Raw genomic sequence first — 261,074 nt, forward strand, 5'->3', positions numbered from 1 at the left:
TGAAAAAAATCGTTGGTGTAATCACTCACGTTTACAGGAACGGCCTTCGATCTTCTTCCTACCTTATTTTTCCTCCACGGTCCTCCCGCTCTCGTTCTTCCTCCACGATTCTCTCTTATCCTGCTCCATGATTCCGATCATAAAGAACTTTCCACACACATCTTCAAAACTCTTCCCATGTTTCTTCGTCCTCCCATGTTTGGAATTTATCATTTCACCTTTAACTTTTGTTATCACTTCACCGTATCGCAGAAAATCGTAATCGCGATTCATTATCACAAAGTTATATTTCCGCTCGTATTTTTTTCGAGAACAAACTTGGGTTTTTATTCACCAAAAATTTAACTTTATACCGACACGAGAGAAAAAATTCGTTATTTAATTGTACGACCGATTGAATACGAAAAAAATTAACATAAACAAAAAAAAATATCCCCATTTTCAGGGAGGGCTCTTCTTTGCCTACTCTTCCCTAGGTTTTTTTCCCCAGAAAACCGTTTTTGAGCAAATTTGATATGCCAATATGTCGAGTAACAGAAACAATTGTAGTGACAAAACCTGTACCACCGTTTCATAGAGAATCGAGTGTGCCCGCGTGCGTGCACGCGTGGTCGGTTGCTCGCGTCCTATTGTTAGCATTTGACTAGTAAAAACTATTCGTAATGCTGTAAATAGCTGCGGTTATACGCGTTGCGTGCGCTGCTCAGCGTGCAGCGTTTGCAACTCCGACTTATCTGCATGGAATCTTGCCTGCGCGACTTCAAAGTGATACAGAAACTGTATCGGGCTCGGAACTGTGTCTAACTAACAATATATTGAGTAGATTTACAGACTTGTCCGTCTTCGCTTGCCGACAACCCCATGGCTTTAGGACCGTGCGTTTGGTGCTTTGCTTTGCGTTGCGTTGCTCGGGGCATGGTTGCATCTTAGCTCGCTTGCGACACGCGCGCGTGCGAGCATACACACGACTCTCGAAGCTGTGTTACAGGTGTCACTAAAGTGTTTCTGTTACTGGCGCTTGCTTCGATACTATTTTAAAATTGCCAAAATTTTGGAAATATTCATTTCCGCGTAAATTTTGTGGCGATAATAACGTCGAGAGCGAAGCGACTTCCCGATCGGTTTATTCATTTATTGCGTCAAAAAAAGGGACTCAGAAATCATGAAAAAAAAAAAATGTTATATTCATAACGAACGACAAAAATGAACGAATCGTTATTTTTCATTAAATTTTAACTACAATATTCGTTTCATTGTGTTTTCGGGTTTTTTATCAATATGCACGATCCTACTTTTTTTTGTTTTTTTACTTTGTAATTTATGATCGATCGGTTGCTTGAATATCAGTGAAACAATTCTCTTTATAAAAATTACGAGCGTTATCAATTTTTATTAATTTCTGTTTTATTTGTTTAACCGTCCATTATTTAATCATAGTTCCATTGACCTTTTCGATTGATTGAAAGAAATTAAATCGTAGGAAAAAATTATTTCAGTCATTAAGGATAAAGTAGAATTCTACATGTCCTATTTTGTGCCCCATTTTCTCAATGCACTGTAATCTACATTCGAAAACGCGCAACGTTTAACCGAATAACCGACGCTCACGCTCCGCGCGGGTCCAAACCCCACGCGCGCCGAGCGGCGAGTGCGCGCTCTCTCGTTCTCATGCTCACGCCCCTCACGCCTAACGCTCGAGCCAGAGTCTCCTCCTTTTCCCCCACCACGCGCGCGGCGAGAGCGGTAAGTGAATAGCGAAACATGTTGCGCCTGCGCCTCTCTCCTGTCTCGCGCTCCGCCCTGTGTCCACCCGTCCCCCCTCACGCGCCTTGGCTGACCGAACCGTTCGGCCCGAACGGTGGCCGAACGCCTTAATCCCCACTCCACTATTATCGCTAGTGCGCGACGGAGCGAATTCTCCAACCCGTCCAGTCCCAAGTCCCAAACACGATCGAGCAGCCAAGCGTGAACTCGTGAAACGTAAGCACGTCATGAACGTAAACAAACCGTAAAATTATACAATATTCATTCGGAATATTAAAATATCACATTTTTCTACACCGATAGATTGCCATAATTTTATGAATGTCCACATATGTATGCACCGAATTGAACAGAAAAAAAAATTTTTTTATTCTTGATAAAAGTCGTTAACCTGGAAAACCCTTTTTAACAAAGAAAGTGAGGTAGGGACATGGTAGAAATGTTTTCTGTATTCGATTGTCAACAAAGTTGAGAACCTTTGTCGTCGAATCTTTTTTGTCGGTGAAAACGGTTGTCGCGACATCTGTGCTTAACATTTAGAACTAGGTTCTTGAGTCCAGTATTTTTTCCAGTTTTTTCGGACAATCTCCACCCTACCGATCGACACGGGTACGCAGTAACAAATATCGCCGAGGCTGGCGCTAGTAGCGGGAAAATCATCAAAATAGTAACTCGCAATTGGGCTCTCTTGCCCCTTCCTCGAAGCTCGATTTTTTAGTCGTTGAAAGCGAGATAGATGTACGAAAAGGGCTGAAGAGGAAGGAAGATACGTTGGTGAGAAAGAGAAGAAGAAAAATCCTGCTGAGAGAGAGCGAGTGAGGAACGAAGAAGAAAAGAGATTAGACAACGAGGATCTCGTGGTGTGGCCGCAGGAAGGCGCGCACACACGGTCAGCTGTGTGTCTCGTAGTTCCCCGTTATAGATCGCACACACAACGTGTGCGCGCTAAACAACGACTAATAAAAAAGCGAAATACTACGCGAGAAAGTCGAGAACAAAGAAAAAGAAAGAAAACGTAAAGAGGACAAAGGAGAGTCGATCGAATGGTAGTTCAAATGAAGAAGTGACAAAAATACGAAATAAAGAGAGAAAAAAGTACATATAAAAAAGCAGATATATGTGTACAAGAGATCGTGTTGAACTTCGTAAATGGCGGTGTCGATAGTGTGCGTATACGTGTGTGCGGTTATCATTAAAGTGGAGTGTCTTTAAATCGCGATTATCGTAAATCGTGACAATAACGAGAACGAGAAAAAAAAATAGACTGTCGGCCATTTGTAAAATTCCTTAATTGTCGTGTGGACGTTAAAAAATAACAAGTGTCGTGTTTAGAAGCTAATTGAAGCAAGTGTTCACCAAAATCGAATGGATTGAGCTCGTTGTTCAGTGTGCTTATCGCTACACATCATTTTTTCTCGTTCTTTTCTGCGTGACACTCGAAACGTGTTTGTCTAACGACGAGAGTTTATTCTCGGTGGATTCGAGAGCAGCCACCGAGTTTGTTCTCGGCTGCCTCCGAAGCGCAGTCAAAGCTAGAGTATTCCGCGATCTTATACCAAACCAATGGAATATTCGATCGAGGAAAAAACAACGGGATAAACAAGTTATGCGCAACTTTTTCGTCCGAATAAAGTGAGAACGAGAGTGGGGCAGCGGCGCGGCGGGGAGAAAAGAGGAAACGGGGGGCAAAGAAATCGAGAGATTCAGGCGCCAGATTGCGTTCAAGTTCCTCCTCTGTTTTTGTGTTTTTCCGTGCCTGCGTGTGTGGGTGTGTGTGTTTTTCCTCCGAATTTAATATCATACATGTGCGATCGTGTTGTTTTTTTTTCGCGAGTGCCTCCTTTTCGTTCGCTCGTAAACCGAGGTGAGTGTTCCGTGCTTTTATACAACGTCGATACACGCGCGCTTTTTTTGTCCGCTTTCTGGATTACGCGATCATTTCTCAAAGAGCCAATTTGTTTTCTCCTCAACGAAATTAATATGTTAAAAAATGTTTGATTTCATTCGAGAGGGAGCGAAAAACTTAACAAAATTTTATCGTGGCTCAAAAACAATTGGGCTAACTTTTGAAATAGAAATTGAAAAAAAGCTATTCGTGCGGGGAAAAACGTCTTTTCGTAGTAAAGCAAATGAAAATCCGTCAACGATCCTCGTGTTTTTTTTCTCTTTAACGTGTCTACGAGAATTCGTAAAGTACACCTTGAACGACAACTCGGGAGAGTGAATGGCTCCCTTCTATTTTCTTTATTTCCATCTCTCGCGTGTTCGTTCGAGGCTGTTGGATCGAGGTTTCTGCACTGGTCAACGATTAGGAACAATTTCTAATGGGATACGCGTCGCGGCTATTACACGTTAGGAAATAGGCGGAGGGACTTTCGAACGAAACGAGACCCACGAAAATTCTTGTTTTATCGTGAGTCGGTGTTTCTCGCGTTTCTAAAGCTCGCTCGGAATATTTATTCTTATATTTGTTTGACAAATTAAGAGAAATAATAGAGCGCGTTGCAAAACTGCGAAACCATAGCGAGAAAACGCGGATGTATCGTGTTTATCGACGCGTCGAAAATGCTCGGGACGAATTTAAATTTAGCCACCGCGAATGCGAGTGTACGGTCCACCGGAGGGCTCAAAACAAGCGCGAAAGCGGAGCCCCATTTTGCACTACTATTTCTTCAGCCTCATTGTTGTACTCTGTGAAAATTCGAATTGCGGCGGAAGTGTCTTTTCATAAACGAACAAATGGCCCGTTGTTTTGATCGTTCGGAAAAATATTGATCCGCGAGACGAAATATTCGATCGAAGAATCCGCCACGGATGAATTTGCCTTTCAAATCAAATGTAAATAAAATGAAACAAAATTCAACGAGTACAAAGTGCATGGTGTGCTTCGCGGGGCGGAGGGAAATATTTCGTCCAGACGTTTCGTGATAAAAAACGAAGCGAGGTCGTTCGTTGAGACCGAGTCTCCGTTTAATAGCACAATCCGTCGAATAAGTAATACGAAATCCCTCTCATCTTTCCTCCCCTCTCAGATCAAACAATATGTTCGAGTTACGTAAATAAAATTCGAGTTAGAATACACGCGTGTCTTTCGCCACGGGCGAAAAATCGTTCTCGACCGTTTTACACATTCGATTTATTTTTCTCCAAATTCTTAAACCCCCCTCAAAAAAAAGGCTCTTCGAGAATATCGCGCGCGTGAACCAACGATTGCACATTCAGCGAATAAATACAAAGCTCCTTCGCTCGAAGCAGGTAGTGAGAAGCAAATTGAAGCGCGACTCGGATGACGGGAAGGAGTGAGAAAAGAGGCGTCAAGATCGAGGCATCTTGAGGAGGGAGCACGATGCAGGCCGAATTGTTGTATCGCAAGCCCCCGATGATGACGTCACCCCAAAACATGCAAATGACGCAGCCCCAGCAAATGCATCAAGCGGCCACCGGGCACCGAGGGAACAAACGAGAAACCCGCGACTCCCGGGAGACAATACATTCGGGACATTTTATGGTGTCCGATTTCGAGGCCGAGGCGCAGGACGACGAAGACGAACTCGCGGTCCCGGTGCCCGAAGAAGAAGCCGCGCGCTTGGCCATCATCGCGCCCATCGGATTCTCCCTCGAAAAATTCGTCTCCAATTCTTCCGTTGACAAAACCTCGCAACAATTGAGCATCGAGACTTCCCTCAACAAGCTCTTTCAGTGCATGTCGCTTGCGTACAGGTGAGGATATATGTTGATACAAATTTCGAATCCAATTTCCACAGGTTTCTTCATAACTTCCCTCTGATTAATAAATCACGCGAAAAAAATTATTTTTTTCATTTCAAATTTTTCGTTCGCTCAGATTATTAAAGAATTTCGAATTTTACTGTAAGATTTTAGCGTCGCCGATCGAGAGACGAATAAACAATCGAGAGCGTGATTCATTTGGGTTTTTAATCGATAAAAATATTGAGAAATCACAAAAATTCACTAAAATAACGAAAAAAAATGGAGCTGCGATATTTCGCGCGAGAGAAAAATAGTGAAATTTCAACAATTTGTTGGCGACGAGTTCTTATCGATGGAGCATCGATGTTTTATCGTTTTATGAAGCCGTTGAGTGATAAACGATGATTATAAATAGCTTAACGATTGGTGAAGAAAAAAAGGTTCAAATCCAATTAATCATTCGTGTCGTAAAAGTGTTATTGGTTCGATAATCTTTTGTGAATCGTCCATTTATTCGCGCGTTTCTTTCACCATTTTCATTTTTTCTCCCTCGCTTCGTTGGACGGCGAGAGCGATTGGATAAATCGAATGAGAGAATGTGCGGGCCGCGGCGGCGTTGTACGCGAGGCAACAAGTTTGGCCGGCGAGCGAAACGGAATAACAATAACAAAGAGCCTGAAGCGAGATGACAATTAAGTGCAGCCTCGCAAGTCCGGCGCCTTTATATTTTCCCCTTCTTCCAGTCGCTTCTCCGGCTAATAATAGGACGAAAGTGCTCGATTTCTTGCTCGAAATTATTGTCCGAGGTTTTCTCGAAACGCTCGGATCGATGGCGAGCGTGTGAAAACATTGAAAATTCAATGAGGTTTAAAAGATCCCCTGAAAAACGTTTGACGTACGCATATAAATCCACGTGCTCGTGCTCGCCCGCCTGTGACGTCACGAGCGCGCCGCGTAAGCGTAAGAATCGAGAGAATAATGAGAAAAAAAAAACAGCGACGGGAGCACGTGCGCCTCGGAGCTTCGGTCGAGGCACGAGGAAACGAGAACGAGTGAAAAAACGCTGCACTAAAAGCGACGCTCTTATTTACAGTACTGGGAATAGAGGAGCGAGTTACTATTGTCCATAATAATGCATAATTCGGCAGGAGTTATTTTTTTTCACAGATAGGTGCGGTATGACGCAATGAGCCTAAAAACACAAAATACTTAGAAATAAGGCGAACGGAAGTGCCGCCATTTTGCGAAAAACCGTTTGGGCCTGTATCTCCGTAACCGTGCACTCGAGGCCCACAATTATAAGGACCTTTATTGTAGATAATTAAATTTGCTATCTTTTTTGTTGAATAATTTTTTTCGTATCACTTACCGTTCACGATTTATAAGATTATTACTGTTTGTTTATTGGCTTTTTAACCGATATCTCTTGTAATAATTGTTGAAACAATAAATTGCTAATAACTAAACTTTTAAATCGTTAAATTTTCTACAACTTTTATTTTAAACTTTTTCCTCTATAATTAATATTTTCCAAGTTAGAGACTCTTCAGGTCAATTTAAGACCCCTCTTTAAGAAGGCTCTTTAAGAAGGAACCTGGCCGGATGTTAGATGACGTGTTCAGGCCCAGCTGACGTTAAGCGCCCAGGCACAGGATTGTTTTTGAAATTAACGCGTTATAACGTCTAAAATATTCATTTTAGAGGAAAAAGTTTAAAATAAAAGTTGTAGAAAATTTATCAATTTGAAAGTTTAGTTATTAGCAATTTATTGTTTCAACAATTATTACGAGAGATATCGGTAAAAAAGTCAATAAACAAACAGTAATAATCTTATAAATCGTGAACGGTAAGTGATACGAAAAAAATTATTTAACAAAAAAGATAGCAAATTTAATTATCTACAATAAAGGTCCTTATAATTGTGGGCCTCGAGTGCACGGTTACGGAGATACAGGCCCAAACGGTTTTTCGCAAAATGGCAGCACTTCCGTTCGCCTTATTTCTAAATATTTTGTGTTTTTAGGTTCATTGCGTCATACTGCACCTATCTGTGAAAAAAGAAATTCCCTCTACTAATTGTCGAGTTAGTTAAATTCAACTGATTCATTTTTAACGAGCATTTAACGGCGTTTTCAGCAAAGAAAAGGCGAGTAGTCGTTGGACAAATATTGGGCCGAATATTTGCCGTTGTACGAGAGCGAACAACACGATCGTAAATGAAGATTGCACGATCGCGGGGGCGTGCCTCGAGAGCGCACGCGATTCGACCAATTTTTCGTTTCCGAATGCGACCGCGGAGCATCGGAATGTTCTCGGGTCGGTAGAATGGGAAATTTGAGCTGGGATCAGCCTCGAAGATTGCCTCTGGGGGTGTCGATTTTCCAGAGCGTGGAAGCCTCGTGTTCGCGGTCTTGGTCGACGTTTCGGAAAGTCCAGAGTCCGGAACTCGCTATCGGTCAGAGCGCCCTTTGATCGTGACGAAACGATTGAACAGTCGTCGCGTTACGTCGCTTCGAAACTCCACAATTTCGAGTGTCATCCCGACTCGTTAGATAACGAAAACGCAGGAAAGTAAACAAGCGCGAATGGGCGTGGGCTCGAGCGCGCCGTCCGTCGGCCGCGCTCCAACCACGAGGAAACGCGGCCGCCGAGACTCTCACAGTCGTCGATCATCTTGCCCTTGATCGTTCGAACCGACCGGCGAGTCGAATCGCTCCGAAGAAATCTTACGGAACGATCGCCACCGACGCTATTTCTACAGCTGAATAATCTTTATTGATGACGCGAATGTCGTGACGGACGCACGAGCCCTCTCGAGGAACCGCGCCAGCGACGGCGCCTTTCAGCTGAGAGGCTCGTACGCGCGATCGCCGACGACTCATCCGCTCGGCTCTTTTTTCTTTACGAGTCTTTCCCCGCGATCATCTTAACATCCGAATCTCTCATCGCGTACAGTTTCATAAATCCTCCAAATTTTTATCGTCCCCCGCACCACTTTTCAACTCTCGTATATTGAGACTCGGAAATAAAGCGATCGAAATATCGTATGACGATCGTAAAACGACGCGAGCTCGCAACTCATTTTACGATCCTATCGAAGCTATTTGCGGGATCCTCTTTACAGACGCGTTCCAACGCTTATCAGGGGGCAATCGCGCTTGAGAAAAAATAATGGCTTATCTGATAACCATTTGAATTGGCGTGCTCGTATCACCTTGAGCATCTCGACACCGACAGCCTCTTGCTCTTGCTTTGAGCGATCTCTCTTTTCTTTCTTTTTCTTTTTTTTTACTATTTTCGATGAATAATCACGAGTTCGATCTCGTTCGAATTTAGTGGGCAACGAAATTGGACTGAGCTTCGTTTTTTAGTGGGTTCGAAGTCCGAATTTTGATGGGAAACAAGAAAAAATTTGTCAAAGATTAGAACTTTGTTTGAAAATATATTCAAAATAGCCTCGAAAATTGGAGTGATTGAAAAAAACGTATTTTTCTCGGGTTTATCTGCGAGGAGAAATCGTGCCGGCAGGGAGCAACGACGTCAATCGTCGCTTCTATTCGCCTGACGCAATTTGCGGAGCCTCGAGGTCCGGAGGGTCACATTAAACGGAAACTCGCGACTGTGCGCGCAGTAGAAAAAGAAACTGTTAGTTTCTCGCTCGAAGCTTTGTTCGAGTGGCGAGCGTTCGGCAACCAATTCGATGCTCGATTAAAATTTTCGCTGGGATCGAAAAGCCACTTCGTTTCTCGTGCCGAGACGATCGAGCGGGTCTCTCGGTCGGTAAAAAAGATAAAAAACGGTTGACAACGATATGAGAATGCACGAAAATTGAAGAAAGCGAAAGACGAGGCGGGACGAACGCTTCGTTGTGAATCGGCGCTATAAACCGAGCTTGGAAATCTTCCAGTCGCTTGGGAGTTACGATATGTTGACTTTTATGTCTGCGCGCGAGAGAAAATGCTCCGATGATAAGAAGCAGAGGAGGCTAGCTTTCGAACGTGTATTTCGAAGGAGCATCGCGAGTAAAAACGAGAAGGAGCGAGAGAGAAAATAGGAAGACGATAACGACGTTTGACAATGGAGAAAAAACGAGTTAATTCAAAGAGCGTCGCGTTCTCGAATTTTTAATACTTGCCAAAGTTTCGTATTTTCGTGATTTTTATTCCAAAAGTACAATAAACGTCGAAAAATGTTGTTTTCTTAACGCTTGAGGCCATTTTTCTTTGGCAATTTGCGATTGAAAGCAGTAGAAATATTAATGGAGAGAAAAAGCCGATGGAAAATCACGAGGAGAATTTTAGAAAATGTTCCGTCCCCGGGGGCTATCGGGATTATCGCCTCGCGAGCGATTACGTCTCTTGATTTATCGGGAAATATGTAATTGAGAGTGGAAACGAATCACGGCGAATAATTCATGTCGGCACTACCGGGATGTTCGAGCACAACACTCGGCGATATTCTTAAAAACTGTCAAATCGTCGTCCTCAAAAAAAAGTGTAAGAAGCATCAGCCGAGATATGACGAAATGGTGAATTTGTTTCAGACAGAAGTTGACGTCGCCAAAATGGAACCGTTTCAAGGGCATAAGGTTAAGATGGAAGGACAAGATTCGGTTGAACAACGTGATATGGCGATGTTGGCACATGCAGTGTAAGTGTTAGCCGAAAGAATAAGCATTTTTCCGATTTTTCTAATTCATTGAGCTTTGAAAAGACAAAGAAAAAGGTATTGGGAAAAAAACAGTGAAAAAAGTGAACGAGTCGGCATTTTTTGTTCACTTAGAGAATAGTAATCTTGCGGATAATATTGTAGAAAAAAAATCTAATTGCAAATGGAAGATTGTGAAAACTAGAAACCGTCGACGCCTCGAGTCCGCACGACGAAAGAGGAGGGGGAGGGATTTACTCGTGCCTCGAGTTAAAACTGATAAAAGTGATAGATTTGCAAACACGAATAACGTGCACGTGATTAACACGTGAATTCAAGTGTGTAAGGAGAGATTTCAGTGTACGTGAATGCACGAATACGCAGTATTTCATGAATTCTCTCATTTGCCCCTCCACTCGCGATCGTTCTCATTTCCCTCTAGCTCTGCTGACTTTGTTTAATTCTTCAGATTAATATACGTTTGTAGAGGCGTATATAGATATACGGGGCTCGCGGTAGTTGACCGTTTCACGACTATTATGTGGAGGAGAAAAAAAAAGTCGCGAAAAGAGAAGCGGGAGCGATATCGCCGATATTGAAACACCTCAGTCCGCGTCGAAGACTCCGACGAAACGTTCGCGTGATTCGATCCTGCACCGGTGTCATCGTGCCGGCGTTTTAGTCTCGTGACTTTTTTCCATCGGTTAAAAAAGGGTTGAGACTCGTGCAGATTCTCATGAATACCTCAAAAGTATTCGGGAAATAAATACGAAAATACGAGTCTCTTATTGTTACGGCGAGAATTCTCCGCGGAAATTCATTCGAATTCGATCGAGACACGAAAATATAAATTCGGATAGTTTCTGCCGTGGTTTTAGAACTTGGAGACTTGAAATTTTCTCGCGGGATTCGGTTCTCGGTTTTTAGGAATTCGATCGAATTAACTCGAACAAAAGGCCGGGGCCGGGTCGCTCCATTTCTGGGCTCAAAATTTCGCGATTTCTTGGCAAGATGCGTCGTCGGAAAGTCGGCATCGGAACGCGTTCGTTCGAGTCGTCGTGCGAAATTTCGGTCACGATTGACTGCGACACTGTGACCGCGAGGTAGTCCTTCGCGTACTGGACGATTTCGTCTCGCCCACTTCTCCGCTCGCTCGCTTCCCCTTCCCCTTTCTTTTCTCTCTTTACTTTGTTCTCAACGGGTGAGAATGTTTTTTTTCTCGATATTTGCTTATGAAAGCGCATTTATTTCTTCGTATTATTATTTTTGTTATTGCTATGATTTGTTGCTTTTTTAGTCATTTTGAAGCAGAATACTCTCGTGTGCCAATTCGCTTCGCCACTCGACGTCGATACCCACAACAAACCGGAGGTGAGATTCCACTAAATTTTCGTTATTTTATCATTCCGGTGCTTTTCATTCTTTTGCATCTTTGCTGCACGATTTTCCCGCATCTTTTTCATAACCTCTTAAACCTTTTTTTTTACGAAAATGATGAAGAAATTTAATATTTTACGACGTGAGGGATCAAATAACAAGAGAAATGTAGTGGAATTTTTGAAAAATTTCGACGATTAGATAAAAGCACGAGTCCAAAGATAAGGAGTTCCTCAAATACAGCTTTACTCTTGTTGTCGCCTATCTCCGGCGTCTGAACAACTGATGATAATTCCCGATAATAAATATACGTGCGCGCGTTATTTTTGTCGTACATATACGCTTTTTTGACCTCATGATATTTTTCTAAACAGGCTGTTGTCCTCGAAGGCAAATACTGGAAGAGAAAACTCGCTGCGGTTACTGCGGAGTACAAGAAATGGCGGATGTTTTACAGGAACAAGATCCTTGGATGGACGAACAAGGATGGTACGGACATGGTGAGCATAATCCTTTTTTCAAAACATTTATTGCAACCGTTTCAACAATTTTTCACTATTTCTACTAATGAGTTTAATCTAATGTATTCACAGTTGGAATCAATGGACATGTTGGACTGGGGCAGTGGTATGTGTTCGTCAGGGGGCTTCGGAACGGGTCTTGGAAACTCTTACGGGGGTTCGAGCGGTTTTTCCGGTTCGGAGAGCGTCCACAGCATGATGGTCGATGAGGATTACATGGAGTTGATGACGGATACATTGTTTTCGACCATTAGTTCTAATCAGCCCTTATATTTTCCGGATCCGCGTGAAATTGGTATTGATTTACTGGATTTAACTGAAAAATAGTTGAATCGGACAATGGGGGGAGTGACGAATAAGACAAAAGCAGCGGAGAAGTCATATTTTGTATAAAAAACTTTTTTATCCGACAGCCAGAGGCGCGAGTCTCGCAGATTTTATACAACCGAGTCTGGGGCCACTGCAGCCAAATTTGGACGACTTCATGGACACCCTCGAGCCCCTGCAGGAATTTTTGAACTCAAAATTGCCCTCGGTACCCGAGGAAGAGGACATGTTCAGACAGGGGGGTCTGAACAGCAGTAATTATTCGGATCTCGAGCTCATGCAACCGATAAACAGTCACAACAACACGAACAACAGTACGAACCAAGTCGGCCAAATGAACGAGAGTACGGTGGTGTCCAATCAAGCGAGCAATCAAAACAATCAACGGGACGAACACGCCGAACAGAGACAACAGGATAATGCAGATTTACAAAATCTTCAATACACCGCTAAAATTTACACGCAGCCGGAAAATTCATCCATTTATAGGAATAATGTGTGAGTTTCTCGGAACCTATCGCTTGTCATTCGAATATGAACTCTCAAAATGGGGAAAAAAACCGAAATAACCTTTGATTTGTGCCTAACTAATGAAAGACAATTTTTAATATTTTTTTTTCAGAAGTTTAAGTGATAATTATAGCGGGGGAAGGCAACATTTCGAGGCAGCAGGAATTCCGAGTCAGCAAGTAATGCGAGAAAAGTCTCGGAACGGAAGATCGACGTCTCGGTCGAATCGAGTCATTCAGCAAGCTCAACAACAGCAAAATTCGTATTGTCAAAATGCCCAAGTCGTGACTTATCAACAACAGCAGCAGCCATTTTCGATAGATTTGCAAACGGTGCAATTGAATTCGAGTGTGAATCAGGTCGAGCTAAATTCCCTTACTGATGCGAGCCAAATGACGGGACACATGACCGGGGCTGCGAATTACGGGCAAACGAGTCCGCAGCCTCGTGCAATACGGCCTCTGCCTTCTGTTGTTCCGCAACAACAACAGCAGCAGCCAATCACGGACTCTTTTAAAATCATTCAACAACCCCAGCAAGGCTACAAATTTACAGCCCCTGGACCAAATTTCAATGCTCAACATTGCAAATTTCGTAATAGTGGCTTCAAGGTAATTAATTAAAAAATTGAGTAAATGCCGAAATTATCGGTCCACAAGCAACACTGTTCAATTGCAATCAATAGCTCAACCTGAATCTATGATAAGCTTTTAATGTTTGATTACAGACTCTCGCTGGTCAACCAGTAGTAACGGTGTCGACGAATCAGCCGAACCAATCGCACATTCTGTTACAATGCAGACCTTCGGGTCTCGATCTTACCGCACCTGCGTTACACCCCACAAAACTCTTGCCACGACCCACACAAACAAATTCGACGAGTGACAAGGAAGAAGTTTTCGCTGTACCCAAGGTTAGTTAACGATTTGAATGTTTTTGATAGTTTTATTGAAATCTGAAATCTGCAGATTCGATTAATCCTTATCTCATTTTCAGTATCAAATGAAGGCGCGAAATCGTTCGCGGAGCAGTTCTTCACTTGGGCCACAGCGAATCCAGCCTCCCCCCCTCGTCTCCGCGGTCAGTGATCCCGCTTTAAATATAAACAACAATGTTTTACTCGCCCATTTACTTACCAACAGTGAGTACGATCAAATTGAAGTTGATTGAAAAAAATTGATGATCAATTTTATTCATTAAAAAATGATTCATCGACTGGAAACAAATCTTGAATATTTTATATTCGAAAATGAATTGTAGAATTTCAATTTTTATGATTTTTTTTGTAAATTCAGATACAACGGGACTGTACACGGTGAGTAGCGGGCCCGAGCACAAAGTGATGGCAACGTCGAGTCATCAGAATTCGATGAAGCACATATTGCCCATGTTATCAGCGAGTCCGGCGTCCTCGGGACAGCAACAAACGTCACAGTCACAACAGCAACAACAAATATCGAGTAACACGACTCATCACATAGCAACTCCGATTACCATACAAACGATTACGAATTCGTCGAGCATGTCCCCGAATCAGCAGCAGCAGCAGCAGCAGCAACAGGTACAAACATAAAAGAATACTGAATTAATTGTCAGAATGTGAAAAATTCCTGAAATGTTTATTCTCTAATGCAAATTAAGAATATCGTAGATCCGGTTGAATAACAATTCTCTTTTTATCCAATAAAGAACGCACCCGGACAAGTACTTTTACCATCGAAGAATCAAGCGTCGCAGCAGCAGCAGCAGCATCAAGGCAGCACTAGCCCGAGTTCGCCGAAAGATTCATCGAAGGCTCACAGTCCTCAAGGTCCGAGTCTTAGTCCGTTGCACAGTCCGATGAGCCTGGGGAGTCCGTTGTCACCTTCGCGTAGCAATTATGGCGGGAAAGGTGATGGGCAACAGCCGGAAAGAGGACAGTACAAGGAACAGAGACGCGTCGGTCATATTCATGCCGAGCAGAAGCGTCGTTACAACATTAAAAATGGCTTTGACATGCTTCACAGTCTTATACCCCAATTGAATCAAAATCCGAATACCAAATTGAGCAAAGCGGCTATGCTACAAAAAGGTGCCGATTACATAAAACAATTGAGAGCTGAGAGACACCAGTTGAAGGAAGAAATGGACAGTCTCAAAAACCAAATTGAGTGCCTCAACACTTCGATTAGGTGATTGTTAATTTTTTATCAAATTTTCAATTAATCCCCTTTTGGCATTGTTGTCGTGTATTCCGCGAATATTTATTTCGAGATCAAAACTATGAATTTTGATTCTGATTATTGCGAATTTTCGTTTAGCAATTGCCAGTCGATGCTACCAGCGACTGGAGCCCCGATTTCTCGGCAGAGGACCAACAAAATGAAGGAGATGTTCGACGAATACGTGCGGAAACGTACGAGAGAAAATTGGAAGTTTTGGATCGTATCCTTTTCACAAAAACATTATTGAACAGTAATTTTGTTGTTTTCCAAACATCTGTTTAGCCCCATTTCGCTCAATTTTATGGTTTTCCTTAACTACTTACAAACAGTTCAGCATATTGCTCGAGCCTCTGATGATATCGTTCAATGCTTCGGTCTCTACGGCCAGTATAGAGGATTTGTACAGGAGCACGATTCTCTGGGTTGAGCAACATTGCTCCCTCGTTGATCTTAGGCCAGGTAAGAAAAAACGATGATAATTATTCGATCGAGTTATCTTGCTGTCGAAACGTCTAATTTTTCGTTTTATACAAACTGAATCTTCCATAATTGCCGAAAATCACGAATGAATAAAAATCTGAAAGGCTATCGTTCAATTGACGTTTTCAGCCGTGTTAAATTCCCTGAGGCATTTGTGCACGGCGACCGACATACTATCGGATCCTTTAAGATTGCCGGAAGAGGCAATGGCCGCGGTAAATCACACGGAACGACGTCGTTCAACGCAGTGATGAAAGCGAATGCCTTCCTCTCTTCAATTTCGTGGTACACCGTAGCGTTTATTTATCCTTGTAACCGATGGAAAAGCGTTACGCTAACAAGAGAAAAACCAAAATTTCACAAACTCGCTCGCAGCAATTTATTTGTCGCTCGACAAACCAACACGTCAATAATTGTGAGAAAAAAGCGAGATAAAATTAGTTTCTATAGGAAAAACCAAGTGCAATTTTCTTTTCTATACATCGACCGACAAAAATCTTGGTAGATTGCTCTTTATTTTTATCCTTTTTTAAAAATCATTATCTACTCGAGTTTATTTTAGAATTAATCATTGGCCTGTGTAAAAAAGATTTTTAATAACCGTTTTTATCTTTGTTAGAAAAGTTATCTCTTCGCCGTTAATTACTGTTCTATTTTCTCATACACTTCTTTATTTTTATTTTTATTTTTCTTTGTTTTGCCACCGAATCACGTAGAACGAATCATTCCATATATTTCGGCACAAAAACAGAAGCTAACGGCGAATCCAGAGTGGTTGAGAGTACAATTTCGTTCAGGCACATCCAGACAGTAAAATCTTTTACTGTCTGGATGTGCCTGAACATCGATTATTAGCCGCGAAAAAAAACACCCGTAGGAAATTTTTTAAATAATATACTTTATTCGAATCCTCGCGAAACCAATGCGAAGTTCAAAGTGCCATGAATTGAGATGAAATAAAAACAAATCGGAACTATTCAAAGCAGGCACAAACGGAAGTGCGATTGATTTTACTTGGAATTTAGAATTATTATAAATCTTACGTGAGTCATGAAAGAGGGGCAAAATAATCAATTTTAAATATTTTCGGAAAAAATATATCTATAGCATAGATATTAGATTAATCGCCGAACCAAGTGACCTTCGATGTACTCAATTTCGCTTAATTTTTGGGAAAATCAAGAGTATGAACGATTATTCGTCTTCTTTCTGTTCTTCTTTTTAAAGCCAACGACGTACCTACGTAATTTGTTTACTTAAACGCGTAACGTTCATAACCTATGATGAAAATCGCCAATTTATCGCGAGAACTATACATATAAATATATAAATATATAGACGTAGCTAAGAAAACAGCAACGGGATGTTTTTTGTACATTATGTATCATAATTATCATCGAGATTTTCGTCTTAGCTGTTATCCAAATGTTATTATTCTCGCATTAAAATAATTATTACAAAATGACTCATCAATTAGTAGTTTTTCCACTTGCCGCCCTCCTCCTCAAACTCAGATGAAAGTATTCTTGAATCGAAGCATGACTCGAGCTGCCACCCTTCACACGAAACTGAAGTTCGCTTCGCGACGTTCGTTTAGTCGTTCGTGGGCCTCGCACGTGGCAACTTGTGCTGCTTTGGACTTCGCTTTTTTTGTTAAACGCAAAATTTTATTCGAAAATATGAACACACGGATGACGAAGCCTTCGTCATCCCATTTTCGTGAACGAGGTGAAAACACTGAGCGCTTGGATGCTTCCAACGATTTTTCTCGTGGCTCTTTCCATTATCGGAATATCGTGGTTAGTCGCCGACCGTTTTTGTAACAAAAAGCACAAAATTACCGAGCAAAGACTCGGTACAAATGGTACAAAAATAATCTAATAGATAATTAGTCATAATGGATTTTAATTAGAAAAAAAATATTGCTGCGGTTATAGAACGAAGCTCGGTTTTATTTACAGGACAGAGTACTATTTCAATCGCAGTAGATTTAATAATTATACACTGCAAGAATTACGCGTTTTTCGTTCCTCCGACTGCATACTTTTTAAACATGGTTGACAACAGTCCATCGAGTACATTAATGAATAAATCGTGATTGTATGCGTTCGTGACTAGATTATAAAAATACCGTTACGAAAAGACAAAACAACGAGAGAAGAAACTACGAAAATAAAAAAAAAAATAAAAAATCGAATAATCAGTCGAATGAAGTCGAACACGATGCACACGTTCTTCTTGCCCAGTCGACAACAAACGTTCGCTTACATTTTTCGTTTTCATTATTACAATACGTAGGACGTTTTTAGGACTGCGAGAGACGCGGTTAGACCTACGAGGAAAACATACGTCGCTCTTTTGTTTCCTCACGCAACGGAGAGTAAAACGTTACTCTCGTCGGATTGTTTTGCGCGTCCTCAGTTAAATATATTTACAAATATGTCTCTGGCCATTTATCGTACACGTCGTTTTGCTCATTATTCTTCTAAGTTATAGAAAAAGTAACGAAAAAACAAAGTAACCACAAGTCTGAACAAATTGAGACTTGGCGAAAAAATCGTTTTCACGATTTCAAAAGTCCCAACTCCAACGATCTATCGCAGATATTTTTCGGTTAATTCCCTAGTGCTTTTCTGACGTTTTATGTGTACTTATGCAAAGAAAAATTGTTACAATTCCAAAATGAATTGTCGCGCAGTTATTCCGGAAACGAAAATCACCGCAGACAACATGGACGAGATTTCGAAAAACTGCAGTAAAATTACAGTTGAGAGATGTACGCAAAAGTTAAGAACGAAACGATACATACGTAAACGAGTGAACTGAGATTCTTTAAGTAAAACTTCGCCACGTGGAACCAACGAAAACATTTAGAATGACACAGAATTTCACGAAATGATCGTGAAATATTTGAGCTTCCCAGTGACGAATTATTTGATTTTTATTACCTTAAAATTTCATTTTTTAACGGTGAAAACACGCTCATCTCTCCAACGTTAAAAAGACTAGGTCTTTACGTGTAAATTAAAAATACGCAGGCTATCGATGACTGACGAATCGGTTGCCCCATGCGTCGCAATGGAAAATGGGACTAACTTGTCAGTTCACCGATTTTCCGCATTAATATGGCGCCCTCGTGTCAGTTATTAATCGAATGGCGATTAAAATTGAAACTTTTCAATAATTCTATTAAAAAAAAACGTAATGATAGAAAAAAATTGATTGAATTTCGTGACTTTGAACAATCGAATTTGTTAGCTATTTTTTTCATGTTTTTGTTCATTCTGTAGTTTAGTTCGTTTTTTTACTTCCAATCACTTTCCTCCTGTTTCACTCTTGTCATAAGTTTTGCTAATTATTAATACTGAAAAAATATATGTACAAGCCTTTCTTATCTTTCATCGTTTCTGTACAATAATTGTACAGTGAAAATTTCATCGTCTGTGAAACATTCAAAATCGCGAATTGCCCTCGATCTCGATATTTGGAATTCTTTTTCCTTTTTTCCTTTCACTCTTTCTACGATTATTTGTAGTTAAAAAAGGAAAATCTACGTTTACGCTTTTCGTCTTTTTTCGACGAAACGGGCAGTGAACCGTGTTAATTTAATATCATTTTCGCTCCATTTAATCTTCATTAATATAACGCTTTTGTGTTTTCTTTCCTGGATTCACCAATACCTGTATTTTTTAATGCAATCGTTGCCCAAATCGACGACGACCAAATAATTTCCGGGAAGTATCGCGATCCCGGTTGGACGTCGTAATTTCGAACTGTGCGAATCGATCTCCGTCAATAAATTACCACCTCCGAGCTTCAACACTTGAATTATGCTTCGACCCTTGTCGCTCCTCGACGCCACGATTTTTCCTTCCACGTCCACCGCTATTCCTCCGTATTTTCCTTTTTCTGTAAATCCATTAAATCTTTAGTTCAAATCCACCATCTCACTTTGTGAATCGAACGGTTTGACGTTTTAAGGGATTAAGACACGATTTATGAACGTACTTCGACCCTCGCCGTAGATCTCTTCGGAAAAGTCACCCTTTGCCGAGAAAACTTGGATCCGAGAATCCGCGAGTAAAATTTCTCCGGCCGGGCCAACCGTCACTGCGCTTATTAACTTGAACATGCTCCGTTTTCCAACCTGCGATATAATAATGAAAAAAATGATCAAACCTCCGAATTGATTGAATGGGAGTGCATTTATTAGGAGTTTTCCTCCGATTTTCCGGCCTCCAAGTTATTCGTGTGGGGACAAAGAAAAAAAGTTAAAAATACGCACTCTCACCTGGAAGAGAATCTTTCCGTCCGAGTCGAAAACGAAAACGCAACTTTGACCGTTGTCGGCAACGAGAACGTGACCGTAACTTCTGTCCACTGCCACGTCGATCGGTTCCTATTTTTTGTTGTTTCGAATTCCAATTATTTCAGTACGCAATTAAACTTTTGTTATTGTCAAAAACTAAAAATTAAGGTTCGAACAGAGGAAAATGAATCGTGAACCAAAGCTTTCGTTTTTCGCTAGATTTTAGAAAATTTTCTGCTCTGTATTATCGGGAACGAGGAGTAAACGAACCTGAAATGCATTGTGGGAAAATGAGCGTATGGTGTCGCCCAAAGTGTTCATTTCCGTGACAGTTCGCGTTCGCCAATTAACGACGACGAGGCCCTGCTCGGAAACTGCAATTCCCGTGCAACTTCGACCTTCCAAACCCTCGTTCGTAATGTGCTTTTGAAATTCGAGATTTTCGTCGAGAACCTGAAACACGAATGGCCACTTTGTCGTGAAATCTTCTCGGAATTCGATCGATTAAATCGTCGATAATTTTTACTCAATTGTGCTCAATTGGCCTCTAAAATGAAGCAGATTCGGTTCATAATTTTGGATGAAAAGTGTTTGAAAAGACGAAAAGCGTACTTTGATACGTGAATTTCCGGTATCGACGACATAAACGAGAGCATCGTCATCGACAGCGACAGCAACGGGTTGATGAAATTCGTCTTTGCCGCTGCCCCGTCGGCCATAAGTTTTGATGGGTTCGTTGTGTTCGGTAGCGTTAAAAAAGAGTGGATAATCTTTGATGGGTCTTTCGAAAACGGACAGTTTGAGGACGTATCGACTGGCGGAAGGTGGTCGAAACAAAACTTCGTAAGTTCCGTTTTCGAGGTCGCGAACTTCAGTCTCGATGGTAGCAGAATTAGTCTCGTTCGGGTTTATCGGGTCGGCAAGGGCCAGTTCCGCGCCGATCGGATCGCCGCCAGCGTTTCGCGGGTGACCGTGATAATCTACCGTTTCGACGACGACCGTAGCTTGCAGTTTGGCTATTGCAGGGTCTTTCAGACTCGCGCGACACAGACCTGAAAAATTCACCATTTTTATGTGTCTTAAATAAAATTCAACGAAAAATCCCATTAATTTACCACTCCCGTTCGCAAAATCCATAAAATATAAAATCCAATAGTTCCAAAAGAAATGAAGAAAATAAAATTAGAGAATTGGACCGAACGGAAAGAATTGGGCAATCGAATGCGAGAATGAAACCAGGCGAATGCCGCCTCACCTGGCAACGTCGTGCTCGATCTGACACGGCCGAATGAGCCGAGGGCACGCTCCAATTCCGTCATCGAATCGTTGTGACCAAATTCGGCAGTTATGAAGGCATTTTCCCGCGGTTCGCTCAGCGCCACCGCCGCGTCCAGCTGATCGGTCAGGCTCCCTATTCTTTGCGTTATATTTCGTACCTCGACCTTGATCGTGGTGTGAGAAAAGCAAGGAAAAAACACGAGTAAAAATGGAGTCGACGATTGCGTTCGTGGGTGTTCTCGGTTCGATGGAACGTTCCTCCACGTTTCTCATTCCTCGACTCACCTGATACTGCAAACCTTCGCACTCTCGTTGAACTTTGTTCTTCTCGGCCTCGATCAGAGCGTGTTGCTCCTCAAGAACGTGTTTTTTGTCCCTCGCGGCGGCGGTAACCGCCGCCTGCAGTTCGGCCCTCCGTTTTTCGACTTTGCTTATTATTTCAGCAAATTCCGCGTCCACGACGCTCAAGCATCTCTCCATCGCCGTGTCCAAACGCCTCAATTCCGTTGTAACCGATTCTTGAGCTTGCGTCAGCTGTGAAATGTCAATATTTCCAGTTATTTCGATCCGAAAATTCTTCCCACGTGTTCGTCTTCCATTCGTTTTTCTATTACCTTCGAAATGCACTCGTTCGCTTTGTACAACAATATTTCGGACATGCGCTTGATCGCAATGCTGAATGGAATAATCGTGTGCTCGGTGCAGCCAGGCGACGTGCCTGCGTGACTTCCACCGGTGCATACCGTACAAAAAACCGTGTCGCACGTCTCGCAAAACAACAATTCTTGGTTGTTGTGAACCGAACATTTTGGAATCACCTGGTTTGAGAAAAAAAAACATTACCAAACCAAATTAGTCAGTATAAATTCATCGAACGGAACAAAAATTTCGATTTTTTCGAATTTTCTACCCAACCAAAACCCCATTTTCATGAAACTGCAATGAAATTCTTCGCAAATGTTGACAATTGTTCGATTCTTTTATTTTTTTCAATTGTTCGAAAATTTCAACGAATTATCTTCAAAATAAATTGATAAATATTAAAACCTTAATGACTGACCTCGCGACGCTGTCGTGACATCAAATCCAGAAGTTGATTTACGAGAAAACTCGGTGGCAGTGCCGGAACACCGCCGCGTGGTATTGTTATCAATTCCCGGCATATCGGACAGCGAAAAGCACCGGCCTCGCGAGTTTGCGACGCCGCTATCCTCGTTAAACAATGCAGGCACACCTGGTGACGAATAAAAGCAAAAAACGTGTAAGCGAATCGTCCGTAGGCTTCGGAATTCGAATTTTTCAATTTTTTACGTCAAAATTTGACGTTTTAATAACGTCTTTGTATGTTAATTCAATTTTAGTAATTATATTCGAGACGAGGTCTTCGGACTCACTGTATGGGAGCATGGCAAAAGTTTGGGGGTGTGCTCGCTACCGTCGTAAACGCAAAGGCACGTCCCGCACGTGAGGAAACTCTCGTTGAAATCCTCATAATTAATGCTCACTGTCTCGACGAGCATTGAGCTCATACTGACCATCCTCTCCCCGAGCCTCGTCCTGGAAATAAAAAAAAAAATCACGTATTTCGTCGTCACATTAATCGACGGAAGACGAAACGATTGTGCGACTAAATTGTTGTTTTTTCGAATGAGAGTCCCTTTGAATGGACGCGTTTGAGGAATTATAGATTATCTTTGTTCGCAGCGACTTTTTTGTATTTCGGGTTCGAGCTTTCCGTTGTAATTTTACCGTTTCTATCGCACGCGGGAATATTTTAGTTTTTATATGTTTTTTATTATCAGTGTCATTCAACTTTTGTTTTTATCTTTGTAAATGCGCGCTACAATATTCATTGGAATTCTGTTCGTATTTTTAACGGTACGAGATTATTTTATTAATTGCACGAGATTCTCAATTGAAATTCCGTTCAACTCGCTAATTCGTTTTATTATTTTAGTACTAATATTATTCGATCGTGATAGGATTAACGATTCGAATCGGAGACAATGAAAAATTCAATTGCTTCCCGAGACAATAAGTTTTCGTTTTTTTCTTCTCTTTTTACCGATCTTCTCGTTTGTAATTATTTTTTTGGCTCGTGGGAAATAAATTTGAATCAAACTCACTGAATTGCTAGTCGTAATGCCTCCATTATGAAACCGAGCGATCGCCTCTGACCGAAGCTCTAATGTCAAATTTAAAAATCGGCTAAACTTTCTCGTGTAAACACCAGGACGGTCATTGATTTTTTTCACTTGTTTTCCACTGTCACACGCACTCGTTCGAGTTTTATCAGCTGTCTCGAGATTATCCATACGCGATATCGTTACCAACCGATCTTTCGACTCTCACTCTCGATGCTTTTCCCCCTCCCGACCTCCTTTTTTCAAAAAGTGATGTTAGAAGTGTTTGTTTTTCATTTCGGTTCGATCTGAATCATGATTCATCTCACGTAATCGATCGATCTCGTGGAAAAAATTTGGCACGATTGTCAGTTGCGCATTTATTTTCGTTCTTCAGAGCGAAAAGGAATTTGCGCATTTTTTATTTCATTTATTTTGATTTTTTTCAAGTAGAGTCCAATTTTTGGTATTATGCAAACTTGGAGATAAAGTGCGAGAGAATCGTGGAATTTCTTGGGTCACTGTTGCCAGGCTCTCGCTTCAAAAACATCGTGAAAACTCGCGACGAGATTCTCTTCGTCGATAAGCTCTCGAGATGAACCTCCAGGCTCCACATTATTTTTATTTCTATGATATTTTATTTCCAAGAATAATCATTGTCATCGGTATTTTATTTCAATATTATGCGTTCACAATTTTTTAATCGACGAATATATCTCGATGTAGCAATCACGAAATCAAATCTGCCAGGTCTCAACTTTTTCAATTTATCAATTGTCACTTTTGTTTTTCCTCCCAATTATATAATTTATTAATCACGCACAAATTATTCCCCCCTCCGATCTCGTATCCATTTTCTTTGATTTTTTCCTTCTCTTTTTCTATAAATTTATATTTCTCCTTTATTCTGTATGCTTTTCACATGCTCTGGTCGATCGCACACTTACGAACACGAGTTTTCGTGCACCGAAACAGCCACAAAAACCACGCGAACGTTAACGTTTGCTTTTTTCGTTGGCAGTCAGCCGGTGCGATATTTCAGTTCTAACATTTGTTTTTCCATCAATTCTCGCACTTTCGTCGAGCTATTTAATCCATCGAATTATTTTCGTTTTCCTGTTTCGCCTCAATTGCGCTGTTCCAATGTGCTTGCCCAATATTTGTTTATCTGTTTTTTTTTTATTTTTTCTTATTTTACGCGACACCCCCCAAGTGGGGGAAGACAATGGAGCGAAAACGAGAGAGCCCCGAGGAGAGGGGAGCAGCGCGATGCTGCTGGCGACGGTGGCGACGTCCGCACTGCACTGCTGCTGCTCCAGCTTCGAGACTCTCTCGATTCTTTCCCCTCTCCTTTCTTTCGCGCTCTCTCTCTTCGGTTCATTCGCTGAGCACACGTATCCCCCCCACCATTTCAAGCGCTTGTACCTCCGCGTGCGTTTGTATACATGTACCTTTCTAACAATATATTTGTTTGTTTTGCAAAAATATTAAGATTTTTTTCCGACAAATATTTGCACGGTTTTTGTAATTATTGCGGCCGAAGTCAGGGCAAATCAGGATGTTTCTAAGTGAAAAAAATTGGCTGTCGGCTGTACATCGCGCGCGAACGTGTTTTCGTAAATGTTTTTTCTACAAATGTGTGTTGGTAAAATGTTTCGCTCTTCGGGAGCAACGCTCGTAGCGGTAGAACGTAGAAACAAGGAGGCGCTCTCGTCTCACGTTACACAGCTGCGCACGTTTCCCCACTCCCGCTTGCCCTTCACCGCCGCACTCGATTCTCTTTTTACCCCCACTATTCTCTTCTTCTTTCTTTTCTCTTCTTCCGTCCGTTCTCATTCGTTGCTGCTTCTCCTTTCGTTCCATCTCCATCGCTCTCCCGCTCTCTTTGTCCTTCTCCCTCTTCGGTTTGTCTCTTTTTCGTTGTCTCTGTCGACAAGTTCTACGAACTTGGTCGCTCTACGAGTCTCGCCAGACAGTCGTACAGACGCAGAGACGACCGGCATTATCGAATGAATAAGCTCAAGCCTGTGAAAACGTCCCCAAGTTTCTACACCGCGATGACCCCTGCGAGGGATCTCCGCTCTCTTTCTCTTCAATAACCGCGTGTTCATATTGATTTTGGAGAGAGTTTTGTTTGAGTAAGAAATTGAGAGGAAAACAGCCCACCGTCGATCGCTAGCTCGCACTTACGAAAGTCACTTCCAATAGGAGCTGGCACTTGATTTTCCTTTCGAGTCCGAGAAAAGACGGCCCTTTCTTCGAACCCTCTCGGCTTACCGAGAATTCGCTACGTCAACCGACTTTTCTCGCTCCGGCAGCGCTCCTTTTCTGCGAACTTGGAATCTTCTCGGTAAACGAATTTAAGAAGCGTTTTTTTCTCTTTTCCGCAATCGCTCTCGCGTTCCAGCTGCCTCGACGTCATCGGCCGGATTTTCTTCGCAAGCAGCGACAATTAAGTAGAAAAAAATAGTGGAAAATTTGACAGCTGTTCAAATCTTGATAAGGTGCGTTGAAACAACGCGGTGGTTTCTACACGCGAATAGTCGACCTCGCGATGCGTGTCTTCCTCCAATTTCCCGGGGTAAAGCACGCAAGTTCTGGGACGAATGAAAATCATATAAATTTCATCGTGTACGAGGCGTGCACGCGCATCGTACATGTGCGCGTCCTGCAGCGAGGAATATTACACGCGAGGCTCGCTCGTCCACCCGCGAGCACGCTGCCGGGAGGGAGCGAGAGAAAGCGGGAGGCACGAAAAGAGGGAGAGGAGGGAGCGAAGGAAAGACAATTCGCTCGAGGAAAGGTGCAAGAGCGCCGAGAGAGACCTTGCACGAATGCAAACCTCGCGATCCTCCGCTGCCCTTTCGTCCCTCGTGCTTCGTGTCCCACGAGGAAATACCGACCCCTACACTTTGCTTCACGTTTTTTCTGCCCCCTCCCTCTCGCTTATTCTCGAGCTCGTCTTGTCGTCCGCAAGAAAAAACGGTGTTCCCTGCGCCCCGGAGCGTATAGAAAATACGCGTCTTTCCATTTGCTTCATTTTATTTTTTCCTCTCTCTCTCTCTCTCGATCCGACAATACGTGTACACTCGACGAGAAAAAAAGTGTTCGGGCGCGCACAACTTATTTCGGTGAGGGTTTACAAACACTGCGGGCCATTATAGAAACTCGCGTCTCTCCTCTAGCCTCGTGGAAAAGGGAGACACTTTTCTCAAACGCGTATTTCCCAAAATAAATCTACGAGTGTCGCAGCTTTCTCTTCATCCCGCTTCTCTCATTTCGGCGCCCCTATATTTATTTGTCTTACACACACTCGAGACGCGGTTCCGTCAGAATATAATTACACGCGTAAACGATCAGCCAATCACATTAACTTTTATCTACATTTATGAACTCTCCTCGCTTATTTTCGAACAAGCTGCGTGTGCGAAGAAAACATTTGCGCGATTGGCCACCGCGCCGCTGCCGCTGCACGTCACCGCTGCGTCCACGCGTCCGACTCGCGCGTTTAATAGTCTATCAGACTTTGTGAGACGGGGTCACAACCTTTTAATTGGTTCGGGGGTTAGGCCGAGCACATACACATGCCTGTAATAATAAGCACGATAATCCTCACGATAATAATAATAATAGGAGAAAAGAGAACACGCAAAAGTGTCCTTTATCAGGGAGCTTAAGTCTTTTATCGCATTTACAGCTTAACAGCATTTTGTTGAGCACTCGCTCGTACTCCGGGCGCGGATACGTTCACGCGTTTTTCTCTACACGCTGCGATCTGTTTTACTGCGCTCACGGAACACGATCGATATCTCGGGCTAGAGTGATTGGTAGAAAAAATACAACGATCTGCTGCGTACACGTTTTATTTATTCAATATTTTATTTATGCTTATTTATTTAAATGTGATGGAATATTGATGAATTTTTTAGTGGTTTCGGGTCAATTATCGTCGAATGGAGACCACGCGGCGCGAGGCAATCGGTAAGAATTTTTTTCGAGCCTCTTTCGAATATTTTCGTCATTCGATTCCGAGACTTTGACGAATCGGGGAGTTCGGTACGAAGAATTTTGGGGGTTTACATAAACGGGGAAAATTGATGGATCGTGCATAAATATTGATTGATTATTACGAATAATACTTACATAAACGGGCAGCAGCTCATATGTAGGCTTCGCGAACGTTAAACTCAATTATGCTCTTGAATATTTCAACGTCTCTCGCGTACGGATGGACACGCGCCTTACTACGATTTCTTTCGACAGTTCTTTCTCCTTTCTCCTCTCGTCGTCTCGTTCGTTTTAGCTTTTTTTCTGACTGTCGGTTTTTGTTGCGGCGAGCGTGTTCTTTGGTTCGCTTTAAGCGGTTACGGCGATTTGATTCTTTCGAACTTCACGCTCGCTTTGGCTGGTCAAGTGGTTCATTTATGGGAATCCATTTCACAGCGCAGTTTTGCGTTATTCACACGGGTCGTGGGCGCTCCATTTGCTCAATGCGACCTCGTCCCTCTGCACGGAAAAACGAGCGATTCATTTCGCATCTGTCAAATTTGAGAATCGACGCGGTATTTTTGAACGACTCTCGATCGCGACTACGACTTATCTGCTTCTATTTATCTTTCCGTTGCACCCCGGTAAAAACCGTGAACGAGAACGAGCGGAGTAATCGATTCGGGCACGCGGCGAAGATATTAAGTCGACAAAAACACCCCCGCGGATCGCTACCCTAGAATTTCGTCGACACACGAACGAATCTTGGGACGCGCGCGTCTCTCGCCTCGTTGAACATAAAGCTCCGTTTTTTCGCTCGCTTCACTCTATTTGACCATTTTCAGCGCGACTGCGGATTTTTTTTCTCCTTTCCAACGGGCACGATTTTTTTCGTCCTTTTAAGCAACGATTCTCCGATTTTGCGCTCTCGGGCCGAAAATGGCGCGTCACGGGGGCCCTTTTTTCGAATGATTACGCGGTTTCGATGCTTTCGAAGCAACTTTGACGTGACGTGCTTTTTTTTATTACTCTCGAATTTTTTCTCAATAAAGATCGCGCGACCTATTTTTTTTCTTCTCATGTCAAATTATACTTTCATTATTACGATTGTTATCGATACTGTTGTTATCGAATAAAGACGCTGCTATCGATTCTTGGCACGCGTCTTGAATCAACCGCCAGGTGCATCGCTTCCAAGTCCGGCAGGTGTCGGACATCGTGTATGCAGCGATGCACCGCAAAATACACCTTATCACAATGCCACAAAAGAAGTTACGGACTGCCCGCCACTGCGAGGCTTTGCGAGAGTAAAAAAAAGAAAATAACGACGCGGCTTTTATTACTTTTCGCTTCTCTTTCGCCTCTGTTTCCTTTGTTCCCGCGTTTTTTTTCGTCTTCGTCTAATCTCGTGTTTTCGTAACCTGCTTCGAAAATTCTACTTTCACCAAATTTGAATTCATTTACGCGACTTATTTTTTATACTGATCTTTCCAATTAATTTGATCGGCTTAATTGCTGTGGGAACCTCCGTTTTTATCGTCAATTATTCAATGTGCAACTCGACTCGATTATTTGGAAACTTTTCCTTCGGTGACGAAGGAGATTTAGAAATAATTAATCTTGGTCGATTCTTCGAATGGCTCATTCGGAATTTTGATCGATTTTTCAAAAAAAATTTGTACGTTTTGTTTAATGTTTCGATCCTTGATATTTTGACGTTTGTGCGAGGTCGCAAGGGATTTAAAACTTACCTTGGTTGATCCGAGTTCCTGTGCAGGAGAGTGCAGATTTCGTGATTTCTAATATTATTTCCTCAACGTCGTCGTTGCTACGAACAAAAGGATTTGGATACGAAAAAGAGGACAAATAAGAAAAAATGGAGAGGAGATAAGATTGGGGTCACGCGAGAAACACTCGACCGATATTCTCACGACTCTTGAGCGGGGATTTTTCCTCGCTTTTTTCTCTTCCTCTTCTCCTTGTTCTTATAAAATGTCTCATGCAAGTTAGGCCTATCTCGTCATCGCGCGCCGCTCTACGAGTGTCGAGCTCTGGCAGGCTCGCTCTCCTTCTTTTTTGCCTCTTCTTTTCCTTTGATTTTTCTCCCCTAATTTTCCTTCACCTCGTTTCATTCACCTCGCCGCGCTTGTTCAACGACGTCCGTGATTTTCCAGCGTGTCTTTTTCGCCATTCACAACGTATTCCACCACCAAGTTTTCCGCCCGAAATTGTGTTTTCGAATTTCTCTTCCTCCCCTCGATCCCAAAACCTCCGTTTCTTGTGTTTTCGTCAGCACTGTTCACCCCAGAATCACCCCGCGATTACCGATCCCCACAAAAGAGCCGGCCTTCGATCACTCGTGATTTTGGCATGTCGTTCCTTCGTTCACTTATTTTTTCAATCACTTCCATCAGTTGGAAGTCTCAACGAAAGGTTTTGAGTTGGGGCGCGACGAGAGACACTGCCATTGCTACTTGACCGCCAGTCACCAACTGGATGGATTTTGTGCCTCGAACACAAGCGCAGTTGCGCGGGCGCAAAACCACCCTCAACGGTCGCTGAGGCGCCACTTTCGCCCTCGCTCCGCAACCCCTTCCCTGGCCCTTCCCCCACCCCGCCCGCCCTAATTTTCGTTTCTGTGTGCGGCAAAATACACGCTCGAAGGTGAAACAATTTTCTACACTTTTTTTCCTCGTACCGCGTCCACCATTTTTATATAACTGTGTTTCTCTTCGCCCCTGCTGCCTCGATCCACGCCTCGACAGATGACATCGTACCGCCGCGATTTTCTTCTCTGCTTATATTTCCGAATATATTCGTGCAAGCGTTCTCGTGCGTATTGCTCGTGTAAGGCAGGTCGTGGCACCGGAACATCGGAACCGGAACTCGAATCGTCCTAGTCACGCTATTCCCTAATATATTTCAATCCCAAAACGTCCTCGACACCGCCCCCACTTTTTCCCTCGCTCCCCCTCACTAATTACGCTTCCCACCTAACATAACCTCCTTTCAAAAAGAGTTTTGATCTTGAATCGATTCCAACCGGTTACAAAAGGCGTTAAGTTTCCATTGCCGAGTGTCAAATCAGCGGATTTGAGTTCCGGACGCTGGAGAACGAGCAATTTCCTCGAATTTCTATGATTTTTGTCGAAATTCGTTCGCTTCGACGTGGTGTTCTATCTAAGCGGCGGAAAAGTTAAATAACCCCCTAAAATAATGAATGTTCTAAAACTCGTGAAGTTTTCGGCGGAAACGCTGTTGGTTATGTGATTCGTTGTTTCTTTTTTTATCACGAGCTCAATTTTTAAAACAAAAGTAATTTTGCCCCCGATTGCGCGTAAACTCAGAATCGCATTTTTTCACCCCTCGGACCTTGAACCGCGGAGTTGAAAGAACGCTGGATTGCCTCATTATTGTTGCGATGATGTTTTTTCAAAGTCTGCTCCTCTCTGGTAAACCGCACACAGAAGCGCTGTCGCTCCTTCGTGATTATACACTAAAATTAAAATTCCCCGCTCGTTCTCATGAGAAATGTATAATCTCGTACGTTCACAATTGTGTGAATCCCCGAGGACACTGCGAGCGAGTATTTTTCGGTTTTTTATTTTTCTTTCAAATCTTTATTTCCTTTCTTTTATTCTCCAAACGTGACTCGGTTACACTCAAGTTTACATTATTCAGAAAACGAGCCGTCCGACTCGTCGCTCTTCCTCGTCGTTTTCGTCTCAATCCGTTTTTTCTCCATCTCCAAGAAATTCTTCCGTCGCGGGCCTTTCTTCGCCTCGGCTTTTCCCCTCATTCTTTTGTGTGCTCATCGATCCAATCCTTGTAACTGGACACTCGTGTAAACACGTCCGGACGCCCTTTCGCACATGGACGCCCCCAAGACACGACCCCGATTTGCACTTCGTCAGCCACCAGTGGACCGCCCGAATCACCCTGGAAAATCAAATCCCCGATTTATGCCGGTCCCGAATTCCGGGCTCTTCCTGACACGCCAAAAAATTCGCTTCATTTTTCTCCCTTCCAATCGCAAGTAATCAAATGAGAATCGAAAAATAATGAAAAATCGAATTGAACGAAGAAAAATAACTTGTTCGTAAAAGCCTAAAATTGGAGACGAAAAAAAATCAATCAGTGATTTTTTGGAACAAAAATCCACCGAAATCCTAGTAAAAATGACTTGAATTTTGAAAATTCATCGTTCCCTGTCATTTCGTTTTTTCAAGTCAATTTGTTTTCACTGTTTAGATTCGTTCCGATGAATAATATGAATGGAATCAAATGCGTTTTTTCCGCTCCCGTTGACCTGTTTCGTTGTCGTATTGTTGTTTTTCTTTCATACACACACACACAGACGTACACACACCAGATGAAACGAAAGAGAAAAAAAAAACGAAACGCTTCGTATGTAAACAGCGAGAGAGAAGGCGGTACACTCATAAAGCGTTCGTTTACCACACCTCGAGTGGACCACTTACGTGACAAGCCCCTTCACCCTCCTTGTTCAGAGTACATATATTGTTGTCGGTGACACGGAAACTCGTATTCAGGCACTCACGCTGGTCTATCACGTTCAGCTTTATGTACTGTAACTTGTTTGGTATTGTTCCAGGATGCTGCGACCGTAAGAATCAATGTTTTTATTAAGTTTTAAGAGTTTTCTGGGATATGTTTAATGAATTTATTTTATTTCGTGTTTCAACGGTCGATGTATCGCCGTGAAAACGCTCGATCGTCACATCGAAGCAATCGCGTGGGCGTCGTTGAGTCTCGAATCGATGGGAAGATTTAATCTTACCTCGGTTTTTCCCCATCCCGATAAAACTGCTGGGTAATCGGACTTTTTGAAATTCTCTCTCGCCAGGGACACGGGCTTCACTTTGTCGCCGTAAACAATGTCTTTGTCGACTCGAATCAGTCCTATATCGTTTCTAATCAACAAAGAGTTCCACTTCGAGTGAGGTATTATTTTCACCGATTTGTACTCGTCCCCACCCTCGTCCAGTGTGTTTGTTCCTGTAACTACTGTTATTGCAGTGTCGTTGAAACTGAAACGTGAATTTTGGAACTCATAGAACGACTTTTCGGAAGGTTTATCGTTGAAACGCGATGGCGGAAAATCGTGATTTCGAAGGAATGTGACCGCGGAACGTTCCACGAAGTTCATCGATTTCCGTCCATTGGTCGAGTCCACATACAACTATTTTCAATCGTGAGATTCATTCGTTCGTAAAAAATAATCGAATTCAATCCGTTTCTCTGATTACCCTGACAAACAGTGAGCAGCCGTAAGAATCCAGCGCTTTTCGATGACCGAGCCACCGCAAAAGTGACGGTTTTTTATTCGAAGCGACACTTGGTAAGGAAACTGTCCGTCCTCGGCCGCAGCGCCACCGACGATTTTCGTGTGGGCATCTTGTGCTACGAACAGTATATCGAACAACGTCGTTATGCTGAGAAGTCAATCGTGATTATCAACAAAAAAGGAATAATTTCGACTTTCGAATCGTTGCTCAACGTTGCATCCAACATTCGTAGCTTACCGCAAACGAAAACACTCGCGACGACGGTTTGTATTAAGAAAAAAGAAAGTAACATATTATCGCGCGTTCCTTCGAGTTTGAAAAATCAGAGGGAACTCTTTTTCTGGTGCGACGAAAACGCTTCATTTATACACTCTCGAGGGACGGCTTCGAACAGGGCTAGAAAAAACCTTCATGGGGGAGAGCGCGTTAACGAAGAGCCGCCATTTAAATTTGGGTCAGATTGTGCGATCGCAAAAACGGAAGGAACCGACGTAAACTAGAACCATAAAAAACTCCTTGTCATGTATCTCACGTAAACGCTTTGAGCTCGCGTTTCAAAATGATATCGAATGCATAGAGTAAATACGATGTAATCGCGGTATAAAGGAAGTGATTATACAACAACGGCAAATCTGAGTGACACAGGCGATTCGGGTCGTTTGACCCGAATCGCCTAGCGATATCCCGTAAAATGAATTTTGTAATAAACTAAATCGTGAGAAATGAGTCCTGACGAAGAGACAGTGATGAACGTTTGAATAATTGTGCGACTACGGAATTTTTATCAACTGAGAGAGAAAATGAAATCGCTCTGAATAAATCAGTGTTTGGTAGCAAATAATGCAACGGACATTTTTTTTTCAATTCACAAATACCAATTAATTTAATTCTTCCTCGTGAACAAAAAAAAATATTTTATTAATTCCGAAATGGGTAAACATAAGAGAATCGAGAAAATTTGGTATTTCATTACGCAAAGAGCGTTTGTGATCTTGTCATTTTTTGACTTTTGCGTGTTCGCACATAGCTCGGTGAGATAAAGGCGATGATTTTTCCCACAGTCGGAAAAGTCACTCTCCGCTTTCCCAGTAACCGACACGAAACGTCACGTTCGTGTCAAAAAAATCAATATATAATTCTTTTCTAATCACAAATACAAAATAAACGAATTGGAAAAAAATGGCACCGTTTTTTACATGCTGAGATGAATAGAAAACGGATCTGAGAACGTTCCAAATTTTGATTCATGTTTCATTCATGATTTATCGTTTTTATTTTCCATCCTTTTCATTCATATATTTATATATATATATATATTCATGTATTTATATATATCTTTGTATATTAATAGTTGGTACCAATTAGCTACGTTAGTAAAATATTTCATTATAATAAAAATAAAAAAGACTTATACCAGGCTCCCTGCTCTCGAGTAATGTCGATCATTTCACGTTTTATGATTAATATTTATCACCCCTTATTTCTTAATTTCTTTCAACCTGTATGATCGCGAATTGTTGTTTCGTTTTTTTTCGTTGTTAGTTTTGTATCAGCTTTTTTGAATGAACTTAAAATAATTTTTTAACTCGTTTCATTCTAATTCGAATGATTTATATAATTTCTCAGTTTCTTCAAGTTCTGCTGCTGTTTCCAAGTGACAACAAATTCCATTCGATGCGCGCTTAAAAATCATATTTTCGTTCGCAATGATCGAGCTTGATAACTCGAGGGGTGGGGTCGATTGCTAATCAATATCACTTGTAAATCAATTCGGAAGATACATATCGCCACTGTACAAGTAACTGTAGTAAATCTTAATTTACTATGGTTTTTTTGTATTATTTTTCGTTTATCAGAAACCATTCTACGACATACACTTTGTTTTCGGGTACGCACATGTACACTTTTTCATAATTATTGATTTTTTTCGTCCATAAAGTTTTTTCTCATTCGTGCTCTTATGTTGAGGTGAATTTTGTTTGCGGGCTTTCTGTTTCGCCTTCCAACAGGTTTTATATCTCTATTTTGGGCTTTTATGTACAAATAAAAAAAGCGAACGCTCGTGTCGATGTCGTTTCATACCTGTCTCGTTTTGGGTTTATCTTTGTTTCAATATTCTGCTCGTCAAGTGCTTTACAAAAGGTTCGAGGTCGTTCGGAATTTCTGTTGTTTTTTCAGTTACTCAACGAGAAAACTCAATCTTACGTAAGTTTTTGAAGGTCGTACTTGAAGTTGTGGGTCTTGCAATGTACAAATACGTTTTAGGCCCGTTCTTTGGGTGGGATTCGATTTTTTTTTCTCTTCAATACATAAAAAGCTTGTGGCCAATTGTTGAAACTATACTTTTTCGTAGCATCCATAAAATTACTTTTTTTCTTCCAACCAGCGTTTGTACGATCGAAAAAGGTTGACACGAAATCAATGCTTTTTTCGTTTCTCGCGTTTAATACTGTACACGAGAACGGGTTTTTATGTTTCGAGGCGAGCGATTGATTCACTCTCAATTACAATTATTTATAACGCTAACGGCTCGTACAATTGTCAGTTATTACACGATCCCCGCGCGTCCTCGGAGCTTCGTTTTTCTTCTCGATCTAACACATGGTGACAAAAAATTTTCGTTTTTTTTCCCCATTGTTGCCTACATTTATCTGCGACTACACAGTAATAAGCTAAAAATGATTAGCACTTGATAAATTGAGAAAAAATGCCTACATCGAGGTGCCGATGAGCGCGATTTCGTGTCTGTCGAGACATCGATGCATTTTCTCTTTTTTATATACCATTTTGTGCTGCACACGTGAGCTCTCGTACCGAGACTACAAAATGGAGAAATATGTATTTATTTTTTCTTATATTTTTCACTTTTTCGTTTGAGCTATCGAGATCAACTCGATCAAATCCAACAGAATAATTTTTCGTTAGCCAAAAAATTATCGTTTTACGCAACGCTTCTTCGACGCAAAATCATATTTTTAACATTGATTTTCATCACGTTTCTCTTCTAGAAACGTTCGGGGCATGACGCGTTTCAGCGATTGGTTCGTTGTGATTTTATCTCGTTATTTGTTCGCCAGTCGTACAATTATCTGTTTTTCTTAGCTTAAAAAATAGAAATGCCCAAGATCGCTGAACGGGAGGATGGAAAATCTACGATTTAGCTCTCGTGTCTAGGAAGAGGAAATAAAGATCCTCCCGGAAATTCGACTTTTCATTTTCTCCTGGCTTTAGTATCACAAATGAAAATGAGTAGAGAAACTTAATGACACTATCAAATACTCCCTGTTATTTATCGATTTTTCATGAATTTTTCCTTGTCGAGGTGACGATCAAATGAGCGTTTCGTCCGATGAGTTTCGCGAGCTCTTGCACAAACCGCGAGTCTCGCTCGCTGGAGCCGCGTGCAATTTGATCGTCGGCATCGTCGATGATCGCTGCAACTGTCTCATCTCGATAATACACTCTTCGCAATCAGGGAACGACTCGTCGGATGTGTCGCGTCATTCGTCCCCCGTCGACTCGTCTCAGCAGGAACATTCCTCCGCACGCGCGAAATCGTGACCGATCGAGTCCTTTATCGATCACGTGAAAAAATTCTTTATCCATTTATTTTCGAATACCGTTCAAAAGCTCCTTCGTCATGTTGCATCTCATTATTGTCATTGTACGGAGACACCAACGATCGATGAACAACGAATCAGATCATATTTCGTCAACTGATATTAGTGAAGGAAATCATCATTTTGATGGTTCAAAATGAAACGATAAGGTTTCATTGTTCATTATTCATTGAAGGTTTTCTAGCAATTTTTTCATCGAATGATCGCGATCGTTCGTGTTCCATTTCTAAAGGAACGTTTCGAGATTCTTACCTTTCGTAATTCAACGCTGCCAGGGTTACTGAGACGAGCCGGAGGTGTCGTAAAAGCAATTTTCTCGTAAGGTATTGTTCCTCGATATAGAGTGCTCGGGTCGAGGCTGAGCGCAGCTTTGAGTGCATTCTTTCGTATGATGCCGTTGAAGTTATTCGCGTTGCTGTTAGCGATAACGTGATTCGGGGACGAGGTGCGCGTGTTCGGGGACGAGACGACCGTCTCGGGTTGCGATCTCGTTTGTTGTCGTTCCATATTACTCTCCGTCGTCGTCGACGTTCTTGTACCATTCTCCGTATTACCGTTGCTCATGTTTCCATCGATGCTCAAACCTCGCGAATTTAAATTCCTCGATTCCACGTTACCCTCGATGTCCCTCAATTCCTCTGGTATTTGCATCCTCGCGTTGTCGTTTTCCGCTCTCTTCTCGTTGCACAGTCCCTGAGGAACGACAATTTTTTTGGCTTTTAGTTTTATCTTCAATGAAATTTGTTTTTTTTCTTTTCAGGAAAAATCGAACATTTTCGTAACTTCATTTTAAATAAATAATCGAAACGACGAAAAAGGGTTTTTGGGTTGATAAAACATTGAAATTGTCTGGCCGTACCTGAGTCGGACAATTGTTGAGCGCGTTATCGATCGTTCGAAACTGTTTCATCATATCTTCGGCCTCGTCGTCGTGGTGCTTAGACTCGGTGAAGGTAGTTTCCTGGACGTTTTCGACATCGCGTTCGTCGCAGTGCCTCATCGAAGGACAAACTATACCGCCGGGTATAGGCCCCATTCGATATCCCGACGGCCAGAAAACTGTTCTCGGTTGCATGTAACCACAACCTTCAGGCTGCGTCCAACAAATCATGCAAATATTTTTTCGTTTTTTCTTTGTTTCATAAGCCTCTTTCTTCCTATTCTCTCAATCTACGATTGCGAATAGGACTTTTCCTAAACCTAATCAACATCAAAATAATAATAATTAACTCAAAGTTCGACGAGGTCGGAATAAAATTATACTTTTCTCACGATTAATCCGTAATAGTGGCACCGGATATTTGAACGGATGAAAATTTTCTACAGATTCGAAAAAATTGAGTGATAAATGGATTCTTTGGAGAAAGCATCGTTGTCGTTTGGATTTATTTTTGACTTTCGGCTCTCGCCTAATTTTCACTTACGTCCGGATGCACGTTGATGCATTCCGTTTCCGGATCCGGTCTCATTATCGGTATTTCCCGCTCGGAAGGCGGCAGAATGTCGTATTTTGGCATCGGATGGTTTATGACATCCGGATCCTGAGAAAAGAGGAAACAAAGTTCACGAATCAGCATCGAAATGGAGCAACGACGAATGAAACATCGAAGTTATCGGGGCGAGAGCGAAATTCGCACTTTTCTCGAGGCCGAAAGCGCTCACCTGCAAACAGTAGCCGATCCTTTCGAGGATCGTTGCAAAGCTGGGTCTCTCGTCCGGCGAGGGATGCCAGCATTTGGTCATCAATCCGTAGATCGGATCGGGACAACCGGCCGGTCTTTCCAATCGTCCGCCGGTCGTCACCATCGATATGACTTCGCGGTTAGCACATCCGGTGTAAGGCATGTAACCGAAGGACATGATTTCCCAGAGGAGAACTCCGAAGGCCCTGAAAACATGAAATTCCTAATGAAAATCTGCGCAACCAAAAATTTGACGTTTCACAGTTATATTTTTGTAAGTCTTTCTCACCAAACGTCCGTTTTCGTCGTAAAAATACCGTCGAGAAAGCTCTCCGGCGGCATCCATTTGACCGGGAGCATGGCTTTGCCACCTTTTTTGTAATAATCGCTCCTGTAGATGTCCCTGGCCATTCCGAAGTCCGCTATTTTGACAACTCGTCCTGGGCCTTTGCAGGTCAAGAGACAATTCCTCGCTGCTATGTCGCGGTGGATGAAACGTTCGCTCTCCATGTATTTGCAGCCCTTGGCGACGTCGTGAGCGCACATTATGAGGTCGAGCATCGTCAGACTCGTTGGCCGTTTCTGCAAAATTCCCCCACGAATCGTTCATCGACATGTCGCTCCTTCGAATTTTTTTATCACTAATTTTCGTCCGCTCACCGGTCTCGGCCTCTCCTCGCGCAGAAAATTCTTCAGGTCCCCACCAGCCAACAATTCGAGAATAATGTAACGAGGATGTTTGTCAAATGATATCCCGATGAATTGCACTATGTTCGGGTGGTTGAATTTGCTCATTATCAAAGCTTCCATCATGAAATCACAGAGCGCTTGAGGCGTCGAAGCCAACGGCAGTGTCTTCACCGCCACCGGATGCTCCTCGGTTCTCCTGTACTTGTAAATCCCCTGGAACACCTCCCCGAACGCTCCTTGCCCGAGAGGTCTGGAAAATCATCAATTTCACGATCAATTACGAGGCTTCAGATTCTGCGCTCGAACTCGGAGCTTCGTCGTAGCCACTTTGAGAACAAAGACTCCAAATTTCTAGCTTTTGATCCATTCAATGGGTACTCACTGAACAAAACTGATGCTGTCACGTGGTATCTGCGGCAAATCTTTGATGCTGTATAATTTACCATCGAATTCATAATTCGGATTGTACTCAGTAAAGCGCCGGGAGCCAGGAAAAAAGGTGTCAAGCCCATTGAACATGACTTGTCGTTGTCTCAGCAACGCTTTTCTGTTCTGATATCGATTGTCTGCGGTACGAAAATGAAACGAATGAATTATTTAATCTTCATTAACTCCGGACCGAGATTCTACGGGGATTTTCACATTCCCTCGAGCTCGATGCTTTATTAACGACGGAGGAACGGGGGGGCTATTGATTTACTTACACAGAAGAACGCACAGTGCTGATAACGCGAAGAGCAATATTATGCTTCCGACTATCAGTAGGATCATGAATGTCTGATGGGCCACGTTCGACTCATCCGCAACTGAAAAAAGCGATTGAAAGCTTTTTCCATATGATATTCAGGCAAGACCGAGTTTTCTCGACACGAATTACGACTTTTCATCGAAAATTTGATTGAGCGAGTTTTAAGCGATCGAATTACCGATGCACGATTGCGAGTCGTTGCCAAGTTCCCAGCCCGGCGGACACAGACATTTGGTCTCGCTCAGACGGAGGTCCAGAGCCACGCAGCGGAAATCACAACCGCAGCCACTGATGTCCGGGACGATCGTCACTTCCCCAGGCCCGTGATCGACTCCTATTCGATAATTTGTGTGCAAAAGTCTCGGTGATACGTACGAATAACCTCCCTCGCCGTTTCCGTACTCCCGAGGCCCAGTTTTTCCTCCTGGAAAGTCAGAGACACGAGAAAATCCATGAAAATCCATTCTACTCGGTATCTTCCTGGAAACTTGATCAAACTCACCGATGAATCCTCCGCCGCCACCGCCCGTCTTGCAACCCCCGCCGCCGCCCCCGAAACCGCCGTCTCCGTGACCTTTCGGATTTTTACTGCATCCCTGCCCGCCCTGACCACCCTTCAACAACGACATACCCGGCCATCCACCGCCGGTTCCATTGCTCGATGGCGTTCCGTCGTTCCACCCGCCTCCGATTCCCCCTAAACGAATTATTCCCAAATTCACGTTTCCATTCTGAATCCGAGCTGCTCTTTTCCACACCGGTTATTCGATGAAGATTAAAAAAGAGGTTCAGCCTCGAATTTTTACCTGCGGCCTGTCGAGTTATATTTCCAGCACCGGAGTTCGATTTCCCCGTCAAAAAACCTCGTCCATGTTGGAACCCGTCGTTGATGAACTTTCCGAGGCCCAAACCACCGCCGCCTGCGGCCACGAGAATCGGCTCGTATTCGCCCGAATCTTTCACCTGATTACATTCAAAGAGAAAACGAAAGATTGAGAAAAGGCCAGGGGAAAAAATAGAAATTCGATTATCGTTTCCCACCATGAAAACGTAAGTCGCGCCTCCTCCGCCGCCTCCACCGTCGTTCCATTCCATGTTTTTGACGTCGTAAATCTTGAACAAAGCCCCTGACATGCCCGACTCCGAACTCGAGCGATTCGACGTCTGCTGACAGTCGCTGCTCTGAAGACCGATCTTATTCGGACACGCGTCCATCCCCGCTTGACCAACCAGGAAATAAAGTGTCTCTCCCTTTTCTAACTCTATCACACCCCGGACCAGGGCACCCAACGTGCTCCCCATGCCACCGGAACCGCGGCCACCTCTCGCTCCGACTGCGATCAAACTGTATCCAACAAAAAACGAAATGCTTTACTATTCGTTCATTTTACACGTTATTTGTCAAGCTCTGCGAGTTGAAATTTTATAATTAGACCGAAAAGTCCAATTTTCATTCCTTTTATTCTCAATTTTTCATTCGTTCGATTTTCGGATGTTGAGTTTTCACATTTCTTTTACAATTTTTGTGTTGAACATTCCTTTTGTTTGATTTTCAATGATTATGAGTGATTCTCACGTGTAATAACCCCCTCGAGGTGCGCTCCAGTGTTGAATACCAGTCAAGTCGATGGTTGGTGCAGAACTGGCGATGGACGTTGGAGCAACTCTCATAACCGAATTTTTCGAAGGATTCGAGTCGGTATTGTTGTATTCCCGGGCACACTGTTGCGGCGTTGGACCCGTTCGACCGGTTGCCCCGCACGTCGTTACTTTCACGACTGCCCAGTCAAGTACGAATTAGAATTGTTTTTATGAATCGAGAAAATCATTTAAAAAATGAAAAACGAATCGAAATCCGGTAATTTCTTACCAGTTTTGTTGGCGAAATCTGCGTGCCGCTCGGTTGGCATTTCTGAACCAATTACGGGGTTGTAATAATTGAAGTCTTTCACAACTTCCGGCGGAACGCCTGAAAAAAACGAAAGAGCGTGAAATTTTTCAGGGAAAGCGAATGGGAGACGAAAATTACGATTTTTCGGCCGTTTCTTCTTTACCGATCCCAAAGCACTCGGGGCTCAGAGAAAAATCGTCGATCGCCGCCTCTCCCGGGTTGACGTAGCCCTTGCTGGCTTCGAATTGAAAAAAGTACCTGGAACGATACGAAAAAAATATCTTGGAATTCCGAGCTAGACGAAATTGATAAAAAAAAAAATGAATTCTTTTCACTTTTTCGATTGTCATTGAAGAACAATTTACCGATATTTTATATCCAAAAGTGGAACCGCGTGGTTGTACCACACGTTGCCCTGGTTCCCGTAGGACCACCACAAAGTTTTAGTCTCGTTTTCGTGTGGCTTCATTTGAACCAAATACAGACCCAACGAGATGCTGTTACCGCCGTTTCGGTGATAGAAAAACCGCACCTAAGCATCCGTTTTTAGGGGTAGAAAAATCAAACGATTTTCCGTTACATTCCGACTCGGTCCTCCATTCCTTTCGTTCGTTTCTCCGCTCAATTTCCAACACAAAAACTTACTTGACACGATCTGTAATAGGGACTCTTCGGGTCGCTCGTGTACGGTGGAATCGGATTGAATATCGGACTCTCCAACGTTCCTTGACTCCCGTAGGGCACTGTTCTCGTCAGTATGACAACGGCGTATGTTCCTGAAGCAGAACGAGAACGAAGGATCATTTATAAATCGTCGGACAGGTCGATTCGGGACGCTCAACGAATGATGAAGAAACTGCGGAAATCACTCGCCTGTTTCGTTGCGATATGTGTGATCATAACTCGGTCCCGTTCCGATTGTTCCGCTCTCTCCGCGGTTCAAAGTCCAGTTCAAAACTCTGTCAGTTCTGTTCCGCCAGCCGCACCAGCCGTGCTCGAAGTTGCATCTCGCCGTTTCCGGGATCTTGTCTGCGCACCGAAAAAAAACATGGGCAATCTCGAGTTAGTCACAAATTTCTATCTTCTTCGCATATTTCTGTCCGAAAGAAAAATCCACGTCGCGGTGAGAAACAACGATTCGCGTGATTCGTATAACCTCGAAAACCTTTCCTTACCGCAGTCAGCCATTTCGTCCTCGCCGTCGGCGCAGTCGGGCGTCAAATCGCAGACTCTACTCTTGTTCAAACACGAACCGTTTTTGCAATTGAACTTGCCCGTACAATTCGAGCTATAATATGTAGTTGATTCTGAAAAAAAAAAAAAAAAAACGATCGGTCGTTAAATCGAAATTCCTCCTACGGAAAATCGTCGTTTCGTTTCGTCGCGCAGGTTTTTTCAAAACTTTCTCTCTTCGCCTAAAGATCGAAAAAACTTGAGAATTTTTAACCTGGAAAACAGTCGACGAGTCGAATATCGTCGATCGCGATGCTCGAGTTGTCATAAGGCGCTAAAAATTCCAAGAAAACTCGGTAAGGCTGGCTTTTGACTCCGAGGTTGAAGCTGCTTTGTTCCCACCTGCGGAGACGAGTAAAAAGCGCGTGCGATAATTATATTTGCTGTCCGAAAAGTGGTGGAACGTTGTTTAGATTTAGCCCGCGATACTAACGCTCCTTTGTTGTTCCTGTAGCTGTCCGCCGTGACCCAGCTCGTGTGATTTTCCGTCTCGATGACCATTTGTATCGTACCGTTTTCCATTTCGACCTGATGCATTCCTACCTCGAGACGACACCGCGCGCCAGTAGGCGGAATCCTTTTCGACCATATTTTGTCCGAGGCTGGTCCGCCGAGCCACAGAAAATAACCTAAAAATCGAAGGACGTTTTTTCTAAATAAACGGAAACGTGTTTTTTCGAAAAACTTTGAATTCGTCATTTCGATTCGACGAGAGTGAAAGAATTTTCGAGTCCCTACCTCTCTCGGCTCCACTGCTGTCCGTGTGCGGCCCCAACGGGCGACTTTTCGTCGCGTTCGCATTCGTCCGTAAAAAACTACCTGTACGATTCCAGGACCAGTCGCAGTTGAGAGTCTCGAAGTCACAGTGGCCGAAAGGGGGTGCTGGCCTCGGCGCGTTTACCAGAGCTTTCAGTTTGTCGAAGCTGCGAACGGAGCCCGATCGGACCCCGTTTATGAGGCAAAGGCCGACGAGGATTTTCGCGAGGACACGACTCCCCGATTTATTTCGTCTCGGGCCGCTTCGGTCGGTCGGGGCCAACCGTCCCTCGTTTTCGTGACCGTTTATCCTCTCGGAAGCGGCGATTTTCCTCGGCCCTCTTGTTCCCTCACTGATCATTACTTAGACCGTTTTGTTTTCAATTTCTCTCTTCGTTTCTCTCTCTCTCTCTCTCTTTCTCGCGTTCTCGTTCGCGTTTTTTCCCCTCAGTACATCATCGTTGCTCGCGATCACATCGATGGGCGACTTTCACCAATTTTTCTCCCCTGTTTCCTCCTCGTTTTTCGACTCTCTAATATCCCCGAATCGTGATATTTTTCGATACTATTCCTCCACGATTTATCCTCATTTTTCGTGCTTCAGTTGTCAATTAAAATATTGCCCACCGATGCGGCAGCTTCGAACTTTATAATCCACGTTCCCCGCTGCTTTTGTGCCTCGTCATCGTCTCCTGAAAAGAAAAATAAAAAACCAAAGACCAGTTAGACATTTTACTCTTCAGCCGAATTGTCACGTCGCGACGATTATTCGTCGCATAATCGATGAAAAAATGGGCGAAAATTGGGAAACCTCCTGCGACATCCTTCCAAATAATCTTTCCCAAATGAAAGAGGCTTCGCATTTTTTTTTATCGTATCTGTGCAACTGCAACGAGACGACGATTTCGAGTATTGACTCGTCCCAGCGATTCTCCATGGAATCGGAGCTTTTGTCTCCGATAATGAGGACACCGTAATGATTTTCGTCGCTAATCACTTTATCTCGAAGCAGCAGTGTGGAGTGTACAAAGGGAGGAATAATCCGATCTATAACGCAAATATATTGTCGCTACGCGGTCGAGGTTATATTCGGTCCAAAGGACAATTCTCTCTCTGGCAAAAGTGCTGAATAATCAAGGCGACTTTCCGAAGAAATAGGATCAGCGCGTCGGCGGTTTTACCCGAGGATCGAAATTAACGGTATGAAAATATAAAATGAAATTCGAGGGCCTCGCGATCGGGCTGCATCGATGGAAATGTCAGGACGCAGAACGCGAGGCAAAATCGAGTGTCACTCGGGCATATTCGAAGCGAGATCGACGCCGCTCTTTCTCCCTTCAATACTCACTGAAGAGGAAATCCACTTTGAAATAACCAAGTAAAATTGGACGACGAGTATATGGAACGAGTAGATCGATACACGGGATGATGTTTTAATGAAATAAACTCCGAGGGGGATTTATCAATAAAAATAAACCTCGTCAAATATTCATGGGATTCGATGCGAAAATTGGCTGGTTAAGCAATTTTATTTTCTCTCTCTCTCTCTCTCTTCGAAGATTAAATAAAACGTTTTGATGGGAATGAAAATAAATCCAGTTGAATTTTCCATACGGCCGAGAAACATTCGATCGGCTAAATTTTCATTTTTTTGCCACTATCCAACGACGAATTATCGCCGTTTTCTCACAACTGCCGGATTATCGAGCGCGCTGGAATTTATGTCGAATCGAGTTATTCTGCCTGCGAATTTGTATACGCTGAAAAGCCACTGCTTGAGGGAACGCTCGTTAGCCCTCGATGGAGACGCGTCAGCGGATATTACTGTGCGCGGTTCGCGCCTCCAAATCGGTCATTTCGAGCGCAAATCGTTCGCGAGATTCAATTCCAATTAGGAAACTATTCCATCGCGTTGAAGACATCAATTCACGAGCTCCCACCGCTACGAGTTTCCCGAGAAAATCAATTTTTCGAAAACAATTGTCATCGTGTATTTCCGCGGGACGACGTGACAGCATTTTCTGAGCGTTGGAAGCGTTTCGCGTCCCCGAAAATCTTCGACCGTCGACTTTTCCTTCTGTCAAGTGTCAAAAATTTTTCTATTTTCCGGACAGAAAAAAATCTACGAAAATCGTGATTGAAATTAATCCTCGAGGACGCGTCGTCGCAACATTCCTGAAAATGACGTTTTCGAGTCCGGATTCTCCGTCGGCTCGCCTCACATTAATTTTGAAAAAATTCAACAACATTTGGAAAGCTATGAACAACGATTATCAATAATAATATTGCCCAAAAGTTAATAACAAATTGTTTAAACAATCAACTATTCAATAATTTTGCGGTGACCTATTGTTTTTTTTTTACGAATCAAATGTGTGTATTTTTCCGAATGCTCATGAATTTTTTCCGAATTTTCGTGGATTTTTGAAATTTCTTGAATAAATTTTGAATAAATTTTTTTAAGAATTACATCATTTTTAATTTTTACCATCAGTTTTGAAAATTTTGAAAAGTCTCAAGGTTACTGCGGATCAAAAATGTACAAATAGAGAGCCACTTAAAAAATTTAAAAAAGGGAATATGAAAAACCCACGAAAATTCGGAAAAAAATCGTGAGCATTCAGAAAAATGCGCACATTCGATTCGTAAAAAAAAAAAAACAAGGGTTTACTGTGAAATTGTTAAAAAATTATTTATTTAAACAATTTATTAATAACTTTTGGGCAATATTATTATTGATAATTGTAGTTCATAACTTTCCAAATGTTGCTGAATTTTTTCAGATTTTTATTGCATCACGAAGCACGGAAATTCCGATTAGGTACAATTTATCGGCTGGGCTATCCATCCAGTAATACCTTAATTTACATTCCTCGGGTTCCCTCACCGCGCGTTCCTCGTCCGAGGAATATTCTCTCTTCGCTCTTTCGGTTATGTTTGCTGCACTTCCGGCAGGCTGCTACTATATCCAGTGGATATTTGAGAGACAGAATGAAACAAGAATGGTTCTCTTGAGAACGAGTTAAATGAGAAAGAGGGAAGAAGAAGCGTTGTCAGTCAGTTCGCGCCAGTTTTCTATGTACATACCTCAGCACGCAGTAATAGAAACTCGCTCGAAAGTACACACACTGATTTGTTCTCGTGTGTCGGGGCGGTCACAGCGTTGCTCGGTCGGACAGTAATAAAGCCGAGTCGCTGCTGACGTTGCTAAAGCTCGTTTCGTCTCGGCGTCCTATTCCAGAATTTGCTTCTTTTTACTTGAATTCACTGCGCGATCTTTCCGAATTCGAATGATTTTTATTTGACGTTTTTTCGATTATTCAACGGAGGCAGCTTCGGAAATGGTCGTTTATTTTTCACTTTTTATATCGCATGAAACGAGAGGCTCGAAGCACTTTTTTATTTTCACTTTTACAAATCGAGTGAGGCAACTGTGACGAGGTGTCTCCGATACAGGCTCGCCTTAACCGATGGAAATGCTATAACTATTTCTCCAATATCCCGTAATTTCCGCTTCATCTTGTTTCGCTCTCTTTTTCAATCTCTCGTTTTCTCGCCCTCGCTCTCCCATCCGGCTACGGAGAATTATTAAACGAGAAATGCTTACGGAACGAGCCCTTCGCTCGTCCGGTAAACGAGCTAATCACGGTTTTGTGCTAATGACACTCGTCCGAAGTGGAAAGAATGAGAAAACTCGAAGCGAAATTTGCGGCGTTTTTTTCCTCGCTTATTCTGTCAGTAGGAATGACGAGGCTAATGTAAAAAGAAGGGAAAAACGTTGAGAACGAATGTTGTAACGGGCTTGAAAAAAATATATATATTTTTAGACATTTTTTCGCAGTGCTGAAAGAAGAAAAATATTACGAAGAGTGAAAGCGGTTTTTTTTCGACGACGGATTTTGAAGGTTAGGAATTGACTATTAAAGAGGAGGCAAAATTCGATCGATTGTAGAGAAAAAATGCTCTGCTGCGAATCGACAGGCCGGACAGATATTATCGAGTTAACGGAGACGTAGATCCGAGGGCACGAGTAGAGAGAGAAAAAGGAGAGTCGAGAGCTTTTAAACGAGCCGTTTCTGCCTCGCAAATCGCCGACGAGAGCTCCTCATGGCTGTTCGTGTAACTGAAATCTTCGAGCAATAAAACGGTGAGTTGAGTGGAAAAGGGAACTCAAAGATCGCGTAATTTTCCGACACCTGAATAACAGCCACGGGCTTTCGAGTCACATTTGACATGACAGGAAAAAGGAAAAATCATTAAAAGCCCTTACTCTATGGCGTTCGATTTTTCTACCCGCTAGAAATTCCGCAAGGCGGTCCTTTCGCGCGTCACGCTCCGTTGAGTTTTAATATCTGCCCCAGTGGCCCGATAAACGAGAAGAAGAGAATCCAACGGTCCACGTATAGATATTTTATGGATGTAAAATTCGTGCATGCGCGAATACCAAGGGTGATTTTTTCTCCCTTCTCGCTTTTTCCACCGCGCCAGCCGCCGCCGCCCCCCCTCCCTTTATAGATATTTCAAGTGATACAAAATTGAACGTCCGCGATGTCATTTCTAACTCGATTTTCACGAAACCGCATTTATTATTCATTTTGTCCGACCGTTTCCATTTTTTTCCCCTCTTTCTGCGTCACCGAGCGACAAACTTTTTGCTTTTTCCGTTTATTTACCTGTGATGGCCGCCAATGTCGAGACAGCTTCGTTCATAGTATTCGGTCCTTTCGTTTTCGAGGACTTTTCCCTCAGACAGAGTCCCCCCGTTCGATAGCCACACTTCGATCCTACCCGCCGATGTGAAAAATCCTAGCTCGGCCTCTCTTTTTCTCTCCTTCCTCCACCTCCCGCCTCGTTATTGGTCGCCGTATCCTCAGCTTCCACGAATTTGATCCCCGCAGTTTTGTGGCTTCCGAAAAATGGTGACAATTCACTGGAAATCTCAGCGTCGCCGACGGAAAATAACTAAACAATCAGCTACTCTCGCTCATCGGTAAAAGCAAACGCGCGTTTTCAAACTTTTTTTTCGAATGTCATTCCCTCAACATATTGAATTGTAGATTTGCTCGTCCCAGTAGAAAATCTTCCATCGAGCACCGCGTTGCGGCAAAGAGACGCGCAAAAAAAAACAACAATTCCGTTACACTCAGAAAACACTAGATCTCAAAATAATCCTCGCAAAATATGTAGTTGCGAGAAACTGTCCACGAGGAGAAGAAACGTCGGTTTTTCTCATTTGAATAATAAAAAAAAAAAAAACAATGAATTTTTGACGCAGTCCAGGGGTAAAAAATTCGCAGTTTTTGCGGGATCGAGTTATTGCACAATACGAATCACGATTATTTTCACTCGAATAACAGCGGTTAAAAAATCATATAGTTTATAATCCTCTTCATCGCACGATTTTAGATCGAATATTTAAAAAAACATCGTAGACGGAATGTGTGCGAAGGTGTTAAAAAAAACAGACGCACATAGGGGGAGAAAGACGAAGAGTCATTAAGATCGCGAGAGCGTTGGTTGTTTTGATTTTTATTTTATTTTGCTCGACGGTGCGTGACCGGATGCCGCGACGTTACTGGCTCTCCGTACACCCCGTGATACTCCCCGTGATCGATTAAAGCTTGATCTTGGGAGCTTGTGGACCACGCGCGCGTAACACACGGACAACGCACATCGACTAACGTGTACAGAGAGCGAGAGAGAGGGAAGGGCGAAACGAACGTCGGGAGAACCTGGCGGGCGTGTGTGCGTGCGTGGACCACGAACTTCGACTGTTCTCTTTCTCCCTCTCGGAGAGCCACAGAGAAGCTTACTTATCCCTCTCCGAACTCGAGAATAGAGAAACGGCGGGAGGGAGGGAGCTTTTTGGCTCCCGATGCTAGTTTCTCTCCTCGCTCGTTTTCTATACCTCGTTGTCTTGGATTTTATTTTTCATCTCTCCTTTTTCCTTTTCACCGAGACCCAGCAGCGCTTCGTACCATTCTCGTTATGCACTCGTCCCCGGAGATTTGCCACCATACAAGTACATGTGTATATATTTCAATAAATATATGTAATTTTACATGTACGTCTTCGCTTGCGTGCACCTACTTGGAATCCATCCAAAGTATTCATATACTCACGCATAGATGCATATTACGTATCCAAACGTGTACGTTTATGCATACGAGGCTGTATATATACGTATGATAAAATGCAGAGCCTATATTGCCCGAAAACTCCAAGGACTCCGCCCCTTTGTGAATATGTATAAGATGTGCGACTGCGCCCCCACCGTTCTCACCCTCATCCCTCGTTTCTCTCGGCTCAGCTTTTTGCAGGATTTTATTTAAAATCTCTCTATAATAACTTACTGAAGTATTCCCTCTCGATGATTCTACGATTTGTTGTTGGATATATGGAATTTTCAAACGCGTCATCGTGAAATGAAGCACACGTAAAATTTTTAGTCCGCGTACGTTTTTTGTGAGTATAGGGAAAAATATAAATTTGTGAGACTACTCGTTTTGAGGAATTATTTTGTTTAACGGTGTTATTAATTCGATTATTTCAGTATTGACATCCTATGATTTTCTTTTATTTAGGTGTAGCGCAACTGCAGAAATTATTATCGAGGCTGCAGGACTTCAGAATTTTCGAAAAAAATCATTCGGTTTCATATTTGACAGAATTCGATTTTAATTTGGTGGAAAAATCGACAGATGGCGCTCGTGATTCTTCGAAATTTCGGTTTCGAAACCTGTACATATAGGTTATACGCGAATACTTGAGCTTTTGATTTTTGATTAACGTTGTTGTGAGAAACTACTTGAAAAGGATTTTTCTTCCATTGACTCGAAAATAAGAAAGCAATTCCGGAGATTCTATTTTCTTCTGTCCGTTCAATTTCATAGGGCAGGTACTCAATTTTTGTTCCGTGGAAAGTACTGACGAAAGGATACGTAACCTCAAACAACGAAACCATAAAAATACATAAAAATGGGCAAACGACAGCACCAAAAGGACAAAATGTAAGTTTATCAAAGAATTTTCTGGTCTTTATAGGGTTCGGCATGTTATACCGATTTTTTCTCTCGAATAACCATATAAATACTGCACAGGTACTTGACGTACACAGAGTGGACGACTCTGTACGGAGGTAAAAAAGCTGGCACATCCGAAGACACTGAAGACACCACCTTCAGACGTTTACCCTTCGATCATTGCTGTCTCAGTTTACAACCCTTCGAACATCCTTATTGTGACTCCTCTGGCAATGTTTTTGAGCTCCAACCAATTGTCACTTACGTCAAACACTTCAAACACAATCCAATCACTGGGAAACCCTTTGATCTGAAATCTCTAATCAAATTGAATTTTTACAAAAATGCAGACGATCAGTATCATTGTCCTGTTTTGTTCAAAACTTTTACTAAACACTCGCACATTGTGGCTGTCAGAACTACCGGAAATGTATTCTCGTGGGAGGTAAGTCAAATTAATGACATTTCAAAGCAAAACGCGGTAAAAGTTGATCCGACAAATGTTGCTTTACATTTTTCAAGGCTGTGGAGCAATTGAACATAAAAACACAAAACTGGAAGGATCTTGTGAACGACGAACCCTTTGTTAGAAAAGATCTCATTACTATACAGAATCCCAATGATCCAAGAAAATTCAACATTTCCACATTCCATCACGTCAAAAACAATTTACGAGTCGAAGATGAAGGTGCGTTGGCAAATTATTAAAATTCTACGGTAACTTCTCTAAGCAGTAAGTTCTTTGAATATTTTTTTCTTTACATTCGTTCAGAAATTGTACGAGAACGAAACGATCCCAATGCAAAACTCAAAACAGTCTCCACCGAGACAAAAGAAATTTTGGCTGAACTCGAAAGGGACTACAAAGCACCGGAATCGAAGGAAGCTCGACCGAAAGAGAAAGCAGACAAATTTAACGCGGTTCGTATCCGATCGTATCGCGCCTTGAATCATTATTTATTTCCATTATATAATTAAAAATTCAATGAAATTCGAAATTCAGGCTCATTATTCGACGGGTGCTGTGGCTGCTGGTTTCACATCGACTGTTATGCCCAGAGAAACTGTCCACGAGGCAGCAGTCATCGCTGAGGATTCGGTGCGTTACGAACGTGTGAAGAAAAAAGGTAAAATTAAACGGAAAATGGAAAAATGTGGTTTTTATTGTGACCAGATTTATGGCGTTTTTCAAAGAAATTTTATGCTTTGTTAAGGCTACGTGAGAATCTTGACAAATTTCGGAGCCCTGAATGTCGAGTTGCACTGCGACATTGTTCCGAAAACGTGTGAGAATTTCCTAAAACATTGTCAATCGGGTTATTACGACGGAACGAAGTTTCACAGATCAATAAGAAATTTTATGGTAAGTTTGACAGTTTTTAGAATTCTTCGAATCTTCTATTCAGAATAATCGTTTGTCAACAGATCCAAGGCGGTGATCCTACCAATACGGGCAACGGTGGCACTTCCATTTGGAAAAAACCGTTCGAGGATGAATTCAAGCCAAATTTGATTCATCAAGGTCGTGGAATTTTGTCGATGGCGAATTCTGGCCCAAACACCAACGGCTCACAATTGTAAGAATTTTTTGGCAAGAATTGAAAAAAAAAAAACAATCTCATTCGCGTTTTCTCATTATTCCAGCTTCGTAACGTTTCGTTCGTGTCGTCATCTCGATCGGAAACACACGGTTTTCGGCAAAATAGTCGGAGGTCTTGAAACATTAAATGCAATGGAGAAAATCGAAGTTGACAACAAGGACAGACCGATCGAAGATATTATTCTACAACGAGCTCAAGTCTTTGTCGATCCTTATCAGGAAGCCGATCAACAATTGGCATCTGAGAGAGCAGCCGAACTCGAGCGTGCTGAGCAAGAGGCAAAAAAGCAACAACGCATCGATCGAGCGGAGACAAGCAACACTTCAAAAGTCTATCGATCTGGCGCCGGCAAATATATCAAAACTGGCGGGACTGCTGGATTAAATGATTCTTTAAAGTACGTTTTATTCCAATTTCAGTAATTATATTCCTCATCGAATTTATGGATTGTCGATTATTCAACATAATTTGGCATTTTCACAGGCCGGAGAGCGCAGCAATCACAAGTGGTGGCGAACAGCCGCCGACGAAGAAAAAGAAAAATTTGGGCTCGTCGTATTCGTTGGCCAATTTCTCAGCATGGTGATCAACAATTGTTTATTTATGCTACAATTTGTACAGTTGGAATAAATATTCGTGGGAATATTTACGTATTACACGAAACATTGAAGCTCGAGGTCTCGATGTTCTGTTGAATGAAATAAACCAGTCGCATTATCGTGACGGGAGTCACACCCGGAATTCTATTAGCCGCAGCGATCTGTCAAAAAAAAAACGATTATTTCATTTTTTACCGGATGAACAATATAAAACAAAAAAATCAACGTGCCACTCACCGTGGATGGTTTAAAGGACATTAATTTTTCGATATCCTCCAACGATATATTCAAACTGAAACACAACGTTAGTTATCAAGAGACTTACTATAAATCCTGGGTACTGAAATTTGTATGGTAGGATTAAGAATAATTGGTTAGTGACCTGGTATAATCGATGTCCCGAGGGATTGTCATGCTTTCGTGACGTTTAACTTCCGAAACGTGATGCATTTGGTCCTTGATGGAGTTTTCGTAGACAGACTCAATCTGAAAAGACACAAAAAGTTATTTGTGCTTCTCCAATGTCTGCTGAGCATTCGAAAATAAGAATGTGGGAAGGAAAAACTGGATACCTTGAGTCTTTTCGCCAGTTTTGAATCACCACCAAGATGTCCAAAGACCTCAGGTAGTACTTGGACGATGTGATCAAAAGTAAATTGATCGTTAGTTAGTTTGAGTAGATCGAAGGCACTTTTAGGTGCTCGATTTTTCGTTTTACTCAATTTGATAAGGTGCATCCATTCTTGAGGTGTTTTTTCAACGCTCTTCAAGAGTTCCAGGCCCTCGTACAATCGGGAACGCATTTTTCGCGTTTCGTTTATTCTCGTTTCCGAAACGCAACCGGTTCGATAACCTTTTTCCGTGAGTCGAAGATCGGCGTTGTCGGGTCGCAGACTCAGTCGGAATTCTGAGCGACTGGTGAACATTCGATAAGGCTCGGAAGTACCACGCGACGTTAAATCATCGATTAGCACGCCGATGTAGCCTTCGGTACGACCGACCGTCAGCGGAGGTTTCTTCAGTACCTGCAGCCGAATAACAATTTGTTTCACTCATTTTCAAACGTGGGCAAGTGGAGAATTTCCCATTTTCACCTTCGCAGCCGCGTTTGCTCCTGCAATTATCCCCTGCGCTGCCGCTTCTTCGTATCCGGTCGTCCCGTTTATCTGACCCGCGAGAAACAGACCCGGGACTTTGTGAGTTTCGAGCTCATTGTTCAGCTCTCGAGGGTCTATGAAATCGTACTCGACACCGTATCCAGGCCTCACTGAAACATTGGACTATTATTACATTTCGCGAAACCATGATCGAAGAGAACAAGAAAATCGGTTTACTGATTTCAGCCTCTTCTAAACCGGGAATACACCTGACGAGCTCGATTTGTTTATCTTCCGGTAAGGTACACGATAGACCAGACGGATATATCAAATCCGAGTGAAAACCTTCGGGTTCGAGCCACACCTGATGCTCGACCAGTCCGAAACGCAGAACTTTACTTTCGATACTGGGACAATATCGGGGGCCAGTTATTTCCTCAGTAACGTGGCGATTGCAGTGTAAATTTTCTCTGATTATTTTCGCTACCCCTTCGTTCGTCCGGGTTATGTAACACGGCAATTGTTGGCTTGGTTCGATCCAAACTCGCTCGTTCATGAAAGAAAATGGCTCCGGATCCTCATCAGCCAAGTGCAACTGGCAGCGTGAATAATCAACTGTACTTTTAGCAATGCGGGGAGGAGTTCCTTGATTCGAGGGAAATCATACTTTACATTAATTCAGTCGATCCTTCTGGGGGAAATGTAGCTTCACGGTCGTTAGATGAAATTTCAAAAAGCTGTAAATACTTACCAGTTTTTAATCTTCCCATCCGGAAGCCCAGACGCTCCAATGTTTCGGCCAGCGCTACACTTGGCCGCTCACCCATTCGTCCTGCTGGACGTTTTTCTAATCCAATGTTTATTTGTCCTTTCAAAAAAGTTCCTGTTGTAACGACCACCGTGTCGCTACTGACTTTTGATCCATCTTCTGCAAGTTGAAATTGTGGAATGAGAAAAAGTTTTGAGTAAAGTCTACCGTTAGAGGCTTATTTCAGAAATTATATTGGTGATCTTTGGTTCTGAACCAACCGAGGATAACTCCTTTACAGTTTGCGTTCTCATCCAGCACGATATCTTGGACAGACGATTCCCAAACGCTCAACTTCTCCATGCCAAACAATTCTGCCTGCAAATGTTTTTTGTATAAGCTTCTGTCTATTTGAGCTCTGAGACCCCAAGCTGCTGGACCTTTACTGTGATTGATGACTTTATAATGAACGCCTGAAATATCGCAGATTCGACAACAAAGACCATCCAACGCATCGACTTCTCGCATCAGGTGACCTTTGCCGATTCCTCCAAACGAGGGATTGCAGGACATTTCACCTGGAAACGAATTGTCTTTATTGCATGTTCTTCATAGAAGGGAAGAAAGTCTAAGATTGTATTGAGGAACGTACCAACCGTATTCTTATTATGGGTAACGAGCAAAGTTTTAGCACCGATCCTAGCTGCAGCGGCACAAGCTTCGGTTCCAGCATGCCCGCCGCCAATAACTACAACATCAAATTTTTCTTCGCACACTTTTGTACACTGCTGTCGAGCAAGGAAGAGTTTCAACCAAGTTCTTGACAAGTTCTGCTCCAGCTTGCTTATTCTCAAAACCATTTTTGCTCTTTTGCGTTTTAAAGAATTTTCATTTCAAGCAGAGACGTAATATTCGTTCGATTGCAGATTCCTATACAAAGAAACGTATCTCAGAACGTCTCGCAACTTTGGCAAAACGAAGGAACTGCACAGTGTTGTTTTGTCGAGAAACGTCAAATCCTTGTAATTGAGAAGTGTCAAAAAGTTCATAACAAAATCAAAACAATTGTATGAAGTAGGGTTATAGTTGACTAAATTCCAATTTGATCCGGTGCACAATTCTTCAAGTACTTCGTCCCACCGCGAGTACCAAGATTCAGGTACCGACGTGTTTATAACCAAGCAATTTTTCCACTTTGTCAAATCGTTGATCGTCAAACCACGTGCGTCGAACTCAAATATTCTGCCCACCGAATTTGTCAACCCTATGTGCAAATCGTCCGTAGGTTTGTAATCTTGTAAAAAATTACCGAAAGATGGTTTAACCACGAGAGCGCATGGATTTCCCGAAGCTTCGGCAAAGGGACACGGAATTCTGAAAGGTTCGAGCACGTAACGTGTTACTACGGTTTTACACAATGGACATGCAATTGGAACTTCTTTACAAAATATCGATTTATCGTTGCAATGTTTATAACATATCAACGAAACTCCGTTCATAATGAACGAGGAACGCGTCTCAAAATTTGCTCCAAGTACTTTAGAACGCATCTAACCTACTATAACGTTACGTTTTTCCTGGTTATTTTTTTGATCTTATGTGCGAATATTTACAGGACCGGAAACTTTTGTCTTTTAATTATAGACTCATTCGTCGACCGTTAGCCATACAAAAAAACTCCAACGATTTTTTTTATAGCTGTCACGCGAACGTAACGGAAAAACATCTAGACAGGTCTAAAAAGTAGACAAAAAGAATTCTGAGAAAAGCATACTCCGGAACTCCAGACATTAATTCAGCTAACCTGCAAGTACGCTCGTTTCGTTTTATATTCTAATTAAATAAAAATGAAAGCCCGGAAACTTTTATCATAATTACAGAATCGCTTGACGAACGTTAGCAACGAAAAAAATGTCGAACAAATTTTTTCTATTGCTGTTACGCGATTGTAACGGGAAATCGCTGAAACAGGTATAAAAAAAGCAGACGAAAAAATAATTTTTGGTTAAAAGTAAGCCCCGCTATCCCGTCGTCATCATATCAGGCAATCGTCGTCGTTTTCGTGTTTACGATCCAAAATCTCTTTCGCGAATGAGAATTCAGTCCCCGATAGCACATTTGTACTTATCGTAGCGACTTGTAAACAAAGTCTGAAATGTCTGAAATCGTGTGAGCAGGGAAAAAAAGAGTAAGCCGAAATGATGATGAAGTCGTTTGCTTGATTCGTGCAGTGCTTTGGTAATAATGAATAGTGGGAGGGCGAGGGAGGGGATCGGTTATCGCGCGAGTGGAGGAGCCAAGCAAGTGGTCGCGTTCAGTCAGTGGCGCTGCTCGATAGGCAGACGATAGCGGAGTGCACCACTGAGTACGGCTGCGGACGATCAGTAGCAGCTGATCCGCAAAACCGTGTAGTCTCCACTGTCACAAGCGACGAAATATTTATCTACAGTTTATTACTGTACTTCTGCTTGACCGCGCGAGTGTTGATTCACCGTTTCTTTCCTTAAATATCTTGTTACCGTGCGTCTAACTCTTCATAAGTAAATTTTCGTGGAAATTCGTCGCTCACACGAAGGATACTGAATTGAGAGAAGGTGATAGTACACTGAGGGAGAACAACCGATTCGCTGTTGGCTCGAGGGAGAAAAGGTCGTGTTGAAGAAAAGGTCGTGCGGTCGTGCACATCGTCGAGATCTTCGTGAGAAACAATGCTAATCTGGTGAGTGTTTTTTTTTTATTCTTTCCATCTCGCGGTACTAAATATTCCATCGTGTCTCGTTAAACTCGAAGCGTCGTGAAAAGCGATCGAGCATGATCCTCGCCGAGAATCTTTCATTTTTATTGCAATGCATAAAGAGGCAATTGATTTTGAAAAGCAAACGAGACTCCTTTACTACGAGAGATTCAACTCTCACTCTTCACTTTTAATGCTCTCTCGATCTACAAGCTCGTTTTTCCATGCCTGTGTGTGCGTGTGACGTCTCTTGGAACACGAAGACGAGAGTCGAGAGAGGTGACTGACACCTGATGCGTCAATGACTATACCACGCATGTACAGCTTCGGGGCGACTCGCGAGTTCACCCTTTCCGCGAGATCTCAGCCTCGTCCCTTCGGCGATGTGTAATACCTACACGTACGACCTCGGATCGCGCATACACGACAACTTTGCTTTTTATCGCTCTTCTCTAGGCCCTTACTGAGATTTTAGTCTACATTTTTTTATTATTTATTCGAGGCACGCTTCGATGCCTTTTCGAGGGATGCTGAAAGCAGCAACGGTTGCATCATTCCCACTATAATTGCTGAATCGTTGTCAACGTTGTTTTTCTCATTGTTATTGATCAAAGCGCCAGAAAAAAATATCTCCAAACTCGTTTCTTCGTTTTTATAGATTTTTCAGTTTTTTCCAACTATCCCCCCCCCCCCCCCTCCCGAAACCCCGTGCGCACCTGCCATCTCCTCTGAAACGTTTGCCCAATTGCGAAGCAATTAATCGCCCGAACAAACGATACCGCGAGAACAAAAGGAGCGCGGGCTTGAACTGAGAGGGAAGAGAAAACGAGGGCAAAAAAGCCGGGCTAAAGCCGCTATGAATCAACATCTCGATCGCGACCACGCGGAGTTCTCTCCCCTTCGTTGTTTTCGCAGTAAGCTCGTCCCGGCTAGGCGCCGACCGCGAAACCACTGGCCGTTGCCGCTCATTCGATAATTATATTCATCGTCAGCCACTTCTCACGCCCCCGCCCCCGCCCACGGCTCCTCGGCAGTCGCTGCTCTCGAGAAATTACTCTCATAATTGATGGCTTTTTTATGGCTCGTTGTCCCTTACCCTTCGGACTAGATGATCGAAATGCCAGAGCTTTTTCATAGTTTCGAGGATGCGGATCGATCCGCGTGAAGAAAAAACCGTCGCTGGCGCGCGCGGGACCTTAATTTCCGTGCGAAGCTTCATACCCCGTAAGTAGGTTTCTCGTTCATCCTCAATTAGTATTTATTCGACTTGAAAAAGAAAAAACATGTAATCCGTGTAACCGCGAATCGAAGCGCCGGCGTGCACGCTAACCTAACAGTTCTCGCGTCACGCTCGGTTACACTTTTGACATCGAACACGCTCGCCTATATAAATCCGACAACGAAAATTCACTCCGAGCTGAACCACAATCCAGTGCTGCATTTATTTTTCATTATTTTCCTACATTTCGAGGCACAATGACGATCCAAATACGCTCGCATACAACAATATTTTTACAACGCCATGACAGTTTTCGCGACCGGTGACGAACAGTACCGAACTCCTCCGCCGACTAGCGCGCCTTCCCAGAACATTCGCGCACCGTCACAAAAACGAAATCTTGGAACTTTAGAATCGTCGGAAAGAGTCTTCGAACCAATTACCGAGAAATGTCCCGGTTTCTAGTGCACGATCGACCTTTTTTTTTAATCCTCGTTATTATGCTAGTTTTTCATTTGATATCGTCCATCGAAAAATAACCCCGAAAATTCGATTTTACAGTGCATTTTTAGCAATAATTTTTCTACGTATAATTCGATACGAAAAAATGGTATAATTTTCGCAAAAATCGATACGACCGTTAATACCACATTTTCGAACGCTTTTTTGCGGAGTTTTGAAGAAGTCATAAAATAATTTCACGAAGAATCATAAAAACGACTGAACTCCTGATATTCCAGTGAACAAACGCTTCTTCGAGTGAGTATAAACGCATGAGAAAAATATTCGGGTTTCAACTAATTTTTTTTTTAATGACGTGTGAATGGAACCAAGAAAAATGTGACAGAAGCACGACCGATAAATATCAAAACTTGAGCACACATCAATAGCCGCGGACGCGGCTCGGTGCTGTGCGTCAAACACTCTTTGTGATCTTCGATTGTCCGCATTTTCAATTCTACGCTAATAGAGTCGACTAAAACGGATGACAAATGTGGAAATCGACTCTTAGGCACACATGGAGTTCGGTTTCGAAATTTTTTTAGTCACGCAGTCCTCTAAAAAACCTCTCACTTATTTCAACGTGCTGTTTGTACATTTTTATGAACCGAAGTCGATAAATATCAGCGAAGTCGAAATAATTCCAACTTTTTCGTAGCTCAAAATTCTCTCTACAACGGCTGTGCTAAATAAGTTGTCGTTTCATGACAGATAACGCTAATAATATTTTTTCCCTCGTGTCCCTAATTGTCGGTTGTTTTGCCTCGTAATATCAACCGTTTATTTGAAGGAGTCAATTTTTTATCCATTTCTAAGGTACGAAATTATGAAAAATTTTCGCCATTATCTGTCATTCCGAACAGTTCAGTCAGATGGGTTTTAACAGTATCTACGAACGTTAGTGGTAAAATAATTTAACGATAATAGAAAACTTACGAAGCTGTAATCATGTCGAGGACGTATCGACACTTGTCAAGATAAAAAATACAGGAAAATTTGTCGTCATTTGAAAATCTTTTTTCGAGCGAATGAACAAAATTTTCTATCGACTTTTCCCGTGTTTCGAAGGCTCTGCAACGATATTGAAAGCGTTCGAAGATTCTGCCAAAGTTTCAAGAATGTGAATTCGAATGTTCTTGAATTTTTCTCGTTCCGTCCCCCTTCGAAAGCTGCCGGAAACGTGCCATGTTCCCAAACAAGTCAGATCGTTTCAGGCAAAAAAAGTTTTACGACATAACCTCGAACGAGTCCAGCACTCGAGGTCACTGTTGAGATCCCGAGTCGAAAGCCCTTTTTGAAGAAATTTTTTCGATCGTCCCGGAGGCAAAGAGCTGCCCATTGGATTTTCACTTTTCCCCAAAAAACCCCGAAATTTCGATAAAAAATAAGTCACATTTATCCAGTGACAAGCGCCCATCGAGTGACGTTGATTTTTCTCGAGTATTCGACTCTATCGAAGGAAAGTGTGCGACCGGATTTCGGCCGGGGCTATATACGACTGATAGATCGCTTTAAGGGGTGTCTGGTGATCGATCAAGCTGCAAATTGAACAGTGACGCGTAGCAGCGCAGAGGGCGAACCTTGGAAAATTGCATCTAGTCTCGTTAATGAGAACGTCTCGGAGATTAGCACGCCATACAAGTGGATATAGCTGTATAGAGGGAGGTACGTACCGTGCCGCGGGTTAGAGGTGCGACACGAAGAGCCGAGGGATCCTAGAGGAGTTTTACGATCGTGTTGAAAAGCCGGAGTGGATGGGCGGAGTCGCTGGAGGCTGCTGCGACGGCGAGGGGGTTGGAGGGGGGAGGAAAAAGGTGGCGGTAATGCTGTGGAGCGGTTAATGGAAAAAATTCGATGATACGAAATAGGTTTTGGTTGTTTTGCAGGTTAAGCCCGGCGATAATCGAATTCGAGCTTATTTCTCGGCCGCTTTCGAGTTAATACTTTCCTTTTTTCACTAGCGAGAGTGCATTTCCGGCGAAAATAAACGTGAAATTAGGCGGGAGCGTTCCGAAAATGTGGACGCAGAGCGAGCGAAGCGAAACCGGCACTTTTCTAGCGCACGTAAAAATATAATCGGACGCGTAACAACACGCGCGTCCAATTACCGTGGCGCTCTCCAGGGAGGAACCCGCGTACTCGACCTCCGTTTTGTTGCCTCTTTTATTCCTCCCTCGCATCCGATTGGGGCGCTGCTGCTTTTTTGTCGAAAGCGTACTCCCTCCCTCTCCCTCGCGATACGTATACAAACGCTGTATAGGCAAACGGAACGGCAGGCAGGGGTAGAGAGAAAAGGTCGATCAGGCTCGCGGAGCGCGGAGGGGAGTGAGAATAGCGAGTAAAGAAAGAATAAAAAAACAAAACAAAACAAAGCAGCAGGACAAAGATGGAGAAAGAAAAGAAAGGAGAAAAATACGGTTGAAGTTCTTCGCATCGTTCGAATCCCAACGAAATTTTTTCTCTTTTTTCATCTCCTTCACCATTTTAACATCGACGTGTTCCAGCGACGAAAAAACAACTGTCAATTTTTCTTTGGCACCGTTTCAAATATCCATTTATATATAAAATCAGCAAACGTAACTTCGGCTATTCGCGAAATTCGAGAGAACGAACCGGAAACATTTTTCACTCCTTTCACCATCTCGTAACAGTGCGAATTTTTACACCGCCAAACTCAGCCTCGCGCGCGCCCCGCGATCCCGCATTACTATTCATCAGTCCAATTTGGCACCGCTTCGGAAAGTCTAACCAACGAAATGATCACAATAAAATATCGCCGATCTACCAGACCCGGATATTAAATAAAATAAAAGAGAACATTTTAATAATCATATTCAAACCACGTGAACTTTGAAACCGCCCAAACTACCTCAGAAGGATTTCCGCATCCTGTGAAAAATCCTTTGAGACACGTGATCTCGTCCGCTCCATATATTCCTCGGTGCAGTCTCGCTAAACCAGAGAACCGAGAGAGACAAAGGGCCAGGGACAGAGAAAATAGAGTGCGATTCTCATTTCGCCGATGACATATACAGCAGTCTCCGTGTCGCTGCGGGGATGAACTCGAGATGGGTTGAAAGGGTGGGCGACAACAGTGTCCCCGGAGTCGGAATCGTCCTCATCCGAGCGACAAATGACTTTATTCCTCCCTCCCCGGGCCCGGCCTCGTCCATCGCGGTTGTTTCCGATATGAAACCTTCCGCGACCGATGTGACGATTATTAATTCACGAACTAGTGCCCAGCTCCCTTTTGATTAATTAATTTCGAGCCCGGGGGCGTGTAATGGGGGGGGGGGGGGGGGCGGCGGCGAAAATTTATCGCTTCCACCGACCATCGATCATCAATAACGTTTATATTTTCTCCTATCTGTTTCAGGAAGGATGACTTAGTGTCCGATTGAATTGTCGCGACGACCGACTCCCGACGTCGATCGAATCACGAGAGCGGCGACGAATCACAGCGGCTATTTTACTGCCCCCGTCGAAACTTGGACCGAAATGTCTTTTCTCTCGCCTCGCGGCGGCAGCCGCAGAGCTCCCATCATATGCTTCCTCGCCTTCGCAGTATTTTTCGCTCTCTACCAACTTGGCATCATTTGCCGCTCCGCGAAAGAACCTCCGAGCTCGGTCATGGTCGCCAAAGAGGTGAGAATTCGCTCGACTGGAAATCTAACTTTTTCTTTGCCTCTTAACAAACTTATTTTATCGAGTTTTCGAGAAAAGGAATTTCGAACGGAAACGTCTATGGAGCCTCGAACACGGAGAGAAAAAAATTGTAAAAATTACTGCGCTGCCATGGTATCGGGGTTCTTTATCGCCCATTTTGAAGGTTTTCACCAAAAATATTGTTATTTCCAAGTAAATTCTGAATGAAAATTTATAAATTGCGTATTTTGCTGTAACATAGTTCACTAAGGAAACGTAAAATTTATGTTGACTCGATGATGAACTGTCAAGTAGAATTATTATGCCGTTTTGCTATACTTAGTACTGTTTTCACAATTGAAATTTACAGTTGAACTTAGCAAAATTTGAGGAGCTCGAGCACAAGCATCGATCATACGCCAAAGTGTTTAGAAATTTACTTTTTTAGTAAATAACTGTGTACCGATGTATTTATTTTGACATCACTCGTCAATTTTCATATCGAGTCGCTTCACAAAAAATTACTATGTATGTTCGTAAGAATTAATAAATATTACCGATATAGAAGCCTACTTCTATGGCAGCATAGCAGTTTTTAGTGAAATTTTCTCTCCGTGAAGTTATGAGTTTTTTCAAATTTTTTTATTACGTGCCAAGGCAGTCCACCAAGTCGAATGATTTTGATGTAGCACAGTTTAAAATATCCCTGATAAATCAACGTGACAAAATGGAAACTGAGATTTTAAAAAATTGTTAACTTTGAGCCGAACTCGGTATTGAGGAAAATATTATCTTCGAAGAATACATTTTCGTGATTTATTTTCTCCAGAAATTTGTTGTTGGCCCAGACCACAAGACGTACGGGTACGACCGAAATATGCCTCTGATATTCATTGGCGGCGTACCGAGGTCGGGTACCACTCTGATGAGGGCCATGCTCGACGCCCACCCGGAAATCAGGTATGTAAAAATGAATTGTAGAATGAAATAATCGTAGATTTGGAAAAGCTATAAAAAATATTGCGGTTTTGACAGAAGACACAAATGTCGAATACGAAATGTGTGAAAAAACATCGATTTTGAATTTAAAGCTCGAGGAATTCGGGGACAATAATCGACGTTGATTTGGTGTTACAGATGCGGCCAAGAGACGAGGGTGATACCGAGAATTTTGCAGATGAGAACGCACTGGCTCAAATCCGAGAAAGAATCTGTGAGATTGATCGAAGCAGGAATCTCTAAAGAGGTCAGTCAGGAATTGTTGCAAAGTTTGGAGATGGATCGATTCTCGTTACTTCTGTCGGATAAAATATACAACAAGAAGTTCTCGTTTGCAAGGTAATGGACAGCGCGATCGCGGCGTTCTGTCTGGAAATAATAGCTAGGCACGGAGAACCTGCGCCCCGGCTGTGCAACAAAGATCCTCTTACTCTGAAAATGGGCTCTTACATTCTGGATCTCTTTCCCAACGCTAAATTTTTGTTCATGGTTCGCGATGGACGTGCCACTGTTCACTCGATTATTTCTCGAAAGGTAGGAGAATTCGACCGCAGTTATGGGAGCGATTGAAAAAATGATGAGGCACGAATTTGTCGAGGTTTGTTCGACGAGTGTAGAAATCGATCGAATGATTACTCGCTGAAAATAGCACGTGCCGTAGCCTCATTTTTCACTCTATCGAATCTTCCCAGGTTACCATCACGGGATTCGATCTGACCTCCTACCGACAGTGTCTCATCAAATGGAACAACGCGATATCGGCGATGCACGAGCAGTGCAAGGAAGTTGGCTCCGATAAGTGCCTGATGGTGCGCTACGAACAATTGGTCCTTCATCCCCGAGAGTGGATGGAAAAAATTCTGCTCTTTCTCGACGTACCTTGGAACGAGGCGGTGCTGCATCACGAGGAATTCATCAACAAACCCGGTGGCGTGCCACTCAGCAAGTGAGACACGCTTTTTCGTTGATCGCACTATTTTTCAGGCTTTCGGACTAGATTCTCTCTGAAAAAAAGTCGCAAGTAAATGATTCGACCGTTGGATCGAGGGGAGAGAAACGAACTTGGGGGGGAAAAATTCGTCGGAATGATTAAAGTCCAATTTTCATCTGATAATTGACGAAATTTCGATTCGGAATTCTGAAACGAAGTGCACTGTTTCAGACTTGAAAGATCCTCGGACCAGGTTATCAAACCAGTGAATTTGGAGGCATTGACCAAATGGGCAGGGCACATACCGCAAGCCGAAGTTTCCGATATGAGCGAACTGGCGCCCATGCTGTTGGTCCTTGGCTACGATCCGTACGCGAATCCACCCGTTTACGGTCCCGCGGATTCTCTCGTCAGCGACAACACGAGGCGGTAAAGCGATCATTTTTTTCCTTGTCGGTCTTTTCTCCTGGTTATTTGGACTCGACTATTAATTTGTATTTTGGTTAATTTTCCAGAGTGATGGCAGAAGGCGACATGTGGGTTGAGAAAGCGAGAGAGTTGGCTCTTCAAGAAAAACCGTTGCCGATAAGCACGGAGGAAGAAACGACGAACGCGTGACCCCTCCGGGGCGACCCTCGCGTTGATAAACACAACTTGCAAATGCACAACTCTAATGTGTACAATTACGATGATGTATAACGCAACGTATTTGACATTGTGGTGTCTCGTCGCTTTGCTCGTTACGATGATCGCTAAGCCCCGTCGCCCGCTGCTTCGACCACAAAGTCCTCTTTTTTCTACAACGGCACTGTTGAATTCTTGTTCTAAGTTCCGAACCCTACCATATCCGATTTAACTGATAAATGGGAAAAGACTGCGAACCAACTTGGAACAGGATCAGTGAAAGGTCATCGAACCATGAAGAAGACGACGGACTTTATTTTATCGTCCACCAAAAGTTCTAATCAGTTGTGCTAATCGACATTGCATCATACACTTTTGAACAACCCGGTTGGGAGGAGAAAAATAATGACATATTTCGGGCTCCATTGCTCATTGATGGCTTTTTTTACGCTCAAACTCCCGAGCCAATCGAACGGCGCACCTGAATTTTTCCAATCTTTGAAAAATGGTAAATGATGGAGCCGCGTCGACTAAACGGCACCCTCGATCCAAATCCGCTGAGAAATCGGTGACGCGATTTCGTGTCGGGACCTTAGAGGCTCCTCGTAACCGACAAAACTTGGGTGTTTGGGATTCACATCGACCATGGCTGGCAACCATGGAAAACTATCCGGCCGCGCCCAGACGACGCAGCCGATCGAACATTTCGATTCGATTCTTTCCTCTCTTCGTCATTCAGGATTCGGCCAAAGTACCGGAAATGTGGAACTACACGAAGAATCGCGACCCGAATTCTTCGTCTTGCGATACAGACGACTTCTGCTTGTTGACCCTGCCAAAAAATACGATGAAAAAAGCAGTTAACGACGAAACTATTGGTCGTTTAGTAAAAACGTTATTTTGACTTCTGTGCAGCTTTGTCATATTTTTCCCTGGACAACGTCCATTGTCGTCCGTTGCAGGGTCAACAATGGACACCGGTCAGAAAGAAAACGCCTACCTGTTGGAATTATTCTCATCGGATCGCGATTCCCGGTGCAGTTCCGCATTTTCGCTACTTCGGCTGAATACTGAATGTCGAGTTCAGGCGCCATTTGCCACACTTTTTGTGACAACATTAGATGCACGTACCGTCGTAAATTGCACCATTCGACAAGCACTTGTGGCATTTCGCTCGAACACTCTTGCGTTCATTCTCTAATTTTTTTCTTTTTTGAAATATTGGTTTGGTTGAGCTTTGACTGCTTTTGTGGTTTGGCGCTTTGATCAGGTGGAGAAATTTGGAACTGTTTTGAGGTGTTTGTCACTTTTTTAAGCTCGAGTTGGTTTGGATCAACCATCGGCGCCACAAAGTGTCAAAAACAATCCGAGAAAGACGCTCGTCGAAAGAACGAAATTTAGAAACACCGATTTCTCAGTGGATTTGGATCGTGGGTGTCGTTTAGCTGACGCGGCTCTATCATTTACCATGCAAAAATAAAAGGACTGCTGTCCATTGTTGTCCGTTGCAGGGACAACAATGGACGTTGTCTGGGGAAAAATGTGACAAAGCCGCACACAAGTTAATATAACGATTTTACTAAACGACCAAGAGTTTCATCGTTAACTGCTTTTTTCGTCGTATTTCGTGTTGAAGCGTTTTTTCGACAGGGTCAACGAGCATGCAGAAGACGAAAATAGAAGCAGTACGTTTTCTTGGCGCCGCTGTTTTGGCGCGAGATGTTCTTCTTCCGAACAGGATCAATGTGAAATACTTTTATCACATAAAAAAAACCATGATAGAATTTTTAAATCGAACGTACGACTGTTGCATTTACAGGATTATTAGAGCCTCGATCAATGATGAATTTCAAAAATTTTGTACTTATCGCTGACCACTTCGTACCGAGGTTGTACAATAGTCGTCGCGGCTTGACTCCGTTATTTTTCTCTTCGTTGCGCTCCTCTAGAATCCCGCGTTCATTTAATTCGCAATATATTTTATAGATGAACCATTGAATCTCGTGAGCATGAAGAGAAAAAGAGCAGCAGCAGCAGCGTTATTGTAGTTAGTTTATTAATTTGCTTGCAGGTATATAACTTATTAGAATATAATTAGTTAAGAGGTTGTGTTTTCTTTTTACAAAAAAAAAGAAAAGAAAATTATTTATCTAGTATGCTTATCTATGTTCTTATCATTATTAGTTTGCTTTGGCGGAAGCCCTTAATTTGCATGCCTCTACGATAAAATATACCAACTTTCGAGCATTTTCGATGCTCAGCTCTACAACCATATCAGGAAAGTCTGTAGTCCCAAGATAGTGGTTTCGAATAGGCTCAAAACGTGGGCAGCTGACTAGCATGTGTGCCAGAGTGTCGTCTTCTTGAATCTTACATACTGGACACGTCTGATTGTCTTTCAATTCGTACTTATACGACTTATATTTAATGCTTGTTCTTCTAAGTCCATCAAGTTTAATTTGAACGATTATTCTCAGAAGTGCAAGAGGAAGCCTAGCTTTAAGGTAGTCTTCCGTTTGAAGTACGTTAAGTTGCTTCAGTTATTGTTTATAAATCGATGAGTATGATGAGCGTAAGGCTCTGACCGCATATATATTTTAGTCAGCAGCTCTCATTAAGATGATGGATCAGTCGGTAATCACACCTCGAATTTTTGAAATTGAAACTCTTCGACATCGTACGCAGCACGATTGCAAAAATCCGATGACATTTTTATTTTTTCGATCAGACGAACGATGTGGAAAAATATCCTTTTCAAAATTTGCAGCTATCTCTCTCGCACTCACGGTTGTGATTACCGACTGATCCATCATCTATCAGTTGGTATATCGCAACCGTGAGTGCGAGAGAGATAGTTGCAAATATCGAAATCGAAATTCTTTGAGACAGTTTGACCGATTAAAAAAAGGCTCTGTCAGTCGATTTTTGCCATCGTTCTGCATAGGCTGACAGAGCCTTTTTTTAATCGATCAAACTGTCTCAAAGAATTTCGATTTCGAAAATTCCAAGTGAGGTTAGTCGACTGATCCATACTCTTAAGATGATGGATCAGTCGGTAATCACACCTCGAATTTTTGAAATTGAAACTCTTTGACATCGTTCGTCCGATTAAAATAATAAAAATGTCATCGTACACAGCACGATCGCAAAAATCCGATGACATTTTTATTTTTTTCGATCAGACGAACGATGTGGAAAAATTTCCTTTTCAAAATCCATCATCTTAAGATGATGGATCAGTCGGTAATCACAACGGTGAGTGCGAGAGAGATAGCTGTAAATTTTGAAAAGGAAATTTTTCCACATCGTTCGTCCGATCCAAAAAATAAAAATGTCATCGGATTTTTGCGATCGTGCTGCGTACGATGACATTTTTATTAATTTAATCGGACGAACGATGTCAAAGAGGTTCAATTTCAAAAATTCGAGGTGTGATTACCGACTGATCCATCGTCTTAAGGCTCGTGAACCAGTTGTACTTTGGCCTATTATTTTCCGACACATGTAAAGCTACTAACTGGTTCAGGCAAACTCTCGGGTATCGGTGTGAGGACATTTTCAGGATTTTCATTAGGAAGATTAGAGTTCTTTTCAATAACAATTGTGTGACCGCGGAGTTACCGGTTTCTAATCTAACCATGTAACCTGTTTGAGGCCCCAAATATTTGATCCATGCAGTAACGTTGAGTCTACAACGCTCAGCAGTTTTTTCCTTGCTTCCCGCAGTCGTTCATTTTGGCCACAATCCGCCAAATCACTCCTAGTGCTATTCTCGTTTTAGATATAGTTTCTTTGCAAGCTTCATATATTTGATCCGGCGTATTTTCTTCGTTCGACCAGCTTTCTTATAAATCATAACTTTGGTTTTATATTAATTTACGACCAGACTATTTTCTTCACAATATATTCCTAGAGTATCTAGTTTTCTCTGGAGATTTAATACATCTCGCGACAATAATATTAGATCGTTTGTAAAAAGCAAAATCTCCATGTTTTCTTTGATTCTCTTATGACCGTGGGCTTGGAAAAAACTTTCGATATCTGTTAGCAGCGGGGAAAACAACGCTGGGCTTGCGGGACCTCCCTGTAAAACTCCAGCCGTAGTTTCTATAACATTAGATTTTTTTTATTTCATTGATTCTAATCCTGAAGGAGGCCGCTGTGTAAAAGTTGGAGTGTACGGATTATTTTTGTGCTGAATCCAGCTCTGTGCAACTTATCCCATAAAACTCCGTGCATCACTGAGTCGAAAGTGCGCTTAAAATCCACAAAGGCTGCGTATAGTTTACCTCTCGGTTGGGACAGTGCTAGGCCAATTTAAATATTGAGTACGAATGTATTATCGTCACAGGATCGCCTGGGTCGAAACGCTGCTTGAGCCTCGGGTAAGATGTCGAATTTTTCGCACCATGAATTAAGTCTTTTAGCAATTATCGTGGTGAAGAGGTTGGCAGTATTACGATATCTGTGGCCCCAAGTTTTGACTATGTAGTCTTTATATTTCACCCCCTTAAAAGCCGAATTTCGATTTTTTTTACTCTTTAAAAAAGTCTTATTTCGGGCCAAATATGAAGACTACATGGCCAAAACTTGGGGCCACAGATATCGTAATATCCCCAAGAGGTTTGCTGTTGAATTTGCTAGGGTTATTCCTCTATAATTTAACGGGTCGTTGCGGCGTCACCTTTTTTATGAAACGTGACTATTTCAGATTCTGCACATCCTGTCGGTATGTTTGCTGTTGCCTAAAATTTTGTCAATTAGAGCAATTATCTTTATCAGCCACTTCGTCGTTATTGGTAGTGCTTTATAAAATTCTGTTGCGATCGAATCTGGACCTGGGGCTTTTCTTACTTTTGCTTTGCTCGATACCTTTAAAACCTCGTCAACTGTAATTTCATCATCTGGAATCGGGACTCTAGTTTCTAAAAAATTCCTGTCTGCGTCGGTTCTCTAAGGGGCAAAAGGTCGTCATAGAATTTCTGCCAGTCTTCATCCGAGATAGGGCAAGGTTTAAAATTTCTCAGTTTAAAACGTTTAAAAGTCGACCAAAAAGTGCATTTCCAGCATTTGACATAGCTTGTTGTCTTTCTTTTATGAATTCTTTTTTCTTGGTTTTGATGAGTTGAATATAATCTTTTCTTGCTTGTGTGTAATCTATCAGATGTATCGGGTTTTTCGAACATTTTCCATTTGCGATACGCTTGGTTGGTGCTGGTTTTCTTTGAACGGTATTCTTTGTTGAACCAGAGTTTGTTACGGCTAAATCCTTGTTTTTTTTTAATTTTATGAAACATGTTTAGTTCTCGCGCTACTGCAGATTTAATTGCTTCAGAGATTCTATGTTGCTATCTGTTGATATTTTGTATAACAATTGAGATAACCGATCACTGTATCTATCAGCTTGTTCAGAGTTCCATCATCTAAGTGTTTGAGTTGTAACCTCTAGAACCGCGGATAAGGAAATATCAGATCGGCCCTATTTGTCCAGGCCTAGTCTATTGTTGTATTGCTTTTACCCCAAAACGTAAATTCCCCTTTACTGTCCGAATTATAACGTCCGTTTAGCGTCATGCCTTTAAAGCTTCATTTTCAATTTCCAGTTATTCATTTTCTATTTCAGTTTTCTTCATTGTTTTCTTGGAATCTTTCCAAGATTTCCTTAAATCTCTGCGTAATCAATCTTTATTTTTTTTACGTGTCTGATGTGAGGCCTCGAAATATTTTAAGAACTTTCGAGAGGTCCGACACGAATGCTTCATCTCGTAAGATAACTTTAGATTTCTGATTGTTTGCGTTGTGATCCGTTTTTATTGTGTAAGTTATCCTTAATTTTCGTGTCGGACTTGCCGCTGCGTGTGCCGCTTCTTCTCCCGACCATGTTAGACCGCGCTGTTCCTAACCTCACTCTTGATTTTGTTTTCAGCTAATATATTCAGTTATGTCGCACCTTTACCAACTATGATGTACATTTCCACTCACTAAATCCGTGATTCCGAATCTTCTTAACCACTAATTTTGATCTACTATTTGCACTTTTTCACTTTTCAACTCTTTATTTGGGAGCCTCAAGAAAGCCACCGGTATACAATACCGACCTTCCCAGCGTTTTCCCCCGTTATTATAAAATGTATGATGAAATGTGAGAAAAATCTTTATTTTAACATCCTAGCGTCTGAGACAAGAAGTCTGTAATAGTTGTTGTTGTTGTTGTTCTTTTATTATTATATTTAATCTATGTCTATATCTCTACGAGTCCTGTCGACGACGGAACAGAGCTTGATCGATAATTTTAATTGAACTACTCTTCTGAACATCCGTATACGGAATTAAAAGAGAAAAAAAAAATACAAACGTTTCGTCAAATTTTTCGTTTGAACGAAATTCTTAATATCAATGAATGCGTGTCTGCGTGTATGTTCGATGAGGTTTTAAAAAGAACACTCGTATGTACAGTATTATAAATGTCGGCGATAGTGCTATCGTCAATCGTTCTGCGAAAATAAATTATTTTACTATTAAACTGCAAGGTTTTCATTAAGTCTAAATGTCTTTATAAGCGATGCAATTGACAAACAAGACTGATAACAAAAACTTTGCACTGCACAGTGTAATGCGAGCCACGTATCATTTTCAACTCCCCATTCTCACTTCGTTTTTGTCATTAGCGTTGTCGCGGTCAAAGATTAACATCGGGAGATGATTTTTTGCAAAAGACCCAAAAAGTTTAGACTTTTAAAAAAATTAGAGGACTTCAGGATTAATTGAAAAAGCCGCATCAGTTTAGGGTATTCAATCATTCGGAATTGTATTTTTTTCCTTTTTTTACAGCCACATACGAGTCGGGTTGCATGTAATTACTTCAGTCATTTACAATAGCCTATAAATGCATCGTGTTATATGATTGCGTCAATTGAAAAAGAAACGAAAAAAAAAAACTATAAAACAGTAGGACAAAAACGAAAGTAACGCCGGGAACTTACTGAAATTACTTTTAATGTTATGGAACTGATTAATAACGACGATGTTTACAAAAAATAATCTGCTTGCGGCTTTTTACTCGGTATTCCTCTGCTCTCTTGTGGCGCTGCTTCGAATATCGTAAAATCCCTCTGAAGGTGTTCATTGAGTTCTAAAATTGCTGCGACGTTGCCACATCTGCGAAAATTAATGGTTCATTAGTATCAGCATGTTTTTTCATTTTCAATGTTTTTTTTTCACACACTAATGATCTCATACCTGTAGCAATAATTCGGCGCCGACCACACGGTTAAAACTGTTTCATTAAAATGCCATTTGTATCCTTCCATCACTAATTGATGAGCTCGGCATATCATATCGATATCATTTGCAGAATTGAATTGGGCGACAACGTCACTCCCGAACAAATACCCAGCTCCTCTTGGAGAAACGCCCCATCCTTGAGTGTCCTCGGGGTCTGACCACAGGAGATCGCACATTGGTCCGTCGTGGGGAACCTAAATGATGTAATTTAAAAATTTTCTTATATTTTGTACGCTAGTATGAACAATGTGACTGCTAAAAATCTGGTTTTGAAATTCTTACTTCTTGTTTCCTATCGATTGTTCGAATTTGATCGAGTGTCTGAATACTGGGAGATAATCCACCATGCACACAAAATATTTTCCCATCGATAATGGCGGAGAGTGATAAATAGTCGAATATTTCCGTGCAGTATCGCCAAACCGTGATGCTACCGTATTTGCGAAGACATTCGTCATAAAATCCATAAACCTGGGTAATTTGTCTGGATTCATGGTTCCCACGTATTAAAGTTATTCGGTCGGGATAACGAACCTGCATTAGAGAATGAATATTGCTCCAATTCAGTAACAAGAAAAAAATTGATTAATAACTGAATTTATGGTTCACCTACCTTCAGGGCCAAAAGAAGAAGAAACGTTTCGACGCTGTAGAATCCTCTGTCAACGAAATCACCCATGAACAGGTAATTCGTTTCAGGGACATCTCCTCCTACTTTGAATAATTCTTTTAAATCGTAAAACTGCCCATGAATGTCACCGCAAACCTACAATTCGAAAATATTTTTAAACCTTGAAACTCGGAGGAGGAAAAGTCAAGTTCAAATACCTCCGACGACTCGATACTCACAGTGACTGGTGAATCTATACGCTGAACATTACTTTCTTCGATAAGAATTTCTCGTGCTTTGGCACATAATGCCTTGACTTCGGCTTCCTTGATAATCTCACATTTTTTAAGCTGCTCTATCTGCCGATCCAAATCACTGGAGTCCGTCATTGTATCCAAATTTTCCTTTAGAGCAAAAAGAGTCAATGATCGTTTAGGTGCTAATCACGAGTCATTTACATGTTTTAAAAAACTTCAAATCCAAATTTACTTCCTTGTACATAAAAAGTTTTTCGAAAAAAAATGTAAAAATTACGGTTTTTCAGTTAAAAGCGAGGGGTTACTAATTACTTCGTTGTAGGAGTCTAGCGTTAAAATCGTGTTCAATTTGTTAGTATTAGTATGAAAACGTCTAACTTTTGAGAGAAAGACTGAGAGGAACGAGCTTAAACAACAAGCATGGACTGTAAGTAAACTGCAATGTAACCTCGTAATTCTAAAACCGTGACATTAGCTTATCGTGTCAGAGAATTATTTGAACCAAGGACGATAAAGTACAACGGATTTCGGAAGTGTTGTTGGGTTTGTAGGTTAGGTTTCGAGTAATTTAAAAATTACCAAAAAAAATGAAATATAATACACAAACATTTGTATTCTAAAAATGTTCATACAATTTATGTCAACGACAGAGCTTTTATTTATTTTACCGAAAGGGAAAAAAAATCGCTGATTGGAATAGTTTATTTTTGATAGTTCATGGTCTTGTTGATTCGATTTATGATGCGAAGAAAAGTGCATACTTACGTGCAATGTAAAACCCAAAAGACTTTGAACTGTATCACCGGCGCTGAGCCAGCTACCTTAATTTTGTGAATAAAGTTGTACCTTTGTAAATGTACATTCACGAGGGTGACCACAAAAACAGAATCGTCAGAATAGAGTTCAACACCACACTCACCCTACCACAATCGGGCAGCAACGGAGAAACCATAGGGAATCAAGAACGACAAGAACCATGAACGTGAGAGGACTCAGCTCGAGCATTCCATATTGGCATTTTTCCAAATTGCAAACGCCATCTATATAGTAACTGACAGAATGTTATGAAAATCTTCGACCTTTTCGCAAAACTACATTGGGGAACGACACGGACGAGTGTGCGTGCCCAACTATTATTGATATATTATCAAATTTACTAATTCACAATAAACTTGTAAACAACAGCATATTTTTGTTAATTGGATGAAATCTGTAATCTCGACATAGACTACCAAATCGGCATTTCCACAAGTTAGGAGATCTGAATAAACGGCGCCACGTATGAAGAAAGCAATAACAAAACATAAACACAAAAACCATTCCGATTTCTTGCTTGTGTTTTTCGGGGTTAAAGTTTAAAGTGAAACTAGTGGGAATTTCGCAGTCAATGTGCCAATTTGAAGAATTTGAAGGTTATAATAGTGAAAATATGTGGGGAGACATTGGGACTCGAGAAAATTAGTAGTAAACCAAACTAAGGTGCTTATTCTGAATGGATAAATTGACCAAACACCCGAGCCTTCTGATGAATTGTTGAAAATGATAGAAGGGTGAAAAAGACAAAAAGTGTAAACAGGTGGGATCCATTGGTTGGAACCCCATACGTTTGGAGGGTGGCAAAATGTGACGGGGGTTACGATATGTTTTTGTGTCATCCAGTTTCGTTCGTTATTTTAGCTCGTATCTTTTGTGACCATGGATAATATTAATCCCATGACTACCAGCTACACGCAACCCTCTTCTGATTCGTCATCCCCGTTTTTCTATGACGAACTTCGAGTCAAAAATCATACTCCCAGGATTCGAGAAGAGGTTGATCTTTTGGCGTCTGATAAAAAAGATGGGCTACTTAATCCAAGAGCACTATTGTTTTTAACGCTATGGTACTTCTTCAGCGGTTGTACTCTTTTTCTCAATAAATATATTCTTACGTACATGGAGGGAGATCCGACCATACTAGGTGAGAAAATGAAGCCATTTGTGTTAATTTTATTCCAAAATTTCCAGTCTTTCTTTATCTTCTCTTTGTAATCTCAGAAAAACATTCGATCTCAAGAAGCTTGAGTCTAACTCACATGTTAATTACATTCTACGATTAACGCATTCTGTTCTATGTACTCAACTTTATCCGAGTATCATACTATTCATGGTGAACTTTCAGGCGCGTGTCAAATGTTGATGACGGCAGTATGCGGTTTTGTACAAATGTATTTCCCATGCGGCATGTACAAAACCAGTTCAAGACTGATGAGACCCCCAGGTTTTTATAAACATATGATTCTTGTTGGATGCACAAGATTCGCAACTGTTGTACTGGGCCTAGTGGCGTTGAATTACGTAGCTGTTAGTTTTACAGAAACTATCAAAAGTAGCGCACCACTTTTCACCGTTCTTATTAGCAGATATTTAATAGGTGAGAATTTTGGGACCATACATAGGATTTCGAAAGTTTTTGTTATCCACAAATGAATCAATCAATTCTGTTGATCATTGTTTCAGGCGAATATACCGGCCTCTACGTCAATTTGTCCTTGATCCCTGTAATGGGAGGTTTAGCTCTGTGCTCTGCTAATGAATTGAGTTTTGACTTTAGAGGATTTGTTGCTGCAATGGCTACAAATGTTACGGAATGCATGCAAAATGTCTACTCAAAAATGTTGATCAGTGGGGATAATTTTAAATACACGTAATTATTCGAAAAAATACTAGAAGTACTATTTTGGAAATCTGAAAATACTGGATTAGCATTTGTAAGAATTGTCCTTTCATTCCTTAGGCCTGCCGAACTTCAATTTTATACAAGTCTAGCATCAATGGTTGTGCAAATACCAGCGTCGATGTTCCTAGTAGATCTGCCGAGGCTTCAACAGTCCTTCAGCCTAAAACTCCTCTCCATATTTCTTCTCAATGGAGTTTTCTTCCATTTTCAGAGCATCACCGCTTATGTACTTATGGATTACATCAGTCCAGTCACCCATAGGTAAACTTGAAAATCTAATCCAAAGATAGTGTCGCAGAAAAGATATTTTTTATGATGAATCAATTGGCAATTTGTTGATTCAAATCTCGTTCGTTTCCAGTGTTGCAAATACAGCGAAGAGAGCTTTATTAATCTGGCTGTCAGTACTACTGTTCGACAACCGTGTGACTGGATTATCAGCCCTTGGAACTTCGTTCGTATTTGCTGGTGTATTGTTGTACAATCGAGCTCAAGAATACGATAAAGCTAAAATGTTACGAATCAAGCGTAACTCTAAACTAAATTTGCAGTGAGGAAAAAACAACTGCGTTGACGCTGTTGATACTGCATTAAGCCCAGTGACTACAATTTTTATGAATCACATTTTGCGTTTTAATGGCTTTTATTAAAATGCAGTGTACCTGTCCGGCATTTAGAAGGAAAAGACGAACGATAAATTTCTATTAACATTCCAGAGGCATTGATCGAGGTCAGCGCTCCCAGATATCCGAATTCTCATTGATTCGCCCACAAAGTTAATCTTTTAACCATTTATCCTTTTGATGAAAACAATATTGCATTTTGTATAATGAAACTCTGGGTGCAAGTACAAAACGAATATTCTCAGCTTCGATCGACAACAACAACTTCAGCAGAGTACTCAATCGTGTTTGCTTCTAGTATGCACCACTTTTTATTGCATCAATCACATCAATCTTCAAATTGCATCGTGAACGATGGCATTCAGATTAAAATACTTTTTTTTTCCTCAGAATAATGTATTTTCTTATTCTTGTACAAAATGAAAAGCGTAAAAAAGATCTTAACATGGGTACTGTACAAAAAATAAACGGTTTTTTTGGTCTTTTAGAAACAATTGACCAATGCAAGGGCAAAGGGGAGTCAGAGATTAGAAATTTCACTTTTTAGATAAGCTTATCATAATTCATTACGAACGTAGTCCATTACTTCTTATATCACACTTTTTGTGACCTTTCTCATTCGATCTTTGCCATGTGGCATATTCGAGACCACGTGACAAACATTATTTCAAGAGATTCGTCACTATTTTCTAACTGAAGAATTAATAATTTCTGGCTTCCTTTCTCTGTCCAGTTAAAATTATGATTATTTTTACATCAAAATTCAATGAAAGATGATTTAATTTTTCATCTTTCCGAATATACATTCCACGAAAATTGAGAATAATCGCCTGGAACATGAGAATACTAAATAAATATCATGAGAATCATCATCTTAAATTACTTTTTATTCGTGAATTCTTGAATTATTGCCCTGGAATTGGAGACAGTAAAAATACAACAGTTTCTTCTATAAATATCTTATGAGCTGTGATTGAAAATATAAGTGTACAAATTTGTATCACAGTTTGTCCATAGTAAATAACGATAGTTTCCTTTTTCATGGGGATGGAGAGCGAGTTCATTCCATGAAGTTTTTAACATGGGCCACTTAGTTCCCTGACGGCACCATCATTCTATTTTATTCCAGCGATTATGCATTCTCTCCATCCCCAAATAGTACATAGTGTTATTTTATACAACATATTATAAAAACGATGAACCATATGTTTTACTGTACTTTCAAACAAAATTAACTCAAAATATTTTTTCTTCATTTCAAATAATCAGACATTCCGTGTTTGAAATGATAATAAATAAATTATATGCGAATTCCCATTAGACTGAAAACACTTATGGCAATGACGATGAATTGGGCACCAAATATCGAGGCAGAAGATACAACGTCAATGTCTGCTGAGACTGAAGCCTCGGCTCGTGCTTTCGATAACAAATTTTCACAGGGTGTTACTTTCTTAATGAAGTTGAATAAAGAATCGACAATATTTCCAGGTGTCGGGTCATTGCAAGTTTCCAATTCACGGACCATGCAGGTTTGCAATCGTTCTATGTCACTGTCATAAAATACAAAGTTTTATTCGATCAGAAACTATTTTCAAATTTTGAAAATGACCTTTCGGTCAGAAGATTTGTTAATCAAACGTTTTACTTACGAACACTCTTTGGAGTCCAGCAAAAGCAACGGCAAATTGTCCATCCCATTAAGATTTGGAGTTGATAACCCCTCAGCTGGTACGTAAGAACCAAACGTTGAGTTTACGCAATCTTGTATCACCGATTGCTTCGATGTAAAACATTCCGGTCCCCCAGCAGCGATAAACACTTTACAGAATCAGAGCACATTTATTATCACAATCAGGTATTCTTAATCTTTTTCATTCATAGCTGCTTCTTCAAAAATATCCAATTTCATTTGAAGAGTAATAAAACAAAGTTTTCTAAAGTAATCGGATTTATCTCAAAATAATGTTCCACCAAAAAATGAGTGTAAATATATTTTAATTAAAATTGGTAAATTGAATAGCAACACCAATAATGGAAAAATTTTAGATCAATGGATGATTGAAGAAACAAATAAAATTGAAAATTCAATTTGAATTTAAAGGAAAAAGTAAAATTTTTTAACGAAAATATGTTTCAAGTTTTTCGATAATAAAAATTAGAGTAATTTGTATACTAACGTGCAATACGATCACCTTCTTTGAAGCAAACAAAGTTCAAAAGTTGATCGGTTATATTTTGAACGATATTAATGTTGTCACGTTCTTTTTGGGTGAAGCACGTTCCTACCGTGTCCGTAAAATTTTTCACACAGGTTTTCAAGGTTGGACTCTTGTTGCAGTATTTACGGAAAACGATATCGAGATCTCCGGTTGGTTTAGCTCGTTCGATTTCATCCTGAAGAAGGGTTACATTCACCAAATTTTGCATGCAACTCGCTATTTCTTTTGCCGCGTTTTCAGCATTGGTGTATGCGTCCGCGCCTCCATTCGTTTGGCACTTGTTCTTGAACGCATTTTTCGCTTCTTCAACTGGTAAAGCTGAGGCGTTTAGGCCTTGAAGATTCGTCACTTCCGAAGCCTTCTGCAAAACGCTATCTGCAAGGGCTATTTCCTCTTGGCCTAACGAACCCCCTATCAAGGCTGTAAAAATAAAAATTTTCATTAAATAAAAACTTTTAAATAAATTGAACTGCGCAGAAGAATTGGGAGTCGAAATACAAAAACAGATTCAACTTATTTTAACGAAAGTCGAAAATCGCCTGAAGAAACCGCCGGTCTAATAAATTTCCATTACATTTGTGATTTATTTCGTTGTCATAATCATCCGATGTGATAGCGGTAAAAGGGGTGAAATGTGGTTGGTTGACAGTAATTTCTAAAGCTCAGATGTATGAAAAGGTCGTAGAGTCACATTTGAGGTTATAAAGAAAGAGATAGACCACTTAATTTAACGATATGTTTAGAGGTTTGATTACAAGAACTGCGATTGTGGAAAATAATACGAAGAAAACACGTAAACTGAGTAGCTGGATGTAATACAATCAGCATTTTGCACGAAACGCTACCGCGAGCTCGGGAAACGTACGGAACGTACGAAGATTCGCACAAAGAGGAGACGACAAGAATTGTTTTTCTTCGCAATCGGAAGAGTCAATACCGATTTTGGTGGCCTTAGATTTGACAAATGTAAACACATTTTTTACCCCTGAGACCTTCTGGTAGTAAACAACTGTATTAATTCAATTTCCATATAAATATCTACCGTTAGTATTCACTTTAATTATAAATATTTACACCCGAAGAATGTTATTTCTGAAAATAGTAAAAAGTATGCGCCGAATGATGAGAATTCATGAGTGTCTTTGTTTCGAAAATTCTCGATCCCAGCGTATTTGAAGGTTGTTAATTAAAATTCTATATAAAAATACATCCTCTGTAAATGAGCAGTAAATATTTTCATTCGCACGCAGCTCGTGAATCATTCATAAGCGTAGGACTTTTTTCTATCGCAGAGAATTCTATCCAATTGGAAAAAATGTGTAGAAAAAATCGAATGGTTTTCGAACGTCAACAAAATGAGTTACGTACAGTCTCACGTATTTTTAAGACAAATTTTTATACAAGGTGTCCCAAGTCCAACAATCAATGTCTACCACACATATGCAGCGACAAACTTCGACTTTATAGTCTATAGTCTATAGCAATGTTTCTTTGTTATGCTCAATTCTTAGTAGTGTGACAGTTGGAGGTTAAGTATTTTTCGGTTGAATATTCGGCGGGATATAGGACATCAATCTCGTAGCTTACAAAATTCTCATGAAAAAAGGTCCGGACTCCGTTTTTTTATCTTCGGTTGTTTAGTCTAGAGAGCGGTTCGGATGATAACCAGTTTTATTTTTTCCATTCCCCCTGCTCAAGCTCGCACCGTGTGGAGCGTGTTGACAAAGATTGTTTCGTAGGAAATTTGAGACACTGAAACGCTATAGTTTCATGGCGATCGCTTCTCAATCTCTAACCGCGATAATAAAACGTTGGTCTCTCAACTTTAGTTAACTAATAAAATTCACAAGAAGGAGCCTGAGGAAGAAATATGAACAGAGATTTCAAACGGGTATTCAACGTGTTTCAGTACCTGCTGTGAATATTTCCCATGGGACACCTTGTATATGGATATAAAATCTCAAAAGGAATTGTGTGTGGAATTTAGATGTGTGTGTGTGTGTGTGTGTGTGTGCGTGCGGGACTGAACTTTATTCGTTCCAACACAAAAGAGATTGCTACATAAATGGGAAATACATGAGTTTCATGATTGGCGTTTTACAACTCATTCTTACATTGATTTGTTGTATCATCAATTTTATCGTTGATAAACTTTGGACTTACCGAGGTTCACGAAGAATAAAATGGCGGCTGAGATAATCATTTGTATAATTCGTTATTGAGACACGAGGGCTGATAGGAATTTGAGGGAAAAACAGATTTTCCTTTTCGAACTGTGGAGCAAGGGACCGAGCGATACTCGCGCTACAATATTTCGTGTGCACGTGCACTTGCGAAATTTAATGAGCGACAATTGCGATAGTCGTAAGGATATGATAATTGCTCGATTTACGACCTCTCAATGTTTTAGTTTAATATTTATGAGAAAAAACAACAGTCTCGACACTTATAACCCTGGCCACCTGTATCGGCCACTAATCCGCAAATATGTCAATACAAACATCCAGAACTCGATGCACTATAGCGACTAGAGACAATTGAACGCGAGCCGTACCCCAACGCGCGTGTCTTTTGTTGTTAAAGGAAAAATTACGAAACAAAAGAAAACGCACGACTCGGTACGCACGGCGACCGCGTGAAAACTGACCGCTGGCCAAAGCTCTCCCTACATTTATGTTACATGCAGCTCGGGCACCCCTCTCTCCACTCACGCTCGCATGGTGACATTTCAAAGTACACTGAAGCCAATGAAACATTTTGCTGACCCAAAGCCTGTAGATCTTGTTAACGTCCAATTTTGGAGTATACTCGCTCCATCACCTTCTTTTTACTCCAAATCTTTTTAGGAATATTTTTACTCCAATTTTTCAAAAACTCCGATTTTTAACGTATTCAATTCTTCGGTAGTATAGTGGTCAGTATCCCCGCCTGTCACGCGGGAGACCGGGGTTCGATTCCCCGCCGGAGAGAATTATTTTTGATTTTTCCACTCCGTTATCATAATTTTTGGAGTATTTACTCCGATTCATCGCTGGAGCGTCGATAGGCTTGGGCGATGCCCTGTCGTCGAACAAGGGGCTCCTTTGTGTGGCCCGAAAACGGAGCGCGACAGTTTTATTAACACCTGCTTTATGGTGACTGTTAACACGACGTCACTGAAGCCTTTGCTCTTTAACCGGACGCAGACAAAGGACGTTGTTTTGAATTTATACTACGTCTTATAAAATGTTTCGATTCTTGAATAGTATCAATGATAAAAAAAGTTTTAACGTGTACAATGCTATTTATCACATCGATCCAGTCACGAAGAAATCTCGTGTTGAAGATATGGGGCAAAAATAGTTTGAAAATTAGGCTCATTCGATTGAGGATCGAAGACAAAAAGCATTTGCTCCACAATCCTCAACTTGTGTGAATCGATAAATATTTGAATAACGCTTTATTAACGAATATGACATTTCCATCACAAATAACATAGATAAAGTTTTAACTTACAGCAAATAGTTCATGGAATCTGCGCTCTGTTTTAAGTACGGGTTTATATCAGAACGCAGATTTCCAAGTCATTCGACGAAGCTCCGTTAATTATCTCGATTTTATCCAAGCGATTAAAACTTGAATCATTCTCGTAACGATAATAATAACCCAATTTATTCGTTATAGATTTTTTCAAATTTCCAGGAATTTCAAACTGCTGAATCTTAGTTCATGTCCCTCGCTCGACAGACCGTTTTCCTCTGGCGTGTTTCTTCTTATTCCTATAATACTCGTTAATTTTATAGTTTGTAAGCATTTCGAATCATTAAATCGAAGTAGGCGTCGTGATCGATGCTCGCGCTGATCGCACTGTAGTAGTTCATGAATTCTTCCTCGGTTACCTTAAAATTGACGTGTATCAATATAAGAGGATCAATTGGTATTGAAATTCTTATCAGAATTCGTTTTAATTTTTAAACATATTTATTATTAATTTATTGAAGTAAGTTCCGAAATATTGTTTTACGATGAACTTACGATGCCGTCCTTCGTGTTGTCATTTTCAAAGTTGCCAAGAAATTTTTTCATTATATTTTCTTCGCTCTCTTCGCCACTGATGTAACGAGGGTGACATTTGACGTTGTAAACCCCCCGGAGATCGTCCACAGTTATTTCTCCGTCTCCAGTTTTGTCGAGCTTTTGGAACGCTTGATGTACAACTTTGATTCGGCTCTCGGACATCGGAGGCTGCAATGAAGGTTTGTCTCAAAACCGGCACGTCGAATAGCTCGAGTAAAAGTAGTAAACTCACTCGCAGAGCTTTTACGAATTCCGTAAGGTCGATGCCGCCGCTCTCGTCTGCGTCCAATCGTGCGAAAATCTCCGAAATCTCATCTTCACTGATATCGAAGCCAATTTCGCTCAATCCAGCCGCAAGCTCCTCCTGATTCAATTGTTTATTTTTATCGTCGTCCATGCGTCGAAAGACTCTGCAAAGGGAATAAGAAACTTGACTTTTTGCTCGCCACTTTCGCTGTCGCTAACGGGAAACCGGAAGTGGGGGAACGCGTCGAATGATGCCGGCGTGATCGACAGCCGGGGCATTCCGTTATTTCTAACTCCGACCTGCTTTTCCCCAACAAAAACTATCCAAAAGTTCAACTTCAGTTTCTAGTAGACAAATATGATTTTCGATTATTTCTGTACCTGGCAAGCCCGAGGATCCCATTAGCTCCTCTCGCTAAACAAAGCAAACGTAATTTTTCTATAATATCCGTTGTTCCGGAAAGGGCCCGTTGCGCTTTATTGATCATCTCCGCCTCTTGCCTCGTTGTCGCGCTCTGTGGTCTGTTGAACATGGTATCTGAAAATTAAAGGAGTGTTAAATGAGTGTTCATCCGTAACCGCCCTGCGATGAGTCATTGTTTGAGAGTAGCAAGACTTTATTATTTTGAGGCTTCTCCTCGTGATGGAATTATAACGAGGCTGATGCATCGGGGAAGCAATAAAGATGAATATTCTGCATTCATTCATGGGCGACCCACGCAGTGAAAAACTGCCTTAAAACTAAATTCCCGCAATGATGAAATTAAACTCGTTTTCTTCATGGGTTTCGTAACGCACGTGGGTTATGTAAAAACGTTCTGCTGATTGAAAAATAGCTCTAGAAAACGTGCAGGTTTCTAATTCCTTTAGAATACATTAAATTCAACAGAATTTATGTGGAAAAACGTGCTGAAGTCGCTACAAATATTCGCAGTTTTAATTCCTGTCGCTCATTCGATTTATAACTTTTTTCATTAAATTCCCTCACAGAAAGCTCCAATATTCCTTTATCCATTCACAAATAGCTATTTTTAATAACTTCACAGAAAAATGCTATAACTTTTTTCATTCAATTCCCTCACAGAAAAGCTCCGATATTCTTTCATCCATTCACAAATAGCTATTTTTAATAACTTCACAGAAAAATGCTTCTAATCGAAGAATAAATCGCGACATATAACAAGCGGAATAAGTCACAAATGGAAGAAGGTCAAGAGCGCAACAAGTAGACACTTTACTAGAGACTTTGACATGCTCCTTCGTCGTCGGCCCTTGCGAAAAGTTTGGAATTCAAAGGGTCGATCAAGATCGATTGATTACGCGTATCGATAATTGCTACGGTAATGCATATTTTTTCACACCTTTTTTTACTTCGATGGGTTAAATCTTGAAATTGTAAACGACGATAATCTCACGTTTGTGATAAAATTGACGTTGCGAAACTTTGTTTTATGGATCGACGCGAAATTCGCCGAAAAAAGCGGCGTGAAAATTCTATGTATAATAATTAAATATAATATCGCGTGACTCTGTATCATTTGGCATAAATGATAAAGTACTGACAATCGATCCTGTTCGCGACCTCGATAAGCCTACGAAGCACAATGTGTTGAGCAGCTATTTCCGTTCGGTTTATTCTTCTCCCTATTCTAATGGAGCTCGTGATGAAAGTTTGCATTTTAAAGTTCATCGAAAAAACTTGATTGAAAGCCAATAAATCAATAGAATTTTTGAATAATCCATTTTTTTCGGGACCGTATTTTCAAACATTGTTTTTTCCATTAGACGAAAACGTGCTCAATTGGACTAAAAAATTGAATGTTTTTCAAAATGCTTCTCGATCATGGAATCGCATATTTTTAGTAAAACGAATTTATTCGTATAACAACGGTGAGAGGGATCGAAAAGCCGATTCGAAGATGTGTGTCAAGAGCAAACTCTGGTGAATAATACATTGAACTTTACCATTTGAATGAAAAGATTGTGGAAATTCGTTGAAACTTTTCATAATTTCGAAATAATGAATACTTCATAAGAAGAATAATAATTTCAAATGACAAAGGAAATAAAAAAATCCTGTACTTTTAGTGCAAAACGACAAAAAATTGAAAAACTCAAATGTTCAAGAACCTTTTTACGCTATTTTTTAAATTCGAATATACGTGAAAAATAAAATATTGAAAATAAACAAATTTGAGGCTGTCGAAACCCAAAGCAACTTTTGAATATTTTTGGGACTTTTTTAAAGTTTGTCTCACGGACATACTCACAGCAAACGTTCGACTTAATTGTTCTCAAGTGCGCGATCCAAGAGCCGGAGATGCGACTGAGTTACTGAAGATTTACCAAGAGATCATGAAGGACAGATAAAAAATGATTGATACGTGACCGATGGAGTCTCGGCAAGTACTGACAATACCGGAGACTTTGTCACTTAGCATCGTAACAAAACATTGACTATAGGAAATGAACGGCGTACCGTAGTCTGCCTATTGTTTGTATAACGGGGCGTGTGGAATCGCGTATTGCTTTTGTGTTTTAACACATGCATGTACGTGTAGACAGTGTATTCCGCGAACGCTCAAAGCTTATCAACACGCCGAAAGCTGATGATGGTTTTTGTACATACACGGTATCCATAACAACCCTCGCATCACAACATGTCTCATGTGAGTTGGCGTATAATATGGACTCTATATGGAGACGTATTAACGTGTCAAACTTGACGTACACACGGCGTTAAAAAAACTTGTAGATTTGCTATTGCTAGGCGTCCCGGTGGCGCCGTTTCTACTTCGGTGCTTCAACTACTTTGGATTCGTCGCATCTCTGCCTCGTTTTATTGACAGCCTTTCATTTTTTGGGGAGCACTCAAGATTTTCGCAAGTCAGCGATTCTCCCAACGGGTTCGAAGAGCTGAAATTTCATTTTTATGTAGGAAAGTGATGAAGTACAAATGATAGGTATTGAAAGATTTGGGATTACCGAAGATTTTTTTTACTTGGTTAATTTATTTCTTCGAAGCCTCTTGTTGAGGATTCGAAAAACCGGCGACCGGCCACTGGGCCAAATAAGCTTCGAGGACACTGGGGAAAAACGAGAAGACTTTGAAACGCGTGCCCATTTTATCCTCGTCCATTATCATATGATATCCCGATTCTATGTGGCTTCTCTCTTCGTCAGATGCATTTTTTAATAACATCTCCAATCGTACGTCTATTCCCAAGTTTTTCAAAAAGCTGCATTGATCCATCGGGCCGAACGATATGAGACGGCTTTCCTTTCGACCGACTCTATCGATCAACGAAAAATCCACGTCAGCCGTCAGATCAGCGGTTCCCGGTTCCATCAGCGGATCGTATTGTTCGTGTCGCCGGAACGATCGGAAAGTATCTGTTTTTTCGCCATTGTGACCGTAATCCGCGATCAACGCGAATCCTCCAAATTCCTCGAGAAACGAGGCCATGTAATCTATTATTACTATTGTTTGAGGACTCACCTCAACGTGATCTCTTTTTTCGTCTCTCTGCAAATAATAACAAATCTTTAGGACGTTCTAATGACGAAAGTCATCATGACCACGAATTCAGGTGCACTCTTACTGAAACGAATATTGCGCTTGCTGGAGTTGCCCTTTTAGTCAATACATAACGAAATTTTTTCTCGTTTTCTGTCTTTGGATCAATATCAATCAAAACCTCGTTCCAAATGTCGCCAGTTTTCTAAAATTGACAAAATTTCAGTCGAGCGTTAGAAGCAAACAGAGCTGGAATACGTTACAAGGGTTTCGTTGCTATTGTTTTATGAAAAAATATTTTTATGGAATAATTGTTTGCTTGTACCTGAAATTTGTGTATTGGCAAAGCGTCAAAAAATTCGTGAGCCACAAAGACGCTGAACTTTTTTGGTATGTCTTTGATGGAACTGTACCAGAAGACTTTGATTCCTTCTTCTGTCAATCCTTCCCTGTAATGACTCACAGAATTATCCTTTTTTGACACTGCCTGGGGACATTCCTTGCTGGACACGCATAATTTTTCTGATTGTATTTTTGACAGAGCTGGACTTATCTCCACTAAGTGTATAGATGCTCTGTGTATCAATTTGAGTCGTTTTAAAACCTGTTCGAAAAGTAGGAACTCATAAAAATCACTTCTGAGCATTTGAAGTAATTCATGAGAAATTGATGTACAAATTTACACGTAAGATATCTTTGCAAAGAGTTCCTCGGCCTGGGCCCAGTTCAACGAGCTGAAAAGAATCTTCGGTAATTTTTGAAAGCTCATTTACGATCCAAATGCCAATCATCTGAAAAAAAGTAATTCAAATACTGCAATCTCTGTTTTAGTTTGAAAAATCAATTGCCTAAAAATTAACTTACCTCTCCAAAAAGTTGACTGATTTCAGGAGAAGTTATAAAATCACCATGTTGACCAAAAACGTCTCTGTTCATGTAATACCCTGCAGTTGGATGAGTGAGCACTTCTTTCATATAATCTGCTACAGTTATCGGCCCACAGGCCTTTATTTTGGCAGTTAAATGTTTGAACAAAGTATATTCTTTTGCTTCTTCTGGCATTTGTGTCGAGTAGTTTTTTGAACGTGTTAATATTCCAGCGAGAGGCCTTGTACAGTATCTCGTTGAAATTCTAAAATGTTTGCATTGCATTTGAGGAGTGAAATTCAAAACTTTCGACCACATTTTGTTTCGGTTATGAAATATGAATCGATGATTTTTCAACACGAGTTCCATGGTTCAGTGTGAGCAAAATGTAAACCATTTGCCATTATTTTTATCAATTAACTCAGAAGGCCATTGGTCTACACGGACTCGTAAAATGTTAGGTTATAATTTCCAGCTGAGCGATTTGAAAACATTCGTATTGTGTTTTCGAATTTGCAGGCGGTTGACCGCGGTCAACCACGACGGTGGATGTTGCGCAAGCAGCGACCGTAGCGACAATCCATGGAAATTCTTGGAGATTCGTGATTTCGGTAGTGCAGTGATTTACTTAACCGATCAATAAAAATAATATTTTTATGAAAATCGTGTAAAAAGTGACCTCGAGCGACATCTCTTTTCAGATATAAAAATTGAATTCCCAGAAATTCCTAGTGACAAATATTTTTTGAGTGAGTTGCTTATCGTAAGTATGTATTAACAATTCCGCAGAACCACAGCATTCGTAACGTCATCATGAAGTTTGTCGTGTGAAATCTAATGCCACGTAATTTTACCTGCCGATACTATTGTTAATAAGCAGTATTTATTGCGATAACATTTATTTCGATGCTTTCGCGTTTTTGGAGGATATAGTTTTACGGAAAAGAAATTTAAAAAAATGGGATCTTCCCACAGCGTGGAAATACCGGGTGGTGGTACCGAGGGTTATCACGTACTTCGAGTGAGTTAATAACAGAGCTCATTCAAAAGCATTTAATTTTTCATTCATCAGTATTTTTATGATTCAGTTGTTTCCTTGATAAAAGGATTGTTAACTTACGCAACTTCGTCGTATTACAATTTATCAATCCAATTCATTATTGAACTGCGAATCTTTCATTTCGTAATATTCTATCTGCCTTTCCTTACGAAACGAAAAATGACAGAACTCACGTAAACTAATAATCGTAGCGGGCATAAACTAAATCCTATGCTCACGAACTTCAATAAACATATCGCCACTTTAATTTATATGTCTCAATAATTATGGATAGAATTCATCACTAGATAATAAAATAATTATTTCCACAAATTTAGAACTGCAACATTTCATTATTTATACTCTAAGAGTTATTATTATTTTTTAGGTTCAAGAAAACTCGCCTGGACAGAAAGCAGGACTTGAAGCCTTCTTCGACTTTATTGTTTCCATCAACAATACTCGTTTGGTAATATTCATTTTTTTTTTGTATAATTGTTCTAGCAATAAACAATAAAATCAAGAGTTTTTCATGAAAATCTTATTTTCTGGAACATAACTCTAAGATGGATGGAATCCTGATGAGAATACTGAAAAGAGATAAAATGTTGAAAAATTAAAAAATGATTTACAATTTCAAATCACAAAAAAACTGTAAAATCATTGGAAAATTACTGACTGTGAAAATTGCCTAATTATAGGATCAAGACAATGATACGCTGAAGGAAATTCTAAAAGCTGGCGTTGGTAAAGAACTCACTATGACAGTTTACAACAGCAAGACTCAGTCTGTGAGACAAACAGTCATTGAGCCTAGTATGACTTGGGGCGGCCATGGGTTGCTCGGGGTGAGCATTCGTTTCTGTTCCTTCGAAGGAGCGAATGAAAATGTTTGGCATGTTCTTGTGAGTATAAAATTGGCTACCTCATCCTTACCTTATTCCCCTGTCTTCATTTTTCTCTCTATATGTATGTTCGTTACCCAGGAAGTGCATCCATCCTCACCTGCAGAATTAGCTGGTCTGAGACCATTCACAGATTACATTATAGGATCAGATTCAGCCCTCCACGAGAGCGAAGATCTTTACTCTCTCATAGAAGCCCACGAATCACGTGCTCTTAAACTCTATGTGTACAACACCGAGGAAGATACGTGTCGCGAAGTTACCATCACTCCCAACAGTACCTGGGGTGGTGAAGGAAGGTGCGTGCTTGGTTTTTTTTTTCATTTATACATAAATAATGAAGTAAAATAATGCATCGAGTCGCAAAATGCTAAACTCCAGTTTACTTTTAGGGCATCTTTTTTTTCTAATCGACAAGAATTATACTGTGCAAAATCTCCTTTTCTCATCTCAAGAACATCAGAGTTACAGTATTTTCGCCAAAAAGTCAAAATGATAAATTGAGATTCAAACTCTAAAATTTAAGATTTTCTGTCTCAGACTGCAGTTCCTCAATTCAGTCTCAATTTTACGTCGAGTTAGTTTTATAATTTTGTTGTCGATTTTGCAGCTTAGGATGTGGGATCGGATACGGATATCTCCACAGAATACCGTTAAGAAGTATATCAGAAACGTCGACGAAAACTGCTTTTCCACATTTAGTGAACCCTGTCGCTGCTCAGGTTTCGCCAAGCGCGTACACGAGTCCGATTATTGTGAACCCACCGACCAGCGTACCACCAGGTTTCACAATACCTCAGAATTACACTCCAACGACAGCACCGAGCGATACCGATAAGCCGAGAGAAGGCACTGGTAGTAGCACGAGTGTTGCTATGACGCCTGTTATTCCAACAGTGCCGACGATACCGACCAGCAGTGTTTATCCCGTTTTAGACCCGGCCGTGGCTGGAGCCTCGACTACGACCAATCCTACCGGACATTTGTTCTCGCAGCCTGCCAGTAATTATCCTCACGGTGAGTATTTCATGAATGTGGATAATAGAAGAAACCGAAAATTATTTACTTCAATAAACAAGTTTCAAAATAATCTTCGAACATTGGCATCGTCAGCAGTTTCATCAATTTTTTCCAATGCCATAAATCGTCGTGTCTTATCGGTAGTCAAATGTAATAATCGAGCTTTTTAATTCTAAGATAACGACCGTAGAAAAAATGATTGAAAAATACTGCTTCATTGAATATTACTGTACAATTTAGTTGGAGGAGTTACGAGCGGATACCAGGACACACCAAGCATTCCTGGAATGCCAACTGTTCCTCCACTGCCACCATTACCAGCGGAAATGAGCGTGCCTATGGGATCTGTAGTAACTCATAATCCCCAGCAGAATTACGATCCTTCCATACCGAGCGTAATCCCCGGTATGACGTCGTACATGCCGTCGGAGCCTTCGATCGTAACGACACCGATAGAGCTACCGGGCATGCCACCGATAACCGTGAGTGCGAGCCTTCCACAAACCGCTGCCTTCTACTCTCCAATGTTGCAGCAGCAGCAGCAGCAACAACAACAACAACAACAACAACAACAACAACAACAACAGCAGCAGCAGCAGCAGCAGCATCAATCGCCTCCGAGCACCGTAACGAATCCCTTATCGGCTCAAACTTCGGCTCAATAACCGAACGGATATTATCTTCCAATGGCCGTCGAAATGAACAAAAGTTTGTACCGCTTCAGCTCATCGTAACAATCGATCCATCGCGATTAATTATTCTTATATATTATTATACGGAGTTTTTTCACAGTCCAATGTGATCAAGAAGGCAAGCAAGTTCTCAGACTCGGATGTTTCTTATGTAAGTCAGAGAATCGGAGTCTCGCTGTACTGTACATAGAGTTTTTCCAACCATGCGAGGAAAGATCAGTTGTCGAATATCAATCAAAAAAACATTTTGAATACAATAAACGAATGAAACAAGAACTTTTACAATTATTGTTATGAATCAAGTTTTCCTGAAGCTCGAGAGTTAACAACGAGAAAGCGTTTATTCGCATACCGATTCTCTTTTTTACTCCGTCAATGCAGAAAGAAATGACTAGCCTTGTTATGATAATTCATTTTATAATATTAATTTTTTTTTCTCCGCATGACAACACACACGGAAGTGGTAGTGCTGAAATTACGTTACACTTTGGGAACTGATGATCGCAGAGGTAACTCTAATCTGTTGCATAATATGAATAAAATTATATTGAACCGAGCTTGAGCTTTGAGCTGTGTGCTAAAAAGGTATCGAGTACACTCAGGAGACGAATGATTTATCAAGAAATTGAGTGGAAAGAGAGATAGAAAAGTATCTTGATAAAAATGGTAAAGAGTTTCGAATGTACATGGGTTAGAAATATAAGGACGATGTAAGATCTATTGTTTCAGTACCCAATTATGTTAACTCTGTAATCAATAAATCTGTACAGCGACATTGAAAAAAATGATGTTTCCAACATTTACTGAATTGGACGATCGTTTTGAGCACACATTAGTCCATTTCCCCAATGTTTTTTCATCCATTGTTCGAATGCTCGATACAATGACCAGCCTCATATAAAAGTCGAGGGTATGAAAAAATCTATGAATAAGCTGGATTACGGAGAAACAAGTGCATATAGCAGATGAATTATAGCAGCTCCCGAATATCTTTGTAATTAAGATTTCATCAAGTAAGCGGCAACAGTCCATCATTTATGAATTCATGTCAGCTATAATCTTTTGAACATGATTTATTATAGATATTATATTTAGAGCCCTAAGAAAGTACCTCCCCTGGACTTGAATTCACATATCGCTACACGACTCTCTTTCATTTTTGTTCTATTAATTATAAATACATTACAAATGAGTCCCAACAAACGTTTTGGTGTGACAACTCGGTTTGAATATGAACTTTGTTTTTTTTCCATTTTTTATATGATAATATCTGTATCACCTAATTCCTCGTCAGTGGGTAATACCACTTTATCAGGATCTACATAGAACGGGTCAACAGCTGGCAATCCCAATGCTTCTCGACGTCTGAGCTCAAGGTAGGCTTCTCGCTGAGCCCATTCACGCATTCCAGGGTCAGGTGCAAAAATAAGGTAGATACCGCCGGTGACGAGACACAGAGATATCGCCATAAAAGATGACACGTGCATAGCAATACGATCGAGCACAGGGTCTGTGGTGGAGTATCCATAAGTAACCCAATTTTTCTTCTTCGATGGAGCACATGTGTCACCAGCAGCCTCGACCGTCTTCTTCCCCGAAGATGTGTTTATGTTTCTACGTCCTTTGAAGGCCGATCTTGCGAAAGAATTGGCCAAGGAACGGACTGCACCCAGACGCATAAGAGCCGCCATTCTAAATTCGATAAAACAACGAAAGGGCTCTATTGAAAAAAACTTTTTTTGAAAATTCGATTTAGATTCGATGTTATGAAACTTTAGCTCACGTTAACTTTTCGTCCGACCTTTTCCTTCCTCCGTTTCACCTCCCCCCACTTGAGCAACTTCGAAATTTACGATATATATACATACTACATATATCTCTGATAATAACTAACCTGAAAAAATGTTTTCTGCTATTTCGATTTATCGAAAGCGATCGTGCTGCTGCTCTCGGCACGAAAAAGAAAATCCACGATTATAGTTGGCTAAGTTCACGGAGGTGTATTTTCAGTGCCCGCCGCAATGGTTTTTCTTCGGAACGAGGGCATCGGTGCCGCTTTTTGAAACAGGCTCGGAGTGTATTGCTTTCTCACAAATCAACTCAAATATGGCGGATGCCGAGGTGAGTTTGTCACGTGGAATAAAGCCGAAAAGTGTTAGCCGATTCGGTTTAAACTGTTGTAACAAATACTTGATGAATTCATTTTTCTTATAGTTAACGAGAGCGTTGAAGGATCTTCCAAATCGTATTCAAACAGCTGGTAAAAAGGAGCGGCGCGAAATATTCGAGAATGTCATTAACGTGTTGTCAAATCCTGGTGAGTGGAATTCCAATGAAAAACAACAAATATATTTTTAACCATTTTTCTCCAAATAATGTTGTCATTGTGTTTAATAATATTCGTCCACCTTCCATTTTCGAATGTATAATATTGTCTCAAATTTGTAGCCATCAATGACAAGATACTCGGAGGCATATGCAAGATTGCTTCAATCACGCTGCATCGATATAAGGATACAGCTTCCCAATCTTACGTGAAAGGGCTGATAGTTGCTATGATCAAACAACATCCAGAAACGGTTATCAAACATCTAGCTGCTGTTATTACGGAGCAAGCTGTATGGCACAAAAATGTAGTACCGACGTAAGCTTTTATTTTTCCTAATCAGATTGCTTCAGAATTTAATTTTTTCATACCTCTGTGAGTATCACAGTTGCCCAATAAAGAATAATTCCAGCTTGGCATACTCCAGGATTAGTTTGACCGATTCCTAAAACATTATCGTTTTTCCTATAATTTTAATAATTTTTTATAAATTAAATCAAAAACTAAAAGCGTTGAATTGTGAGTTTTCTCTATTCGTTTGAAATGTGAACAGTAATGACTTTTTTTGAATCCTTGTTAAATCAGAAGTTTCTACAATTTCAAAATTTTTAACACGATAGACCTTACACTGACAGAAATAGTTGATACAATTTTTCATTGAGACCCAATTCTCTACAGTAAAAATACAGCTCTGAGCGCATACTTGGCATTAAAATGGTCTACGCTTCTTGTACAACACGGAGTGAGCAAAGACTCGCAATCGTTGAAAGATGAATTACCAAAGGTGATAGAGGCGCAAGCAAATTTGAGCGCAGCGGCTGTTGCCTCTATGGACAAAAAGTTGAACGACAAAGTTTATTCTCTACTGAGTCATCAGTGGAAAGTATCTGCAAATTCCGATGAAAGGTATCTCGATGTGTTGAGCAATCTCGAAGCCAGCAACGGAGTCATAGTTCTTGCCAGTTTATTCACAAAATACCTGATTTCAAACGACAAAGAAAAGCTGGCAGACACATTCAAGGTAAAACAACGATTCAGGGATAATTTTGAGTTTCAAATGCAGTAAAAAAATATAATTTTTCACCTACTGAAGTTTCGAGAGACTCATGGAAGTTTTTTGCAGGTAAAGATTTTGGATTCCTTCATAAAGGTAGCTATAAGTTGCAAAAAAAAGCCACAATTGTACGTGGTCGAAGCTGCAGAGCCATTTCTCCGACGGCTGACACACGATGATTTCAAAGATCAGTTATTGCCTGCTCTGCAAAAATCGATGTTACGAAATCCGGAAATCATAATAGATTCGGTGGGTCACATACTGAGCGGTTTGAGCCTCGACCTGAGTCGTTACAGTGAGGAAATAAGTAAAGGATTGTTCGCGAATCTCCATTCGAAAGAGGATTCGGTGCGGGAGGCAGCAGCCGAAGCGTGTCGAAGATTGGCTCTCCAATGTTCGGACACAGCGGCTTTGGAGAAGCTGCTCGCGTCGTTATTCGCAGTTTTTCACGGTTCGGAGGGCAAGCTAACGATGGTAACGCACAAGATTTCGGTGTTACAAGGGGCAGGGAACTTGAGTCAAAATGCGGCATCGGGGAGCGGCGTTCAGACCGTAGCGGAAGTGGCTTGCGGGCATTTTATAAAAGTTCTCGAGACAGAGGTGCACGAGAAGACGCTTATACACGCCCTCGAAATGATGACACTGTGGTGCGCGAAATTCGTCAATCAAGTACCAAAGAGCGTGATCGAAACGTTCAAGAAAGGCATGGCAGCTAAGAGCTCGACAGCGGGTGTGAGGACGGCGTACATAAAGCTCATAATGTCCGTCAACGTGATATCACATTCGGCGACGTTGTCACCGATCCTGAGTCAAGCGATAACCCGTGCGATGCAGCAGGCGGCCCAACCGCCGGTGGTAACGGAGGGTCTCGTCGCTGCGCATTTGCTTCTGAAGCTGGTGATCGCTGGTGAAGTTGAAAACGACAAGCAGAACGTGCTCTGGAACGCGATCGACGAGCAAATCTTTTTCGGTGAAAAATTTTTGTCAACTTGCTCCGACGATATTCTTTACAATCTGATGCAATTCTGCGAGAAATTGATAGTCGAATACGCCGATCGGTTGAACGAGAAAGCCCTGAGCGGCGTTCACAGAGCGATCGTCGCCTGCGTCACCGCCCCGAAATCATCGACCCGTCGACGCTGCGCTCCTCTCGCTAAAAAGCTTCTCACGGGTCTCGGCACTTACGAACCTGCGCAAGCCCTTCTCCTCGAGTTCAACAAGTTCCTCGAGAACGCCAGGATTTACGAGGGCGATCGGGAGAACAAGGACGAGGGTCCGCCGAGCGGCGAAGTCACGGGGCGATCGCTGGCCGATGGTTTGCTCGCCGTTTGCTCCGGTTCATTCCTCTTCGAGCAGCCCGCTCTCCGACTCGTAACAGATTCGCTGATCCCCGCTCATCACCCAGCGATTCTCAAGGCCGTTCCGAATCTGTGGTCCAAAATCGTGAAAAACTTTGATCTCGCACCCCGCGATTTTCTCGTACGTTGTCTCGGTGATGTGAAAACAATGTTTATCGATAATTATCGAGCAACGCCTTCGTACGAGAACGCACTCGGTACGATAGTCTCTCTGACTCCGGATCTCGTGCTCGGAGCCCTCGTCGCTAACGTAACCAGCAAATTGGACGACCCGGAAATTCTGCGGGTCACCAAGGACGAGTATTTCACGTATTTGACGCCGGACGGCGAGCTGTACGACAAAAGCGTTATTCCGGGGAACGACGAGAACGACATTTTGAACTCGATGAACATGAAACGCGAGAGCAAAGTTTATTCGTTCAAGGAACAACAAGAGGAATTACAGCTGAGACGAGAGTTGTACGAGAAGAGAAAGCGCGAGGGTAAAATAAAAGAGCCGAAATTGACAGCGAAACAGGAAGAAGCTTTGAAGAGTCAGATCGCTCGTGAGAACGCGATAAGAAAAAGGCTGCGTGAGTTTCAATCGAAAATAACGCTCGCCGTGTCGATGATGAAAGCTGCGATTCTCGGCGACAAATTTCACTCGTCATTTTACCTGAAAGATTTGTTGGCACCGATCCTGAAAAATCTCGTGTCCCCGCTGGCTGCTCCGACGATGTCACAGCTGTACATCGAGTTGGGCAAAATCGTCGAGATAACGAAAGATCGAACGATGAGTTCTCTCGTGGCGCATGTAACGCTCAGACAATTGGAGCCCCAGTGCGATCTGGAGGCCGCATGGCAAGAGGAAGACCTCGAGAAAGCGGTTTCGAGGACTTTGAATCTGCTGCACAATTACACGGTGCGCCAGAAACAATTGTTGATAGCTCCGGCTTTCTGCTACGTTTTTCCATTCGTGATGAAAACCTTGTTGACCTGGAAAGACGAATCGATTATCAGCGAGGGCCTCCAGATCGTCCAGGAGCACGCTAAGCAGCGCGGGGCTCCGAACGACTTCGAAGATCCTCGACACCCGAGATTGCTGCCGAGGAAGCAAATGTTCGATTTGTTGATCGAGCTCATGAGCTCGACCACAGGGAGAATACAATCGCACGCGGTGGCAACTTTCCTCGACGTCGCTCGATCGGGCAGCGGAACCGCGGACTGCGCGACTGCTTCCGGCGACGAGATCGACTCCTTGATGGGTGCGCTGCAGAACAATTTACCAGCGGTTCGTGACGCGGCCCTCCGCGCCCTCATGATCGTCAAACTCGCATTCCCCTCGGAGAAGGAAGACTACGAGCAACTTTTGCGCCTCACTCGACGAGTCTGGATCGCCAAGTTCGACACGAGCGACGAGAACAAAGTTTTAGCTGACGAGCTCTGGGAAGCTTCCGGTTTCGCAGCGAGTCCGGAAATTCTTTGCGAAGAGTTGATTCAGGACGTCGCCCATCCGGTCGAGTCTGTGCAACAAGCCGCGGCTCTGGCGATGGCTCAACTGCTCAAAAGCGCTCCCGAACTCATGCCCGGTATCCTCGACAGTCTTTTGGAACTTTACCAGGAAAAATTGGCAATGATACCTCCGAAATTGAACGATTTTGGCAGAGTCGTCGAGCAGCCGATCGACACGTGGGGCCCGAGGCGCGGAGTCGCTCTGGCGCTGGCTCAACTGGCGCCGTTGCTCACACCCGAAACGATAAATCGTCTCGTGGAATTTTTCGTCTCGACCGGACTGGGCGATCGCAACACGTCCGTCCGAACGGAAATGCTCGTCGCGGCCGTCGCCGCGGTCGATTATCACGGCAAGGCAAACATCACCTCGCTGCTGCCAGTTTTCGAGAACTTCATGGACAAAGCTCCGAAGATCGGAAGCTTCGATTCCATCAAGCAATCGGTCGTCATCCTCATGGGCTCTCTCGCGAGGCACTTGGAGAAAGACGACCCCAGGATAAAGCCCATCGTGATGAGACTGATCGCCGCTTTATCGACGCCCTCGCAGCAGGTCCAGGAAGCCGTGGCCAACTGTCTGCCGCATCTCGTGCCTTCGATAAAGGAAGACGCGCCCAGGATCGTCGACAATCTCATGGACCAGCTTCTCAAGTCCGACAAATACGGGGAGCGGAAAGGAGCCGCTTACGGTCTTGCGGGTCTCATAAAAGGCATGGGGATTCTCGCTTTGAAACAACTCGACATCATGACCACCCTGACCAACGCGATTCAGGACAAAAAGAATTACCGACACCGTGAAGGCGCCCTCTTCGCTTTCGAGATGCTCTGCACGATGCTCGGCAGACTTTTCGAGCCTTACATAGTACACGTGTTGCCGCATCTGTTGCTCTGCTTCGGGGACTCGAGTCAGTACGTGCGGGCCGCGACCGACGACACCGCGCGCGTCGTCATGAGCAAGCTGTCGGCTCACGGAGTGAAGCTCGTTTTGCCGAGTTTACTCGCCGCCCTCGAAGAAGATTCCTGGAGAACGAAGACCGGCTCCGTCGAACTGCTCGGCGCGATGGCTTACTGCGCACCGAAACAATTGAGCAGCTGCCTGCCGAGCATCGTGCCCAAGCTGATCGAAGTACTGAGCGATTCGCACACCAAAGTCCAAGAGGCTGGAGCCGAAGCGCTCAAAGTAATCGGGAGCGTAATCAGGAATCCTGAGATCCAAGCGATCGTCCCGGTCCTCCTTAAAGCGCTTCAAGATCCGTCGAGAAAAACCGCCACGTGTCTCCAGACCCTTCTGGACACGCAGTTCGTTCATTTCATCGACGCCCCGTCGCTCGCCCTGATAATGCCGGTCGTCCAGCGCGCCTTCATGGACCGTTCGACCGAGACGAGAAAAATGGCCGCGCAGATTATCGGAAACATGTATTCCTTGACTGACCAAAAAGACTTGACGCCTTATTTGCCGACTATTATTCCAGGCTTGAAAACCAGCCTGTTGGACCCGGTGCCGGAAGTTCGAAGCGTTTCAGCCCGCGCTCTCGGCGCCATGGTACGAGGAATGGGGGAATCGAGCTTCGAGGATCTCCTGCCCTGGCTCATGCAGACTCTGACCTCGGAAACTAGCAGCGTCGACAGGTCCGGTGCGGCCCAGGGATTGTCCGAGGTCGTGCGGGGTCTCGGAGTCGAGAAGCTGCACAAACTCATGCCGGAGATAATAAGCACTGCGGAACGTACGGACATCGCTCCGCACGTGAAAGACGGTTATATAATGATGTTCATTTACATGCCAAGTGCCTTTACGAGGGAGTTCACGCCTTACATAGGACAGATTATAAATCCGATTCTCAAAGCTTTGGCCGACGAGAACGAGTACGTTAGAGAAACGGCGTTACGGGCTGGCCAGAGGATAGTTACTTTGTACGCTGACACGGCGATAATGCTTCTGTTGCCGGAGCTCGAGAAAGGGCTCTTCGATGACAACTGGCGGATACGATACTCGTCGGTGCAATTGTTGGGTGATTTGCTCTACCACATTTCCGGTGTTTCAGGAAAAATGTCGACGGAGACTGCGAGCGAAGACGATAATTTCGGCACGGAGCAGTCCCACTACGCGATTATAAACGCTCTCGGTGCGGAAAGGAGGCACCGCGTTCTCGCCGGTCTCTACATGGGTCGATCGGACGTCGCTCTGATGGTGCGACAAGCGGCGCTCCACGTTTGGAAGGTCGTCGTGACCAACACGCCCAGGACGCTCAGAGAGATACTCCCGACGTTGTTCAGCCTTCTGCTCGGTTGTCTCGCGAGCACGAGCTACGACAAGCGCCAAGTTGCGGCCCGGACCCTCGGGGATCTCGTGAGAAAACTCGGCGAGAGAGTGTTGCCAGAAATCATACCGATTTTGGAGCGGGGACTGCAGAGCAACCAGGCCGATCAGAGGCAGGGCGTGTGCATCGGGCTCTCGGAGATAATGGCGAGCACCAGCAAAGACATGGTTCTTACGTTCGTCAACAGCCTCGTACCAACCGTGAGGAAAGCTCTTTGCGATCCTCTCCCGGAGGTGAGACAAGCCGCTGCGAAAACGTTCGACAGCTTGCACTCGACCGTCGGAGTCCGTGCCCTCGACGACATTTTACCGGCTATGCTGACGCAACTAAACTCACCGGATCAGTCCGAAGCCGAGAACACGCTCGACGGGCTGCGCCAAGTCATGGCCATCAAGTCTCGCGTCGTCCTGCCCTATCTCGTTCCACAGCTGACCAGCCAACCGGTAAACACGAAAGCACTGTCGATCTTGGCGAGCGTCGCCGGCGAAGCGCTTACAAGATTCCTGCACAAGATTCTGCCCGCTCTTCTGACCGCGCTCTCGAGCGCCCAGGGAACACCGAACGAGGCCCAGGAACTCGAGTACTGCCAGGCCGTCATACTCTCCATCACGGATGAGGTCGGCGTTCGAACGGTCATGGACCAACTGATGGACGCGACGAAAGCCGACGACGTGTCTCGGAGGCGCAGCGCGGCCACGTTGCTCTGCGCCTTCTGCAGGGACACCCGGGCCGACTACAGCCAATACGTGCCGCAGCTGCTCCGCGGCCTCCTGCATCTTTTCACCGACGAGGACAAAGAGGTTTTGCAAAAGAGCTGGGAAGCTCTGACCGCCGTGACGAAAACGCTCGGTTCCGATCAACAAATCGCTCACGTTCAAGATATTCGACAAGCCGTCCGCTTCGCCGTCTCCGATCTCAAGGGACAGGAATTGCTGCCCGGCTTCTGTCTGCCCAAAGGCATCACTCCCATTTTACCGATCTTCCGCGAAGCGATCCTCAACGGCATGCCCGAAGCGAAGGAACAGGCTGCCCAGGGCCTCGGCGAGGTGATCAAATTGACGAGCGCCAACGCCCTCCAGCCCAGCGTCGTCCACATCACCGGACCCCTCATCCGCATCCTCGGCGACCGCTTCAACTGGAGCGTGAAAGCCGCCGTTCTCGAAACACTCGCGATTCTCCTCGGCAAAGTCGGCGTTATGCTCAAACAATTTTTGCCACAGTTACAGACGACCTTCCTCAAGGCTCTCAACGACAGCAACCGCCAAGTGAGGCTCAAGGCCGCTTACGCTCTGAGCAACCTCATCGTCATACACACCCGCGCCGATCCTCTCTTCGCCGAGCTCCACACCGGCATCAAAACTTCCGACGATTCGGCCATCAGAGAAACCATGCTCCAAGCCCTCCGAGGAGTCCTGACACCCGCCGGCGACAAGATGACCGAGCCCATGAGGAAACAGGTCTTCGTCACGTTGAGCTCGATGCTCGGACATCCCGACGACGTCACGAGAACCGCCGTAGCCGGTTGTTACGGCGCTCTCCTCCGGTGGCTCAGCCCCGAACAGCTCGCCAACGCTTTCAACGAAAATCTCCTTTGCAACGACGCCAACGCCGATTGGATGCTCAGACACGGTCGCTCCGCTGCCCTCTTCGTCGTTCTCAAAGAATCCCCAGCCACCATTTACGCCGCTAACGAGGAAGAACGCGCCTGCAAAGTAATCCTCTCGTACCTCGCCGCCGACCGCGTACAAATCGCCATGAACGGCGTTCGCGCCTGCGGATATCTTTTCCAATATCTCATGATGGAAAATCTTCCTATCCCAATCGTTATCCTCACTCCCTTCGTACGATCCATGAACAACAACAGCAACGACGTCAAACAACTCTTGGCCAGGGTGTGCACTCACATCGCCCGGAATATTCCTCCGAGTAAAATGTCACCGGAACTTCTCAAGGCCCTTATTCCCATGCTGGTCAACGGCACCAAGGAGAAAAATGGATACGTCAAAGCCAACAGCGAATTGGCTCTCATTGCTGTTCTTCGGCTTAAGCAGGGTGACGAGGAACAGCAGGTAACTTCGTTCGGCACTTTGGAAAAGAATTTTTTATCGAATCTTCAAATTATTCATTCCAGTTTGAAACTCGTGAAAAAATATTATTCATTTTGCAGCGTTGCATGGCCCTTCTGGACGTCGGAGCACGAGAATCCTTGTCCGACGTCGTGAGCAAAGTATTGCGAAAGGTGTTGTCCCAGCCCGAGGGCAAGATAGAAGAGCTGGACGACACGTTACTCACGTGAGAAACATTTCGCTTCTCGGGGCTCAAAAATCGGTATTTCCTGTCCCTTTCCCTCCGTCGTAACTCCGGCAATTTTTCCATCTCCAGCAACCTCGTAGGCCAGCATGAGGGAGAGATCGCGCGAGAGTATCGGCCCGTAGAAATATGCAAAATTGTTAGTTCGTCTGTGTATCTCGAGGAGCAATTACCAAAAGTCATTCGTACGAGTCGTGCTTGCTTAAGAAAGTTTTCGAAACTCAAGAGTTTCGGGCACGAATTTATGCGCATTAAAATAACGAACGAAATTATGAAATTTCGCGAAGAAACTAGAAACAAGTGGCACCGCGATCGCTCTTGGCCTCGTTCGAGCCCTTGCAACGACAAACAAAACATTCATTATTCGAGCAAATCCCACGATGAGTCCAGTTCCAAAGACCCTTTCGTTAATTGGTTTCACCGAAGAAAAATAACGAGAAACCGAAAACGCCGAGTCTCCAGACTTTGCGATCGTACCCTCAGCTGTTATAGACTCAATGTTTTTAGTCAATTTTCGAGCTGGCTCGAGCCAAAGCCCAACGATTATTCGTGTCCAACAGCATCGATTGTGGGCTCGTGTCCTCGAGATTTTTCGCTCATTGACCAACGCCTCGATAATATTGGTCTTTTCTCTATTTTTGACTAGTTTTATCATTATCCAATTGTTGTATCGTTTGTTACATTATATTTTTTCTACACTCTATCTCAACGTTTTTCTTCTGCTTCAGTTTTTCAAACGTCTTTGTACTTTTATAACGATGTATTATACACGATCATGATAATCCGATGGAGTCGTTCGGCTCGACTGTCTGCGAAGGCCAATTATTTGCTCGAGTATGAGAAAAAATGCCCGAATTTAGACGAACCGTCGCGACGTTGCCACCCTCATTAATCCTAGTCCAATTTCTAATATACCTTTACGAGCCTCGAGCCGGAGAACCGAGCGTTCATTCAAATTTGAGCCATGTTTTTCGCTATCATTCTTCAGTGACTGATTCAAAAGAAAATTTAATCGTACTCGTATCTCTCTCTCTCTTCGTTTTTCTGTTTCTCACTGGAATTTTGTACACGAGAAACAAAAATCATGGAATCCCATGACTGTTTGAGAGCAGGCGGTGCCAGAAGTCACCTTTCCTTTCCCCCTGCAAATCTGTGCCCGGTAAATCATCGACGTCTTTTGGTGTATCTCGTGTAAAACAATTGTAACTTTTACGATAATGAAAGAGAGGAAAATCAATAACTCATTGAAAAAAAACGAAAAAAACGATTAAACTACTAGAGAACTCAAAAAACACGTTTATCATCGTCATTGTAACGAGACTAAGTTTGTTAGTTATGTATGAATGGAGATATGTGATAAGAGTTTCATTAAACGAAATGATAATCTAGCGACACGAGTTTGTCTCTTATTTCGTCGATTGGTAGTGCCTCGAGACATTTTCCTCGAACATTTTCCCCTAAATTTTTATTTATTCAACTTTTCATTTTTAATCATTGTCAAGTGATGACGAGACAAAAAAGTTTCAGAGAAAGCATTCAGCGATGCTCAACAGCGTCTCTGTGTTGGGCCGTGCGCGATGGGTCCGGTGGTTAATTAAACCTTTCACGCGGCCAGCTCGTTTTGGAGCGAGTTCGCAGTCTCCCCTCGCATTTTTCAGCAACCCCTAAAAACGTGCGAATCTTTTGTTCCATCGAAGTTGATCGAATTCTGTCGATCAAGTTGAGCTGCAACAGTGAAACGACTGAGTTAAAAAAAAACCACGCGGTGGATTCGCAGCGGATCAGTTGAGGAACAAAATGAAACGCGGTCCAATAAAACCGGTGAAAAAATGCAGATAATTCTACGAAAAATACCAGTGAAAATGTGTCATCGTGGAAATTTGCATTCGTCGATTGATCGTTTTGCAAAACTAATAATCAACATTTTCGATCGACCACGTGAAAAATTTTTTTTTTTTTTCTAATCTGTTTACGAAAAACAAATGTATCTATTATTCACTAAAATTTTGATTTTCAATTTTTCGCACTTTAGAAGAATATTTTTGTTTCTTGTTCTTTGTTTATAAAAAACAAATTCATCTCTGTTGTTCGCTCGGTCTAAGGCGTTTTGAAAGTTTAGCATCAATTGGACTAGCATGCGCAGTAGACGAGTCACCTTAATGGAGTTCAGGAGACGGACCGATTCAGAAACGCGAAAAATGACGTTTGAGAACGAAGCGAAAAGGCATTTTCGTAATTCTCAAGGCGATTAAAGGAGCGAATGAATCCGTAGAGGTTAAGAGCTATAAAATCGAGGGGGAAAATAATTTGGGTGGATCGATACTGTGACGAAACGTGTGCCTCATTAGCGAGGGGCATTGGTGTCGCGCGAGTGAATTTGGGCCTCTTTTCTCTCGAGGACTGTGAGCCGGCGTTGTAAACTCTAACTGCGTCTCGACGAGTTTGGTAATCGGGTCAAAGCGAGAGACCCCCTGCGGCCAGCAAATAATCGGCCTATTCATCATTTTTTCCGAGTTTCTCGGAGTGTGCGAAAGGCGAAGAGTGACGAATTTCCCTCGTGCGCCCATAGCCGTGGACTCTGTTCATTCATGGGGGCTTTCGCGCGGCTCCGTCCCCATCGACGGGAAGCATTTAAGGAGATTACCGAGTACGAATGGTCAAGGGCTTATTTGTGAAATGGATATCCACACCGCTCGCAGCTTGACGCGTTCCGAAGCCACCTGAAACATTCTCCTATATACAGGAATGGAGAATAATAACGAGCGGACAGAGACAAACGAGGCTCGACTCTCGGAGCTCTCTTGCTTCGCAACCCGATCCAATTCCATATATTTCAATATTTACGAACCTCCACGCGACAAAACCTTCCTTTTACGAGGCCTCCTCTTCGGCTCCTAATTTCATTACGGCTCGGCCATATAAAAATATCTTCTTTCCTCCGCACTCTTCGTATCTTCAAACTCGTTTTTAACGAAATTTTCACTTCGTAGAGAGTGAGCTAGCTCAGCCCTCGGATGGATAAAAGGGCACAATTCGAAAAGTTTTCGCCTATCCGCTCGGCACTTGTTGAAAGAGTGTGCAAAAAATCGTCGCTTCGAAGTGTCTCCATAAATTGAAAATCATGTGTTCGCGAACCCTTCGAGACTCCGTGTCAGCCGAGGACTGTTCCTAGTTGCACAATTATCAGCAGAGTGCAGAACAGAATGAAAGAAAGCGTTGGATCGGAAGAGTGACAATTGGGTTCTCGGTGTGGCGTACACGCGGGGCTGAGCAAAAAAAAGGAGTGCACATATATAAAAGAGTGGTCAAAGAGGCCGAAGCCCACGCGCCGTGCTGCGAGAGGGAAGCCCCGTCGTTCCTCGGTCGAAGCCTCCGGAAGCGGCTGTTTTACGCGTTATTCGTGATCGCGTGAAATTATCGCGGCTTGTTGTTGCGAATTCACAAGCGCGCGATCCGCGACACCGGAAAGAGACGCACACGCGCTGCCCGAGGACACAACTTCTTATCTCGAGATCCGCACTCTCCTCTTTCTTTCCCTCTGCCAGCAATCAGCCTCGTTGTCGTTCGCTTTTTTCTCTTCGTTTTTCATCGAGGACGAAACCGACGAATAATTCATCGGAGGATAAGAGCTCGCGGTGTCGTACAATTAACAGCGAACCCCGCTCGGGTGGTCTCTCTCTCTCTCTCTCTCTCTCTCTCTCTCCGGACACGTGTTGGCCGCGTAATTCGTTTTGTTATTCCTGCTGCGCGATAATTCGTCGTCCGCACGCTTCCTGCGCCGCTCTTCAAACACCTCGATAATCCTCGAGGCACGGAGCGATAAGGGCGGAGGATTCGGCGAGCTCTGGCTCCGCTGCGAGTCTGGAGCAGCGAGGGAGTCGAGGGAAGACCAGAACACCGTCGAGAGTCGCCTTTGGGAGAAAAACAGGTCGCCTCGTCCTGAGAGGGTCTGCGAGCGTGAGTCCTGCGTTTCTCTCGAGGTGCTTGAACGAAGAGACTCGGAGATGCACGGAGGAGCCGGAAAAATAAACACGCGCGGACGGAAGCACCGCTTATGCTCGTCTCGAAAGATCTTATTTTGTGAAAGGATCTGCTCTCGTGCGAGGAGTTTTGAGGGGGCGAGATAAGGCTCGAGGGAAATGAGATTGAGAAGCAGCTCGCGGTGTCGTCCTCGTCGATCCGTTTGTATATATGAAAAAGTGGCCTGCCGGAGGATTTATTTGAAACTGTCTCGTTCGCCCGCGCCTTTTCTTCTCCCTTTTTCCATGTTTAATAAGCCGCGATTTCGGAGGAGTCTCAAGCCCGCCCGGGTCACGCGGGTCCTGAAACAACAAATCTCTCGACCGCGCTCTCCAAAGGACTGCTGGGCCAGCCTCCCTGGCAGCTCTCATTTCCATTTATTTTGTCCGGTAAAGTTTGTTTTAACGGGAGGCGACGAGATTCGACATTTGGCACAGGTTTCTTTCGCCATAAGTGTGCTTCCCACATGGCTCCAAAAGATAGCTACGATGAAGAGGCTCCCCCTTGTCGCTTCATCCGCGCGCTCGAATCCTCCAAAAACAAGAGACACGAAAAAAGCGGCCCGAGAGCGAAAATCGAACGTCGCCGCCGCGCGGGAGCTGCGAAACCGGAGAAAAAGCTTCCTCGATCGATTCGCACTTTTGCTGCTGCGTGTGCCGAACGAGAAAAAGAAATCTTGAACGATGAGAAATCGGAGGCTCCTCGAGCCCCCGAAGCCTCGGCTCGATGAAGATCTAGCCTCAAGTGTGGGGTAGTACACTCGATTGGCCTTTTTGTAATCGCTGTCGCGTGATGTCAAACATATGATCTGCCAACGCACAAGCCTCCGTTGTACACTTTCCCCCGAGAGAAGAAAGGGGTTGTTTGTAAAAGCCGCAATCTCACCTCCGCATCGGAGAGAGCACAGCTGAGACGTTTTTTCTCCGACTTTTTCTTCCGACGATAGAAAGGCGAGGGGAGCAGTAGAAAGGAGAAAATGCCGGGCGTTTAAAGATCGGGGAGTGATTGAACGAGCGCTCGGCCAAAGAGATAGGCATCTAGGAGAGAAAGAGGGAAGGAGGGAGCTGCGCCGGTTGATCTCTCGCGACGAGAGTAGCCAGCGTAAATTCGGAATGTCGGAGAGAAAGAAACGAGCCGTAAAACTCATTTGTCGGCTTTCCTGCCGCTCCCTGTTGTACGCAACTTTCGTATACAACTTCGTTTTCCTCCCTCCCCGTCTTATTCTTTTTTCATTCGCCTTCATCGCGACGAGCCCTTTATGTATACGCTACAAATATTTACCACAATTGGCCCGAGAGCTCTCTCCGCGGTTAAACGAGCCTGTAAAAGGATTTTTATTACGAAATCGCTGTCGAGCTGCTCCCGCGCGGGAGGATGACGGATGTCCCCTCCTTCCACGGCGCTCGATAAATGCCCGGGAAAATCTTTCCTTTCGATCGATTCGCTTCTCGAGAATCCCGACGCTGATGAGCCCTCCCCGCGGTGGCATGGTGCGACGACCTCGTTCAGCACGTGTTAATCTCCCACTAGATTCGACCAAATCCGCCAAAAGGGTGAACCACGTTTTCGGAAATGTCGCTTATTCAAGAATCTCCATTAAAATTGCTCCGAGGTCGATTCCCTTAAGCTCCACAATCGAAAGCCTCATCGCTGAGTATAAATCAGAGACAAATGGGAGTCTAGACGCAGCCCCGAGGAGCTCCGGATCGCCCGGGATCGGTTACACGCCCCTGGGGCCGCTGGGCACAGGCGTTTTTGCCTGGCGGTGTCCTGTCGTCGCGGCCAAGACAGGTAGCCGTAAGAGAGAGAGAGAGAGAGAGCCCTCGAAGACCGAGGGACGCGAGCGAGCTCAAGAGGGACCGAAGGGAGAAGAGAGGAAGAATAAAGCCGGGCGGCGGCGGCGGCGGGCCCGCATTGTTGTGGGTATCGCTTACAGTTAATCCGCAATCCAAAATCCACAATAATGGAGCGTTGACGGCTTCGCCTATTGGGGCCTCGGAGCAGGAAGGGGCCAAACGAGATTGAGGAGGTTAAGACGGTTGCAAAACTCATCGACGAGGTGCAAACTCGAATTATCGAAGAACGTTATTTAATTAGGGGGCAAAGGCACGACGGAGAGGGCGAAGAAATTCGAGGTGATGAGGAAATTGAAAAAAAGCGAGAATCGAGGGGCAAATCGTCCAAGAGAAGCGGGCAAGAAAAGTTGCAGAAAACGGATTGGACGAGGAAGCAGCAACAGTTGATAAATAAGCTGAAAAAGTAGCCGAAGACAGAGAAGAGACGTTGTAATGATGACGAGAAGGTGAAGCGAAGGGGCAAAAGGAAGATTCGTATCAGGAAAGTGTCGTCGGTAGGAGAGTTTTTGTTATTTGTCTGCACGCGTTTAACAGGCCTCTTTCCCTTGGAAGCAAAACTATTAAGTTCGCGCCTGAGCTTCTCCCTGCGTCCGCTCCTCATTATTTATGGCACTCTCCTCGTAGATCTCCGAGCCCCGATTGTCCCTCGATCAGAGATTCTTCTTCACGGCGGTGATGCCTGCGGCTGGACTTGAAAAGAGGCTACGCGGCGCCAAGAGCTCTTTTTTATTTAACGTTCTCTCCTACACGAAATTCTCCTCAGCGATTCGTGTTAACACAGCTCCCGACATGTGAAATTCATTTGCATTCGAATGCTGCTTTCGGCTCGAATATTCGCTCGGTGCGAAAAGAATTTTTCTGTCAAACGTTCCTCGGATTTTGCGAGCGTTACGAATTCTCGGGAATCTTCCATTCATCGCGGGGGTTATTCGTCGGGAAAGATTGTCCGATTTTCCAGATTTTGGGGTCTCTTCCACAAAGAAGGTGTTTCGTCATCCTTTTTGGCGAAGGCGATTCCTCGATACTGCGGAGCACGGCGAGGACTTTTGCGATCGTCGAACTCCCCCATTTTGGGTCCAGCAACGTCGACGATGAGAAATTGATCGGGGCGGGGGCGATCGAACCAAACACTTTTCGATCGAAAAGGCTGCGGGGCGGCCGGAAACCCTCGAAGGGCAAATCCATCGGTGCGTTACCGATCCGAGCTTCCTTTCGAGTTCTCCGAGCCCGAGACGAGAGGCCCGTGCCTCCGTGACGTTGCCGAAGGGAAGCTCGTCCAATGAACTCGCAGTGGGTGTATCCCCGAGCCGGCCAATCGGCTTGCGAGCCTCTCAAAGGTGGAGAATTTAGCTCGCGCGCTCTAACGAGGCGATCCTCGGTTTCGTATTTTCAGTTTAGTTAACGAACGGCTCTCGTTGTTTCAACACTGCCGCGATCCTCGTTCGGTTCGTTTCCGCGTGTTCCAGTGTGAAAACAACTTCGCAGTTCGATCGGTGTGCTCGTTTTTTCCTTTCCACTTTGAACTGTTCGACGAAAGTGCTGTTTTGTTGTTGTTGTACTATCCTCAAGGATGAATCTCGTCTCTCCGATGGATCTTCAGATGCATCTCCACCAGCAGATGCTGTACACGCAGCAGCAGATGACCCTCCATCACCATCGACCAGGTTCGCACGAACGACTTTCATCGACTTCGAATTCCTCCTCGATTCCTCGTCTCAAATTCGAGCTAAATCTTACGACGCTGAAGTTTGCGACGTTCGAGTCGCGAACGAAATGAAATAAACATTTGTAGTTTGCCAATTATTTTTTTCACCAAGTATCGGTGCGGCTTGAAACACTACTTTTTTTGCATCATTTCGTTGGACTCCGACGCTGCAAACGTCACAATCATCTTTGACGAGTTCCAGCGAACTTCGACGCTACCAAAATGACATTCGATCGATCCGAGAAAAATCGATTTTGCTTAATATTCCCCGAAACCGATCGTTCACCGCGATTCGAGTCCCGCAGGTTCGATTCCCGGGTGCCTCAACCCCGTAAGATCCATCGAACGAAGCGACTCGAGTTCCCTCAGAGGCAGAAATTCACACGGGAGGATAGAAATAGAAGCGATGTTCCAGGAAGCATCGCGACGTGAATTCGAGAATCGGTCGGGACAAAAAAAAGGCTGGAGTCGTCGTTCCTATGATTTGCGCGAATCCCTCGTGACGTTAGAGCCCATAATTATGTGAGTTTCTCCGGATGAGTCTCGTTACGAAATGCCACAGTCTGTTCAAACAGAGAATTTGTGGTGGGTCGTCGGTTGCCGCAGCGGGGCGCGATCCGTCTTGGCTCGTTTCCCGATCATCATCATCATCATAATTTTGCTCCTTCTCCCCGGGCGCGCGTTTACACCTTCGAGGGATCACGCGAGTTAATAACGGTGCGGAGGGTCGTTGAGGCGGTCTGTTTCCGGGATGTTTTTCGAGGCATCTGCGCGGTGTTTGTCGTCGAAGGGACCGGAAGAGTCGATCGACGAGGAGGAGCCTGAAACTTCGCGGCGCGATACCGTTTGTCTTCGCATCGAAAGGTCGAAGGCTCCGAGCCGCGGGAGCAAAAAACTAGAAGCTCGAAGCAAAGAAGCAGCGTCAAAAGAGCCTGCTTCCCCGGGGTCCGTATTGACACTCGAAAAATCGAGCGTCCGAGCTCCCGCTCGCAACGGAGGGCCGCGGCCGCTGAAAAGGCCCCGGACTTTGGCGCCGTCGTCCTCGACGAACCTTTTTAACATCAAATAAGCCGCGCTCCGCTCAACCGGACAATCGTTATCTCCGAGGTTTGTGTGTGAGCCGGGAATGCATGCGACGTTTTACGCCTCGGCGTTCCCGGGCCGAGAGCTTCTGCCGTTTTGCGGCTCCGGGTACTCCTTCAGCTCACAATGTCAATTATCCGCGTCCTCTCGGGGGTGTAATGCGCCAGGAGGGTCGCAGAAGGCCAGCGGGAGAGGGGGAAAGCCTCCGCGCTGTGAGAAAATTTTTCTCCCTTATTCCGATACTCGCAGGACAAGTGCAGCTTCCTCCGAACGGACGATTCCCGACAATATCGTTGTGCGGCCAACGCGGGCATCTTCCTCCATTAAAAACCCCTCAACCGCGTCAAAGTGTATCTGAACGCGCTGCTGAATGCCGGCACGACGCACGGCTCCCTCATTCTCCGATGTTTTCATCGGGAAAAACGCCCCGAGGGGTCCGCCACTAATCCAAACAGTCCTCGCCCACGCTCTCGTTGCTCGCTTGTCACTTTCGTACCCAAATTTCTGCCGGGCCCGTAACTCTTGCGCTTTCGCGATGCACCGGGCTACGAAATTTCGTACGCAAATCGCCAGTGAGCCTGGAAACTGATGTGAAAAAGAAACCCCTTTGGCGAGATCTGACTTTTTTTAAGAATTCCCGAAACCGACGAGCGCAATGTCGGTTAAGATATTGCTTTCGCGAGCCCGAGGATTCTACAAATAACTGATTTTAAGTGACTGTAAAGTAAGAGCGCGTGCGCGAATAGATTGGCGAAACTTCAGGCCAGGCTATCGAGCATTTAATAAAGAATGAAAACTCGAATATCGTAATTTATACGGGAGCTCGTCGAGATCACAACCACATTTTTATTCAATCGTCCATCAAGAGACGCGGTAGCGGCTCGACGCCAAGTATTAAAAGAAAAGTCAGCGCGAGCCCTGCCGCACTCTTATATACGCGAATATGTCGATTTATGACGTCATAACGTTTTTCAAACACCGCTTTCACGGACAAACCATTGGAGTTAAAAATCTGAAAATTAGTGATGATTTTTTTTCGATTTTTCTCTTTCTTGTTTGTACTAAACAATTCTATATTCCTGAAACAAACTGGCTCGTAGACTGAAAAAAAATTGAGGAATCCACAGCGACGATTAAAATGAAGGAGGAACATCAGCTTGAGAAAAGTGGCGATAGCTTAATGAAACTCCTAGAACACATCTTTGGATGTATCGTCTACAGCCTCTCCAATTTTTAATCCATTCAATTAAGCCATTTTTTAGTAAATCATTTCCAAACTTCGAATATTATTTAACACCTATCGCATAGGAAATAAATCCACAGAGCCCATCTTTTCATACTCAAAAATAAATAAAAAATGGTGATAGGTTAGAAAAAAAAGTACTATTCCACAGTTTGAATTCTAAAGAATTTTTTTATATTTCACGGATAAATTCCACCTAAAAATGAGGTATTTTTGGGGGTTAATCCCGCATAAATAAAGCAAACCTAGATAATTTAGATAAAAACAATTATAATATAATAATAAAAGTTTTAATAAAAACAAACAAACAGAATTTGGAAAAATGGCAGAAGCAGAAGCTTTTCCAGTGTCACCGAAAAATACGCTCGCGCGAAGGGAATACCTTAAAAATCATTCTCGTCTCGGTATTTATTTCTCTACAGATTTTGATAATCGTTTTTTCCTCTTCCAGAAGAAATAGCTCACACCAACGGCTGGCTCGTGCCCCCCAGTCCCGGGGCAGGACCCTCGTTGCCTCACGGCGTCAAGATCGAGCTCCAGAACAAGAAGCTTTGGCGGCAATTTCACGCGGAGAGTACCGAAATGATAATCACGAAGCTTGGGCGGTGAGTAGAAACGAAATTTCGATTTATAGATTAATTCGTAAGAGGATATCCTCGTGGATGAAGTCGAGGCGACGATCCCGAGTTTCCAGACGACGATCGTCGCCTTGAAATTCTTTGAGAAATAATTTGGCTCTGCGTCAAGCCGAAAACTTTGGCGAAGGTATCGGTGGCCGGAAAAACTGAAAAGGCCTACACCGCGCAGAAGATTTTCGGTTCTGGCTCCTTGGCAGTGGCTATAATCCCCGAGAAGTCCGAGCTGCGTGAGGGCTCTCGCGCTCGCCGGTCTCTTTCGGCGTTCACCACATTCATAAAGGGAGACTGCGCAGCTCATTACCGAGGGTAAGCGATACTCGGACGTTTCTCATTGAGAAAAGTTATCCTAGCGCGACAGAGCCACGGCGAGGGAGTCGCGGGCGTAACGCACACTCTCCGAGGGCTCGGCTCTCGCTTTTCTTTCATCGATCGAACGAGCGGACGGAAGCTCGAAGCTCCCGCAATCTCTCGACGCTCTTCTCGCTCTCGCCTCGGTCTACGAGTTTTCGCCAGATTCGCACCGTTCCCCGGACGAGCTCGCGGAGGAGGAAGAGCGAGAGAGAGCATCGTAATAGCGGGGAGAGTCGACGACGAGGCCGCGTCAGGTCTCGGGCCCGTCGCAATCGCCTCACGCTCGAGGGAGCAGTTCGATGCTCGACAACGCTCTTCTCTCTCTCTCTCTCTCTCTCCGCCTCGTTCCCCTCTCGCTGCTGATGGAAGACGAGGAGCGGCATGCTCTTTGAAACTGACCGAAGCCCACGGAGGATCTCTCGTCGAAATCTTCTCTTAATTAGCCGCGTCGACGTCCCGCGAGCTCGCGCGCCCTCGAGATAAGAAATTCTCGATTTCGCCTCCCCCTCCCTCGTATATTCACTTTGTACAATATTTCCGTGCGTTTCCATTCTTCCCCATATGACGCTTCTGCGCTCGCGAGTCCGGATTTTTCCACGGATCATCGCGGAGCGAGAACTTCGCGGTTCTCGAAAATCCCGAAAAGCGAGCGTCCACTCGAGTCGACAATCGCCGTACTTTTTCTTACGAATTCAACGACCTCCCGCTACCCGCGCTTCCCGATCTTCGATCCGCGACGCGAACGTCGTCAAATCGAGGACGTTCCTCGGCTCGCAGCGCTCCATACGAATACACGCACACGTTTGGACGATCGTTCGAGATCATAGATCGGATATAATAAATTGAATAAGTGGAATGCCCGAGTCTGCCTCGGAGATGCGAAAGTATGCGCATTTAAATCCCACGCTCACAGGGGGTCGTCGAGGACTCGTCCCCGGGTCCCGCGTGTGCTCGCGCTCTGCCTCCTCTCCTCCCCCCGTTCCACGCTCCTTCGAGGATTCGGCGAGCATCACACAAAAAGAGAGAAAGCAAGAGGCCGCGGGAGAGGGAGATGCTCGGACCAGGTCATCCTGGAGCCGGCAGCAGAAGCAGACAGTCGCCGGCGCCTCAAACTACTTTTCTTTGTCTCAACGGCCGCCAGCGCGGGCGCGAGCCCTGAGACAAGGCTTCCATTCTTTTTCCATGTATTTCCTCTCCTTTACGGCGCGCAGCATCACCCGAATTAGGGAGCGAGGGCGCGGGGGGAGGAGGCGAGAGAGGAAAACGAAGCGCCACACGCCGTGAGGCTCCCTCCGATTTTTCAAATTATATGTATTTATCCCAACATATATTTGGCCATTTTACACGAGCTTGTTTCGAGCCTCGTCGTTTTCTCCTCGTCCCGTGAGCCGACAAATAAATTCGTCAGTTTGTAGCATCTCGTGAGAGCCTGGGGCATGCACCCGCAGGTGGATTCTCCGCGTCACAATCGCGGTTGCGCCGACTCCGAAAGGGCGTTCTCATCAATAATTTATCAGGTTGATTAATTGGCGATCGTGAAGCCGGAGAATTTGGGAAAATGCCTGAAATTCCCGGTGCCGAAGCTCACCTTGAGAGCAGCCTGCTCCGCAGACGTTTCGAATAATATTTTCCCTACAAAATATACTAGCTTCGATATCATTCGTGCGAAGACGTCGATGCGCAAGAAGAAAACCGTGACGTCCAACATGGAATGTCGTACGCGACGACGAGACGATTAGTTTCGCCGGAGGTGGCCCCCAAAACTCGCGCGACTGTAGCGCTCGCACATACCCATTTTTACTCGGGAACGGAGAGGAATGAGAGAAACACCGATTAAAATTGGTTAAGGCTTATCGCCCTAACCCATCTCTCCGGTCCACGCTGACGCCAGCTTCTCAGCGCGCCATTTACAAGGGTGTAGACACGGGAGACGCATGCACTCTCCTGTGCTCGTGGCCACAGATATATGGCGAACGGAGAAAACCGACCGTCAACTCTCGACAGGTTTCCACGGGGAGGGGTGGAGCCCCGGAGATTTCTCTCTCTCTCTCTCTCTGTCTTCGTGCTCCTCGCAAAAGCTAATCGGCGAAGCTTTTCCGTGGACAGCGACAGTGATTTCGACTGTCTTGGCACTCCCGCTGAGTTTTCCGCATTTTAAGGAAGCTATCGCAACTGCTACGAATTAAATCGAAATTCTTTGTCAAACTCTTTCGGAGAACTTTGATTTCGAAAATTCCAAGCGAGGTTAGCCGACTGATGCGCACTCTTGAGAGCTGAAATTTAGATATTTGCTAGCAATATCCCCGGAATTATTACAGAATCTAGCGTCCAGCTGTCGAGACAATTATTTACGAAAATCACATTTTTTTCGATCTAGTTAAATTTGGATTTAATTAAATAGAATCCTCCCAACTTTGAAGAGCCAAAAACGGAGAATAAGAAAATGCAATGTTTTTTTATATCAATGACGTCTTGAGAAAGCCTTGTTACCGGTGAAAATGACTTGGGAATGGAAAAAGAAAAAGACTGATTCGAGGTTAACGAGTATATAATGACGACACAAACGGTGGAAGGTTTGACAATAGACCTTAAGTTACTTTAAACCGGCCGCGGCTGGTTTAAGGTAACTCCTGCGCTGCATCCTAGTCAAATGAGTGCTAAATTTTCAAAACGCTTTTACACCAAGTTCAACGTACTAATTAAACTTATCGTTAGTACATGTGTATTCAAGCATGTTTCATTAACGTGAAAAAATATTAAAAACGATAGTTTTGCAAAAATATCAACTGATAGATGCAAATTTCCATGATGACACATTTTCACAAGTATTTTTCAAAGAATCATCTGTATCTTTTAACCGATTTTATTGCGCCAAGTCTCATTTTGTTCCTCAACTGATCTTCTACGAATTCACCACGTAGATTTTCCTTTAAACTCATTCCTGAGAGAAATTATTAATGAAAAGTTATTTCTCTTAATGAACAATTATAGCTGCAACAGTGAAACGATCGAGTTAAAAAAACAACTACATTCATGATGGATTCACAGAGGACCGGTTGACGAACAAAACGAGACTCGTTGCAATAAAATCGATGATAAAACGCAGATAATTCTTTGAAAAATACCAGTGAAAATGTGTCAACGTGGAAATTTGCATTTATCATCAGTTGATGCTTTTGCAAAACTAGCGTTTTTAATATTTTTACATTTTAATAAGATATGCTGTAATACAAATCCACTAACAATACGTTTAATCGGTACGTTAAACTTGGTCTAAAAGCGTGTTTTGAAATTTAGCACTCATTTGACTAGCATGCAGTACAGGAGTTACCTTAAAAATAGAAAATGGCTGTTGTGACATTTTTAGTATTTAAATCGCTGTCATATTGAAAATTGATCAATCTCAATAAATAAGTTCTACCCAATTTTAATAGTTGGGAGAATAAATTTTGATCGTTTCCTTCATCATATGAAAAGAGTAAAAAAGTTCAATTGCTTTTTTGAATCACGCGTGTAAAGCATGATCTTGCTTAAATACGCGTCGTGGGTCTGAAAATAATTGCTGAATTTTGGACTCCCGATGAAGTTTCGAGTCCAGGGGAATGGAGTTGGTCGACGAAAGGAGAAAAGTCGGGAAGATTTTTGATGATTCGAGTTTTCCTTTTCGGGCTCCGATCGAGAGCTTTCAGCGTTGAGAGCCCGTTGTTGATCGAGCGAATCGTAAAACTTTTCTGACGCGCTCTGGATATAAATACTTGGGCGACGCTCTGGGACCTTCCTTCCTGTCGATCTTGCGAGTTCGATAAGAGAAATTCGTTGGAATTCAGCGTACGACGAAGATAGCGCGTGGAGCGAGACCAACGAAGATATTGGGTTTGTAGGAAACGGAAACGGAAGCGCCCGCATACGAGCCTGACTCTCCGCTTGTGTTTGGAGTTCTCGATAGAGTTCTTGAAAATCGGTAAAGAATCGGACGAGTTTGCCCACTCGTTCGATGCCTGTGTCACGTGCAAGCGTTTACGCACGCTTTCATCCTCCACAGACGCTCCTTTCGCATCTCCTCGGGCTTTCTAAGCAGGGAAAAAGGTTTCTGCGGAGGCGATTCTCGTCTGGCTTTCGACAATGAGACCTCCGAGACATTTATACGTCGCATGATACGCCCAGGGTGGCAATCGGCTGCGGAATCTCTCGTAACCGGTGAACAATCACGAGAGCGGAGCATCTTCTCTCCACGTGGCGAGCATGTGTCATCGGAGCCCTCGCAGTTGCACCCGCGTGCGCGGCAGCAGCGGTGTAACTGATCAGTATTCCGAGGCACGATCGCCCCTTTTTCTCTTTTCCCTTCATTCTCTTCGCAGACTCCCCCGCTGTTTAAAACTCATTGAAAAAGTGCAACAATGCCGCCGCTTTGCTGGCTTTTCTCTCGCGCTCTGCCCCCGCCTTTTTTCATTCGATTGCTCGCCCCCCGCCCTCGGCCATTTCCGCGGCCGCACTGAATCGCCGAGGAAACGTGGTCGCCATAAGTTTCCACGGGCGATTTTGTGCGCGCGGCCATGCGGCGACTTGGTCACGCGCTTTCGAACGCGATCGAGTGAACTCCCGAGCCTGAAAAGCGCCGGGTTTTTGCGTCTTTTTGTCACTGGCCGAAGCTCGCACTCGCGAGGGAAGATCGCGACTCTCCGGGCGACGAGAACAATCGAGATTTCGGGCTTGCCGGAACGGCGCCGGGATCAGCTGCCCCAGCAGGACGCGGAGATACGCGCGCTCGCGTTTTCTCAAGCTGGGCGCATCAATCTTTGGCCGCAGTCACAGGTTTCTCGAGATCGCGACGACCGGCGAGGACTCCCAGTGCGGGCCTCTCGTCCGTGTCGTGGACCACCACTTTGAGGCGCCTGCGGAGACACCCACTCCGACGCGACTGACTCAAGGGCCTCGCTCGTCTGCGCGCTCTCTCGCTCTCGAGTCGCTCCTCGTGTGCGGACCGAACCCTCCGAAATGTCGCTCATTTCTGCCCCATTTTCCTTCCTCTTCTTCCGCAACCTTCGAGAGCCGCTGAAAAGGCGGGAGAAAACGGCTTCGCGAGAGGGAAATTTAGCGTCGCAATTCGCCCGGACCCAGAGCCGCGGAGGACGCAGAAAGACTATAATGGGCCGGAAACCCCGATTGTTTTAGCCTCCGCGAGACCCTTGCGAGTTTCCCCACCACGATCAACCCTTAATTGCACTTGTCGTTAGCAGTCGCCCTCGTCGGCCCCTTACCTGGGACCTCGCGAGGCCTTTATTTGCGCTCCGACCTCAAACATCGCTCGACACATCTTTGCGCCGAGTCTCCAGGTTTTCCCCGAGAAAATGCTTCCCTCCTTCCGACCAGCCTCGCCCGCGCTCCAATTTCTCGCCGATTTTTATCTCCGGCCTTTTCACTCGTTCTTGGCGACTCTTCCCTCGCCTTCCCTTTCCTCTTCGTAACCAACTTCGACTTTCGAAAATTTGTCACTAATTGTGACAAAACCCCGATCGAATCGATCACGATTCCGAAATCGGGGCAAAGGGCAAGAAAATATCGTGCTCTCTAGAAGCTTGAGAAACTTTGTGCACTTTTTACTTCCGAAGAGCAATGAATTGACTGTGGTTTTTTTCAATTTTCGAAAAAAATCAATATTTTCGTGAAAAACTTGAAAATTTGTCAATTTTTTTTCACTGATACTAAAATCCAATGGAAATTTTAAATAAATTCAATTGGAGAATGATGAAGCAAATTTTATAAATTAAAGTGTTAGAAAAATTCAATTTTTTTTCATTATTGCACAAAACTAAAAAATTTGAAGAAAAACAACAAAAATTTTCGTAGTTTTTCGAGAGCCCCGTTCTGCCCCAGTCTCCGAAATCTGTGCGGGATTTCAAAGTCCGATTCGCACGAAGAGAAGCAACGTTTCAGTCGTTCTCAAATTTTTTATCAAAAATGAAAACGAATTATAAGCAAAATTGAAGTTAAGAAAAAATGCGTGACGATTGTTTTCCATTTCGAGGGCACCGAGAGAATTTGTTTTTGGCTATTTGTGGAGGCAAGGTGGAGTGGAACGTTCGAGTGGACGGGTCAAGAACAATTTTTTTCCTCCGAAAACAGACAAACGCACAAATTTCGGTGTCCCAAGGGAGCCGCCTACGACGCCTGCTTCCCCGATTCAGGTATAGAAGTGCGCGTCGTCCGGCGACGCTGCTCGCTCATCTTTCAGCCCTGAGCACACACACACGCACGTGGAGGGACGCACACATATTTAAGGGAGAGCACTCATCGCGATAGATCTTTGGACGCGGTCTCGTGACGCCACAAGAAAACGTCGCTGCGTCCCTCCCAGCTCTCTGCGTGGAAGCTTTTGCAATTATGTACGTAAACACTCAAGGCACATAGAAGATTCCTCGAGGAACGAGACCGAGGAGTGCTGGGAGGGAGGGGAGAAAAAATGGGGAAAATTGACTTTACGGACTTGACTTACGGATTAGCCGAGTTTGAAATGTTTACACAGGGGAGAGCCAAGCGATGGGATAAGATCAAAGGATTGCTCGGATCTGCCTCCGACTTGGAGAACAACTGTGCTCCTTTCCCCACGTTCCAAGAGCGTGGACAACCATTTTCGAATCGCCCCTTTGGCTGCCCCCGCTTTCTTTTAATAACGAGAAACCCCCTTGATTTTGAGCTGACTCCGAAGAGAGCTTTCATCCTCCCAATTGTGGTTTTTCCAAAAGAAAATAAGGATCTGGCCTCGCCCACTGTGACTCGACAAAAAATCTTCTTTCCACTTAATCTCTCTTCCCTCCTTCTCCTCCTCCTCCGTAATCTCGTTCGTGGCGCACGCCAAAGTGGCTTCTGGCAAACGAGATAGGAATAAGATAATGGAGAGAAAAAACGAGAGGCGCGCGAGTGTCACGAGCCCCGCTAATGCGTGTAATCACACGCTCAGCGGCCCCGCGTGTTCGTCGCCAGATGCCGGTCGCGAGCCTTCACTTTCGACGAAATTTCTCCTCCCCCCGCTCTCCTGTGCTCTGATAAGAAAAAACGCGCAAGCGAGGACAGCACGTTGCCCCGGAGTCTTGGCCTGCTGGAGCCGCTTTTTTCGGGGCGCATCGGTCCGCCCGCGATTGGCCAGGATCTCGGGCGCGCGATGAGCTCCGAGAAATCGCGAAAATCCGCCTTCCGGCTGACGCAGGAGCCGAAGCTTCGGGAATCTCTGTCTCGACGACAAATCTCGAAACTTTATCTCCCTCACGAAATTCGATAAAATCGAGCCCGCCCCGGACGATCACGTCCGCACGGGTTTAAGGATTATCACGGACTCGGTGACTTATTGGGGAATATATGTACAGAGCCCCGGCACTACGGAAGCCCTCGGGGCCTCCCCCGGGACTTTGGGACTTAGGGAAAACCGGAGCACTCTTTGGGCACGTATTGGCGTACGGGGGAGCGACGTTCACGTAATTATCGTGCAAATCCATGCAATTTTCTCGAGCGCCCGATCACGGGGAGGGACGAGAGTCAACGAAGGGAAAAAACGCGCTCGGAAGGAACGATCTCGCAAGGAGCGTTCGAACGATTCGAGTTTCGAAGCAAAACGCGCAGAAGCTTACGAAGGATTTTCTTGTTTTTTTCCAGGCGAATGTTCCCCGCCGTCCAACTGAACGTCTCCGGCCTGGAGAGTCGCGCCCGTTACTGTCTCCTGCTGGAAATAGCTCCGGCCTCCCGCCGCCGTCACAAGTACGTGGGAGCGAGCGGCGAGAATTCGTCGACTCCTGGGGCAACGCGGGGCTGGACGTCGGCGGGGCCGGCGGAGCCGCAGCCCCGCATCAACCGGAGAGTGTACCTCCACCCGGACAGTCCTGCGACGGGGCATCACTGGATGCAGCATCCGGTCAGCTTCGGCAAGCTCAAGCTGACCAACAACGCGGTCGATCACCACAACAACGTGAGTTACCATTTTCCACTCTCATTTCCCAACGATCCTCTCGATTCCTCGCGACGGCGAAGGGGCGACTCGGACGAGTTCGATCGACCTTTGGCCGTTCACCGGGCGCCCGAAGGTGCTCGCGCTTTTGGCTCCTCGGAGTCCTTAGTTTCGGGGGCTCGTTCATCGCGGTGGGAGTTTCAAATGTTTGGACAGCTTGTCGTCGCTCCTGCTCCGGTTACGGAGTCTCGTTCGGGGTCGGGAAAACATGCTGGGAGAAGTCGGGGGGCGCCTGGGGGGTCGGAATTGCCACACGCGTTACGCGACACATCCGTAGGGAAAGCCATTTTTTTCTCCCCCCCCCCCCCCCCCCCCCGTTTTCCTTCCAGTCCCTGAAGCTCCGAGGCACCGAATCGAACTTCGTTTGCTTAGAAATCGGAGAAGAAAAGGGCCGAAGGGGAGGGGAACTCGACGAGAGACTTTCGAGCCGGTCCGGAGGGCCCGGCGCTCGTGTTATTTCCATTTTTTATCCTCCTCGGCTCGACGGTAGTCGACTCCTTATCCGGGGATGCATTAGGACTACCGTTTTCGGATAAGCGGCAAGAAAATCCGCGTTCCTCCGGAGCTTGTCGCGGGAGGAGCGAGCCACCGCTCGATCGGGCCTCGGGCACCGATTAATTTCCTTTGGGAAGAGATAAAGAAAGAAGGTGAATCGAGAGAGATTAGAAGCGAGGCGCGGGCGCCGTCGTCCTCGCTGGGAACGAGCGCGAGGCATCGATCGGCATCGATAAAAAGGAGTGAAACTTCTCCGAACCCAGAATCCCGCTTCCGGGAACACACTTTTTTCTCCCACTTCGTACACTTGGCCATTGAAACAAAGCAAAAAGCCAGCAAATTAGGAAAAATAATTCGCTCTTGAGAATCTCGAACGAGGAGAGACCGAATTACGAAGAAACTCGTCTGTCCTCCCTCGAAGGTTCTTCTCATGCTTCCCCATCTCTCTGCCTTCTGCGGTCCCCCTTCGCGCACACCACTGCACGAGCTCGCCTCTCAGAAAAAACGGCGCCAACTCGTGTCTCTCGGGCGGTCCAGCGACGGCGGCGCGCCGCGGTTTCCCTTGATCCTTCCCCCCTCCCTCCCGCCCCCCTCAAATAATCATTATTTCAATAAAAATTCCTCCATTTAATCGTAATTGATTCATTGACTCTTATCTCTCTCGTTTTCTCTGTTCTCTCTCTCGGCGCTCCAGGTGGTCCTCACTTCCATGCACAAATACATACCCAGAATATGGATCATTCGATGCGACGACCTCGCCAACATGAACAACCTCTACAGTCAACCTTCCGCCTCGTTCACCTTCGACGAAACCGAGTTCATCGCTGTCACCGCTTATCAGGTAAGAAACGCTGATGAAACACGATCGCGAGTGCAATTTCGAATACGAAGGGCCTTCAAATTCGAGAAAACGGTTTTCTTTATTTCGCCGACTCTCGAGGCTGCGAAAAACTGGTTCAAGTTGGTCGAAAATTCGAAGAAGGAAAATGTGGGTGCGCTTGGCAGCCAGATCTTTTGGCTTTTATCCCAAAACGTACAGAGTTTTTTAATTTGAAGGGTTTGCTCATCGGTACTTCAACTCTATGATTGAATTTTTAAACTCTGTTCGTTTGAGATGAAAAAACGAAAGAGCGCGTTTTGATTCGCGAAGCAGTGGCTACCCCTGAACTATAATCATACAGAAATATTAAAAATTCAATGATTATTCGGCTTCGAAGCTGAAAATGTCAATCTTCAAAATGTTTCAGAGCACGAAAATCATTCGGTTTTTGAAATTTCTGTGTGATTCAAGTTCGGGCGGTTGCCACTGCTCTACGAGTCAAAGCGCTCTTTGGTTTTGTCATCTCGAATAAGCCGATCCCCCGAAATTGTCGAGGCCACAAAGAAACCGTAGAGTAGTAGTTTTGCACGGAATCTAGCCGAGATACGAGAGTTTAAAAATTCTATTGTGCAGTTTAAATACGAAAGAATAAACCCTTAAAATTTCAAAAGTCTGTGATTTTTTCCCTCCTCGGGAAAAAGTCGCAAAAAGTCCGGCTGCCACATTTGGCGAAGCTCTAACGAAAATGTTGTTTCCTCGTTTTTGTAGAACGAGAACATCACGAAGCTGAAGATCAACAACAATCCGTTTGCGAAGGGCTTCCGAGAGACGGGTCAGTCGCGCTGCAAGAGGAAACTGCATCAAATGAACGAGAGGAGCGAGTCGAGCGCGGAGGACAGAAGCGCCTGCGAGGAGGAGGAAGAAAACGCATCGTCGTCGGAGTCGGAGTCTCATAGGCCGAGGAGAAGTTCCGAGAGCGAGGGAAATCGGCCGAGGAGAGCTCTGAGCGAGGCGGGCAGCTTGGACGACAGCGGAGTCAGCAGCTCCGGAGGAAGCACGCCGCCGTTGGCCCACTCGCCGGGGAATTACACTCGATCGCCGTTGCGGACGCAGGAGAACGAGCGCAGAAGCGAGAGCGCTCAGCAGCCGGCGCGCCTGCACAGACCGTGGGCGGACTCGTCGTCGCCGACTCAACATATTCATCACCGAGTCCAAGAATCTCCGTTAGCGGCACCCTCCGCCACTCACCCAGCACTTGACTTTCATCTCTTCAATCCTTTTCTCCTTCCTTCCTCGCACCAGCATCACTTGGCGGCGCTGGAAATCGCGAGGTTCCAGCATCAGATGCAACAGCATCGATACGCGAGCCAACATCTGGCCAAATTCTATCGCTGACTCGCCTCGTCGAAACTGCGAATAAGATAAAATGTACAGAAATATGAAGAAATTTTTTAACTTATCATTCCCAATATAAAATCAAGCAAAACGTGCCAACTCCGAAAAAAAAGATAGACCGAAAATCTCAGTTTCTTTCATCAGCACCAAAGGCTAGTGAAATTGTATTTCATTGCTGCTGAACAACCGCCGAATATACCTAAGAATCAGCGTGCAAATAACAGACTACTGATCTTGACCGATCGCGTATCCGGCAACGAAGAAGAGACACAAAGCTTATGCTCCTTCTTCTCGAAGCGTACACTCGACCAACAACAACAATTGCTGCACGTACGAAAAGGATTATTTAACTGTAGACGCGTTAAGACGTTTCCAAAGTTTTTGAGAGTGCCTTGCTCGACGTGCCTTGTAAGAAATATTTGTAAATATTCATCAAAATATTCCTCTATTTTTCTAGTTTACACATAAAAACGCTATTTTAGTGGTTAAGAAATCGGCGTTTCTGTCAGCCTCGAATCGTTATTTAAGATACTTTTCCTTTCATTTTTATACGAACTTTCGTAACAATAAATATTCGGATAAATGAATTTTGGACTTTTTCTATCGGAGCTTTGGCTCCACTCGTTTCTCGCATTTTAGTGGCTCGATCTCCGCACCCGAGGCCCTTTGGAGTGGCGATGTCTGGCTGTCTTTTTTGTTATACGTATAATACACAGGGTATAAACACGCGACGAGAGTCTCGAAGAGGTTGAAGTGACGGCAGGAGACAGGAAACTGGGGGAGGAAAAAGGAGCGGCCGAGCGGGAGCCAGAAACGAGCGATTAGCAGTAGTAGCTACACGTGTTTTGCTTTTCCATCGACTCCTCCGATTTTCCCGTGCTCTTGTATATTTCTCTGTTTTTTCAGACGCGCAGACTTGCTCTCCTCGCCGTTTGCTCTTGAAACGAGACTTTTTAAAGGGCCGCGAGTCGCCGGTGTACAATTTAGTGTGATCGTCGAGTTGAGAGCTGTCTTTGCAGCGTTTTACTGCGCTTGAAAAAACAGACGAACGCGAGCCCCCGGGAGCGCGTGCAACAGTGATTTCTTTCGGTGAGAATCGGCAAATAATGGAGAATCTTCTATAATAATAAATATTCAATACAAATGTCAAGTTTATGGCACTCGTTCCGAATGAGGGTGCCAACAAATATGGCAGATTGAAGCGACTAAGCGGATGAGAGGAATGAAAATGATCGTCCATCGGCGACGAGACCGTTGTGCGACGTAACAGGCTTCGTTAACGCACTCAAAGATGAGCGTATAAAAAGAAGATAATAAATTTATTGAGATCGGTTAACGGTGCGTCGATCGCTACCGATTCCGATGCCAAACGAGTGTTTCTATCGAGACTCGCAGGCGTGCACGCGCCTCGCATACGAATGAGGTGGCTCGAGTGTCCCGTCACGTTGTTTCCTCTCGTCTTTTTTCCCTGCTTCTCCTCCCCCTCGGGCTCCGCCGCTCCCACCGCGTTTGGATTCTACAAGCAGCACTTATCGTCGCCACGTCCATCCGGGTCGTACTTCGGACAATAAGGTGGATCGTAGCTCGTGTAGCAAAAGGATCCTCGAGCGTGGTCAGGCGTGTGCTGCCCGACGAGGAGGACTTCGCCCGCTCGGGGGCTGATCCGGGGTCCGGAGGGGCAGCGCCTCGAGCAGGGCTCCGCCATCATCTTCCTGTCGCCTCCATCGACGCTCTGCGCCATGTAGCAAACCGCCCAAACGTGACTGCACAGCTGGTCGTTCGGCCTGTTCTCGCAGAAGGGCTGGAGCTTTCCCCCGTTTACGCAAACGTCGACGTGCCCGACGCGACCCATCTCCCCGTAGTAACCGGCGTTCGTGTGAATGACCTCGACGAAATCGGCGTCCCCGCTGTCCAAACGGTTCACCAGGCCCGGACGGACCAGCGGCCTCGCCGGGTCCAAACCGACTATCCTGTGCATTCGGAAGAGCAAATAATTCGCCATTATTCCGCACAAGTGCGCCCCCAGGGAGTGACCCACGCAAGTCGTCCTTCCGATCGGCAGGCCCAGGTGCCGCAGCACCGTCAATGTCCCCGCCAAGCAACGAGCGACTGGCCGCAGATTCGACACTGCGGCTGGATAACACGGCGCTGCGCTCAAGCCTCCCCAGTCGACCAGGAACACGTTGTAACTTCCGTTTCTCATGTAAGCGTCGCGCAGCACCGAGATCGGGAGCGTGTCATCCCCGCCTGGAATCGTACACAGTTTTTTCAAATAACCATCCCGAGGAACGTGAAATTCGTCGGGAAATTAGGGAAATATTTGAATTTGGGGGAAAAAACGAAATTTGAGAATTACTGGGATTTCGTTGGAGAGTTTTTTTTTTTTACGTCGTTTCGTTCGTCTCCGACGTTGCGAAGTTCAGCGTCACGACTACGCGGACTCGGAAGAAAAATTTTGGCAGCGTGCACAAAATCCGCAAAATCATGAAGGAGTGATTTTTTTGAAAATAACGAGTTAAAACACACCTGCGTAGCCGTGGATGAGAATAATATTTTCTCGGGTAGGTTCGTAGTCCTTGCGGAGCCAGTCGGATTGCCGGGAGTCGAGGGGGCGTTTCGGTCGACCCGGAGTATAGAGGTAGACGTGGACATCCGGGTCCGGGCAGGAGTCGCGATCGTTTCCACGCCTCCAAGTGCAATCGTCTTTGTTGTATTCGGCTGCTGCGCCGCTCTGAATCGCGTCCTGGATGGGCCCGCGGCCGGAAGTCCTCGCTGCTTCGTTTCTTGCCGGACGAATAACGAGCAGGAGCAGGCCGAGGGCGATGCGGATACTCATCCCCGAATTCGACATTTCGAGTTCTCTCGGAAGAAGAAAATCGAAAAAAACTTGAAAACTGCACTCTCGATACGCAGCCGCACTTCCGATCACTCTTACGCCAATTGAACGACTGAATCAACAAAAAAGATACTTTGTGACTCGTCGCGGCTCGAACAAGACTGCTCGAATCTCTCGTGGGGGACACGATCGCGTATACCGTTTCGAATGGTTCCTCCGCGTTAGATGTACCGTTCCTCACTCCCCTACCATCGCCTTCCACAGCATTCCCCCGAATATCACTTTGCCTCGCTCATTAGCTCTTTTCCGTTCGATTATTTTCATTTTTTTCCTCAAATTCTCGGCCAAAAATCTTACGAAAGTATACCTCGCTCTGCGCTCAGCTCTCTCAAAAACTTTCCGCAAGCACGGTGGTCGGTCGCACGTAACGTTTTCTTTGGGATTCGAAGCTCTCCGACTTGGAATGGACGATCAATAAAACGGTTATTATTTGAACAAAGCTAATAAAATAGCGACGCGCTCCTTAGGTTTGTACTTTCTATGCGCGGTCATCGCGGGAATAACGCGTTACGTAAAGTCGTCTCGTTCTGCTGATTCTCGAGGCCATGGGCAACGAATACAATTATACGCTTTTTTCAACGGAATTATTTCGAAAAGAAAAAAAGTACGAGAAATCGCGACGCGATCCGGTGGCACTGGCGAGTTGACGCCCGATCGGCCGAACGTTGAACTCGTTGAGTCGATTAAATCGCGGGTTATTCCGAAAAGACGAAACATTTCAGAACGCTTCACGATTCTTCGAAATAATAATCGAAACTAAATCACTCGGATATCTTGAAGAAAATACGAGGATAAAATACGTTTGAAGGATTCGTGACTCGAATGTACCCGGTGTGCTTTCGACCTGCTAACCGAAGAGTTTCACTTCACCGCGATCGTCAAAATAAGTGTGTGTATTTTTCTTTTTCTCTCAATTCCTCATTCCACTCCCATCCTCTGTTTATTTTCGTGCGCTTGCACAGCAGAGCGGAGCCAGCGTCACCGAACGCCCTCCTTTGTTTACTGTTTACAGTGAAAGTTTAGCACATTTTGAGTGTTTCGTCGTTCTTCAACCCGCCGGTGTGCAACTTGTTCCTTTTTATGAACAAATGCTTCTCTCGGTGAAAGTTATTCGTATTTATTATTATTTTGTTTCATTTCGACGAATCGTAGAAAATCTGTCACTTCGTTTATTCGCCAGTCAGCGTTCGAGATTACGTGTACGAGTTCACTTACACTCTTCCAGTGACATAACCAAATCTTACTTCACACTCCACGACTATGGTTTGTCTTTTTTTTTTATCTTCTCTGGAGCTCATAACACTTTTATTATCAAGCGATGCCCCCGAATAGATTCGAACGTACGTTTCCTCGGCGAGCGTCACGTGCTAATTTGAAGTCCATTATCCGACCGAAAGCTCCTTAACGGTAAAAATTGATGAGATTTTAATGAGGTCCACCCCCCTTCACACGAAACTTCAAAGCGCATCGTTTCTTAATCGAGCTATTAGCACGGTTTACCAAATACGGAAATACCTCCAACGTTCCAAATAACCAAGAAAGAGAACAGCGATTTTGGGTGAAATTATTGCTTCCAAAAATAAGAGGAGCGTACACCTGGGACTAGTCGGAATTAGCACATGAGCGAAGTCGAATAAAATCGAGAGAAATTGAGAGCGTCGAATTTCCCATCGTTGCAACGGAACCATTTTTGTTGTTTTCACCTGTCGCAGTTGAAATTACGAATTCCGATGAGAAACTGGTATAAAAAAAATATTTTTTTTTGTTCCCCAAAAAACGGAATAATTAATGTGCTAAAAATTGTGCGAATTCGATGAAAGCATTTCGACGATTAAACAACAACAAAAAGTGATAACACGAAAGTGTGAACTTTTCTTGATTCATCGCCAACGAACGAGCGAGTAAAAAAATGCATTTGTATGTAACGTGCGAGGCAGAGCAACTCACGATCGCGACAAGATTCAATCCAACGACGTTGACGTGACTATTTCGCAATGGCGCCTGCGAGAGCTCGTCGTCGTTCGGCATCTTTTTTTCTTCGACGAGCATTCTTTTATTGTTAAATTATGCGTTAAATATGAATTGATGGATCACGAGTCACAATCGTCAGAGTTATTCACCTTGGTATAGGCGACGCAATATTTTTCCGCGGTTACGAAACTACAATGGGCAGGCGAGCGGAAGAAATGAAGAGAATTCATGATACAACCGTCGAGATTATTGCATACTCGAGAGATTGTACATCCACTTGAAATAATGCGACGTCGACAATAGTCGGAGATAATAATTATTATATTTTTGTATATTATCATCATAACTTTTGTCATCATTGCTTAAATATTTATTCGAAGTAATGATCGAGGTATGGCGGCGAATCAACGAGGAACTATTTTTCTTACAAAATTGTAATGTTTTGCAATGAACTTTGTTTTACAAGCGGTTCTGTACACAGCAAAGTAACAATATTTTTTAACAAATAAAAAAAATTTTACGAAAAAATGAGACAGTTTGAAAAAAAAAAACTGAAACTAAACGAGTTCGCTCTGGAGGTCATAACTCTTGGAACGGTAAAATTTCAATATTCATTTTTTTCCTTAAACTATCGGAGGCGTTCCGCCGATAATGAGATGAAGGAAAACGGACGAGAGTACTAAACTTCAATTGCTTCGTGAGCTCACCGAAAAAAATGGTTTTTCATTCTTATTGCTGCTCCTAAATGTACATGCCTCATTAAAAGTACTCGTCCAATAATAAGGAAAATCGTTGTAGTGTACTGCGGTACTCTAAAATTTTTTGTCTCGTTCTCAGAAGATTATTTCGTTTCATTTTCACCGTTTCTCTCTCACTCTCTCTTCGAATAATGGATGACAGAGCGATGTTTTTTAAAGTCAACGTCATTGGCAGTTAGATAGACGCTTTGTATCGCCTATAACAATTTGAATAGTCATTTCGCCTCGCGGAAGGAACACTTTTAATTGTGAGACGTTTGTAAGTTCTTGAGAATTGAAGATATCGGTCCATCAACAAGATTCGCTGTCTTATTTAAGTTTAGTCAAACATTTACAGGACACATCATCAGTTTTTCTAATAGAAAGAACATCTATTTACACAATAAATAAAAAGAAAATAAAGTGGAAACAGTGTTTCGGGGAGGAGAATAAAAACACAGACGAAAGAATGTCACCGGAGAAGTTTACGAGGAAGTTTGCAACGAATGATCCTCATAAATGCTCAATAATACCTCGAAAGGACGATTGGAAGATGGCGAGGATTTTATTTGACTGCTAAATTTTGAATTCCCGAGGCAACAGCATTGCTTATTTCCGCTCTGTCCGCCTCCGTTATCTTCGCGGCCGACCCTGTGCTCTGTCGAAGTCTGTCGCAAGCTTTTTTATGCAAAAACCAATGGAGTCTTTGGCACTCGCGATCGCAGTACTGGACGGCTTTGCACTTGCTGCATTTTTTTGTTGCTTTGTCCTCGCCGCAGGTAACGCAGACTTGTGAGTTGTCGACGAAACCACGCTGCCCGTTTATCGCCGCCGAGACGACCGACACTGCTGATGGTGGATCGCTGCTCGCTAATGTTGCTACCATTTGACGAAATATCGCGCTCTTGATGAACGGAAAATCTCGAACCGCTTCTCGCACCAGAGCTTCCTGATATTCCGGCTGACGCTTAACACTTTTATTGCACTTTAAAACCCTACGCACCATTAGCTCCACCGGATCCATGCTTTTCTTCTCGTCTCCATCCTCCGTCGTCTTTTCTGTTTCGTTCTTTTCTGCTTTCATCGCTTCTTGATGCTTTTGACACTTTATCACGTGTCCGATAATACAACTCAAGTAATGATACTTGAAAGCCATTATTTCATTCATATCGGTGCCTCGTTGCATCTCCCGATTCCTCATTGCTTCCAGTACTTTTTGGATCTGTAAACGAAAAAATGGTAAATCAGACAAACATTTTTTTAACTTTTTCTAACCAAGATAAAATTGCTAATCACAAGCTGGAGAAATTGTTAAAAAAAGGCGAAAATAACACTATTTTGGTGCATCGACCAACCTTGCTGGCATTTTCCAAGAGTCCGGGACACTTTTGAAGATTCATAAGAACCCTGACCGGATGGACGTTGACCTGCATGGTGAATTTGTGGAAAGAATCGGCCAGGTGAGGAGGAAGCATCGGCTCGGTCTGCAAGCCTTGCGGCTTGATGTAATAATCAATATCCGCTTTGGGAATGTAATTGTTGATGGTAGCGACGCATTTGTGGTTGCCGACAAAGGCAGCCATTTGTGCTGGTGTGCGACCGATGCTATTGGTGGTGAGTTTGGCTCCGTGGGACATAAGGAGATAACATATTTCTGCATTGCCACCTAGAGCGGCAAAGTGAAGTGCTGTGTAACCATTTTCATGGTGGCAAACGTTTACATCGGCACCCTGGCAACGAAAAAAAATTTCTTATCGAAATTATCAAATTTTGGAAGAAATATTTGACAGAGAAAATGAGAATCATTTACTCGTAGAATTGATCAGGTTCAAATTGATGAACGACATAAATTTTAGACTCAACAATATATGACAACAATATACGTGCGCAAAGTAAACAAGCAGAGAACGGAACATACCTGGTCAAGAAGCATCTGCACAATTTCTTTATTTCCTTTGTAAGATGCGTGCTGAAGAGGACTCATTCCATTCTCATCAACAAAATCAACTTTCGACCGGTTTGCAGCCAACAAAACTTTTAGTTCAGCCGCCTCATTATTGTTTATTTTCGCAAAAATATCTTTCTGCAAGTCCGTCATGTTGTCCGCTGCTGGCGCCATGTTGTTTTTCTCTGTCTCGATCTGCATTTTATATTTATAGATGTGTGGGTGCCCTATATATTTATTTATCGGGTATGGGGGAGAGATTTTCCGATGGCGTAGGAGTATAATGTGGTAGTAATACAACAGCGCCTGTTTGGAAGCGCTACTTTTCGAGCAGCGGTAATCAGGGGAAGCTCACACTTTGTTCGTTTTGTACTCGATCGATCTTACAGATAGACTCAATGCTCCAATCCGCTCAGCCGGGCGGATGCACATATGTTTATTATTGTGACATTGTTTTCTTCCCTTTTTCATTATATTTTTCATCCTTTTTCCATGCCAATTGTATATCAATTTATCAAATCGTTTGAATATGATCTTGTAATTATTGCGGTTATCATTTATTTTTGCTGATTGTGAACGGTTTTGGGATGAAGAAAGCAAGAAAAAACATGCGATTTCAGTTGTTACTTTTTTATTAAAAGAGAACGTGAATACGTATTTAAATACTTGCGAAAAACGGAGTGAAGGACGTTCATATTAGTCGTTCTTCGAAAATCACGCGTATCACTGTGTATATTCACTCCGATAAAAGAGCAATAAAAAAAAAAGCAAGAACAAACGGTCAATAGATTTTTCAAAATTCAGCATTTCGCAAAAAAATACCTATCCAATATGGCTCTTGGACAAGCATTATCGTATTACTAACGCTGCAAAGATTAATAAAACAAGACAACATTCAATATAAACTGTATGTATATCCTACATATTTGATTTCGTAGATCAACGAAAATCGGAGATGAGCAAACCGTGCAGTTATCTCCAATTCTCCAAACTAAAATATTCCATCCCAACGGAGATTCCCTTTTCTTGCACACCTTGGTTCATTTTAACGTGTTAATAGTATACTTATCCTTTGGCTTCTAGATTTCCACAATTTTTTTTTCAATTCTTAATAACAATTCTTTCTCCTAATTGATATACGTATTATCAACAAGGCCTGAACTGCGACCTATGGCTGTGGCGGCAGCTCAGATGCGATGTACAAAATATACACAATTTATATATATTTATCTGTACGATATATATTTTACAGAATGTTACGACCAGTAGTTTTGAATATAATATGAGGCTCAGGACCGAATTTCGAGTGGAAAAGCTTAGCAATGTTTTCTTTTATTATTGAAGTTGAAGCTTGTCGACAAGAAATTAGATTCTCTACAGGGTTGGTCCAACAAACTGATAGAACAGTATTGAAAGACTTGTCGACTCGGAATTCGGTGCTGAAGGCAGATTCAGACTCATCGCTGTTGGTCTTGACACACTGTGCGTCAGCACTACCATCAGAAAGTTGAGAAACATTGGTATTCGAATGATTTCAAAGGTTTTTTTACACTCTGGCATTGGAATCTTTTTTTCTATTGTAAAACTTATTCTTCACAGAAGCGAATTTCGAATTGGTTTGAAATAAACTTTTTACTTTTTTTTTCAAGTTTTGTTTGGCTAAAGTGAATTTCTAAACAGAGCCGAATTTCTGTACTTCCTGGCAGCAGTGCAACTGTTTTTTCATGTAAACGGGCGATGCGTTCTAAATTGACCTGGCTAATGAAACAAGCACAAAGAAAATCTTGGGCGTCAATATTGACAACCAGGTCGATTAGACTTTGGCTAAGCGCCACAGATATTTCAATTAAACAACTAATTCATTAAACTTTCTTCTCAATTAATAAATTTTCACTATTTATTGCAAGAGTTGTTATTAAAATTCTAACATCCCAAGCACACGGTGAATCAATTTTATTTCTATGGGTACGTTAGTTCTTGGATTTTAGAGAGCGAAAGAAAGTATTCGAGCAAATCCACGTTTTCTCTACGTCAACCTTGCGATGACCGCTTTGAATCGTCAGTAGGTACTAAAATGACCATTTTCGTTCCAGTAACGACCATGTTTGTCTTTCATTTCTCAAACGAAAAAATGAATTGCGTCGATTGATTTTTTAAAACGCTATTAGGGATACTTCAATATACACGTATTTCTTATTTTGTTGCAAACGCCAGCGTTTCGTATAACTGATTAATACCGTTTTATAAACGCGCTAATATTCAGCAGCGGTGAGCTCTCACCTACTAAAGCTTCGAACCTAAAGAGACGCAGGATTTTAATCCTTTCCCCGTCCTTTCGTTAATTGTATTCATTGTTGCTTTTATTATTTAGCTTACAAAAAAAATGACCTATCAACGCCCGAAAGAATGCTATCGCGACATGCCAAACTGGATTCGCCATGTTTTCTTTCGTTTAAATATTATTTCTTTGCGGAACACGACTATTTACAAAATCGTTAAAATCGCGAGACAATAAGAAATAGATAAAAATAATTAACGTGCAAATTCTGTCTCTACATTGAAATAAAATATCGTGCGGGCCTCTGAAATCTTTTTGTATAAGCGACTAGAATTGTTTTCGAGTTGCGAAAAACAAAATTCGAACTACTACCACTCGGGGGTGGAAAATTTGAAGAATTCGACGAGGTTTGACTCTCAGTAACCTCGTTAAGATGCTTTTTTTTGGCTGATCTTGTTTTCTTCGGTTTTCGAGTTACGACCTAACAGAGATAAACTCGAAATCTTGCACCACGCACGATGACGATTGTGCCGTTGTCCTAGACCGGTTCCGGGGGTGGATCACAATCTTCTCCCGATTGGAGCATAACTTCGGTCTGTTCTTTCATCATTTCGGCTTGAGGATCATTCGGGTCCATGAATTCGGTTCCCTCGTCGATAAAACTCTTTCGCACTGCTCCATTCGCCACCGAGCTGATGTTCGTTCTCGTCGTTCCTTGGACGGTGTCTCTCCAAGGGGTTGTCAGAATTTTCATCCTCTGAAACAAAAGTGCAAGTTCGTTAAGCTCTTTTCTATAATTCGCGCTGGTTTCCCGCTCCGAATTGACGAACAGCAATGAGCGTTTCATTTTACTTGGAAAAAGTTGCCGGGCGTTACGATTATTTTGTAAATCGCAATTCCAGGGATCATCGCGATTGACGAGGACGCGATCATCCAGCCGAGAACGTTCGCCCAAAACGGATAAACGTAATCCTCGTATGTCAGCGGCTGATATCCCATTAATCCGTAAACAATAATGAACTGTGGAAATTCGTTTTTGAAAACCTCGATTACTCCTTTCTCCACGAGCGAATAATTCTTAATGAAATTTTAGCAGAAATAAAACGCTTCTAAAGTCTCACCATGATGAATATTGGCGCCACAAATTTCCAACAGACACGCCAATATAAGCCAGGTGAGAAGCCAATCATGTCTTTAATGTCAGCGCAAAATCTATCGGCTCCGTAGATCCAACTGACTGCAATCGCTTCAGCAAGCACAGCGAAGAGCATCGAATAACCAGCTGCGTAACGATCCAACAGGTGGAAGAAATAAAAACCGCCCTGTGAAGAGTAATCGAGCGATGTTCATCAAAGCCTGAGTTCTTAAGGTCGTTTTTGCGAGTATACTCATTTCCTGAAGTGAATCTCATAAAATTCCACTCACTTGGGAACACGAAGCCAAACCAACAACGAAGTAGAGAGTGAAGAGACAAGCCACGAAAATTTCCCGGTGATTACCAATCAGAGGGAATTCATCGCTGAGTGCTGTGATTATGGCTTCGGATCCTCCGAACTGAAACGCGATTATTTTCAACGACCAAACCTCTCGGGAAGGAAATTTTCACGTTTTTCACTTTTCTCTACGTACCGAACTGTCGAGACCAAGAGTCAGTAGCATCATGAAAAAAATGAGTGCCCAAAAAATGGATCCTGGCATGGTTGCAATAGCTGCCGGATAGACTATGAAAACGAGGCCTGGTCCTTCGGTCGCAACGTCCTCGATCGATCGTCCACTCGCGTGAGCCATGTATCCGAGCACCGAGAATATTACAAATCCGGCGACGAACGAAGTCGCGCTGTTTATCACGCTCGTTAATAAAGCGTCCCTGAAAAAGTCGTTTATTCCTCATTCGTTATCTTTTCCCAATTAATTACGATCGCGTCGTAATTACAAACAATCCGATTTTTTTCATAATTATAACGAATACTCGCTTGTAAACGTTGTTGTGGTATTTGTTGTAGCTCGCGTACGCAAGCAAAACTCCGAAACCTGGTCCCAATGAGAAAAATACTTGAGTCGCAGCATCGACCCAAACCTGCAAATAAAAAAATGCTAATGAAGAATAGAAAATGTAACAATTTCAAGCCTAACGAATCGAACGAGTATCATCATTTTTTCTATTCCCTTAATTTATTATTCCTCAAACTCCCAAGCCAAAAAAGAAAAGAAAATTCTATGATCGTCGCTCATCGAGTGGAAAAACAGTTCAAATAAAAATTGGAGTCGATCCTTTATCGTTCTAAGATGTTTAAGGTGACGAGGAGTCATTCGAATTGAGCTTGTATACGTGATGAAAATGCCTGTCACATAAAAGGAGAAAAAGAGAGAAAATGGTGAGACCAAGTCCGATATCTCTGATGGCCAGTTTATATGTGACGGGTACACAGATTTTCCATTCTCAGCGAGTCGTCAACGCGCTCTCGAGCCAGCTCGCACTCCTGCACCATTTATCATCTTCTTTTCCTATCCCTCGGTAGTGTTTTTTTTTCCCCCCATTTCTACTTTTCTTTCTCTCAGCCAAAGATAATCTCTTGAATTATGTCGGAGGCTTGCCTCCCCTTGTTTCCATTCGTCTCCCGGTTGACCGCAACATTTATATCTTCGCGTTCACCCCTTTTATTATCACTCGTTAAATTCCGGGTGGAAAACAATATTTTTTCTCACCAATCCCTCGAAAGAAAGCTCGCTGTTGGGCGAAATAGTCGAAAATGAGGGTAAAAAGTTACCTCGGCCTTTGAAATCGCAGAGAAATTCGGGCTCAGGTAGTACTTAATGCCCTGAGCACTTCCAGGCAGAGTGACACCCCGAACGAGCAGAATGAGTAGAACGGCGTAGGGAAAGAGTGCTGTAAACCATACGACTTTGCCCGATGTTGATATCCCTTTCCACAGTGAAAAATAGCAGATGAGATAGACGACGAGAAGACACATCGCAATGTCCCATTTGATGGCACCAAGGTCGTGAAGGCCGGAGCTTCGATGGAGCTCTAAAATGGACCGGCTGTGTGCAAATGTAAATTTCGAATGATTTAGACGAGGACTATTACTGAAGAAAATTGAGGCTTACACGCGGATGACGTAAGAGGAAACTTTGGAGAATAAATCGTTTGTTTGGAATAATCTTACGTGAAATATTCTTGAGCAGCGCTCGTGTATCTCGTGCTGTTGTCAACTTCAACGACGTTCTTCAAACCGATTGCCTCCAAAACGCTCTGGCTACGGTTACGGTTCGAGGGCATCTCGTCCATCGACCAACTGCTCGAATCGACGTAAGAAATATTCACGTCAAATTCCCGACAGAGCGGCGTGTTCCATGAGTTTCCACAGGTCGTCCAAGGTAACATGTTCGTAAAGGATGCGAAAAAATAACGCAGCGCCCACGCTATTATCACGTTGTAGTAAAAGTCGACGTAAAACGCTATCAAAACAACTGCGTATCCTATCCCTGTGAAATGATCAATACATTAGACTTATTTAAGGGCCAGACTTTCCAATAATATTTTTCATACCAATCGTGATGCGATTTCGTTTGAAAATATTTGTTCAACTAGAATTTCTGTCGTTCAGAGCCCATTTTGACTGAGCTACTACAAATATCAACTGGCAATTTTGAAAGCAAATCGAAAGATTCCCAAACGCAAGTCAAATTTTAAATGCTTTTGTTGTAAAACTGGAAAAATGATTACACCGATTTTTATGGGTTGAATAAAACAAGATAAATTGTAATAAAAATGGTATTGAAAGTTGAGCCACTTGGCGTCTCCATCATCATTTTTCACGAGGATTGCTCTCTCAGTCCTCACTTTTCAGCGTTGAGTGAACGCGCCAGATCGAGCTTTCGGATTCTCGAATCCGCTCTCTCGCTCTCTCCTTAAAGTGTTTTCACGCTAGAACGGAATTGACAATGGAGATAAGTGCTCGAGTGAAAAGTTAAGTGAGGTCCATTTCTCGCGACCGGAATACCAATGACCGTGTCAGAATATCACTCTCGAGTATAACACGAAAGTGAAAATATAGAGTGAAGGAATTTCACGATTCTCAACAATCGTGGCTGCATTAATTCCCACTCTGGACAAAAAAAATTCAAAAAAAGTGGGTGCTTTTTTTCTCGGGCATCACGATCGAGATGTTCACCTTTAAGGAGCGGAACCAAACGTCCCCAGCAGGTAATAGCTCCCTTTCGATTGAACTGTCCAAGAGCAAGCTCCATGTAAAACAAGGGAATTCCACCGACGACGAGCATGATGCAGTAGGGAACGAGAAACGCACCTGCAACAGAAAAAAATCATTTTTCAAAACGTTCTTATTTCTGTCAAATGATTTCGATTTGTTCATACAATATGAAAATAATACGAATGAAGTATTGACTGAAAAATTTGTCCAAGATGGAAAAAATGCTCAATATTTTGGGGAGCATCGACACCAACATTTATCATTTTCAAAAAACATTTTCCCAACTCCCCCATTCATTATTCTTCGAATATAAAAAAAAAAAAACTAATTAAAACGGCGCTGAATTGTTCAGGCAAAGAAGAAAAAAAAAGAGAGAAGAGAGTCTCGATATCAAGAGCAGAATGTAAAAGCATAAATCCTGTTGAGTTGAAAGGTATGAGGAGAGTCCGGATCATTAAAGTGCCACACCAGATCGTCGGCTGTTACGTTGAGTTTCCATGGTCGGGTGGGGTAATCGAGCGCAATCTTCTTAACCGTGACGAAAAGCTTCTCGCGGCAAGACTTCTACGTGTGCATGAGTGTGTGCGTCGCAAAAAGAGCTTTTTCGTCTCTCACGTCTCGGAGCACAGCGAGAGCAGCAGTCTCCATTGTTGCGACAAGAGGCTGTGGTAATTGTGCAGTTGAACGAAGTAGTTTCAACGTTGAAGAATGAGAAGAAGAAGAAGAAAGAAAAAAAATGAAAATAAGAGTACAATGAATTAAGGAGGATGCTCTACAAAGTGTTTCGATAAATATGCTCGAGTCAATGGGGATAATGGGAAGCTTCGATTTTTCACGAAACTGATGATTGATGTCTCAGAGAGAGCAATCGATTATTTATTAAAACACTGTAAACGCATGCACTCGAATTAGAATCCAATGACCCACGAACACATCGGGCTTCGAGCGTTGAAACGATTAATTTTCTTTTTACATTTTTATTTCCTTCCTTTATTTCGGGTACGACGACGCGTTGCAGCGTGTCGAAGAACGTACGTGTATGGAAGGGGAGAGCGTGGAGGGGATTGAAAAGCCCAGTGGGTAGGAAGCGCGGTGACCGTGGGCTAACTCCATTCTCCAACGTTTAGAGCACATTGCAAATGCTTTTAAGGAAATAATTCGATTAGGAACTTTTGAAAGTGCGTTTCTACGTGATACAGATAATCAACTCTGTCTCGCTATAACTCATTTTTTTTATCTGCCTGTGTATACCTTCCTCCACAGTCGAAAATTTCGTCAGTGGATCCACCATCGAAGATCTGTCGAAAATTGTAAACTCCCAAATGATTAACGATTTTTTCAGAGAATTTTTTATCAGCTTTTCAAAAGTATATTCAAATGAATTTTGAGAGGAGAAAAGCACGAGAGACCGAGGCCCTTCGCGTTCGAGCATCATCGAAAATCCAAACTATCGTTTCGCCACGAAGTTTAACGAACTTATAAGCAAGCGTTTGGATAACGAGCTCCTCACAAATTGATAAATCGCTCGATTCACCTGAACACGAAATAGAGCTTTCGCACCACACTTGTTTCCCGATGTTCCGATAGGCAAATTTGCCAATATCCCAGTAAACCATCCTTAGTAGTAGCTCCGAGGCAAATGAGACTGGAATTTGGGTTGGGAGGAGAGCACGAGAAATCGAGACGAGCTCGGAACGTCGAGGGGTCCCTCAAAATCGTGAGAATCGCATAAATTTCCGCATTATTTCGTTCACAGTGAGGAGTCTAGCTTTGCACAAAATAAGGAGAATTCGAGGGGATAAAATCGAATGGAAATTTAGGATTTTTGTCGATGATTATTACTCATTCGATCGGAGGCTGTCTTTCTTGGGGGAAGGAAAAGGACCTGGGAACAGTGGGGCCAAAGTACTTGGCCAGAGTGAAACGATCCGAGGGATAATACGGATTTTGTGGGATCAACAGGTTCAGTCTCTCAACGATGTTCTACGCTGCGGAGGGTTTTCCTTCTTGCTTCGACTTTTTTCTCTCCTCCCCTCCCTCCCTCGCTCTCTCTCTCATTCTTTCTTTTTTCTGTTACCTCCTTCTACGCTTTTCCAGTCTGTTTTTTTTTATTCAGCCAATTCTCGATTCCTCTCTGGCTCGCAAGAGCAGATCGAGGAAAGAACACGGAGCAGCATTATTTTTGCAGGCACTTGAGTGAGACATCGAAGAAAAATGTAACGTTGCGAACGACGGAGGTCTCAGTGACGAGATAATCGCATCAGAGCGGATTATGTTCGAGTGTGTCGAGTCTCTTGATTAATTTCGTCTTCCATTTCGATTTTCTTTGGAACAACGACGAATTTTTTTACTCTCTCGTAAATTTGTATTCCTCGCAATCTCTTCCACGTTTTCTTGCATCAACGAAGAGTTTTTCCTCCAATTTGTTGCCAGCCAATTCTCTTCGATATGCGAAGATGAGAGACGAAAATTGCACACGACGTTTTAGCTGCTGATTCCTCGTTGCTGCAAACTCATTCTCATTCGAGTTCGTGACACAGACACGTGTGGGCATCTTGAAATCTAACGGGAATATTAGTCAGCTCTAAACTCAAGTGAAACGGATATTTCCTCGCTTGAGCTCTTTTCCCCGTGCTCTGTCCTTTGAGCCCGTTTGCCCCGAGCTACAAAGTCCTCCTCTTTAATTCCTTTTTCCTCTACATCTTCAATAGAAATACGATCAAAAGGCAATTCCAAGCGGAACTTCCTTTTGGTAAACGGATGCTTGGTCTTTGGCGTTTCCCAAATGAACTCCGTGCGACTGTGCTTTGTAACAAAGAAACAAATAAATAAATATTCAATTTTCCAACTCTCTTACAAATTTCAATGAGTTTTTTCGGCTACACACAGGGAGCGATGTGCTTTGCCAAAAAATACAACCGCCTCGAGAGACCAGTCACAAAAATAATTCGAAAAAAATTGTGCAAGAATTCTGATACGAGTGAAAAATGTAGAAAATTTATTATCCTTGCTCCGAGGATCCTTCCAACGGAGTGTCCAAGTTGCGGGAAAAATGTGTGCAGAATAGAAGTTCACACGAGAGAAATAAGGTAGCGAAGGGAAATAAAAAGGAGAGAGGGGACGAGGGTATTTTCCTTCTGGAAAATTTGAAGCGAAGTAACGTTCTCGAAGAGAATGAGAAGAGGAGTAGAAGGAGTAAGAGGAGTGCGATGCCATTAGTTGCTCTATCAAGTCCCGTAGGAATATGATTAAAGTCCACTGTCAGTGATACAGGAGCTTCTCAAAAGCGGCTGCTAACACAATTAAAGCTCCGTACTGACAGAGGCTGCAAGAGCAGCCCATGCGCACCCATATTTATCCTCCCATCTCGCTCCTCTTCCTACTATAGATATTTATATTTCGCATGTGAGATATACGCCAGGGTTTCCACCCCTCTGAATACCATTTACACACCCATACGAATATACAATGGAGGAAGAGGGACGATGGGAAGTCAAGCCAAAAGCAAAACGTGTTGAGAGGCCAAGATCGGTCACTAATTTTCAATTACATTAATCAAATATGATTTCCTATTTGGGACACCCTTTTATCATCCTCTCCATCATCATCCGTAGAAACACGGCTCCATAAATCTTCTCGGATCCTTCGTCTTTGCAACACCCTTAAAAAAGGGCTTGGAGCAAGTTTTTTTCAATGGGACACACGCCTCTGGACTGAGAATTTTCATCGATTGAAGAAGTGATTCGTCGTCGAGTCGCTGAAAATTGAAAGTCATTTTCGTGAAATATTTTTGAATGTTGGCCTAAATTGAAACCGCAGACGGTTGATGAGATAATTATTGCCAGGCGAGAGTCTAGTTTCTTGAAAAATAAATTGCAAGAGGGAAGAGAGAAATGCAGCAGAAAACAATTTGCAGTGTCGATTTGTTCGAGGGAGATTTCTGGAATCCGACAATTAGCATTTTCCATTGCCTCGGTCGGTTTAATTCGTTGCACAGTTGGGAATTATGCTTTGCTGAGGTTTCCTCGATCCCGAAAATTTCTCATCCTGGGAGAGCTACGCGACTCGTCATTTACGGGGATTAAATCGTTGCAAAAAATAAATAGGAAAAAAAAGGAAAACACGGTTGGCTAGAAAAAAACGTGAGTCGCTGCGTCGAGGCGAGTTTCCAGGCGCTAAATACCAATCAGGAATTCTCATTTAGAACGTTTTCATTAGCCACCGTATATTGCATCAAATTTGATCTGTTAAACGCCCCGGAAAAGGTGAGACGCGAGCTAATTTTTTGAAAGCACGAAAAATCGTAGTTTTTCTATTTCCCTCGAATAAACAAACTCGCATTCGTCCTTTTTCGAGAAACATGAATCCACGAATGTCACACTCACCGCCCCCATTCTTATAACAAAGATACGGAAATCTCCAAACGTTTGCAAGATCGACTGCAAAACCGATGACGGAAAGAAGGAAATCGACTTTTCCTGACCAAGTCTCGCGACGATCACCGTCCCCGTCTACGCTGTTCGACGTCTTCACTACCATCGATGTCATTTCGAATTTTCCTGTATCAACAACAAAAAAAACACATTAAAAACATCCTTTGTGTCCGATTCAATATTCATTGCGATACTTCATAATGAAATAGAATAAACGAATGGAGAGAAGATGAAAATAAAAAAACTCGCAGAAGCAGCATCCAAGCAACAATTTCATAAAAAAACGAAACTCCGTTACTGGAAAATGAATTTTCAAAATGACTACGAGCTCGAGAATTACCAAAAACGAATGATCAGTGAAAATAATGAAAAATCGATTCAACCAGATATTTTTATGTATCGATAACATAGTAAACGTGTGTGTGTGTGTGTGTGCATACGTACGAGAGAAAAAGGAAATGCATGGATATGCATGATATTGGGTAAATTCATAGGTGTGAAATTACGTACGACGAGGACAACGACAAGTTATGGATAGCCCTTCAACACACATCACAACTCTCGAATTGCGTCCGCCCCCTTTGAGCCCCCGACCCCTTTTCACCCCTGTAACGAGCTCATTGTGCAGCGTTGACGGGCACCGATCAAACGGTATTATTTCAAAGGCGATATTCACAGATCGCCAGGGATGAAATCTCGGCAAGCAGAGGGGTATTTTATGGGAGGGGATATACGTTCTGATGGTCCAACATGGATGCTGTCCAGCCCAAAGCAAGAGAGACAGAGAGAGAGAGAGAGAGAGAGAAGGATGGACAAGGGGCAGAGAGTAAAGCTATCGAGTACTTCGCGACGAGAGCTTTTCTGTCACACGCACGATTCAACTCCTCTTATTAGAAATCGAAGCTTCATTATTATTTGGTACGATCGACTCGCTCTTGTATAACGAGAGAAAAAAACTCGAGGCACTTTTTTTATTTTCGTTCGATTTCATTCCCTGGTTTCATCGATTTTTTAATCCGATTCTTAACCGTCTTTATGAAAAGTCGTATCAGAATTAACTGAATTTCATCTCGTTCTCGAGTTTTACCTTCAAAATGTATTGATGGCGAGTGAACTTTAGAGAATACGAACTTGACAGAGAGAAAGTTTATTAAAGTTACGGAAAGCGATGAAACTTTGTTTTTTCGAGTTAGTCTTGAACTTCTCAACATTGTACCAAAGCTGACTAATGTTTTGAGCGATTGACCGTTTACTCGCAGAGCGAAATACACCCTCGCTGCTCTCCCAGGCTTATCTTCACTCCCATTTTAATTCGCACATGATTTCAGTGGTAACGATTAAAAAATTGATTGGTTCAGTGAGCTTCCACGTTTTGAAGTATTCGAAATAAATGAATGGACTGCGAAAGACACTGGATGAAAAGCCATGTAAAAATCATTCGATAATTTGTAAATATACTCACGAGGTTAAGATTCGTGGTGACTAATGACAGAATCGCCTCGCGATGATGTTACGGGGTGAAAAGACAACGGGGCACTGATGGAGCTCGCGAGCACAGAGCCCTTTTTCTTCCACCGTCGAGGCTCGAAGACTTCTCGATAATTTCACAACTTTACGGAAACTCGTGTACTTAAGACCCATAACCGCTCGTTTGATGAATCTTTTCCTTTCGTTTTTTTTTTTATTACCGACTTCGTTGCTTTTCACTGTGATACGAATTTCGCGAGCGATATTACGCGAGGAAGATACGAAAACAAGAAGCAACGTTTCGCTTCAAATTTTCCTTTTATTCTCATTTTATGGATCCTCCTCGGAGGCTTCCTGGCTGCTTCACTTTCGATGCCATTGCGATGTCTAACTACCAAATGAAAATGAAAATACAAAGTCGTTAACGATTTTCCATTCAATCAATATTTCTTCAATTTATTATACGATTCCTCGAGTCGTTATTCGCGGAAATGAAATCAGGTTTTTCGCTACTGCTTATCGCTGCATTGCACGTTTAATCGAGAGAAACTTGCAACGATTCCGAATCGATGGTAATTTATGCAATAAGACCGGAAACGATTGTTGCTTGACGAGGTGTATTATTAAGGAGCACCTTTGAGCAACTTTTTGTCTTTTTTATCTCTTTTTCATCGATTAGAATAGAACGTAATTGAGGCGATAAACGATTACGAGAATTTCAACGATTGAGAACGCGAGCCTCGCAAAATATGCGAAGATTCCACGTTCTGTCTTATTTCGATTGAAAGATTCTACCGACTCGCCGGATCGACACTTACTCGCGATTTTTTCTTCTCTTTTACTCTTCGAGACGGATTTCAAGGCTCGACTACTGTTTTCAACAGGTATTCGTGTCCTCGTAGAAGAGGCTTGATGGAGCAAATGACACGAGCGTGGCGACGCACCAACCATATATAACCCGCCACGGTCACATGGTCGAGGCGAATCCACCAATCGACGATTCCGCTCGAAGCTCACTCGCGCGCGCCTCGCCTTCCTCGTTTCCATCCTTTCGTCGCGTCAAATCTCCTCCGCGCGACCGGGAACTGTAAGCAATCAACGAGAACCATTAATTTTTATTTGTGCAGGAATAATATTCATCTGTAATGATCAATCGAACCGATGTACATAAATCAGAATATAAGGAATTTTCCATCAACTAAAAATTCTTGGAACAGCACATTTTCCTCTACGATTTACAAAGTTCGTTGCAATAACAACAGCCTCTTTTCATTGTTTATACACTATTTCAGTACTAATGATGTAAATTAAAACTTTAAGTTTGAGGGACTCGAATTCATGGAGTTTCGATTATTTTTATATAAAAAAATGATGGAGCCAATTTTGCTTTGAAATTGGAGTAATTACGTTGCACGAGTATTAAGTAAAACGATGTGACATTCGCGTTCATCGATTATTGCGGAATGGATCGAATGTGACGATTAGATGTGCTCGGCTAAACGTTACAAGTTTTTTTCTAAACTCAATCAGAAATTCCAAAGACTTTGTTAAAGTGTCACGAGTGTCGAACGCTCGATGTGAAATTTCCAAGGAAACGTTACATTTTCGAAAGTAAAATTGGCTCGAAAAGTGTGATAGAAATACAATGCTGCTCCAACAGAAAGTATTCGGTGAAACAGAAACGTTCAAATTTCTGATAATCTCGCGCTTCTCCCGACAAGCACCGAATTCCCCAAGCGTTCGTTGGCCGAGGGCTTCCTCCAATGGTGGAGTGACAAAGTCGCGTTTCGTGGGTGCGCGATCGTGTATTATTACAGCTGCTGGCATCCTGTCCAAGTAGATAAATATATCAAGCGGCCGCATAACGAAAATATTGTCAGCAGCAGTGAAAACGTCAAGTTGTAGGTGTTGGAGCGGAGATCAATCGTTCGTATTCTGCGACGCTGACAACGAATCGTGGATTCCAAGCTGTGAAAAATAAGAAATTTTTACATTGGAAGATAGAAAAAAAAGAGGGTAAAGTACTCCAAGTGAATTAACTCCTTAGAAATTTTTCATCAAATGTCAATGACAGCCATCGATATAAATATATTGATCATAAAAAAAGCTTGTGCCTGTTTATCCAATTTTGGAGATTATTGTAGCTCATTCTTTTTTTTTCGTTTGTAACTCAATCAAATAATCGACTGGCCTAATTTGTATGTTCTCCATACTCTATCTCTCTCTCTCTCTCTCTCTCTCTCTCCTCGCTTTCTCGCTCTCCGTCTCTCTCCCTCCAGCTCACTCTCCACAATCACTAATTTGATCGTCAAACTAATATTTTCATTAGCCAAATTGCATAAAGTATATTATCCTCTTGTGATATTGTAACGTGATATTTTTTCAGTCGGACGTGGTCCTTTTTGTTGTTGTTTGCAATAAATTTACTCACTCGCTTTTGTACTCTAATTCAACTGCTTCATATACGAACGGTATCTCATTCGGATTTCACAACATATGTGAGGAGCATTCAGCCAATGAGAGTGCACTTGGACGGGTTTTCGAGCCTCTTATCTTCATAAGAAACGATTTTCCTGTCCTGGCGGTGTCCTTGAAAATTCTTCAATTTCCTTTTCGCCCATTTCTCTCGGGAGCTGTGAAAGAAAAAAATTCAAAATTCTCACGTTTCAGCTATAATTATTCTTGACTTTTCGGCCAATTCGCACGGCAAATAAAAAATATGAGAAGCGCTGCCGTTGACAAAGTGCTCGTTAACTTTCTATCGCTGTCGTTTAAAAATTGACGTCTCGAAATGTCCATTATTCATATCGGAAGCCACGTATGCTATCACTATCGAGTTGTAACACTTCAACTATAATCAGACGTATGATAGAAACGGAATTAACGAAATTTCAAATTCGCTAAAACAACCGGAACAAATTTATTCCTTTGGCAGCTCGAGATCGCTGGTTCATCGACTGGCACGTTTTTAACAAAGATTATAAACAAAAATTACAATGGACGAAGGATTCGATCCGTGCGAATGCGTTTGGAGCAACTTGGCGGTGCAACGGCTTCTATCGATTGTGAGTAACTCTATCTCGAAAAAATAAAAACAAAAATATAAGCACACGTGGATCTTCGTCAGATAATTTTGCGATGCAATTTACGTTCCATCGAGCAAGCCTGAAATTGAGCCTCGTCGTTATAAAATTCTCGAGAGTTACGGAACATCGAGATAAGAGGTTAAATAGAAACTATTTTTTACGTTTGAGGTGTTTATCAGCTGCTCAGAGACCATATTTGACAGCTGAAATGATACACTCGCTCTGCCAGCTTAAATATTAGCAAATAGAAAAAATTAAAAGTACGCGCTACGAAAACGTGACTGAAAAGATCGAGCAGCTTTGTTTCTGCATTAAACACACATTTCGAGGACACCTTTTCAACTTGCTTTCCTTACAAAAAGTCGTAAGCGCCTGCGACGTTTCAGAAAACTGATACCAGAAATACTCCAAAAAACACTCGTCGATTCGCTTCGATTTATTTTTCATTCTCGTTTTTGTTCTCTCTTTATTTAAAAAAAAAAAACCCAAAAACCTTTGCTCTAGGAATCACTATTCGGAGTTCACTATTTGATCAAAAATCAACAATTTTTTTAAATCCATTACATGAGAAGCGACAGATATTTTTCTACAGTTCGACGTTATATTTTATTAAATTATAATACGATTAGAGCTGAAATCATTTTTGGATTTGGTTTCAAAAACCAGAGTATCGGCAGTCGTTGTACTGGGCGATGACTTACGGTTTATGTTCATATTTTTCTCTATCAAATTCTCATCAGTTACATATAATGAGTATCAGATTTGATACAGCTTGTATATGGTTTGAGGAAACGTGGGTTTTTAAAAAACCGAGCGACATCTCCTACAATTTATGTGATGATTGGGTTCTCCTCTTATCGCAGAAGCCGCTGGCTTGAAATATACCTAATTTGTGTAGTGCGTGATAATTGATAGTTGGTAGATACAAGGCGTCGCAAATTCAATTTTACGAGCACGTTTCGATTGAGTTATCGGGCAAAAGTCACGTAGTTAACGATAATTTATAATGACTGAAATTCATAAAAATTTTTCGGTTCTCTTCGTAGTTACGTCAGACACAGACCGCCTGTACGGAAAATGAATGCTATCCTACAACGAGGCGTAAGTACACATTTTTTCGTATGTTCGCAGCACGCCAATCTGTATCTATCGAATCGAAACACAACAAATAAAAGCGATCGTGTTCCACTTGAAAAACTGTCTTGTTATCGATCGAGAACGACTGTTTCGTATTTTCGATATCTTTTTCGGGTACTCAGTCGAAGTATTTTATGGTTTTATAGTTCCCGGACCACAAAATGATCAACCGAGCACGGATATGTTCTTCTTGACGATGATATTCGGCGTAGTTGCTCTACTTTATGCCTTCAGGCCGAATACTCTTCGTCGAATGAGTATCGAGGACACGAAACCTTTCGACAATGCTCCTGTGAGTAGAACGGGCACGGGGAACTGGACACTCGAAGTTTTCATTGGGTCTGGAAAATGAAAAAAAAATTATTAGATTTCACGGAAGGATGAATTTGCAAAATCGCATTGTATCCATCTTACAAGATGCGCGAATTTTCGTTGTTACAGGGTTCGAACGATGATCCACCAGTTCCTCCTCCGGCAGCCAACTGAGAACGAACGATTCTCCACTCGATCCGGTGATGAGGATCTTAACGGGAGCTTCGAAATATTCGAAGTCAGCAATCATGGATAACGATACAGGAATTAACGAGAAGAGAAAAAACTGAAAACAAAAGAAAACTGTGGGAGAGCGAGGGGATGGGGCGGAAGGTTGAGGAGAGGCGTCGCGTGGAAATATCTGCTCAGTAAAAAGTATTAAAAACCGAGATACGAAAGCGAAAAAAGTATATAAATATGAATCCGTATAAGATGAAGATAATCTCGATAATAAGCCGGGTAAATGGTAGATCTTAGAAACTTGGGACATCCAAAAAGTGTTAAATCAATTGGTATTCAATTGGACTGAGTTCGTGAATTTGATTAGGCACGCAATACGAATGTGATATAAAAATTTAGCGCGACTCAAGTCGCATGCCCGTCGTTAATGTTTTATCTAAATCGCAATAATTCGTAGCAAACGAGGATAAACGAGTAAGGAAATTAAGGAACTGAAGGTGATGAAATAACATTGCTTTTCCTTATAATCATACTAAAGTTTGGGTAGAGCAGCAACGCGCTCGACCGATCGGATGACACCAAGTGCTCAAACCGACGGTGAGACCGCTAGTACAATTACGAAATAACATATGAGCCTCCTTATCTGAGTTGAATAGTTGAAACACACATTTTTATAGCGGATTGTCGAAATTACTGTGATTTCAAGATTTTAAAAGGGAAGTGTCGAATTCTATGTCCATTTGTAAAAGGGAATTTATGGATAATGATTTCGTACTACTGTACATTCCTGTAACATTTTAACAAACATTAAACAACAAGAAAAAGAATACAAATAAAATTGGCAATAACGAAGCAACGTTTCGATACATGTGTAAAATTTCATTCCAATTGAAAATGTATCAATTTTTCAGCAAAAGTCTTCCGAAACTAGAAACACGTCGTAGCTAGACAAAGATCTTTGGAAATTCTGTCACCTTTGAAAGTTTTTCAACACCGATTTTCATTAATTCATTAATTCTCACACCATCAACACATGGTTTAACCAGAATATATTTTTTTATCGAAAGCTCGTATCGTTTTTATTTTTTCACAAAGTAAAACGAGTTTGATCATTTATCTAGATAATTCTGTAATTAATTCAGAATGATAATAATATAAATATCGATAGAAGATCGTAGTGGGATGATGGAACATCTCATAGGGATTGACGTAACTGCATCTCCGTCCATTTGACCAAAATCAGCGACTATTTTCACTCACTTTTTTTATTTATTTAAAAAATATTCTTATATTTAGATAAATGTATATTTACACATGAATGTATGTAGGTATGAAAAAGAGTGTACCTACACTCACACACGCATCTCGGTTACCTCGAAGGGGTTTCAACTTTGTGCAGTAGAATTTACAAATTTGTGGAATATTCATTGAACACCAAATTTGTACCAATTTTTCCATCGAAATATAACTATAAATATACATCTTCCGAAATTAATTGAGTCATCAAAAAGTTAAGTGTTATTTGATAATATATAATTAATGAAATACGATGGCTGTCAGAATTTTCGCCATTATTTTTATTACTAATACTAAGATCTGTAAAGATTCTAGCTCTCATTCGAATATGTACTCATGTAAGGAGATCTGATTCTCCTCGCGTCATATTTTGTTCGCTCAAAAAAAATGAGCACTCAGATAGAGACAAAAAATCGCCAATCATCGATGTTTTCAAATGCTTTACCGGTTTGTTATTCTTGCTGATTCATAGCGAGGGTATTACGAACTTTCTGCAATATACCCGACATCTTTTCGTACTTACCGGTCGAATCCGGTAAATTTTCGAAATTAATGATATCGCAAACATCTTTGGCGAAATTTTCAACCGATGGAAGCTTGCTGTACGGCGATGTACTCTCGAGTAAGGGAGTACCCAAATCTACCGACTTAACCGATCCTCGAGACGGCGTTGTCAAACTACACATTGCTTCTACGGTTTGCGGCGGGTCATTTGTGATCGAAGCTTTTTGGGGTTCCTGCTGGTCGACGCATGAACTATGGGATGTTGAGCTACACGATCTACTCGTAACTGGCGTGCTCGGAGGTGACGGTTGGCTCGAGTCGTCGAGCTCTGCTAACAACTGTTTTTTGCGTCGCTCGAGGTCAGCCAAAGATGGAGAATCGACGGTACCAGGAGATGCCACAGCTTCGTTCTTGAAAACGAAAAAAAAAAAAAAAAAAATGAAAATGACAACACAAAAATGGAAGGTAATTTGTATAAATCATTCTAAAAAAGTTGGATAATTTTCTGTGAAATTGATTTTGCAACTCGATAACAGAAAATTAGTGGGTTTTTGTATTTTTTGTTAACATAAAGTTTTACTTACGATTGGAAGTTCTCCTTTCGGCGAATCTATTGCGCCATCTTCTGAATCGAGTGGCAACGGTGGTTTTGCAGGACTTTTCGGCAAAGGAGGAATGAAAAAGCCATTTACCGAAACGTTTTCGACGACGTTGTCTGCAATAATAAGAAATGAGAAGAGTGTTTTCCTGCTGGATGGAAAAATATTGATCTAAACAAGAGAAAGAAACTCGATTGAAATACAACTTGTATCTTACCATCAACATCTTTTTCTACATCCATTTCAGTAGGAGTTTGCTCAATGTTATCAGTACTCGGTTCTATCGTACGTTTAAGCTTTTTCCTCTTGTACCCCTCGACTTTTTTCTCGCTAATCATAGCGAGCAGCGATTCCTTGCTGTTAGACGTGTATCGATTCGACTTCCAGTACTTTTTATCATCCTATTTCAACGAAGTCGATTCGAAGGGAGAAATGATTTTGTTTTTTGTGTTTTTTGTTCTTTACGGAAAATTGTTTTTACTGTGATCACTACCTCTCTCGTACCGGATGGAGGTCGAACGTTGAAACCCGGAAAGTCCTTGATCTTTTCCAAGTCGTATTGGTCTTTATCACCGTTTTCAAATATCTCACCAGCCTCGTCCGTATCTTCCATCTCGAGAACACCATCCGAATTGTAAAGATTCATACCAGAGTGCTGAAGTCTCGCTTCCTTCAACCACCCTGGAGGGTAGCCAAGTTTTCTCATTCTAGGTGGGACGATTGCAAGAAACGTAAACGTATAAAAAGGATCCTGATCCCTTTGAAATAATATCCGCGGTGTGATGTGAACGGTGATAAATAATGAGGAATATTATAACGTTTGTAAAACTCAATTCAAACACGATTTGAATTATTTCTCTCAGAGGTCTCAGAGTTCATCTATCGATTTTAGTGAATTTTACAAACGTCAGAAACTGAATGAAGTACTGAACTGTGTGAAAACAAATAATTGGTCAACTCTAATATAATACCAATTGAAACAATAATTATTTGCAAACTTTGATGAAGATTCGCACTCTTGTCTCTATCTCTCTCGACTTGCAGTACCTGTATATATAATGTGGAAGTTGATTATCCCCAATTCCAAGGGCCCTCTTCAATTCTCGGCTTATTTGACCCGGGACAAATCGTTCATGTCTTTGATCGTCATTTTCCACGTGATAACGACCGACTTTCTGTACCGTTCGAGAAGTAAATTCATTCCTGTTCTTTTGAATCTCATTGTAATTACGTGGCACGGGACAATCTCGGATCGAATGATTTCCCATGCAGTTGAAACAGTTCATCTTTGGTCGACACGCAGACTTGCTTTCTTCCTCACCTGCCTTGTCAGCTTCGCTCGTCAACTTCATTATTTGGTCGAATTTCTGGTAAAATGTGTATTCCAAATATGAATATTGCGCAAATAATCTCTCTTATTATATGTTGATAATATGTTTGCCATTAAGAAAATGGAATCTTCCAATTTGTTTTAAAAATATTTTTCAAAGCAGTTCGAATTCGTTTTATCTTCAACGTAATGATATCAATCCACAAAAAATACATTACCAAAGGGATGACAATTAATCAGACAGAAATTTCATTACACTGATTGCTAATGTTTACAATTAGGGATTCGGTTAAAAATTTAGGTTAACCGTAGAGATTATTTTTTCAAGGACACCTTGTGTATTAATTATAATGAAATCGCTCAGACCTTTCCATAGGTAGGCACATCAAGCCTGTCCTGTATCGTCGGTCTGTTCTCAATTCTGAACAGCATATCAAAACTTTCTTCTCCATGATTATTGGATTTTTCAACTTCATTGACTTCTAAATGATCGTGACTGCGTTTGCGGCTTGTTTTTTTGCTGCGAACCTCAAGTACCAAATGAGATTTATCCAGATAGGATTCATCGATTTGTATGTCTCCGGATACAAGTCTGTGAAAAAAGTCTTTGACACGTTTCTTGTAGAGTCTGAAATGAAAAAAGTGAATGAATGATTAGCTAAAAGATTCATCAAGTTGATGATATTGAATAAGGAATTTTACCTCGATATACTTTCGTCACCAAAAACGATTTTGAACATGGGTTTCTCAGCCTCTTCCTTCTTTTTGTCATCGTGACGGGTGAGCTCAAGTTCGTTAACCTTGTCTGATTCTTGTGTCTCGTCGACGATGATGAAACCATCAGGTGCGACACCCGGTGGTAATGTTTTGTCAAAAGCAACATTTTCCAAAACTGACTGATCACAATCGTTCACAATTTCGATCGCGTTCTCGTCGATACTCGAATCCAAACAAATGACGGAGTCGTCAGCAACTCCGTCGTTCCCCGAGGAACTCATGGAGAAGTTTTTGAAATAAAAAATAATACGCCCTTCCCAAAACTCACACGACTCAAGATTTGACCGTCACTCGCTTGTTGCACTTTATTTTTTTTCTGATAAACATATGTCTATTCACGGTAAATTCGGTGTTTTGTGTTTGAGTTTGAGTTCTTTGTTATTGACACAGATTCATTGGGAGAACAAGATGGCCGAAAACAGCGCGCGAAAGTTGCTGATTTGCCCCGCGAGGCGTCACCACTTGACGGATTTCCGGTTTCCAATTGCTCGATGGTACAAGTGGTAGCGTCTCAGCCAATTGATCGTAATTTCACAAAATTTCTTACCCCAAGAGATCCGACAGGGACTCGGTAAACGATTGCTGTAAATTTTAGCGCTCTTTCATTAAAAAACACAATTGTTGGAAAGTGTTTGTTTTAGATATCACTTTGCAAGAATATTGATCGTAACATCGTGGTGCGTTTTGACCGATTGACCCACGAGCATAAAAGTAAATGTTGGAAATTACGATTCATTCGGTTTGACCTCTATTAAAGTATCCAGAATTATTTTTTGAATTTCGATAATTAATGATCGAAAACTTGATTTCTATGTGTTCTCTTTTTCTTTTATACAAACATCAATCGATAACTTCAAAAAAAAAAGCTCTTTATATATTTTTTAACTGTATAGCGTCAAAATATTTTTCCAATATATCGCTGCTGTTGATGATATCATAGACTTCAAATCATCATCGTCGTCAATAATTACGAAGGCGCAAATGAAACTTTTATTTTTTTATGATGTAACTAAAATGTATTCGCATTGAAAAATGGCTTTTTGTAAAAATACGGTTTCCATAGGTTGTGGTCATGATAAAATGTTGTACGCAGTTTTATGTATCCAACACCAACGGCCTGCTTGAAGCCGTTAACCTTTTCCCCTACAACAAAAATTTAAATACAATGCGCGGATCGATCCACAGATCGTGAATAAATCATTGTTGAGAATAAAAAAAACTTTTGTCGATGCGAATTTCGACAGCCACACGTGTGCAAGTGTATGATATTTTTTTACGGTAACTATGACGACACACCGTATCACACTTTCCTTCTTTTCCCTTTCCCTCTCTAGCGCTATTATTTTCCTCCAATAAAAAAAGCCCACATCAAATAGAAAACCAACGCAGGCGCAAACTTGTTTTGCCGATGCGTCACCGGGCTTCGAGTACGTTCCATCTCACAACAGCTACCGCAGTTCGCGAACATAGTTGCGTCAGCTATTTACGAAGAGTACCCTGGTACGCTTACTTTACAAGAGACAATACATATATACTTGTTACGTGATCAAACGTTACAGAGGTTTCTTTGCGTCCATCGCTTCACAGTCGGTGTCGAGACTTCCGAGTTGATGGTATAGAAATTTGTGACGCCACTTGTATAACTTCGAAAAAAAACAGGTAAACTAATGTTAATCTCATCTCATATCATCTTCCTTTCACGAATCAGAGGAATTCATTGTTTTCATAAGTTACGATAAAATTGATTCCTGCGTTTCGAGAATTTGATGACAAAATTTGAAATCTGTTTCAAAATTCCGATTGTTCTGGACGTTTTAGTGGAAAGACTATTGACTCAAGAAAGAAACAGTTTGTTTTTCCAAAAAAATATACTAAAACAAATTCAAGTAGATACAAAAGGTTTTCGAAACATTGCATCACCTTTTTTGTCATCCGGTAATAAATAAACGTTTATTTTTTACTGTCATTTTTCATCATTATTATTATGATCACTTTTGTACTTGAATTTTACTGTCCATTCTTTTTTCACACATTTCCAACTATCATTAATTTAATTGAGTGTTCCTAGTATCTTCCATATGGTTGAGTTGTCGAGTGTAAATTATGAATTTTTTTTTTTTTTATTATGAAAATCATTATTTGCAATTTAAAATAAACTATGTGTGGTATTTGCCTGTCTGTGAGAATATTTAAAAAATATTAATTTATTATTCTACAGTATGTTTTTGTTTTCACGGTCCCGGGTTTGTTTTTCTACAAATAAAAAGTGATTGAGATTTTCAAAAAAGGATACATCTTCATTGTTAATTGTCTTAAAAAATGATATCGACATTCGAACAAATAGCAATGAATTCAAGCTTTGTCAAAGAAATGACATGAATAACGAATGAATCATTGAAACTGTTGATTTTTTGCACAGATCCTAAAGGCTGGTTACTGGAAGTAACAAGATTTGAGATAACCTATCCAAGTCAATGAGATTCTATGGCATATTATGTGTGCTCTGAAGAGTGTAATAATAACATTGCCTAAGAGCCTGGCCAAGACTCCCGGAGGCTTGGAGACAGGGGACGGCTTGACAAGTACTCCAACTATCAAATTCACTACATCCTTACTCGCTGCACAAAGGATAAACAATATGGAGGACAGGAAATCAATGATTAAACATCAGCCAGAGGACAACATGTCGTTGGACGAGGAAGAGATAATCAAACCAGAGCTCTGGCTCAGAGGAAAAAAGCGAAGATTAGATCACTTGACCTGGGAAGAAAAATTGCAAAGAAAGTATGTATTTCCATGTCCGGTACATGTTTTATCTAATTTTTTAGACAATCATTGTAATTGATAAAATTTCAATTTGATAACAGGAAATTAAAGAACAGAGTAGCAGCTCAAACATCCAGAGATCGTAAAAAGGCTAAATTGGACGAATTGGAAGACACGGTTAAAGCTTTGAGAGAAAGTAATGAAAGGTTGACACAAGAATGCTCTTTGTTGAGAGCTCAAAATGAGAGTCTCCGCACAGAATCCGAGAGACTGAGATGCGAGAAAACAGCCAACAATATCGACAGGATAAGTTCCAATGAGGAAAGCTTTTGCTCGAATTGTCGAATTCGTGTCGGTTGTGCTGCCCCCACGCTGGGATCAGCAGTATCCCCCTTTAACCCTCTGCCGCAGGGTGGGGCAACACAACCGGCATCATCGCCGACCCCGTTGAGCAAAAACGCCTCGATTATCCTGAAGATAATGACGCTCTACCTCCTCTCGAGGAACTGTTCGGCGAACTCCAAGGAGACGAGTACATCGAAAAACTTGAAGAACTCGCAGAGAGCCTTCTGCGAGAAGTTACCGCAGAAGTGGAAGCAAGCACTTGTCGACCAAGTGAACAGGTACAAATTTCACGGATTTGAAGTTTTGGGGTTTCTCAAAATATAGCAAAGGCGATTTACATAAAGCCAGAAGATGGGAAAAAATTTTGAATGACAAAAAAAAGGAAAAGTTCATGAATTCCGAAAAAATCGACTCTCCTTACATGTTTTCGTTGCATTTTTCCAGATCTCGGTCAAACAAGATACCACTGAAGAATCTGACAATACAGAAAGAGTGGTGGGGACGACATCAGAAAATGTGGAAACCGGTAGAACCGTCCACAGCGTAAACGGCAATAGCTATCGTCGAAATGCAATTGCTAATCAGCGAAAACTGTCAGCGCCCGTATCTTCTTCAACCAATTCAACGAGAACATTGAAGCCAAGAAACACGACGACGACTAACGAGTTATCTTTGAAACTGGGTAATCCCAACATTCCATCGAAGAGCATAAGAGGCGAGAAATTATCTCTCAAACATGAAATTCAAGTGAAGGAAGAGCCCGTAAACGATATGGATACGGTTTACGGAACTTACGACGAGGCGACTAATTGCATAACGATTATGTATCCCGACGATACTGTTGGGATCCAAGAATGTGTCCAGGAAGTTTGCAGCACAAACAACGAAGGTTTAGCGTTCGATGAAACAACAAGCACCGAAAAATCCAACAATCTTCAAATTCCCAATAATCCTCACGAAAGTACTAAAAATTATCATCTTTCACCAGCTTACACAGTCACAGATTCTGTCGCCTCACCGATGAGCATTAATTCCGAAGATTCGGATCATGGAATCGTGAATTCTTACGCCATGGAGTGCGCTTCACTTTCCGATTATGGCTACGAGTCTCATGACTCGCCGCAACAATCTATCGTGCGTGAAAAGTCTTCTGCCCTCGGTGGCAACACGACAAATGCCAGTACCGTTAACGCCTGTTCTCTCACGGATCTTTGGCACGAAAGCTTTTCCGAATTATTTCCGAGTCTAGTTTAAAAGAGATCGAATCATTATTATTCCACCAGAATTAAACGCCCATTCAATTCCTGAATCCGCTTTCGGGATTTGTGCTCAGACTGTGATAAATATTGAAAATATAAATTTATAAGTTTCATACAGTGACAATGATTTTGCGCGTTTTCAAATCGCCACGATACTCAACACGGATACTGTTAGAACAAATTCTCACGGGCATTCCCATCACATTGTAATACTGGAAAAAAAAACTTTCTACAATCGAGTCACCGGTTCTCACTCTACCTTACCTGTAAATAGTTGAACAAAAATGGACTATTCTTCATTTCAATTTTCTCTTATTTTCAAAGATATAACAAGTGTGTGGCAGTATGAAGAGTGATTTCAAGCAATGTTTTTAGCCCCGTCGTGAAATTTTCTTTGATATTGAATCTTGTACTTCGTATAGAAAGTGTATTTATTTAAGTTTGAATTTATTCAAGAAGTGTCAAGCAGAAATGTTGTGTACGGTGATCGTGACGTTGTCGTCTCATGAGCTATCAATTATAATAAAATCAATGCCAAGCAGAGACAAGTGTAAATTGTGTGATGAAATTTCTCAACCTTTATTTTTTGACGCTTCCTGTTCATTTCTCATTCCTCGATTTCGATGAAAATTAGAACATCGATTGAGACCTAAGTTTTGTAATTTTCGAGCTGTCCCTAAAACTGCTCAAAATTTCGTTCATACTTTTATTCCATATTCCACTGCATACTTTTACTGTAAATTTCACTAAACGCAGAAGGGTACTTCAAGAATTAAATTATTGATTTACAGTTGAAAAGAAACGGATGATTTAAGTATTTTTATTAAAAATTTCCTGAAACCTCTACACAGAGTTCGTAGCATAATTTGGCTAATGTCAACGCAGCTCTTATCGAGCACGCTGCAGTCCTTTCGTTCGCGTTATCAGTTATCGTTAGTGGATCAATATTTAATACTGCGTTAATAGTGTCGGTAGTACCAGTTTTTCTATAATATTTTTTCTCGATTTACTTTGCTGTTCATCGTAATGTAGCACGTAAATATTCGACTATCGTACGTCTTATATATTTGATAAAAAAAAGAAGTGGCGTTTCGCGGTAAACGAAGGTAAAGAAATTTCATTGTGGGTACCCCGCATATATAATTGCTGTTCAGCGTGCGAATACCTTCATTTCTTCATTTCTGACACGTGCTTTCTTTCTTATTGACGAAGAAATAGTGAGAGAATAAAATCTTTGCCTCAAACTGTACATCATATAAATTCGTAAACGTAACAAGATCTTAAACGGACAGCATCGATTGTTCTATGCTCACATTGCTTCTCAATTCATTAATATATATAATTACATATATAAACTGTAAAATAACCCGGCTGGTGGATCACTCTTTCAGTATTAGTGAAAAACAATTGTCAAAGAAAATATGGTGATTAGCACCCAGTTCGGTTTCATTTTTAATCTAAAAATTCGACAATTAAAAAAAAGGAAGTCAAAATTTTCGTGCTCGTTTCCCCTCGGAGCGTTAAAAATGTTTTTTATATATATATATATGGACTTATAAATATATAACTGTACCGTTCGTTTCATTAATTGCGAACGTAAATAATTTGACTCGAAGACTATTTCGCCTTCAAGGCCGTTTTCGGCTTCAACATTAAAAGAATTTTTTTAGTTTCCTTCGTCATTTCGATGCATTATCTTCTGACGATTAATCAGTGGGAATCTCTTTTGAATAGATTTTTATCCAAAAAGTTTCTCGAAACAACCATGGCAGTAGGGCTTGTCGTTTTGTTCCTTGAACGTTCCTTTGTTCAATTGCTTCAAACAGAAAGCGCACACAAAGTGTTCCGGATGGAACTTGCGGAACATCGCGGTTATACAGCGACCTAGAAAATAATATTCGAATGAATGAAAGTTCAAAAGTCCAGAAAAATACGTTAATTATTGATTATTCAAGCTGTTATAGTTTTAACCTGTAATGGGTTTGTGACAACCGGCACAGAGCGAGCCCCTTTTAGCGTGATAATGAGTTTCGCAGTAAGGCAAGCCTTCGTGATCGAAGAACGAACCACCCTGGAACTTTTGTCTGCAGTCCTGCAATATTGAATGGTAAAAAAAGTTTAGTCTTTTTGGGATCAAAAATGGAGTGACTCTTCTGTAAATAATAACAGATTAATTCATTAGAAGAAAATAAAACATTTCGAAATTGTGTCGTCCTAGAAAAACTGGAAATTCGAACTCTTAAAAACTTTTCTGACGTTTCGATAAACTTTCCCAAGAACTCCATGAAAGCTCCAAGAGACCGGTGAGTAAACAACGAGGGTTTTCGTAAGTTTGTATTCTAAACTTGAGAAAAGTGAAAGACCCAAAAATCACTGAAACGTGACGCCGTTTTTGGAAAGCAGCCAAACGTCGTTAACACGGAGTGAGAAGGACAAATTGGTGACACGTCTGCTCGATGCTTGGCAATCGTTGTCCAACTCGCGAGCCTAACAGGTCTCAAACGGGAGAATTTCAAGAAATTCTTTCCGACAAAAGCTACGATGGGAATTCTCGAGAGTCGCGATTAATAGATACACAAGAAAGAAATTCGCACCCTCGATTTTTTCAAGGCCATTATACGTCAGGCAGATGCGTAATTCCCATGCATTCAATTTTTTTGAAAATCCTTACAAGCTCTCGATTGTTTGTCGTATGCAGAAATAGCTCGTGTTCTCAACGTTCGACGAGAGTCATTAACGGAAAAAAACGAATTATTTCTGTTATTTCGTCAAACAAAATGGCTCGAGTTTTACTGAATTCATAAAAAAACGAAACCTCGACTATAAATCATCGCCAGTATTGAAAAAACACGAATCAGAATCCACACCGAATTAGCGTCGGTATCTCGTCACGACTTCGAAATTCGTCCAAGGTACAGTGGAAAAGCGTGACGGGACGACCGACGCCAAGAGTTGATAATTCTGTGGCTGTTCGCTCACCAGAACCAGCAGTGTTGTGTGTTTGTTTTTTTTTGTTGTTTTTTTGATTATTATTTTTTTCATATTTATTAATTCGCAAAGTACATTACTCGTGTATTTTTCGAGATATTGTTAGGCAAAAACTATCATTTCAAAAGATAACAGTTCTGGAAGTAAAATATAAATATCTGTATGTTTGCACGGGAGGGTCAAATGCGAGAAAGTTATAAAAATTATTTCCTAAAAAAATATTTCTATTGGATTACTTTTTACAAACTTTCTTCGACACTTTGCACCTCGTTTTTTTTTGCAAATGCTATCTATGTGGAAAAAAATGTTTTTCTTCTGTTGAACATTCGTTTGTTCCAGTGTGTTCGTGTCTTCTTCGGTATTCTGATTCGTGCTATTTGACTGAGGGAATTTGAAGAAAGGAATTTTGATGGGTTCTTAAATTTGTTTGGTGAAAATTTACATTTCGTTATTAAACTGACGACGCATTTTTAGACGTGTCATTCTCGCAAGTGTCGTTCGAGTCTCGTTGTTTTTGGGAGGCTCAACGTATTTTTTCAATTCTTTGGAAATTTATCGAATGAATTTTCATGGGGATCATCATCAGCGGGGCTCCGCATGGCCGGAGCCCCAAGGGCATTCGGGACGTGCTTTCCAGTTCAATGGTGTTTTCGTTGTTTCAAAACTCAGTTCGATAAATCCCAGAACGCAAAATTTCCGTTTTCAACCAACGCCGCAGCAGCGAGCTCGAATAATCGATAAAAAGAGGAGAAACCAAAAAGACAGTCGAAAGGGATAACATGGGGAGCGACGAATTGACAAATTCTTTATGCCTCCTCCTCTTCCTCCTCCTCGTCGTCGACTCCGACACATTTCGGACAAACGGGTTTTCCTTCCATGGCATAGAAGGATTTTCCGGAAACGGGTTTCTTGCAGTCCTGTAATTTTACACATAAAGTTGTTTTTTCTCATTCATAAAGAACATTTTCACCGGAGAAAAAAAAATGTTCTTCGGATCCACAAAAATGTGCTGACCGAAAGCCCCTGTAAGAAAAACTGAATTTCATTAATTAAATTGTCAATAAAGACTGCAGCCCTACCCTGCAAACGAAACAATCCGGATGCCACTGGCTGTTGAGAGCTGAGATATAGTTCTCCATGATAGCCCGGTTGCAGCCACCACATTTCGGGGCAAACATGTCAAAGTAATCCTCGCGACAGTACGGTTTTCCATCTCTCTCGTGGAAGCCCTCTTCACCGAATTGCTTGCCACATTGAGCGCAAAAAAAGTGTTCCGTGTGCCAAGTTTTTTCAAGGGCTGTCACACATTTCTGGAAAATAAAATCCGGCATGAAAATAGTTTTTCGGCGAGGTTATTCGGACTGCGAGAAAGTTAATGAAAACTTATTTAAATTACATCGAGAATGGGTCCGTTGCAATAGGCGCAACGGGGCGAGAACAAATTATGATAATCGGTCTCGCAGTACGGATGTCCCTCCCTCTCAAAGAAATTTCTCGTTCCCAATTCCTGGTTGCAATGCGTGCAGGTGAAATGTTCCGGATGCCATGTTTTACCAAGCGCGGTAATGACTTGTCCGACGATTGGTTTTTCGCAAGCGTTGCAGCAGCCCTTCTGCGTCGTATTAACACCTTGGCGACTCATGTCTGCTTGTAGATTACCAAGCATAGAATCCAATTGATTCTGTTTGACAATGTGGCTGGTCGCTTGAGCTGTCGTTGTGTGGGCTTCGCCGTGTTGCGGTTGATACTGATGGCTCGTGTGAGTTTCGGTTATGTGAATTCTCGTTTGTGACGGTGACACACCGACCCCACCACCGGCTCCGGCGCCGCTGCTACTCACTGTGACGACGTTGCTACCCTCTTGCAGCAACGGACTTGGTGAACTTTTCGTTGCCTTGTTTGGCTTCGCGTACGGCGAATCTGTCACGGTTTGATGCTGATGAGTGCTCCCGTTGATCTGGAAACAAGCGAAAACAATTTTTTCGTTGAGTTTATTTCAGTTTCTTGTTTTTACGACTCTCGGTCATTGAATCCGATGAAAAAAAAAAAATGAAAGGAGCTTGTGGGTCTCCGGTGATTCCGAGGGACGTGTGCTTTTGGAGCGCGTGGGCGTTGATACCGGCAACGAGTTATTTAGGGATCAAGAATGTCTATTTAGATCGGAACGGCGTTCGATTTTTCATGTTTTGTTTGTCGAAATAAAACTTTTATTTCGTTTTTTCAAACCGCGTTGAAGCTGAGCGTCGATATTCATCCACAAGATAGTCGTGGTGGATTTAGTCAAAGCAAGGAAATATTCTAAGACTTTCGCGATATAATTTTCGTCCCAAAGCACGTCCCCCGGGAATACGAATTAAAATTTCAACGGACGTCAAGTTCGATCGGATGAGAATGAGATTTGAAAAATTTATTATGATCGTACAAAAGGTATCGTCCCGGAGGAGATGAAATTGAGTCGAGGGTTTTTGGTCTCGACTAGCTGAAGACTGACTGAAATGATATTCGTGAACGACGAAACTCGGCTGTAGCACAGACTTCGTCCCCACCACCGTTTTCCCTGAGAGGGAGCTTCTCGTAGGAGCGTGTATGTTTATCTTCACCTTTTCTGCCCCCACTTATTCCACGTCAAGAATCGCAGTGGAGGAGCTTTTTAACTGTATCGAAAATGATCACGGCGGTGTTTCTCGCGGTTCGGATGTCGGAGGATGTTGAAAAAATGGGGAAAAAGGTGGAGCGGAAAGAAAGAGAGAAAAATGAAAAGATTGAGCGATTAAAGTGGGGGTTGGGGATCGAGGATAGCGAGCTGATAATTCTACGCTCTTAGAGCATTTTGCTCCCCGCCTCGTTACTAGTGTCGGCCGCAACCGTTGGAACACGAGTTATTTCGGTAACTTGGCCAGCCAAGAATGGGCAGGAGAACGTTTCAACATCGCTGTTTTATTATCCTACCCACTGCCCACGAATATGAATTGATATTTATATATTTACACATTAAAATGTGCAATAGAATAGATTACTTTGTTTATGTGTTCACGCGATGATCTCGAAATGCCAATTTGGGCTATTTTGTGCAAAGATTCACAGAAAAAATTTTTTCCTACTTCCTATGAAAATTCGTCCGAGCGACTCGGCGTGAGCTTCCGAAGGATTTATTTATACAATTCTTCTGAACGAACGTATTCGCGATGCAGAAGCAATCGATTTACTTGATCCGTCGACGATAACACTCCCATCAATGTTTCTCGTTGAAACATCGTACACGAAACAAAAAAATCATCTCAGCAGTGGGTTACGACGGCGAGACAAACGTTGCCGAAAGTACCTTAAATTCGGAGAGCGAGGCCATGAGGTCATCGAGTTCTTTGGTCGCGTTACTCGCCGTGTGCCCATTGCTCGTATAACTTCTGTGCAATTCCGAGCGACTCAACGAATTGTTCTGACTCGATGGATAACTCTCGTACACCGGCTGAACTTCGGTCGAAGTTTCCTGGATTGTTACTTTCACTCTCCCTTCCTGAGGATATTCGCTGAAAAATATTCAAAAATGATTTGATGTCTCTCGATAATCGTTGGAGTGAAAAATAAAAGGCTGGCCCATTCATTTGACATTTGACTCAACAAAACTCGACGAAACGAAGAGCATCATAGTCAGACGAATATCTTGGTTTACTATTTATGTTTCTATAAAATTTGTCTCCTCACGGGTTTGGCACCGCTGTGCTCAATTCCTCGAGTAAAGAATCGACGGTAGGCCTCGACGCTGACAAGCTGCTCGGCGACCGGCGCATCGGGCTGACGGCGTCGCCGTTCAATCCGCTTTGCGAGGATCCCAGAACCTCTGCAATTCCACAATATTTCATATTGTTCAATAATCCGATTATTAATCGTCGCTAAGCGTTTGTCATGCGATTTGAATATTTATTCTCGATAAATCTTGTCCCTGTTAAAATTTCCGTTGATTTTCTCGAAGCAGAGAAAACTCGTTGCTGTCATCGACTCTGCAAGTCATTACATTTTTCATTTCGTCGTTCAATTTCGTATTAATAGAAAATCTCATAGAAAAGCTCGTACGATGAATCGGAGTACGAAATAATTTGTAAAATATTCGATGGAAGTGTGCCAACCACTCGGGGGCTTCGTGTCTTCTCTAATAATTAACAAGTCGAATGATCATTCGACTACTTGATATTTGAATCAGTCGAGTAATCGATCACTCGTGCAACACTATAATTCCGAATATGGTTTCTGAGCCATGATTTATCGAAGATCCTCTCGCCAGTGAGCTTACCGCGCTCTTGAAAGTGGCTGTTGTAGCGTGCGTTGCTCAAATCTTGGAGCAAAGTGTCCAGCTCCGAAAGATTATTATTCAACGAGGGTATTTTTCCGCCTCCAGGATTCTGACTGTGGTACTGCCCGCCGCTGGAGTTGGTGCTCTTCGTTATCGTTTCCTCGATCACCTCGCGATTCTGGTAGGTGGGCTGTAATTTGAAAAAAGATTAATTAGTCGACGAGAAAGATTTCGAGCTCGCAGCTTCTTTAGTCTAAAATCAGGTTTTTCAAACTTTTCTATCCCAGATGAAAGAAAAAATATGATTAATATTTCGAGAGCGAGGACATTATTATGACAGACCGAATCGATGCTAATGTCAGGGGAAAAACACAGGTGTAAATCAAATCAACCTTGCCGCATGTATTTTAACGCGCGGCAAATGCATTTGGACAAACGTTTGCCAACTGAAACGCGTCACGTACAAAACTCCGTCGTTTATTTCGAACAACAAGAAGCTTCTTATAGTTTCGACATTATTCCAAATGATGATGTCAGATCGCTCGTTCGCTAGGCTTCGGTGCACGTCTGTATCGTAACCTTCCTGCATTGCCTCTTAGTATCAGCAATAGGCGTGGGGGCTCTCGGACAAAAAGTCTCGGAGTCGTTCCGTTCGAAACCTCTCGCAAGTTTATCAATGAGAACAGGGTATTTTACACCATGTAAAAAAATATATAAAAATCCATGTTTATGATAGATTTCGTAAAAAGTAAACGAGAAACGTCAATATTTATTCATTAAAATGCAATGTAAATGTTTATAATTCAATTTTTAAAATCGTCCTTTTTCGTCTGTTCTTCAAATGTCTAAAACGCCAACCGCCACATTCGATTCCAACGTGACGTCACTCCGATAGTAAACAACCTAGATTCTTATCGTGTCTTCTGTGTTATTTTTAAATTTTACAAGTTATTGTGTACGTTTGTGGACTTTTATCATTCATTTTATTAAAATCGCATCATGGAAGGCGGTTTTGTGAAAGCAAAAAGTACAAATCTATCAATGGTAAAAATGTTGATGGTGGCGATGAATTCACAATTTTTGAGGCATTTTTACACTCGTATTATCGCATTCAGACACGAGACACCAATGATATGCTATTATAACTCATTATATTCAGAAATCTTGATACCTGGTCTTTCGCAATCGCATTGTTTATTAACGGAGTGACGTCACAAACCGAAACAACACGGCGGCAAGCGTTTCCGCGGGAAAATTGAAAATTATAAATAAAAAATAGTTTTCAAGAGACTTTTCGGTCTTATAAAATATAAATAAAAATTCCACTGGTTTATTACGATCTCAGGATTATTTTGTAACAGTTTTCAAAAAAAGGTGTAACACCCTATTGAAAACGAGGGCATGGGACTGACGAAAAGTATTTCTCTGACGAAGCTGTACGGGGAAACGAGAAATTTCGAACGGAGATCAATTTCGTTTCGATTATTTTAGCAAGTCATCACAAATTTGTTGCTCATTTCGTTGACTTTTTTCGCCATCGTCGTCTCTCGCGAATGTGTCCGGTGTCCAGCAGAGTCGCGAGCACCGAAGTCGACGTCAAGCCAGAAATATCCGTGCTGTGGAAACATGTCAAGGGTGAAATAGAGATAACACATTCGGCTAAATACGTGGACAGTATTCGCTCGTCGTCTACGAGAAAATCCCCCGCTCTTTGACTTTGAAGCCCGATCCAAAATTCGATTATTCAGTCCTGTTTGTGGGATCCGAATAAACACGAAAAATATGGCTCTGCCGGTGGGAAACAGAGTTGCCAAAAGAACGAAACAAACGTTTGATTGAAGAGCGGATTAGATTAAATCTTGCGATCCTCATTAATTATAATTTTCCCCAAAAGCTCGTTTATTTTATTCTATTTCAGGACACTTCGTGACGTTCAAATCTCTCGATTCACGCGATTAAACAATCGAATTGTGCCCCCAAAAATTGGCAATTAACCGACGACTTTTTAAGGAAGGTCGATCGCGACGAGACAACGTTGCCATGCTAAACCATGTTAAAAATATAAAGAATTTCAAAATGATGAGAATTTAATAAAATTTAGAAAACGTATTCTTTCAAAATATATAAGACAATACAAATTCTTTTTCATTTTTCTACCACATAGATCTCGAGTAATTGAACACTAAAGTTCACCTGTACAAGCATAGAGTTTACGTCTCATGCTTAAGAACTTCGATTTAACGTTCAATTATTCGATAACCATGTGGTAAAAAAATTTGAAAAAAATTGTATTCGTATACTTGATACCAAAGAATGTTAACACCAAATTTGATCAAATTCTGATTATTTCGATTGCGTGATCCACCCTCCTTAACTGGTATTGAACAATTTTCCTACCCACAAATTTTGTCAAAATTCCAAAAAATATTATCCAACGATTTTCTTTTCTGTAAACATTTTGTTCCTGCTACATCGCAGTTGAAAGGAAGTATCGCGATAGTTTCGTATTGCCAAGGGTAAACGAATACTATATTATTACGTTTCGTAATGCGTTCTAATCGCCCTATAAATTTATATCCTGGCAGCTGATGCACCGAGAGCTAATTCGTTCTAATTTCCGTTTGAATCTTGTAAAATTCACGAGACACGTGTTATCCGCGTGCTGATACACGGAGTTTGTGTTTTTATAAATAATGATATCGATGCAAAAAAAATTTGAGCGAAAATTTGGAACGTCTCGAGTGAAATATTCGATACGATCGATGACTCAAGATTTTTCAATCACTTTTGCTCGCACTGCACGAAGGAATCGAATGATCGAGGCAATTCGTTTGCTGATACAATAATCTGGAAAAATTGTCCAACGGAATACGTGACTTTCGAGTCGTTCTCTCTCGATTCACCAAAAGCTTCGGTTCGACCATTTATTTATAAGTATAATATGGTCTAATTATAACGCAGAGCTTGTGTGAGGCTTTCCTGAGCTCATCCTACGCGTTACATCTGTATTGGCAACCTATTGGCCAATTTCTTTGAGGGGACCTTCCTTCGAGATATTTTCACGTTTGTGTATCGATCACGTAACCTCCGAATAGTGAATTCGTCAATTGGGGAATTTTCTTCCCAACGTGCTGGATTATTTGGCGTTGCTCGTCCCATCGGTCTCGGCAGGAGCTGTAAAAATGCCAGAACTGTTAATTTACAGACGAATAAAAACAAAGCTGGAAGTGTCGTTTTGCCTCGGTAGCTGTAAATCGTGAAATAAATCGATCGAAAAAATCTGAAAAATTCATAACCCGAGCGACAAAGTTGACAAAGTTTTAGCAGTTTTAGAAAATTTTTAACGGGGAGAAAAATTATTCAGTCACTGTGAAAAATACAGGTGGAAAACTTTGCAGCTCGAATTGCACGAAGGCTCGTTCGAACGCGGGCGGTGCAGCAGCGTGTTATAAATAATGCAATTGCTGTGCTGCACGAGTCTCGAGAAAGCATGAAAAAATCGATACTGTTATAACAGGTGGAAAGCTAACAGGTGTATCGCATAAAACTTGGTGTGCGATCAATATTTCCGTAGGTCAGGCGCCCATTTCCGGTCGTAATATTTTAATGCCCGTGGCGAATGATATTGAGGGAAAAGAGCAGTTCAATTACGGTCATGTTGGAAAATTGAGTCGCTTTGATTGCCCTCGCGATTCGGCGAGAGACGAGTGGATTGATGACTCGAAATTTTAGTGGGTTTCTGTAACACGGCGAACTCGGGGCCACACCCGAATCTATTTCCGGTGAGTCTGGAATATCGAGAAGGCCGCGAGAGCCCCGAGCCGCGAACACTTCTCAATGCTTCGACTGGGAGATTAAAAACTTCGATGGAGTTGACGAATGGAGGGAAGAGATTCGACGTGTCGTTCGATGACGTTGGAAGTTTTCGTTTCAGCCGCCCGCGTCGACGTTCCTTCACCGAACGCCCGAAAGAATAACTCGTTTCCTGTTTTCAGCCGGCCTCCAAACTCGAATATTAACGAAATTTGTCTTCGATCGTGCCAAGTGGGAAAATCTTGCCGGAAAAACCACCCTTCAAAATACCTCCGCTCTCTGGTTTCGTTATTAACGCCTCGATGGGAAACGCGCGTAAACTGGGCGCCAAATCAGTCGACGCCTGCCATCTAGCGGCTTCCTTCCTGGCTTCGCAGCGCCGAGCATCGGTGCGCTCACGCAGATCCCTTCCTCGCGTCGATCATTCCCTGTTCAGTATCGATCGAGCAGCGAAAAATTCATCGGATAAATTCTCGCTTACGAATTTTCGGTCTCGATTATCCGGATTTTCGTCGATTACCAATCATTTTTTTAAACCGACGTTTAAATCGAATTTTTATGCAATTTTTTTCTATAATTTCATCACCTAAAGACAACTGGAAAGTAAAATTCAGGCTTCAACGTTTCGATTCGATTCTCAAAATGTTCGAGATGCGCCAAATTCGGGTTCAGTGTGGCTGGAATTTCGTAGAACTCCGCGTTGAACACTTCGAAGAAATGCCTGAAATGAAAGTGAAAAATGACACGAAAAAACTCACCGATTGTGGCGGCAGTGGCGAAGTACGAGACTCGTACGATCTGTAAACATTCGACGGATGATTGTTCCTAGCACCGTTGAGCGAGCCGTAACCAGGTGTGGCATTGTTGCTGACATGATTGGGTCCCGAGGACACTGTGTTCTGGAGGTCGGCGAGTAGCGCGTCTGTAATCAGAGTTCGAAGTGGAACGACGAATCATTGGGACGTTGCAAAGGTAACTCGGTGGGCGAATAATTCTAACGAAACCGTCAAAAGATCGCGACAGAAATGAGATTCGCTATGAAAAATGTGCGACGTTCGAAAATGGCCGACGATAGAGGGGGGGAAAAACGACGATGATTCAAATGAGACTCGGGAGCGCGTTGTTCCGCGATGACGGAATCGACGACGCTGCAGCCCGTAACGAGATGATATTTTGTCGTCGAGCGACGACAAGGCGGCAAGGTCAATACAATAAAAAGCGACGATTTTACGCGACGCGTGCGTTTCCGCACAAGAATATGAATTTGCATAGATTTTTATTGGTGCGCTGTTTCACGCGCGATAACATCGATTCGAAAACAAACAAAAATAAATTATCTCGTGTGACTGACTGATAACGCCGAGGGCAACTGTCACGGAGAAAATTATGTTCGAAAGTTTGAATTCGCACAAAGAAAACCGTTCTATTTTCTCACCGAGGCTCAACATTTTCGGGACTCGCGAACCGAGCTTTCGGCGAATCGACGAAGGTCAGAAAGGGCACTCGCGAAACACGACGCACACTTGGATAAAATTTAGAATAAATGGGAACGGAAATCCGGCGACACTGATCGGGGATTCGGGGCTCGATGGAAGATCTCGTGTGATCGAAAGAGACACTTTCACTTTTATTTTTCTTGGGATCGTCACGCACGAGGTTTAGTCATTGAACTGAAAAATCGGAGAGTTTTTTCTACTCGAATGGAATGAAGCGTCGGAGCTATAAATTTCCGTGCACTTTTTCACGCGTCGAACTTCCTTTTGAACCGATTTTGCTGGATCGCACGTTCGCAAGATAAAGGAGAGAGAAAGAGACGGAGAAGTGGGGAAATACAGAGAAGGTTCGTTCGGAGGGGAATTTCCGCCCGGCTCGAGTGTTAAGGCTTGTGCAGGAAACCGCGATATATAAAAGCGTCATCGATGCTTCGCTGGAAAGCGAACTTCCAAGCGATTCAGCGCAACGGTCATCGCTCGGATTTCCACGCAACGTGCAATCCCACTGACAGTCGTAGCAGTTCGAAAATCCGCGTCGCAGGTTCAAAATATTTCTGAATCGCTCGACCCGTTGACTATCGTTCAAAAATTACGATTCGTTATTCACGACGGTACTCGGAGGCTCGGTACAGTGGAAAAAAATTAACCACAGCCGCGATTAATGACAGGAACCGCGACTATTTCGGGAGATGCAAAAAGTATGATTTTTTTTTGGCAGAAAGTGATAAAGTCCATGGAATCGTGAGTTTTCCGTTGGTCGTTCGTTATCCGTTATTTTGGTGAGAGCAGCCGGTGCGACGAACGGGGCACGTGGATTCCATTTGGCGGGGATAAACAAGCGGTGTGCATTCCGAAGTGCACGCTATAAATACAGCTATAGATATCACGGGAAACGTCAAAATGTCGTAAAGTCTCCAGTGTTTTTGTCACAACTTGAAAAACGAAATTTCCCACGATCCGAATAAATGTGGTATCAAAAATCCGATTTTAGTTCACCAATCGTGTAAATTCCACGAATTCGTTGTCCCAAAGTGTCAAATCGAACGAATTTGACAGTCGGATTTGATATTTGTATAAATTTGAATAATTTGAAGAAGAAAAATCACGATGACGGATCGATCAATGAATATTGATCGAACGGAACGCGACTGAAAAAGTGCTCCGCCGATTCCCGATTTCAAATTTTTCATTATGAAACCGGGGCTCCCGTGTAAAAGTGAGAATCCGATGAACAACGATCAACTTTTAATGGCTGAACTCACCCATATGACGTTCCCATGGAGCGTGACGTTGGATAGTGGCCAAGCGCGCGGGGCTTATGGAATTAAGGGGCGACATTGGCCTCTCCATGTTCGCCATGGGGGAACAAAAGCAATAAATATAATTCGCACGAACGAAGGAATATCTCGGTGAGCCCCGGCGGTGGCGAAGATCCACGAACGAATAAAATGACGCACTGCTAAAGGAAAACGAGAGCGGATAAAAGTTGACACATCGATCGATTCGCTCGGGCACCGAGTTCACTAATTTACATCGACGGAGGAACCGAGGCGCGGGAAAACCGGGAGTGAAAATATTTTTTTAATCGGAAGCGAAAAACGATCAGCCGATTACGAGCGGCGGCACGCACTCGACGCGTCGAACCGATCGTCCGCTTCGATCTATATCGGGAGCGCGAAAAAAGACAAAGATGGAAATTACGGTGGGGGAGGGTGTGTACAAGAGACGAGGGAAAGAGCGAGCTGACGCAGTCCCGAGATGTCCGGCGAGACGTGAGGAACTGGTCGGTAAACTTCCCGAACCCGGGCACTCGCTCTCTCGCTCTTTCTCCACCTTCGTCGAAATATAGCCCACTACGCGAAGTTACGTGTATGAAATTTCGTGTCCGGCCCGCCCCCCCGTTCCAACCTTTCCTTGGCCTAGCTAAATCCCACTGTGAGCACCCGAATCCAGCATTTTTGTAAACTTCACCGTACAGACTTTGTTGATTCACAAAAGGGCGGGAATCGCGTTGTTTTGGTTCGTCCGTTGGCGAGAAATCGCTCGCTGCAACGCCGAGCTACGTTTTTTTTTTTATCTATGTGGATTTGAAACTCGTGCGCGTCTCTACGAGCCCTCGAGAAAATCGAGCAAGAATGAGAAAGAAGGAGACGAGGTCGAGGAGCTTTTGAGAGATGGGACATTGCAGAAAGAGCGGAAGAAACCGAGAGAGGGAAATCTAGAAGTTTTCACCTAGTTACGCGAGAGCGAACAACCAGAAATAACTCACAACGAAATAGCCAGACACACGAAATCTCATCTTTTTCTTCCCTTTTTTCTTTCAAATCCCTCCCCGAGCTCCTATCTGAGCGCGGGTAGCCTCGTCTTTTCATCCTCCTTTCTTTATTTTTCGTCTACGACTAATGAAGCAATCGGGCTTGCAGTTCGCCTCCGTGCGAGCTGCTCTGGAGACTCGAGTTAATAAACACGAATTTTATTATCATTGTTGCGGAAGGCAAAATATAGAAATATTCATTTGTGAACTGAAGCGAACGAGGGTGATTAATTAAGGTATTACTTGGATGGATAGCTCGACCAAAAATTATATCTGATTGGAATTTCCGTACTTCGTGATGCAATAAAAATTTGAAAAAATTCAGCAACATTTGGAAAGTTATGAACTACAATTATCAATAATAATATTGCTCAAAAGTTATTAATAAATTGTTTAAATAAATCATTTTTTAACAATTTTACAGTAAACCCTTGTTTTTTTTTACGAATCGAATGTGCGCATTTTCGTGGATTTTTGAAATTCCCTTTTTTTAATTTTTTAAGTGGCTCTATTTGTACATTTTTGATCTAGTAACTTTGAGACTTTTCAAAACTGATGGTAAATATGTCTTCTAAAACATATCCAAAATTCAAATTAAAAAAATTTTTTTTCAACATTTTTTCAAGAAGTTTCAAAAATCCACGAAAATTCTGAAAAAATTCATGAGCATTCAGAAAAATACGCACATTTCATTCGTAAAAAAAAAACAATAGGTCATCGCAAAATTATTGAATAATTAATTGTTTAAACAAATTGTTATTAACTTTTGGGCAATATTATTATTGATAATTGTTGTTCATAGCTTTCCAAATGTTGTTGAATTTTTTCAGATTTTTATTGCATCACGAAGTACGGAAATTCCAATGAGATATAATTTTTGGTCGAGCTATCCATCCAGCAGTTATACCTTAATATTTTTATCTGTTCGGGAGAAATTTTTGCTTTTTTTCGTTCCGAGTTTCAACTCGACGCAGAGTAGTATTCCTCGATCTTCATTATTGTGCTTCCATGCTGAATTATTTTGTCACGGAGCTACGATATCGATAACGCGTGGGATGAAAAAGAAGCGAAGAGGCACAGGATACAGAGCATCCCAAATTCAATTTTCTAAAAAGTTTTCCTATTTCTATTTTTCATAAGTAATCATTCATTTTAAATCATCGATTTAATAATTTCTCGAATTGGAAAGGTCGAATATGAACGCTTGAGAAAATGGCGGCGTTGTTTCGAGTGTCCCTCAATTTCCCTGAAGTATCCTGGCTCGAGCGGACTCGACTATCGAATTCGGGGAAGCCTGTACGAATGCGCGGAACCGAACGTCCGATCGAGTCACATATGGGAACAGTTCTCGAAAGTAAACACGCGATATCAAGGTCTCGATGTCCGACCCACGCACTAACACACAGAACAGTTTTTATTTTGCTTCTTTTTAAACTTTTTTCAAAATACACAAAGAACGAAAATTTTATAAATTCATTTGCAACATTGGTTTGAGGTTGCAATTATTTTCGTTGATTTTTTCACAATCCGGTTTCGACGCTTGCATTCAATTTTCCGAAACACTTTCAAGCACTGAGTCGATAAATTCGTACGTGTTAAAATCGAAAAATGAGGGCTCGATACGCGTACGCTTGGCAATTTTTCCGTACGGTTTTGATGACGCTTCGAATTCCGAATGATTCGATCGGGGGTTTTCGTTTTCTCGATTCGAAGCCTGAGAAAAACCCGCACGACGATCGATACGAGACTGATCGCTCTCGAGTGCCTCGTTTGACTTTTTAACTTTGTACGTACACCCAATAAGTCTGATATTGTGCTCGATCGAGCTGCGAACGAATGCGTACTTGAAAAAATCTATACAAAGATGAGGACGTTACAAAAAACGAAGCACAACTCGGTTGACCACGAGAAACGACCACGCAACACACCCACAAGATTTTACGTCCATTCGCAGATTCCAAATTGTGCTCGTTCGGATGCGAGGAAGGAAAAAAACAGTTTTTTATCGGTCCGACGGATGCGTAAAGGTCATCAGATTGATCGAATAAAAATCGATGATTACAAGTCGAGTGCGATTATCGAGAGGCTCGTTGCACACGATGTTTCCGTCGAATTATTATTTCATTAGTTTAAAAAACGTCGTTAAAAAACCGCAAAATTAGTCCAACGATTAGCTCGAGACTAAAGATCGAGTTTAATCGAAAGCCTTAATCGATTATTCACTGTAAATAGCAGCGATGAAATAACCAGTTGCTTAACAAAAATTATATATTTAGACTCTCAATCCGTGTGCTTAAAAAATACGATAACCTCTGCTACGTCCGAAGTAACAGATTATACGGAACCATGAAATCAACCCGAGTCAGCTTCGACTCATTCGGACTTTTTGGCGTTTATCCAATTTTCTCGATCGTCCTTTTTTTCAGAAGAAGATCGAGAAAAGAAACTTCGACTAATTAGCCTCCAAGTCGATTGATTGAGAGTACGACGATTGTGGCAGATTTTCGGTTTGCCTGACATTCTCGTTAATATTTGCATCAGAGTATTTGAAAGAGTCGAACGGACAAACGGAGAGACGAGCGAATCAGGAACTACTTATCAACCATTTGCGTCGGTAACGGATAAACCTACTTTACCGACGCCGAAACTGCAATTCTCGGTTATCGACTGTACCGTCGTCGAGAGTTATCCACAAAGCGATGCCAACCGAGTGGATATCGAGTGACGAGTTGAATCCGGTTGATCAAAATTTTGAGAATTGTGAAGAGTTTCGAGCTTCTGTAAAGATGTTCGTTAATGTCGTCGGCCATTTTTCAATTGTTCGTGTAAAGTTTGATTTGGTTTGATCGCAAAGTTCCTTTCAAGGCGAACGGGATTTTACGTGGGTGAAGGGCGGAGATAAATATTCGACTAATAGGGACATGCGAGAGAGGAATCCCTGACTCATTTAGTTCGCACCAAGTGCGTTATTTCGTAATGCCGCACATTATAAAAATATAAATTGCAACGAAGAGGAATGCCATTTATGGTACGGAAGATTTTCCTGACAATATTTTGCACACCGAATGTTATTTTCGCGATATCTATCCCCAAGAATCGTAATATTTCATGGATTATTAGGGCAAGATGCCATTTTTAGTGGGAATGAAAATAATGAACTCGTTGAGAAACAGTGACAGTCGCCTGCTCGCTCTCCTCGACCGATTATCATGATTGGAACAATTGTTGTCGATTAAACCGCGAGCAGAGCACACGGTGAATGAATCTCTGGAGAGCGCGAGGAGATTTTAATTACGAAAGAAAACAGAGTGACCGGAATGTGATTCTTTCCGAGGCCGAATATCGCGTGCGTTAACCTCAAAACACCGAAAAAGTCGATTCTCTCTTTTCGGCTCTGCCGCGTCGTTTCGGCGAGTCGAAATTTTCGTTTTTTCCAACACGAAGGACAAGCGAAATGGTTTTTTGGTTAGACCCGATCGCGGGCCATTTTGCGTCTCTCGAAGTTTATAATTAACACACGAATCCGATCGAATCGATATCACAAGCAGAAATAGCGGTAACGCTCGAAGCTCTCGACGTCCGAGCTCGAGGGCAGTGCCCAAAAGGTGCTACGAAATTAAAAGTCATTTTTAAAAGATCAGTCAAATTCGGTGATGATTTCGGTGCGTACGAAAGCGGTTAGCGAGAGGAAGTCGCCTCGTGGTTCGTTACGAGATGACAGATCGAACGTGCAAGTCCCCTGAGACGAAATGAGGCAAGGATAGAAATAATGGCTTTGACCCAAGAATATCAGCACCCCCCTCGAGAACCAGACGACAATAATAAATCGGAAAGACTGAAAATTAAACAAACTGCAACGTCGTGTGCATTTCCTCAAATAATTTGGTGGAGCCTACACAGTAAGAAAAATAAATGAATGTCAGAAAAAATTTTTTATTTTAATGTTTCACGAGTTTTTGAATCCTATTGAAAAATTCTTGAAACTTTTTACTAAAATTCGATTTTTTTGACAGTTTTTATACGAAGCATCGTACGAACGATCAATTCAGACAATTCTGACAGAGCAAGATGACAGATGAGAATTATCAAAGCGTTGAAAGGACGCAGTGTGCATCGAGTAATTGAACCTCTTACATGGGCTTGGAAAAACGTTCCTGAACGCCTCTATTAATTCATCTCTCCCTTTCTAAAGCATTTCGAGACACACATTGCACTATACTCTCCTCGAGTGATATTTATAAAGCACGTGTAATCCTTCTAACGTGTTTGCGTTGGTTAAACCGGAATTATCATACTCATACCTCGCGAATATTGCAATCCCTCGAAGATTTTGCAACAAGTACAATTTTATTTTTTCCTCAATTTATTCTTTTCGCTCTCCACAGATAAGCCATTTTGAGTGAGCAACACCCACGAACGAGATACGAATTCGAATCGTATTTTTGACATTCGCACCGTTCAAATGTCATTTCATTAAAAAAAAAAAAAAAAAAAAAAACATTTTTTTCCACACGAAAAATTGAAAGAAAACGAACAACTTTTGGTGCTGCGATCATGTCAGATCGAAAGTCAATTTTTAAATATTTTTTCGTGTTGGCTTAAAAAATGAATAATTATTGGAAAAACTTACATCCTGGAGATGAACCTTTAGCCATAGTAATTCTGTACGGTTGATAGGTTGGTCCAGGCAGGACTTTTCCGTACATCGATCTATCCATCGCCATTTTTGACACTTGATTTTATACGGGTGAATTGAATAAATTCAATATTAATGGATTCGAGTGTCCGGAAATAGCTCAAATCGGATTAAATCATGATCGATGTTGCACGGATCGTCGAGTCTCTCGAGCGAGCCGATCGTTAGGTTTTCACGTAAATGTCTTCGTCAAAGCCCTTTTTTTATTTATTTACAAGCAAAGTCGAGTGAGCTTTGATTTTCGAATGAGGAACTAGCTCTGCTAGAAAAAGACGTTCGAGTGTTTTAGAAGACTCGAGAGTGTAACGTTCGCCGGTTTATCGTCTCACTCTTGATCCCTATACACAGTTTTCTTTAAATAAACCCCGGAGAGTCGTTCACGCTTGTGTGTGACCGACAATTCTCGCGGCCATCGAGTGTTCTTGAAGATACGAAAAAAACAACCACTGCACGATAGATTAGTTTACGGATGATCAATAATTTATTTTCATTAATCGAGTCGATCTCCGAAGTTCACGGATAAAACTCCAGTCGGGAATTCATGACACGAGAAATGAAAAATTTATACTGCGCGCGGTTACGTCGAATCACATTGATCCGACGAAGCCGATTCAACTCACCTTTTTATCGCACGGTTCGTTCAATTTCACGTTTGAGAAGTTTTTTTTTTTTTTTCAATTTTTGATTTATTTTACGGGAGGTAGTTGACCTTGAATTGAGCTGTCGAGCGAGTCACAAAAGTTGAAATTCCAAATGTTTATGTCGTCGATTTTGTTTCGTCCTCGCCGATTTCAACGAGACTGCTTGAGTGGAACACGAAACGAACGTGAAAACTGAAGCGCGATTCAATTTAACGAGATTTTTTTATTACCGGTTTGATTATTTTTTCACTTTTCTGTGATGTTAATTAAGACGATGTTAAAAAAAAAATACGAAACGGATGAGCAACGAAGCACGAGGTTTGTTGAGCCACTTGTTGACTCGATAGCCACTGAAAATGAAAAGCTCGCGATCGCGTGCTGCGCGACAACACAACGTGCACCCCCCCCCCCCCCTTTCGCCCCGCCCTACGCCGAGTAGCCAAGTGTATACAGCAGTGCGCTGAAGGGGAGGTTGGCGACACGGCTTCACGGCTATGGTTCAGTGTATATTCGGATCGTTTAGTAAATAAACCCCCAATTATTGTGGTGAACAGAGTCGTTGGCTAGACAGAGTTGAATCGTTGATTCGAACGATTTATTTTTCTATATGGCTACAAACGCGCAGATTTGTTGAAGCGAAACGGTAAAAATGGACTTTTAAGTATCGTCGTTTCTCTTTATTCGAAGTTTGTTTTTATAATTTATTTAAAGAATTTCACTGTGTCTTTCTATGAATTCGTCAATCATAAGTCATTTATCTGTTAGTAAAATATTATTTTCGTTCAATTGATTAAAAAAAATGAATTTTTTACTAGCTCGGGATCGTATTCGAAAATGTGCACTAATTTATTGGAAGGCTTTGTCGTGCTTTGTATTTTTATCAATCTCGACGATTTTAGATTTTTTCGGTTTCCGGGATCGAAAAATAACTCGGTTATTTTAAATGAGGAAACCACGACGGTACGGGTTTTTTTTTCTTTGAAGTGGTAAACGAGAAGACGATTCTTAGAGAACAGTTGAAACGTTTGTGGGAAGACGAACAAACGAGACTAGATATATTTAAGTCACGCCTTCGCTCGAATCGAGAAATCTCGAGTTTTTCCTTTTCCTGTCGTCGTTGTTGCTCTTCTTCCTGTTTGCATCTTTCTCTTGCACTTTCTCTGTCTCACGAGCTTCGGAGCACCGGTGACTAAATATAATCGTGTTCTCTGGCACGGGACATACGACGGACACGCATTATTGTCACTTGCTCTTGTTTAAATTGAAATTTCTCATTTATATCCAGTCGAAGAAGTGGAAAAAATATGTTTAAAAAACGACGATTAATTCTACGGTGCGGATGAAAAGTGCGCAAGTGACGTTCACCTCATGAAATCCCAAATTTTTCGAAAGGCCTCCGAAAATCTCGCGGAGTAATCAAACTTTTGTCGAGGTGTCAGTTACACAAATGAGAGAGTCCGCGAAATCGTACGAAGTGTTTTCGAAACAGAGCCCGTTTGAAGTTCCCGCGAACAGGAAAATTGAAATTCCGTTGTAACACGAGATAATAAAATCCATGAAATGTTTTTCTTAGAGTATTATGATAAAAGACCGCAAAGCGATGTTTATCTATTTTGAGGAAGGAAAAGCATGGAAAAAGTTGCGTAAAGATTCATATGGGTAACAAGAAAAATTTAGTTTCAAGATTTGCTGCTTCGTCACATTATTTTGAGGTTAAAGTGTCAAGAATTTTTTCAACTCACCCAAATCGTCCATTGTTTTCCGTACAGTGTGTTCCGCCTTAACTCCAAAAAATATCACAAATCACAAATGTCTTTCCAACACCAGGGCACGTTTATTAAACAGCGATTTATTTCGCATCGGACGAATTAAACTTCCGCGAACAGAAACCCGAGTGTTTTCTAGCCGCGATCTCTTCGACGGAGCTCCGACGTGAAAAATTCTAACATGGTGGAGAGAAGCGTTTCTGAGAATTTGTGCCGCGCCTAAGCGTCAAATAAACAAACGAAGCTTCGATATCTTTCGAATCACCATTTATATTTGCGAACAATGAATTATTTCAAAATCTCAGAAGAAAGAAAAAATAGAAATGACGGAATTTTAGGCAGCTTTTGTTTTGGAGAAGTGATGTGTTTATCTTTTGATACAACTCGCTGCAGCTACTTTTTTGCCCACCGGAATAATGCGCAGGCGCGAGACAACAGTCCAAATTAAGGTTAGAAATCGCTCATTTTCCAAACTTTGTTTATTCATCCGCATGCAATGTACCACTAAAACGATCAATGTCTAAAGAAACTGCAAAGCTTTTCCTTTTTCTGCTTTTTTAAATACCACTATCAAGAAAGAACATTTTGACTGAAGATCAATTTGGGAAATCTTAACATTTCCCGGCAAATTCGAACACCGGTCTCGTTCACATTTTCGCCACAATATAGGCCTGTAACTTGCCAGTACATTTTTTTGATGCATCAGCATCATGTGACCTACAAGCGTCAATGCCGAGGTCCAGCTGTTTATATTCGCGCGAACAGTAGGAAATTATTCTGTCATGAGGAAAAGTTAGCACAGAGTTAAACGCACGGATGGAATAATTCATTTACGAAACGTAATTTTTTGTTTCTATATAAATCATTGGCTTTTTATAAAGTTGTATAATGTCCTGATGTACGCAGACAATAATTTTACATGAAACTCGCAGAGTTCGACAAGAACAAATTGTAATGCTTAAATTGTGCAAAAGTATAATAAAAATAAACAATTGTAAATTGTAGATTAAAGCTTACGCGGTGCTCAGTAAGTCGATTACTTCGTAAGGTCATGAGTTTTTTTTCTGATAAGATAAGATTCCTTCGTTCATATATATTGTATCGAATGCGAGTTTGTTTTCTACTTCAAATTCTTCTGACAACGCGACTGTTCCCTTCGTGATCGGGAGACATCGTTTGTACAGTTAATCACAATCAATAGTAATTTTCAATAATATATTTCAATTATTTTCATTTTTCGTTCAAAGATTTCCAAAATAATATGGCTGCAGCACTTCCAGTAGAGAGTTTGAAAATTGAGGAGAGGATCCTTCATTCTCCACAACTGGAAGAAATCAAAAATGGTAAGTGAAGAAGAGATGAATTTCTTTTTGTCCTATCGGTCCTAGAAATGCACTTTTGGTTTCATAACACTTGACAATAAAAATTGATTGATGCGTGGGTTTTGATTTTTTTAAATATCTAATTGGAACTAGATTTGTAGAAACTTTAGTGAAACACGGATTATCACAATTTCAGTATTCATTCCTGCACTGTCGAAGAATTTTGCTGAGTGCACTGTCGAAGTCGTAGACTGTCCGGATCTTACAAAATCACCGTTTGGCCTTGCAGATTCAGGTATTTAACAGTTTATGTCATTTATTTCAACGGGGGAAGGTATTACTCCCGGAAGGGAATTTTTGTTGAAAAATTTCATGTTTTTTTACTACAAAACATGTCGTTGAGAGTTAAGTAAAGAAGCGATAAGCTGGAACAAACTATTACACTTTTTTTTGGAAATAAGAACTTCAATGTTTCATCAGGTCTCGGAGGCAAACCAGTTATTTTGGAAATCGGGGGTCCAGCTTTTCTGCTTCCTCTTGTTCAGAGAGAAAAACTCTACGATGTGAGGCCAATATTGAAAAGAGTGAATTATGGAGAGAAAGCATTTGTGGTTGGAGCTGGGGCTGGGCCATGGCCTTACCTTTCTCGCAATGCTGAGGTACGCGTTGATGATACTGAAAATTTTTTTAACAACATTGAATGTTATATTTTGATATTCAAGCGCAAGATCCATTTTATATGAAATTTGATGAAAATATTTGTAACTTCCAGATGATAATGAACGTGTCGTTTGGCCCTGGTAACGTGCTCAAAAACGAGACTCGATTGGCTTGGGTGAATCAAAACGAAAAATGCGTGTTGGAGGATTCTATCGGTAGTGATACGAGATGCGCGCTGCTAGCGAATCTCTATGCGAGCGAAGGAAAAGCCGGTAAAGTTTTGCGAGTTCACGCTAAGAAAAGGACAGGAGATCTTGATTTCATTGCAACAATGCAAAAGGCACTCGCAGCGAAGTACACTGATAAGTTAGTCGGTGAGTATTTTTTAAATTAAAGATAAAATCTGTTATCGTTGTACACTAAAAATGATAGATTGTGCGCAAAGATAAAGAATTGCTTTCGTTTGATGACATAATGGGAACATCACATTTATCATTTGTTTTGCAGGCATGGGAGGTGCATTTTTGTTGAAGGAAGGAAAAGTGCATCAGCACGTGATGCAAGATTTTTCGAAAACTCCCATAAGAAATGTGACCGAGTTGAACAATTGGCTACGTTTTTATAACATGTCTGCACCTCTTGTCGCCCTTGGAACTTTCGTCTCCGCCGAGACAGAGCTCGACCTCAGAGTTCAACATTTCCATAGTTTCGGTCACCAAGGCGAAGGCGGACATTATCATTACGACACGACCCCCGAAACGGTCGAGTATCTGGGATATTTCAACGTTTGTGAAAAACTCTATCGTGTCGATCAGACACCGGAGAAACTGAAATTCGGCAAAGATTGATAAGAGTCAATTGAGAAGAGTAAAAAGCATAAAATTGAGCTTTACGAAGACAAAACCAAATACGATTTGTTGCATAAAAGTTTGTTACTAATTTTATAAGATTATATTTAAACTAATTCGTAAATTCTAATTGGTAGTGACATTTTTCTGTAAATAAAAATCTATTTTTTCAACTGTACAACAGTGACACATAAACTAAATGATCTTTGGCGTAACGACTGGCGAAATGTCGAGAGAAAAATAAATATTCAAATGGTAAAGCCACCATGTCTGCTTCCCAATTTCGAGGTACGTTGGCACAATGTTTATGCCGCAGAACATTCGTTATCTCCGAGAGAGACGTTACGCAACGTTCGACTAGAGCACGAACATTTTTTATTGGTGTTTTTTTCTGCATTTTCTCAGCAGCGGGTAAGAATTATTGACTGGATAACGGAGACGATTTATCTGAAAACTTTTGTGAAAAATCGAACGAGCCGGTTTTTTCATTCCTTTTACATTTTCAATGGCATAGACGAAACGAAAGTTGGAGCACGCAGAGTCATTACTTTTAAATCCTCACTAAGCTTCTTGACGTACGTTTAAGCCGTATGTTAATTGTCGTCTCCGAGTTCGATCGTTTTGTTGACCAGATGTATCGGGAGGTCCAGTAGGCCGGTGAATGTCTTTCTTACAACACTCCCGTAAATTTAATCTCGCACTTCCTCGAGCAAAATTGACCGATTTCATGCCTGTTGTCGAAAAATAGTGAACATTTTTCCTTCGTAAGACAGAATAATCGAAACGATGAAATTTAACATCGAACGTACTACTTCTTACAACAGTATTCATCCGGCTTACCAGTACACCGAACAATTTGAGAATAACGTAGAATCCTATCGCGATGGTACCAAGTGGTTCGGGATTTTCCTCGCCTTCATATCAGGTGCTTTCTTCACCGTCAGCTCGGGCCTCGTAAAAGCCATAAGGAATGTCGATCCCATGGTTTTGCTCGGCATCAGAGCGTGTCTTCAAATGTTCGTCATGACTATCTGTGCATGCAGAGCTAACCAGAGTCTCTTTGGACCAAAAGGCTCCAGGATGCTTCTCCATCTGCAGGTGAGCAAAGAAAGAAAACCCCATAAACTTTGGAACGTTTGATTGAACGAATTTCGCTGAATTTGTGATTAATCAGGTTCCTTTTTGATTTAAGGGGGTCGTAGGAGGCGCAACTCTGGCGCTTTTGTACTACAGCTTCCGGAAGCTACCTCTCGGTGACGCAACGACCATTATCTTCAGTTCTCCAGTCATAGTGATCGTCATGTCTTTCCTTATTCTTAAAGAGCCTTGTGGATTTTTGAGGGTCGTTGTGATTTGTGCTCTGCTCGCTGGAGTCGTTTTGGTGTCGAGGCCACCGTTCATTTTCGAGGTAACTTTAACGAGGATAAAAAATAATGAAATTTCATTAGTTCAATAAAAAAAGTGATGATGTTGTCATTTCTCTCGTTGCAGACTCACAGAGAAATTCCTTACGACGTGATGGGTTACGTGTTCGCGATCCTGGCGACGTTTTTCACAGCACTGAACATCGTGGTGATGAGAAAATGTTCGGAGATCCATTTTTCCGTTCTAGTCTTCAATCTATCAGCGTGGATATTGGGTTCGGCGATACTTTTCTTCTTCCTGGTTTCGGAGGCTCACCAGCACATAGAAATGTTCCCCCACGACTGGGTGACCTGGGCATTGATATTTTTGGTCGCGACAACGGGTCTCTCGGGTCAAGTTTTGGTGACGAAAGCGTTGAAAATCGAAGGTGCAGGAAAAGTATCGGTGACTCGTTCCCTCGACATAATTCTCGCTTACATAATTCAAGTTTATTTTTTCGGAGAAGTGCCTACGGAGACGAGCATCGTCGGCGCCGTATTGATTCTCGCTTCGGTCGTGTGCATGGGATTCGAAAGAGAAATTTATGGCTTTTGCGATTTTATTCCATAAGCACTGATCCTCGTGCCTGAAGCCTCATTTCTCCATCATCCGCGCGCGTTCGTCCACTGAAACAAACGAAATCGACGTTTTTAAATTCGAGTCGGTCAATTAAAAATCGAGTCCAGCTCCAACTTCTGAAAAAATTGATTACACCTCGAGGGTGAAAAAAGAATTATGATAATTTGTAAGATCCGGCGACAGGGATCATTTTCTAAGCGTACCAAATCGCTGTCACATGTCAATGCATCACGAATTCAACTTACACCTGCTGTTATATCCCTGCGAGATTAGTTGTTCATCTCCTTTTCTATCTCTTAAACTGCTCGGCCTCACTCGATCGACAATTGCGAAGGTGCTTCTTCAGTCTCGTCGATAATTCACGAAAACTTCGAAAAAATACTTGTAGGAAACTGTATCAGGAAAAATGGTGTAGCTCTAAAAATAATCATTTGCTTTCTTGTCTCTGAAAATCCTCTCGAAACTTCGTCACTTATCGATTAATGATTTATTCAAAGAAAAATACAACTACGATAAACAGTAAATTGCGTCATCATATACCACGTGTCTCGATAATATGTACACTTTGTCTACTCCCTAAACGGTTTTCCATTATATTTTCCTCTTTTTTCTCATTATCATTCTCCAGCTGATGATCCATTCTTGTATATTGTTTATTAATAATAAAGATAACGATGCCAGAAATTTCTGGCTCCATCGATCGTCCTACGTTGTGTATTGTGGGCTTATTTCTGTGTTTGTGTGTCTTCGTGTGTGTGTGTGTGTGTGGGTTAACTACGAGGCTTATTACAGAACAGCTCTATAATAATTTTGTTTTTTTTTTAACTAGTCATTTGATGTGTTTATATATATACTCTACTATATTCTAGTTTATTTATATAAATCGTAAGATTTCTCCAATTCGATCGTCTTCTTGTTTATGCTTTTCAATTAAAATTTAATCATGCAACATTTTTCGTATATTATATGTTATTTTTTGTATATACATACAGTATATATATTTATATATAGATTCATATTTATATATCAATTATATACTATACGCATAACGTTATTAATTATAGTTATTGTTAACTTACGAAGTTATTCAAAGATAAAGCACAGTTACTTACAAGATTCATGATTATTCACAATCGCGCAAATAAATCTTTTCCTTTGCTTTCTTCTTATATCTTCAATTCTCATCTCTTACAAACGATCGTATTAAAAATTTGTCTCGATGCTTTTGTTTTAATATTTTTCAACTCTTCTTCCTTCTCTCCGTCTCTGTGTGTTTTGACACAAAGTTCTCTCCTGCGCTGTGTGATGAATTATTCTCACTCTTGAATTCTCTTTCTCTACTTACTGTGGATAAAAATTGTTCATGTGAAATGTTTAATCGAGGGGCTCGAAAATGTAGATCACAAACGTCCCAAAACCGCATTGGAGTATGAACGTTTTTTTGGTTTATGTAAATATCTATTTACATAGGCTTATGAAGTAAAACAAGTTCGCTCGTTTCTTCTTCTCCTCGATCCTCACTTTTCATTTTCAATGTCTGCTATCATTCTTATTCTTTTGTTTTTCGATTTAGAAAGAGTTGTTTCCTCGCTACAAATGTACAAGTAAGGCAAGATACTAAATTCATAGCAATCAGAGCTTTCGTTTGATTTTGTACTAAGAATTTTTTTCTCTCTCTCTCTCTCTCTCTCTCTTCATTTCTCCTTCCCTAATTATGTTATTTTTCTTTATCAACAGAATCGCCAAACGTTCGTCATTCTTTTAAACGAATGGACGAACAATCATCGCACTCGAATTTTTTTCCGGTTCATATAAACAGTATAAAATAGCACAGCAAAACTAATGTCTTAGATATTAATTTTGCTTTAGTATGTAGGATCTCTCTCACTCTCTTTAGTTTCTTTATCTTACTTTTTTCTTCACTTCCGCTTATTGTTTTTCGCGAGTGGAATGTCCGAAATTTCTACATTTTGTTTTTCTGTCACTCTGTCTATGATACATTGTACTTTTTTCTTCTGTTTTATATGCAAATGTTTTGTTCTTCCACTCGCCTTCGATAAGATTCAGTTAATTTCTCAGCCGATGGGATCCATCGAATTAAAAATGAGTTCTACCCCATTTGGGGAACGCGTTGAGAGCCAATAGTTTTTATTTATTTCAAAAGAATTATTTGTTTTTCTTCAAAGCAACGCACACACTCGTATATATTTCGTCAAAATTTCGTAAAGCCAGAAATTTCACGATGACGTTTTGGACCTTTCATTCATGAAAATCGAAAGAATTTACTTATTCTAGAGAATGTGATGTTTCAGGTGGATTTTTTTGTACAATTAAAATTCACAAGAATCGCGGAACCTCGAGACATTAACCGAATCCGATCAGATCGAATATTCCAATTTGGTGGGAGAAAGAAAATTCTCCGATTCACATTAGTCGACGTTGTGTTCAATTTGATAGAAAATTTATAGCTACGTTTGAAAAGTTACGCCTATTTGTATTATTATTATTTCATTTATTTTTCGCCTCAATGAAATATATGATTAGGGCACGATACACGCTTCGAGAATTCGTGAATTCTGTACATTTGACAAATCTCGTACATGCTTTGGCAGGGAGACGGGGAAGATCGATCATTCGAAATAACGGAAAGAAGAAAAACTGACAGTTTTTCGATTAAAATGAATAAATTGCCGATATTTTTTCTCCTTTCGCCAGAACCGTGACGCGGTAACGAATATTTGTGCGCGCGATTCCGATATCCAACAGGAATAAAATGTAAAAAGAAAGGAAAATGGGCGGGCTAACGTTTTATCGCATTTCGGAAACATATACGATGGCAAATTCAACTCGAATGACAAACTATTTAAAAAAGACGATGAGAATTCATTGAAAAATAGAATACACGAAAGAAACCACGTAATAATAATAATAATAATAATAGTGTGATAATCGTAATATCAATAATGAACATAATTAATAATGAATAATATTCTGATAACCCACGGAAATGACGAGGGTCGAAACAAACGATTCTATCACTCGGTTTATAGGTTTCGTCTTCTCTTTTGTCTCTCGTCTTTGCATCAACAAACTGAGCAGTGAAATCTGCTCAGCCGTATTTTTATTCAGATCCAAGTCGTGTTCTTATCTCTCAGTGAAAATTGTTCGTTTCGCGAGCGTCGAGTCAGAGCTTGTATCGATGATGCGTGATGAAAAGAAATTGAAGAAACGAGACGCTACGAGGGGAGTGAGTTTAGGGATTGGACCTTTCGTTAATTCGAATATAAATTCTTTAGTAAAAAACGCGAAAGTTTTATCTCGGATCTGAACATCTATTTTCAAGCAATTCCCGGAAGGGTATCAGAGCTGGATAAAAACAATAATAAATAATATCTCGTCAAGTACGAACGGTGAAAATATAAGCTTTGGAAAAACTTTCTCTTCCCAGAGGACAAAAAGTTTAGTTGATTGAATCAAACAATCCCCTTCCAAACTAACGAAAATTGTCGATAAACTTAGTGTCTGCGTTGTTGTGTGTTTTCGACGAGTGTCGCGTGAATTTAGTGCGAATGACGCGGAGCTTGTTCAAAGTAGGAAAGCTGTTTTTGGACGGCGGGAAAATGAAGAATTATCCTGCCTCGAGACAATGGAATCAAATATGTATAGGTACGTGTATGAGTAGTTCGGCCCGGCTTCCGAAAACAGCGGCGCACATTTCACACGTGTACTCGAGGGTATCGGGAATAATGGTCTCGGGTATGTCCTCGACGGGGTTTATCGTAACACCGCGTGGGGGAACTTGAATATGCATTCTTGGTGCGGCAGCCTCGACTTGAAGGCTGATTTTAATTTTTCCAGGTTTGACGAAAGGTTCTCGTCGGTGTTGAATGTCGTCATCGAGATCGGGTAAGATGGACTCTTCGCGAGCGTTTAAAATTCTGGGCTCGAAGAGCGGATTATCAGCGGAAATGGTGGGTTCGTTGCTGAAGCTCGTAGAATTAACGATATCGCCGGAATTATTGTTGTCGCGAATTTCCATGTCGTTATCTTCGCTGTGCTCGATGGGCTCTTGTTTTATCGAAACATGTTTTATCTTTTTGACTCGCTTAGCGACACCGGTGCGCTTTCTGGTCGTTGGCGTCAGAGAGTTTTCTCTTGTATCGTTCATTCCTAATAAGTTACCGTTGTTATTGCTATTCGTGTGATTGTTCGCGGCCAAACGTTTCGATCCAGTCTGCGGGGAGGATTTAGTCATCGGGAAATCCTCGCTCGTCATCAATGACTGTTCCTCGCTCGGATCGTTCTCCTTCGCGATGAAGCTCGATTCCTCCTCCTTTTGCTTCGGGAATGTAGCCGGTGTTACTTGCGATTTACCCTCAACGTGATAACTCACGTTCTTTGTTCTCGGACGATTCCTCTCGCCGCCGGCGAACAAACCGAGTTTGTGCTCGTTTGGCATTACCTTGGGAGTTCTCGTGACCAGGGTTTTCGTTTTTTGACCCTTTTTCACACCGTCCGTACCCACCTCGACAGGGACTCGGGTCTTTTGGGTATGAATCATTTTCGGCCGGCCCGGTTGTCCTGACGTTTGAGTTTCGCTCTTTTTCTCCTCACCCAAGCTCGCTTTGTTCTTTGCATTTTTCTTCGATATTTTCGACTTCGATGGCTTTAATTTCGTGTTACTCACGATTGAATTTATATTTTGCAACGATGATTCGAAGCTCTTGAGAACATTTTGATAACCGTCCTCCACGCTCGAGCGTTGCTTGTTCTTTCGGCCCAACTTGCGTTTCGTGTTGTCGTCCGAGTCCGACGCGGCCTCGAGGACGTTGAAATTCTCATTTACTGTTCCTCGCACCGGCAGCGATAAACTCGGTACGTCGTGCTGCTTTAGCTTACGTCTTCGCTTATATTTTCGCGGTCCTATCTGCGGCTGACGACGCAACGCCGTGTTGTCGTCGCAGTGCTGCACTATATGCGCTACTATTTCTTCCGACGTCGCGTACGAGTCGCCACATACTTTGCACAGGTACGGCGTCATGCTACCGTGACACTTGGGATCTGGGCCTGAGTGATGGGCTCTCACGTGCTCCCGGAGAACAACCTGGTCAACAGAAATTTCATATTTTTAACGGATCTCACGAAAAAATGGAAAAAATCATAATATACATTGAGGTAGTTTTTTTTCATCAAGCAGAGTTTAAACTGATTTTTTCTAAAGAAAACGCCGACACTTGACAGAATTTCTTTCCCGTTGAAAATTACTTCGATTCTTTCATTTGATTGGAGAAGAGTTTCCCATCGAACAAAAATCATAATTGATTGGGAAAGATTACTTACCCGTTGATTAAAGGCTCGAGGGCATATCGCGCAACCGTAAGGCTTTTCACCGGTGTGTATGCGCTCGTGTTTCCTCAATGTGCCACCGTCAGCGAAAGCCTTCCAACAGAACCTACAGCCGTATGGTCGCTCCCCGGTGTGTATACGAATATGAATCTGTTGAGAGCTCCGACTACCGAATGTTTTACCGCATTCGCGACACGGGAACGACCTACCACCGAGATCTTTGTTGTGCGAATGGCGATGGCTGACAAGAGCTCTACCGTCTGGGAATTCTTCGCCGCACTCGTCACACGCTACCATTTTGTTGCGATGAGACACCATGTGCCTGAAAATCGTCATCGGAAATTACGCCAAATCCAAAAAAGTAAATTGTCGATTTTTTCAGGTTTTTTTTTTATAAACATTGTGAAACTTTGAAATTATGAAATTTTGATTTCTCATGATCAAGGACCACGCGTAATTTATCATTGTAACAAGATATTCCCGTAAAGATTGTGATCAGTCATGAACGAAGAAACTTTCGTACCTGCGTAGTCTAGCTTTGCTATGAAAACGCTTGCCGCATTTCGTACAACCAAAGGTTTTATCGGCATTGTGAACCCATGAGTGTTTCAAGAGACTTCTCTTGTCCTTGCAAGTTTTGCCGCACATTGTGCAAGTATTTGGTGGCGCATCCTCCGCATGATTCTGTCTAACGTGTTCGGCTACCTCGGCATCGTCGCGACATTGCTCACCGCATAATAAACACCGACGGGTCGGCGATCTATCAAAATGACGAAGAAATTTTAGTAGATGAAAATCGACTGAGAACATGTTTGCATGGTTAGTTGTAAATAGTAATTGACTTCAACAACTTTTAGGTTTTTTTTTCCATTGTCTCAGCCTTATATTCACCTTGCGTGTAATTCGGCATGTGCTAGAAGCGCAAGAGCTTCTTCGAACCATTCGCCACAAACGTTGCAAACGTGATGTTGACTCGGTCCATCCATGACCTCGGTTACTTCTTGCTTGACGTGAATTCTGTTGAAATGTTCCAATCATATGAGCAACGTATTCATAAAATCTTGAGTTTTTTTAGATTGACGTTTCTAGTGCTTCAATTTTCAGTATTAACACGCGTACAAGAATTGACAATATCTTCAAAATATTAGAAATTTTTCTATTTCTAACATGTTATGAAGAGTCAGAAATATGGTTTGAATTATTGGATGAAGCTTTGAAGCTTCAACGGAAAATAACGTCATGAGCGAAAATTGATAAACATACTTCCGATGACGTTTGAGAAGATCCAAGCGATGAAAAGGTACGCCGCAAGTATCACAGTAAAACTCGCCGAATCTCTCGTCGCCTGTGTACGTTGTATTGTCATTGGGATCAAATTCGTCGACAGAAGTCGTCAAGGCTTGACCACCGCCGTGTTTGACACGTATATGTTCGCGCAACGTGTTCATATCCCAGAACATGTCGCCACAGTTGGTACATTCGAAAGGACTATCACCCCCGTGAATACGAGAATGCGAAGCGAGAGCTTTCTCGCGAGCAAAACCAACGCCACAGTATTGGCAAACGTAAGGTTTCGTTGGATCGGTTATGGGCCAACGAGGTGCTTGTGGTTCGCTATCAATGCTCGACATGTGCTCGGTCCACCTCGAGCTAGAAGCGTAATTACCACTCGCTCTTACGCTCGTATTCCTGCTCGTCATTTCTTCCAATAATCTCATATCTTCGTCGACGTAGTCGTAAGATTTGCTGACAAAAGGTTTGCTCGTTTCCATCATTTTGCTTGGATCTTCCATTTGATGGTTTCGTTTCGCTACGGCAGTGTTGTTTTTACGTTTACGGGGTGCACTCGATTGCATCTTTTTTCTGCGACCCTTCGTCGTTTCCTCATCATCTTGTGCCAACGAATCATCGTCGTTCATGTCGTCCTCCAATCCATCTCGGGACGGCGCGTACGCGTGGATTTTCAAGTGATTCATTAAATCACATTTTCTCACGTAACGCGCTCCGCACAAATTACAACCGTGTGGACGATCCGTCTGATGTGCTACCATGTGATTCATCAAATTCGCCTTTTTACGAAACCTGCGACTGCAAAAGTCGCACGGATACGGCCGCGTGTTCGTGTACGAATCCTGGTCTATCGGCAATGGAATTTCCATGTCGTCGTACTCCAACAAATTATCATGAGACACTTTCGTCTCCGGTATCTCCACCCTTAATAAATTGAGATATTTTTCTATTTAATTTCTTCCAGATTTCTGTTACGCACAGCAACAGTAACGATGCGGATATCAAGTTTTTATTGTACTTCTTGGAAATAAGAACTTTTTTGTAATTTCGTAAAAGAATATTGGATTTTTAGATTTTGTAAAAAACATTGGAATGATTCTGAAAATGCCACAACTCGAGAATAATCTCATAATCAGAAATTTATGTTTGAAAAAGGGACTAATTTTAAATACACAGATTGTAAAGGATGTTTTTCCATATGCTAACGGAGAGCATCTTTTACCACAAATATTGAAAAAATTATTTTCATGACGTTGAACAAATGAATGATTACCCATCGTCTGGCCCCGATCTGTCCCAATTGTCTGTGATAACTTCCTCCGTAACTTGAATATTTAAGTAATCGTGACCCTGATCCTGAGGCACAATGTAGATGGATTCCATGTCGGAGGGCTGTGGGACTAGAAGAGGCTCTGAATCACCGCTCGGAGTTTGGTCTGGAACAGTTTGAATGGTTTCTTCCATGGAAACTTCCTCGCAAGCCCCGATCACCTCTTCCTCCGTGGCAGGGATTTCTGCTTCCAAGCCGCATATAACTTCTTCGTGAATAACATTGCCAACCTCCTCTACCCATTGTAACGTCAAATCTCCCGAGACGTCCATGATTCAACGTGTGCCAATTATTTCATCACTGTAATAGTTTTGAAACTTAGATCGGTCACGTAGTAAAATCCAGTCTTTAATGAAGAGTTTTGAGGTTGTTTTATCTACAACCTCAAAAACATAAACCAAACTCATTTTTGATAGTTGAGGCCATGAATAATTCAAAAAAGTGGAGTTTCAACGATAAAGGTTTTCGTTTCATTCCGATAGGAACGCCCGAAATCGAAAGACGATCAATTTACACATCAACTCTCGGAACAAATGAAAATCGGGAGAAAAAAAAAGTTGCTCAAATACATGGATTTTGTGATATTAGCGAGTTTGTTCTACAAGAGAATTCGATCTTTTGGGAATTATCGTGAAACGGTTGATTCGATGGAATCAGAATAAATGTAAAAACTCTCGTGATAGTGACATTCGAAGGTTATATCAATCAGTTATATAGGTTATGCATTTTTTGTAGGTTATAAAGATCGACGACAATCGGAAAGGAAAAAAAAGTTGCATAATTCAACGCCGGGTCGAGGATTTAACACTATATTCCAAGTCTTACCAGTCTGAAGGAGTGATTTTTTCACGTTTTAAACACGTAGTTTGATAGCATTAAACATGGAGTAACGAAAAAAATATTCATTTTTCACGAAATGACGGAGATTTATTTAGCGCGGAATTATAACGAACCACAGCCATAGCCTCTCAGAGGCTCGGATACGAAAAAAAAACGATTCAGCCTCGCTTGCTCCGTTGCATCGCACTTAGAAAATCCGAATTCGCGTGCGGAGTCTCTGGAATTGAGACTCTGCTCCGTCTGATGCACGAAAAAAGAGCAACACGAAAAAAAAACGAGTTGAAACTTGTGGAGGTGAAACTCGTGTTTAGAACGACGCGCGAACGCCACACGGGCAATGAGTTTATCAATCTCTCAAATTTTCCTTTTCTCTCCGTCTCTCCCGCTTGCTTTTTCGGACATGCCGTTATTCAACACATTTCACGCACCAGGGAACGATTTACTTACTGGCTTGATGAAAGTTTTATTTTTTCATCCTAAATTCGACCACATTAACCTAACCAAAAATATACGTTTTTTTAATAAGGAACACCAGCGTCGACCTTCGCTTGTTTTCAATATATTCTCTCAAGGGGGAGGGAGAGAGAAGAAAAAACTCGTAATGTGTGTATACGTATGCGTATGTTCGTTTTGGAAATACACTACGAAGCCTAAACAAAATGGCCGACTGCATTCGTTCCCAAAGCGCGCAATATGTATAGACCCTTTCATCAACCTGTATTTCATCTTTTTCGAAAGGTTAATTATTAAGAAGCTTATTATTGATTTTATCTATTCTCTTTAGAATTGAAGATTTTTATCGAGATATTATTATTATTATTTAATACTTGACAAAATTTATAAAGGTTATGGTACATACGTGAAATTTTGGCGCTCGTATGATATGGTTCATGGAAATTGTGCACTTCCGGTTTGGCATGAGTGGGCATGAGATGGGTGAAATGGTATTCGCTGAAGAACTTTTCGAACGACCAATCAGAGACCCTCTAGTGGAACACCGGAAATCAATGTGGATTTCAGAAATACGTTGAAACGCTATCTGTCGAAATTTTATGAAACTAAGTGTATACTCTTTTTGTTGATCACCATACATACTGGTCTTCCATATCATATATACGTTTATCCAGAAAATTCTTTAGCTCGAATGCTCCGAATCAATCATTTTCTCTGTACGGAATAACATGTCGTTCCATGAATAAGAGTTTCTACGCGACTGATCAATCAAGAAAAGTGCTAAAATATTTCGTTCGAAAGTAGTGCAGTTTACGGTGGATACTAATTTTCCCCTGTGATTTTATGAGTCGCTTGAAGTTCGATGTTACGATGAGACTTAACCAAAGTGTTATAAAAATATGAATTCAAAGTTGTTTTTTTTACAAGTGACTGACTCGCTACGTGCTCTTAGGAACTCAGAATGAGATTAAACGACATCGAGCTGCGAGCATTTAATGATCAATCATCGTTTTTGACAATAACATTATTTTCAATTAATCGCGTTTCCGGAATTTCAAATCCCAACGGTGAAATAACCAAGTTACGGTGATTTCAACGCGAAAAGGCGCTACTGTCGACCCAGATAAAGTGCGGGAGAGTCGAAAAGATAAATATTGAATGGAAAAAACTGTACTTGTTCATTAGAATTCTTTTCTTTGAATCTAACGAAATGTTGAAAATAACAAGTGCTTCAAAGAGCGCAGGAAAAGGTAATTATTAATTCATTTTTGTTAAATATTTAATAAATTGGGCTTGAATTTAAAAAAATGAAATAAAATTCTCACCATTCTCTACAGCCGGAGTTGTGAGTCAACCATTGCACGAGGGAAAGTTCCTGGAGCTTCCTAGGAGCACAGGGAAAACAGTCCTAAAACCTCAGCTCATGAAAGATATTTTGGGACCAGTGGAATGGGAAAAAGCAAGAAGATCTCTTTATGGTAGGGTATACAAAAATATTCAATCTGCTTGTTTATGAAGAAATCAATTTCATTGTTGAATAATAATGAATCGGATCAGTGTACAAAAATTTTTCTCATCGTCAAAAATATAAATAATCAAGAATAACATTTTATTTTTATCACTCCGGTACATACAGTATTTTTTGAGCATTGTCATGGTGTTTCTCAATGAATTATTGGTTATTCTCTGTCCAGGTGCTGAAGCTGGAGTAAATAACCATGTATTGGGCTCATCGAAGAGCGAAGGCAGGACGAACAATCGAGGTGAACAATAATTCATGCTTGAAGAATCGATAACTCTTTTTAGATGTTGGTATGTTGTTAAAAAATAAAATTGCTATCTGCAGGATTGGGTCGGACACTACAACCTGAGAACATGAAACACTTGATGGAATCAATGGAGAAAATGCAAGCTGCTAGGCAATCATGTATGAGAAATGATTTTTATTCCTTTTCATCGTATTCCGAGTATTACCAAACATTTTCCCAGCATCAAATTTTTTCATTATTTATAGCTCGTGTGTCAAAAATGGAAGTGCGCAACCAAAAAGTGCGCCGTAAACTCTACAGTCATTTGGCACCTTCGCCAAAGCCAGTTGCAAAGAATAATCCAATAACGAGAAAAAGTGAGATGAAACCACGGAAATCTTTTGCCGTCGATGTAATAACCATGTCAACGAGTGTTGCTCCTCCAAGGAGAAGTAATCTTGTACCACCGAATTCAATTCGCGACAAGTACATCCGGCAACAAGATATAATTAAGGAAGAATTGACTGTATCGATCAAATGTCAATCTATGAATTCTACGATAACCCAAAGCGACAAAATGATTTATTCAAATGGTAAGAAAAACGAAGAAAAAAACACTGATACCGAAGAAATCACAGATGTGCCAGTGGAAGATGTGGAAAAGGACAATATCGACGAATCTGATGAATTAGCAAATTCTTTGACCCACAAAAATATTCCAAATGATATCCAAACCTGTGATAAAACGACAAAAAACGAAATAGTACGGCCTTCTGTTATAATGGGAATATCTGCTAAGAAATTGCAGAAAGAACAATCGTCGAAATCAGAGGACAACGAAAAAACAAAAAATACTAAACCAAACGGATCTCTAAATGAACCGAGCAGAAAAACGTTATCACGTGAAACAAAAATGGGTGAAACTGAAAGATTGCCGAACAATAATTCTCAAGATATTTCTCATTGTGATATCAGCGAATCGTTTTATCGCTACTTACCACAAAATTCGTTCCTCACATCTACGGTACCATCGGGGAATTCTGTTGTTTCTGTAGATAGGGAAACGCTGCAATGGATTCATGGAAATTTGAAGCTTCAAGTTCAAATGGCCGAGGATCAATTGTTCTCGATGAAACGAATACTGAAAACTTTTGAGGATTTAATAAAAGATCAAGAAAAAGTTGCAACTGAAGGAATTGAATCGCTCATTGTATCTAAAGATATTCCTATCATGAAAACAGATGAGGTTGAAAATATGGAAGCAGACAAAGAAAACATAACGATTGAAAAAGCTCAAAAATCTTCCTGCGAAATTGTAACACTCGAAGAATTAACAAGAATTGCACCAAAAGCAGTTTCGTCGAGTCCCCTGAATGAATGTTTGTCCCTAGAAGTGGACGATCAAGACAAAGAGAACAAAAAAAGTGGAGAAAAACCACGGAGACGTTCCGCGAGATTGGCCAGAAAAAATTTGCAGTCATCAAGTTCATTGGACGACAGTTTTTCTTCGATTGAAAAAGAGTTGAACATTGTTCACAATAAAACAAAGGGAGCAACGCCAGTGAAAACGGTATCTAAAAGCAAGGTTGATCCACGTTGTCGTCGATCGGTGCGCGAGTACATGGCCCTCAAATCTGCAACGAACTTTTTGGCAACCCCTGATGTAAAAGGAGTCAAAGCTGCTATAAAAGAAAAATGCACGCCTTCGAAAGTTCGAAGCGCCCAAAGAGATTTGTCGCGAAAAGTTCTGCACGAGCTGGAAGATCTCTATGCCGAAACTCCTTAAATTTTATGTTTGACGAAGTGCTCTATTGTGAGCCTTAGATTGAGGGCAGATTGACTGAATTTCTTTAATGCTGTCATTGGTTCTGGTGACTATTATAATTTTCAATTAGAGGAATTCGAATGTATTGTATCCATCGTTTGATCGACAATTTTTCTAATCAAATATGTAATATATATATGGAATTCTAGAAAGATAATGATTTACGTATGTGCTTGCACAATAAAATATCGGTCCATAACCTTCGGGAAAAATGAAATTGACTGCGTGGTTTTATCCTTATGTAAAAAATAGAAAAAATCTTCTGAATGGTAGTATTATATTTTGCATTTTTGGCGCACAAATAGCGATTTCCTGAACGCGCCTTTAGCGTGGCGAAGTGCTTGGAGTGGGGACAATGGGAAGTGAGCTGATAAAAGTATAAGCGCAACTATCGAATCGTTCGAAGTTGGAATCCGAAATTAGTCGGCCAAGTTCACGAAGGTACCGCTACACTTCCCATCTCCATCGTTTTTCTAAGTAGTTGGGTCTGGGTGTGAGCAAGATAGAACTAGAGAAAAGCCCGCCAAATCTTTGCCGACATCCCGACATGTGTACTTTTGGAGTAGTTCAATGAGAAGCAAAGATCGCTGCAAGGATGTTCATATTGGTTCATATGATGTGAGAAGTGTCGAATTCATCTCGGAATACTTTAAAGCTGAGATTCCATAGTTTTATTCATCTTTTGGTTCAATGATTGAGGATTTTTAATCTGCAAAGTACAAGATGCCTTTAACAATAAAACCTACTCGATACGCTCATCCCGAGGGTCATACCGATGTTTGTTACCATAGCGGTGACAAGTAAGTTCAAAAGCTATAAATTTTGTTTTTTGTTTCATCGAATTCAGAAGTTCATTCAGAAATTAGAACTTTGTTGACTGTATAATTTTTTTGAGCTCATTTTTATGTCCTTTTTATTCATCAAATGTTGCTGAAAGTTTAGCATTTGAATTGTTCCACCTGTTCATAGGAAATTTAAATTTCACAGAATATTAATTTTTTCATTCATACATTATAAATTCAATCAGAGGTGGTCTAGTGACATGTGGAGCTGATGGCGATGTACGATACTGGTTGAATTTAATGGACGATGATCCTTCATCGAGCTGCATAGCTGAACAAGCCACTGCCATTGTTTCCAAGGTAAAAAACTCAAATTTTTTTTACAAATTTTTTAGAAACTACTGTAGAAAAATTTGAACATTAGAATTTTCATTTATTTGGAAATCAAATATAGAAATATGAATAATGACTGGATACAAATTTCAGAATGGAAAATTGTACGCTGGAAATGACAATAACACAGTCCAGATTCTCTCGTTTCCAGACCTTGAGAAAGAAGGTGTTGTTACCAGATTTTCAGCTGCCGTTACAGCGCTGGCCACTACAAAAAATAGCAAGTTGATAGTCTCCGGTGCATGGTAACATTTTTGATCTCTTATGAAAGAATAAATTTTGCCATATAGAAAAAGTAAAAACCGATTTCAGTTGTCCTTGTCTTGTTTTCATTCTTTAGCGACATGAGGATTCAAGTGACTAATATTGAAAGTTTAGAAACTACAGAACTAAGCGGACACGAAGCTCCCATATTAGCTTTATCTCTCGATCCCATGGACGAATTCGTAGTAAGTAAAGTGCAAGTGCACTGTAGTGCTTAGTAAAATTTTTTTTTTTTTCATTATTATCAATTTAATCCAGGCGTCGTCCAGTGCCGACGGTTCGATCAGGATATGGAGCATAAAGGAAAAAAAATCAGTGCACACTTGGAACAATGTAGTGCCCAAATGCAATTCTTTTTTCACAGCCAAATCATACTGTTCCCCGTCTTTTAATCCCAAAGATGGTTCAACCGTTGCTTATCCACACGGCAAAGAAATAATAATTGTCTTTCGGAATTCTTGGAAAGAAAAATGTCACTTGCAGTCTCCGGAACTGCGAACGGTAAGCAAAGTTTTTATCTAGTGTTGGAAATACTAAAATTACTTTTACTAATCTTTTTCTTCTGTTTTTCTAGGATTTGAGTTTATGTAAATATTCCGAGTGCGGAACTCGCATAGCTGGCAGTTCCGTACATGGTGAAATAGTTGTATGGGACGTGGAGAGCGGTGAGACGATAGGATATGTGGAACACCATCAAAATCCAAAGATCACGTCACTTGCTTGGCATTTAGAAAAACCTCATGAATTAGCTTTCTGCGATAGTCTCGGACAATTAGGTTGTGTCGACGTTGTAAGTATTTGAGATTCGAGAGAATTCAAGCAAGAGAGCTAAAATAATTTCTTATCCATATTTGCGAATTGAAATTTCGAAAATGTTCTCAAAATAAGGTGGGACGTGAAAAATCTATGGACGATTTTGTAACTGGGTTTCGAAAAGGTCAGGATGTAATGGACGATTTCGAAATCGGAGGTGATAATCATTCGAACGGAGCCATGAGTGATTTGGAGCACGACGACGAAGACGATGATGGCGAGAATGTGATATCATTGAACAAAATTAAAAAATCGTTAACAGTGGGCGACGACGATGCCAAAAGCCACTCGGACATTGCGAGCGCTATTCGTCTGGACGACGCTAGGAACTTGTTGCCTAAAATTAATTTACAAGAACCATTCCAACCGGGTTCGTCGCCGGTTCATCTCCTCTCACGTTTCATGGTCTGGAACGATACGGGAATCGTCAAATGCTATAACTCGGAACAAGATGATGACTGCAGTATCGAAGTCGAATTCCACGACTCCTCAGTCCATCATTCCATACACATTATTAATTACTTGAGACATACCATGGCAGCTTTGTCGACGCAAGCTTTGGCACTAAGCTGTCCATCAAATGACGGAATCCCCAGCAGACTCGTCGTCGTGGTTTTGCAGGGTATTTTTTTCAGAATATTCACTTTTTTTTTAATTTCCAATTCCTCTATGTGAAATTTTGTTGATCATTTATAATGTCTATTTAAAGATTCGTTCAGTAAAACGTTAAACTCAATGAAAAAATTACTATAATCGTAAAGTAAAGGTATTTCGAGTTGTCTTCCATAGATTTTTTTCAATGTTTGTTCATTTAATCAGGTTGGGGTTCTGGGAACAAGGAATGGTTTGCCGATTTGCCCGAAGGCGAAGAATCTTTGTGCCTTGCAGTAGGCGACACGTTCGTGGCTTTGGCAACATCGAGAAGAAATTTGAGACTATTCATGATCGGTGGTACACAAAGAGAAATAATCGCTTTGCCCGGATCACCTGTAGCCATGAATGCATTTGGAGGCCATCTCGTGGTTGCGTATCACACGGGAGTTGGAACCTCGGGCGATCAGCATATGAATCTCATGTGGATAAGAATAAACGGGCCAAGTTTACGCAATCAAACTCTCAGCGTTCCCCTCGCTCCCTCCACCCAATTGTCCTGGATTGGACTCACTGAACTCGCCTCTCCTACGATCATGGATGAGGAAGGTCTCGTCAAAATATACGATCGAAAAGCTTCGCTGTGGAGAGTGATTTGTGACACCGATCAGCAGGTAAAATCACTCGATTAGCCAATTTTCATGAAACTTTGAAGTTTGACGTTTTTATTGCAACCGCTCCTCAAGTGATTTCTTACGTTCGACTTCCCAATTAATCGGGGGTTTGAAAAATCGTTTTTTTTTTTACTTCCAACTTCATTATTTTCAATTACTAAATAATCCTTTTTCCAATGTTTTTTACAGTGCAAGGGTAAACTGGATCACTTTTTCATAGTCGGCGTGAGCGAAAAAGAGCGAATGATACGTTGTGTGCTGTGCAAGGGCAGTCATTATCCACCAACGACGCCTCGGCCAACTCTCATGGAAATACCCATGACACTTCCTCTTTGCGAGCCGGAATCGGAGAAAACAGGGAAGGAGTTAGTGCTATGGCAGATTGGCAGTAACCCGCACGAGGAGAACGAAGCAGTTCTTTCCCTCATCGCTGTAATGATAATATAATTGATAAATCTAATTTGAAAATTTGGAAATAATCGCAGCTGACGCACATCGATGTGATTCGAATTTCCAGCTGGCCTGTCGCAGCAACGTCGAGTACCGTGCGATCGACATCTGCGAACAAATTGCCTCGGAGAAAGTATTGGAGCTCGCGATTAAGTATGCTGGCAGGATTCAGCGCATGGCACTTGCCAGCAAAATTGAAACGATCGCCGATAAAAAGGAAGAGGACAGTCGGAGCAATTTGCCGAACGACGAAGACATTCAGTTGGCGAATCACAACGATGAAATTGAAAGTGTCGATACTCAAGAGGACATCATGTTAACGCCGACGACCAAATCGAAGTCCGACGTCGTTATCAAGCCAATGTCGTTCAGCGCTAAACGGAGCAATCCGTTTCGCAAAGGCGGCCCTTCGCCGGCCTCCAAAGGTGAGTCATTTGAATTTCAAGTCGACAGTCCCTTTTTCATCATTTGGCACCGAATATATTCGAACTTTCGAACAGGTTTAGTGAGCATGAATTTAATGCCGGAAAAAGCCTCCAAATCAACGCCCCCGAGTTTGCCGTCGAAGCCGGTGCAGCGAAAAACGAGCGGGAAAAAGAATGAAAGTTTTCTCGCCTGGTTGGCGAAAAACAAGTCAGATTTGCACGAGGAATTTCCGGATCTAAACAACCTTGATTTCTCGAAAGCTGCATTAGCCCGATACCAAGAAGAAACCCGTGACAAAGTTGAGGATGCGGAAGAGCTGAAAAAACGCAAGTTATCGAGTCCTGATTCCGAGGACAGCCAGAAAAAACGACCAGCAACCAACAAATTAGCGCAATTTCTTTGTGACAAATGATCAAATAGTTTTTTTATGTCTAACATTATTTATTTTTGGAATATTATAATAAAATTAATTTAACATTTTTTATGTTTTGCCGCATATGAAATTCACACTTTATGTGACATTAAAAATATTCGTCTTTTAATAGAACCGCCATCGTTATTTTCTATTTATTTCCTTTGCACAGCTGCTTCTCACGATCCTCGTTCTTCGAAATCCGGCTGTGAATTTAAACCCGTCACCCATTCCTTTCGCGCATTAACCTCCCGTGTCTGACCTTGAAACAAATTTATGAAGAATAATCGAGTTCAGTCGCTCTGATTTCAGAGCGTTTATGCTCTGAAAACGATAAAGATAGGACTTGCTATCTTTATCGTTTTATTGAGAGTAATAGAAACTCGAAAATTTCATCATTCAAGGCATTTTGTTGGTTCGATTGCCAGAAAATGAAAAATTTGAAAATCCTTCGCATTCTTTTAAACCAAAGCATTAATTTTTCAAAATCGCCTGGAATTTCTCGATTTTCGAATGGAGATCAACCTCCTCGTCGGTTGTCATGTCCCATTCTAATAATATTAATTTTACTTTTTATTTCTTGTATTCTTATTAAAAAAAGAATTCATATATATAATAATGAGACATATTACCTTGCTATCCATCACTGTTGATCCGTTGTCTGATTGTTGTCCGAAGATCTGTTCCTCCGAAATATGTTCTTCAGACATTGGTCACATTGGTCATGAAAGCCACTGATTCCAAAACGTTTGTGGTAACTAAGAAATCTCGCCTAGATCAGCAAGTCCCGTGCGAATACTCCAAAGACCTTGTCACAATCCAATAAATATATGCATATATATATATGGAAATAGCGAGGAAGACTATGTAAAAGATACGTATGTACGTACCGCGATGAACACTTTATGAAAATATTCATTTTCCTGAATCGTCCCTATAGCAGAATACTTTGCACAAATTCGAAACCATTGATTGAAGTGGCAGACGATCGGCTGACGGCGTCGGTCAGGTGAGCTCTATCTAATATAGATGACACTTTTTGAACGGATTTAGAATTATACTTTCGGATACCAAAAAGATATCCTTCAATATTTGCTAATGATATCCAATATGCACATACATCAAGACATCAAATGAATATCATATTTATGATGAGCGGAGTTATCTATATAATATCTATTTTAGGAAATCAATTCTGTTTGATGCCTTAAAACAGTTATCATTTGGAGAATATTGTAAAAAGTTAACTTATAGACAACTCTCTTTTTTCATAAAAGATTTACATGAAAAAGATAACTTTGAGATAGCAGTAAATTAGACAACCCAAAAAAGACAACTTTTAGATAACTGTAAATTCGCTATCATAAAATAAGTTGTCAAGTAGTTATCTAATGGAAATGTCTTAAAGATAACCTTCAAACGGTAATTTATAGTTGGCTTTCGAACATCAGTGCTATTAGGGTACACGAGCATTTAACGATGCTACCCGCCCCTTGTCGCCAATGGTCAGGCGAGCAGGTATTCTTTTCTCTCTTTTCGATTGACCGATATCGCAGGAAACTTTTTTGCCCCGTGAAAAAAAAGGCATAGTGTGCACGCTTCATCAATTGGTCGGTTATTCTTCTGAAATTCTGTACACCGTCAGCAGCGGTTAGTTCGGTGTGAGCTCTGCATGGAACACAATCGTCGAGCTTACGAGTTTTTGTGATCCCGCGTGTGTCGTTGAATTAATGAGCGCGTACGAACTTTCGTAATTAATAGTTTATTGTTATCCGACCGATAGGTTGGCATCGGAAGTAATAACATGACGAACAAAATGAAGCGAGGTGAGTAAATTGTACATCGATTAATTATTCTGAAAATATTATTTTTTGTGCAGTTCTTTTAGATATTTTTTTTTCTGTCTCATCTTCCTTCCTTTCGAAGTAATTTATATATCGAGCACGCGTGTGTTCCACTTTCACGAGTGCTATGCGTCGATCCTGTTGCATCATCCTATCACTACCGGCAGGCCAAATATACACCCCTCGCTTCAAACGAAATTCCACTCTGACGCTTTCTTTTGACTCTCTCCCATTTCCACGAAACACAAAACTGGTTTTATTGGTAATATTGAGATAGTGTCGATTATTCGTTAAGACACTAACTCCACATCTTTTTTGTTAAATTCTGAGAAATTTTTCGAAATATTTTTGTTTGCATTTGAGTCTACCGAAAAATGATTTCTTCGTGTCAAATTTATTACGACCTCTCACAGTCTTGTTTTGTTTCTGTAACGCTATCTCAGCCCGCGTATATTGTTTTATTATTATGGCCTCGCAGGAACCTGTGATTACGAAAGCGATTTCGAGTACGTGCGACCATATACCGAAAATTCTACTTCTCGGTCTTTCTTCACTAACGGGACGTTGGAAGATTTTTTAACGATTTTCTGAAAGATTTCCCAACCCGAATTCGTTATCGAATACTTTGTACATTAATAAAACCGAGATTGTAAAAAAAGACTATTACGGATGGATCGTTTTTTATCTCACGATGTTCGTAGAAGGTAGAAGTCTTCGTGTAATTACAAACGGGACACGCGCAAGAAGACGGTAAACGATACACTCGTGGTTTGCGGTAGTGTAACGTGAGATTCTACGCTACAGTAAACTCCCCCATATTTCTCCTAATAGTGTGCGAAGTAAGCTGTCACTGAAGCATTGCAATTAGTACAACTATGAAAAAATCGACTGTGTTCGCACGTGTCCTATGATATCGCGTTCTCTTGACATTGAGGTTTTGTTTTCTTTGTTATTTTCTTTTATTCGAATAATTTATTTCAGTTTTTGTTCAGTAATTCCGAGAATTAATACCCTCGAGAAAGAAAATGAGCTTACTCAACACATTTTTGGAATTTCGTCCTTCGGAATTCGACATTTTGTGTATTGGTCCGCGTGCGTGTTCATTCGAAATAACTTTCTCCTGAGACGGAGGGGAAATTGAGGCGTTTTCTATTCTCGTACTTCATTTACGTCGGCCATTTTTTGAGGTCGAATCGATAACAATAATTACAATGTAAAAATGGTCAAAAAAATAACAAACATTGCAGATTACGAGACTCTCGACGCGATCCAAGAGGCCATGGGAGCGATGGGACCTTGGCACGTGATTATAGCGGTTGCTCTCTCGCTCGTCAATTTTCCAGTAGCTTGGAATCAATTGTCAATAGCTTTTATAGCGCCACCGGCTAATTTCACTTGCTTGTCGCCGGTGTCCGTTGACAATTCGACAACCTCAAGATGCGAAGTGTCCCTTGGTAACGGAACAATCGAGAAATGTCACGAGTTCGAATACGACAGAAGTATTTTCACGGAAACGATCATAACGGAGGTTTGACTCAAATTTATTTAAAAATCATTTTTCTCCATCGAAAAATTCGTCGCTTCAAGTGAGCGATTCTTCAACGATGCGTTCATTCGAAAATCAAGTTTTTTTTTCGACTCGTTGAAATTTCGAACGAATTTATATTTGGTTTATGAAAAAAATGTATTTTTCAGTGGAATTTAGTATGCGATCGTGCACAGCTCGCAAATCTTGCACAATCTTGCACGATGTTTGGAATTCTCGTTGGAAACATGGTGTTCAGTGCAATGGCTGACAGGTATGTCCGAAAATCAAAATAATTTTTAAAACAAATATTTCAATGAAAACGCTTTCGTACGAAAAACAATTTTTGCCATTTGTTCGCATCGGAAATTGATAAAATGTTGAAAAATTCGTTCAATCACAAATAATTTTCGCAAAGTAGTAAAAAATCATTTTTTCATCGTTTTCAGAATCGGCCGAAAGATCCCCTTGATGATAGCTGTGATCATCCAATCGCTCACTGGCTTGTTGAGCACATTTGTACCATGGTACGAATTGTTTTTGGTCTTGAAATTCGTGTCAGCTGTCGCGACTGGCGGCACGATGCTCATTACTTTCGTTCTTCGTAAGTGGTTTTATATACACGCCGTTGGAAGAGCCAAGTGACATTTGGACTCAATTAAAATCATATCAATTGAAGGGTTAATCACGAAGATGTATTAATTGCAGTGATGGAGATCGTGGGCATCGAGTGGCGAGCGACACTCTCCGTGTTATTCCACATCCCATTTCTGCTTGGCTATTTGTCTAATCCTCTCGTATCTTATCTGACAAGATCCTGGAAGAGTTTCCAATTGGCTGTTTCCCTCCCACCGATCTTGCTGCTCTCGTATTATTGGTAAGATTTCAATATTTATATTTCGGTATATTTATCGTCACTGCATTTGGAAACGAGTGAGATAAATCATAATCATTAACGTTGTGAGCTTGAAGACTATATTCGACGAAGTGGCTTTCGAAATTCGACAAATTTATTTTTCTTCTGAGAAAACAGTGGGTCGGTCGATCCACTGGAAGCGAAAGTTTAATCAATTGGAATTTCAAATCTCAAACCTTCATTACTCCCAATCAAAATGTTGAGCTGACTCGAGGGATGCTGGGGGAGAATCAGACGGTCGATGAGAATGTAAAAATTCGAATGCTGCGTGTGTTTTTCACAATTCTCGTACAGTCGAAATTCTTGGAGTAAAGTTACTATGGCACTCGTGCCTCGAAATACATCTTGAAATAATCGTTTTAAATAAGACTCAGCTGACAATGAAATTCATTAAATTAATTTCTTCCAGGATAATCCCTGAATCTCCGCGCTGGTTACTGGCTGTAGGAAAAGTGAGAAAAGCTCGTAGCATATTGACTAAAGCAGCGAACCGAAATGAAATACCATTGGAGAAAGTAACGCTTGCAGTAAATTGTCACGAGGACCACAGTAAACGAAGGAGTGAAAGGACTCACGAAAAGTATAACATAACGCACTTGTTCAGAACCCCAAATATGCGAAAAAAGAGTATTTGCATAGCGATCAATTGGTTCATGCTTGGAACTTGTTATTTCGGATTCTCCCAGTACATCAGTCACTTGGCAGGGAATATTTTTATAAACGTTGCGATTTCTGGTTAGTATAATTGTGGGTAAACACTAAAATAAAAATGTTGAAACTTCACTTATTGATAAGTTCGTTTGGTGTTTGACAATGTGTAAAAAAAACTTTTCTGTTTTCAGCTTTTATGCAACTGCCCGGAACGCTGGTAGTTCTTCTTTTGATCTCGCGCGTATCTCGTTTGAAACTTTTGATCGGTGGAAATTTGTTGGCAAGTTGTAGTTTATTGCTGATAACGCTGTTCGACAATTCACTCGCTCAGATATCACTCTCGGGTCTGGGCCTTGCTGGCATGTCCATAAGCTTCCCGACCATTTATCTCTACTCTGGAGAACTTTTCCCAACTGTTGTTAGAAACAACGGCATAGGCATGTGCAGCGTATCGGCAAGAATCGGCAGCATGATCGCGCCCTTCATAGCGACGATGGTAAATCGATCCATTTCATTCATTTTCTCACATGTTATTCGTTGTTATTTCAACTAGTTTTTCAATTTTTATGTAATCAGCGGTAAACCAATTCTCAATAAATTTTTTTTCACAGGGAAGCCTGGTGGTTTGGCTACCTCCGGTGCTTTTCGGAGTTGGTCCGCTCTTGGGAGCAGCTCTGTGTTTCTTCTTGCCTGAAACGATGAACTGTGAATTGCCAGAGACGATCGAGGACGGTGAAAATTTTAGAAAGTAAGCTCTGACTCGTGTTGACACGTTTCTTTTCTCTGGCTGTGTTGTGAAGCGTTTGTTTTTACGGAACGACTCGACTAATGTCGTTGAATTTTTTGTTGTTACTGTGACATTGATAATAATGACAGAAACTGTGTGATAAAAACCAAAAAATAGAATCTGAATTATATTGTTGGAAGAAACCTAATTCATAACTCATCTTTTGTTCCTCGAATCAGTCACATTGCATCACTGGATCACAATCATTGTCATCATCATGATCACACTATTCACTCTCTTTTATAGGAAAAAGAAGACCGCACCCGAGCCCACGGAAGAAAGTTGAGCAATAAATAAACAATAAAAAAACGGCCATTTTAAAATACGAAATAAGAGAAACGCTGGGAATTATACGAAAGAATCTACCTCAAGGAGCGACGAGGATCAAAACTAAGATCAAAACTCAATCCACGCAGTATTGTTAGCTAGTATCGACATCATTTATCATCGTCATGCAATGAGTATTTTTTGTTGTCACTTTAGCTAACGATCATTTTTAGCTAACGAACTAAAAACTTTCAATAACTTTTTTTATATACATCGAGATTTCTCCATGTACGAATTTTTTTCAAATTCGTCCGTTCACCTGTCGACGAAAAGATTTTAACGAACAAAGCAATCGTTATTATTATACACAGAGAGGGAATTTTTTATTAAATCGACGAAACTCGCGCTGTTTTATATACACGAAACTGCCTTATCTAAGTTTGTAGAAAAAAAAATTATAAATCGACCTCGCTGACAACTCGCAGGAACGAGCAATCACCGAAAGGGTCATTCACCGGCCTTAATTCGCAACGATAATTATTATTAATTATTAGGACGGTGTCGAAGTGTCCAATTTCTTCAATCGTACGATTCCGTTTCCTTTTTTCCACGATTTGATTTAAGTCCACTGAAGTAATTTAATATTTACGTAGGCGTTTGCCCCAGATATAGCACTTTGTTCGGCAACGCCGTTACAACGCCATTAGTCCTTTTGTGCACCGCGTCGAACATTTGATTGCCATATTTGACTGTACTGCTGAGAGAGCCGAGCCAAGATGACACTATTCCTTTCGAAGGTGATTTTTCCAAGCTCATCGAAGTTGAGCCTGCAATTAAGAATGTGCAATGAAAAACAAGAGAAATTAACATTTATTTAACGGCCAAATTTTTCATTGTTTTTTGGTGCTGGTTCCTTGAATATTTGTAAATCTTTGGGAATTATTTTGGTACGTTACTTATAACTTTTAATTTTTAACTTGATATAATTTTATGTTATGATTACCCCACAAAATGTGACACAATTCCATCAGCTCGAAGCTTCTATCATTTGTAAGCTCTTGAATTCCGATCCACTTACCGATAAGAAATTTGAGAATCGTTTGGTTGACAATTTCCGGTGACTCCTGATGCGGAAAATGTTGTGCATCGGTGACAACTTTGATACTAAATCTCGCGAGATATTCGCTACTCTGTACGACTTTTTCCAACGATAAACAGGGGTCGAGATTGCCAACGATGAGCAACGTCTGATTGCAAATAGGCTCGCTGGTTGTCATGTTCAATCGAGTGAACGGCAAATTGCGGTAATAATTTATTGCCCCCGTCCAATCCTCTGCGAATTATTTTATAGAGTTTCATATGTCGCACAAGTATTATCGTATACTTTATACTTTTATGGCATTCTAATAAATTGTCGAGTTTTCAACTCTATCGAGATATTTAATCTTATTTTCTTTATAAATTTGTACATTTTTATTCAACGTATTTTGACCATGTAATAACCATTTTTATTTTATATTTCAACAGATTTGACTCGAACAAGTCGAAGTTTACAAGACCAAAAATGGGAGGTTCGACTCACCCGTTCGACTGAAAGCATATTTATATGCTTCCATGTAATTCTTCTCGGTGGTTTCATTGACGTGGAGATGTTTGAAGGTGTCGTTGATGATCGAGATGTCTTCTTTGAGTGCGTCGATTTCCGGCAGGAAGGGCAACCTGCTGAAGTGGATCCATCTGGAAGAAATGGAAGTGATGGCATCAAACGTGCAATTTTGAATTTTCAAATACTCCATTCTCGTTCCACCAACTTTCCATCCCAAGCTGCATCCTTGGACGAACCGTGCCAATAGTGATTCGGATGTGGACTCGATATAGCCACGAATTTGTGCACGAGTTCACCGTGAAGCGCGAGCATGTACCAGCCCAGAAGACCACCGAGATCGTGGCCGATAATACTGCAGTTTTTCACTCCGAGCGCAAGTACAAATTGCCTGAGCTCGTCGATCAGGATCTCAATTTTGTAGGATCGTCTGTTCGATGGCTTGTCACTGTCTCCGAAACCTTTGAGATCCAGAGCCACGACTCTAGGACAAAATCACTTGAAGATTTTTTACTTGATTCCACTTTTTCGCAACTGACCTTAGTTTTTTTTTGTTTTTTCACTTTGATTCAAGATTCTCACCTAAAGTGCTCCGACAGCGGAGATATTTGTTCCCTCCACGTCAACCAACAATCCGGAAATCCGTGCAGTAGCAAGAGAAGCGGATTCGATCGATCCCCGGCTTCGACGTAGTGAAATTTCACCCCCTGTGCAACGATTGGTTTTCACATTCCTTATTTTTATATCGAATTCAAATTTTCTCATCCCATAAGCAAAAAGATCGTTTCCGATCATCAGCCAAGGCCAATCCACTCTCTCAACTCAGAGCCACATATTTTTTTGGTTTCTTTCCTTATTCATTTTTCATGATGGAGAAATTATTCTCGAAGACGTCACAAAAGATGATGAAAAACAAAAACTAACATTATCGATTCGTTCTCGCGCTATCGCGCGGGGGTCACAAGGGGCTCGAAAAGTGCACGAAGTTATTCTTTCCCCAAAGTTTCGACAAGCGTTCGTCGCACGGGCATTCGTCACAGAAATTTCAACTGCATGTTCAGGTTTTGGGATCGATTTGAAAATTTGAATCGGAGCATTCAAAGTATATTCAAAAGCGATAAAGTCAGTTTTCACAACTCATAAGCTCACCTTGATTTTGACATAGGAATGCTTCCCAAGACTGTTGTCAACGAGACACGGTGGTGGGTTGTCTCGCTGTCGGAGAACGAAAAATTTCTTGGGGTCCCAGGCCCATTTGACGAGACGTTTTACTATGAGGTACAGGCCGAAGACGAAAGACAGGAAATGAAGTTTCGCAATCTCCCAATAAGAGACCCGCACGATTTTCGGGTCCATTTTGCACTTTTTCAATGAACTTTTTTTCCAAAATTTCTTCACTCTCACCAAATTGATGAAAACCAATTTAAACAAAAACTGAATAAAACAGTCGGAGCACATTCGTCGGAGGAAGTTCGAGGGTCAGAATTTCGGAAGATTCTCGAGTTTCTACACCCACGAAGTGGAGATTTTTTCTTCGAAGGTAGCTTTGTAGATATTTTTTCGATTCTCGTCCAGTTATCTCGTCCGACAGAGTCGTAATTCCGTGAGCCCGCGTCAGATTATACCTGCCTGGGTAACGGCAAGCTTAGGAAGAAAATTATCCCCGTGGCCGGGCCGTTCCAAATTTTTCTCTTTCCCGTCCCGTCCTGCGATGATTAATACCACAAAAATACACTTTCAAGTCAATACATACTTTTGAGTCGAAAAAATGAAGTTTTTTCACATTGCACTCAGTTTTTTGGCTCCCTGCAACGACATTCGTCTTCCTCCGAAGTTCACGTTTTGTAATCTTGAGAAATCACTTTTTTACGCATTTTTTTGGTCTCCTCGCAAATTCACGTGTATTCACGTGATTCTTTTCGAATCTCATGCTTTCCTCGCCTTTGGTATTATTCGGGGGCACAATCTCGAGTGAGCATTCTCGAGCTTCGATTCTGGACTGTGACCTTTACTTGAAAGCCTTTAGTTATATATACGCTTCCAATACGAACGTCGTTTTGAGGCAACTTCTTATCTCGATATAGCGTGATGTCTTACCCGTTCTGATAGCAATCCGCAATCCGCGCGCGCCTGTGCTCCAACTCTTGTTTTCACAGTTATTTTGCACCATTAAGGTTGTTTGGTTGTGTGTGATTTGAAAGATAAAAAATAATATATGTACGCACAATATTTACGGTAAATTTTGATTGAATAAAAAGGGTAACAAAATTTGGATTTAGATGTTCGCAGGTTTTTCAAAATTATCGAATTTTTGAAATTCCGATGATGTGGGACTCAGATTTGCACGAGAAAACTCGAAAGAAATATTTTTTATTGTCATTCGGATTGAGAAACGTAAAAAAATGTAATTTTTGTTTTGAATTTGGTTTCCACGTCGATATGTGGAGTAAGTTTGGTTGTGGTCTGATTCCAGGTCGTTCCACCTGTGAGTGGCAGGAATAAAAGACCAAAGAAAGCTCTTTGACTCGTGAAATGAGTTATTCCAGTTCGCAGCATCCGAAATGCTCGGACTAAACTTTCTCGTATTTTTAGCGGTGTTTTTCCTTCCAATTGGTAAAGTTTGTCGAATTATTCGATATCGATTGGATTGACAGCAGGAGGACAAGAATTCAATTATTTGAAAACCGAATGAAAAAAATGCATCTTCGGTCGATAACAAAGGGAAATTCTGGCCAAATGACCGACCATCGATACAAGAAATCGACCAATCAATTTTTACCATCTGTTGGTAAAAAAAGTGCCTGCTTTTTCTCAACGTTTTGACATCGGTATCGTTTTTTCCTCTTTAAAATATTTATTTCGATTTCAAACGATCATTCAAAGAGGTTCGTTTCCACGGGAATGGAAACTTTGGGTGGATGAAAAAAAAACTGGCAGCGGTGGGATTCGAACCCACGCCTCCGAAGAGACTGGTGCCTTAAACCAGCGCCTTAGACCGCTCGGCCACGCTACCTTGTATAAACAAATCCTTGCAGCATTTTCATCCAGCATTTTTTTTATAATTATTTTTAACTTTCATTTCTATCGAATTTTTTTGTGTAGAACAACTATACTTTCAATTAATTTAAAAAATATTCATTCAAGGTTAATAAGTTTAATGTATTTGATTATTGATGCTCTTCATAGGTTTCATTTATTTAACAACTTTTTGTGAGGCTGCTTTCGGGGGAAGCAAATGTACTTGTCTCACTTTTTTTACAGCATTTTTGCTGTTTTTTGCGGGGATTTGTCCACTTTTTGTATGGAATTCATGTCAATTTATTGTGCAAGTACTCGAATGATGCAAAACGATCAGTATTTTTCCCCCTGTTATAGCAAAGTATGACAATATGTTGTCTAAAGTAATTTGCTCATGAAATAGTTGCTTGGTAAAAAATCTCATTTTTAGTTTGTTCCAAAAAGAACATGTATGTAACTATTTTTAGCATTCCTCGGCCAACTTCTTTTCTCAATTTTAGCATCATCTGCAAAAATCCATGAAGAAGTACCTGTTCCCAACATACTTGTATAACGACCTTCGAAAACGGTTTGACCGTGATTTTTTATGATTTACCTTGAAGACTGTTGCATTGAGTAAAATTGGGGACGGTTCAAAATTTTGTCCAAACTAATCTGGCGGATAGTAGTCAATCCAAAAAATTGTCCAATAAGCTAGCAGACGCTAGTCAATCGTGCACTCCATTAAAATCTTTGGGAATGAAATATTTCTTTAATATTCACGTTTACACAGCTGTTCCAAATTCTGAAGTTTTAAAAAGTCTCGATGCCTGATAATCTCAAAACCGTCAATATTAACTCAAAAAACATAACAAGAAATCCCGATCTTTCTTAAATATATATCTCCGTACTAACGAACACGAACCGAAAACAAATTAATCACACGCGATCTTTATAACTTTATATATTCAAGCACAGCTGTCACTGTTTTGTATATGTATGAAGGATGGCATGGGCTGTTACATCATGAACACAGTCTCACATATAACCAGAATTTCTAGATACAATTAGTGTCACTAGACAGAGCAACTGCTGAACGTCAGAAAATGTTTGCGAAAAATGCCACCCTTTTTCGACGATATTGAAAAATGAAATCGATATATTTCTTATATGTCATAAGCTACAAGGTTTCAATTAGTCACGATCGAAAGAGAAAAAAAAATAAAAAATACGTGAACTAATAACATCTTTGAAAAGGCTGTAATTTATTAAATATCGGTGAAACTATTTTCGAAAACCGTTCGAAACCACTCTGCTTTCGGTAAAGACTCTAGTATAGCGACTCGTCTTCATCTTACTATAGATTTGTAAATGTACTTGTCTCGAGTCGCTACCGCGACTCTAGATTACTTCACCGTGCTGGAAATATAGAATTTCGCAATTTTTTCGGGCTCTCATAGGTTCATATGGAAAAAAAATATGTGAAAATGAAAAAAAAATGTGGAATTTTTGTTGCAGACAATAATTACGATTTCCACATTGTACACAGCTGAGAAACTTGGACAATCAGACTTGGCGCATAACCGATGTACAAATTAGTATTTCTTACATTAAAAAAATGTTTTTGTACTCTTGAAGTAACCTTGAAACTATACCGAATGGTTCGTTACACACGGTGAGTTATTTCCGTCTATCTTAAAAACATTCTCGAAAACAATAGATTTTTTGACTTTCTAAAGCAGCACTCCCTTAAGACGCGCCAATAAATGACGAGTCGGAAGAGCCTGCAAAAATAAAAAAAAAAAACTTTTATCAACTTGTTCATCACCCACAAGTGTAAAGAGATGAATCCTGAAAAGAAATTTACTCCAGAAACCAAAAAATGGGTAAGAACACAATCATTGACAGTTTATCATCAAATTTTCTTCGGACTCGAATTCCCAGGACAATTTCCATAGTTTTTGGATAAAAAAACCAAGACACCGCAGCAGCCCCGGGATTGAGACTTTTTGGAGTAACACTTTTGGAATTTTAAAAATTATCGAAAGTCTCACTTTTCCCTCCTCAATATTCCCATTTCTTCAAAGTGTATTTTCCATCCCTGAATAATTTCACGCGGAATTCAGTGAAATTCAGTTTTCAACACGACTAAAGTCGATTCCAAAAAAAAAATGTTGATCCCCCGTTCGATCTCGATTTCCCATCCGGATTTCCTCGTCGATTTTCCTCCCCACAAGTTTTTTTCGTTCGAAAGATAGTAACGAGAGATTTCGCGTTTGTCACGTGCACATCGGAGGCAAATAGGAAAAAAGATGTTGCTGTCGTCATGAGATAAGGAAATGAATAATTGCAGTTGCTCAAGGGTTCTGGATCAATATTTCCTCTGGAGGTAGACTGAAATGCTGTGTAAGTATAACTCGACGAGCAACAAGGAGTTCGTACACTTCCGGCGAGTCGTTACACAAGGAAGGAAACGAGGAAGGCTACGTTTACCTGCACTTCCCTTCGCCTCTTCCTCCCTCCCCTCGCCCACCTGTCTAATGACAACATTCTGTAACCTCCACGTTGGCGTCAAATAATCAACGTGTATTTGATATTCGCTATTTATCACCGGTAAACACTTATTAACCAATTGATTCGTATAAACGATGAGTCTGCTCATATTTATCCTCCTTCGCCGACGCACTCTCGAGGGGAGTCATTACTTTTATTGCTTCGCTAATCGGCTTCGATCATTTCCTATTTTTCGTCCATTCCCTCATTCTTTTTCATTATATTGCAATCCAATTATTATATTTTTTCCTTTAATATTTGAGTGGATAATTGCGACGCTAAAACATTTAAAAAATTGAGGGAAATTAAGCTGTGGAAATGAGGAAACAGTTTCTGCAGGTTTTGTCATTCCACGATGTGGATGATTCCTTTGAGAAATCAGTGAGAAAAAAAGAGCTTCTGTAAGGTCCAGGGATAGGAGACTAATCGGTAAGAACTTGGCTCATGTTAATATTTAAGTTGCATCGTTCGATTTTATCCTCTCGAAACTTTAAACGCGTTTTTCTCGAAATCATGTTTTTTGACCTGGTTGACAGCATAACTCTGTCAAATTTGGTCCAATCGACTTCATTCAAAAAGGATTCTCTCCAGAAAGCTCATCGCTGTCGTCGCATCGTAGAGTTTTTTTTTAAATTGTCGACTTTTTTTTTAATCAACGATTTACTGCAAAGTTTGTGTGTAAAATTTGATTTTTTTTTATTTAATGGGCGCCATTTTTTTTCTAATCAAAATTTTCACATTTCTTACGATGCTGCGACAGCTGTACTGTTATAATTTAATAATCTTTTTGAATTTTTCATTTCAGATGCTTTTGCTTTTAGAAAAGCAAAAGCTTGTAAAAAATTAAAAAATAAATCCTCGTATTACTTCAATAACGAATACACAAAATTTCAAATAATTTAATCGAGCCGTTTGAAAAAAAAATCCCAAAAAAACGCCTGATTTTTCAGCCCGTCACACTCACTATTCCCCCTTAAATCGAGATTTCTTTTCAGCAGTTCGCAGTTTTCTGTCGAATCGCCTTCCAACGAACCTCAAATACTCTTTCGACCCCGATCCCATATTTTGGAAGAACTGAAGCACACCGCGACAATCGCATTTAACCGGAAACTCGTCTTTTTCGATACTTACTTTTGTCTCCACGCATTTTCCGTATCGATGATTTCTCACTCTACCTTTTGAGTGGAATTATTTATCCCGAAAATAGCGCGATCCCAAGGTTCCTTCGAATCGGAATCTCGGCCATGAGAGGGGCGATTACTCGGCCGAAATGAGCGCGTGCAGAGGCTGAATAAAAGAGCAGGGGGAAGATTAGAAAAGATGGCGAGCGAGGCGCAGGCCGAGGGGGGAGGGGAGAAAGATGGATTAGAATTCGTGGGCGTATCGCGCGAGGTATCTGGTGTAGCTGTTGCTGGGTAGTAGAGCGAATCCGTATGGGATATATATACTCTGTATATAAAGCGAAGCTGTTGAGGTGGAGGGATTAAACAAAGGCCTTGTACACGTCCCGGGCGGAGCTTTCGATCCGGGCACGAAGTAGCGTCTCTTCTGGTCGACGCTTGCGCGCTTCATCAGCGATGGGACGAGACAGACGGAGTTGGAAAGTCGGGACAATTGTGCTGGTTTGTACGGCAGCAGGAGGGAGGGAGAGGAAGCGAGAGAGCGAGTGGAAATATATTTAACAGTGGAAATGGCGAGAGTGTTGGTAAATTTGGAAGCGAGTCACGTGAGGAGCGAACGTGCGGAAACGTCCGCGTGTACCAAAGAAGCGAATTCTTTATCTCTCGTTCTCCCGTTTTTCCCTTTATCTCTCACCGGATAAATTTATTTTTACTTTCGTTTTTTCCCCATTTTTTACCAGTCCCGGAGTCTACCGTCGAGTCCTTGCCCGGACGGCCATGTTGCTGCTTAATATTCAACGAAGCTCATTTTTCCACGGAATACCAAACGAACCGCGCCCCCCGGCGAGCCTCCCGTTTTTATAACTCGGGAATGAACTTCGTGCAGAATTAAAACGATACGTCGCAGCACTTTGCTGTTCTCAGCTCTCGCGAGCTAGCCTCGGGCTGCCGCGTTACGTTCTTCTCTCAAAGAGAGTATCTTGAGAAACAACTTTCTGGACAGTTGACAGTCGACGATCGAACGAAAATCCCACGAAGCAGCGCTTTCCCGATGATTTTCCAGGCCCGCTGCTCATCTTCCGATAAGTTGCTTCGGGGACCTCGAAAAATGGCATTTTTCCAAAAACCTCTGCTCACTTTTCCATCGTCAAGTCGTCCAGTTCCAACTTCTTTCGATCCGGAATCCAACGGACTCATGACCGCCGTAACAGCGATCATCCCGATGCGACTTTCCACCAAATCCATTCACCAGGATCCAGCGTTTCGCTGATCCAAATAATGACGCAAACGTTCATTGGCAGGAGGGCGACTGTGCAGGGTACCAAAATGGCGTCTCAACCGAGTGAGTATCGGAGCGCAGCGTATCGCTCGAGCTCGTCCGTTATTCAGGGGCTGATAAGTAGAAAATTCGTAATGGAATGAAATTGAAGAAACGAGCGCAGCGCGAGCGAGCGGCGACCGTTAGCTCGAAGCGTTAATCGAGTGAGTTAGGCTCGTTGAGAAGGAAGCTTGCTCAACAGAGCCAATTGTCTTCGCTTGGCGATGACACTTCGCGGATTACACATGCGTGTATTTATGGGAGTCAGCAGGGGATTAGTCATCGATCGGCAGTTGTCACGTAAAACCAGCCCGACGCAATAGCAAAACGTGTACAAACATATAAAAACGTAACGCAGAGGCCCGAGGTGACAGGTTCGAGGGGGAAAGCAACTAAATATTAAAAGGTAATCCAATTTATTAATGGTGCTCGAAACGACGATGCACGCAATGGAAGGAATGAAAGGAAAATAATACTCGATAGAGAAAAGGTTGATCGACTTTTTCACTCTTTTTCTTCTCATCGTTTCGAGACAAATTTGCCAAAAGTCACTACAGTTTGTCAGGCTTTTCGTTATTCCACTGATTCCTCTCGAAAGGGGGAAAACTATTCGAGAAAAAAGAGGGGAAAAAGAAGTTCCGAAAGCCTCGGAAGAAACATTTGAATACGCGGAGATAATTAAACGGCGATATTTAGCGTGAAAATCACTGTAAAATTTACCGTGATATATTTGACTGCGGGGAGCAGTTAAGGTAGTTCATGCCCGAAGAATCGTATTTTATGGGTGTCTGAATTGGATCGATTTTTACTTCCTAATTAAAGATATTATCATTATAAATTAATGTCGCAGAGTATAATTAATTCGAAATTGTAAATACATTTTTTCAACTTATCTTTCGTCGAATGAAATTACAAGCCATTAATTGATCGGGGATATGACAGGAATGGGCCAAGCCGCGCGAAGAAACAAAATGCCGAATAATAAACAAATGTGAGGTTACGCGAGTCCTCTTTACCAATTTCGTTCAATCTTTAACGCAATTGCCACTGGTAAGTCAATCGTCTCGAATATTTCCCAGACCTCCATTATTGTTATTGTCTACGTTTTCCATAAACTTCGTAAAAAGTGGAAAGATAAACGATTTTTTACGCCTATACTCCCGTTCATTTTTAAGATGAACCGTTTAAAATTATTTGATATATGCGCGTCAGTCGACTAGGAATTGAAACTCTGTGTAAATTTCAAGACTTTTAAATAAAATCGTTTCGTGCACGCGAAGGACCTTAACGAAAAGTATTAATTGCTGTAACGCGCTGTAAAATTTTTAAGATTATGCTGAATTTTAAGTTTTGTAACAGTAAATATTGCAGATGGAACGTCCAAATTTACCAAATACTCCAGCAAAAGTTTCCACTTGTAACAATAAATATTTAATTTATATAGGAAAATTCAACTTTTTTCCCATAATACGACGAATTGCAGCTCTTCGCCGCACTGTCGTAACTCGCAGTATAATTTTTCAAATCCAATTTTCTCCGTGCACCAAAAAATTCTCGTGTGTTGTTGATACTAAAATGGCTCAAGGGGTGGTCGGAGTTGGAAGTGCTCGTGAGCCAGTAGCCGTGTTTAATTGAAGTTATTCCAGATGAGGAAGGCGCGTCTAGCGAAGAATGGCAGAGAGGGAGGTGCGCGTCAAATTTGTGTGAGGATTTGAAGCCCTCGCGAGTATTACCGTTTCGTTCATCTCCCCCGTTCCTATCTCCGTCGCTCTTTCTTCGTTAAATTAATCATTTGAACAGCTGCGCTGTCGCATTAGCGACAGAGCAGCCCGCACCAGGCGGATAAGACAAATGAACGTCGCGGAGCTTGTTAAGACGTAATCCGAGAGATGCGTCCCTCTCATCTTCGGAGGCCTCGCGCCGTCGTTGCATCCTGGTTCTCTCCGAGGCGTCGGAGGCTCGCGCGTGAGAGGGGCGTAGCCGCGGGCCGCGAGGCTCCAAAAATGGGCGAGCGGAGGCTCTTTCGCAGTCAGCTTTTCATCTGCGTATGCACACACGTACTTTCTCGCCTCGCTTTGCTTCCTCCGGTTCTCCACACGGCCTCGGGCCCGAGCGAGCTGTGGCAACTCTCGTCTCATCCGGGATTAGATCCCGGGAGAGCTGCGACGCCATTTTCGAGAGGGACCGAGTGTGCTGCTCTTTGACTAACAAATCTCCTTTGTTTGCGCCGAATCGCGAGACGAAAACGAGCTTCATTTACGAAACGTCGCGGTGTGCGCTCCTGCGCCGAGATTCTTCTCTCGCCGCGCGTTCAACCAACTTTTCTCTCATCTTTTAGATACAAAGTCTCCGTTTGCACACGTCTTTTTAACGGGTCTCTCTCCTCCACCGTTAGATATGATCTCAGCTCGCTCTCGAGCCGCAAATGCGCACACTCAGAGTTTCGTTTATTTTCGAGAGAGCTCGAGATCGAGGCTGTTCCTGATTCTTCTCGTTTTTTCTTCCCCCCCTCCCCCCCGACCCTTCAGGATACCCGTTTCTTTCCTCTCTGCCAGAGTGTATGGAGGCGCGATCGTGCAGATAGTGTCAGTGCGGGCGCCACCGGTTGCTACGAACGCCCATGCGCAACCGCAAACCGGAGGGATGAATCACTTTTAAAATGCTTCTCCCAAAAGCCTATCTACGAATCCTATCTTCCCATCGCTTTGACCGATTTCCTTTTTGCTTCCTTTCTCTTTACGTTGTTTATTCGCTTCGATCGCGAACGTCGTCCGAGTTTCCTCACCGCCGTTCTTCCTGTCGCTTCTCTCTTCCTGCGAGCCAATCCACTTCCCGACGTCCGCGTGCCAATGGAAAACAAAAATTCAGCTCCCCGCAGTAGTGTTCGCGATGACGATCGCGCGATGGGAATTCGGCCGAACGTATATACTCGGCACGATCCCACGCTCGAACTCGCACCGTCCAACGAGAAACAAACACGTTTAGTACTCCGCACCAGGATTCGAACCGTCCAATTATCAATCGCGATCCATTCGTCAGACAAACCCTTCATTTCGTGACGTAATTTCGGTATCACCGCGTCAGACCTCGGCGCTCATTACGTTCGGATAACAATTTATTTGTTCGACATCCTTCGAGCCCTTTTTCGTCGATGCTTCTCACGATTTTCATTAAAAAATTGATGCTGGAGTTTTGACGAGTTCCTTTCGACAGCGAGAACTCCGAAATCGCTCTTCAAGGCCTTGCATACGTCCGGAATTTTCAGAATATCGAATTTTTTTTACAGATTATTATTCTCTATAGTTTTGAGCGTATTTCTGTGAAAGTCGATTGCAAAAATTTTGCATACATCGAAAGTCGGGAAAACGTGACAAGCGAGAGGGCCTGAAACTTTTGAAACTTGAAATGCATTTTTCTCAAAACTACTTTTTTGACTCGTACAGTTTTTAATATTTGCTGATGCTTTTTGTTTTTAAATATTCGAAATTGCTTTCTCTGCAGTCCGTCGAGTCGGATTTTTGATATCGCGATTGAAAAATTTGATAAAAATAATTAAAGTGTGACATTTGTGACACGAAATGCACACTTTTTTGAAAATGCCGCAAATTGCTAAATTTTTCGAATTTCAAAAATCCGGCTCGACGGATTTTGACTACAGCTTTATTTTGCAAGAATTTTTTTACGTCTTGCAGATCCATCAACGTCTCAAGACCGTGAGCAACTTTCTTTCACAGTGCTTCGAGAAACGTGATTTTTTATGTTGTAATTATTGAAAAAAAGCATGAAATAATTTTTTTTACAAAGTTTAAATACTAATAAAGAATTTGTAATAATGATTTTGATTAATTTCTATTTTGCTATTTCTTCTAAACACAGTTTTTCTTTCAGCGCGTTTCAGGCACTGCTGCGGCGTAAGGCGTTTATTCTAAACGCATACGGCGAGCTAAAGGATTTTGAATACGAAAGAAAATAGAGCGCGCGAAGGTTCGGCTCGGAACCATTTTGTCATCACACCCTTCGTCCCACATAACGAGTCGCACACACCGTCGAGGAGAGTCTCAACGTTGTAACCATGGTGATGTTCCCACTTCCGGCAAAAAGGGGCGCGCGCGAGCGAAAATCCGAGGGTCGACACGCACGATCCCAGCAGTGTGAGCATGCACCGCTGTCTATATCGCTTATGTACAGACACACACCTCGGCATTATTAACAGAATGGAGAGATTGATCGGCCATTGTTAGAATTCGTGGTGGCTAACGATCATTTTTCTCTCACTTTTTTCCACTCATTTTTCCTCCGTTTTTTCGGATCGCCGAAAACGCGTAGCGCTCCAATTAAAATTCATCAGCGTCTCGCGAGCGAAGCTGTCACTTTCTCAGCACTGCAAATCCTCTCGATCCATCAATCCTGGCAGAGCTTTATTCCCGGGGAGAGGAATGAGCCCTCGAGTTTCAATTGCCAATAACAGAGGGTTGTCTCGCCTCGAGGGATTCCCTCCGTCTCTGGTAATGAGAGAACGCCAAAAGGGACGAGATTCTCTCGCCATTATTCCAAGATTAGTATTATTCGCCCGGGAGATGATGGCCACATAATAATGCTTTTGTGTATCCACGAAATTTCTCCATTTACGCCTCAGTCAATGAAACGAAAATCCATTTTTTTCCTTCCAGTACAAATTTGTTGATTTCTCAGTGAAAAATCTGCATTTGGGTTAGCGAATGACGCAGGCTCTCGTGATAATTGTGTGAATCCAATTGAGCTTCATTTCTCGAGTGTTCCGCAATGATTATCGAACAGAAACGATTTGCAAATTCGTTACCGATTACGAAACAGTATCTGTTAATAACCAGCAATCCAAACGACAAGAATAATTGCTCACTTTCAATCATAGCAGCTAGCTCGCATAATCGTTGCTTTTGCGTGGCGAGCGCGTGTTGTAACATCGAGGGGTGAGCAGCGAACGACTTTTTCTGCGTGATCGTGCAGAGGCTTCTGTCTAATCTGAAAAGAGCATCGTGATGAATTGTCATTGCTATATAAAAGTCGATTTTATGAAATCGAAATTAAAGTAGTTCGGCCGTTCTACGACTAGTCGAGTTTGCAACTACTTTATGTTGATTAATTTGAAGTCTAAATTATTAATAAAGTTAATAAACATTTACATTGAGAATATTTTTATCACAACAATGTAATAAAATGCTTCATAAATATCATAAAAGATCAAATTTATACTTCAACTCGACCTGTTAATGATTGAGTCTGACACTTAAAATTAATAAAAAGCTGACACTTTATTGTGCCTTAAGAATAAATTTGATGAAATTCCCGCGATTCCCGAATTTGCCCGAAGTTCAGTCAGCTGTCACCAGCGGTTCAACGTAACGACTGAGATCCGCTTTCTTCGCGTCGAAAACTAAAGTTTGTTCATGTTTTCTTTCTTATAAAAGCGCCCCGTAAGGCAATGTTTTTTTTTAAAGAAGCGGAAACTGTGATAAATTTTCTTGACGATACAAATTTTTCCGAAGCTCGAAGACCGTACAATTTCTTCGCAATTAATATTATCGTGAGTTCTCCCATAGGGCACCGTATTAAAAACTCAAAATTGTAGATGGAATAATTGAAAATTTTGCCCCGTAAGAGGCCCCGGAACTTTATTGAACGACCGAACCACTTTAAGGCACTGAAAAAGGTTTGAAATTTGAGTGAAGTCTCATTTCGTTGGACGATCTCGATCTTCAGCTGGTCGGAAAAGCTAGTAAAATCGATCGCATTTTCTGCCAATCGAATGGGATTTCGGTCGATGGAGGAATTCTTTTGCTCCGCAGTGACCATCGATTTCCGTAATTTTCGATTCCCTACTCCTTTCTATAATGCCCTTGTTTCTATAGTTCAAAAGTGCGTGAAAATACGAAATTGAACGCCGTATAAAGGCAGGCAGGAGGTCTGATAATTGAAAAATAGCTAATCGCTGGTTAGCAAACGCGGCGGAATGATTTGACAGTTGGCGAAGGGACGTGTCACGAACGCAATTAGTGGAGCGTTTCAGTCGAGGACTCCGGTAAGAGTCGGGTTACTCTTGCAATGGGCACTTCACTCGATGTCTACATATAGAGATCCGTTCGGTCTTGGTGCTCCGGTACAGAGTCGAGGACCCTTATCGTCGCTATTGGAGGACCTCTTCTCAGCCGTCGGCTTACACCTCGAGCGAGAGAGAGTGCATTTTGATTTGCGTGTGACGAGGGAGCACGTTTCCCTTTTTCTCCGTTTCCTCGGTCTCTCTTGCTGCGCGTTTCATCCGTAGATTGCGCACGAAAAGTTCCCTCCGGTTCTCGAGGCGCTCTCGACTTTCGAGAATCTGAAAATTCTCCGGGACGTTCGTTGTTAACGAACCCACTTGCAATTATAACCGAGTGGCTTTCGTATCGATCAACAATTTCGGCTGCGAGCTTTCGGTGGCTCGCTCTTCCGGTTAATAACACCGTCGGTCAGGAGTCTTCGTTCGTCGGGGGTCGCTGAGCAATTCGAGAGTCTCGAATCCCCAAAATTTCAGGCGTTCGCGCGACGCCCGAAAAACACTGGGAAATCGACGTCGAGCCGAGGGATTCCAGGTCGCTCGACTCGAGATTTTGAAAAAATTGACTGGCTCCGGATATTATTTTCGAGGCCGATGCCCGCGGTGGCTTTTTTGCCATGCGATACGTCGGCGCGCTCTCACAATTGGAAAGCCTATATATATACATATATATACGAATAAAAATAAAGCGTCAGAAAAAATGGAATCGAATGGGGCGCGAGTGGGAAGCGAGAGGCTGTGGGATTTCGGGTTTCCATCGGTCCTGTCGAGCTCCGTATCGCCGAGAGAAAATCTCGAATATAATCGTGTCCGGATAAAGTGCGAGTGTGTCGTGAAACGGAGGAACATTCATAGGGGTCGGTTGGTCTGTTAGCGTCGTAGGTAACCGGACACCTATTAAAGCAACACCCATTGTGAAGTGTCAGTCGAGAGCTGTACCATTGTCGCGATTTTCATCTCGCCCTGCTCCCGTCCCTCGGCCCCGCGTCTCTCTCCTTTTCCCGGTCGCTGCACACTCGCACTTTTGCTATTTCGTCCTCGCAGTTGTGTTACAACTGACATTGTGCCGAGCCCGCAGAGGGAGGGGGGCGCATGGGACTCGGTGATTTCTTTCACGGAGCACGTTCTCGCGTTCACTTGTCAATGGTGTTTGAGGAGGGCGCTTAAACGACACCTGGTAGGTGTAACGTTGCCGCCATCATTCATTACGAGGATAATTTGATAGAAATGCGATGAGAGGGTCTCGCTTTGACAATGTTCGAGTATTTCCTGTCGAGAGAGAGAGAGAGAGAGAGAGAGAGAGAGAGAGAGAGAGAGAGAGAGAGAGAGAGAGAGAGAGAGAGCGAGAGCGAGAGACTCGTACGAGAATGAGAATGACAAACGCGGGCATGTTTGTGGTAACAGAGTAAATCGAAGTTCGCGTCGAAAAACGAGGAGGCAACACTTTTATCCTCGATCAAACAGGCTCCCAGGTTCGAGACCGCGCGATGCATTACGAGGGCCGAATTGTTCGATTGTGTTCGTGTTATTCGGTCAGGGAGCTCTCTCTCTCTCTCTCTCTCTCTCTCTCTCTGTTTCCAAGCAGCGATAGAATTTCTTATTTTCCTGAGGCAGGGACCCGGGCCACCAAAGCGATAAAACGTTGGTAACAAAACGACTCGCGATTCGTACGAGGAAAGCGGTACAAGAAAAGTCCGGGCGAGGAAAGGCGAGAGTGTTAAAAAAATGGAGGACTTTCGATGTATTTTGCCAGAAGAGTGGCAGAAGGAATTTTGGTCACGTAGAAGCTTCGGGGTAACTTCGTTATCCCTCAGCAACTGGCATGGAACGTAGCGCGGCTTTTCCACGCTTCCATCCTCCTCCTCATATTCTGGATATTGCTACTGGTACTAGAAAATACCTCTCGGCGAGTCCCTTCCAACAAACCCCATGATTCGAGAGCCCATAAAGCTAAATTCAATATGGCCAAGTCAATCGAAAGCGGCCTCGTTCAATGCGCTTATACACCCGGTTCTGTGTGCTCTTTTTCCCTTCAAATCCTTTCTCCTCGTGTATATTTATATACGAGGCGTGTACGAGGCTCCTCGTTCTTTGCCGTCCCCCTTGCGAGCCTCCATTTTCGGATCCTCCCGCGTCGTCTCTCTCTCGCTCTTTCATTTACAACTCGATGCTACAACGCACACGTATAGAATCGACTTTTCGAAGCCAATCGATCGTCGAAGGGAGCCGGCGAAGCACTGGACGCGTTTCTCGCGACTCTCGCTCGCTACCTCGGGCCCTCGGGTCGACTTTCAATGGAGGCCGGGCGCCCGCGTGCGCGAGGGGATTTTGCCGTGATGGAAGTGCGAGCAGAACGGCTCTCGCCGAGCGAGCCGGGAACAAAACGAACTCTGGAGAACACGGAGCCCGAACAAAACCGCCCTCGTGTCGAGCTCAGGATCCCGAACCAACCCCACGGCGGACCACCCTCCGGGAGCGTGATCCCCTTCGATACTTTTTATTATCCAACGAATGATCGGCGCCATTTTTCTTCCTCGCGCGACTCTCCCTCGGACCTGAAACGCTGATGCGGAGAAGCTCCGCGATCTTCAACTTTTCTGCAATTTATCGCTTGCAAAACGTCGCGGGCAGAACGTGTCAGGCTGAGCGCTCTCGGCAAATGCCGATTGCTACGGAACTGAAGCGGATTCAGTGCGACTCGATCACGGGAGCGTGAAAAATTTCGATTAACCGAGGGCAGAAAGAAAGAGGATTTTTCGTCGGTTGATCAGATGGAAGCATGCTGCCGCATCCGGCAGGAGGAAACGAAACAAAAATGATGGCGTAGCCAGCAGCAGGGTGGGTGATGAATGAGAGAGAGCGAGGCCGGCGAATCTGTTGTTGCTTCCCTCGAGTTTGTGTTCTCCTTTTTCATTCATCCGGGGTCGTAAGCGCGCCTATAACGGGCTTGCGAGCGGGTAATCCTGAAATTTGACGTTTTTTTTTTTCCTGATAACAACGGCATCCCATCAGCGCGTTTCTTCCGTATCGGTCGACGTCTCCCTTCTTCTCGCTCCCGCGCTTTATCTCGTCCGGGGCTCTCGAGATTGCTCGTTGATTTTTTCCAGCCTCTCCGCGCGGCTCTTCCTCGCTCTCGCGCCCTCCCTCGTTTTTCATTCCGCTTTTTATCCATCGCACGATCCATTCTCTCGCTGCCTTTCACCTCGCTCTTTGTTTCGTCGAGGAAATGGCAAACAAACGAGTCCGTCAATGCCGCGCGCTTGCTCATCGCTCGCCCTCGCTCTCGCCCCTTCCGCCGCGTGAAAATTCCTCCCCGTTTTGCCCTCGCATTTTCCTCTTCCTCTCGCCGCCCTCTCCCTCCGCTAATATACGCGCAGGACGGAGAAAGCTGGCTCTTAATACCGCGTGTTTCCAACAAACGTGAAAAACCTCGAGGCGAGAATACAAAATTCACTTTTCCTCCCTTGCATCGACCAACGAATCGCCGTCCCGCAATAGTTTCTCGTTGCTTCAAACATTCCACAACTTTCCAGAATCTTATTCATGCGCGCGAGTGTGCGCGAGATGCGAAATTAATCGCCTTGAGCGACACATCGAAAGTATTTCGTCGACTGCCACCACTGACTTCACCCCCCCTCGTTCCCTGTGCTCTGGGACGTCCACGAGGACGCTTGAAAGTTTCCACGTTCGGAGGATTCTCTTGAAAATCATAATCGATTTGACGAACAAGAAAATAACGTCGAGATTCCCATCAAAATTCCACCAAAAGTCCCAGGGCAAAGAGCCGCACGGAGGGAAGCGAGTCCGAATTTTCGAGACGAATTTAATAATTTTGTATCTTCCCGAAAAAATAGTCACTTGGTCCTGTGACGCATCGGTGAAAGCGTCATCGACGAACGTCCCACAATTTATCTGTATCTGTGTGTTTGTGTGTGTGTGTGTGAACGAGTGTTTCGATCAATGTTCGAAATTCTGAAACGAAACTCGTTATTCTGCTAGTGAGAAAATGAGTGTCAATTGAAATTGATCGAAAATGTAGTCGTTATAAATCATATGTACTTAAAATCTGTGACATTTTGGCGTCCATGCGGACCCAAAGACGAGAGCGAGCCTCCAGGAGTTATTGCTTATCGCATGACGAAAAAGTGCTGCTGAGAAATTCCAGCGTATCGTCGACTCCGCGGTGCTCTTTTCTCCCCGCCCCCCTCGCTCCTTCCGTTCCTCCGCGCGTATATCTTGATCGACTCGTTAGCGACGATGATTCTCAGGTTTTTCGAAGGCTCAAACCCAGTAGCCGAGCACATACGCTTCCAGGGGACGAGACGCGCGGCGTCTAAATGTAGAAACGAGAGTGAACTCGTGCTGCTTCTTCAAGCCGATTCTCTCGTCTGTATATCCCGTATCTGTGCGTCTCAGCTAAATAACACGCGTAGGAGCTGAAAGAGATCGGCGGAGCGAGGCGTCGCTCCCGTCATTAGGGACCCGGAGATAGCGGGGCCTCTGGTGAAATGAAAAGTGAAGTACAGGATGCCCCGGTAGCAGCCGAGTGTCGGTTACACGCTGCTCAAATAAACAAATCCGAGGATAATTATCCTGCCAAGTGCTCCGACCGACGAATAATAACGGGTTTCGTCCGAGGGCTTCATCTTTTCTTCGCGAGACTGTGCACACGCACGAAAGCCACGCTCGTGGGAAATGTATCGAGCATTGGAAAGTGGAAGAATTTCGAAATCAAGAGAAATCGATGCCTTTCCCAATGAATTGCTGGAAGCTGGCGGGCAATCGGTCGCAATTCCACGGCCGCTTGACAGCTCAACGGGACCGGCGTGGAGCGCGAGGGGTCGAGAGAGTTGGATCTTGAGCTCTGGAAACTAGAAAAACGTCTTTGGGCGCGCGATTCGAACGACGAAAAAGCGGTCCAAAGATTCTGAGACGAAATATCCCGCGCCAAAATACCCTCGATTCGAAAATATATCCTGCACTTGTAAGAATGTCTTGAATATATGCGTGTAATATTTACGAATAATAAAAATAATATTATAAAAATAAAACTGTCTGTATGCTTGTTTTTTTTGTGTCTGTAACAATAAAAAAAAAACAAAAAATCATTAAACAAAATTATAGAGGATATTGTGCCTCGGGATATTTCGTCCCGGGGATATATTTTGACTCGTGTACTGAGAAAAAAAATATGCAATATTGTCGTACAGAACGAATCCGTAGTTTGCTCGAAAACAATTTTGGAGATTCAATCATTTTTAACCTCGCGACGATGACATATTTCACTGCGGCACCCCGTAACGCCACGTTTCGTTGTCGCAAAGGTTTTTTTCTCTCAATGCGGATGTCGTGTCTCAGGATATATTTCGACCCGGTCATTTTCTCCTGGGACCAAAATAGTCACGTGATCGAAAAATCTAAGCTTGTTTAGCTTTTTTAATAAGTTAAGCTTTAAAAGAAAATAAAAAAGAGGTGGTAAAACTGCGAGGATTTGAAAAATTCCAGAAGAAAGTACGACTCGGGGTCGAAGGAGAAGAGCGAGGAGGGTGAGAAAACGGCAAAGTACTCGAAAAACCGGAGTCAACTGGTACGGTAGGCATATGGGTGTAGCGCGAAGTAAAGTGGTGAGTAGAGAAGGCGATATCTCGTGCAAGTGGTGCGGGGTGCGAGACCGAGGGCCTATTGACTTTGTTCATTGATTTTCCGTCAATCTGCAGGCGCCCTTGTGGAGTCTCCGTGATGCGTTTATCATAAGCGATAAGGGGGAGTTTACACGATGCCCTCGAGCGTCGGGGCGGCGAGGCGGAGGGAGTTGGACAATTTGAGGGTGTAAAGGAGGATGGAAGCAGGGAGACCTGGCTCGTGGAGAGAGGGGCGTGGAACACGTAAAATCCATTGGAGCGGTGCGAGGAGACGTTTCGGGTCTTTGGATGCCTCGATACACGCCGGATCCACGCGTATATAATCGCCCCCTGCGTAAATATACATGGGAGAGTGTAAAAGTGCTCTACACGCTGGCCAAAAAGCCTCCGAAGTTTCGATTCCTCCGCTCAGAGGCTCCGTCAACGAGCCGGAGACTCTCGAGCTCCTAAGCGACTTTTGGGACATCTTGTATCCGCGCATTTACTTGCGTGTACATGCGATCGAGGCATGAATGGCGCGGATGGAGGGCATTGAGGGAGTGGAGAACACAGAGCTGCGAAACTATCGAACTGAGTCGCAACGTGAAATAGAATAGAAATGACCCCCCATGGGATACGCATTAGCGACACATGGCCGAGCTACAAAGCGTATCAGCGTGGCTTGCGCGAGCACGTCCCTTTGACTCTCCACGAATATCCCCTTCAATTCACTCTTAAATCAATATACATGTATACAAGCGCAGGGGGAGCGATACAAGGCGTGCTCTCTCCGTATACGATTACATAACGCGTTATACGTGCGAGCTTCGCGCCCTTTCCCCCTGCCCCCGCCACCGGCGAGCGGACCCCGAGGGGTTGGCTCTCTCACCAAAGTCCTACAGACTCGCACGAGGGCTTTGCTTTTCCTGCGAACCCTCGCCCTCTCTTTCTCTCTCATCCCTCCTAACGGCACACGTATACTCGCCCCGCCGACTTTTCGAAACACCCGAAACGCCATTTTGTAAGGGTTCTTTCGATCCTCGCAGGCGTGTACAGTCATCGCCTCTCGTTATCGCCTTACAACCGAGCCCTCGACGCATTCTCGTTAAGTGGATTCTCTCCTTCGATCCTGTGTAATAGCGTTACCAACATTATTTACCAGAGGATATAGATTCGACTGCGAAACTCGGGGCTGGGCCAACGGACGAAAGGACGCCAGAAAAGCGAGGGAAATTCGACGAAATCGCGTTTCCCAGCACTTTTTCAAGCGGCATTTCCTTCCGGATTTCTCTCGCAGTGCTATCCGCGTGGCTTCGAACATTCTGTTCGGCGCAGCGCCTCGTTATTTGCGGACTGGCAAACATGCGCGAGCTAACGCTACTTCTATTTCGGTTACTCGAACCACTATTTCATTTAATAACACTTTTTAGTGCGCCCGCGGAGGAAATAAGTAAGACGAGGAAAACGAGGCATGACTCGATGCTTCTTCCTCCTAATGGCATCGAGTCCCGTTGTACTCGTTCCGTAATTAAAAAACACTCGTCAACCGTGTTTGACAAGAACTTACCAAACTGGTTTGTCACACTCGCACGGCGAGTCGTTCATTTAAATTGATATGAAATAATGCCCTTTCCGGCTCGCTCTTCTCCTTCTTCATCTCGTATTTTCGTCAGGACTGTCACTCGCTGCCTCAACAAGCGTGACAAGCAGTGTCTGTTAAGAGATCTTAGAGTTAAGTAACGCCCCGGTATTAGTTTCGCATTATCTTACCGAGTGAATTTCCATGTTTTACTCTGAGAACCCGTGACATTTTTTCACTCACCACTCCACTCGGAGAGCCTGTGTGGGAGTCGCGATCCTCCGAGCCAGAGACAAAAACTCACTCAAACCAACCAACGAGATCGAGCCCAAGAAACACGCTCGTCGACATTATCTCTCGGAGTATATCGCGCAGGGATAGCCATAGAGTTTAAACGCGAGACAAGACGTTAAGGTTAATTTCTTACGTGTTGTAATCCTCGGGAACGGGCTCCATGGGCCACTCTCATTCGCTTCGTACACTTCCGAGCATGCATCTTTTACTCCGGTTTCACTCGAGTTACCTGCAGCCACGATGCCATTGAGAGTTTGCGACTTTGCACAAACTTCTCTGGGTCGCTTTGATCAATTTTTGTTAACGACGAATCTTTTGATTCGTTGGACTCGTTCGTGAACTCTCTCATTCGGTGAATCACAGTCACGATCTTCGCGATTTTCGTTCGGTTTTTTCATCTCATCGACGTAGTTTTCAAGTTTTTATGCCGCAGTCGCCATCAAAATGTTGGCCAGGATGACGAATAAATTTGAACAAAAAAACGACCCAACACGCAATCCTCGTCTGGAGAAGAATTATAGTGATTTTTTGAATAATTGAGTTATTCGCACCGCCTCGGATGAATCGAAGAAGAAAATGGATGTTTTGAAACACGCGTAAGCATCAGCGACGTGTCAGTTCAATTAAAAAAGGGTGGGATTGACGAGTTAAAAGCGAGAAGGAATTCCCCATATGCGAGATGATGCACGGGGCTCGTTGGCCGTCTGGCTTTCTCTCTCTCTCTCTCTCTTCACGCTTTTCCATCTACCACACGTAAATTCTCTCTCAGCTTCCTGCTATTGTCCGAATATAATATATACAGAGAGATATTTATTCGTGATGAACGCACCCCTCGAGCTCTCCACGGATGACAGCGACCTGGATTAGTCCCTTGTTCCATTCTGGATTATATCGAGCGCGAAATATTCATCGACCGATACACCTTCCGTCGGCTCATTTCTCGACTCTGTGCGCCCGACGACGAAAAGCTGAAAAAAAAGAGAGCGGAGTCGCGATTAGACCACCACTGAATCATTTCGAATTTCCATTTTCGTTTTTTTCTCCTTTTTTTTTTTTTTATCGCACATTCGTGACAAAATAACAATTTGTTTGCGGGGATTCGAGAAATTTATTTTTCGAACTCGACAATCGTTTGGTTGGTGAGGTTTTGCTAAAATTGGAAAAATCGGTGAGTATGAGTGGAGCGAACTTTTTTTCGATCGTGAGAATTTTTCATTTGGGATCATCAAATCGAACGAACCTTTTGATCGATGACAACGCGATAGTATGAAAAACAGGGTATTTTATACGATATGTAAGAAAATATTTAAAAATGCATGTCTATGGTAGATTTGGTTAAAAGTAAACGATAGAAACGTCAAGATTTATTCATTAAAATGGAATGCAAATTTTATAGCTCGATTTTAAAAATCGTCTTTTTTCATCTGTTTTTCAAATGTCTAAAACGCCATCCACCATATTGGATTCCTTTTTTATTCTTATTTTATTTTATTTTATTTTTTTCATTTCATCATTTATTTTATTAAAATCGCATGATGGAAGACGGTTTTGAGAAAGCAGAAAGTACAAATCTACCAATGACGAATACGTCGATGGTGGCGATGAATCGACAATTTTTGTGGGGTTTTTACACTTGTATTATTGCATTCAGGCACAAGACACCAATGACATACGTCACAAATCATTATTTTGAGAAATCTTGTTACTTGGTCTTTCGCAGTCGTATCGTTTACAACCGAGCGTTTTCAAAATCACACATAAAAAATAGTTTTTAAGACACTTTTCAGTTTTATAAAATAAAAATTCTACTCGTTCATTACGATCTCAGGATAGATTAAAAAAAGCTTTAAAAAAGTCACAATGTCCCATTGCGATGAAATATTCAATATTTCCAATGAATTCGAAAAAAAAAAAACAATTCTGACGAGGCGATCCGCAATCAATATTCGCAGGAATAAGGAATGACACGAAAATCCAAAAATCGCATCTCCGATTGGATGGTGAACGAGAATTCTCATTGGCCAATGAAAACGATGATGAATTGAGGTCCTAGGAATAAGGTTGGGAAGCAACTATAAGAATCATTGAAGAGATAAGAAGGCTTCATTGCGTAATGGTGGGAAAGCACTTCGCTTAATTCGCACAGGACAAAAGGAGATCTCGTCGTCGTTGGTTTGGTGGAAGGAAAAGCAGAGATTTTGCCGAAGCGTGAGCCGCTCGTTGGAAACTCGGTAAAGTTTAGTTCGGAGAGCTTCGAGTAGTTTGAGTCCTCGTGAATTCGTGAATTTACATGTGATCGCATTGTGAAGAACATTCGAGTAGAATTTATATAATGGTAACGCACGAAAAGTGGATGGGAAGGCGGATAAATCGGTCACCGTCGGCGCGCGGGGAGTGACATTACGAATGTTTGTGCATTGCGAGTTCTCGCGCTCTCGTTCCTTCGCTCTCTCAGTACAGATGTGCAGAGACACGGGCAGCGAGGGCTTGTATATACATTTTATTGGAGGAATCTCGTTCGATAATGGGGAAAACGTTGAAGCCCGCCAGTTTGTCACGTAGAGGTAATTCGGCACGCGTTCTCGTCTCGCCTCTCTCTCGCTCTTGGTCCATCAAATTGATTTTCAGAGCCTATTCATCCCGTTGTGTATATATGTGCACGTAGATAAATATACGTGTGTGTCGGCTCGAGCCGAAAGCAGCAGCTCTTGTACGGAATAATCAAAGCTCCGAATAATTGTCGCCGCAAACGACGTCGAATTGTCGTGGGACTGGGAATTTGTACGTGGAAGAAGAGGGCCTTTGGTTGCTGGGGGCTGGGAGAACGTTTTTCGACGGGAAAAAATAAGAATTTCGTGAAAAATGAGCTGGCAGAGAAGAGTCTTGAGGCTCTTGAGCATTTCAGGAGCGCGAGAATTCCTTAGTGGCTTTCGAGGCTAGCGTGAGATCGAAGTTCGAACATAAAAGTGTTGAAGGGACCGAGAGCCGCGGACGGTCACACTCCCGTATCATTTTGTTGATGGAAGTACGCGAGAGCTCAAAAACGGGATGCAGGAGCTTCTGGCTTATAAAATGGTACACCGATAGGCGTGTAAGTGCCTACTTAAGGACTCGAGTACGCGCGCAGAGCCTGAAAATAGGAAACGGAGTGGTTCGAGGCAAGCTTTCCGGGCGGTTCGCAGTCGAAGGTAGAGGAAAGCGTCTAATTCTTATTTCTCTGAAACAGCATCGTCGAGGCGAAATGGAGGGAAGGAGCGAGTGGATTCGAGCGAGGGAAACAGCAGGACGTGACGAGACAGATTTCTCGCCTCTTCGTTTCGCCTGCTCCTCGTTCGGAGGATTTCGTTATTCCCAAACTGGCCGATAATGAAGGAGTTTCGAGAGCTCGGTGGTCGGAGTTAAGTCGTCGAGTGACTTATTAGAACGCTGCCTGCTTTCGGGCCAACTGCGCGTTCCAGTCTCGCTGCCAGACACAAAGAGGGCTCGAAGCAGCATCGACCCACATGCACCGTCCAATTCGTCGAGTGCACACTCGCGCACACGCACGCAGGTACGATGCGAGCTTACAGTTTTAAGCTGGTATGCCCGTGGCCTAATTGACTCGCGTCAGCAGCCAATCGTCCGCTAAATTACAGGTCCCGAGCTCTTTTCTAGGAGCTTAGCCCGCCGGATCTCAGGGCCATGCTCGAGCCAACGTTTGCCATGGTCCAAAAGATGCCCGCTGCTTCGGAGATAAGACTCGTTGCCCAGCGACTAGATTATCTATATTAAAACAGTGGAGTCCATCAGGAAAACAAACAGAATTACGATCCTCGCGGAGATACTCGTCCTTCGGCTGGCTCGTTACGAGTTATTTGACTGACTGCTAAATATTTTGTACGAGTCTCGATCGACGGACGCGATCTTAGATCGAATTTCAGATCGAACTTTCCTTTAAACTCGAAATAAATGGAGAAAAATATGTTTTTATTGATTTTCAAAAGAAATGAGCGATCTGCCTTCCCGAATGGGATTCGACGAAAGGAATTCATGCCGAGAGGCTGGTCAGCATTGGAATGAGTTTCCTACGAAAGTTTTCAAAATGGCGTTGGATGTTGACGCGGGGCGAGGACACCGGTTGAACGGTGATCGAAGAGCTGCGATTATTATATCGCTGTGAATGAGGAGAAAAAAGTGCTAACCGTGCACAAGGACGATGGAAGGACGAGCTGCTCGCACGTAATGGCGAAATAACGACGAATAGCAAAGCGAGCGTTGTGGCGTGACACATACGTAAATGGCGTCGAGATCGCGGGAGATTAGAGCTCGTTATCGGCAGCATCCATCATTCGTACGTGATGCTGGGAGCTGCTGGGCCGCGATCGTGGCCTCTCCTTCTCGCTCTTTCGGGCTTCGTTGTTGCGTTGACCGGTTCTCCTCGCGGGTGTAGACTCTTCTCTGGAGGAGGGTCAGTTGATTGCTCGCGTTGCTAGAGAGAGCCGCAATGAGAATCGACGATATAATGATCCTCGCCTTGGCCCGACGGCGTCCAATTCATTCTCGCATGCCGCCCCGGCGATGCTGGAAAAAATCCGCGCGATCGGCCTCCTCGCCTCGCGTCGCCTGCGACTCTCGAAGCACTCGGTCTTCGGACTAGCCCGGCGGGATTCTCGTGAATACGAATGCGCATAGAAATAATGCGAGCAGCGGCAGCGAATCTCTCTCGCCATCTCGCTCCCTCTGATGATAAAGCGTGTGGCATTTCAAAGGTCTACTTAGCATTCAGTGTCACGTAGCGCCCACGTTTTAATACATCAAAAAGTCTCGTGCACGTTGAGCTCGACAACGAGAAAGAGAGGATTGAGCGCGCGGAGGCTGGAGCTCTCGTCGTCTTGCTGCTCCCCTCGTCCCCCCCCCCCCCCCCGCCGCTCCTCCTCCCCGGGGCATCAGTCTGGTCCACCCCTCGCAGGAGGCTTCAGCCTCCCACAGTCTGTGCCATCGAGCGGGGATTCGCGGTGTGGCAACGACCGCGCCGAGGGGTTTGGGTGAGCGGAGGCCCAGGGTGCGAGTTCGAAGCTCGCACACGCCGCTCTCCTCGAATACGTTTCATTTGTTCGCCCGGGCACGACGAGGCAAGACAGGCATCGAGGACGTTGCCGACGACGAACGGTCGTCGAAGCAGTCCCTCATCGCACCTCCGACAATTCCCTGGCTCGTTTGGGGCCACGCCAACTCTTTCATCCTCGGATCAAAGCACACCGGGGCGCGATATATTTTCATGGGAAACTCCTCGAGCCGCTCTCCATATGGCTTTTTCCATGGACCTCCGGCTAGGGACCCTCATTGGACGGCTCGCACCACGACGACGGCCATGACAGCCTTTTCCTCCGAACATCCTATCCAGCCAATAGAACACTCGAGGGCGTCACCGGGGGGCGGGGATTCCTCCCCGATCGTCAGGACTCCCAAACTCCGCTCCCCCGTCCCAGCAGCCGCGTTATTATTGTTATGCCTCGAGTCTGCTCTCCCTCGGCTGCTCCGCCAACGCTTCGATGCGGCAGAGCCCTATTCGCTCCCGTGCAACCTGCAACCAGCCTCTGCTGATCCAGTAGAAACCTACCGAACCAAAAACGCTCCTCTCGGAGCAGCCTCGCAGCTGGTGCGCACGATGGCGCTTGCGGGACGACTTTTCAAAGGGACGCTCTCGGTCGATGAGGGCACGGGGAAAGTGGGACTTTGGATCATGCTTCATCACAGGGGCTGTGAGAGCAGCATCGAGGAAGAGCTCTGGGAATCGTCGTTTTTTCAATTCCGACTAATTCGGAGCTCTTCGCATTCGATTTTTCGGTGACATTCGCGTTTTAGTGCAAAGCGGAGTTCTTGACTCGCATTTTTATGAAATTCTTCCGTTTCCTAGACACGCTGCTATGAGAGGAGGCTCGAATTAAATGAAATTTGAAGATTCCGCCACGATCACTCGGACGAATCCTCTCGCAGATCGATTCGGGGATGTGGAACATTAAAAAGGGCGATTCTCGGAACATCATTGACCGAAAGTGCGATCCGAATGATTGGCCTTTGAGAAAAGGGTGATTCGCGGCTGGCTCGTATAGATTGTGTACCGTGAAACGAGGTCAGAGGTTTTCATATCCTCGAAAGAGAGAGACGCAACGAGAGCGCGATGCTGGAGAGGTCATACGGCGACGTGGCAGCTCGATAATTCGAATTAATAAGCACAAATTGGCGGTCCTCTTGGATACGGCGCATAATATATCCACCGAGGAAAAGAGACGAGTTTGTGTGACGAGAGAGAAAGGGGGAGGGAGAAGAAACACTGAGAAAAGAATGCCAGATGTATGTTTACGGAGAGCCTGCTTCGAGAGGCATGGGAATGACGAAACGTTTCGTGCATAAGAATCTCCGGGAATAGACGCGTGAATCTATCCGAGAGCGGTGATTCATTCTGATTTGAGAACTGTTGGATTAATTAATCCGAGAATTATTGCCAAGGCTTCTCGAGAGGGGAATCGTAGCCAGGAAATTCTAGTCGAAGAATCGCCTACCGACAGGGAGAGAATTACGGCAATATTTAGAGCGAAATTCACTGCAAAATTTACCGTGATGTATTTTACTGCAGGGACGAGTCAACGAAAAGAGATTTCGCCGAATTTTCAGTTTTGTAACAGTTAATATTGCAGATAAATGAGGAAGAGTATTGGGAGACGAGGGACACGCGAATGGAAATGAAAGAAACGTGGACGAGGTGCATGGGAATTTAGGAAGGAAAAGGTCCAAAGGGTGCAGAGAAAGCAAGTGTAGAAAATGTGAAAGGAAAGAGAAAACTTTGGCACACATTTGCGAGTGCAGCGAAATAAAGAAAGATCGCTGGAGAAAACAATAGAAGGAGTGGAAGAGAAAATAGAACGCACAGGAAAAATTGGACGTGAATGGATGATGGGGAAAATGTAAGTGGAAGAATCATTGAAGAAGATGCGGAAAAGAAAAAGCAATGAATAGGGGGAACTGTGTAAAAACCCGTAAGGATATACTTGGAAATAAAGTACTACTATTGCAGGTAGGATACGTCAAAATTGACTAAATACTCCGATAAAAGTTCCTGCTTGAAACAATAAATATTCGATTTATAGAAAAATTCAATTTTTCTTTCCATAAAATGATGAATAATTGCAGATCGTCACCGTTGGTAATTTTTCAAATTTAATTCTCTCCGTGCCAAAACGAGCAAGATTTTTTAGTCGAATTAAAACCGCGGCGGAGTCGCTAGAATTTGGTTTCTAAACCATTGAGAAAAAAGTCCATGGCAGGTTATGCTAAACTACGACAGTAAAATGTGTTGTGGTTAAACATGCTAAAATTCTGTGTAGAATCTGTGATAAATTTTCTTGACGATATGAAACTTTTCCGAAGCTCGAACACCGTACAATTTTTCCACAATTAATATTATTGTGAGTTCCCCCACAGGGCACCGTGTTACAAGCTCGAAATTCCAAATAGAATAATTCAAAATTTTGCCCTGCAAGGGGCTCCGGACCTGTGCTTATCGGGGGACCTTAAACTATAATTTACCGCAAAAAAAAGTGGGCCTTTGCCCTGTAGCGAACGGCTGAACTATTTGAAATACCGTGAAAAGTAGAAAATGTCAAAAATTTTATGTAAAGAATTATAAACAATTGGTAATTCCCATAAATGCATAACGTACGATCACCGAGATATAATTCGGTTGAGAACATTTTTAGAATTGACAACCTTTCGTCATACATGCATCCCCCGCAATTAATATTCGGAGAATAAAAGTAACTGAGCGTCGAGTAAAGTAATTAGAAGAAAAAAAAAAGTAATTTCCAAAAGATTATTCTGTCTCCGCAAAACTTTCTCATCGCGAACAAGCCCGCATATTTATATACAAAATACAAAATATATTCGCACGACGCAGCACGCTCAGCAGTTTCCTTCACAAATGGCGTTCATTTTTGCCCCGCTCGGATAAGAATCGCGAACGCCGTGCTGTCGCGCAGTTGCGAAAAAAATAAAAGCACGATGAAAGAGTGGGATGTTGGGGAAAAAAATGGAGGAGAAGCAGGAGGAAAGGAAGGAGGGAACGAAACGTGGCGGGCGAGAGAGCCTAACGACCCGCGAGAGGCTCACAATGAGGCGATTCTACTCGCGATATATCCTGTCACAGATCCGTCAGTGATATCGAACTCACTCCCGCGGTTGGCATGAGCGGCTCTCTTGCACACTTTACCGTATATATACACATATTCGTGACGTATCGCAACGCGGACGACCATGATGATGCGCCACGAGCATACCGGGGACGAATTAAAAATGTATTAAGCAAAAGGTGTCGCGCCTTCATGACTATATTTCCGTGCTATCAAACCTCCGCGCACACACTTTATAAATGTGTATAAGTGCTGCGTCATTAATAGCTTCCGTGCGCAAAGCTATCGCAGAAGGACGACATTATATTGTCGTCATTAGTTTGCACAGCGTCTGAATATCGATCGTTCCGTAGGATCGTTCGAGCCTCTCGCAGGGACGATGCAAAATCCCCTCAATTTTGTGTCGATGGACAAAACTGGAAAAACTCTCAAAGTCTTTCCTTCCGATCGATTTTCCTCGCGAGGCCGGAAGGGCTCGGAAAATGGATTATTTTCTCCGCACAATTTCATCGTCGCTCCGTTCGCCTGATTAGCAGAAAATATAGTCGCGACTGCGTTGAGAGAAACAGTGGAGTAGAAAAATCTGTTGGATCCGAGGATAATAATAGCCGAGGATGATTGCAGAGTTGACGCGGAGGGAAGAAACGAGATATGGCTCGGTCGGTTGCACGATACGCGAGCGGCTCCGATACACACGCGTCTAATTGATCGTGCAATATTGTAACGTCATTCGTCTCCCGGCGCAAATATCTGGAGGCTCGATAGCCGGGCGGGTGGCGGTGTGTGCTCAGTCTGTGTCAGGAGCGAGTCGACGCGCGGGGGAGACTCTTAATTGTCAGTCCATTGATATCCAACCTGAGGCAACGAAGCGTGCTTAATTTCTTGCCAATTTGTCGCATGCATCATCGATGCGCGAGTGAGAACGCGTGTTCCTCGGCACCGTTCCCCCACGTTCGTGCGGCCTCGCGTGGGTCCGTGGACGAGAGATCTCCGGTCAGTCGAGCGCGATCGATTAAACTCTCTGGATGGCTCTGCCCCGCTGCCTCGTCCACTCGTTTTCCTCGTTTCGCATCCCGCCACCCAGCTCCAGGCGATCCCGCAACGGTTCGTACACTCTCGATGAATCACTGGCCAATATTTATTGTACGCATCCGCGAGAACGACCGTGACCATTTTTCCTCCCGTTATTATTCCTCTGCATGCGCGGGGATCGATCGAAAAGCCTGGAAATGGAGCTGCTCGCTTGCTTCGAACTTCACTCTCGACTACGAGGCAGCTCATTCATGATCGAATCTTCCTGACACTTTCATCAGTCAGCAGCGATGGATAAGCTTCTTTGGACACTTGGATTGTCATCAAAAGCTATAGTGGAGCGGGAAACAAAATGTAGAAAATTCCTCTTGGCACCAAATTTCATGAATCGGGATCGAACCTCGAGTTTTTCCGATTTAAGAAAATCTCTACCGAGACACTCCTTTCGCGTGGGCGTACTTTTTGGTGGCGCGAATTGGGGCACTCGAAATTTGGACTGATTTCAAACTCCTGTCGCTGTTATATGGAAAAAGCTTCTGCCGTTTTTCCAACTTCTTGTCTTCTCTGAGACAAGTACATTTATGTATGATGAGTCGCTTCCAGAGAGTGTTTTTCAGCTGTTTTGGATAACTTTCAAAATGTATTTCTTTAATAATTAAATAATAGTATTTCAGAGAATCCTGCAAGTTGTATTTTTTATTTTTTTTTCTTTCGATCGCGACCTCTACGAACTCCGTAGATTAACGCATTAAAAAAATATTATTATTTTTTTTTTTTATTTCGTCAAAAAATGTTGCATTTTTTCGCACACATTTTTGATATTTATTCGTTTTTTTCTTTAGTGACAAATCTGGTGTCATATAATACATTTTAAAATTTTTTTCAAGTGGCATAATACAAATTGTATATACCCATTTGCGTGAATCTAGATGCTTCGAAATATCTTCATAATTGTAAAGTGACAGTTCACCGTTGTGTTAAAAAATGTTTTTTTTTTGGTTGTCCAAACGACGAAAATAAAATTCTTAGTAATTTGGTAGTGTATTTTCGATAATATCTCTTCTAAGCATTCGGTAACCGTTTATGTTAATCGTCGCTGTGGATTTCTTAAATTTTTTTCAATCTGTGAGACAGTTTGTATCAGGAATTTAGAATTATTAAGTATACGAAATATTGAATAGAAGTGTGGCGATGATTGGAATCTCCTAAAGTCCTGTATAACTTTTACAATTTTTGGAGTTTCCGTTCTTCATATTGAATGTTCGATAAAACCTGGCCTGAGATTCGTCCAATCTATTCGCGCACGCTTTCACTTTACTGACATTAAAAATGAGTTATTTGTAGAATATATTCGGGCTCGTGAAAGCAATACCTTAATTGTTAAATGTTGTAGGGATTGGAAAAAATTTGATTTTTACGCGCATCACAAATTCGTCTCCCTGTCGCATTTCCAAGCACATCGGCTGCTCTTATGTCAGCCATAAAACGACTGAAATCCTCCTCAGCGTGACTAAACGAGTGGAATGCACGCGTCTGCGTCTCGCTCCGACTCGGTTTTTCGATCCCCCGGTTCCCTCGCCGTTCCAATACGCGCTGGGAATTTGTGGTTGCGAGATTGTTCGAGCAATTGCGAATGCACCGTCTCGCCACTCTGGGTTGAGCATCGGCGAGCAGGCTCGAGGTCCGCGGGTGGACGCGATGCACCTCCAGCCGTTCTGTGGTCGAACGTCATCACCGTAGCTCAGCCGCGGATGACAGACGAATAAGCTTCTATACGTGCTCGCATATCGCGGGGATGGATGGAAGCGCGAGGGGGGAGCTTTCTCGACTTCTAATATTCTAAATTGCTCGTCCTGGCTTGTTTATTCGACGGCGCTGCCGCTGCCGTCGTGGATATACCGCGAGTCACCGGCGAGTGCATGCAAAATGAGAAAATGAAAAGTAGCCCGTTCTAGCCGGGTCGCTCTGCATCGTGTGCCCGCTTTTGCGAGAGCCGTAGAAAACGGTCGTTCTGCAAAAAGCAATCTGAGGAGGCTGCGACTCAAAGTAACGAGGCAATTCAAAAATTCTATTTCCTTTGCAAATGAGCGTTTAGTCGCGTCTCGTAAAATCGTTGATGATTCAAGTTCCAGCGCGTTGGCTCCGTGCCTCGCGCTATTCCTCGACCGCGCCTCGAGTCGCGTCGCCACTAACAAAGCGCAGCTTCGCATTCGTCCCGAAAATCAGTTTGAGGGGGTTCGAGCCAAGAACCGAGTCTTCTTCGTGTGTCGGGTGTCGAATTTAAATAATCTTCCACGTGACTTCGGCGTACAAGGGTGAACCGGCGAGCTCGCCGGTGCGGACTCGCTCGAATATGGAATGAAGCGAGCGTCGAGTTTTCGGGGCAAGCCTGTAATCTTGGACACGTGCGCGCTGCTGAGAAACGAGGCTGCGAGGGTGAGGAAAATCGGCATCGAAGGCGTCATATTATTAGCGAGAAGGTGCGAGAAGTACAGTCCGATTGTACTCCTCCCACGTACGTGTGCGTATCAACGACTATTTATTGCAGCTGAATCGAGCTTCGATAAACGTCGTTTAATCAGCGGATCGAGCGACGCTTTTTTTGCTGCAAAGAAAACATTCGCGCAGGCTAAGGGCTGGTTGGTCAGACTTCACTGCGGATGTCGGTCAAAAAAAGTTGGAAAGAGATTGATTCGTTCGAGTTCATTCAGCCACGGAAAGCATTCCATTGGGCCAAGCATGAGTTAACGCGTGTGATAATAAATATTTTATAAAATAATGACGTGCAGCATGAAGGCAATAAAGATAAGGAAATTAACCAAGTAAGAAGAAAATATATGAGAATCAGAGGTAAACGAAATATTAAGTTAAATAATAAGGAATGAAATTTCGACACAAGTTAGTGTGGGGAAGTAAAAATGAGGGATGAGAGAATAGTCAAGAAAATAAGACGGAGTCATCATGACAGAGTGGAAAAATAATTTAAAAATCGCAGAAAACATGAATAATAATTATGATAGTAATACATTAGCACAAAACAATGGTAATAGAACTCATGATAGAAATAATAATAAATATAATAATGTCAAAAATAATAATAAAAATATGCTGTGATGAAAGAGAAAAAGGATAGCAGCGAATGACAAGAGAGACTTAGTCTATACAATAAAACTAGAGAGAGGATTAAAACTCAGGATTTGAACTAGGATAAAAGTATCAGATAAAACTAGATATAGAGCTAGATTCGGTAGAGTGCGAGGGAGCAAAGAGCAGAGTATCTCGGGACTGAGTGAACGGATTTACTTGCAACAAGGACCAATCGAAGGAGAAAAATCGAAAAAAAAATCGAGACGAAATTTGAGATTTTCAACTGCAGTGGTTTGTCCGTGAGAACGGTCCGAAAAACCGCTATGACGTCGTAAATCGGACATTTCCGCGTGTATAAGAGTGCGGCAGGGTCAGCTTTTCTTTTGCAGGCTGGTTTTTTCTTTGAATATTTGGCGTCGAGTCGCGACCGCGACTCTTGATATGAACAGGGGAAAGAACAAGCCACGATCGTGAAATGGGTTAAAAAATTGAGAGAAACTGAAGGAAAAGAGAGAAAGAGAGGTGAATGAAGTCTCGACAAAGTGGCCTTTGAACCGTCGCAACGTTCATCGTGAATGATGACTCGTGTATATACGTGGGTTCCTGGAGAGATCGAGACCCCGAGATCGAGTCACGATCATCGTTTTCTCCACGTGCATACTCACGCACGTATCAAAGAAAAGTGAGAGCGCGCGCGGGATCTCGTTTGAGATTGTGTCGGTGCGATTTCGTGTCGGAGCCTCTCACGATAAAGTCATCACCGTGTTCTCCGCGCGCTCCGGATCGTACGCGCCGGGGGATAGCCCCGTACACTCGCCTCTCTCCTCCGCAGATCGACACACGCGTACTCATTTAACGAGTAGACAAGCGCGTATATGCTCGCTACACATGTTAAGCTGCTCGCGATAATGTTCAAGTTCGAGGCATCCGAAGGGGACTCGTATTTCCCCCGCTGGAGATCCCCCGGTTCAACCGGAACGGGGCGAACGGGCCTGACGTATTAAGAAACCTCGAAAAAGACTGTCCGGACAAACCAACAGTGTCCTGTATCTCCCAGCGGGGAATCGCTATCTCTCAACCTTCGGGGCGCACCGACACAACGCATCGCCAACTTCTCATCTTTCTCACTCTCCTCCCATGATCGATCTGACACGCACGAATTTCGGTGCGTCATACCACTCGATTGGCCGATCATCGAACCGTTTACATTCGTATGTTCGCGGGCATGCGCTCTCTCTGTCTCTCTCGACAGAAACAATCTTATTGAGCATTTTCGTTATTTGATTTAGCGTACACTCGAGAGCCGTTTATTTAACGGTGAATCCAACGTCGACGGATTCCGGAGCTCTGCTACGGGGCCGAAAACTTTGAGAGGTTTTCCAAACAGAATATTCAAAATCCAAGTATTTACATTGATTTTCTGACATTCTCTCAATTATTTTTGAAGCTATTCTTTTGGCATACATAGACCATTTTGGTATACACAGGAAGAGCTTCTGCTTCTGCCATTTTTCCAACTTCTATCGTTACTAACTCTTTTAAGCGTTCGGTAGCCGTTCATTTTTATCGTAGCTGTGGATTCCTTACATTTTTTCCATCTGTGAGACACTTTGTATCAGAAATTTATAATTACTTAGTACATGAGTTATTTAATAGAAATGTGACGATGATGGAATCTCCATAAGCTCCTGTATAAATTTCACGATTTTTAATCCTTCATTGAATGTTCGATAACCTGGCCTGAAATTTCGCCAATCTATTCGCACGCATTTTTACTTTACTGTCATTAAAAACCAGCCATTTGTAGAACATTCGGGTTCGTGAAAGCAATACCTTAATCCCTACTATTTGCTTAATTTGCCTGCGATTTTGCAACTTACTCAATTTTTCTTAGCTGCTCATTTCTTTTCCTTATGATTTTTTCTGAAATTAATTCTCTTCTCATGTTCAGTCACATTCTTATTTTAATCCTTACGTTTATTTTTATCGCTACTCCTGGCTTACTTTTACTCTTAGTTTTAGATTTAGACCCAGTTGGGTACTTTTACTCATTTTTGCATTTTTCGCTTTATACATCATCGTGTATATATTTTCACCTGTTATTTATTTCTACTATTATTTTTACTTTTTTCTATAGCTTCTCCATCACTATGTTTTATTTTTATTGTTATCTCATCTTGAAATTTTGATTCGTTCGTTATTTGCATCCGCCACTTTACTCTCGCACACCGCACTCCCTGCTTTGCCCATCGGAGTCCCTTTCCCCGCAGAATAAACGAAATCGATCAATCGATAAGCCAAAAACTTTTTGCTACCGCGATACGAAGAGCAATCCGAGGGACGACACTCGCTTCCGGAAGCACTGCTGGTTCCTGATTCGAAGTTTTTTAGTGGGTAGAAACTGCTGGCTGCTTCTATACTCGCGTGTATTTTTAGTAGAAGCATGTACGTTTGTACGGAGCATTATCGCGTAATCGTAAGTACAGGATCGCGTGTTTCAATTATTGCCAATGGGGATGCAGAGGATGCATGGAGCGTTTGTATCCGCGATGTAATATATAATGACAGAAGGAAAAGTGAGTGGTTCTGTAGGTGTATTTGTCAAGGTGTGCGTGCCTGTGGGTACATTTATGTTTGTATCGAGGGAACGGTCTCGGTTGGACTGACGGACGTTCTTCTCGCTGGTTTAGCCGGTGCGATCGTGATGCGATGATGATAATGATGATGATGATGATGATGCCGGGATCGCCATATTGTTTTGTCGGTCCGGGTTACGAGAGGCGCGTTCCATCGGGTGCGAGGAATCGCTTCATCATAATCGGTCATCCGGCGAGAGATTCTCGTCCTTTCCTTTTGCTCCTTCAATCCGAAACGGCCTCTTCTCCGTCGTCGTTCGTCTTCCTCGCGGGAGAGATCGTGAATGGCCCCTGCCGCGTGTCCCGCCGGGCGTGTACGCGTCCACGTGCTATGCCTGCTGGCCGGAGCGCGCAGCGGAGTGAGAAAGAGGAAAGGGGATGCGAGCGGAAACGAGGAGGGAATGTGTATATCTTTGCATCGAAATACCTCGCTGACGGCTCGAGAATTCGATAACCTGATTAGCGCTCCGAGCCAGTGTGGGCCTCACCTTTTTTCACGTGATCGAAGAGAACGCACGTTTGTGCAGTTGCTCGCATTGTTTCGAGCCGGAATCCAATCACTTTTACCCTCCGATGGAGACTCGAGCGATACCGTATCGGAGAAAGGGATCGATTATTTTCCAGCTTCGGCCTGCTTCTCGCGCGTTTACAATCGCACTTACGAGACTCTCGTAACGAGAAATGTCAGCGGAATTTCCTGTTCGAACGAAGAAACGATTTTTCGCGGAGTTCGCGCGAACGTGATGAACATTAAAATGCGGCTGCAAATTGACAGGATCAATGAATCTTCGTACGACTCGCTCGATCTCGGTGTAAAAGTGGACGAGAATACGTAACGATAATTCACCCTTCTGCGCGGGGGCGGAGAGCGCGGAGGGGGAATCGTAAAACAGGGTTTGCAGCCCGGAGAACCGAGGAGACGGAGCAGCAGCAAGGGTTTCTCCTGATTTGCCTATTTGTCCTACGAATATACGCAACACGCGCGCCCCTATAACTGTACACGTGAAAATAAAATCTTCGTATTTCTTCTTCGCGCTTTCTTTTACCTCCGTCAAACTCACACTCTGCAGCAGTCTCTTTACCCACCGCTTCTTCACACGGTGCATCACAAGGGCGCATGAAAAATGTACATAACTCTTGCTCTACCTTGGAAGCAGCATCCTGGCCTCATTACCAAAGCAAATATTTTATAGTCCTCGCCCGAACGGGTTCCTCCGTCCGTGTGCGCGTTCGCTTCGACCCCCTCGAGAGCATTTCGGAGAGAGACACACGAAGATAAAGTGGCATGCAGTTGACGCGCGCGACGAGGGAGGAAGGGAGGGGGCTCGCGAGGAATGTCAAAAGCTACGTTTTTTCGGGGCTTTTCATCCTCGAACGAGAGAGCGTCCGAACACTGCCGAAATAATGGATTTATTAAAAATCCGGCAAAGTGCGAAATCGGTCGAGAGCTGACCCTGAGTCGTCGATCGATCGGAGAGGAAATCTCTAAAGATCGCGAGAGCGCGAAGAGGCGACGAGAAGTTGGCATCGGAATGATGTTGTACGACGAGAGAGAAAAAAAAGTACTAAACACACTCACACACACACACACAACGACGAGGAGGAAAATAAAGCTCAGACTTCTTTCTTCCTGTCTCCAATCTCTTTCACTTCTCTATCGGAGAATCTCACGTCACACCCTTTCGAATTTGCTTTTTCACAGCTTCTCTTTGTCTCCCTTTTTTCACTCCCTCTCTCCTACGTTTTTGTCCTTTTTTTATACCTTCTTCCTTCCTTCCTTCACTCTCAATACCCTTCGCTCTCCCTCAGCCTTTCTCTCCGCTCGGTTTCCCATCTCGGTCCATATTCCCGATCGAGCGAGCGCCAGTCGAAAAGGGGACAGAAATGACAGGAACGCCTCTTTGCTGGCTTCGCGTGCTACGCAATTTACCTTTCAACTCTCACTTGTTTCATATCTCCTCACACCCTATCCCCGTCCGGCTTCACTTTGCTTCCAAATACTTTTGGCATCCATTGAGTTTCCTTGTGAAAATATTTCATGAACCGCTTCACTCGATTTTCAATATTTTTCAACATGCTCTATTTTATCTCGTTGAAACTCAAGTCCCAAATGATAAGTTTTCACGAAACTACTGAACAATTAAGGTCGTTCGGTCGTTCCATAAAGTCCGGTGGAGGTCCACTTTTTTTGCGGCAAATAACGTAGTTCAAGGTCCCCTGATAACGATAAGCACGGTTCCGGGGCCTCTTACGGGACAAAATTTTGAATTATTTCTTTCACAATTTTGAGTTTTTAACTCGGTGCCCTATGGAAGAACTCACAACAATATTAATTGTGAAAAAAATTTACGGAGTTCGGAAAAGTTTATATCGTGAAGAAAATTTATCACAGATTCCGTTTCTTTAAAAAAAAAACGTTACTTTACGAGGCTTTTAAGAAAGAAAACAGACCATTCCTTTTTCTCGGTGGCTTTACACCGACATAAACTTTCTTTCGCGCAATAAAAAAGTTCCCTAGGTCGTGTGTATTTTAAGTGTCAGACTCAATCATTGACTGGTGAAGCTGAAGTATAAATTTCATCTTTTATGATATTTTTCAAGCATTTTATAACATTCTTGTGATAAAAATATTCTCAATGCAAGTGTTTATTAATTGCATTAATAATTTAGCTTAAATTTAATAAAAATACTACTTTAATTCTTCGTTTCATTTCGACGAGCCGCGATTTGGAATTCTCCAAAAGGGGAATTGTTAAGAAAAAAGTTGAAATTGGGTATTCCGCATCGTGATCAAAAGATCCGACATAAGTAGACGGTGCTCCGGACGATCCCTTCAGTCAGACGATAACAAGTCTGAAAAGAGCCGCGGGGTGGGCGGATTTCGAGAGATTCGTGGACAGCAATCGTACGACGTTGAATTTCCATATCTGATACAAATTGATCTAGTCCGGAGGGTTGAGGAGCAGTGCCGGGTGGCGGAGAAGGGAATTCGCAGGGGGGTCCGAGGGTGGTGTTTTCCCGAGTCTTTCTCAGTCTCTCTCGCGTAGCCAGGGCCCGATTGAATCGTCAATTTGTCTAGCATTATCCGAAGACGGTGGGGTCGCGCGAGGAGCTCGGGGTTGTCTGCGGACAGCCCGAAGCGGCGTGTGCGCGAGAGAGAAAGAAAGAGGGATGGAAGGTCTCCAAAGGATTTCGTGTATTTAGGATAACAAGCCTCGCCTTGCTGGTTTTGCGCTTACGAGAGATCGCCGATTCCTGGTGCCTGCTCGCGCATGAAAACGTCGGTGCAGCAGCGATGGCCTGCCAGGAATTCGCTCGGATACAGAGGCCAGGAAGAGGCCACCGGGAGAACCAGCTTCTCCGTCCTTCCCTGCGGTGCGTCTCGGTTTCTCCTAACCCTGATCCTCATTTCTGTCCCCCCGCGTACGGACATACGAGCACCGAACGATATTTGTATTCAGGACTCCGATCAACTCCTTTATATTGACATATCGCGGTACGTGATCCAAATACATGCGACATTATACCGAGTTTCGAACAAAGCTTGGGAGTCTCTTGCACACAGGTCCCTCCTCGGGGCCGACCAGCGATAAGAAAACTTGGGAAAATTCTCAAATCGTCCGTGACTAAGAAAATACTGAATAGTCGCGAGAGCACGCAAATCGTTTGGAAAAGACAAACGTCTCTGTAATGGCTTCGTTTTCGCCTCTCGCTCCGTACCTCCCTCGCGCCTATTTCTATCCCGATTCCCTGCCAGCCTCCTGTTTATTGTTTCTCGCCAGCTACTCCTTACAAACCCAGGCATCTCCTTCGGGACTATTTGACGAAAAAATCAGCAAACTCCCTCTAGAATTCAAAATTCAGTGATTTTTTTCCAAACTTGAATAAAATTGACTTCGAGAGAAAATAAGCGACCTCGACCGAGCCTGCGCGCGGACGTCACACGATTCTTCGTAATCATAATCGTCGAACCCTGCAGTCGATGAGGATCGATCAACGGTGTACGGTCAAAATATCCTGAGACAAAAAAATATCCTGGGACATAATATTCTACACTTGTAAGACCGAATGTGTCTTGGATATTTTTATCTCTATTGATCAAAGAAATTATTATCATTGTCAACGAGAAACTATGTTGGAAGCATGTTCGAATGAGTGCGTGTGTGCATTTTTGTTTGTTTGTTTGGATGTGTGTGTGTGTGTGTGTGCGTGTTCTGCCTGCCTGACACGAAAGAACAAAAAAAACGAACAATCATTAAATAAAATTACGGTGGATATTGCGTCTCGAGATATTTTGTCCCGGGGACCTTTTGTCACGTAGCCCAATCAACGGATTTGTCGCCTCGAGTCCCATTTTTTCGTGAATGTTGAGAAAAAAAGTGTTTGAACAAGTTCAAGAGTTTCCCTCCCGGAGGCACTTTTTCCTGGCACCGGTTTGTTTCGGTTCGATATCGATTCGAGGGATTGCAGTATCGAGCGGAGTGTGCAGAAACGCGGATGGAATGATACCGGAGACCGGGAGGGAAGATAGATATCCGTTTCAAATATTCACGCCCTTTTCGCACCGGGCAGCAGACAGCGCCGCTGGGAGCTGTTCTGCGCACAGAGCCGCACGAGCAGGCGAATTTATGTGTGTGTACAATGCGCGCAATGTGTATGTGGGAGAAAGGTGAAATTGATGCGAGCTTAGAAACCCTTTTTACTGCTGAATGGGCGGACAGTTAACGCGCGGCATAAATATCACCGGGAGTTCCGGGCGAGTGCCACGCCGCCGGAGAGCGACCCGGACGCGGCTATAGAGGACGAGGAAAGTGAGAATGTTTCACGGTTTCTCGCGCGGTCACCACATGCCGTTGCGCTATATCTTTATGCGTATTGTATCGACGCTAATATCCTCGCGAGTTGTATTTTCACGATATTTTATCGTCGGAAAAAATAGCTCGTCGTTCCCTCGCGTCTGGCTCATTGGGGGCGTTCATTTTTACGATTATCGGCTCTTCCGTTGTTGGGGGATCGGGAACTTTGTTTCTCCGGCACCGATGCCATTCGGTGCCGTCAGATTTTTGGGACTCCGGTTACCCCGTAGAAAAATTTCATGTTGGATAATTTCGTCATTCGCGAGGCTATTCGGAATTTTGCTGCCTCCTCGAGGCTCGCTCTCGCGATAGCGAACGCGTTTGGGCACAGAAAGCTTTGCGACGCGCAGGTGGACCGAGAAAATACGTGTATCAAATGCCACTCGTTCCGTACGAACGACGATGCCAGTCACTCAACAATGCAGCTACTGCAGCGCGCACCGCAGTCGCATTCTCAGGTGGCGAGAGACCCGAAGAATCTTGCGCAAGAAGCGAGTGAGACAAGCGGCTGCCTTCCCCATTTTTTCCATCCGTTTTTCTGTTGTTTTTCGCGCAATCTCGCACGGAAGGAACTTTTGAGCTCGCTCCTGCGCAATCATCAGCGTAACATGCATTAGAATTATTCTTCGAAACATCCGTAGCGTGAAGATATAATAAGTGAAGAATGGCGCGACGTGTTTGTGTATCCAGCGGCTATGACAGCCACTTCCGGTTTCCGCTCTTCCACATCCAACTCACTCACTACTTTTGCCTCCCCCTTGCTGCCCCCGCCCCGCCCTTGCTCGGTGCAACTGCACGGTTTACTGGCTCGTAATGCCTCGCCCGTCTGTTTACACCTCGACCTGTCGTAACACCGTTCTCATACGACGATTAGCCGCCTCTTCCTACTTGGTTTTATTCCTTCGTTTTTTTTCGGCTATTCATATTATCACCCGCTAACCAGTGGGAGTTTGAAAAAAATTCTCTAGCGCCTTTGTTTTTCGAGGGATTCGCGGAAATTGCTTGGCAATTTTGCTCGTGCAATGCGTTTGATCAAATTACTATTCTGAACGGGAAAAAATTTTCTTCCTCGCGGTCGGTGTGTAAAAAGTGACAGATTTTGACGAGTGACTCGATCGGATACGTTGAGGATTTTATCAAACTCGCTGGCACAATTAATCTTGAGTGGGGACTTTTCGTTGATTTTTCTACTGTAAATTCTTGATTCGTTGGCGTAATGAGCCCCCGAAGTGTCAAAATAACAAACGGTTGTCGGCGCTCACGATATATACGAAGCAACGACGTCACAGATTGATTAACCAGATCGTAATCTCATTCGAAGGGTCATTACGAAAAGCATTTCCCGTCGATAAATCATTGGTTATTGTGACAAGGATTGCGAGATATCGAAATTGAAAAGACTCCTTTGTGACGTTTCGAATATCGAGAGATGTGAGAGATTGTATTTTTGGAGAATTGTTTTTCCGTACGAGAGCGAGCGAGCACGTGCCTTTTCCGATCATTTTTTTCGCACGAGTGTTAATTGTTTCTCGACACGAACCCGGAGCAGGGCCACACGGCGGAAGAGAGAGCGAGAAAAAGGTGGCGGTACGGACAGAGAAAGAGTGGAGCAGGTTTTACTCCGGCTTGACTAAGCTGTGCGATCGGAAAGAAACGAAGGGATCGTCCCACCGAAGTGTATCGCCATCTGTCCAATTCCAGCAGTTTCCCGATTCTTTCACCGCCCGCTCGAGCACATGTTGCGCTTAATTGACTCTCACCTATCAATTAATTAAAAGGAAGACGACCTGGGGAGGCTAAGATGGGAATAAATGTGTCGAATTATTCAAAAAAACGTTCGTTCTGAGACCATTTTTTCCACGATGATCCGGACGAATTCATTTTTTTTCTCGTCTTTCTTTCAAGCGTATTTTTATCCTAAACTCTCTGCATATTCTTGAATTTATTTATTTTAACACTTTTCTTTAAACATTTTTGAACAATTTTCCAATACGCTCCCAAAACGAGATTTTTTATTAAAATAGATCATGCCTGACGGATCGCGTTTTATGGGTGTTTAAATTGGGTCGATTTTGACTTCCTAATTGAATATATTACCACTCTAAATTAATGTCAGAGTTATTTATTCAAAATTGTAAATACATTTTTACAACTTATTTTTTGGTCAATGGAATGACAAGCCAATAATTGATCGGGGATCCGTCACTGGACACAGAGCCCCAAATTTCATTCCTCCCTGGCTAAAATACACCATAGTTTTTTATGTTAAAAATCCCTTTAGAGGGCGCAAAGGGAAATGGATCAAGAAAAAAGTGTTAATGAAAAGACAGAAAGCTACGCCGAAGTAAGTAAATGTGAGGCTGCTGCGAGTACTCATTTTACCAATTTCTTTCAATCTTTAACGTTACGTATCTTCATTGAACTTTTTTATAAATTTCCTAAGGAGCGTTCATTCGTTATAAATGGAAAGATAAACGATTTTTTACGCATCTTCTCCTGTGTATTTTTCTTCATATTTAAACACGTTTGTCTCGCAATAACCAGTGAGACGAACCCCTTAAAATTTGATAAGCGCGTCAGTCGACAAGCCATTTAAGGAGGGTGGATCACGAAATCAAAATAATCATAATTTGATCAAATTTTGTGATAACATTCTTTGGCATCAAGTATACAAATAAAATTTTTTTCAAATTTTTTTACCACATGGTTATCGAATAATTGAGCGTTAAATCGAAATTCTTATGCACGAGATGTATATGTAAACTCTATGCTTATAGACGTGAACTTTAGTGTTCAATTACTCGAGAGCTACGTGGTAGAAAAATCTAAAAAAATTAATATTGTCTTATATATTTTGAAAGAATAAATTTACCAAATTTTATTAAATTCTCATCATTTTGAAACTCTTAATATTTTTAACATGGTTTAGCATAGCAACATTGTATCGTCGCGATTCACCCTCCTCAGACTCTGTGCAAATTTCAACTGTTTCAACACCCATAAAAAGTGTGGCCAGAAATCGAAAAAAAATACAATGTTTCATCCACCTTCCGAATAATTTTCAAAAATGCAAATGAACAAAAACAGTGGTAATGAAAAAGCGTTAAATAATATTTCATTATGAGACAGAACGAAAGCGTTTTTAATTTGAATCAAAAATGAGAAAAAGAGAAAGAGAGAGAGAGAGGGAGCGGGAGGGTTTTTAGCATATCGCATGCCCCCTGTAATATCACTGTCAGAGATACGTTTCGAGCGTTATATGGGCGTGTAATCTTGGGCGTATCTATAAAATTGTATACAAGGTATACTTTAATGTACGTACACGTGTAGCGAGGAGGTTGAGGGTGCGAAGAGCAGTGTTTTCTCGTGGCGCCGGCAGCGATAGATACCGCTAATTATCGATCGTAAATTATTCTCGAGAGGGATTCGAGCTCGAGCGATATGCTCCAAAGAAGGAAAGAGTAACGAGCGAAACGGAGAGATAACGTCGGGGATACCGGACCGAGAGAAATATATATAGATTTATACACATATTTGCATGTGTAAGAAAAGACGTACGAAGAGAGAAAGAGAGAGAGAAAAAATTCGAACATACGCACGCGATCGAGAGACAGAGCCGAGCTCATTTTTTTTAGTCGCAAACGAGAGAGAAAAAAGACGAGTTCGATCGGCTGTGAAGTATAAAATAAGAGTTCGACAGATGCGAGTGTCCGATGATAGAGAGCCTCGGAGATGATTCGGCAAAGTAAAAAAAGGAGGCAGCTACTAAAAAAGAAGCGAAGTCCGCGGGAGCGAGTGCGCGGAGTTTTGATTTTTCGCGCGCCAAGAATAGACGCAGCCGCACACGCTTCTGGTGCCTGCAGATTTCCCTTTGGAAAAGGATCTCCCTGCCTCGGAGAATGATCCACACACGAGCATTTACTTCAGGGTGGTTGGCTGCTGGTTGGATATATTACGCCGTTCTGTGCTCGGTTATTACACGGGCGCAACGCGTGTAATTGCAGGGGCGAAGGTGGCGGCGGAGCCTCGCTTGATTTGTGTCCCTCCTTCCCATGCCCACCTTCCGACGTAGCGTTTCTGTACGTTGCGTCGAGCGATACTTTGCTCCGGGAACGTGTACTTGTGACTCGACGAGTGCGGGCCAACGCTGTTATATATTTAGCTGTGAAAAAATCGCGGACGCTGCCTTGTTAAACTGCTTCTGATTCCGAAATAAATTCGGCGAATCGGTCCGAGCAATTTGGAGTGCGAATACGCGATCCCCGGACCCTGATCGGCCTCGGCGCTCGCTCCAAATTCCTTCGCGAATCGGCATCCACTTTTCGAGCAATTTTTACTAGTGCCGATTTCGAGGGGGGCCCGAAAACTTGATCATTTTCGAATTCTCCAACGAGGAGATCGATTCAATGGAAAAAGTTTCCAGGACAAATCGTGTTATTTGAAAAAAAAAAAAAAAAACGATTTTGCGGCACACACATTTTGCGGTCCAGAAGATTAGCCCCTGGCAGCTCTGTATTTCTTTCAACAAGTTCGGATTCCGTGACAAGGATCCCCGTGAAAAACGCGGCGTTCAATAATTCATGGTACCGCGCTTCCCCTCGACGTTTGACGAGAGTTTTTGTTTGCCGAGTTTGAACGTCGGCCCAAACACGATTCGGGCTTGGTGTAAGTGCATTTCGTATTCGTATTGATTCTCGTGAATGAGTGTTATGAAAAAGGTGTGAAAAACGGCGTCGGGGAGCAGGCCCGTTTCCAGTGTTTTGTTTAACAAATTCGTGGAGCGAAACGCTCTCGGTGCTCGCGCACGCACGCACCGAAACGAGAGGCAGCCCGCTCTCCCGTTTTCGGAGGTTTCCGCGTGTGTAAGCTCGTGTTAGAGCCTCGGAGGTTTTATCTGATTAAACCGACATGGAAACACGGTGTTACGCGTGTAAGCCAGATCCGCGCTGCCGCTGTCGCTCCGGCCGCAAGGGGGATGATGCTCAACGAAAAAGTAACCCAACAATATACAGTTATACCCTCAACGAATAATCGTCGCGGACGCAACTGAATAATGAAAATAAAACCCACCGATGCTATCGTTAAGCACCGAGGGATTACGTACGCATCAGCACGCCGCTGGCCAACGTATAAATACGCCCATGGGCTCTTCCAGATCAAATACTCGAAGCCTCAACATTTTCACTCCAGAAAACTATGAACCACGAATTTACATTAAGCTAGTTCATGCACGAAACGATTTTTTTTAAGAAAGTATCAAATTTTAAAGGGTTCGTCTAGTTGGTTCTTGAAATAAATGTGTAAAAAATCGTTTCATAACGAATGAACGCTTCTTACGAAGTTTACGAAAAAGTACACAATAACGATCAAAGTCTGAGAAAAAATTCGAGACGATTGTCTTACTAGTAATAAAGATATGTATAACGTTGAAGATTAAACGAAATTGGTAAAATGGGCACTCGTAACCTCACATTTACTTACTTCGGCATTTCGCTTCTTCTTGGCTTCTTCTCGTTCTTCTTTTTCTTTATCGATTTCCCTTTGTGTTTTCCCTTCGCGCTCGCTAAAGCGATTTTTTTATATAAAAAATTATAGTATTTTAGCCAGGGACGAATAAAATTTCGAGTTGAGTCAGTAATGAATCCCCGCTTAAGGAATGACTTGTAATTTCATTCGCCAAAAAATGAGTTGGAAAAATGTATTTACAATTTTGAATAAATAACTCTGACATTAATTTAGAGTGATAATATCTTCAATTAGGAAGTAAAAATCGACTCAAATTAGACGCCCATAAACTACGATCCTGCGGGCATGATCTACCTTAAAAATCCATCGATACTGAGCTTTGTATAGGTTCGACTGATAAAAAAGCATTCCTGCATCTTCCACTTTTTTCTCATTCCATCGCCGGCTTCATCGATCTTTTGATTTTGGATTTTGATCGAAGTCGATACAATCGTTGTTAGCGCAGTCAAACTCGCGATAAATTCAACCGCCACTGAGCCGCACTGATTCAACGATTTCATTCCATTTAGTTTTCATTTGATCTCCATGAAATGTCCTCTGAAAGAAAATACGTGTTGAAGAATTTGGAGAACCAAGTCGAAATAATTCTTGTGCGAGTTTCACTCGTAGCACGAAACCAGTAAAACGACCGGTCAAATCTGTTGAATTTCCAAAAGGAGGACGAGCTCCGAGAGCATATTCGTATAGATCCGCAGGGATCATGGTGTTAATAGTAGGAAATAGAGGTTTCGTCGAACGACGTACGCAAAAATATGTACTCAGGGTGGGTTTTACGGGGTATATCGTTATTCATTGAGGGAAGCGTGAATAGAGTGTATTTGGTACAAAGAATGTTCTCGAGAGGGCGTGTTTTGTGTTGAGGCATCGGAGCGCATTATAGCTTTTGGGTTATTCTCACCTCGGGGCAAGCCGCTTAGGCGATCAATGCTGCATCAGTTCTCGCACTCCCGCGATCATTGACAGCGTGGCTAAAAATCGCGGTGCAGTTTCCTCTAGCGTATGTCAAAAAAACGGAGCGATCCTGTTCGGGGATCTCTTTCCGATCTATTTTATTCTTCCGCGTAAACGCCTCGAGGAGAGCGCGCTCGTGGGTCGTTCTTTCAACGTGACACAAATCGGCTACAATATTTAGTGCTCTCCTGCTCAAAACTCGCTGGGAGGGCGGAGAGAGAGGGGAAGCAGCGAGAGGTCAGGACGCATCGATCAGGAGGAAAATCTCTCTCCGTTTGACGAAATTCCCCCAAACCAGTCCGCGTAGGTCGATGCGTTTTGACACACGGAAGGGCGCAGCAGGACGATTTTTCGCGTTGAATTAGGAGAGCGCTTTCGACCTTTCAGGGCCGGCGATCGGTGCAGGGACTTTTCGAAGAGGCTAAGCTCAGACAGTGATCCATTTGTCAAGCGCGTGTATATGGGTGCAAGTCTCCGCAATTCGAGACGAGGCACGTCCGTGCCGCATCAGAAGCGCACTAACCGAGCCAGCTGACGAGAGATTCTCGCCTTCGGATTTCAACTTATCGCTGAAAATCGCCGCCCCGGTTGCACGCTGCTGGTCGCCGCGAGCCGGTCTCCATTTAAAGGGAACTAATCGGCTATTTTCAACCCCCTCCTGCTGTCAACCAGCGAGGGAGAGAGAGAGAGACCTAGGGAAGAATAGAACGAGCAAGAATGTCCTCGCATTTCCTCGCAGAAGGCTTATACGCGGTGAATGAGAGCCGAGCGATCGCTTCACCTTTTGCGGGGCCTCGCGGACTAGCGGAACTGCAGCAGCTAAGCCAGGCTTTCTCGCAATGCTCCAAATAACGATTCTCTCACATTAAGGACGCCACCGAGTCTCATTCCGAGTCTGAACTGACGAACGAATCTTCCCCAACGATTAAACTCTCCCCGCGCTCATCGACTCGAGCAATCGCTTCGGCCGAACGTACGCCGACGTGTCCCCGACCCACCACTGAAAAAATCAGTATCGACAAACCCCTCGCGAGAATATTTCGATCGCAAAAACATTGCCCGAGCTTTTTAACGGAGCTCCCGAGGCCTGGTAAGCGGAAGATCCTATCGGCCAGTTCTCTTTCAGCCAAATAAGTCCGTGTGTTTCTTGTAGCGCTCAGAGTCGCCAGCCAACCATTCGACAACCACTAATCCCGGTTCTTATGGAATCGTCACGTCCTAGAAGTGGTAGCTCATTTTCACGCCTCCGTCTTTATGCACATTACACACTAGTTATACACACTTGTATATCCGCCTCTGTGAATACGCACATAAACTCAGGTTCCCGCTCGCTCAGGCCCCTGGCCAAAGGCCCGTCGTCGCTGCACCTGAGCCCCCGGAATGAGACTCGAAAATATTGAACTCCTCGATGAAAAACCTCTCGAGAGTGCCATAAGACATTTCCCGCATCTTACCATACCGTGCAATATACTACTCTTGGGCTAGTTGTCACACCGACCTGTTCCCGCACCGACTCTCGTGCTTTTGCAAGCCTGTCCGAGTTATTGCTTCCAGATGTGACCTTACCCAGGCCCTATACCTATATGGATACCGAGGCTTCTCTGGCTCTGGCTGCTATAAACCGCGCACCACACCTCGCTCAACTTCGTATCAACTTTGCGAAACTTTGCGAAACTCCCTTTTATTTGGATAGGATCGATCCTGAAATGCACACTTGTTTTCCAAAATGTTTAAACTACTCGTTATCTAAACAAGTTACTTCGAGGGAGCTTCGATCGAGTGCCTTTTTTATTTCAGGGTCACCACCTTCGTCGAGGTTTCTCAGGAGGTTGGACCACGAAACGAACATAATTATTGGCTGAAAAACAAACATTGTGTTCACGAATAATACCAAAATTCACGCTTATCGCAATCGCAATAAGATCACTCATTTCAAGAGAGTGGGGATGAAAAAATAATGAGATTTTCGTGCAAAATTTAACACGGGAAGAAGGAACTCGATGCTTACATTTTCATGTCGTAAGAAATGTGACAACGAGTGACCAAAATCTCTCAATTTCTCGCGTACTACTCAAAATGTGGAGAATATACACAGCTGATGCAAACAGTCCTGGCGACATCAGAAAATGAATTTTTACGTTGCCGCGTTTTAACATTAAAATGAATTAAAATATGTTGACGATTGATTTTTAAAAATTATTTTCAATGTAACTCATCTCATATAACTATGCAGAAAATTGGCGTTTACGACTTGAAAAATTGAGGTCTCGGCAGTTGGTAATAAGCTTGGACCAGCGTGCATCGTCTCCCTGTCACCGCCTGCCCCGCAAACTCTTGTAATCCAGCCTCCAAAAGCTGAATGATTTCTAGATATTTCTGTGATGGTTGAACGAATTTTTGCTGATTCATCGATCATTGGCAGGGCCTAGAGGAGCCAAAACTTTCGGTGTGTCAAGTAATCATGTAAAAAGTACTAAAACATTATAGAGTTGAAAACTGAGAACCGGTTGGTTGTGGAGTTGAAACGGAAAGATAACTTTTGTTTGGAAGAAGACGGCGACAGAGAGAGGGGGACGAAAGAGACATAAGGTCGAACACCTTGGGACAATTTGGATGGTGAGAAAGGAGAGAAAAAAGGTTGTGCGACAGATCGAATTTCCATTTGGAAAGTCTCCGTTTCCCCGGGACGTTTGGGACGTTTAATATTTTTGGTTTTATGAATGAGAAAAGTGGAAGAAAGTCGTATGCCGGAGGCACCGCTGCCTCACTCATTTTACGCGGGTTTTGAGTGCACGTTTTTCGGGATCTTTTGACGTGGCACAATTTGACGAAAGTCACCCCCGCGCGGAATGCAAACGGGAATAGAAAACACACATTATTTTGTCATTCTTTTTCTTCGGCCGTACGCGACATCGGATACACCCTGGAAATGTCAGACTCGAGTCCGGTACATTTAGTTTCGAGAGGAGACGAGAAGAAAAACAAGAAAGTGTAGCGAGCTCTTAAATCTCCCCCCGGAGGAGAAAAAATTCTTTTTGCCGCGCTATAAATACGCGCGAGCCTGTCTGTATGCGATTCTGTCACTCGATACTCCCTCGTTTATGGAAAAGTGGAGGGATTCGCGGTTGAGCGGAAATCGAGCAAATTCGAGGCGCACGAAGCAGCATTTTTTAGGTCAACCTCGCGTGATTTTTCATGCGGTTTATTAGACGAGTTTTCAGAGCCTAATGGCCCGTGACGCGCGCGAATCCGAAAAATTTCACCGGCGACGAACAATTCGACGGGATTCGGAGAACCTCTGCAGGGATTCGGACTTTTTGTCATTATCATTTTCGATGGGATTGAGCGAACTCGATGATCGGAAAATTTGCCTCCATCGAATTATCGGACGCTCGAGTACAGATGGAAAAATAAACTCGAACATTCGCGACTCCCCGAGGTTCCTGCACGGAGAGAAAATTCCAGTAAAAAGTCCTACGGTGCCATACGAGTGGGGTTCTAAATCGTAATATTTATTAATTATTACGAATGCCGGATCATCGACGCTTGTGTTCGAGCTCCTCAAATTTTACTTAAACAGAGCAAAATGGCATAATAATTCTACTTTTCAGTTCGTCATCGTCGAGTCGACATTAATTTTGCAACGTTTCCTCGGTCAACTGCGTAAGAAAAAATAGCACAGTTTGAACCTCTGTCAGAGCAAAATACGCAATTTAAAAGTTTTTATTCGGAATTTACTCGCGGAAATTACAAGTTTTTGGTAAAAATATCCAAAACGGGCGACACAGAATCCTAACGCTATGGTGTCAGTAATTTTTACAATTTTTTCCTCCCCCTGTTCAAACTTAGACCTTAGGCGACATGTGGAACCTTTTAATACCATGGCGGCATAGTAATTTTCACTATTTTTTCGGTCTCTTTCGAGATTTCCCAAGTATTCTTTTGCCCACAATCCCGAAACGATGAGCAGTAAAATCGTGGTTCGAATTTCCATCGTTTATTTTCATCGGCCCCCGAAAAACCCAGAATTTTCAATATCTTCTTACCGAAAACGTTCGTCGTCTTTGTGTCGAAAGAGTGTGCGAGGCACGAGAGAAGAAAAACACTGAAAAAAACCATTTTGCATCGAAAGTGAGCGTAATGAATGTGAAAAGTGTTGAAAAACCGGTACGAGCGTTTCGAGGATGCTGATCGAGGCAGAGGAATATACATTTATGTGCGGAGGGCACGCAGCGTTAAAGTAGAAAAGAGACGGCGAGTCTGCAGCATCCACAAAATTATCGGTTCCAAC

At 42.7% G+C, this 261,074-nt stretch overlaps 30 protein-coding genes, 5 long non-coding RNA genes and 2 other non-coding genes across 75 annotated transcripts; 18 read left to right on the forward strand and 19 right to left on the reverse strand.

The window, feature by feature from the left end:
• The first annotated feature begins 2,510 nt into the window (after positions 1 to 2,510).
• On the forward strand, positions 2,511 to 17,006 carry Mondo (MLX interacting protein mondo). Of its 5 annotated transcripts, none has more exons than XM_043426949.1 (15): positions 2,511 to 3,628; positions 5,017 to 5,484; positions 10,019 to 10,125; positions 11,420 to 11,493; positions 11,874 to 11,999; positions 12,093 to 12,315; positions 12,434 to 12,845; positions 12,973 to 13,468; positions 13,585 to 13,770; positions 13,854 to 13,998; positions 14,153 to 14,418; positions 14,547 to 15,028; positions 15,158 to 15,281; positions 15,391 to 15,520; positions 15,671 to 17,006. In XM_043426949.1, exons 2-15 carry the CDS (start codon positions 5,111 to 5,113, stop codon positions 15,790 to 15,792), a joined length of 3,267 nt encoding a protein of 1,088 aa, XP_043282884.1. In that variant the 5' UTR covers positions 2,511 to 3,628; positions 5,017 to 5,110; the 3' UTR covers positions 15,793 to 17,006. The 5 variants fall into 5 exon arrangements, with proteins under 5 accessions (XP_043282884.1, XP_043282882.1, XP_043282883.1 ...); XM_043426947.1 differs by having other exon boundaries at positions 2,512 to 3,628; positions 12,970 to 13,468; XM_043426948.1 differs by having other exon boundaries at positions 2,512 to 3,628; positions 5,020 to 5,484; positions 12,970 to 13,468.
• A 466-nt stretch (positions 17,007 to 17,472) lies between these two features.
• LOC122415101 (tripartite motif-containing protein 2-like) lies at positions 17,473 to 29,717 on the reverse strand. Of its 3 annotated transcripts, XM_043426954.1 has the most exons (12): positions 28,990 to 29,717; positions 27,395 to 27,757; positions 22,523 to 22,685; positions 22,189 to 22,362; positions 21,743 to 21,946; positions 21,414 to 21,662; positions 21,106 to 21,292; positions 20,463 to 20,902; positions 20,121 to 20,303; positions 19,827 to 19,940; positions 19,550 to 19,688; positions 17,473 to 19,450 (listed from the first exon to the last, which is right to left on the reverse strand). In XM_043426954.1, the coding sequence occupies exons 2-12, from the start codon at positions 27,412 to 27,414 to the stop codon at positions 19,212 to 19,214; spliced, it is 2,112 nt and encodes a 703-aa protein (XP_043282889.1). In that variant the 5' UTR covers positions 27,415 to 27,757; positions 28,990 to 29,717; the 3' UTR covers positions 17,473 to 19,211. The 3 variants fall into 3 exon arrangements, with proteins under 3 accessions (XP_043282889.1, XP_043282888.1, XP_043282887.1); XM_043426953.1 differs by lacking the exons at positions 27,395 to 27,757; positions 28,990 to 29,717 and adding an exon at positions 23,255 to 24,562 and having other exon boundaries at positions 19,833 to 19,940; XM_043426952.1 differs by lacking the exons at positions 27,395 to 27,757; positions 28,990 to 29,717 and adding an exon at positions 23,255 to 24,562.
• Positions 29,718 to 30,954: 1,237 nt separating this feature from the next.
• Positions 30,955 to 32,887, reverse strand: LOC122415105 (chymotrypsin-2-like). Its single transcript, XM_043426962.1, has 5 exons — positions 32,785 to 32,887; positions 32,509 to 32,662; positions 32,040 to 32,289; positions 31,720 to 31,857; positions 30,955 to 31,177 (listed from the first exon to the last, which is right to left on the reverse strand). The coding sequence occupies exons 1-5, from the start codon at positions 32,837 to 32,839 to the stop codon at positions 31,034 to 31,036; spliced, it is 741 nt and encodes a 246-aa protein (XP_043282897.1). The 5' UTR covers positions 32,840 to 32,887; the 3' UTR covers positions 30,955 to 31,033.
• Positions 32,888 to 33,440: 553 nt separating this feature from the next.
• Positions 33,441 to 48,908, reverse strand: Alk (Anaplastic lymphoma kinase). Of its 4 annotated transcripts, none has more exons than XM_043426945.1 (24): positions 47,841 to 48,900; positions 43,150 to 43,859; positions 42,845 to 43,040; positions 42,626 to 42,753; positions 42,354 to 42,485; positions 42,052 to 42,207; positions 41,824 to 41,954; positions 41,544 to 41,710; positions 41,342 to 41,436; positions 41,158 to 41,256; positions 40,864 to 41,065; positions 40,329 to 40,632; positions 40,094 to 40,250; positions 39,790 to 39,984; positions 39,466 to 39,711; positions 39,244 to 39,345; positions 38,922 to 39,105; positions 38,510 to 38,789; positions 38,139 to 38,431; positions 37,830 to 38,055; positions 37,592 to 37,708; positions 37,027 to 37,260; positions 36,420 to 36,860; positions 33,441 to 36,143 (listed from the first exon to the last, which is right to left on the reverse strand). In XM_043426945.1, the coding sequence occupies exons 2-24, from the start codon at positions 43,526 to 43,528 to the stop codon at positions 36,129 to 36,131; spliced, it is 4,479 nt and encodes a 1,492-aa protein (XP_043282880.1). In that variant the 5' UTR covers positions 43,529 to 43,859; positions 47,841 to 48,900; the 3' UTR covers positions 33,441 to 36,128. The 4 variants fall into 4 exon arrangements, with proteins under 4 accessions (XP_043282880.1, XP_043282878.1, XP_043282879.1 ...); XM_043426943.1 differs by having other exon boundaries at positions 33,441 to 36,119; positions 47,841 to 48,899; XM_043426944.1 differs by lacking the exon at positions 47,841 to 48,900 and adding an exon at positions 46,255 to 46,364 and having other exon boundaries at positions 33,441 to 36,119.
• Positions 42,222 to 52,460, forward strand: LOC122415103 (RING-type E3 ubiquitin-protein ligase PPIL2). Of its 3 annotated transcripts, none has more exons than XM_043426960.1 (10): positions 42,222 to 42,240; positions 50,061 to 50,177; positions 50,268 to 50,634; positions 50,712 to 50,877; positions 50,962 to 51,110; positions 51,193 to 51,316; positions 51,404 to 51,552; positions 51,615 to 51,766; positions 51,834 to 52,187; positions 52,274 to 52,460. In XM_043426960.1, exons 2-10 carry the CDS (start codon positions 50,146 to 50,148, stop codon positions 52,374 to 52,376), a joined length of 1,596 nt encoding a protein of 531 aa, XP_043282895.1. In that variant the 5' UTR covers positions 42,222 to 42,240; positions 50,061 to 50,145; the 3' UTR covers positions 52,377 to 52,460. The 3 variants fall into 3 exon arrangements, with proteins under 3 accessions (XP_043282895.1, XP_043282894.1, XP_043282893.1); XM_043426959.1 differs by lacking the exon at positions 42,222 to 42,240 and adding an exon at positions 47,296 to 47,314; XM_043426958.1 differs by lacking the exon at positions 42,222 to 42,240 and having other exon boundaries at positions 49,915 to 50,177.
• LOC122415102 (protein MTO1 homolog, mitochondrial) lies at positions 52,349 to 55,094 on the reverse strand. 2 transcript variants are annotated; one of them, XM_043426955.1, is made up of 9 exons: positions 54,887 to 55,094; positions 54,516 to 54,812; positions 54,238 to 54,414; positions 53,724 to 54,131; positions 53,484 to 53,656; positions 52,962 to 53,414; positions 52,772 to 52,875; positions 52,627 to 52,681; positions 52,349 to 52,550 (listed from the first exon to the last, which is right to left on the reverse strand). In XM_043426955.1, exons 1-9 carry the CDS (start codon positions 55,092 to 55,094, stop codon positions 52,437 to 52,439), a joined length of 1,989 nt encoding a protein of 662 aa, XP_043282890.1. In that variant the 3' UTR covers positions 52,349 to 52,436. The 2 variants fall into 2 exon arrangements, with proteins under 2 accessions (XP_043282890.1, XP_043282892.1); XM_043426957.1 differs by having other exon boundaries at positions 54,891 to 55,025.
• Positions 55,095 to 55,127: 33 nt separating this feature from the next.
• On the reverse strand, positions 55,128 to 55,784 carry LOC122415106 (MKRN2 opposite strand protein). The gene has a single exon (XM_043426963.1). The coding sequence runs from the start codon at positions 55,782 to 55,784 to the stop codon at positions 55,128 to 55,130; it is 657 nt and encodes a 218-aa protein (XP_043282898.1).
• A 765-nt stretch (positions 55,785 to 56,549) lies between these two features.
• Tpst (tyrosylprotein sulfotransferase) lies at positions 56,550 to 65,312 on the forward strand. The gene is made up of 8 exons (XM_043426961.1): positions 56,550 to 56,953; positions 62,065 to 62,333; positions 63,163 to 63,293; positions 63,471 to 63,579; positions 63,672 to 63,866; positions 64,025 to 64,278; positions 64,495 to 64,692; positions 64,779 to 65,312. Exons 2-8 carry the CDS (start codon positions 62,187 to 62,189, stop codon positions 64,879 to 64,881), a joined length of 1,137 nt encoding a protein of 378 aa, XP_043282896.1. The 5' UTR covers positions 56,550 to 56,953; positions 62,065 to 62,186; the 3' UTR covers positions 64,882 to 65,312.
• Positions 65,313 to 68,238: 2,926 nt separating this feature from the next.
• Positions 68,239 to 71,410, forward strand: LOC122414398 (uncharacterized). The gene is made up of 2 exons (XR_006261755.1): positions 68,239 to 69,333; positions 69,511 to 71,410. It is a non-coding gene; the product is annotated as an uncharacterized lncRNA (long non-coding RNA).
• Positions 71,411 to 71,669: 259 nt separating this feature from the next.
• Pp4-19C (protein phosphatase 19C) lies at positions 71,670 to 74,064 on the reverse strand. Its single transcript, XM_043425637.1, has 7 exons — positions 73,958 to 74,064; positions 73,804 to 73,859; positions 73,021 to 73,185; positions 72,785 to 72,937; positions 72,454 to 72,705; positions 72,127 to 72,365; positions 71,670 to 72,045 (listed from the first exon to the last, which is right to left on the reverse strand). Exons 3-7 carry the CDS (start codon positions 73,168 to 73,170, stop codon positions 71,916 to 71,918), a joined length of 924 nt encoding a protein of 307 aa, XP_043281572.1. The 5' UTR covers positions 73,171 to 73,185; positions 73,804 to 73,859; positions 73,958 to 74,064; the 3' UTR covers positions 71,670 to 71,915.
• A 152-nt stretch (positions 74,065 to 74,216) lies between these two features.
• On the forward strand, positions 74,217 to 77,252 carry LOC122414395 (solute carrier family 35 member E2A-like). 2 transcript variants are annotated; one of them, XM_043425633.1, is made up of 6 exons: positions 74,217 to 74,614; positions 74,698 to 74,998; positions 75,200 to 75,451; positions 75,538 to 75,724; positions 75,815 to 76,018; positions 76,119 to 77,252. In XM_043425633.1, the coding sequence occupies exons 2-6, from the start codon at positions 74,734 to 74,736 to the stop codon at positions 76,309 to 76,311; spliced, it is 1,101 nt and encodes a 366-aa protein (XP_043281568.1). In that variant the 5' UTR covers positions 74,217 to 74,614; positions 74,698 to 74,733; the 3' UTR covers positions 76,312 to 77,252. The 2 variants fall into 2 exon arrangements, with proteins under 2 accessions (XP_043281568.1, XP_043281569.1); XM_043425634.1 differs by having other exon boundaries at positions 74,716 to 74,998.
• LOC122414396 (27 kDa hemolymph protein-like) lies at positions 77,250 to 81,247 on the reverse strand. Its single transcript, XM_043425635.1, has 4 exons — positions 80,766 to 81,247; positions 78,561 to 79,022; positions 78,033 to 78,201; positions 77,250 to 77,933 (listed from the first exon to the last, which is right to left on the reverse strand). Exons 1-4 carry the CDS (start codon positions 80,803 to 80,805, stop codon positions 77,681 to 77,683), a joined length of 924 nt encoding a protein of 307 aa, XP_043281570.1. The 5' UTR covers positions 80,806 to 81,247; the 3' UTR covers positions 77,250 to 77,680.
• A 252-nt stretch (positions 81,248 to 81,499) lies between these two features.
• On the forward strand, positions 81,500 to 81,571 carry TRNAD-GUC (transfer RNA aspartic acid (anticodon GUC)). The gene has a single exon. It is a non-coding gene; the product is annotated as a tRNA-Asp (tRNA).
• Positions 81,572 to 82,026: 455 nt separating this feature from the next.
• LOC122414833 (calcyphosin-like protein) lies at positions 82,027 to 87,786 on the reverse strand. Of its 10 annotated transcripts, none has more exons than XR_006261824.1 (7): positions 87,286 to 87,786; positions 87,105 to 87,212; positions 86,747 to 87,025; positions 86,507 to 86,626; positions 85,906 to 86,430; positions 85,534 to 85,820; positions 83,305 to 83,442 (listed from the first exon to the last, which is right to left on the reverse strand). XR_006261824.1 is itself a non-coding variant. In XM_043426427.1 (6 exons), exons 1-5 carry the CDS (start codon positions 87,655 to 87,657, stop codon positions 85,915 to 85,917), a joined length of 1,395 nt encoding a protein of 464 aa, XP_043282362.1. In that variant the 5' UTR covers positions 87,658 to 87,786; the 3' UTR covers positions 83,313 to 83,442; positions 85,906 to 85,914. The 10 variants fall into 10 exon arrangements, 8 of the variants coding, with proteins under 8 accessions (XP_043282369.1, XP_043282370.1, XP_043282364.1 ...); XR_006261823.1 differs by having other exon boundaries at positions 85,890 to 86,430; XM_043426427.1 differs by lacking the exon at positions 85,534 to 85,820 and having other exon boundaries at positions 83,313 to 83,442.
• Positions 87,787 to 88,067: 281 nt separating this feature from the next.
• Grasp65 (Golgi reassembly-stacking protein 2) lies at positions 88,068 to 91,729 on the forward strand. Its single transcript, XM_043425722.1, has 6 exons — positions 88,068 to 88,309; positions 88,716 to 88,796; positions 89,029 to 89,232; positions 89,314 to 89,531; positions 89,843 to 90,249; positions 90,493 to 91,729. The coding sequence occupies exons 1-6, from the start codon at positions 88,247 to 88,249 to the stop codon at positions 90,915 to 90,917; spliced, it is 1,398 nt and encodes a 465-aa protein (XP_043281657.1). The 5' UTR covers positions 88,068 to 88,246; the 3' UTR covers positions 90,918 to 91,729.
• Positions 91,730 to 91,999: 270 nt separating this feature from the next.
• On the reverse strand, positions 92,000 to 92,655 carry NP15.6 (NADH dehydrogenase [ubiquinone] 1 beta subcomplex subunit NP15.6). The gene has a single exon (XM_043425723.1). It carries the CDS (start codon positions 92,633 to 92,635, stop codon positions 92,201 to 92,203), a length of 435 nt encoding a protein of 144 aa, XP_043281658.1. The 5' UTR covers positions 92,636 to 92,655; the 3' UTR covers positions 92,000 to 92,200.
• A 311-nt stretch (positions 92,656 to 92,966) lies between these two features.
• On the forward strand, positions 92,967 to 103,187 carry LOC122414447 (eIF-2-alpha kinase activator GCN1). The gene is made up of 6 exons (XM_043425721.1): positions 92,967 to 93,065; positions 93,159 to 93,261; positions 93,393 to 93,588; positions 93,949 to 94,291; positions 94,394 to 101,557; positions 101,656 to 103,187. The coding sequence occupies exons 1-6, from the start codon at positions 93,051 to 93,053 to the stop codon at positions 101,782 to 101,784; spliced, it is 7,950 nt and encodes a 2,649-aa protein (XP_043281656.1). The 5' UTR covers positions 92,967 to 93,050; the 3' UTR covers positions 101,785 to 103,187.
• A 5,907-nt stretch (positions 103,188 to 109,094) lies between these two features.
• LOC122414631 (T-box protein 2-like) lies at positions 109,095 to 123,687 on the forward strand. The gene is made up of 5 exons (XM_043426091.1): positions 109,095 to 109,338; positions 112,157 to 112,310; positions 120,342 to 120,651; positions 121,880 to 122,026; positions 122,774 to 123,687. The coding sequence occupies exons 1-5, from the start codon at positions 109,245 to 109,247 to the stop codon at positions 123,398 to 123,400; spliced, it is 1,332 nt and encodes a 443-aa protein (XP_043282026.1). The 5' UTR covers positions 109,095 to 109,244; the 3' UTR covers positions 123,401 to 123,687.
• A 141-nt stretch (positions 123,688 to 123,828) lies between these two features.
• Positions 123,829 to 127,191, reverse strand: LOC122414635 (phospholipase A1 member A-like). 2 transcript variants are annotated; one of them, XM_043426097.1, is made up of 3 exons: positions 126,436 to 127,191; positions 125,927 to 126,348; positions 123,829 to 125,647 (listed from the first exon to the last, which is right to left on the reverse strand). In XM_043426097.1, the coding sequence occupies exons 2-3, from the start codon at positions 126,249 to 126,251 to the stop codon at positions 124,917 to 124,919; spliced, it is 1,056 nt and encodes a 351-aa protein (XP_043282032.1). In that variant the 5' UTR covers positions 126,252 to 126,348; positions 126,436 to 127,191; the 3' UTR covers positions 123,829 to 124,916. The 2 variants fall into 2 exon arrangements, with proteins under 2 accessions (XP_043282032.1, XP_043282031.1); XM_043426096.1 differs by having other exon boundaries at positions 125,927 to 127,191.
• A 45-nt stretch (positions 127,192 to 127,236) lies between these two features.
• Positions 127,237 to 127,800, forward strand: LOC122414640 (uncharacterized). The gene is made up of 2 exons (XR_006261793.1): positions 127,237 to 127,559; positions 127,629 to 127,800. It is a non-coding gene; the product is annotated as an uncharacterized lncRNA (long non-coding RNA).
• Positions 127,801 to 128,570: 770 nt separating this feature from the next.
• LOC122414632 (ankyrin repeat and MYND domain-containing protein 2) lies at positions 128,571 to 131,156 on the reverse strand. Its single transcript, XM_043426092.1, has 3 exons — positions 130,923 to 131,156; positions 130,360 to 130,734; positions 128,571 to 130,226 (listed from the first exon to the last, which is right to left on the reverse strand). Exons 1-3 carry the CDS (start codon positions 131,148 to 131,150, stop codon positions 129,570 to 129,572), a joined length of 1,260 nt encoding a protein of 419 aa, XP_043282027.1. The 5' UTR covers positions 131,151 to 131,156; the 3' UTR covers positions 128,571 to 129,569.
• Positions 131,157 to 131,563: 407 nt separating this feature from the next.
• DAT (Sodium-dependent dopamine transporter) lies at positions 131,564 to 145,174 on the reverse strand. 6 transcript variants are annotated; one of them, XM_043426084.1, is made up of 13 exons: positions 145,066 to 145,174; positions 144,160 to 144,426; positions 143,337 to 143,732; positions 141,827 to 142,000; positions 137,403 to 137,537; positions 136,395 to 136,713; positions 135,996 to 136,269; positions 135,201 to 135,304; positions 134,857 to 135,094; positions 134,653 to 134,781; positions 134,349 to 134,549; positions 134,080 to 134,247; positions 131,564 to 133,984 (listed from the first exon to the last, which is right to left on the reverse strand). In XM_043426084.1, exons 4-13 carry the CDS (start codon positions 141,987 to 141,989, stop codon positions 133,766 to 133,768), a joined length of 1,950 nt encoding a protein of 649 aa, XP_043282019.1. In that variant the 5' UTR covers positions 141,990 to 142,000; positions 143,337 to 143,732; positions 144,160 to 144,426; positions 145,066 to 145,174; the 3' UTR covers positions 131,564 to 133,765. The 6 variants fall into 6 exon arrangements, with proteins under 6 accessions (XP_043282019.1, XP_043282020.1, XP_043282018.1 ...); XM_043426085.1 differs by lacking the exon at positions 145,066 to 145,174 and having other exon boundaries at positions 143,337 to 143,728; positions 144,160 to 144,998; XM_043426083.1 differs by lacking the exon at positions 145,066 to 145,174 and having other exon boundaries at positions 144,160 to 144,998.
• Positions 145,175 to 145,206: 32 nt separating this feature from the next.
• On the forward strand, positions 145,207 to 148,908 carry LOC122414638 (small integral membrane protein 14). The gene is made up of 5 exons (XM_043426101.1): positions 145,207 to 145,357; positions 146,277 to 146,406; positions 147,474 to 147,528; positions 147,711 to 147,856; positions 148,006 to 148,908. The coding sequence occupies exons 2-5, from the start codon at positions 146,338 to 146,340 to the stop codon at positions 148,048 to 148,050; spliced, it is 315 nt and encodes a 104-aa protein (XP_043282036.1). The 5' UTR covers positions 145,207 to 145,357; positions 146,277 to 146,337; the 3' UTR covers positions 148,051 to 148,908.
• A 397-nt stretch (positions 148,909 to 149,305) lies between these two features.
• LOC122414630 (zinc finger CCHC domain-containing protein 8 homolog) lies at positions 149,306 to 153,136 on the reverse strand. The gene is made up of 7 exons (XM_043426090.1): positions 152,488 to 153,136; positions 152,152 to 152,413; positions 151,503 to 151,822; positions 150,949 to 151,162; positions 150,673 to 150,856; positions 150,441 to 150,571; positions 149,306 to 150,266 (listed from the first exon to the last, which is right to left on the reverse strand). The coding sequence occupies exons 1-7, from the start codon at positions 152,781 to 152,783 to the stop codon at positions 149,805 to 149,807; spliced, it is 1,869 nt and encodes a 622-aa protein (XP_043282025.1). The 5' UTR covers positions 152,784 to 153,136; the 3' UTR covers positions 149,306 to 149,804.
• An 869-nt stretch (positions 153,137 to 154,005) lies between these two features.
• Xbp1 (X box binding protein 1) lies at positions 154,006 to 157,475 on the forward strand. The gene is made up of 4 exons (XM_043426100.1): positions 154,006 to 154,221; positions 154,982 to 155,346; positions 155,430 to 155,951; positions 156,118 to 157,475. Exons 2-4 carry the CDS (start codon positions 155,057 to 155,059, stop codon positions 156,218 to 156,220), a joined length of 915 nt encoding a protein of 304 aa, XP_043282035.1. The 5' UTR covers positions 154,006 to 154,221; positions 154,982 to 155,056; the 3' UTR covers positions 156,221 to 157,475.
• Positions 157,476 to 157,741: 266 nt separating this feature from the next.
• On the reverse strand, positions 157,742 to 179,060 carry LOC122414628 (paxillin). 5 transcript variants are annotated; one of them, XM_043426081.1, is made up of 9 exons: positions 178,908 to 179,060; positions 168,780 to 168,943; positions 164,209 to 164,398; positions 163,623 to 163,758; positions 163,243 to 163,447; positions 161,317 to 161,877; positions 161,000 to 161,230; positions 158,904 to 159,024; positions 157,742 to 158,816 (listed from the first exon to the last, which is right to left on the reverse strand). In XM_043426081.1, the coding sequence occupies exons 1-9, from the start codon at positions 178,918 to 178,920 to the stop codon at positions 158,671 to 158,673; spliced, it is 1,767 nt and encodes a 588-aa protein (XP_043282016.1). In that variant the 5' UTR covers positions 178,921 to 179,060; the 3' UTR covers positions 157,742 to 158,670. The 5 variants fall into 5 exon arrangements, with proteins under 5 accessions (XP_043282016.1, XP_043282015.1, XP_043282014.1 ...); XM_043426080.1 differs by lacking the exon at positions 178,908 to 179,060 and adding an exon at positions 176,459 to 177,108; XM_043426079.1 differs by lacking the exon at positions 178,908 to 179,060 and adding an exon at positions 170,777 to 172,040.
• LOC122414633 (ester hydrolase C11orf54 homolog) lies at positions 175,464 to 181,939 on the forward strand. 3 transcript variants are annotated; one of them, XM_043426093.1, is made up of 6 exons: positions 175,464 to 175,727; positions 180,179 to 180,274; positions 180,450 to 180,548; positions 180,734 to 180,912; positions 181,026 to 181,287; positions 181,421 to 181,939. In XM_043426093.1, the coding sequence occupies exons 1-6, from the start codon at positions 175,598 to 175,600 to the stop codon at positions 181,759 to 181,761; spliced, it is 1,107 nt and encodes a 368-aa protein (XP_043282028.1). In that variant the 5' UTR covers positions 175,464 to 175,597; the 3' UTR covers positions 181,762 to 181,939. The 3 variants fall into 3 exon arrangements, with proteins under 3 accessions (XP_043282028.1, XP_043282030.1, XP_043282029.1); XM_043426095.1 differs by lacking the exon at positions 175,464 to 175,727 and adding an exon at positions 179,242 to 179,380; XM_043426094.1 differs by lacking the exon at positions 175,464 to 175,727 and adding an exon at positions 179,621 to 179,770.
• Positions 181,940 to 182,368: 429 nt separating this feature from the next.
• LOC122414639 (uncharacterized) lies at positions 182,369 to 183,373 on the reverse strand. The gene is made up of 3 exons (XR_006261792.1): positions 183,259 to 183,373; positions 182,602 to 183,173; positions 182,369 to 182,492 (listed from the first exon to the last, which is right to left on the reverse strand). It is a non-coding gene; the product is annotated as an uncharacterized lncRNA (long non-coding RNA).
• LOC122414636 (solute carrier family 35 member G1-like) lies at positions 182,490 to 184,452 on the forward strand. The gene is made up of 3 exons (XM_043426098.1): positions 182,490 to 182,859; positions 182,954 to 183,169; positions 183,253 to 184,452. The coding sequence occupies exons 1-3, from the start codon at positions 182,548 to 182,550 to the stop codon at positions 183,733 to 183,735; spliced, it is 1,011 nt and encodes a 336-aa protein (XP_043282033.1). The 5' UTR covers positions 182,490 to 182,547; the 3' UTR covers positions 183,736 to 184,452.
• Positions 184,217 to 193,154, reverse strand: LOC122414627 (zinc finger protein 729). 2 transcript variants are annotated; one of them, XM_043426075.1, is made up of 7 exons: positions 192,998 to 193,154; positions 191,654 to 192,010; positions 190,354 to 191,304; positions 189,982 to 190,107; positions 189,614 to 189,850; positions 189,085 to 189,412; positions 184,217 to 188,848 (listed from the first exon to the last, which is right to left on the reverse strand). In XM_043426075.1, the coding sequence occupies exons 2-7, from the start codon at positions 191,980 to 191,982 to the stop codon at positions 187,397 to 187,399; spliced, it is 3,423 nt and encodes a 1,140-aa protein (XP_043282010.1). In that variant the 5' UTR covers positions 191,983 to 192,010; positions 192,998 to 193,154; the 3' UTR covers positions 184,217 to 187,396. The 2 variants fall into 2 exon arrangements, with proteins under 2 accessions (XP_043282010.1, XP_043282012.1); XM_043426077.1 differs by lacking the exon at positions 192,998 to 193,154 and adding an exon at positions 192,536 to 192,981.
• A 472-nt stretch (positions 193,155 to 193,626) lies between these two features.
• Positions 193,627 to 196,793, forward strand: LOC122414847 (uncharacterized). The gene is made up of 5 exons (XM_043426450.1): positions 193,627 to 194,253; positions 194,341 to 194,481; positions 194,698 to 194,766; positions 194,850 to 194,930; positions 195,018 to 196,793. The coding sequence occupies exons 1-5, from the start codon at positions 194,214 to 194,216 to the stop codon at positions 196,535 to 196,537; spliced, it is 1,851 nt and encodes a 616-aa protein (XP_043282385.1). The 5' UTR covers positions 193,627 to 194,213; the 3' UTR covers positions 196,538 to 196,793.
• Positions 196,794 to 197,092: 299 nt separating this feature from the next.
• Ctf4 (Chromosome transmission fidelity 4) lies at positions 197,093 to 201,516 on the forward strand. Its single transcript, XM_043425705.1, has 11 exons — positions 197,093 to 197,376; positions 197,604 to 197,718; positions 197,845 to 197,996; positions 198,092 to 198,200; positions 198,274 to 198,516; positions 198,590 to 198,805; positions 198,904 to 199,450; positions 199,648 to 200,093; positions 200,283 to 200,525; positions 200,611 to 200,968; positions 201,044 to 201,516. Exons 1-11 carry the CDS (start codon positions 197,300 to 197,302, stop codon positions 201,379 to 201,381), a joined length of 2,844 nt encoding a protein of 947 aa, XP_043281640.1. The 5' UTR covers positions 197,093 to 197,299; the 3' UTR covers positions 201,382 to 201,516.
• Positions 201,420 to 204,149, reverse strand: LOC122414436 (uncharacterized). Of its 2 annotated transcripts, none has more exons than XR_006261760.1 (5): positions 203,893 to 204,149; positions 202,795 to 203,012; positions 202,272 to 202,401; positions 202,014 to 202,189; positions 201,420 to 201,643 (listed from the first exon to the last, which is right to left on the reverse strand). It is a non-coding gene; the product is annotated as an uncharacterized lncRNA (long non-coding RNA). The 2 variants fall into 2 exon arrangements; XR_006261759.1 differs by having other exon boundaries at positions 201,423 to 201,643; positions 202,795 to 203,812; positions 203,893 to 204,142.
• Positions 203,069 to 209,034, forward strand: LOC122414434 (organic cation transporter protein-like). 3 transcript variants are annotated; one of them, XM_043425707.1, is made up of 9 exons: positions 203,069 to 203,207; positions 204,473 to 204,753; positions 204,921 to 205,024; positions 205,200 to 205,354; positions 205,459 to 205,627; positions 206,076 to 206,401; positions 206,509 to 206,813; positions 206,929 to 207,065; positions 208,899 to 209,034. In XM_043425707.1, exons 1-9 carry the CDS (start codon positions 203,186 to 203,188, stop codon positions 208,963 to 208,965), a joined length of 1,566 nt encoding a protein of 521 aa, XP_043281642.1. In that variant the 5' UTR covers positions 203,069 to 203,185; the 3' UTR covers positions 208,966 to 209,034. The 3 variants fall into 3 exon arrangements, with proteins under 3 accessions (XP_043281642.1, XP_043281641.1, XP_043281643.1); XM_043425706.1 differs by lacking the exon at positions 203,069 to 203,207 and having other exon boundaries at positions 204,430 to 204,753; XM_043425708.1 differs by lacking the exons at positions 203,069 to 203,207; positions 208,899 to 209,034 and adding an exon at positions 207,351 to 207,743 and having other exon boundaries at positions 204,430 to 204,753.
• Positions 207,727 to 211,045, reverse strand: LOC122414435 (epoxide hydrolase 4-like). Its single transcript, XM_043425709.1, has 6 exons — positions 210,124 to 211,045; positions 209,557 to 209,681; positions 209,183 to 209,458; positions 208,954 to 209,108; positions 208,450 to 208,704; positions 207,727 to 208,198 (listed from the first exon to the last, which is right to left on the reverse strand). Exons 1-6 carry the CDS (start codon positions 210,430 to 210,432, stop codon positions 208,017 to 208,019), a joined length of 1,302 nt encoding a protein of 433 aa, XP_043281644.1. The 5' UTR covers positions 210,433 to 211,045; the 3' UTR covers positions 207,727 to 208,016.
• Positions 211,046 to 211,905: 860 nt separating this feature from the next.
• TRNAL-AAG (transfer RNA leucine (anticodon AAG)) lies at positions 211,906 to 211,987 on the reverse strand. Its single transcript has one exon. It is a non-coding gene; the product is annotated as a tRNA-Leu (tRNA).
• A 27,713-nt stretch (positions 211,988 to 239,700) lies between these two features.
• On the forward strand, positions 239,701 to 240,405 carry LOC122414604 (uncharacterized). Its single transcript, XR_006261788.1, has 2 exons — positions 239,701 to 239,799; positions 239,918 to 240,405. It is a non-coding gene; the product is annotated as an uncharacterized lncRNA (long non-coding RNA).
• The last annotated feature ends 20,669 nt before the right edge of the window (positions 240,406 to 261,074 follow it).

The sequence above is a fragment of the Venturia canescens genome, chromosome 8, assembly GCF_019457755.1.
Source record: "Venturia canescens isolate UGA chromosome 8, ASM1945775v1, whole genome shotgun sequence".
Classification (NCBI taxonomy): domain Eukaryota; kingdom Metazoa; phylum Arthropoda; class Insecta; order Hymenoptera; family Ichneumonidae; genus Venturia; species Venturia canescens.

Excerpts from the sequence above, each read along its gene's own strand:
- Mondo (XM_043426947.1), top strand. The coding sequence starts at position 5,111 with ATGCAGGCCGAATTGTTGTATCGCAAGCCCCCGATGATGACGTCACCC. Across the intron at positions 12,000-12,092 it reads ACAAGGATGGTACGGACATG|TTGGAATCAATGGACATGTT; the intron begins GTGAGCATAATC and ends ATGTATTCACAG. Across the intron at positions 14,419-14,546 it reads AGCAGCAGCAGCAGCAACAG|AACGCACCCGGACAAGTACT; the intron begins GTACAAACATAA and ends TATCCAATAAAG.
- LOC122415101 (XM_043426952.1), bottom strand. The coding sequence starts at position 23,280 with ATGGAGGCATTACGACTAGCAATTCA. Across the intron at positions 21,663-21,742 it reads CGAACGAGTGCATTTCGAAG|CTGACGCAAGCTCAAGAATC; the intron begins GTAATAGAAAAA and ends GACATTTCACAG. Across the intron at positions 20,903-21,105 it reads ATCGAGCACGACGTTGCCAG|GTCTGTGTCGCGCGAGTCTG; the intron begins GTGAGGCGGCAT and ends TGAATTTTTCAG.
- LOC122415105 (XM_043426962.1), bottom strand. The coding sequence starts at position 32,839 with ATGTTACTTTCTTTTTTCTTAATACAAACCGTCGTCGCGAGTGTTTTC. Across the intron at positions 31,858-32,039 it reads CGGGATGGGGAAAAACCGAG|CATCCTGGAACAATACCAAA; the intron begins GTAAGATTAAAT and ends TTACGGTCGCAG. Across the intron at positions 31,178-31,719 it reads AGGGTGAAGGGGCTTGTCAC|GGTGATTCGGGCGGTCCACT; the intron begins GTAAGTGGTCCA and ends TTGATTTTCCAG.
- Alk (XM_043426943.1), bottom strand. The coding sequence starts at position 43,528 with ATGATCAGTGAGGGAACAAGAGGGCCGAGGAAAATCGCCGCTTCCGAG. Across the intron at positions 38,790-38,921 it reads GACAGCATCAGTTTTGTTCA|ACCTCTCGGGCAAGGAGCGT; the intron begins GTGAGTACCCAT and ends ATGATTTTCCAG. Across the intron at positions 38,056-38,138 it reads ACGACGAAAACGGACGTTTG|GGCCTTCGGAGTTCTCCTCT; the intron begins GTGAGAAAGACT and ends TCATGTTTTCAG.
- LOC122415103 (XM_043426960.1), top strand. The coding sequence starts at position 50,146 with ATGGGCAAACGACAGCACCAAAAGGACAAAAT. Across the intron at positions 50,178-50,267 it reads CAGCACCAAAAGGACAAAAT|GTACTTGACGTACACAGAGT; the intron begins GTAAGTTTATCA and ends AATACTGCACAG. Across the intron at positions 51,317-51,403 it reads CGAACGTGTGAAGAAAAAAG|GCTACGTGAGAATCTTGACA; the intron begins GTAAAATTAAAC and ends TGCTTTGTTAAG.
- LOC122415102 (XM_043426955.1), bottom strand. The coding sequence starts at position 55,094 with ATGGTTTTGAGAATAAGCAAGCTGGAGCAGAACTTGTCAAGAACTTGG. Across the intron at positions 54,813-54,886 it reads CCATAATAAGAATACGGTTG|GTGAAATGTCCTGCAATCCC; the intron begins GTACGTTCCTCA and ends ATTCGTTTCCAG. Across the intron at positions 52,876-52,961 it reads AACTGGCGAAAAGACTCAAG|ATTGAGTCTGTCTACGAAAA; the intron begins GTATCCAGTTTT and ends GTGTCTTTTCAG.
- LOC122415106 (XM_043426963.1), bottom strand. The coding sequence starts at position 55,784 with ATGCGTTCTAAAGTACTTGGAGCAAATTTTGAGACGCGTTCCTCGTTC.
- Tpst (XM_043426961.1), top strand. The coding sequence starts at position 62,187 with ATGTCTTTTCTCTCGCCTCGCGGCGGCAGCCGCAGAGCTCCCATCATA. Across the intron at positions 63,580-63,671 it reads AAGCAGGAATCTCTAAAGAG|GTAATGGACAGCGCGATCGC; the intron begins GTCAGTCAGGAA and ends CTCGTTTGCAAG. Across the intron at positions 64,279-64,494 it reads GGTGGCGTGCCACTCAGCAA|ACTTGAAAGATCCTCGGACC; the intron begins GTGAGACACGCT and ends GCACTGTTTCAG.
- Pp4-19C (XM_043425637.1), bottom strand. The coding sequence starts at position 73,170 with ATGACGGACTCCAGTGATTTGGATCGGCAGATAGAGCAGCTTAAAAAA. Across the intron at positions 72,706-72,784 it reads TTCTTCTTTTGGCCCTGAAG|GTTCGTTATCCCGACCGAAT; the intron begins GTAGGTGAACCA and ends TCTCTAATGCAG. Across the intron at positions 72,366-72,453 it reads CAATCGATAGGAAACAAGAA|GTTCCCCACGACGGACCAAT; the intron begins GTAAGAATTTCA and ends TACATCATTTAG.
- LOC122414395 (XM_043425633.1), top strand. The coding sequence starts at position 74,734 with ATGGATAATATTAATCCCATGACTACCAGCTACACGCAACCCTCTTCT. Across the intron at positions 75,725-75,814 it reads GGGGATAATTTTAAATACAC|GCCTGCCGAACTTCAATTTT; the intron begins GTAATTATTCGA and ends TTCATTCCTTAG. Across the intron at positions 76,019-76,118 it reads ATCAGTCCAGTCACCCATAG|TGTTGCAAATACAGCGAAGA; the intron begins GTAAACTTGAAA and ends GTTCGTTTCCAG.
- LOC122414396 (XM_043425635.1), bottom strand. The coding sequence starts at position 80,805 with ATGATTATCTCAGCCGCCATTTTATTCTTCGTGAACCTCG. Across the intron at positions 79,023-80,765 it reads TTTATTCTTCGTGAACCTCG|CCTTGATAGGGGGTTCGTTA; the intron begins GTAAGTCCAAAG and ends TTATTTTTACAG. Across the intron at positions 78,202-78,560 it reads AGAAGGTGATCGTATTGCAC|TGTTTATCGCTGCTGGGGGA; the intron begins GTTAGTATACAA and ends GATTCTGTAAAG.
- LOC122414833 (XM_043426427.1), bottom strand. The coding sequence starts at position 87,657 with ATGGAACTCGTGTTGAAAAATCATCGATTCATATTTCATAACCGAAAC. Across the intron at positions 87,213-87,285 it reads TCAGTCAACTTTTTGGAGAG|ATGATTGGCATTTGGATCGT; the intron begins GTAAGTTAATTT and ends ACTTTTTTTCAG. Across the intron at positions 87,026-87,104 it reads TTTGCAAAGATATCTTACGT|GTTTTAAAACGACTCAAATT; the intron begins GTAAATTTGTAC and ends CTTTTCGAACAG.
- Grasp65 (XM_043425722.1), top strand. The coding sequence starts at position 88,247 with ATGGGATCTTCCCACAGCGTGGAAATACCGGGTGGTGGTACCGAGGGT. Across the intron at positions 88,310-88,715 it reads AGGGTTATCACGTACTTCGA|GTTCAAGAAAACTCGCCTGG; the intron begins GTGAGTTAATAA and ends ATTATTTTTTAG. Across the intron at positions 90,250-90,492 it reads TGCCAGTAATTATCCTCACG|TTGGAGGAGTTACGAGCGGA; the intron begins GTGAGTATTTCA and ends TGTACAATTTAG.
- NP15.6 (XM_043425723.1), bottom strand. The coding sequence starts at position 92,635 with ATGGCGGCTCTTATGCGTCTGGGTGCAGTCCGTTCCTTGGCCAATTCT.
- LOC122414447 (XM_043425721.1), top strand. Across the intron at positions 94,292-94,393 it reads AGCTGGCAGACACATTCAAG|GTAAAGATTTTGGATTCCTT; the intron begins GTAAAACAACGA and ends AGTTTTTTGCAG. Across the intron at positions 101,558-101,655 it reads AGGGTGACGAGGAACAGCAG|CGTTGCATGGCCCTTCTGGA; the intron begins GTAACTTCGTTC and ends TTCATTTTGCAG.
- LOC122414631 (XM_043426091.1), top strand. The coding sequence starts at position 109,245 with ATGAATCTCGTCTCTCCGATGGATCTTCAGATGCATCTCCACCAGCAG. Across the intron at positions 109,339-112,156 it reads CCTCCATCACCATCGACCAG|AAGAAATAGCTCACACCAAC; the intron begins GTTCGCACGAAC and ends TTCCTCTTCCAG. Across the intron at positions 120,652-121,879 it reads CGGTCGATCACCACAACAAC|GTGGTCCTCACTTCCATGCA; the intron begins GTGAGTTACCAT and ends TCGGCGCTCCAG.
- LOC122414635 (XM_043426097.1), bottom strand. The coding sequence starts at position 126,251 with ATGTCGAATTCGGGGATGAGTATCCGCATCGCCCTCGGCCTGCTCCTG. Across the intron at positions 125,648-125,926 it reads TCTCATCCACGGCTACGCAG|GCGGGGATGACACGCTCCCG; the intron begins GTGTGTTTTAAC and ends GTACGATTCCAG.
- LOC122414632 (XM_043426092.1), bottom strand. The coding sequence starts at position 131,150 with ATGCAGATCGAGACAGAGAAAAACAACATGGCGCCAGCAGCGGACAAC. Across the intron at positions 130,735-130,922 it reads TGCAGATGCTTCTTGACCAG|GGTGCCGATGTAAACGTTTG; the intron begins GTATGTTCCGTT and ends TTTCGTTGCCAG. Across the intron at positions 130,227-130,359 it reads TCTTGGAAAATGCCAGCAAG|ATCCAAAAAGTACTGGAAGC; the intron begins GTTGGTCGATGC and ends TTTCGTTTACAG.
- DAT (XM_043426084.1), bottom strand. The coding sequence starts at position 141,989 with ATGACATCGATGGTAGTGAAGACGTCGAACAGCGTAGACGGGGACGGT. Across the intron at positions 135,305-135,995 it reads CTGCGATTTCAAAGGCCGAG|GTTTGGGTCGATGCTGCGAC; the intron begins GTAACTTTTTAC and ends TTTTATTTGCAG. Across the intron at positions 134,550-134,652 it reads GTTTGGCTTCGTGTTCCCAA|GGCGGTTTTTATTTCTTCCA; the intron begins GTGAGTGGAATT and ends TACTCTTCACAG.
- LOC122414638 (XM_043426101.1), top strand. The coding sequence starts at position 146,338 with ATGGACGAAGGATTCGATCCGTGCGAATGCGTTTGGAGCAACTTGGCG. Across the intron at positions 146,407-147,473 it reads TGCAACGGCTTCTATCGATT|TTACGTCAGACACAGACCGC; the intron begins GTGAGTAACTCT and ends TTCTCTTCGTAG. Across the intron at positions 147,529-147,710 it reads ATGCTATCCTACAACGAGGC|TTCCCGGACCACAAAATGAT; the intron begins GTAAGTACACAT and ends ATGGTTTTATAG.
- LOC122414630 (XM_043426090.1), bottom strand. The coding sequence starts at position 152,783 with ATGAGTTCCTCGGGGAACGACGGAGTTGCTGACGACTCCGTCATTTGT. Across the intron at positions 150,857-150,948 it reads CTCCATCCGGTACGAGAGAG|GATGATAAAAAGTACTGGAA; the intron begins GTAGTGATCACA and ends TCGTTGAAATAG. Across the intron at positions 150,572-150,672 it reads TGTAGAAAAAGATGTTGATG|ACAACGTCGTCGAAAACGTT; the intron begins GTAAGATACAAG and ends TTATTATTGCAG.
- Xbp1 (XM_043426100.1), top strand. The coding sequence starts at position 155,057 with ATGTGTGCTCTGAAGAGTGTAATAATAACATTGCCTAAGAGCCTGGCC. Across the intron at positions 155,347-155,429 it reads GAAGAAAAATTGCAAAGAAA|GAAATTAAAGAACAGAGTAG; the intron begins GTATGTATTTCC and ends ATTTGATAACAG. Across the intron at positions 155,952-156,117 it reads CTTGTCGACCAAGTGAACAG|ATCTCGGTCAAACAAGATAC; the intron begins GTACAAATTTCA and ends GCATTTTTCCAG.
- LOC122414628 (XM_043426079.1), bottom strand. The coding sequence starts at position 170,873 with ATGGCGAACATGGAGAGGCCAATGTCGCCCCTTAATTCCATAAGCCCC. Across the intron at positions 168,944-170,776 it reads TCCATGGGAACGTCATATGG|ACGCGCTACTCGCCGACCTC; the intron begins GTGAGTTCAGCC and ends CTCTGATTACAG. Across the intron at positions 163,448-163,622 it reads AGCACAGCGGTGCCAAACCC|CGAATATCCTCAGGAAGGGA; the intron begins GTGAGGAGACAA and ends AATATTTTTCAG.
- LOC122414633 (XM_043426093.1), top strand. The coding sequence starts at position 175,598 with ATGGCTTTGACCCAAGAATATCAGCACCCCCCTCGAGAACCAGACGAC. Across the intron at positions 175,728-180,178 it reads AATTTGGTGGAGCCTACACA|ATTTCCAAAATAATATGGCT; the intron begins GTAAGAAAAATA and ends TTTCGTTCAAAG. Across the intron at positions 180,549-180,733 it reads GTTTGGCCTTGCAGATTCAG|GTCTCGGAGGCAAACCAGTT; the intron begins GTATTTAACAGT and ends ATGTTTCATCAG.
- LOC122414636 (XM_043426098.1), top strand. The coding sequence starts at position 182,548 with ATGAAATTTAACATCGAACGTACTACTTCTTACAACAGTATTCATCCG. Across the intron at positions 182,860-182,953 it reads GGATGCTTCTCCATCTGCAG|GGGGTCGTAGGAGGCGCAAC; the intron begins GTGAGCAAAGAA and ends TTTTGATTTAAG. Across the intron at positions 183,170-183,252 it reads GGCCACCGTTCATTTTCGAG|ACTCACAGAGAAATTCCTTA; the intron begins GTAACTTTAACG and ends CTCTCGTTGCAG.
- LOC122414627 (XM_043426075.1), bottom strand. The coding sequence starts at position 191,982 with ATGGACGTCTCGGGAGATTTGACGTTACAATGGGTAGAGGAGGTTGGC. Across the intron at positions 190,108-190,353 it reads CTTCTCAAACGTCATCGGAA|AATTCACGTCAAGCAAGAAG; the intron begins GTATGTTTATCA and ends ACATTTCAACAG. Across the intron at positions 188,849-189,084 it reads CTCGAGCCTTTAATCAACGG|GTTGTTCTCCGGGAGCACGT; the intron begins GTAAGTAATCTT and ends TCTGTTGACCAG.
- LOC122414847 (XM_043426450.1), top strand. The coding sequence starts at position 194,214 with ATGTTGAAAATAACAAGTGCTTCAAAGAGCGCAGGAAAAG. Across the intron at positions 194,254-194,340 it reads TTCAAAGAGCGCAGGAAAAG|CCGGAGTTGTGAGTCAACCA; the intron begins GTAATTATTAAT and ends CATTCTCTACAG. Across the intron at positions 194,767-194,849 it reads AGGCAGGACGAACAATCGAG|GATTGGGTCGGACACTACAA; the intron begins GTGAACAATAAT and ends TGCTATCTGCAG.
- Ctf4 (XM_043425705.1), top strand. The coding sequence starts at position 197,300 with ATGCCTTTAACAATAAAACCTACTCGATACGCTCATCCCGAGGGTCAT. Across the intron at positions 197,377-197,603 it reads TGTTACCATAGCGGTGACAA|AGGTGGTCTAGTGACATGTG; the intron begins GTAAGTTCAAAA and ends AAATTCAATCAG. Across the intron at positions 200,094-200,282 it reads TTTGTGACACCGATCAGCAG|TGCAAGGGTAAACTGGATCA; the intron begins GTAAAATCACTC and ends TGTTTTTTACAG.
- LOC122414434 (XM_043425706.1), top strand. The coding sequence starts at position 204,445 with ATGGTCAAAAAAATAACAAACATTGCAGATTACGAGACTCTCGACGCG. Across the intron at positions 205,355-205,458 it reads GCTCATTACTTTCGTTCTTC|TGATGGAGATCGTGGGCATC; the intron begins GTAAGTGGTTTT and ends TATTAATTGCAG. Across the intron at positions 205,628-206,075 it reads TTGCTGCTCTCGTATTATTG|GATAATCCCTGAATCTCCGC; the intron begins GTAAGATTTCAA and ends AATTTCTTCCAG.
- LOC122414435 (XM_043425709.1), bottom strand. The coding sequence starts at position 210,432 with ATGTGCTCCGACTGTTTTATTCAGTTTTTGTTTAAATTGGTTTTCATC. Across the intron at positions 209,459-209,556 it reads CCGCTGTCGGAGCACTTTAG|AGTCGTGGCTCTGGATCTCA; the intron begins GTGAGAATCTTG and ends ATTTTGTCCTAG. Across the intron at positions 208,705-208,953 it reads ATATGCTTTCAGTCGAACGG|AGGATTGGACGGGGGCAATA; the intron begins GTGAGTCGAACC and ends AATAATTCGCAG.